General features: G+C 47.8%; 4 protein-coding genes, 1 long non-coding RNA gene, 1 other non-coding gene and 1 pseudogene across 23 annotated transcripts; 4 read left to right on the top strand and 3 right to left on the bottom strand.

Annotated features, from left to right (window-relative positions):
* The first annotated feature begins 6,320 nt into the window (after window positions 1-6,320).
* On the top strand, window positions 6,321-6,622 carry LOC102399635 (small vasohibin-binding protein-like). Its single transcript, XM_044930647.1, has one exon. It carries the CDS (start codon window positions 6,381-6,383, stop codon window positions 6,579-6,581), a length of 201 nt encoding a protein of 66 aa, XP_044786582.1. The 5' UTR covers window positions 6,321-6,380; the 3' UTR covers window positions 6,582-6,622.
* Window positions 6,623-17,054: 10,432 nt separating this feature from the next.
* Window positions 17,055-17,126, top strand: TRNAW-CCA. Its single transcript has one exon. It is a non-coding gene; the product is annotated as a tRNA-Trp (tRNA).
* A 41,569-nt stretch (window positions 17,127-58,695) lies between these two features.
* On the bottom strand, window positions 58,696-68,461 carry YWHAH (tyrosine 3-monooxygenase/tryptophan 5-monooxygenase activation protein eta). Its single transcript, XM_025267302.2, has 2 exons — window positions 68,209-68,461; window positions 58,696-60,146 (listed from the first exon to the last, which is right to left on the bottom strand). Exons 1-2 carry the CDS (start codon window positions 68,293-68,295, stop codon window positions 59,493-59,495), a joined length of 741 nt encoding a protein of 246 aa, XP_025123087.1. The 5' UTR covers window positions 68,296-68,461; the 3' UTR covers window positions 58,696-59,492.
* On the top strand, window positions 67,464-79,934 carry LOC123329894. Its single transcript, XR_006545457.1, has 3 exons — window positions 67,464-67,828; window positions 73,590-73,780; window positions 78,121-79,934. It is a non-coding gene; the product is annotated as an uncharacterized LOC123329894 (long non-coding RNA).
* Window positions 79,935-94,162: 14,228 nt separating this feature from the next.
* Window positions 94,163-166,922, bottom strand: DEPDC5 (DEP domain containing 5, GATOR1 subcomplex subunit). Of its 10 annotated transcripts, none has more exons than XM_044929884.1 (43): window positions 166,714-166,921; window positions 165,934-166,051; window positions 161,484-161,571; window positions 160,647-160,693; window positions 158,954-159,039; window positions 157,657-157,740; window positions 156,609-156,658; window positions 155,104-155,173; window positions 153,469-153,547; window positions 152,508-152,569; window positions 149,596-149,665; window positions 148,628-148,700; window positions 147,239-147,342; window positions 146,824-146,898; window positions 145,384-145,518; window positions 144,593-144,654; window positions 144,381-144,454; window positions 143,546-143,615; window positions 143,316-143,352; window positions 142,319-142,439; window positions 139,580-139,800; window positions 138,202-138,405; window positions 137,310-137,445; window positions 136,014-136,111; window positions 133,762-133,827; window positions 130,487-130,643; window positions 130,160-130,320; window positions 127,379-127,496; window positions 125,117-125,284; window positions 122,441-122,660; window positions 120,169-120,302; window positions 114,435-114,543; window positions 111,671-111,736; window positions 108,999-109,153; window positions 106,425-106,502; window positions 105,919-106,051; window positions 104,570-104,678; window positions 103,662-103,886; window positions 100,800-100,969; window positions 99,812-99,983; window positions 97,420-97,480; window positions 94,905-94,987; window positions 94,163-94,788 (listed from the first exon to the last, which is right to left on the bottom strand). In XM_044929884.1, exons 2-43 carry the CDS (start codon window positions 165,989-165,991, stop codon window positions 94,496-94,498), a joined length of 4,782 nt encoding a protein of 1,593 aa, XP_044785819.1. In that variant the 5' UTR covers window positions 165,992-166,051; window positions 166,714-166,921; the 3' UTR covers window positions 94,163-94,495. The 10 variants fall into 10 exon arrangements, 8 of the variants coding, with proteins under 8 accessions (XP_044785819.1, XP_044785818.1, XP_044785821.1 ...); XM_044929883.1 differs by having other exon boundaries at window positions 130,487-130,670; XM_044929886.1 differs by lacking the exon at window positions 111,671-111,736.
* On the bottom strand, window positions 148,701-148,901 carry LOC112580031 (annotated as a pseudogene).
* A 3,704-nt stretch (window positions 166,923-170,626) lies between the features above and the next one.
* On the top strand, window positions 170,627-211,241 carry PRR14L (proline rich 14 like). 9 transcript variants are annotated; one of them, XM_025267304.3, is made up of 9 exons: window positions 170,627-170,772; window positions 179,568-180,091; window positions 187,076-187,148; window positions 189,807-194,937; window positions 195,798-195,869; window positions 196,440-196,611; window positions 197,150-197,256; window positions 204,259-204,330; window positions 207,023-211,241. In XM_025267304.3, exons 2-9 carry the CDS (start codon window positions 179,618-179,620, stop codon window positions 207,300-207,302), a joined length of 6,381 nt encoding a protein of 2,126 aa, XP_025123089.1. In that variant the 5' UTR covers window positions 170,627-170,772; window positions 179,568-179,617; the 3' UTR covers window positions 207,303-211,241. The 9 variants fall into 9 exon arrangements, with proteins under 9 accessions (XP_025123089.1, XP_006051071.2, XP_044785827.1 ...); XM_006051006.4 differs by having other exon boundaries at window positions 170,643-170,851; XM_006051007.4 differs by lacking the exon at window positions 170,627-170,772 and adding an exon at window positions 171,194-171,326.
* The last annotated feature ends 231 nt before the right edge of the window (window positions 211,242-211,472 follow it).

Below are 211,472 nucleotides of genomic sequence, written 5' to 3' on the forward strand. Positions count from 1 at the left end.
GAGGAAAACATAGGCAAAACACTCTCCGATATAAATTGCAGCAGGATTCTCTATGACCCACCTCCCAGAGTATTAGAAATTAAAGCAAAAATAAACAAATGGAACCTAATTAAACTTAAAAGCTTTTGCACAACAAAGGAAACTATAAGCAAGGTGAAAGAAAAGACAGCCTTCAGAATGGGAGAAAATAATAGCAAACGAAGCAACTGACAAAGAACTAATCTCAGAAATATACAAGCAACTCCTGCAGCTCAATTCCAGAAAAATAAACGACCCAATTAAAAAACGGGCCAAAGAACTAAATAGACATTTCTCCAAAGAAGACATACAGATGGCTAACAAACACATGAAAAGATGCTCAACATCACTCATTATCAGAGAAATGCAAATCAAAACCACAATGAGGTACCATTTCATGCCAGTCAGAATGGCTGCTATCCAAAAGTCTACAAGCAATAAATGCTGAAGAGGGTGTGGAGAAAAGGGAACCCTCTTACACTGTTGGTGGGAATGCAAACTAGTACAGCCACTATGGAGAACAGTGTGGAGATTCCTTAAAAAACTGGAAATAGAACTGCCATATGACCCAGCAATCCCACTGCTGGCCATACACACGGAGGAAACCAGAATTGAAAGAGACATGTGTACGCCAATGCTCATCATAGCACTGTTTTTAACAGCCAGGACATGGAAGTAACCTAGATGTCCATAAGCAGATGAATGGATAAGAAAGCTGTGATACATATATACAATGGAGTATTACTCAGCCATTAAAAAGAATACATTTGAATCAGTTCTAATGAGGTGGATGAAACTGGAGCCTATTATACAGAGTGAAGTAAGCCAGGAAGAAAACCCCAATACAGTATACTGACACATATATATGGAATTTAGAAAGATGGTAATGATAACCCTATATGCGAGAGAGCAAAAGAGACACAGATGTATAGAACAGTCTTTTGGACTCTGTGGGAGAGGGACTCTGATTTGGGAGAATGTCATTGAAACATGTATAATATCATATGTGAAATGAATTGCCAGTCCAGGTTCAATGCATGAGACGGGGTGCTTGGGGCTGGTGCACTGGGATGACCCAGAGGGATGGGGTGGGGAGGGAGGTGGGAGGGGGGTTCAGGATGGGGAACACATGTACACCCATGGCAGATTCATGTCAATGTATGGCAAAACCACTACAATATTGTAAAGTAATTAGCCTCCAATTAAAATAAATAAATAATAAATAAAAAGAAGAAGGTGTGATATATATTACACGATGGAATGTTATTCAGCCAATCAAAAAGAAGGAAATCTTGCCATTTGCGACACCATGAATGAACCTTAAAGGCATTGTGCTAAATGAAATGTCAGGCATGGAAAAACAGTTGCTGCGTGATCTTACCTACACTCCAAAAAAGGAAACTCATAGAACCAAAAAGTAGAATGGTAGTTTGCCAGGGGCTGGGGGTGGAGGAAATGGTGGAGACATTGGTCAAAGGATATAAGTTCTAAGATGAATAAATTCTGGAAATTGAAAGCACAGTATGGTGATTATAGTTAACAGTATTTTACTGGAAGTTGCTAAGAGACCTTAAGTGTTCTCATCACAAAAAAAAGAAAAAAAAAGTAACTACATGAGGTTAGTTAACTTAATGGTGGTAATCATTTCACAGTGTATACACATATTAAATCATCACATAGTACACCTTTTAAAAAGTCTTGTGGTACAACCTAATTTTTTTTTATTTCCCCTGCACAGATGCTTCCAGAGGACGAAAGTATGATGCACCATCTGCCGTCACAGCTGGCCAGAGCTGCTGAGTCACTGCTCATTGGTGAGGATCCTATTCACCTCTCTCCTGCCCTGCCTGTTGCCAACAAAAACCAGGGTCTGGTCTTTTAAAAGGACTTTGTTACCAGAACCTCAGAGAAAAAAAGCGGGCCAATCAACCTGACGTGGGGAGGATGAGGCTGATGAAGAAAGACAGATGTGACAGCATGGAGCAGAACCCACCTGAATCCACACAGGTTCACAACCTCTGGTCAGATTGGGGTCTTAAGTTTGAAAAGCCAGGTACTCGCAGGTTCACAGCTAAACCTGACTGTTGGAGAAAAATATTCAAATGACTCAGATTGCTAAGCTAGTATCTACAGATGGCCAAGGAGAGACCCAAGATTTGGAGAGTTGTTGTTTTCATTATTTCATCACTAAGTCATGTCTGACTCTTTTTGTGAACCCATGGACTGTAACCCACCAGGTTTCTCTCTCCATGGAATTTCCCAAGAAAGAATACTGGAGTGGGTTGCCATTTCTTTCTCCGGGGGATCTTCTCAACCCAGGGATCGAACCAGAGTCTCCAGAGAACCCTGCAAAAAAGGCAGGTTCTTTACCACTGAGCCACCTGGGAAGCCCTCATTATTAAATGGGAATTGTCCCATCTCCTCTTCCTGCCTCCCTCCTCATTGCTCATCTATGCAGGTCTCACAAGAGTCCAACCTGCTCCTGCCAGCCAGGAAGGTCCTCCCCAGCAGGCCCCTCTGTCTCTCAAGGGCCAAACTGTGCTACTCAGTGAGGACCGCATGGTGGGATGGTCGGCTCCCGAACTCTTGTCCCACAGTAAAGTCGACAGCCTAGGTGGGGAGGCCGTGAGTTTGGGAGATTGTCTGGGGAGGGGACCCATGTGTCTACCCTGAATCTCAGCTCAGCCATCACCAGCAGCAGACCATGGACAGCTCACAGGCATCTGTGACTCCCATTTGAAGAGAGACAAAGGACAGTCAGACAAAGACTGTCTTATGTACCTATGAGGTGCAAATGAGATGTGAAGAGGCCTGTTGACAATGAAAGGGTGAAAGTGAGGGGCTGAGGCGGCTACCATGACTTTTCTCTCCTTTACTGTTTCCTGGTTATAAGCACAGGTGTGAGAATCAGGTTGTTGATTAGTGTAAGTATTAGATTCCTCCATCTGAAATTACCACAAACTCAGTGGTAAATTACCACAAAACAGAAATTGGACTTCCCTGGTGGTCCAGTGCTTGAGAGTCCACCTACCAATGCAGGGGACACAGGTCCGATCCGTGGTCTGGGAAGATTGCACATGCCGCAGGGCAACTAAGCCTGTGCACCACGACTACAGAGACTGTGCCCTAGAGCCCGTGAGCCACAACAAGAGAAGCCCACGCCAAACAACCGAAGAGTGGTCCCCACTCAATGAATGCAGCTAGAGAGAGCCCACGTGCAGCAGTCAAGACCCAGCTCAGCCAAATAAAATAAAATTAAATTGTTTTAAAAAACAAATCTATTCTCTCACTGTTCTGGAAGGCAGAAGTTCAAAATCAGTTTTACTGACCTGAAATCAAGGTGTCCACAGGGCCACACTATTGAGGTTTGAGGGGCGAGTCCTTCCTTGCCTCTTCCAGCTTCCCATGGCTGCCAGCATTCCTTGCTTGTGGCAACGTCACTCTAATCTCTTCCCCTGTCTCTTTGGGTGTGTGAGTGGTTAAATACACATAGCATAAAATTTACCATTTTAACTATTTTAAAGTGTATAGTTAGTGGCATTCAGTACATTCACCTTGTTGTTCAACCATCACCACCATCTATCTTCAGAACCTTTTCATTTTCTCAGAATGAAACACTGTACCCACTAAACAGTAACTCCCCATTCCCTCTTCCCCAGCCCCTGGAGACCACCATTGTACTTTCTGTCTCTACGAACTTGACTACTCTGGGGGCCTCCTGTAAGCAGAATGATACTGTCTGCCTCCAACTTCATATTGCCTTCTGCTCTGTGCTTGTCTGCCAAATCTCCCTCTCTCTCTCCTTTACAAAAACATTTGTGATGGCATTTAGGGCCCACCAGAATTATCTAAGATAATGTATCTTTATCTCAAGCTCCTTAACTTAATCACAACTGTTAAAACCCTTCTTCCAAATAAGGTAGCATTGACAGGTTCCAAGGTTAAGACCTGTTACCTCTGGGTGGCCATTATTTGAACCACTGCAATCAATGATGGTAAAGAAGTCTGAATGTGGAAAGCATTGATGGGCCGAGACTGAATCCCCCTAAAACTTATGTTCCCTGCTGAATTTATGATTCACTTTTCTATTCGAAACTTTATTCTCTTTCTTGTCCAGTCCCTGCTCCCCTAAGGATTGAGGAATATTGAAGAAAAGCTAGCTTAAAACTCAGTATTAAAAAATCTAAGATCATGGCATCTGGTCCTATCACTTCATGGCAAACATTAATAGAAAGGGTAAAAAATGGAAGCAGTGACAGATTTTATTTTCTTGGGCTCCAAAATCACTGCGACAGAGACTGCAGCCATGAAATTAAAAGATGTTTGTTCATTGGAAAGAAATCTTTGACAAATCTAGACAACATATTAAAAATCAGAGACATCACTTTGCTGACAAAGGTCCATATAATCAAAGCTGTGTTTTTCCAGTAGTCATGTATGGATGTGAGAGCTGGATCATAAAGAAGGCTGAGTGCTGAAGAATTGATACTTTCAAATTGTGGTGCTAGTGAAGACTCTTGAGAGTCCCTTGGATAGCAAGGAGATCAAACCAGTCAATCCTAAAGGAAATCAACCCTGACTATTCACTGGAAGGACTGATACTGATGCTGAAACTGAAGCTCCAATCTTTGGCCACCTGATGCGAAGAGCCAACTCATTGTAAAAGACCCTGATGCTGGGCAAGATTGAGGTCAAAAGGAGAAGGGGGAGACAGAGGATGAGATGGTTAGATAGCATCACTGACTCAATGGACATGAATCTAAGCAAACTTTGGGAGATAGTGAGGGACAGAGAAGCCTGGCGTGCTGCAGTCCATGGGGCCACAAAGAGTTATATACAACTTAGCGACTGAACAACAACAACAACAAAGAAAAGAGGGGACTGAAACCAAGCAGGACCCTGCAGGGCTTTCCTGAGTCCCACCATGTCCCCTGCTTCTTGTTTGGTCTTCATCAAGTTCCAGTGGACTTCCCTAGTAGCCCAGACAGTAAGGAGTCTGCCTGCAATGCAGGAAACCCGGGTTTGATCCCTGAGTTGGGAAAATCCCTTGGAGAAGGGAATGACATCCCACTTCAGTATTCTTGCCTGGAAAATTCCATGGACGGAGGAGCGACAGTCCATGGGGTCGCAAAGAGGCAGACACAACTGAGTAACTAACACTTTCATTTTCACTTCAAGTTCCAAAGAGCAGACATAAGCATTTAACAAATAGAACAATGGTCAAAGGATCCCTAGTTCCTCCTGAAGAGAGGTAGATAACAATCTGATTCATACCTTTGAGTTGTTTTGCAGAAACTAAGACACCGCGCCCCCTCCCAGTGGTGATTACATGCTGACCACAAGCACGTGGACCCCAGACTGGCTGGAACCAGAAGGTTGATAATGAAGATTCCTGAAGCATCACCCTGTTAACTCACCACCAACCAATCAGACTAATGTCCATGAGCTGATCCCTCATGGGAGCACCCTACAAGCTTCCCCTCAATATTGCCTCTCCTCAATGCTCCCTTGCCTGAAAGGCACTGAGCAGTCCAGGTCTCCCAGCAATAGCCCCCATTCTCCTTGCCTGGTGCCCTGCAAATTGCTGCTGCACTTTGCTTCACCACAACCTGAAGAGTCGGTTGCTGAGCTGGGCAAGCAGACCCAAGTTCAGTTTGGTAACAGGAGGAAGGGCGGGGAGGGGAGGAGGGAGCTGCTGGAGGGGGTAAGTCTAGACCCAGGGGTAAATGTCAAAAAGCTTCCAGGAGAAGAGGTGAAGATGAATAGAAGAGTTAGGAGAGGGAACAAATGAGTTGGCCTCAGCTGTCCACCCCTCTCTCCTGAACTACTGTCTGGGCCCAGGGGGAGTAGGGGCAGAATGGAAAGCTGAAAGGGACAAAGTGCTCCTGACTCTCACTCAAAAGCTAAAGTCAACAGGGTGTTGACCCCTTGTGGTCTCCATCCCAGCATCAGAGCCCTGGCTAGGCCTCTGTCATGCTGGGTGACCTTGGGCAAGCATCCTATGTCATCTGAGAATCACCTCTACAGTGGAAGGTGGCAGCTGCATGCATTCAATGCCACTGAATTTTTCACTGTAAAATGGTTAATTTTATATTATGTAAATTTCACTCCAATCTTTTAAAAAACCCATGCACAAGGTACCAGTTCTGGAGATCATAAAAATTTAATTCCCCATGCAGATTATTTCTCCCCAACCTGTTGGCTGATCCTAAAAGTTTCAAGAGTTTCATTCATTTGTCCAACAAGTCATTTGAGCAAAATGAAAAGGTGAATTTATTTCTCCATCAAAAGAATTCTCTTGGCAGGCTCAGAAGCTAGGCCAGGAGGTTAGAGCTGACTAAGAAGTATACAGAAATCAAGTCATGGATCCACCTGCACGTAAAGAAAAGCCCAAAGTTAAAGAGCCTGTCAGCAGAATCGAGAAGGCCAAGAAGAAATCAGCCCAGCAGGAGCTGAAGCAGAGACAGAGAGCAGAGATCTATGCTCTCAACAGAGTCATGACAGAACTGGAGCAGCAGCAGTTTGATGAATTCTGTAAACAGATGCAGCCTCCCAGAGAGTGAACCAACCCTGCGTTCACACTAGATGGGACCCTAGAAGCTTTGTTTATGAATGTGTTACCAGTTTTAAGCTGAGATGGCCCATTTGGAGCCTTACACAGCTAGACAAGAAGAGATTTGTGTTATTCCTGAAACTGGATAAATCAGAACTTCCTGTATGTAACTTGCTTCACTAGTTCCTCCAATATGAATTGGCTCATTACTTGCTGAAGAGACTTCTATTCTTCCAAGATAATACATTCTTTTGGTTTTTAACTTTTTTATTGTTTGAAAAAAAATCAGTGTTTCTTCTGAAACTGTAAACGTTCTCCAAAAATACAAATAAAATACAAAAAAAAAAAAAAGAAGAAGAAGAAGAATTCTCTTTGCCGTCTAATGGCTGGTCCTGATCATCATACATTGAGAGCCTTCATTCATGGATTCATTCATTCAGGCGATCCATCATACGGCAGGTACCGGGGGTTACAAACTTGAATAGGATACAATCTTTGCAGTGAACACAAGAGTGTAGATATCTCTTTGAGGTATGGATTTCATGTCCTTAAAATGAATACCCAGAAATGGGATTGCTGAATCACATAGTATTCTATTTTTGATTTTTTGAATATCTTTCATATTGTTTTTCCATGATGGTTGCACCAATTTACATTCCTACCAACTCCACATCCTTGCCTGTTGTTGTTATCTCTTGTCTTTTTGATGATAGTCATTCTAAGGCGTATGAGATGTGGTTTTCATTTGCATTTTCCTGATGATTAGTGATCTTGAGCACCTTTTCATGTACCGATTGACTCCTCAAATATTGTTTGCATTTCTTCCATTTGGGGGGTATTAAATGATAACTGTGTGAAATGATGAATATGTTAATTAATTTGATTGTGGTAATCATTTATAATGTATCCACATATCAAATCATCACATTATACACCTTAAACATATACAGTTTTGTCAGTTACATCTCAACAAAGTGAGCAGGGAAGAAAATACTAGCCAAAAAAGAAAAAAAGACACAGATTCTGCCTTGGGGCCCTCCCAGTCCATCAAGGAAAGTTTACATCTGATATGCATGTGCTGTTCCCTATGCAAGGATGCCTTCTCCCCTGCTCTTCACCTGGCTAACTCTCAATTCTTTATCTCAGCTTAAATTTCTTCCAAGAATCTTCTTGACCTGCACCCTACCCCTAGCCTAAAAGCTCTCTGAGAACCCTGTTCTCAGTTCCTAGTCTTGCCCTTCCTGTCCTTGTCTCAATTTTCAATTGACTTTTAGTTGTATAACTATATATCTAGGGTTCCCTCTAGACTATGAGTTTGATGTGGTAGCCCCAGTATTTCCTGGACATTCCTGTGCCTAGGACTGGGGCTGAGATATAGTAAATGCTCAATAAATATTAGCTGGACAAATGAATGAATTAAAATAATGAACACAAAAATTTATAACATGATAGATGATGAGGCAAGCTTGGTAAGGTAAATCAGGCTTAATTTTGTTCCACTAAAGGATACATTTATTGACTATGCCAAAGCCTTTGACTGTGTGGATCACAATAAACTGTGGAAAATTCTGAAAGAGATGGGAATACCAGACCACCTGACCTGCCTCTTGAGAAATTTGTATGCAGGTCAGGAAGCAACAGTTAGAACTGGACATGGAACAACCAACTGGTTCCAAATAGGAAAAGGAGTACGTCAAGGCTGTATATTGTCACCCTGCTTATTTAACCTATATGCAGAGTACATCATGAGAAACGCGGGGCTGGAAGAAGCACGAGCTGGAATCAAGATTGCGGGGAGAAATATCAATAACCTCAGATATGCAGATGACACCACTCTTATGGCAGAAAGTAAAGAGGAACTTAAAAGCCTCTTGATGAAGGGGAAAGAGGAGAATGAAAAAGTTGGCTTAAAGCTCAACATTCAGAAAATGAAGATCATGGCATCTGGTCCCATCACTTCATGGGAAATAGATGGGGAAACAGTGGAAACAGTGTCAGACTTTATTGTGGGGGGCTCCAAAATCACTGCAGATGGTGACTGCAACCATGAAATTAAAAGACACTTACTCCTTGGAAGGAAAGTTATGACCAACCTAGATAGCATATTCAAAAGCAGAGACATTACTTTGCCAACAAAGGTCTGTCTAGTCAAGGCTATGGTTTTTCCTGTGGTCATGTATGGATGTGAGAGTTGGACTGTGAAGAAAGCTGAGCGCCAAAGAATTGATGCTTTTGAACTGTGGTGTTGGAGAAGACTCTTGAGAGTCCCTTGGACTGCAAGGAGATCCAACCAGTACATCCTAAAGGAGATCAGCCCTGGGTATTCTTTGGAAGGAATGATGCTAAAGCTGAAACTCCAGTACTTTGGCCACCTCATGTGAAGAGTTGACTCATTGGAAAAGACTCTGATGCTAGGAGGGATTGGGGGCAGGAGGAGAAGTGGACGACAGAGGATGAGATGGCTGATGGCATCACTGACTTGATGGACCTGAGTTTGAGTGAACTCCGGGAGTTGGTGATGGACAGGGAGGCCTGGTGTGCTGCAATTCATGGGGTCGCAAAGAGTCAGACACAATTGAGCAACTGAACTGAACTGAACTGAAAGGATACAGAGGGGACAAAAGAAATCATCGATTAAGCAGGAATAGAAGGAACATACCTCAACATAATAAAAGCTATATATGACAAACCCACAGCAAACATTATCCTCAATGGTGAAAAATTGAAAGCATTTCCTCTAAAGTCAGGAACAAGACAAGGGTGCCCACTTTCACCATTACTATTCAACATAGTTTTGGAAGTTTTGGCCACAGCAATCAGAACAGAAAAAGAAATAAAAGGAATCCAAATTGGAAAAGAAGAAGTAAAGCTCTCCCTGTTTGCAGATGACATGATCCTCTACATAGAAAACCCTAAAGACTCCACCAGAAAATTACTAGAACTAATCAATGACTATAGCAAAGTTGCAGGATATAAAATCAACACACAGAAATCCCTTGCATTCCTATACACTAATAATGAGAAAACAGAAAGAGAAATTAAGGAAACAATTCCATTCACCATTGCAACGGAAAGAATAAAATACTTAGGAATATATCTACCTAAAGAATCTAAAGACCTATATATAGAAAACTATAAAAAACTGGTGAAAGAAATCAAAGAGGACATTAACAGATGGAGAAATATACCATGTTCATGGATTGGAAGAATCAATATAGTGAAAATGAGTATACTACCCAAAGCAATCTATAGATTCAATGCAATCCCTATCAAGCTACCAACAGCATTCTTCACAGAGCTAGAACAAATAATTACACAATTTGTATGGAAAGACAAAAAACCTCGAATAGCCAAAGCGATCTTGAGAAAGAAGAATGGAACTGGAGGAATCAACCTACCTGACTTCAGGCTCTACTACAAAGCCACAGTTATCAAGACAGTATGGTACTGGCACAAAGACAGAAATATAGATCAATGGAACAAAATAGAAAGCCCAGAGATAAATCCACGCACATATGGACACCTTATCTTTGACAAAGGAGGCAAGAATATACAATGGATTAAAGACAATCTCTTCAACAAGTGGTGCTGGGAACTCTGGTCAACCACTTGTAAAAGAATGAAACTAGAACACTTTCTAACACCATACACAAAAATAAACTCAAAATGGATTAAAGATCTAAACGTAAGACCAGAAACTATAAAACTCCTAGAGGAGAACATAGGCAAAACACTCTCTGACATACATCACAGCAGGATCCTCTATGACCCACCTCCCAGAATATTGGAAATAAAAGCAAAAATAAACAAATGGGACCTAATTAACCTTAAAAGCTTCTGCACATCAAAGGAAACTATTAGCAAGGTGAAAAGACAGCCTTCAGAATGGGAGAAGATAATAGCAAATGAAGCAACTGACAAACAACTAATCTCGAGAATATACAAGCAACTCCTACAGCTCAACTCCAGAAAAATAAATGACCCAATCAAAAAATGGGGCAAAGAACTAAATAGACATTTCTCCAAAGAAGACATCCAGATGGCTAACAAACACATGAAAAGATGCTCAACATCACTCATTATCAGAGAAATGCAAATCAAAACCACTATGAGATACCATTTCACACCAGTCAGAATGGCTGCGATCCAAAAGTCTACAAGTAATAAATGCTGGAGAGGGTGTGGAGAAAAGGGAACCCTCTTACACTGTTGGTGGGAATGCAAACTAGTACAGCCACTATGGAGAACAGTGTGGAGATTCCTTAAAAAACTGGAAATAGACCTGCCTTATGATCCAGCAATCCCACTGCTGGGCATACACACTGAGGAAACCAGAAGGGAAAGAGACACGTGTACCCCAATGTTCATCGCAGCACTGTTTATAATAGCCAGGACATGGAAGCAACCTAGATGTCCATCAGCAGATGAATGGATAAGAAAGCTGTGGTACATATACACAATGGAGTATTATTCAGCCATTAAAAAGAATACATTTGAATCAGTTCTAATGAGGTGGATGAAACTGGAGCCTATTATACAGAGTGAAGTAAGCCAGAAAGAAAAACACCAATACAGTATACTAACGCATATATATGGAATTTAGAAAGATGGTAACAATAACCCTGTGTACGAGACAGCAAAAGAGACACTGATGTATAGAACAGTCTTATGGACTCTGTGGGAGAGGGAGAGGGTGGGAAGATTTGGGAGAATGGCATTGAAACATGTAAAATATCATGTATGAAATGAGTTGCCAGTCCAGGTTCGATGCACGATACTGGATGCTTGGGGCTGGTGCACTGGGACGACCCAGAGGGATGGAATGGGAAGGGAGGAGGGAGGAGGGTTCAGGATGGGGAACACATGTATACCTGTGGCAGATTATGTAAAATTTAAAAATAAAATAAAATTTAAAATCTTCAAAAAAAAAAAAAAAGAAAAGAAATCATCGATTAGAGGGGATATTTACACTGAGTGTTCAGGGAAGAGTTCCTACGGTGCCACAGCTGGGGAACGATTTTGAGATGTGAGAGAACACAGTGTGCATATTCAGGGAACGGTAAGTGCTTGTGGTCTACTTATCTGGCCAGAGAGAAGGCCAGAGAGATGGGCAGGAACTGAACCACAAGGGACCTTGTGTGGCATACTAAGCATCCTGGAATTTATAATTTATCCCATAGAACACTGGGGAACCAGAGAAGCAGGTGTTTTTGACCTTGGACCCCTCAGAGGTGGGTTTTTAACATCTATGGACTTGCTAAAATTGTACACACAATTGTGATCAGATTAACGTTTTCTTGGAGAGAGGGCCCATAGCGTTCATCAGATTCTCAGCAAGATCAGTGACTCAAAAAAAAAACAACAGCTACCATCTTCTCTGACCGCCTTAACTAAAACAGCCCCACTCCTGCCCCAGTTCGAGAATTTCACAGTACTCATAACAAAATATAAATATCTTGCTTATTTCCTTGCTTACTTTTTTTTTTTTTTTTTGGCTCTCTTCCCCTCTGTGAGAGCAGAGACCATATTTCTTACTCAGGGTTTATCTCCTGTGCCTAGCACACATGGCCTAGAATTTACAGAACACAGTAAATATCTGTTGAATACATAAATCTTACTATAGATGTGTTTTAAAGCAGAGACATTACTTTGTCAACAAAGGTCTGTCTAGTCAAGGCTATGGTTTTTCCTGTGGTCATGTATGGATGTGAGAGTTGGACTGTGAAGAAGGCTGAGCACTGAAGAATTGATGCTTTTGAAATGTGGTGTTGGAGAAGACTCTTGAGAGTCCCTTGGACTGCAAGGAGATCCAACCAGTCCATTCTGAAGGAGATCAGCCCTGGGATTTCTTTGGAAGGAATGATGCTAAAGCTGAAACTCCAGTACTTTGGCCACCTCATGCAAAGAGTTGACTCATTGGAAAAGACTCTGATGCTGGGAGGGATTGGGGGCAGGAGGAGAAGGGGATGACAGAGGATGAGATGGCTAGATGGCATCACTGACTCAATGGACGTGAGTCTCAGTGAACTCCGGGAGTTGGTGATGGACAGGGAGGCCTGGCGTGCTGTGATTCATGGGGTCGCAAAGAGTCGGACACGACTGAGCAACTGAACTGAACTGAACTGACACAGAACATAAAAGCTACCATCTTAACCATTTTTAAGTTCAGTTGTATTAAATACTTTCACGGTGTTGTGCTACCATCACCACTATCCCCCACAGAACTCCTTTCATCTTGAAAACTAAAGCTCTGTACCTATTATACACTAACTGCCCACCCCCCTACCCCCACCCAGCCCCTGGCAACCAGCATTCTACTTTCCATCTCTAAGACCTTGACTACTCTAGGTATCTCATATAAGTGGGATCATATAGTATTGGGCCTTCTGCGACTAGCTTATTTCACTTAGCCTCCAGGTTGCAGCATGTGTCAGAATTTCCTTCCTTTCTAAAGCTGAATAATTCAATTGTTTAAATATAGTACATTTTGCTTATCCACTTATTAATGGACATTTGGGTTGCTTTCACCTTTTAGCCATTGTGACTAATGCTGCTATGGACATGAATGTGTAGATATTTTTAGATCCTTTTTGAAATAAGAGTAATCACTTATTACTCTTGGATGGATGGTGGATGGATGAAGAGTGGTTGGGTAGGTGGATTAATGAGTGATAGGGGGACTGATAGATAAGCTAAAGAGCCCTAAATGGAGTTAGATCTGTTTCCTGTCCTGGCTGTCACACTTTCTGCCTGCATGATACACCTGACATCAGAGATACTGTGAAGTAACAGTGACCCCATTGTAACAGTGGCAGTACACGCATGTGTCCTGTCTGACTGCAGTCACTTAAGTCCTGTCTGACTCTTTGCAGCCCCGTGGACTGTAGCCTGACAGGCTTGTCTGTCCATGGCATTTTCCCAGCAAAAATATTGGAGTGGGTTGCCATGCCCTCCTCCAGGGGATCTTTCCAACCCAGGAATTGAACCCGTGTCTCCTGCGTCTCCTGCATTGCTGAGCCACCAGGGAAGCCCAGCAATAGCAGTAGTATTGAGTTAAAGGGAATTTCGAAATACTTATAAGGATGAGTAACTCTCTGTGCTATTTCATTATCACAGTTGACATATAAAAAGATTATGTATGAAACCTGACGGTATTTCTGACTAAGAAGAATGGGATTTCCCAGAGTGATAATCCTGGGAAGGAAGACAGTATCCGAGGTGGGTAAAAATCATACTCAGTATCAAATATTGAACAAACCATAACATCAGTCAAAACAAAAAACAAAGTCACTGAAAATTCAGCACCTTGAGCTACAGATGATGCTGGCAGTGAATGGATCTAAGTGTCAAAGTAGTATGTGAAAATGAGGAGTGTAGAGAGGACATTTTTGAGGATATTGAGCTCTGCTCTAGTCCACAGAATTTGTTTATTCATAGTCTCACCAGCCACAGCAATTGTAAGAGCCAATCCTAACTGAAAAATGAACAAAAAATACAAATAATTCATATAAAATAAAATACAAATGGCACATAAACATACTAAAAGATAATCAGTCTCTCACTAATAAAGTACATGGAAATCAAGACTACAGTAAGTACTATTTTTTACTTATCATACTGGAAAAAATCACAAATTGATAATACACTGTGTCATGAGAGAAAATGTTTACTCTCACACATTACAGGCGAAAGTACAAATAGATGCCAATTTTAACAGAGTAATTTGAGAATGTCTATCAAAATTATACCAAGAGAATGAGAAGACAAGCCACAGACTGGGAAAGAATATTTGTAAAAGACACATCAGATAAAGGACTATTAACCAATACAAAGAGCTCAAAACAATAAGAAAATGAAGAACTTTATTTGAAAATGGGCAAAAGATCTCAATAGACATCTGTTCAAATATTCAGATATCTTCTGACATGCAAATAAGCATGAAGGATGCTCAATGTCACATGTCATTAGAGAGTTGCAAATTACAACAACGAGATGCCACTACACACCCATAGATACGGCCAAAATCCAAAAGTCTGATGACACCAAATGCTGACAATGTGGAACAACAAAAGCTCTCATTCATTGCTGATGAGAATGTAAAATGGTGTCGCCACTTTGGAAGGCAGTTTGGCAGTTTCTTGCAAAACCAAACAGTCCTACCATACAATGCAGCAATAGTGCTCCCAGATATTTACTCAATGGAGCTGAAACACGTCTGCATAAAAACTGTTTTATGCAGATGTTTACAGCATAACTGCCAACACTTGGCAAAAACCAAGATGTACTTTAGTAAGTGAATGGACAAACTGGCCTACAGCCAAACAATGGAATATCATTCAGTGATAAAATAAATATTCTATCAACCAAGAAAAGAAGAGGAATGTTAAATGTGTACTAATGAGTGAAAGAAGTCAGTCTGAGGACTTTCCTGGTGACACAGAGGATAGGAATCCACCTGACAATGCAGGTGACATGGGTTCAATCCCTGGTCTGGGAAGATCCCACATGCCTCGGAGCAACTAAGCCCATGTGCCACAAGCCCTGAGTTCACACTCTAGAGCCCATGAGCCACAACTACTAGGCCCATGTACTACAACTACTGAAGCCGCTCACCTAGAGCCTGTGCTCTGCAACAAGAGTAGCGCCACAATGAGAAGCTTGCAAACCCCAGCGAAGAGTAGCCCTGGCTTGCCCAACTAAAGACAGCCCACAAGCAGCAACAAAGACCTAGTGAAAACAAAATAAATACGTAAATAAATAAAACTTATAAAAAGAAGTCAATCTGAAGAGGCCATATACTGTGTAATTCCACCTTTATGACATTCTGGAAAAAGCTAAACAATGAAAACAGTAAAAAGATCAGTGATTGTCCGAGGTTAGAGAGGAAAAGGAGATAAACAGAAGGACAAATTTGATTGCCTTCAGGGAGAATATCTGGATGACTGGGAGACTTTATATATGCTTACATTGGAAACATGAGAATGTCAGATTAATTAGTTCAATAGACAGTAAGAAGGAGGGAGGGTACAAGAGAAAGAGGAAGAACACTACGCTAGGATCACTGAATATTCAAGTATTTGGGGACCTCAGAGATCTTCCAACTTGACTTCATAATATATTCACTGGCTCAAGAAATATATTTTGAGGGACTTCCCTGGGGGTCCAGTGTCTAAGACTCCACACTCCCAGTGCAGGGGGCCCGGGTTCAATCCTTGGTGAGGAAACTATTAACAGATCCCACATGCCACAACTAAGACCCGGCACAGCCAAACAAACAAATGTTTTTTAAAAACAAAGAAAGAAAAGAAATATATTTGGAGTGTCGTATATACGCCTGGCACTGCTCTGGGTGCTGCAGATAGCAAGATGCAAAGATGTAAGAGTACAGAAGCTAATAGGGAAAAGACCTTATAGTAAGAAACCGAGGCCTAGAGAAGGCACGACCTCGTCAAGGTCGCCCAGATTGTTGGTGGAAGAGCTGGGTCTGAAACCCAGGTCTGCAGGTTCCTGCTTGGTTTTATTTTCTACCCTGGGATTAAAGTACAGTGAAGCAAATGGACTTGATTACCCAGGCAATGCTTATAAGTGTAAAAATAAGTGAGCCACAAAACTGGCTTCCCAGAAAGAGTTTTCTTCTTCTACACATGCTTTCTAGTGGTCATAGTCACCGCCAACTCATGAAAGATCTCCCAATACGATCTTCAGCCTTCATTCACATGAACAGTATTTGTTGTTGTTTACTCACTCAGTCGTGTCTGACTCTTTTGTGACCCCATGGACTGTAGCCTGCCAAACTCCTCTGTCTTTGGGATTTCCCAGGCAAGAATACTGGAGTGGGTTGCCATTTCCTATGAGTCATTATAAATAAATACTAACACACACACACACACCTTTCCAAATGATGATTCGTTTGTCCTTGTTGAGACACCAAAAATGCTAAGACAAAGTAATAAAACATAGACTAAGAAAGATCTTCTGTCTGACCAAGACGAAAGACCTAACCCACAGTCAAGTATAACTGATCCTTGGGATTTTTTTAAGGGTCTTCACCAAACTCTTCAATACATTTTTTCCAAGTTTGGAAAATCCTACCAGGAGGCAAGAAAAGAAGAGCATCACTCTCATTACATTGAATAACAAAGAGGTAATCATTAGTGGCCTGGGGTTTAGCCTAATGTTTTAGGCTAACTTAAAGTATTATATATATGTAAACATATAGCTGATTGACTTTGTTGTACAGCAGAAACTAACACAACATTGTAAAACAACTATACTCCAATTAAAAAAGTATTATAGAACAGGTATAAAAATGAAATCACATATACACAAACACATATGAACATCCCCATAAATATAAACCCACATAGACATACACAAAAATATCAACTCCAAAGCACAGAATAAAATTCTTAGTTGAAGAACCATCAATTCTAAATTGGCTACCTTTAAAAAAAGAACTTCTTAGGTTCTTTAAGTTCAGGCTTCCCTGGTGGCTCAGTTGGTAAAGAATCTGCCTCCAATGCAGGAGACCTGGGTTCAATCCCCAGGTTGGGAAGATTCCCTGGAGAAGGGAATGGCAACCCACTCCCGTATCCTTGCCTGGAGAATTCCGTGGACAGAAGAACCTGGTAGATTACAATCCATGGGGTTTCGAAGAGTTGGACACAACTGAGCAACTTTCATTCACTCAAAGAAAGAATCACTGTGATGTTACAAAATGCAAAATCCTGAAATCTCTGTCTTCCAAGTGATTCTATGATTGAAGGAGGACCTCCTGGTTGACCTTCCAGCTTTAATTTGGCTCTGACAGGTAGGTCGAATAAGGAATTGACCTTTGCTGAGACTGTAATTGCTGATGGGTGAGAGCAGATGGTTCAGGGTTGTGTTTGAAAAAAGTGGAGAAGGAAACTGAGATTTTTTTAATTACAGACTTAGGACATGGATCCAACCATAAGGCCTTATTTTTAATGGAGGGCGGCTACAAAGCCCATTTGCTCTTCTAGCCAGCCAGCAATCATCACAAATATTAGTTTAATCTCTTGTTTCCATTCATCCTGAGTCAATACCCACTTGTTTCCCATTTCCACTCCTTGTGAGAGCTTCATCTGATATTCTCCAAAGTCAAGTCAAAGTCATTGTTTCATGTGAAAGAACTGTGAGCTTTTGGGGGCAAAGGCCTCTTCAAATCACCACTGTCATTAACACTGTGATTACACTCACATAGCCCTGATATGGAAGGCTGCTTGTACCTTCTTGGGCACCAGAAGTTGCTGGTGAGTGGCCTTGAGGACCAGTTCTTTTAATACCTGAATCAGACATGTGTCAGGCTTTCAATTTCCACAATCTCTAAGATATAAAGACTCTTCAGGCTGAAAGAGGTTTAAGAGCACTTAATCCACCCTGTCACTTCCGAGGTGGCATAGTGGTAAAGAATCCACCTGCCAATGGAGGAGACACAGGAGACGCAGGTTCAATCCCTGAGTTGGGAAGATCCACTGGAGTAGGAAATGGCAACCCACTCCAGTATTCTTGCCTAGAAAACCCCATGGATAGAGGAACCTGGTGGGCTACAGTCCATGGGGTCACAAAGAGTTGGACACTGCTGGGCTACTGAATATGCACATATGCCCATTTTATAGTGGAAATTGAGATCCAAAGAGGAAGGGTGATTTGTCCAAGGTCATTGCCTGATCTCTGAGCTCCCAATCCAATGTTCTGACTTATTCTCAGATCAAAAACATTGTTCAAACAAACTCTTACAATTTCTTATGAAGTTAAACCTACATGTAGCCTATGACACTGCAATTCCACTTGTAAGTATTTACTCAAGAGAAATTAAAACATGTGGCATGGTCTAAATGTGCCCCCTAAAATTCACATGTTGAGTCCTAACCCCAAAAGGTAATGGTATTAGGAGGCAGGGTCTTCGGGAGATGATTAGGCCATGAAGGTGAAGCACTCTTGAATGGGATTAGTGCCCTTATAAAAGAAGTCTCAGAGAGATGCTTAGCTCCTTCCTCCAGGTGAGGACACAGTGAGAAGGCCCCAGCTCGGAACCAAGAAGAGGGCCTTTACCAAAACTCAACCCTGCTGGCACCTTGATCTTGAACTTGCCAGATTCTGGAACTGAGAAATAAATTTCTATTGTTTACAAGCTACCTAGTCTGTGGTATTTTGTTATAGCTCTCCAGAACAGACAAAGACAACATATATCCACAAAAGGACTTCAACAAGTGCTTACAATAGTTTTATCTATAGCAAGAAATTAGATGCAACCCAAATGTCCACTAACAGGTAAATAAATAAACAGACATTGGTATATTCATTCAGTGTAATACTACTCATCAATAAAAAAGGAACAAACTGCACAGTGCAACATGGAGGAATCTCACAGACACTGAACTAGGAAAAGAGGGCAAACATGAAAGAATACAAACTGTATTATTTCCTTTATACATAGTTCTTGAAGAGGCAAAATTAACTATAAGCCTACAGTTTTCTGGAACCAGAGAGGGGTGATTAACTAACTGCAGAAGGGCATGAGAAAATTTTCTGGAGCACTGGCAATGTTATATTTACTCACCAAGATGGTGTTACATGGATGTAAACATTTTTCAAGACTCACCAAACTAATAAACCTACTGAAAGAGACAAAAAAACCTGTACTCTGAAAACTGTAAGAAATCAAAGACACAAACAGATAAGAAGATATACCATGCTTGTGGATTGGAAGAATCAATATTGTCAAAAATGTTTATACTACCCGAAGCAATCTACAGATTCAATGCAATTCCTATCCAATTGCCAATGGCATTTTTTCACAGAACTAGAACAAAATATCTTACAATTTATATGGAGACACAAAAGACCCCAAGTAGCCAAAACAGTCTTGAGGAAGAAAAATGGAGCTGGAGGAAGCAGGCTCCCTGACTTCAAATTACTCTACAGAGCTATCATCATCAAAACAGTGTGGTAATGGCACAAAACCAGAAATATATATCAATATTTAGATCAATATAGATCAATATTTAGACCCTAAATAGAAATATAGATCAATTAAAATATAGAACAGGATGGAAAGTCCAGAAATAAATCCATGCACCTATGGTCAGTTAATCTATGACAAAGGAGGAAAGATTACAGAACAGCAGAAAGGCAGTCTCTTCAACAAATGGCACTGGGAAAACTGGACAGCTAAAAAAAAAAAAAAAAAAGACGTTAGATCACTTTTTAACACCATACATAAAAATAAGCTCAAAATGGATTAAAGACCTGAATAGAAGGCTGGAAATCATAGAATTCCTAGAGGAACACTCTGACATAAATCATAGCAATATTTTTTTTCAGATCTGTCTCCTAAGCAAAGGAAATGAAACTTTGAGAAAAAAGGAGAAAATAAACAAATAGGACCTAATTAAACCTAAAAGCTTTTGCACTGCAAAGGAAATCTACTGAAAGGGAGAAAATAGTTGCAAATGATATGACTAATAAAGGGTTCAAATTGCCAACATCCACACAACGGAGTCGGACACGACTGAAGCGACTTAGCAGCAGCAGCAGCAGCCGGATCATGGAAAAAGCAAAAGAGTTCCAGAAAAATATCTATTTCTGCTTTATTGACTATGCCAAAGCCTTTGACTGTGTGGGTCACAATAAACTGTGGAAAATTCTGAAAGAGATGAGAATACCAGACCACCTGACCTGCCTCTTGAGAAACCTGTATGCAGGTCAGGAAGCAACAGTTAGAACTGGACATGGAACAACAGACTGGCTCCAAATAGGAAAAGGAGTACGTCAAGGCTGTATATTGTCACCCTGTTTATTTAACTTCTATGCAGAGTACATCATGAGAAACACTGGGCTGGAAGAAGCACAAGCTGGAATCAAGATTGCCAAGAGAAATATCAACCTCAGATATGCAGATGACACCACCCTTATGGCAGAAAGTGAAGAGAAACTAAAAAGCCTCTGAATGAAAGTGAAAGAGGAGAGTGAAAAAGTTGGCTTAAAGCTCAACATTCAGAAAATGAAGATCATGGCATCTGGTCCCATCACTTCATGGGAAATAGATGGGGAAATAGTGGAAACAGTGTCAGATTTTATTTTTTGTGGGCTCCAAAATCACTGAAGATGGTGACTTCAGCCATGAAATTAAAAGACGCTTACTCCTTGGAAGCAAAGTTATGACCAACCTAGATAGCATATTAAAAAGTAGAGACATTACTTTGCCAACAAAGGTCTGTCTAGTCAAGGCTATGGTTTTTCCAGTGGTCATGTATGGATATGAGAGTTGGATGGTGAAGAAAGCTGAGCACCTAAGAATTGATGTTTTTGCACTGTGGTGTTGGGGAAGACTCTTGAGAGTCCCTTGGAGTGCAAGAAGATCCAACCAGTCCATCCTAAAGGAGATCAGTCCTGGGTGTTCATTGGAAGGACTGATTCTAAAGCCAAAACTCCAATATGTTGGCCACCTCATGCAAAGAGTTGACTCACTGGAAAAGACCCTGATGCTGGGAGAGGTTGGGGCAGGAGGAGAAGGGGACGACAGAGGATGAGATGACTAGATGGCATCACCGACTCGACGGACATGAGTTTGAGTGAACTCCGGGAGTTGGTGATGGACAGGGTGGCCTGGCATGCTGCGATTCATGGGGTCTCGAAGAGTTGGACATGACTGAGCAACTGAACTGAACTGAATAAAGGGTTAATATCCAAAATATGTAAACAGCTCATACAGCTCAACATCAATAAAAACAAACATCCCAATTTAAAAATGGCCAGAAGACCTGAATAAACATTTTCTTCAGTCCATGGGCTCCCTTCATCCCCTCTGGCATCTTGCTACTGACCCCCTCTTCTCATATTTCCAGTTGAGCCAGACTTAGGTTCTGACTGGGTCTCAAAGTCTTGATAGCCTGTGGGTAAAGGGACAGACAGGAGATTCCCAGAAGCTCTGCTCAGCTCAGGACCCTTGGCTCTTTCTCTGTGACCTTTAGCAGGGCCCATATCTTGAGCCTTATCACATAATGAGTTTGGTACATTCATAGGCCAGTAAATCAGAAGGTACTCCTCTCTCAGAAGGTACATAATTTAGGTGATAACCTCAGTCATACCAACATGCTGCTGCTTAGTCGCTTCAGGCCTGTCCAACTCTGTGTGACCCTATGGATTGCAGTCTGCCACACTCCTCCATCCATGGGATTCTCTAGGCAAGAGTCAGAGAAGGCAATGGCAACCCACTCCAGCACTCTTGCCTGGAAAATCCCATGGGCAGAGGAAGCTGGTAGGCTGCAGTCCATGGGGTTGCTAAGAGTTGGACATGACTAAGCAACTTCACTTTCACTTTTCACTTTCATGCATTGGAGAAGGACATGGCAACCCACTCCAGTGTTCTTGCCTGGAGAATCCCAGGGACGGGGGAGCCTGGTGGGCAGCCGTCTATGGGGTCACACAGAGTCGGACACGACTGAAGCAACTTAGTAGTAGTAGTAGTAGGCAAGAGTACTAGAGTGGGTTGCCATGCCTTCCTCCAGGGGATCTTCCCAACCTAGGGATCAAACCCAGGTCTCCTGCATTGCAGGCAGATTCTTTACCACTGAGCCACCAGGGAAGCCTCATGCCAACATAACACCACTGCAAAAATGTTTAAGGGAGCAGTTTCTAATTCTGTTGACCATGTAAAGTCTCTCAGTTGTGCCCGACTCTTTGTGACCCCATGGATAGTAGCCTGCACCAAGCTCCTCCGTCCATGGCATTTTCAAGGCAAGAAGTACTGGAGTGGGTTGCCATTTCCTTCTCCAGGGAATTGTCCCAACCCAGGGATCAAACCCAGGTCTCTCACATTGTGGACAGACACTTTACCATCTGAGCCACCAGGGAAGTTCCCTCATGGCTCAGACAGTAAAGCATCTGTCTACAATGCTGGAGACCCAGGTTCCATCCCTGGGTTGGGAAGATTCCCTGGAGAAGGAAATGGCAATCCTCTCCAAGACTATTGCCTGGAAAATCCCATGGGCAGAGGAGCCTGGTAGGCTACAGCCCACGGGGTCGCAAATAGTCGGACATGACTGAGAGACTTCACTTTCTTTTCTTTCTTTCTTTTCTTTCTAATTCTGTTATCACAGCTCCCTGATTACACATGTGTCAAAGGCATCAACGGCTTCAACACCTAGGAGCCCAGAGCCAAAGTCTTGCCAAAGCCAGCTCACCACCCAGAGGAAGACAACTGGTCTACATTTCCAAATCTGCTCACCTAGATTGCAACTTGCTCAGCTTCTTTCAAAGATCTGGAAATTCCATGGCTTGACTATGAACCCTGGAAAGTTCACTAGAGATGGCATGACTCATCCTCCATCTTTAACAAATGGGACACCAAGGCTTAGTGAGGCCATGTGGCTCAGCCAGAACTCAGGCCTGCTGCTGACTTAACGCTTGCCCCATTTCACCCCTCAGGTTTCTGGGCCCATGGAGTCAGCCTTTTAATGCTTCTTCCAGTGCTTTCCTCACCCCTTCCCCCAGCAGCCTCCCAGACCATCATCTCTCCCCAAATTGTTGCTGCAGACTCTTGTGGTTTCCCTCCTCCAAGTTTCCGCTTCTACCAGTCCATCCTGGGTGACGTGTCAAGTCACACTTTGACCTGAAAATTGTCAAGGGCTCCCCCTTTCTGCCAAAGAAAACCCAAAAGCCTTGACCTGGTGTTCAAGGCCCATCACCATCTGACACCAACTTGCTAATAGCTTCTCATTCCCCTTGACCTCCCCTCCCCACAGACCTTGCTGCTGCTGCTGCTGCTGCTTAGTCGCTTCAGTCATGTCCGACTCTGTGCGACCCCAGAGACAGCAGCCCACCAGGCTCCCCCGTCCCTGGGATTCTCCAGGTAAGAACACTGGAGTGGGTTGCCATTTCCTTCTCCAATGCAGGAAAGTGAAAAGCGAAAGTGAAGTCGCTCAGTCGTGTCCAACTCTTTGTGACCCCATGGACTTCAGCCTTCCAGGCTCCTCCACCCATGGGATTTTCCAGGCAAGAGTACTGGAGTGGGGTGCCATTGCCACAGACCCTAGGCCTAGCCTGAATCAACTGGTTGCTGTTCCTAGTATCTCCCTTCTGCTTCTGCATTTGGTCATGCTACTTCTTCTACTGAGTTTGCAAGACTGGACTACCCACTGCTCACCTGTCACCTCCACCTGTCCAAACCACCTTCCTATAAGGCTTGACTCAAATGCCCTCTCACCCCAAGAAGCTTCCCCATACTCCATTCCCAATGTACATGATTGCTCCCACCTCAAGACCCTTGGGCTCAAGACCTTGGGCTTCCCTGGTGGCTCAGACGGTAAAGCGTCTGTCTACAATGCGGGAGACCTGGGTTCCATCCCTGGATCAGGAAGATCTGCTGGAGAAGGAAATGACAATCCACTCCAGCACTATTGCCTGGAAATCCCATGGACAGAAGAGCCTGGTAGGCTACAGTCCATGGGGTCGCAAAGAGTCGGACACAACTGAGCGACTTCACTTTCCTTTCAAGATCCTTAGGCTCAAGACCTTGGGGTTCCCAGGTAGCACTAAAAAACAAACAAACAAACAAACAAACAAAAAAAACCTGCCTGTGAATGCAGGAGACATAAAGAGACACAGGTTCAATCCCAGGGTCAGGAAGATCCCCTGGAGGAGGGCTTGGTAACCCACTCCAGTATTCTTGCCTAGAGAATCCCTTGGACAGAGGAGCCTGGCAGGCTACAGTCCATAGGGTCGAACAGAATCGGACGGGACTGAAGTGACTTAGCACCACACACAAGACCCTATGATGGATAAACCTTAAGCCTTAGGTATTTATGTACCTGTTTTCTCTCCTAATAGGATACAAACTTTCTCAAAAACAGAGTAAATATTGATTTGTCTGTATGTTTCCCACAGGCCCAGCATGGTATCTTTTATTCATTGATTAATTCTTTCATTAATAATTTACTGAATGGAATTTTGGAGTCCAAGAGACCTGAGCCTGAGTCCATAGCTCTATTTATCTACTACTAGATAGATCATTGGAGAAGGAAATGGCAACTCACTCCGTGTTCTTGCCTGGAGAATCCCAGGGACGGGGGAGCCTGGTAGGCTGCCGTCTATGGGGTCGCACAGAGTCGGACACGACTGAAGCAACTTAGCAGCAGCAGATAGATCCTGCTAGTAGTATGATCTTAAGCAAAGCACTTAGCCATTCTGAGTCTCAGGTTTTCTCCTCTGTGAAATGAGGATAAGACCTAAGTCACAGTGTTACTGTAATGATTAATGAGGTGACATATAGGATATGCTTAGCACAATGCCTTACACATATTAATAGTAATTATTCAATTAATAAGGCAATACTAATAATAAAAATAAACATAGCTCCTGCTATGTGCCTAGAATTGCGGAGAATGCTAGGTATACAGAGGTAAATAAAACAAGGCCCATGCCTTTGAAGACTTAGAGACCAGTGGGAAAGCAGACAAGAAGGGACATCTAGGCTCCACATCGTACAGGATGAGAAGAGCTATGACAGACACCCATAGGGTGCTCTAGAACTTCTGGAAGGGGCCCTGAATCACGGCTGTGCCCCAGGAGACAGGGGCTCAGGGAAAGCTCCCAGAAGAGTGATGTCAGCAGTTTTGGAAAAACTAGTGATAATGATCAGGGGAAAGAGGCAAAATAAGCAAGTGGGGCACAAGGCACAGCACGAGACAAAGGAGCACAGCGCGAGTCAGAGCACCACTGTACCCTGCACACAGCCGGTGCTCAGCAAGTATCTGCCTAATAAGAGGCAGCCTGGGGTGCGGGGCGGAGCCACGGATGATCTGCCACAGGCATGGCGGGTGACCCTGGGTAAGCCCCGTCCCTGTCTTGAGCTCACTGCCCTCTGGTGACCCGCTCCCTGATGCTGAGGTCTGGGAAGGACACTGAGCCTCTGCTTGGTGTTCCCTCACTCCTCCAGCTGAGTCAGGTTAGGGCATGTTTCCACCTGCTCCATTCAGGAGTCTGGCCTAGGAGGTTGGCGCCACCCTCTTTAGGCCACACCTGTGTCTGAAGCAAGAAACACTAATCACCTTACGAGCATTGTCACACCCTCTTTCTGGGAAACTCCTTTTCACAGCTGGGGTGGGGAACCCAGAGACTCCAGAGAGCTACCTGGCATCAGGTTCTATCCACAAGACACCTGTTGCAGACTAGGGGCTGTCACAGAATTCAAGGCAAAAATAAGCATCCTCAGTGAGTGTAATTTTCGTTTATCTGGTAAGAAACAAATAAACTATATTTTAAACATTTTAAAACAATCTTTTTGAATGGAAAATTACTGATTTGGTCAATTTTTTCAATGCAATATTTTCTTCTGATTTTATTAAGATACAACTGGTATGCGTGCATATTTGCCCAGTCACTAAGTCATGTCCTGCTCTTTTGCAACCCCATGGACTGTGTAGCCTGCCAGGCTCCTCTGTCCATGGGATTTCCCAGGTAACAACACTGGACAACAGCAAGAACAGCAACCTGAACATCCAGCCCCTCCAAGAAGGGAAGGGAGAGTAGATGGGGAGAGGGCAGGTGTGCGAGTTACCTATGGCTTCTCTAACAAATTACCACAAATCTGGTGCCTTACAACAACACACAACTTTAATTCAAGTGATGGAAACCTAGTTTAAGCTTGTTGTTGTTGCTCAGTTGCTAAGTCGTGTCCAACTCTTTCACAACAGTAAACCGCCAGGCTCCTCTGTCCATGGGATTTCCCAGGCAAGAATACTGGATTAGGTTGTCATTTTCTTCTCCAGGGGATCTTACCAACCCAGGGATCAAGTCCACGTCTCCTGCATTGGCAAGCAGATTCTTTACCACTGAGCCACCTGGGAAGCCCAGTTTAACCTTACGTAAGAGGAAACAGAACAAGCAAAAACCAAAGTGTAAGTAATGTATTTGCATATTCAACAAAATTGTGAGAAGGACGGGGAGCTGATTTATCCATGACTGGATCCAGAAATCCAAATGACGTCAAGACTTCCTTGTTCTAACTTTGTGCTTCATCTCTGCTTTTTCTATGTTGACTATCAGACTGTAGCTGAGCATTCCCATCTGGCGTAGAACATGTTCACAATTGAAAAGTATTTTTAAGTCATCCAGGACCCAAAAGAAAGCACTACTAACAATTTGCCTTCCCAGGTTTTATGTATGTTGTTGTACACACATCTGACACGCCCTAATATGTGTGCTCACATACATACAAACATGCATACATAATTATTTGTTGTTTAGTTGCAAAGTTGTGTCTGACTTTTCTGCGACCCCATGGACTGTAGCCCCCAGGGTCCTCTGTCCATGGGATTTCCCAGACAAGAAGCCAGGAGTCAGTTGCCATTTCCTTCTCCAGGGGATCTTCCTAACCTGGGGATCAAACTCGTGTCTCCTGCTTGGCAGGCAGATTCTTTACCACTGAGCCATCTGGGAAGATGACATAATTTTCTAGGGAGCATTTATCATGTGCATATGGCTTTGTAGCCTACTTTTGTTACTTAGTACTCTTTTATAAAGATTTTCCTTGTTATTAAACTTTATTTGAAAATGGGGGAAAAGCACACAACTATTCTTACAGTTTTGGCTCCAAGGTCAGAAGTCTAAAATTAGTTTCCCTGGGCTGAAATTAAGCAGGACTGCACTGCCTCCCCACTCCAGTACTTTTGCCTAGAAAATCCCATGGACAGAGGAGCCTGGTGGGCTGCAGTCCATGGGGTCGCTAGAGTCGAACACGACTGAGAGACTTCACTTTCACTTTTCACTTTCCTGCATTGGAGAAGGAAATGGCAACCCACTCCAGTGTTCTTGCCTGGAGAATCCCGGGGACAGGGAAGCCTGGTGGGCTGCCGTCTCTGGGGTCGCACAGAGTCAGACACGACTGAAGCGACTTAGCAGCAGCAGCAGCACTGCCTCCAGGAGCTCTAGAAGAGAATCTGTTTGCTTGCCTTTTCCCCTTCTAGAATTACATGCCCATGGCCCCTTTGTCCACCTTCAAAGTCTTCTGTGTCAAGTCTTCCTCCGTCTCTCTCTTACAAGAACATTTGTGATGACACTGGGCCACATGGATAAACCACAATAATCTCCCCATCTTAAAATTCTTACATGCACATCTGCAAAATCCCATTTAAGGTAACATCGGCAGATTCTAGGGATTCAGACATACATGCTTTGAGGGACCATTAATCAGCCTCCCACCACAGGGAATCCCCCACCAGCTGACGAAAGGAGACATGCCTCAAACACACCCAACGAGGAGGAGGCAGCCAAGCCAGCTGCCAAACTGGAGTCACATCCCACACTCTTCTGGAAAGTCATGAGTTGAAACTCTCGGCCACCATCCAATCTTGTGGGTTTGTGATTTAAATAAATGCTCCCATAGACCCCTACCTCCACCACCATATATTTAAAGCAGAAACTTGGGGAGCAGAGTCTCAGAGCCTGGAAAACTTTGCTGCCCATTCACTCCTGCAAAGAGCCCACTCCTCCTAGGGTTCCTCACAACACTAACTGGAAACCAACCATGAAGCCCACCACCCTTGATTTTTTTTTTCCCACTGCTTCAAGACTTAGTTGCGGCATTCAGTATTTTTCGTTGTGGCAGCATTCGGACACTCTAGCTGTGAGGTATCATGTGGGATCTTAGTTGCCCTACCAGGAGTTGAACCTGTGCTCCCTGCATTGCAAGGGCAAATTCTTAACCACTGGACCAACAGGGAAGTCCCCCCCGCCCTTGATTTTAGACACTTCTCATCTGCCAGAGCTCTTTTGCCTTGCCCACCTCATAGCTGACTCTCACCAGGCTGCCCTGAATAACGCCCTACACATAGCTCAGTACCAGGGAGTCCAAAGATAATCAGACACTGTCTTCAAGCTCACTGGAGAGATGCCACTTACATAACTCACTGTTGCTTCCTCAACAGTTTTACTTCTGCGCAGACTGCCCTGCCCTGTAATAATAATATGAACGATAATACTAACACTGCTGTGTTAATATTATGGCAGCTACTCAGCATGTACCAGGCACTAGGCTAGGCATTTTTCAATATATTGGCTAGCTTAATTTTCATAAGAATCTGATATAAGGTGAGATCTATTACCAGGTTTCATAGATGAAGAAATTAAGATGCACAGAAGTGAAATAAATGGCCCCAAATCAGAAGTAGTAACAGACAAAGCTGAAATCTGAAATTTATATCTTAGTCTATGCCTTTGGCATAACCAACCATCATTCAAGTCTTCCATAATTAACCACACCCAGCAACTATTCTACCCTTTCTCTGGCATCTCAAAGCCAGATAATAATAATAAAAAATAACCTGATTTTAAATTTCAGCAAAGGACCCTAAATAGACATTTTTTCTAAAGAAGACACACAAATCACAACCAAGTATATAAAGGTGCTCAACATCACTAATCATCAGAGAGAAGAAAACCAAAACCACAATGGCTATGGAAGACTTTGCCTTCCAATGCAGGAGGTATGGGTTCGATCCCTGGTCAGGGAACTAACACTCCACATGCCTTGAGGCCAAAAAAACAAAAACACGTAATGGAAGCAATGCTGTAACAAATTCAATAAAAAAATTTTTAAATGGTCCATGTCAAAAAAAAAAATCTTGAAAAAAAAAAACTCAATGAGATATCAATTCGCACCTGTTAAGATGGCTGAGTCTAAAGTTTGTATGGGAACTTCCCCAGTGGTCCAGTGGTTAAGAATCCTCCTTGCGGTGCAGAGAATGTGGGTTCATCTCTGATGGGGGAACTAAAATCCCACATGTGACAGCACAACTAAGCCTGTGCGCCACACGGAAAGATCTCACATGATGCAATGAAAACCCCCTGTGCCACAACTAAGACCGGATGCAGCCAAATAAGTATTTTTAAAAATAAATAAAGTTTGTATGCAGGCAGAAGTCCCAGGATAGACAACACAGTATCGAAGATGAGGAACAAAGTTGGAGGACTGACACTATCCAACTTCAATAGTTATTATAAAGCTACAGTATAAAGACAGTGTGTATTGGCAAAAGAATAGACAAACAGATCAGAAACAGGCCCAGAAAGAGACCACATAAGCATAGTCAACTGATGTTTGACAAAGGAGCAAAGGCAATATAACAGAGAAAAATAGTCTTTTCAACAGAGGCTGGGAGAGCTGGACAATCATATGCAGAAAAAAAAAAAAAGAAATTAATCAAGACAAAAATCTTACACCCTTCACAAAACTTAACTCAAAATGGATCATAGACCTAAATGTAAAATGCAAAACTATAAAATTCCTAGAAGGAAACACAGGAAAAAACCTAGGTAAACTTCAGTATGGGGATGACTTTTTAGATACAACAACGAATGTATAATCCTTGGAAGAAATAATTCATAACCTGGACTTCATCAAAATTAAAAACTTTTGCTCTGAGAAAGACACTGTCAAGAGAATAAGGAGACAAGCCACAGACCAGGAGAAAATACTTGCTAAAGACACATCTGATAAAGGGCTGTTATCCAAAATATGCAAAGAATTCATAAAACTCAACAATAAGAAAACGAACAACTCAATTTAAAAATAAGTCAAAGACATGAAAGCACATCTCACCAAAGAAAATGTACAGCTGGAAAATAGCATATGGAAAGATGTCCAACATTGTATATTATTAAGGAATTATACAATTTTTTAATAGTGCTGAAAATAAAAAAGAATGCAGGGTGTCAGCCCCCCTGCCCAGAGTGCTGAAGCAGAAGCTGCATTAACAGATCCCCAAGTGACATGGGCTTCCCAGGTGACTCAGTGGTAAAGAATTCACCTGCAATGCAGGAGGCCCTGGTTTGATCCCAGGGTTCAGAAGATTCCCAGAGGAGGACATGGCAACCCACTCCATTATTCTTGCCTGGGAAATCCCATGGATAGAGGAGTCTGATTGGGCTGCAGTCCACAGGGTCAGAAAGAGTGGGACACAACTGAAGCGACTGAACACAAGTAACGTGCACGAGAAGGTCTGGAAAGTATTGAGAGAGAGGAAGGCACAGCTGGGACACTGGTGCTGCTCCCTGCTCATCAGACAAATAAAACTTATTTCTTCTTGACTAAAAAAATTAGGGACTTCCCCAATGATCCAGTGGCTGAGGCTCCATGCTCCCAATGCAGAGGGCCCAGGTTCAATCCCTGATTGGAGAACTAGATCCCTCAAGCTGTGCTTAAGAGTTCACATGTAGCAACTAAAGATCCCGCATGCCACAACTAAAGAACCAGCATGCTGCAATTAAGACCCGACAGACAAATAAATAAATGCATATATTTTAATTAAATTTTAAAATAATAAAACAGTGCTGGGAAAATTAGACATCCTTACACACAGGAAAAGTTCAATCTAAACTTCATACCTTATATAAAACTTAAGTGTCATAGACACAAATGTAAAATGTTAAACTACAAAACTTTAAAACTTAGAAAGTCTTCATGATCTAGAGGTAGGCAAAGAGTTCTTATACTTGACACGTAAAGCACACAGGGCTTCCTTGGTGGCTCAGATGATAAAGAATCTGCCTGTAAGGTGGGAGACTTGGGCTCGATCCCTGGGTTAGGAAACTTCCCTGGAGAAGGGAATGGCTACCCACTCCAGTATTCTTGTCTGCAGAACCCCGCGGACAGAGGAGCCTGGCAGGCCATAGTCCATAAGGTCTCAAAGAGTCAGACATGACTGAGCGACTTTCACTAAAGCACCATATCAAGCATCGGAAAGGATGTAGGGCAACTGGAACTCTCATATGCTGGCAGGAGTGTAGAATGGTACAGCCATTCTGGAAAACAATTTGTTGTTTTCTTCTAAAGTCAAACATATAATTACATGTGCCCCAGCAATTCCCATTCTTAACTATTTATTCAAATAAAATGAAAACCTACCTTCACACAAAAACCAGTCATGCTAAAAACTGGGAACAATGTCCCTCAACTAGAGAATGGATTAACAAATAATAGTATAGCCATAAAATGGACAATTATTCATGAGTAAAAAGTAACACATTACTGATTCATGCAACAACACTGATGAATCTCAAATGTGTTTTGCAAAATGAAAGAAGTCAGAGTCAAAAGGCTACATGCTGTATTGTTTCATTTATATACATTCCGGAAAACAGAAAACCATAGTAATGGAGAACTGATCACCAGAGTGGCGGGGTTTACTACAAATTGACAAAACGCAGGAATTTGCGGGGATGATGGAAATTTTCTGTATCTTTATTGTGGTGGTAGTTCTATGACTCTGCATTTGCCAAAATTCATAGAACTAAACACTCAAAGAGAGTGAATCTTATTCTATATAAATTTAAATTAAAAATTAAAAAACTGCTGTGAGGGACTTCCCTGGTGGCCCAGTGGTTAAGACTCCACACTCCCAATGCAGGGGGTTCAATGTGTGGTCAGGGAACTAGATGCCCCAGGCTGCAACCTGACTCAGGCAAATAAATTTAAAAATAAATAAATTTTTTAAAAACTGCAATGAAAGATCTGTGATTTACAATAAAGTGTAAATTAATAAATTACCTTTTTTTTTCAGTTCGGTTCGGTCACTCAGTCATGTCCCACTCTTTGCAACCCTATAGACTGCAGCACGCCAGGCTTCCCTGTCCATGACCAACTCCCAGAGCTTGCTCAAACTCATCTCCATTGAGTCAGTGATGCCATCCAGCCATCTCATCCTCTGTCGTTCCCTTCTCCTCCTGCCTTCAATCTTTCCCAGCATCAGATCTTTTCAAAATGAGTCAGTTCTTTGCCTCAGGTGGCCAAAGTATTGGAGCTTCAGTTTCAGCATCAGTCCTTCCAATGAATATTCAGGACTGATTTCCTTTAGGACTGACAACAGTTCAAGGGACTCTCAAGAGTCTTCTCCAACACCACAGTTCAAAATCATCAATTCTTCAGCGCTCAGCTTTCTTTACAGCCCAACTCTCACATCCATACATGACTACTGGAAAACCATAGTTTTGACTAGATGGACCTTTGTCGGCAAAGTAATGTCTCTACTTTTTAATATGCTGTCTAGGTTGGTCATAGCTTTTCTTCCAAAGAGCAAGTGTCTTTTAATTTTATGGTTTCAGTCACCATCTGCAGTGATTTTGGAGTCCAAGAAAATAAAGCCTCTCACTGTTTCCATCGTTTCTCCATCTGTTTCCATGGAGTGATGGGACTGGATGCCATGATCTTTGTTTTTTGAAACTTGAGTTTTAAGCCAGCTTTTTCACTCTCCTCTTTCACTTTCATCACGAGGCTCTTTAGTTCTTTACTTTTTGCCATAAGGGTGGTGTCATCTGCGTATCTGAGGTTATTGATATTTCCATTTTTTTATTGATATTTACTGATGACCATTTTTTTATAATGTAATAAAGGAAAAATCCCCCAGATGGTTCCAAAATGGTATCAAGGCTAAGAACCATAGCCCAAGGCAGTTATCTTCCCACACAGGTGTGTACATAGCTCCCCTAGAGCTACCTTTTCTTCCCAGTCTTCTCAAGAGAAGTCAAGTCTCCCCTCCCACCCCAGTGGGTCATTAACAAAGACTCACTGAGTTGTAAAAGATGATCCATGAAGGCTTTCAGAATGAAAGTGGAGATTGACTGAACTAGGAATATTTCATTTGGTGAAAAGGAAACTCAAAACATACAAGGTTATTGTCTTTAGGGTGAAGGGTGGGTCACCCAGATAAAGGGTCATCCTTTATCTGAAGGGTGACCGGGTGGAAAGAACAGAAATGCTTAATGTTTCTAGTGGGAAGCCAGGAAACAATGGGCGGAAAGGGGGCAAAGTCCAAAATAAGGAAAAGACTTCTAACAACCAGTTAATTTAAAAATAGAATGAGATGCCTCATGCAAGAAGTAAACTTCTCAGCCTCAAGGACTAAACAACAGAAGTGGGTTGACCGCTTATCTAAGATTTCATACAGGGGATTTCATCACTGTATTAAAGATTAGAATCAATGGCATCTTACTGCTAGATCAATTCTAAAATTCATGAAGTTCCAAGCACTGCACAGCAGAAGCTGAATTCCCCTAGACTCTCTAACTTAGTAAAATCTGAGAAATACTATGAAGTCCTACTGCCCCAAATCTCTCCTCTGCCTGAAATTCCCTCTTACTTCCACAAACACTAAATAATGCTCAAGTGGAAGGTAATGTGTGGAAAAAGTGTTGCTAGGGAGATGAACAGAGGAAGAAGATATGGCCCAGTTCCCCAGCTGGCTACCTCATCCCCCAGGAACTCAGATTAACTATCACTTCTAAGGAAGCCTCCCACTGCACTTAAAATCTGGCTTAAATATTCTCCCTACGTGTCTTTAGTTCTGGGTACTTCTCATAGCACACATCATACTTCATTTTCCACTCTCTTCATCTGACTGTGAAGTCCATGAGGACAGGGAATAAACAGATGCACAAAATAAACACCCAGAATATCTAAAGAACTCTTATGTTTACACTTTCTTTCTGGAAAGCTCTCCACAGGCTTTAAGAGCAACCCGAAGACTAAAGCGAAAGTGTTAGTCGCTCAGTCGTGTCCGACTCTTTGTGACCCCATGGACTGTAGCCCACCAGGTTCCTCTGTCCATGGAATTCCCCAGGCAAGAGTACTGGAGTGGGTAGCCGCTGTTCCCTTCTCCAGGGGATCGTCCTGACCAAGGCTCAAACCCGGTCTCCTATATTGCAGGCCAATTCTTTACCATCTGAGCCACCAGGGAAGTGCATAAAAGTGAAAGTGAGAGACTAAGCCCTGCCTTTTCTTGTCCCCAAGGCATATATGCTAGTGTCTTTACATAGACTAAATAGCTAATAAAAAAGATAGAATGAAAGCAATGTCATCTAAGGAGCAAGAGGGTCCACAGGCTCCTAGAGTTTTGCAAGAAGGAAAGACCAAATTATTGCCTCTTTTTCAGAGAACTTATAAGAAGGAATGTAGCAGAAAGTTCTGGAAAATCCATACATGTAAGATGAGAGTTAAGGTTTCAGTTCAGTCGCTCAGTCGTGTCCGACTCTTTGCGACCCCATGGACTGCAGCACACCAGGCTTCACTGCCCATCACCAACTCCCAGAGCTTGCTCAGACTCATGTCCATCTAGTCGGTGATGCCATCCAACCATCTCATCCTCTGTTATCCCCTTCTCCTCCTGCCTTCAATCTTGCCCAGCATCAGGGTCTTTTCCAATGTCAGTTTTTCATACCAGGTGGCCAAAGTATTGGAGCTTCAGCTTCAGCATCAGTCCCCCAGTGAATATTCAGGACTGAATTAAGGTTTAGAGAACCTCTCTTTTCTAGTGTAACGCCATTATCTTAAAAGCACAGCAAAGAAACAAATTTATTTGTACCTATCTGAAACCTAATGGAACATGAAATAGGATAGTCAATTAAATTATCTATTTAAATTGTGAAGCCACCCCTTGGTCACAGTTCTATTTGTTGAATGACAGTGTGCAAATTTAGACATTTTCCATCAAGATAGAAACTAAAAGCGAAGAAGGATACAGCGCCATCTTGCAGTGAGACCCAGCACTGCGCTGAGATGGTTCCTCCCCAGCTGTTCTCTGGCTGTATGTTGTCTGGGTGTGGAGTCACTGGAGACAGGTGGGAGTCCTCAGAATCTAAGAACTAGAGTAAACAACAGACATGACTAGGAATCAGGAGAACCTGTTCTGGGGTTCCCTTGAAGGAATTGGAGGCCTGGAGGCCTCCCTTCTTCCTAACACACTTCAGGCAAGATCAGGACCACCTAGATCAGAAAGCCTGAAGGTGAATGAAACAGGGGAAGACAGGAAGAATAAATAGTATATTACCACTGATGTTCCCAGGGGGTGAGTGAGCTGGTATTGGATTATCTATGAACCTCAAACCTTCTTGAAAAATAAGTTAACCTTTTGGGACTCCCCTGGTGGTCCAGTGGTTAAGATTCTGCACTTCCACTGAGAGGGTCACGGGCTCAATCCCTAATTGGGGAACTAAGATCCCACATGCCTCGGGGCAACTAAGCCTGAGAACACAACTAGAGAGAAGCCCACGCACCATACAGAAAGAGCCTGCATGCTGCAACTATGACCCGACACTGCCAAGAATAAATAAATATCTTAAAACTTTTTATTAAAAAAATAATGATAGGTGTTATGAAAATAGCTGCTCCTTCTTTTTTTTTTTTTTTTATTTTTTTTTTAGCTGCTCCTAAGCTGGACGATGGCTGAGGAAGATGTCATGTGTTGCTTTTTAGTAAAAATTAATCTATGTTTCTTCTCTCTGTCACCATTATGGACATATAGACAGGTAAAATCCTAGTGGTGTACACTTAGAACACGACTAAGTTCACTGCTTGCATCTGTGACTTACCAGTTGTATACACTCCTGTAAGCTATACCACAAGGCAGCCAGACTTTGATGAACGTATAAACTCCTGGAGCATCCAGACTTCAGCACAGCCTCAGCCTCCCAGTGGGAAAGCAGGGAACTCTAAAAGGGTTGCCATAGAGATTAGCTGAAATGGCACAATGTAAAGTGCTTAACACAGTCTCTAGCACCTGGAGCTCTCAATGAATGGACATCAGTATTACTATTCTTTCATTTAGTCTCTGTGCTTCCAAACTTGAGTCATCTGAAGGTTTTACGTGTGTGTGCGTGTGGTTGTTTTGATTTTTGCCATGTGTGCAGAATTGCATAGATAACAGCCCTTGCACACAGGGCAAGTTCCTCACAAGACAGTTTCTGTTCCCAAGAGTATGTGGACCAGTGCCCCGAGAGTATGTCCCCGAGAGCCACGTGTTTGGGTGTCTGCAACTGAGCAGTGCATGCAGGCGTACATATGTATACACATACTGTGTATACATAAAACACGGTTTCCTCTGAAGACTTTTGTTGTCAAGGAACAAATTCAAAAGTCATTTCCTCGTGTTTATCAGCATATCAGCCAAGGTTAGTGAGCGGCCAGATAATTAAAAATTGATTGTTCAAAGGGGCAGATCTTATTTTAATTGAAGCCTCTTAGAGGCTTAGATTGGAGAAGGCAATGGCACCCCACTCCAGTACTCTTGCCTGGAAAATCCCATGGACGGAGGAGCCTGGTAGGCTGCAGTCCATGGGGTCGCTAAGAGTCGGACACGACTGAGCGACTTCACTTTCACTTTTCACTTTCATGCATTGGAGAAGGAAATGGCAACCCTCTCCAGTGTTCTTGCCTGGAGAATCCCAGGGACGGGGGAGCCTGGTGAGCTGCCCGTCTACGGGGTCACACAGAGTTGGACACGATTGAAGCGACTTAGCAGAAGCAGCAACAACGGAGGCTTAGATATATATAATATATATCTATATCTTAGGTATATAGATACCTAAATATCTCCTAGATAGTGGAGAAAAATGTGACGACTGGTTATAAGCTTTCTGGTCTGTAGGTTGGTGTGGGTCACCCGGCTGTAGACGTCACAAGGCCCTCTGCCCAGGCTTCCCGGTCAGAGTAGGAACCCTATTCTACGGTGCCCCTTTGTCTTGGGATACCCTTTTTGTTGCCCTTCCAAGGAGGTCCACTCAGGCTCAGGAGGGCTAAAGTCTAGGAGACAGGACTCCAAGCTCTGATCAGCCTCTGCAGTCAGCTCCCTTGACTGTGCCAGGACTCTGGGGTCACCCCTGCAGAGGGGTTGCAGTGTGATGCGATGGTTTCCTGTACCAACATCAAAGCCAGACAAACCTGGGCTTAACTCCCAGTGCCTCCACCTTCCAACTGGTAATTCAGTGATTTTCTCTTCCTAAGCCTCCATTTCATGTTTCAACTATGAAACATGGATTTTTTTCTATATTTTTTTTAATTTGTGTATTTGCAGGTCTTTTTATGGCACACGGGATCTTCAGCCTAGTTGTGGCAGGTGTGATCTAGTTCTTCAGCCAGGGATGGAACCCAAGGAGTCTCAGCCACTGGACCACCAGGGAAGTCCCTGAATTTTTGGAAAATAAAATTCACCAGGTTATTGAGAAAATTAAGAACTTGAAGTGAAAAATCCTTAATAAAGTGCCTGATATAAACTGATGTTCATTTAATAATTATAGCTAATCTTTATTAAATATTTACTCTGTGCCTGTCTACACAGGTATCATCTCACTCAATCTTTACAACATTGGCAGAGTAGTAGATAAAAGTATTATAATCCCCATTTTACCAGTGAGAAAACTGAGGCACTGGCACAAAGTCACACAAGTAATAAGAGAGAAATCTGAGCCCAGGTAATCTAACTCATACACTGTCATTTTTAATATTACTATTATCAACAAAAACAAAACTCAAAAAGGATTCCAGTGCCAACTGTGGAGGGAATTGCTCTGCCATCAGATTCCCCTCAGATTCTTTTAATGTTAACGTTAATGTGCATCCTTTCTCCCTGCTTCTTATCCAGATTTTAGCCACCATTCACTTATTCTCTCAACAGACATTCATTGAGCAGCTGCTACGTGCCAGGCACTGTGCTTGGCTCTGAGGACACAGCACTGACAAAACAGTGAAGGTTCTTGCCCTCAGGGAGCTAAGGGCTGAAGAGGAGCCAGTCCTGCAGAAACCAGAGACTCTAAGGTGGGCATGAGTGTGACTGGCATGAGCTAAGACAGGACAGAAGGGCAGAGTGGCTGCAGCACTGAGCAGGAGGAGATGGCCCCTGCCCCTCCCTGATCTCCAGACCTGCAGTTCACAAGCTGAAGGCACACATCTCCCTGGTGGTGCCCAGAGCCCTTGAATACAATATATCCAAAACACAAGTCATTATTTTCTGCAGCCCACCCTCCTCCCCTTCCCTGAGCAGCCACTGCTCAACTAAACATCCGGTGGCCCAAGCTAAAAACCTGTTAAACATCTCTTGAATTTGTTCTTTCTCAATCACCATAATCCTTAGTTTGGTCCAGCCCTCATCATCACTTGCCTGAGCTGCTGGACTGACCCTAACTGCCTCTTCACCTCCAACACCTCCCTCAGACTGCTGCCAGAGTTCTTCCCAAAACAAACATGTGAATATATAACTCCCCAGGTGTAAAAACCCTGGTGGTTCCTTTGTAGTCTCAGGATGAAATCTAAATTCCTTGGCCTGGCAGATAACACCCTTCATAATGAGGGCTTAAGCCACGTTTCAGCCTTATCTCCCACTAGTTGTCCACATGTCTCAGAGCACTAGCCATATCTAATGACTTTTCCATAGCACCAGGAACATGATGTTCCCTCTGCTTAGAATTCCATCTTCTGTTCCTCTCTCCCGGAAGTACTACTATTCAACCTTTCAGATACAGCTCATCTCCTTGATACAGCCTTCCCTGATGTCTCCAGGAACAACCATCCACCTCACTCTCCTAGGACTCATCAGCTCAGTTCAGTTCAGTTCAGTCACTGTCGTGTCTGACTCTTTGTGACCCCATGGACTGCAGTATGCCAGGCTTCCCTGTCCATCACTAACTCCCAGAGATTGCTCAAACTCATGTCCATCGAGCTGGTGATGCCATCCAACCAACTCATCCTTTGTCATCCCCTTCTTCTCCCACCTTCAATCTTTCCCAGCATCAGGGTCTTTTCCAATGAGTCAGTTCTTTGCATCAGGTGGCCAATGTATTGGAATTTCAGTTTCAGCATCAGTCCTTCCAATGAATATTCAGCACTGATTTCCTTTAGGATGGACTGGTTGGATCTCCTTGCTGTCCAAGGGACTCTCAAGAGTCTTCTCCAACACCACAGTTCAAAAGCATCAATTCTTTGGTGCTCAGCTTTCTTTATAGTCCAACTCTCACATCCCTACATGACTACTGGGAAAACCAAAGCTTTAACTAGACTAACTTTTGTTGGCAAAGTAACGTCTCTGTTTTTTAATATGCTGTCTAGGTTGGTCACAACTTTTCTTCCAAGGACACATAGTACATGATATTTACAAAACAGCTATAGCATTCAATAAATGTGTTCCTGGTTACTTGGCTATACAGCTATCTCCCCACCAGACTGAGCTCAGAAAGGCAGGGACTGTGCCCTGTTGAGCACAATGCCTAGTACACAACAGATGCTCAGTGAATGTTTAGTGAAAAAAATGAATGAAAAATGATAGGTCCTAGAAAAAAGTCAATGAGTCCCTTAAAAGCCAAATTTCCAAACTTGGTCTCATTAGCTGAAATCAAAAGTCTACAAGAAAGCCTGAAGGCTGAGAAATAACCAAAACTAACCTTGTCTTACCACCTGGGAATCACAGACTGTTAGGAATAACCAAAGCCAAGGGAGATACTAAGGTCTCAAGATTAGTAATTTATCCAAGGTTCCCCAGTCAGATGTCATGAGAGCAGAACTGGAAGCCAAGACTCCTACCTCCTAGTGCAGGAAGGGCCTATCCAAGCTAACCTCCATCCACAATTCATAGATGAGGGGAGAAGGGACTTCCCTGGTGGTCCAGTGGCTAAGTCTCTGCCCTCCCAGTGCAGGGGTGGGAGGCAGGTTCGATTCCTGGTCAAGGAACTAAGATCCCACATGCTACAACTAAGAGGTCAAATGCCACAGCTAAAGATTCTGCATGTTGCAACTAAGACAAAAAAAGATTCTGCACACCACAACTAAGACATAGTGCAGCCAAATAAATAAATAAATAGTTTTAAAACAATAAAAAGAAGCCCTCTGTTTAAAACAAACACAAGGGTAGCATTGTTTTGTACAAAGATCATTTTTTACACAGGGCCTCCAAGAAGGTATCCCTAACTCAACAAGTTAGTTCTGCTATTGGGTGAACCGTGTCCCACCAAAATTCATATGTGGAAGTCCTAACCTCCAGTAGCTCAGAATGTGACCTTTTTGGAGATGGGGACTTCACAGAGGCAATCAAGTTAGAATGAGGTCATTGGGGTAGGCACCAGTATGACCGGTGCCCTTATAAAAAAGGGAATGTTTGGATACAGACACATATACAGGGAGAATGCCATGCAAATGTGAAGGTGGCCATTTTATATAAAGGACTTGAGCATCACTGGATTTTGGTATCCATTGGGGGAGGGGGAGGTCCCACTGGACCCTGTGGGGCCAGTCTCCCACAGATATAAAGAGACAACTATACTTTGTTATGGCAGCTGGAGCAAATTAACAGAAGCTCTCTAGCAAAGTGGTTCTCAAAGTGCAGTCTTCCAGTGGGAAACAAGGGAAAAATAGAATCAGCACCACCTGGGATTTGTTAGATAGGCAAGACCTACCAACCAGAAACTCTGAGATGGGGACCTAGCATCTATGTCTCAGTAAGCCCTCCAGGTCATTTCTGATGCACACCCAACTTGAGAACCATGGTCAAGAGCTACTACTCCAGCTATGCTGGGTTCTTATTTTTTGGCTGCACTGGGTCTCGTTATGGCACTCAGGCTTCACTTGTTGCAGCACATAGGCTCTAGAGTAAACCAGCTCGGTAGTTGCAGTGCACAGGCTTCTCTAGTTGTGGCTCGGGCTTAGTTGCCCAGAAGCATGTAAGATCTTGGTTCCCTGACCAGGGATCAAACCTGCATCTTGTGTGTTGGAAAGTGGATTATTAACCACTGGACCACCAGGGAAGTCCCTACCCTGGGTTGATTAATGTACCCCCAAAATTTATGTCCACCCAAGAGCTCAGAATGTGACCTTATTTAAAATTAGGGTCTCTGCAGATGCAATTAATTAAGATGAGGCCATACTGAATTAGTGTGGGCCCTAAACCCAATGACCAGTGTCCTTTTACATAGAGAAAACAGAGACACAGACACACAGGGAGAATACTGTGTGACAACAGAGACAGAGACTGGAGTGATGTGTCTACAAGCCAAGGAATGCCAAAGATTACCAGGTGTCACCAGAAGCTAGGAGAGAAGCAAGGAAGGACTCTTCCCTAGAGTTTTCCATTCCTGCTAATATCATGATTTCAGACTTCTAGATACTTTCAGCCTCCAGAACTGTAAGGGAATAAGTGTCTGTTGTCTTAAGCCATCCAGTTGGTGGCACTTTGTTACAGCAGCCCTCAGAAAATAATTCTGTATTCAATACAAGAGTCATAAGCCATATGTGGCTGTTTAAATGTAAATCAGTTAAAGTGAAATAAAATAAAAAATTCAGTTCCTCAGCTGCACTGGTCACATTTCAAATGCTCAATAGTCACATGTGGCTTGTGGCTACTGTATCTGATGGCACAAATACAGAACATTTCCATCAGAACCAGAATGGCTTTCACGTTTTTAAATGGTTGATAAATTAAAAGAATAATAATATTTTGTGCATATAAAAATTATACAAAGTTCAAATTCAGTGTCTATAAATTAACTCTTATTGGACAATAGTCTATCTGTTCACTTGCACACTATGACTGCTTTTGTGCTACAACAGCTGAGTTGAGTGGGTGTGACCGAGATTACATGGCTCATTAAACAAAATACCTACTATCTGGCCTTTTTCAGAAAATGTTTGCCCTACTTTTTTCTACAGCAAGTTTACGCTACTCTAGAGGATAATAAAGAGTGACAGGAAAAGATATTTGAACAAATTTGCACAATGCTGAGCACAAAGGGACCCGTTCTGAGATGTCCATTGGCAGGTACTTCCCAGAACAGAGTGAATTCAAGATTACACACTATCTTTTATTTATATGCATATAGTATACATATAAATAATAACCATGTATGAACACTCAGACATGTACATTATTCACAGTCCCATACACACAGTATATGTTTTGAGAAGGAACTAAAAGGACATCGACCTAAGTATTAATGATGGCTGTCTAAGCAGGAAGGGGAGAAGGGGACTGTGGAGTCTATTTCTTCTGATATTATTGCCCTCGGTATCTTCTGATTCTTCTGTAATAAGAAGATATTGCTTTTTTAATAAGAAAAAAATCTGCCTGATTCTAAAGCCAAGCTCCTAACCTCTATAGCATATTGAAAAGGCTGGGCTTCATGCTCTCTTTCCCCAGGAAAGGCTCTGCTTGCCCCATTTACACTGACATATTGCCAACTGACTCTTCCTCTCAGGGCAGAACAGTGTTACCTGTATCTGTGGCCATGAAGTTCTACCAGAGGAATGTTAGCTATCAGTAGCCAAGTAGGAACACAGAGGGCCTTCTGGTCACCCATGAAATCCCTGGGAACTGCCCATCTTGGTTACATACAGGAGCCTAGCCAGTGTGCAGTGTTAACCTCTACTTCCAGAACAATCAGCAAATACATACAGCTACTCTTACAAGTCAGGATCCACATTTGAGGTTTACCCAACACTAGGCAGAAAGCTTCTGAAAACCAGCCCACTTTTAAGACCTAGTTGATGATGACCAAAACTCAGGAGACCTGAGTGCAAGGTCCTGCTCTGTAACTAACTCCCTGGGAAACCACAGTCCCTCTATTTGTCCTCTCCTGACCTCAGTTTTTGCCTCTGGTAAAGGGTCAGCCTTGGATGAAGTCACTTCCAAGTTTCCCCTCAGCTCCAGTCTGGGCCACTCTGGACCCTCCAGTTGTGTGTGTATGCCTGGGACAGGGTCCAAAGAATTCCTCAAGGGTCAAATGATTAACCATTGTACTGGGTCAGCTCCAGAAAGGACTCAAAAATTAACCTGGTGGCTCTTGCTTTCCCTTCAATCTTTACCATCCGTACTCTGGTGAGGCACCATTCCTCTCCTGGCTGCACGGTCCTGGTGCCATCCCCTAACCCTCTATCCAAAGTGCCCCAGTCCCTGCCCCCCCATTCCCCCTCCTCCTAACTAAACCACATCAATCCTCACTCCTTAAACCCTATTTAACTTCCCAAGTCCCTGTGACCACAGCTCTCTGTTCACCTCAGTATACTGCACTCTATCCCAGTGGAAAGCATTTAACACAGACAGACTGAGGTTGTAGTGCCCACTCCTATGGTTACTTCTTCCTACTTGGTTACTTCTCTTGGGAGTAGAAACTGCACTGTGTTCCACCTTTTATTCTATGTATGGGTTCATTGTTGAGAATGCAGGAATATTTGAAATGCCTTTCACTGAGCTGAGAACAAGGCCTGGCCACGAGGAAATATTCCTCACTCTTCAAAGTACTTGTAAGCTCTCTTAGCTCCTGAGATTCTCATGGGACCTCTGTGAAACAAGTCAACCACTTAACTGGAGTGTGAAGCATGTAACATGGACATGAAGCATCTCCTTAAGGCCACATGGCAAGTTGGTGGTACAGCCCCAGCATATGCCAGAGTTTTCACCTCCCAGTTCTGGGCTTCAGAGTGTGTGGCACACAGCAAAACCAAAGCCTCACCCTCTTTTTAAGAAATTATAGCTAGCTGCAGCCTCCATACCAACATACCAACACATACACACTTCATGAATACCTCCCTCTGGGCTCCAGCCTGCTCAGGGCTTCACCTCTTTAGAATCTCAGACTGTTTTCCTCCCCTCTTTTGATGTATCATTTACTTGGCTAGGTCTTGGTTGTGGCACACAGGATTTTCCGTCTTCGCTGGGGCATGTGGAATCTTTAGTTTCAGCCTGTGAACTCTTAGTTGTGGCATGTGGGATCTTGTTCCCTGACCAGAGATCAAATCCAGGACCCCTGCATTGGGAGGTCAGAGTCTTAGCCGCTGAACCACTAAGGAAGTCCCTCCCCTCTTTCATCATCATCCTTTAAGGGAACAACAGTTCCCAACCAGTACACTTTTTGAAGAGATTACAAGAGGCCAAGAGATGCTGAACTTGGTCCTACTTGCTCTGGTGTGCTCCCCTCAGCCCTTCCTTGTGCACTAAACTGCTTACCAGGGAGAAAAGAAGCATAAAAGCTTTAGACTGTGGGCAAGCACTCCAGCACACACCTGGGAGCTGGGCTTCCCAGTGGAAATATCTTTGCCCTGTCCTGTGTCCATGGAACCATACTGTCTCCTCGCAGTCACCACCCTTGCTGTTTAGCAGGGTCATTTGGGAACCTATAGATAAATTCACATGTTCATATATATATGACTTTTAGGTGCCAGTGCTTTTAGACAGGTGCATTTATGCTAGTGTGCGTGCAGTATGTAGGTATAATGTAGACACCCATGTGTGGCATCTGCAAGTCCCCTCCTGAAAATGCATATATGTGTAGATGAGTATGTGCATGGGCATAAGTCACCATTCAGCCATCAGTTCAACACAGATGTGTTGTTATTTCAGGCACTGTGCCAGGCTCTGGGCTGAATAAGACACAGTAGATGAGTACACACCAGCATACATGGGTGGAAGGTGTGTTTTTCAGTGCTATGTAAATGTCTGTGAAATCACTGCACACATGTAAGTGTACATTAGGCCCACAGCAAGCTAGGATTGCATATGTGAGGGCACATCTTGTTGATGCTGCTACGCTCTCTCCCCAAGCCCCAAGGATCAGATCTAAACAGCCTTACCTGAGCCTCGGGCAATAGAGGCATCCTCTGCCCCCTGCTCTGCCAAGGAAGAAGCCTAAAGTGCTTTGTCCTCCTCAACATTCCAGCCATGACACCCTCCCCACCCACAGGGGGGTGAGGCAACATTTCTTGATAACAGGGCACCAAGAGTCCAGGCTGCTGGAAACCACCTGAGCTTCACGTGGTTTTATGGTTTCACAGTTAATGTTTGGCCCTGGGTTATTTCTATCTAGGAGGTAAGCCAGAAAAGGCAGAGGAGAGATGGAGGCAGGGGAGATAAGGTGTCAGGTCACTTGCAGGAGGCACCCACCCCAGCAGTCACCTCTGGCACCCCAATACCTGCAGCATTCCAGGCTCTACCAAAGGAGGGAGCCACTCAAGCAGGAGAGAGCAAGGGCTTCTGGGAGCAGGCGTGGAAAAGACAGCCCTTGCAAAACACACCTCAGGAGGCCAGCATCCCCTCTACAACCTTCAAATGGATCCAGGAAGCCCCTCCACCAACACGTCAGCTGGCCTCTGTATGGTCACCTCCTAGGATACAAGAGCTCACTATCTCCAAGATGCTCTCTTGAGAATTTCTCTTTTATCCTGGGACAAAAATCAACCTCCCAGCAACTTTCATTCATTGGTCCTACTTTCCCTTTCAAAAAAATTATTCTTCCTGGGAAAAATAAATTTGATTAATAAATTTGATTGATGTCTCCAGAAGGTTCCTATTTCAAATGCTAATACATAACCTGGGGAAAATACGGCATTAGTTTAGCAGACTTTCTCTAGTTGCTGAGCACAGGCTCTAGAGCTCATGGGCTCAGTAACTATGGTGTGTGGGTCTAGTCACCCTGTAACATGTGGGATCTTAGCCCCCTGACCAGGGATCAGGGCAACTAAGTTTGTAACTGTATATGTTTCCCTTTGGGATGATAAAAATGGTTTGGAACTAGACAGAGGTGATAACTATCAATTGAATTTGTACTAAATGCCACTGAATTCTACCTTAAAATAGTTTACTTTATGTTGTGTGAATTGCACTTCAATAAAAAAAAAAAAAAGGAAGAAGACCTGGGCTACCAAAGCCATTTAAATAACTTTGTGGGCACTGCCTTCTCACCAAACTGGACACGCTTCTGCTTAACAAAGGCAGGGAACCACAGCTAGGGACCTTTCCAACCCGACAAGCCAGGGAGTCAGGGCTCCCTTCCTCACTCTGTCTCTACCTCAGCAACTCTGTCTCTCACTCTCTGCCTAGTGAGGCCACAGTTGCCCCCAGAGCCCTCAGAGGTGTCAAAGCAGGAAATCAGGGCAGAGGGGAGCTCCTGAGCACTGACCATCCTCTAAGCTCACGGTGTGGCTCCTTCACAGTTCCCATAATAATTCACCAGCTGCCCAAAGCATCAGTCCTGTTAAAGGGGACTACGCAGGGGGCCCAGGTTCTATCCTTGGTCAGAGAACTAAGATTGAGGGGTCAAGCCTTGAGGTGCAGCCAAAAAAACAAAACAGTTATAAGACTACAGTTCAAGTCCAGGTCTTCCCTCTCCCAAAAGAATGCTTTTAACCATGACATGGCCCCACCTTATTTGCAGGCTGACTAGTCCCAGAAGGGTTCTTTATCTCCCTCCTTTCCCCATACAGCCTCCTGTTTCACACTCTACCTTGTCCTGTCCTCTGAGCACCAAAAACTCCAGGCAAGTGGCTTCTTCTTCCTAAGTGGTTTCTGTTTCTAAGCACTCTCCTCAATCGTTCCCGACTATCTACAGTCTAAAGCCAAATCTCCTTAACCTGAGAATCAAGGCCTCTCAAGATCTGGCACCAGGTTTCTTTTCCTATCACTCTGCTCCACACACCCAATATTCTAGCCAAGCAATTCTTTCTCTGCCCTTCCCTGAATCATGTCCTTTCTTGATGTACCGTGTCCCTGGAAAACCCTCTCTCCCCACCTCCACAGCATAGCCAAATCCTGACCCTTAGCTCTGATCCCACTTGGTATCTTCTTTGAGTTCAAAATTTACACACACATAGACACACACATACAGGTTTTCATTCTTCCTCTAGTTCTCATGGGTCTCTATATAGACCTTTATGCATGTGTCCCTGTGTTAAGGTATTTCAACATATATTCCTTAGAACAGCACAGTAAACAACCCAGAGCACCCAGCCCCAGTGTTTGGCACACAGTGGTACTCACAAAAATCATGCCCAACTAACTGAAGTGAATTCAACCTCACTCCCTCCCTCAATTCATCTCACTCACTCAATCACCTCATTTCTCCTTTCTCCTAATGGCAGTTTTCCTGCCAATTAGAAACACTGCAGGCAATTCGAGGAAGGTATTTAGAATGCTAATGAGTGAAAATAACTTTCAGTCACATCTATTTCATATAAATCAATCACTATGAGTTTTACAACCTTGGTTGCCTTGACTGCACAACTGTTGGTGGCATACCCTGCTCAACTCAAGGAGTGGAAGTATTCCCCTACCAGATGATGCCAGCCAGGGGGAATATGAAGGGAATGAGAATGCGACATCTGAGCTATCCATATCTTCCTGAGTTCATTGAGATCCCTCCTGCCTCTTCCTCAACTCCAACTGAGAGAACCAAGGAGTTGGGAAGTCCAAATGCTGAAGGCGAGCAAGGAAGGGTCAAGCCAACAATCCTCACCTAGGTGTAATGTAAGGCTGCCCTCAGCAGAAGTGCCCTTCCATTTCCTAACCACCACTGCCCCCTGGTGGCATCTGACAATGTTTGTGCAGCCCAAATCTCTAGTGCAGCACTGCCCAACAGAAATATAATGCAAGCAAAGATGTAATTTTTTTAATAGCTACTTTTTAAAAGGTAAAAAGAAACAGATGAAATTAAGTCTAATAATATATTTTATATAACCCAATATATCCAAACTACTATTACTTCAACATGCAATCAATAGAAAAAATATTAATAAGATAGTCTATGCTCCTTTTGCCATGCTAAATATTCAAAATCTGGTGTGTATTTTATACCTATGGACACCTCAATTCAGACAAGCCTTTTATGTTAAGTGCCCAACAGTCAAGTGTATCCAGGGGCTACTGTGATGGACAGTTTAGCCCTAGTGCCTTGACCTGCCCTGTCCTTGCTGGCCTAACTAGCATTATCTCGTGTCCCAAGCCAATGGTAACTCTAGATCAATCCTCTCCCCTGAGCTCCAGGCTCAGAAAACTAGCTTCCTTCTTGGCCTCTCCACTTGGCTATCTAACAGAAATGTCTGTAAGTTCTCCAAAATGGCATTCTCATTTTCCACCGCCAAAAACTGTCTCAACAGCCCACTCAACTCAATGACATCACCATCCAGCTGGTTGCTGGAATTAAAATCCAAAAGGTTATCCTTTTCCTTCACCCCTGCCCCACCTCCAAGCAGTCATTGAGTCCTATCCGTTCAGCCCATAGATATGTCTGATTACTTGTCTCTACCTCCACTACCACCACCCTCATTCAGGACAACATCATCATTGCCCTGGACTACTGCACCAGCCTCCAAACTGCTTCCACTCCTACTCTCCCACCCCCTCACTCCACACTCACAAGGAGCACGGAGGGATCAGACTTCTCATATCCTTCACACTATCCACATCTCTCCATCAGCTTCCCAGTGCCTCTAATAAAATCCAGAGGCTTTCCTGGCAGTCCACTGGCTAAGAGTCTGTGCAACAACTGCAGGGGGCACAGATTTGATCCCTGGCCGGAAAACTAAGATCTCACAAGTCAAGAAGTGCAGCCACACACACACACACACAAAATCCAAACTCCTCTCCTGGCTTGGCCACTCCCTTCATCACCTGCTCCCTGCACCTGGCTGCCCATCACTAAACTACCAGATATATGCTGCAAACAAAACATGCTAAATTCATTTCCATGTCCCTCTGTCTGGAATATTCTTCCCCCTCCTTGCATGGCTGTCTCCTCTTCATTCTGGTTTGAGAAGCCTTCCCTCACCAGCCCATCTGCCATAGCGCCCTCATCTTCAGTCATTTTCTATCCCACAACCTTGTTTTTATTTTCTTGATAGCATTCATCATTCCCTGAAGTTGTCTTCTGTCTCCTCCCGCTAGAATATAAGCTCCATGAGAGAAAGAACTTCCCTTCCATTGTCCACCTTCGTTTTTCTAGCAACTAGAACAACACCTGACACTCAGTAACCTAGGAATGAGAGCGCGAGTGAGCGAGCGCCATTCCCTCCATTTGGAGCGCGCTCTCCTTTCCATGCTTGGTTCCTTCTCCAGGTCTTAGGTTGAGTGGCACGAGCCCAGAGAAGCCTCCCAAACTGCCGTGCTTTATCTTTTTTCTCAGCATCCTCTCTGCTGCTCTCATAGCACAATTTTGACCACAGTCAATTTGTTTACTTCATATTTAGTCTTCTCTGATCTCTCTTACGACCGCTCTATACTCTGCACCCCAGAAACAGGGCAGCATCTGCTCCATTCGCTCTGTCTCTCACAGCCTAGCGCAGAGCTGCACTTGTGGGCGGCGCACAAATCCTTGTTGGATGAACAGCTAACTCCCCTTGGCTCCTCCCAGACCTCCGCCCCCCGGGGTGTCCTGCAGGCCCCGCCCCCTCCGGCTCTGGAGCTGCGGTTCCACCTCGAGGACTCTGGCTCGCACCTGGCAGGAGAGGGTCCCCAGCTTGGAGAAAAGGGAAGGGACCGGGGCGGAAGGCGGGGAGACCCGCCTCCAGAGGGAGCCGAGTTCAGCAGCCCAACCCTTTCCCCACCTCCCTCTCCGCATAGGTAAAGCCTCCTCCTCGCGAAGGTCTCGGAAGCTCCGCGGGCCACGCTGCGGGCGCCTTCCGCCCGGAGACCCTGCCCCGCCAGGCCCATCCGCAGTCCCCAGCGTGGCTGCTCCAGCGCCCCCGTGGCCCCGGACGATCCTCCTTCCCTCAGTCGCGGGCCGCGGGGGCCGCGGGGCCGCGAGTCCGGCCGTCCAGTCACTGAAGCCCGAGCAGGAGCAAGGACACGGTCTGGTCAAGCCGCCCCTCCTTCTCTGAGTCCCTCCGTCGCCCCTGGGAAGTCACCGAAACCGGGTGGTGACCCCAACTCCCCCGGCTGCGGCGCCCGCAGAAGCCCCGCCGCGTCCGCCGCCAGGTCAGGGTCCCGCCGCCGGGCTCCTCTCTTCCCCACGGACCCTCGGCCTCGACGGCAACAGAGCCCCGAAATGGCACAAGGGCCGACGGGAAAGTGCGGCCGTGTGACCTGACCAACTGACCTACTGACTGGCTGACCGACTGACGGGACCGACAGATTGGCTGACAAACTGGCTGACAGGATGGTTGACAGAAATGACAGGCTGACTGGACTGACAGGCTGGCTGACTGGCTGAAGGAGCTGACAGGTTGACGGACAGAACTGACAGGTGACTGACAGGCTTGCTGGCAGGATTGACAGGCTGAGTGACTGGACTGTAGACGGCTGACGACATTGACTGGCAGGCCGGCGGCTGCGGAGGTTGCCATGGCCTCTCAGCCTTGGCCTCCACATCCCGCTCACTTCACGCCAACTCACCCACCACGAAACGGTTCCACAGAGCCCTGTGGCCGCGACCTTATGCGGTCCAAGGGGTCACCTAGTGGCCTCACTCTGAACGGAGGGGCAGGGTCGAGGGGCGGGGTAAGGGCTGTGGGCGGGGCCATTGGTGGGGGGCGCGGGAGGGCGGGGTCGGTGGTGGGGACGACAATGGGGGCGGGGCAAGGGCTAAGGGCGGGGCGACGGGTGGATAAGGGGTTGTGGTGGGAGGGGTCGGTGGGTGGGCGGGGATAGAGGCTAGACTATGGCTGGAGAAATTAAAAGACGCTTGCTCCTTGGAAGGAAAGCACTAACAACGTCGTAGACAGCATATTAAAAAGCTGAGACATCAGTTTGCCGACAAAGATATGTAGAGTCAAAGCTCTGGTCTTTCCAATAGTCATGTACAGATGTGAGAGTTGGACCGTAAAGAAGGCTGAGAGCCCAAGAATTGATGTTTTCAAATTGTGGTGCTGGAGAAGACTCTTGAGAGTCCCTTGGACTGCAAGGAGATCCAACCAGTCCATCCTAAAGGAAATCAATCCTAAATATTCATTGGAAGGACTGATGCTGAAGCTGAAGCTCCAATATTTTGGACACCTGATGCAAAGAGCAGACTCATTGGAAAAGATCCTGATACTGGGAAAGATTGAAGGCAGGAGAAGGGGACGACAGACGATGAGATGGTTGGATAGCATCACAAACTCAATGGACATGAATTTGAACAAAATCCAGGAGATGGTGGAGGACAGAGGAGACTGGCCTGCTACAGTCCATGCGGACCCAAAGGGTGGACCCGACAGCGACTGACCAGCAACAACAGCAACAGCTGGAGAATGGCGGATTTTCCCTTCACCCCCGGGCCTCCTCCTCCAGAGCAGAACAGGCGCGTCCCCTCAGGAGCCTAAGCCGTGCTGCAGGACAGTCAGGCGACCTGTTGGAGAGAGAGGTTCCAGGCTTCCTTAGAACCCGGGCATCCTGGGCTTCCAGCTTCAACAGGGGATGGACAGGGCCTCTCAGGGGCAGGCCGGCACAGAGCTCCACAGTGATGGAAACCTCAGTATGCCTGGGGCCCCAGAAATCCTGGAGGACTCTTCAGGGACCTGGGGGACCTAAGTGAGCAGGTGGGGACAGGAGCCAGTGGGATATTCTTTGTGTCTGTACTGAGCCCACACTCGCCTCCACCTACTCCCTCCCCCCACCCCGCTGGTCCTGGTAGCTTACCCGCCAACTCATCTGCCTTCCCAGGGCCTGTGTGGAGCGTAGCAAACTCCGGCGAGCCCCCTAGGTGGCGGCAAAGGACCAAGAAAGTGCTCCCACAATGGCCTCTTGCTTCAGCCCTAAGCCCAGAAAAGTCTGGAAAGATGGAACCACCTCGCAGAGAACCGAAGGCCGGAAATTCTGGATCGCCTCACATCATGCGATTTGAATTCTGACTTCTGGTCCAGGAGAAGAGACAAAGCGAGAGAGGACAGGCCAACAGGGAGGGGCCGGACACCTGCCATCCCAAGGGGTCCTCACCTATCTGAGGCTGTTTCCTTACCTGTAGAATTAGGTACAAGAAGGGCACCTGCTCTTACAGGAAACTTTGGGGATTCACTGATACCTGCATGGAAATCACTTGGTACATTGCCTAACACATGTTAAGTGCTCAGTAACTACTCACATTAATAAACATAAAGCAGCTTCCCACACGCCTCCCAAAGCATGTCTAGCTACAAACTGAGTGTGACAGTCTTGTTTACTGTGTCAGCTTGGCCAGGTTACAGTCCCCAGTTATGCAATCAAACCCTAATCTTGGTGTCGTGATGAAGGTAGATGCAATTAAGTCAATTGACTTTAAGGGAGATTATCCTGGCTAATCTGGATGGGCCTGATTCAGTCCCATTTGGAAGGACAGAGCTTAAGAACCTGAGCAGAGGCTTCCCTGAGGAAGAAGTTATTCTGCCCTTGGACAGTAGCTCCCGCCCTTGGCAGGAGTTCCAGCCTGAACCTCACGATTTCACACTCACTTCGCCAGCTCCACACTCACATAAGTCAGCTCTTTGCAATAAATCTCTTAATGTGCATCTCCTATTGGTACCATTTCTCTGGCTGAACCCTGATGAATATACGCAGAGGAAGCAGGGGTGAGCAAGTATGTCTGTATATGTGTGTGCTGGCGTCATAGGACCCAGTCCTCTTGTTAATTCACTCTTTTTGCAGCTCAAGGTGGCCTGTGTCTTTAGGGTCCTATCAGTTTAGTCGCTCAGTCATGTCTGACTCTTTGCGACCCCATGAACCACAGCACGCCAGGCCTCCCTGTCCATCACCAACTCCCAGAGTTTACCCAAACTCATGTCCTTTGAGTCGGTGATGCCATCCAACCATCTCATCCTCTGTTGTCCCCTTCTCCTCCTGCCTTCAGTCTTTCCCAGCATCGGGGTCTTTTCAAATGAGTCAGCTCTTCGGATCAGGTGGCCAAAGTATTGGAGTTTCAGCTTCAGCATCAGTCCTTCCAATGAACACCCAGGACTGATCTCCTTTAGGATGGACTGGTTGGATCTCCTTGCAGTCCAAGGGACTCTCAAGAATCTTCTCCAACACCACAGTTCAAAAGTATCAATTCTGCGCTCAGCTTTCTTTATAGTCCAACTCTCACATCCATACATGACTACTGGAAAAACCATAGCCTTGACTAGATGGACCTTTGTTGGCAAAGTAACGTCTCTGCTTTTTAATATGCTGTCTAGGTTAGTCATAACTTTCCTTCCAATCAGTAAGTGTCTTTTAATTTCATGGCTGCAATCATCATCTGCGGTGATTTTGGAGCCCAGAAAAATAAAGTCAGCCACTGTTGCCACTGTTTCCCCATCGATTTGCCATGAAGTGATGGGACCAGATGCCATGATCTTCATTTTCTGTTTAAGTTGGCTTAAAAGTTTAAGCCAACTTTTCACTCTCCTCTTTCACTTTCATCAAGAGCCATAAGGGTAGTGTCATCTGCATATCTGAGGTTATTGATATTTCTCCCAGCAGTGCTGGAGGTGAAAGCAAAACCCTGACTGTTTAATAGCAAGGCGTTGGGGTGGGGCGGGGTGGGTGGGGGGGTGGCGGAGTCGACGGGGAGGTGGATGGGGCGGGTGCCTGTGTGCAGATCTCTTACTCCCTTGTACCACCCCTGCCCCCAGGCTTTAGCCTCATGGGTGTGAACTGCTTGTTTTCAGGCTTTTTCTAAGATGCCCTTTTCCCAAGGGAGGCCAGGCTCATCTTCCTCCACCTGCAGCAGGCGTAGGATTGGAAGCAGGAGTGCAAACTGTGCTGTCTTCCCGGGAGCCAGCTGGTGAGGAGGAGGCTTCTCCCTCGGAGATCAGCCAGTCCTCATATCCTTGCCCCGCCTCTCCCACCTGTGTCCCACAGGCCGTGTGTCACGCGCATACCCACACTCCCACCCTCCTGCCCTCATCCTGATAGCTGCTGACACCCATCCATCCAGTCTATACTGGAAAACCATTCTGATTGCTTTACTCACTTCATTCAGCCTCAGCACAAATCAGTGGGGTGGGAACGCCTACTTGTCATTATCCCCATTTTACAGAAGGGAAGCTGAGGCACAGAGGTCACTCCTCCTGGGGAGAGCAGCCTGGGGAAGGGCCCTAAAGCACAGATGATAGTGGCGAAGATGAAGAAGGTGGCCCTTGGAAATCCTGTCAGCTCCGTCTCCCAAATACATGCTGCTTATCCTCCATCTGCCTGCCATCACCCAGCTCCCCTGTGCCAATCTCCCTCCTGGGCAAACTGCTCCCCTACTCTGCCCCACATTGCAACCAGATTTTGAAGATGCAAACAGGATTGTGTCTCCTGCTCCTCTGAACACATCCACGGGGGTGTCCAGCGCTCTGGCCACCTCTCCACTCTCATTTCCTGCTTGCCCACTCCCTCCTGCCCTGCAGTCTGACACAGCTTCCTTTCCGTTCTTGGTACTGTGCACACTCCCTTTGCAGATGCTGTTCCCTCTGCTGAACAGACTTCTCCCCACCTACGCCATCCCACCCCCCTCACCAAGGCCCCTCCTGCCACAGCTGCTGCAGGCACCCGTGGTGAACCCACCCCTGGGGCTCTGCACCTTCCCTTCTGAGCACTGCATTCAGTCTGCACTGCAGCACTCACCTGGTGACTGCGTGGTACCCCAGCCCCCCACCACACACACACACACACATCTGTGAGTTCTGTTAGGTGGGTTTTGCTCACTGTGGTATACCCAGTGCCTGCACACAGAAGAGCAGAATCCATGCTTGTGGGATGAGCCACAGGTGAGGAAGTAAAGCCAGGCACTAGCCTGACCCGGAGAAGGCAATGGCAGCCCACTCCAGTACTCATGCCTGGAAAATCCCATGCACCGAGGAGCCTGGTAGGCTGCAGTCCATTGGGTCGCTAAGAGTCGGACACGACTGAGCGACTTGACTTTCACTTTTCACTTTCATGCATTGGAGAAGGAAATGGCAACCCACTCCAGTGTTCTTGCCTGGAGAACCCCAGGGACAGCGGAGCCTGGTGGGCTGCCGTCTATGGGGTCGCACAGAGTCGGACACAACTGAAGCGACTTAGCAGCAGCAGCAGCAGCCTGACCTAGGCGGGAGCCACATGCCCCGGTTTGCTGGGGGAGGCCCAGTTTTCACCTGTCATCCGGTGTAACAATCATAGTGCTCTTATTTGCGCCCCAGTGTCCCAATTTGGTGACATATTAAATGGTCAACCTAGTTATTAGAAAGGAGAAGGGCTTTATCCCAGAGCTTCTTTTCCAGCCCCCACATTGGCTTCCCATTTTTTTCCCTACAGGCCCAAAGCTTTTACATCTGGTTCTTGAGATCTTTGTAATAGCTCCCTACATTGCCCCCCAAGCCCCCAGAAATACATAAGAATTCTATTTGCCCATTTTACTGCAGAAGTATCCTCCTGGAGGGTTGCCATGGTGATTGAATGATGTCACTGCCTTAGAAACTGTTGCCTAGGAGATGAGTGATGTCACTTCCAGGAGATGATTGCCATGGAAACCCTCTTGGTGGAACTAGGGGGTGGCCAGGAACGCAAAGTGGGGTGTGGAGGGCGGATGCAAAAGGGACAAATGTGAAGGGCGGAAGGAAAAGGGAGGGGGAAAGCAGGAAAAAGGCCAGGAAAAGGATGGGGACCATCCCAGAGCAGTTGAAAATAACAGAATCATATAATCTCCAAAATGCAAAACTACCCAGAGACCACCCCAAGCATCCGGCTCGTTTTTAGAGGTTGCTGAGAGGTCAGGACATGCTCAAACCAGTTTATAGGTGATGTTAGAACTAAGCTCAAGGACTCATGACTCTGTTTGGTTTTTCTTTTTTTTTTTTTTTTTTTTTGGCTACACCACTAGGCATACAGGATATTAATTTCCTGACCAGGGATCGAATCCGTGTGCCTTGCACTGGAAGCATGGAATCTTAACCACTGGACTGCCAGGGAAGTCCCGACCCTCAGTTTCTTAAGTGGCTCATTGGTAGATTTGGGTGTGGAAATGAAGGATTCCTTCTGTTCACTTTTCAAAATTTTGGTCTCAGGTCAGTCATTTACTCATGAAGTCAACAAATTCTTACTCTGAGTTGTGTGCTAGGCCCTGAGAACTTGAGTGGTATCTTTATAGTTACTATATTATGTTTGTATTGTATCCCCCGCCCTAGTTTTAGCCCCACAAGGACAGGTAATTCACCAAGGCATGCACCCCCAGCACCCTGACCAGTGCCTACCACATGGTAGGTAATGGGTTGTTGACAAGACGGGTGATAAACGCCGCCATGTGGTGCAGACCCACAGTACAGGAGCCCGGGGGCAGCTAAAGATGAAGGAATCCACTATCAAGTTCATTTTCCCACAAGCTGTGAGGCGCTTAAACCATTCCTATCTTCCAGGGTCTCTGTAAAGACTCAGAGACCAGGTACTTAGTGTCTGGAACACAGAAGGTGTTCAAAATGGTTGTGCCCATCAGCCTAACATCTGCCTTTTGTAACAGAAGATGATCTACTCAGTCCCACCCAGCTGTGACTCAGTGCCTGGGCCTGCCCCATAGCTGGGGGTTGGGGGGAGGGGGGGTCCTTTTGAGAACCGAGGACTCCCTTGGCCTCTGGCAGGGCCCGACAGCGGAATGCAGCCTACTTTGCAGAACCAAGCAGCGCCCTGAGCTTCCCAATCCCAAGTGATCTGAGATGGCCAAGCATTTACCCGACAATAGCGCCATTATCAAGAATCCTCCCCTTTCCTCCCAAACAAATGGACCTTTGAGCAGGGTTTGAGGAGTTACTGAAAATCTGAGTATTAGCACCAATACTCTTAGAGATGTTCCTTGCCAAGTATATTTCGTTGAACTGTAAGTGAAATATTAAAAGCACTGAAAAGTGCCCCAGAACAAGATGTGTGTGACATCCAGTTTTTATTCTCAACCCCAAGACTGTAGCCCAGTGAAAAAAAAACCATGAACAAGGATTCAGGGGATCTGAATGCTAATCTCGGTTCTGGCACTAACTTTGCAGTGTGACTCTATTCATTTCTCTGGTCTCATTTCCCCTGCGGTAACACTGAGATGACCCTATTTCATTCCATAAATTTATCTTGACAAGCTTTTTATCATTTTCCTTTGATCTTGACAAGTTTTAAAACATCAGAGCATGCAGAACTGGAAGGAAGCCTTTGAGACCACGCAACAGAGATGCTTTCAGCTTTACATCATGTGTAATTTCAGGTCCTCTCAAAGAACCCTGTTTATTACTTGTGGGATTGACTGGAATTATGTGTCCATACTTCCCCACACCATGTTCCCAGACCCAAGAGGATGCCTTGCACATGGTACTTAAGAGTTGAATTAAAATTTATATTCCAAATTAGATGAGGGACCTGAACCTAGAAGGTTGTCAGCTGCCTGGGGCCCACCAGAGGGCAGTTAGGACTCTGAATCAGAGACTGTGGATGAAGACAGCCTTAGATCATGGGCAGAGGCTGTCCTATGATTCCAGAGGTCTGCCAGCTCTGCACCTATTTCCTCCCCCTGTAAGGGAACCAAATTTTTCATAAGATGGCTGTGAAGTGAAAATGTGAATGCTTTTTCTAAATCCCTTTTTGTGAGGGGCATTCCTAATGTAAGAAGTTATAACATTTGAAGTATTTTCATCAAAGCCAAGTGCCTTAGCCACATAAAGCTTGTAGCTTTAAAATACCTGACCTACTAATTGAAGCAAAACTCACTAATGATTTTTGCTAGCAATTAGGTCAACCTGAAATAGCTTCCTGAGGACAACTCATTATCATGTGGGTCTATCAGGATGAGAAAACAGGTTAAGTGTCCGTGCTGATGAGTTCTGTGCCCCACAACGTAGGACCAAGGACAGAGACTGGGCATGGCCACCTTCACCAGCCTAGCGTTAAGCTTCAGTCGAGAAGGCCCTAAGGTGCTTAGGGCCTTCGTGTAACTGAACCAACCCACTTGACAAGCATATCCAGTCCCGAGTACCAGGCTGGCAGTGCCAGAAATCATAAGGGGCTGGAGTTCAAGGGTCCAGTTGGTGACACAGGGCTTCAGGAGTGGCCTGGGGAGGAGGCAGATGGCGGGGGGAGCGTGGGGGGGCTGGGGTGGGGGGAGGTGCACGGGGAGTACACTAGGGGCCAGGCCTTTCTTGTTCTTAAAACTCAGAGGGAGTTCTGTTACCCTATTTTAAAGAATACTCAGCTTTCTTAATAATGATTGCTAAAGATTGTATTGGGTATCCAAGCTGTGTCCCTAGTTAACATTTTATTCCACGTAGTGCAGAAAAAATATTAAGAAAAATGGTGAACACGTACCTACTTTGTGTGTTAAAAAGCAACCAACGTTCTGTGGGGTGGCTGGAGCTACACCCTTGAAGTCAGACACAGACCCACCTTCCAGAGAGGCTGTGCCTCAGAAGACGCACTAGGGTCTTCCGTTTAAAGGAACCAGCAACAGGAAAAGGGGACCAGAGAGGCCACATTACCTGGGTTCAGAGAAAACTACTTAAAATTCATGAGTCTTATGTGTATGCCGCAAAACCTGTGATGGAATCGGGGGGCACAGATTCTATTCCAGAAATGCTTTGGAGTTTGGAGAGATCGAATCAGGGTTCAGAGCGGGGAGCTGCGACAGCTCTTCAAGAGTGAGAGAAATGAAGACCATACACGTAGAGGTAATATCCCCAAAGCAGCATTTTTATTTACCCACTGAATTCCAAAACATTTAATTTAGGAGTCTGGCATTTCATAATCACCCATCTTGATTGACATGGGCTGACACACATGGCGCTGTCAGGATACACAAGGACGATAGCCAAAGAGTTACAAAAAATAAATCCATGATTCTTAAACAATTGCAACCAAAAAAAAAAAAAAAAGTTACAGGTATCAAAACTTTAGATGCATTGCATTGAAAAGAAGGTTTGTGCACGTCATAATTTAAACAGGCGAACAAGGTGCTACTGAAACCTCACGTTAAAGTTTATTATTAAGCTGATGGAAAGGAGCAAGTGGTCTCTCGTCCCAGCTTCCCTTAATGGTTTTCCATTAGCTAAGAAAGAAGAGGGAGGGGTGAATTCACTTTTGCATGCACAGATGTACTGCTTTAACAAAACACTAGCAGCTGGTTTGAAGTGGACCATTTAAATACCAACTGTAGCCTGTGTGGCTAATTCTCCTCTCTAACTTTCTGAGGCTTTCGCCTGCAATTCACCTAAACAGGCAAGCAAACGACAATGCCTTCTTCAGAACGCACCTGTCTGCACAGTCCAAAAAGGGAGCTCCTGTGGGCTCAAAGCAACCGTCAGTCCAGCAATGCCCATGAATTAATTTATCTGGAACTGCTTCCCGGGGGCGGACAGCAGGTCTGAGTAGCTGTGCTGCCGTACAGATAGGTTGAGCACTGGATACTTAGTGAGTGTGGCGAGAGGGGACTGGTGGTGATGGGGCGGGGGCGGGGCAGGCCAAGGCGCTCAGTTGCCTTCTCCGGCTTCCTCGTCCTGCTGGTCGCTCGTCCAGAGGGTGAGGTTGTCTCGCAGCAGCTGCATGATGAGCGTGGAGTCCTTATAGGAATCCTCGTTTAGTGTGTCCAGCTCGGCTATGGCGTCGTCGAAGGCTTGTTTGGCTAGGAGGCAGGCCTGCTCAGGCGCATTCTGGATCTCGTAGTAGAACACGGAGAAGTTGAGGGCCAGGCCCAGCCGGATGGGGTGTGTGGGCTGCATGTGCTCCTTGCTAATCTCGAAGGCTTCCTTGTAGGCCGCCTCTGAGGCCTCCACCACACTGTTCTTCTTCTCGCCAGAAGCCACCTCGGCCAGGTAGCGGTAGTAGTCGCCCTTCATCTTCAGGTAGAAGACCTTGCTCTCGTACTGGAAGTCATTGCAGTTCTTGATGAGGAACTTGTCCAGCAGCGCCAGCACGTCGTTGCACACCGTCTCCAGCTCCTTCTCAATCTTCTCCCGGTAGGCCTTCACCTTCTCCAGCTTCTTCTCATTCCCATCAGCCATGGTCTTCTGCTCGATGCTGCTGATGACCCTCCAGGAAGACCGCCGGGCACCAACCACATTCTTGTAGGCCACGGAGAGGAGGTTCCGGTCTTCGTTGGAGAGAGGTTCATTGAGCTCAGTCACCTGCAACAGCCCCGAAAGATAAACACTGAGACCCAAGTTCGAAAACCTGGGAGAGAGATCTTCCCTTCAACCCCGTCAACAAGCCTCCTGAAAAACAGGGATTATGTGGTACTTCCCTGGTGATCCCATTGTTAAGATTCCATGCTCCCAGTGCAGGGGGCACGGGTTCGATCCCTTGGTCAGGGAACTAAGATGCCATATGCCGCACACTATGGACAAAAAATATCCAAAATGAAACAGAATTAGAGAAGCCACTCAAGAAAATCCAACTGGACAAGGACCCTATAGTCTCAAGGGAGACTACAGTCTAACAGAAGAGGCAGATACCAACTCAAAAATATTAGCAGTAAGAACTTTGAGAGATTCATAATTCAGGCCTTGTGCCAAGTTCTTAAAAAGTGAAACAAGCAATTGTCTATCACCACTTCCCTCCTCAATAAATCCCAGACAAAATATAAACACCCTCCCTCTTCTAACTTCCCCCATTTCCCTATCCCCAGGACTCTTCCTCTTCTGCTACAAGACCTTAGCCGGAGATGGTCTCCCCTTCTGCCCAGTCCATCAACCCAACCACACTTCATTCTCCACAGCATCTTCAGCTGCAAGCTGCCCGACATTCCCCAGGAGGCTTGCCCACAAGCTGGGCTCCTCAGTACCACCACACAGATAGGAGTGGTGTCCACACAGGTCTGAAGTAATCCCCTAGTCTCTACTCATCCACATTCCCAGGTCCTTCAAGACCTGGAACCCCACTTGTGTTCTCCAAAGACTGCCTTTAGACACTCACCTACTCATATCGCTTTACTACAAGTATAAAAAGATTTTATATTTTCCTGATAATTTGGCCTTTTATGGAAGCAACCCATATAAATCAAAATTCTATCTCAAATACTATGACAAATCTCAGAATGCCTGAATCCTTTAGAATGACACTTTTCTAGGACAATATTGCATAAAACAAAATGTGAGGCAAGAACAGAATTTGGAAAGCTCCTCAGATCTTCCAGTAAGCAAATCCCAACTAAGGCCACTTGATATTAAAGTGCAAGTGACATCCATAAGGAGTCACTATATAATATACTTCATCCTGTGACCAATAAAACTGCTTTTGTTGGGCTATTGCAAAGACACCTCAAGATATGTCCCCAGAGTATATCATTAAAATTGAGTGCATACCTGAAATATTTATATATCACACAGTGTTTGTATAAGAGGCAGTATCATTACTCAGAAAAATCCTAAGACATCTGGAGCATAGCCTGAGCTAGTTGTGTGACCTTCAACAGAATACAACTTTTCTGGGCATCAAAAGTCAAATTAGTGAAGCCAGCCCAAACAACCTCCAAGGATTTCTTCAGCTCTAAAACCCTAGGATTGTTTTTCCTGAACAGTAACAGGTGTGGTTAAGGCCTGAGGTTGGTACTATAACGTGTGGGTGCATCTGTGGGTCCCAGGAATCCACAGGTCTGATCCTTTCTCCATCCAGAATAAACCGCCAAAAAAGGCTACTGGGTAATATTTGTAATGACACCTTCACAAGAAACACTAGGGCCTAGGAGTGTCAGTGTTTATGTAACGATCACCTGGTCGCCTGCCAGTCTGAATGAATCACTATCGGCATCAGCTGAGTGTGACTAACAGCTAAACAAGCATTGTTCTCAGAACTCCAGCCAGGGCCTAACTAGGAAACAACTGCATATGTTTAAATATAGTGTTTTTTAATACTCCTGGATTACAACTTGGCTAATAAAAGGAAACTTTTGGGAGGAAGCTAGCTTTATTACTTGATCAGGTAACTAAAGAAAATTGGGAGTTTTCCCCAGATTGGAAAATTATAGACTAAAGTGAAATCCGATGGCCTGTTGTAAAACAAGATTTACAGCCAGTCTTGGCTGTTGATACTTACTGCAAATAACCTTCGCTAATGTTTGCTAGTGCGAATTCTCAACACTTCAACTTCCAAAATACAGGAGCCAGGATACTTAAAGACAAGTCTGGTCACCCACTAAGAGGGGTAGATCCTGAGGACAATGCGATGCAGGGCAGCAAAGTAGCAACTGCTTGTCCCAACCAACCATCAGAGGAGCCTAGCGGGACAGCCACCTGTGGATTCAGCAGAGATTACTTCCTGCATCTCTAGGATTACAAGTTTCCAAACAGCTAATTAGGAACAGAAAGAGTAGACACGGAATTCTCGAGACAGGAGAGACCTAGACAAGGATTCTCGGCCTTCTTTCTCCTCTGATGCTGGTTCCAGCACTCTCATGTCCATCACATGCCAGCTGTGCCCAGAGCAACAACCCCCCGACACTTAGTCCCCACATGGCCACGCCAGCTTTGAGGGACTCCACCTCTGCTCACTGCCCCTCTGCCGTCTGGTTCTCCTGCCCCACTCCCCACCCCAGGTAATCCTACTTAGATGCTTCCTGAAAACCTTAAGACTGTTGAAGCTTTCCCATTTGGGAAGGCTCTCCTCCCACCTCCTCTGAGGACCGGCCTCCCTGCCAGTCATTCTGTTCATGTCTGTCCTCACCAGGGAGCCTCTGGCTGCACCAGCTCCCTTCACCCTCTGAAAGCATCCAATGACCTGGCTAGTTACGAATTCATTTATCTTCTTGTGACACCATTGGCTTATTCAACAATCCCCAAGGGCCTCCTCCCACTAACTCAAAGGGCAATAAGCTATGTGTTTGTGAGTAAAAATAGACCTGCTGCCAAAAATAGCGCATGAACTATTTGGGAAAACTTAAAAGTTCTCAATCTGGGAAACATCCAACCTCAAAAGTAACACTGAACAAACAAGTTTTAAAAAAAAAAAAATCACCCCTGAGCTGCCAGACCACATGGCTCAAGCTGTTTAGATACTCCTCCTCCCCAAGAAGCCTTCTCATCCTTCACGGCCACATACACTCCTACCACTCATTACAACCACCCACACCCGCATGCTACCAACAAGCTTGCTTTTGATATAGAAGTTTACAACAGGGGAAAAAAAAAAAACACCTCAAGAACAATTACATAAACATAACTACATGATAGTCTTTAAGCCTCTTTGGCAGAACCCTGTATAGATTTTTAAAAAAGAAAAGTGAGCTTGAAGAATGAAAGCTTTTTTTAGGCTGATTCTTTCCCAAGTTAATGCCCCCCAAAGTGAGGATTCTGCCTGGTGCCCCACTGGCAAGGCACCCATCATTGGTCTCCACTTGCCCTGACCTGGAAAGACCACCTTCTGTCCTCACCAGGCAGAAGCTGCAGGTCCTGCAAGGCCAGGAAGGGACCCGGCTTTGAGATCACAGCAGGTGAGTTCAGCTAGTGACTATTCCCTCTAAGCTCACTATTGGCCAAAATAGCTACCCTTGTATCATTAAGAAACCACTGTTGTCTTGCTCTGGGCTTTAAGTAGACATTTTCATGGGCCGTGACCGGCATTAAATACAACCCCATCTGAACAGGGTTACTGCACACTACTGCCCTGAGGCAGCAGGTCTGAAATCTTCAGCAGCTGTGCGGATTCCAACCACAGAAGTGCCAAAACCCACCACTAAGGAGGGGACACCACTGCAGGGTGAGGAGCAGGAGGGGCAGTTTTGACTGGCTTCAGCCTGGACACTTGGGAGAATCTGACCAACCTAAACACTGAAACTTAGGGGGTCTCTAGGATTGTAAAATATACTGAACACAATATGGAGAAACAATCTTTTAAAACTATAATTTAACATAGTCTTGCACTTCTCAAGTCATAGCAGGAATTCAATTAATACTTTGCTTCCTAAGCTTAAAAAAAAAAAACAAAAAACTGGTCTTTAAGAGACCAAGCATAATCCAGTTATGTTCCCCTGCTGTACCTAAGACCCATAAGAGGCAGATTCTGTTTTTAATTAAACTTGACATAAATGACTTCTACCTAATAGAGGGAATTATTTGTCCCGTAAGCCCACTTATGTGACTGGCTCGGAACCTAAGTGACCAATGATGACAATGGCTATAGAACCAGAAAGTATACGAGAAAGAAACTTGATCCCTCAGCCTCATGGGGCATCATCACTGAGTTAAAGGGAGAGCTCTAAACTTGAGAGCCGAAATCGTCACTTTACAGCTCGACCTTGAGGAAATTCATCTCTTCAAATCTCGTTTGTAAAATGGAGTTAGTAACAGGATCCATCCAGAGTTGTTCTCAAGAGTAAATGAGAACGTACACATGGAATCAAAGCTACCCTTTACTGAGTGCCTAGTAGGTGAAACGGTAAATTCAATAAACCTGATGACCTGTAACATGGAACACACACTTGGGGTATCACCCCCCCCCCGTCATTATTTCTGAAAAAGTGTGACACTGAAGTCGTATCACTAGTATTAAGTTCCAGACAAAGATGAGAAAATACATTTTTGTTTTCTTTAAAGGAAAGGTGGGGTTTTTGACAGCGGGAGCTCTTCTGGGGATAATTTAGCAACCCCAAATCCAGATGGGGACAGCTGTCAATGCAGCAAAGCTATGTAAACTGCTCACCAAGTGAATGTCTTTTAACTGAGAATATTGCAGGACTAATGCAGAGCCCTCTTTCTTCCTCAGCCGTTAAGACAAAGTGATACTTACATGGGCAACACGGCTTGATGGTTCACGCACATTTCAAATGGTAGTACCAATGTGGCTGTATGATGCCACACTGATCACAGTTCTGGTCCACCTCAAAATCATCCTGTTTCCATATCTGCAACATGGGTTAAGTCCCACCTAGGACACTCAGCCGTGCTCTAACCTTTCACAGAGCACTTGCTCACTCCCTACTTCCTAAGATCTTACAGCTACGGCACTGGGCTGGGCCTCAAAAGCTGCAGCTTTGTTGCCTGCACGTAAGATTTCTACAGATAGCCTTCAAGTCCTTCAGGTATATTTCTCTCCGTCCTTTGTCAATGACTGTGCAACAATATTAGAACACACCACGCCATGCCAAGTAATTTTGACATTTTATAACTTCATGATTGCCACCTCCGTTTCAGTATGACTAAGGGTAGTGACATGACTGAATGATGTCTATCCATGAGTATTCACTAGAAATCTATCTGATCAATTACTTTCCTTAGATCACTTAGTTTTATGCATTAATATTTTTATCTCACATTATGGGTTTATCTTATAGTTCTCATGAGAAACTAGGCTCATTTTATGAGGTGATGAACTGTATAAGATCATTCTAAGCCTGGTCTGAAAAGGATTTGGGTTCCAGAATCTTTCACAACTTTTCTTCCCACTGTTTCACTCTATGTAAGCAGTAAGTGTGAGATGAGCTGGAAGATACACCTTTACTTAACTTCAAAAACATTTCTTGCCTCTTCAAATTAGGGGATGAGGCAGGGAACTGCAGCTCTCAACTGATGTGAACAAACACCTTTGTTTTCAACATGCGTGATTTTTTTTAGGCCTTACCGACATCCTCCTCCAGGTGACGCTGGTAGCATATGGAACATCAGTCATTACAGGCAGGCAATATTATTAGGTATCATTTAGATGATAAAGGAAACAGAAAACAAGTTAGAAAAATGAAAGCTAAAAACTCATTTGACAGGAACACCAACATAACTAGTTCTGACCTTCAGAGGACCAGGAGACAAGAGATGTGCGCTTCAAGGTCACAGAGTGGCCGCATCAGAGCATTCCCTCACTCAGGCGCCTTACAGCAGTCTACTTACCTGCCCTGAAGAGAACCCCCATAAACCCAGAGAGTTAACAGAATCCCAAATCCTCCCAAAACCTGTATTTCAGGCCTAGGATATTAGTGAAATAGGGACTAAGCCTTCTAAATAACATTAAAAATTTAACGTTCAAACGTCAACTTAGGTAAAATGTGAGAAAGTTTTCCACTAACCTTGCTGAGTCCTTTCCAACAAATATATCCATTAATTTAGATGAGAAAAAAAATGTTTCTTTAATAGAAGAAACAGGCATATTGACCAAAAAAGTTCTCGTTTTAACAGGAGTTACCTTGAGGGACTGGTCTCACAATTCTGAGATGACTAGAGCTTGGATTGAATTTTCAGGAGCCTATCCAACCCACCAATTATTTCTGATACCGATGTTATGTTTCCAATACACGTTTGCAAAATCCTACCTTAACGTCTCATAGAAAATCTGTGGACACAAGTAGGAAGCTACAGGAAAGCATTTTTCAAGCCTGCTTACAAAGAGCAGAAAATCAATTATTTTTTCTCTGCAAACTCTATTCCTTTCCTGTTACATCTCTGCACTCTCTCCTTACTTCTCATTTCAAATTTCCTGTTTCCCACAGCTCCACAACTGCCTTCTAGTCATTTCCCCATAATCTCAATCACTTTGTTTCCAGCTCCTTTTTTAGTCCCCAGAAGGCTTCTAACACTGCAGTCTTCAGGTCCCACTGGCAGGACAGGGGAGGGCCTCACTAAAACGTCCAAAGAGCAGCCTCAACCTGCACAACCCCAGTGCCACTCAGCGACTAGGGAGAAGAGGCGCACTTTAGTGTGGCTTGCTGAGTGGACAGAAGTGGCTTTATCCCAAAGATTAAGCTCAGGACTCCTTACGAAGAAATGCACTCATAGTCAATCTTATTTCTGTAAAATCTGCTAAATTATTAAATCTTCTTTTTTCTTATGAGACTCTCAGAATTACATAGACTTCAGGTTCCAAACCTACATCGTCCCTGGCGTGGATGAAAAGCTCCTTCTTATCTAGCCCATAACACCCTGCTTGGGCTCAACTGGAGATAACCAATGAGTCAACAAATGGGCGGTGGTGATAGGCGGTGGTGATGGTGGTTTCCAGACACCTGGTTCAAGGTATGATGTGGAGGACATGGAAAAGATAATGCTTCAAATACCCTCCTTACCTGGATAATCCTAAATTTGGACCCCCACAACAGATTTTGTATTAATAACAAAAGCCTTAAAAGGAGCTTTTCACATGACTCTGAAATTTTAGAGAGCCACTGTATTTGAGGATTTTTCAGTACCAAATCCCCTCCCAAGCCAGGATAAAAGGGCAAAGGAGCTAAATAACACAGGACAGTCATTCTTGACCTTAAACCCACTGGCACCTGCCTTGAGGGATGGGTCAAGGGCAGCTCTGAGTCCCACCCCCCGAGTATCTGAGTCTGCAGGTCTAGGGTGGGGCCCCAGAGGATCCGCCCCCGTCTCAGGAGGTTGTGCGCTGGGTGAACAGGGCAGGTTGCCCACTGTGGCTCTAGCCCTGTGACCTTGACGCAGAGAGAAGTAATGTTCATTTAGAGAAGACATGAAATACTACGAGGAGACAGAGCAGTGAGGGGGTCGCTGGAACTCTAGGTCTCAGACACGCAGGTGGTGTCTAATCCAAGGCACTGGGCAGGGTGTGGCCGGCCAGGCTTCCTTCCCCGGAAACGGAGCTGCAGGCGGGTCTCCGAGGATCTCGAGCGGGCAAAGGCACATGGGTTCGGCTCGCCCAGGAGTCGCAACCCGTTTGGGGTTCCAGGCAGATGGGCGCAGCATCCGACATGGGAGGGGGACCCACGCCCTCGCCTGACTGCAGGGTAGGGGTCTCGGCACACAAAGCGGACCCCGGGCGTGGAAGGATGGAACTAGAGTGGTTCCGGAGAGCAGAACGAAAGCGCATCGGGATTACACCGACTTCGGGTCGTGGCAGCGGAAACCAGTGGAGACAGGGCGCCACTCACTAGGTGATTCTTTATTACAAGTTGGGGTGCATGGAGGAAAGCGAGAGGGGGTGCCCCAGCCTGGCGGAACGGACCGGAGGAGGAATGCGGGTCCCCCACGCTCCCCCGGGCACCCTCCCCCATTCGGGGCTCCAAGCTAGGATGCCGCGCCCCCCATCCGCCCGCGGGGTCCCCGCTGCGCCCCCTCCCTGGAGACCCCACCCCGCCCAGCCGCAAGAAATGGCGGGACGCGCGGCGGGCGCGGGAAGCGAGGGCTGCGGGCCGGCGGCCGCGCCCAGCCGGGCGGCGGGCTCGCCCCGGGCCCGAAGGGGCTGCCGCCGGGCCGCCCACCCCTCCCCTACGCCGGGCCCCCGGCCGACCGCCCGGGCTCCCGGCGCGCTCACCGCCTTCATGGCGGAGGCCATGTCGTCGTAGCGCTCCGCCTGCTCGGCCAGCCGCGCCCGCTGCAGCAGCTGCTCGCGGTCCCCCATGTCGCTGAGCCCGGCCTCGATTCCCGCTCCGCTCGCTCGCCCGCGCGTCCTCTCCGGTCGCCGCGGAGGCCGCCGCCGCGCACGCGCAGTGGCTTGCCGGCCGGCCGAGGCTGCAGGCAGCAAGCAGCGCCTCTTGCCCTCTCGCTGGCTCGCCCGGCGCTCTGTGGCTCGCGCCGCGGACGCCGCCGAGGGAGGACAGGCGGCCGCGCGGGGGGGGGATGGGAGGACGAGAGGACGCCTGCGCAGTGGGAGCTGCCGGGCCGGGCAACGCGGAGCGGCGCGAGTGGGAGGGGGGGAAGGGCGGCCCGGCCCTAACGGTCTATTTCAAGGTGACGTCACCTTCTATAAATAGCTGCGGCCACCGCCCCGCCCCAGAGTCGCGCAGGCGCCGTGCGAGTGCTGCATTTTACCGCCGCAGAGGTGGAAGTGCGAGAGGGGAGACCCGGGGTGGGGACTGCGGAGCCGGGCCGCGGGCCGCGGTAACGGAGGCCTCGCAGGCCGCGCACTGTCACGGCCCCAGCCGGAAAGGCGGCTCGGAGTTCAGGATAGACGTCTGGCTTGAGGAGGGACCCAAAAGCAAATACACTTAGTGCTTGGGAGAGCCAGGAGGCCGCGTGCCCGAGGGGCGGGCGGACAGACTCGCGCCCGCCCAGCCTGGCGGTTGGGCTGCTGTGGACCACACCCTGCGCTTGGGTCCGCGCTGGCCGGGCGGGGTGGTGTCCGGTCTTCGGGGACAGCCCCACGCACATTCACTCACGGGGTCCCCTCCCTGGGAGGTGGCCTTGTCGCTTCCACCACGGGAGGAGGGACTGAGAGGCCCCGCTGGAACGGGTAACACCACACACCTGCCAGGAGCTGGCCTGGTGGTATAGGCCCTTGCAGGCATATGCTATTTAATGCTCACAACCCCACCCTCGTGGGCGCTGCTGGCTTCCCCATCTTTCAAAGCCAGAATAGTGACGTGCTGATGGTTACACCGCCTGTAAGTTGTGGCACGATTCCACCTGTGGGAAAGAGGAGAGTGGACCAGCTGTTCACTGAGCCCAGTCCTGGCGTTCCACGCTGAGGACCCCTGGTGCCAGGCCCTGGGGAAGGGAGGAAAAGCCCAGTGACTGAAGCCTGGCCAGACTTAGTAAAACATGCCAAGGGAGGTGCAGGAAAAGGGAGGGGCCTTTTGCTCGCCGAGGATCTTATTGAGTGCCTGCTGCATGCTCAGCACTGGGGAAAGGAGTAGCTACAGAGCAGGATACAGTGCCTGCCTCTGAAAATCAGAGACCTAAGTACTCAAGAGCAGGTGGGCCAGACGTTGAAGGAGGTGAGTCAGGGAAAAGGTCTTAGGGAGTGGGGTCCAGCAAGGGCGAGGGCTTGGCAGTGAGGAGAGAGTCCTGGCAGTGGGACCTGAGGTTGAATAGAACAAGATCATGGAGTGTTTTCAATGCCAGACTGAAGATCTGAGGCTTTACCCTTGGGTGATTGAGAAGTACCAGAGGCATGGAAGAGATATTTTGGGTCCAGATTCTTGCTCTGCAGGGTCAGATGCATTAGAATGGAGAGGAAGGGGACTTCCCTGGTGGTCCAGTGGTTGGGACACCACACGCCCGTTGCAGGGGCCAGGGTTCCATCCCTGGTCAGAGAACTAGATCCCCCATGCCACAACTAAGACCTAGCACAGCCAATACATATTTTTTAAAAGGTGGGAGGGCCTCCCTGGTGGCTCAGTGGTAAGGAATCCATCTGCCAATGCAGGAAACATGGGTTCGATCCCTGATCCTGGAAGATCCCACATGCCATAGAGCCAACTAAGCCTGTGTGCCACAACTATTGAGCTTGTGGTCTGGAGCCTGGGAATTGCAACTACTGAGCCCATGTGCCCTAGAGCCTGTGCTCCGAAACAAGAGAAGCCACTGCAATGAGAAGCCCACACACTGCAACTGGAGAGTAGCCCCACTCACCAAAACTGGAGAAAAGCCAGAGCAGCAGCGAAGACCCAAGGCAGTCAAAAATAAATTTTAAAAATTATTTGAAAAGAAGGGAGAGAGAGGGACTGTAGAGTGGTCCTTTTCTGGACCTCAGTTTACCACCTGTAGAACTAGAACTGTATAAAGTACTGTAGAATAGGAGAAATCCTGGAATGTCAGAGCTGGCAGGACCCTTAGATTCACCACTGTCTGACCCCTCTTCCTGCATCAGGGGACAGTGAAGTCTCGGGGAGGAGGGGTTGGCCCCAGTTTGCACAGCCAGCAGAGCCAGGGCCTCCACACTAGGTCTTCTACTCCTGGGCTGCCTTCTTCCTGCTGTGATGCTGCCGTGAAGACCCATGACACAGCATTTGAGTGTATGTCTGGAAGGAAGCCCCCACCCCAGGTTTCTCCATGCTTTGAAGAGCCACCTTTGCTAACTACAAATGGAATCAAGGTTAACGAACCAGGCTGATCTTTCCCCTAGTCTTTAAAGTGTGTGATGAGTGACTGTTAATTGCTCAGTTGTGCCTGACTCTTTGTGACCCCATGGACTGTAGCTCCCTAGGCTCCTCTGTCCCTGGAATTCTCCAAGCAAGAGTAGTGGAGTGGTTTGCTATTCCCTTCTTCAGGGGATCTTCCCAACCCAGGGATCGAACCTGGTTCTCCTGCATTGCAGGCAGATTCTCTACTGTCTGAGCCACCACGGAAGCCCAGAGAGTAATAGATACTAATTTATCATACATCGGGGGCCCCAAGAGAATGGGTTCCTATGAGAGGTAGGAGGAGGGCAAGCACTGGGGGGTGCTTCCATAGTTCCTTCCAGTCCTTAGACGGATTTGAGCCCTTCTGGCTTCTGCTCATGTTGGACTGAGAGTGATTTCAAAACAGTGAAAATCAGGTAGACTGGGGCATTCTAAGTAACTGATGTTGACATTCATACATGTCATATGGGGAACACTGGTTCTCCCATAAGGCTTTTTTCTTTACTTCTCACAAAACATCACTGTCTCCACCTCCCACCCACCCCTCAATCCAGTGTACTCTGGCTCTACACCCACTCCTCCACCTAGTTGGCCCTGGCTGTGGCCACCAGTCCAGGGTCACTGCACAGTCCTCCCCTTCCTGGCCCTCTTTTCTGCACTTGGCACAACTGCTCACCCCTCCTTAGCAGGTTCTCCTCTTAGCTTTTATGACCTGCCTCTCCTGGCTCCTCTATATTGCTCCAGCCGCCCCTCTTCTGTCTCCTGTGTGGGCTCGTCTTCTCAGCCTACACAGAAATGCTAGGGCTTCTCAGAGCTCTGCCCAGGCCCTCTGCCCTATCCCGGGTGACTTCATCCACACCCGCTCTTGAAAGGAAGGGAACTTCTACCCCATTGCCAGCACTGGGCCAGGGGCTTTGCAGAGGTGGGCATATCTTTTCCCTCAAGATAGTCCCTGTAAGGTCAGTAGGACCTCCATCCCCATCTAACAGATGAGGAAATTGTCTTGAAGATATTCCATGACTTGAATAAAATCACGCAGCTGGTAGTCAGCAGACCCAGGATTCAAGCTCAAATCTATCCACCTCCTGGGCCTGATGGCCCCACAATGTCTTGAGGTGTAGCTGAGAAGGGGTCAAGGTGTGACTCCCCTTTTAGCAGTCATTCAGATTGTGAAAAGCACACACAAGCCTCCCTCTTGTAGCCTACACACTTAGCAGCATCCATCTCCTTCACCCTCAGGAGAGAGCTGCCTGCTCCCTAAAGTCTTGTAAACAGAGACCAAGATGGCCACCTTAGACAGGCTACCTACTCCCAGAGCTCAAAGTCCCATCAAGCAACGTTGCTTTTGAGCAATTTCCAAGAGGGCCGCTGAACCCGGGGATGCGGGCTGATGATCACGGTCAGACACACTGTGTGGCCCCTCGAGCTCGGAGCAGGTGCCCAGAGCAGGGGCCAAGTACGCTGCATCCTTACCTAGCAGGATCTCACCCGGGGAACAGAGCAACACTCTCCCCATTGCTACATGTGTGTGACGGAGATCTGGAGATCTGGGCTTGGGTCTGCTCTCCCAGTTACCAGATGAGCATCCTTGGGAAAGCCACCTGTCAGGAGAACTGACCACCCTGTTTCTTAGGATTGGGGATCAGCAAGAACAAGTTCCCACCCCGCCTGCACCAGCCATCACAGCTGTAGAAAATTCCATGCCGTGCCCCACCCTGAGCCAGTGGTAACGACTGTTTCTCACGCGGGACTGGATTTCCAAAGCATCACCAGAACCCTCCGCCAGAGCCCAGTGAATAGGTGACCCAGAAAAGGCACGCCCTGCTTTTATTTTTTTTTTCCCCTGCTCTGGGACACTCTGAGCTCCCTGTGAAGTCTCGACACCAAGGGACGTGTTACAAAGAAGCCCTAGTATTGTTCTGGAGAGACGGCGTTCACACTGTCGGCATGGTTACCAGCTTGAGCAGGAGGGGCTGCCCGCCCACAGATTTGTGTCACCTAGATAGAATTTTCAATTTTATTTTTCTCCCAAATGCAAGCCTCCTGCCGCTTGAGTGACCTGGCCGATTACAAGCCAGGGATGATATCACCACCACCAGCAGCAGCAGCTCTCGCTGTTAATTGCTGGCTCTCTGCCTACCTTGGGGATAAACACTTGACCCCCTCCCCGGACCAGCTCCCCAAGTCCTCACATCATATGCATGAGGAAAAGGAGACCTAGAGCAGTGAGGTGCTTGCTCAGTGGTCAAGGCGGTCACCCCCGGCCTCCTTGCCCACGCCCACTGTCTGCCAACTGGCCAGGCCCTTTTGCAGATACCAACTTCCACCCGCTGTGTCGAAGGTCAGATTTCAGGATCTGAGTGCACAGATTTCAGGATCAGCCAGAGTATCCTGCTGCTCTTTGAAAGCCCTCTTTGGGAGCAGATCAGCTTCCACGGCAGTTTTTGGCATTAAGTGCGAAAATGTCCTAGTAGCCGCAATCTGTGAGCTGGTGGGGAGCTCGGAGCCCCGTTCTCAACAACCCCCATTTGCTCCCCCCGCAAGCTTGTTCAGTGGAGCTTGGCTCTGGGGAAGAAGGCCAAGCTGTCGCCTATAGAATCATAGTTAAAATGAGAGCAAAAAAGGCTTCTGCTTCAGTTCCACAGATGGTCAAGGAGATTGTGTTTCTTAGCCAGAATTTTCTAGATCCTTTGGCTGGAACCATCTGGCTAATTGCCTTCCGTGTGGTTCTCAGGAGGTGGGCCCAGGTGGGAGAGGCTGTGGTGGTCCAGGGAAAGCTGGAGTGCGGTGACTTCCCTTCTCAGCCTTCGACTTCCGGCTATGAAATGGGAGGCTTCTGTCTTTTTTCCAGCTCTAAAGGTCTAGGGTGTGACACCACTGGAAGTTCCATAAATGGCATGGCAGCTCAAGAGGATGAAGCAGTGATGCCTCAAAGGCCCAGTGTCTGGCCCACATCTACACAGGGAGTGGAAGAGGGTAGCAGGACCTACTCCTCAGCAGGCCATAGGCAGCAAGTGGCCAGTGAGCTCCCACTCAGTCAAGGTAAGGACAGTGTTGTTGTTCAGTCAGTAAGTCGTGTCCGACTCTCTGGGAGTTCTGTGGACTGCAGCACACCAGGCTCCTCTGTCCTCCACTATCTCCTGAAGTTTGCTCAAACTCATGTCCATTGAGTTGGTGATGCTATCTAACCATCTCATCTTCTGCCATCCCCTTCTCCTTTTGCCTTCGATTTTCCCCAGCATCAGGGTCTTTTCCAGTGAGTCAGTTCTTTGCATCAGGTGGCCAAAGTATTGGGGCTTCAGCTTGAGCAACAGTCCTTCCAACGAATATTCAGAGTTCATTTCATTTAGGATTGACTGGTTTGATCTCCTTGCAGTCCAAGAGACTCTCAAGAGTCTTCTCCAGCACCATAATTCGAAAGCATGAATTCTTCGGCACTCAACCTTTTTTATGGTCCAGCTCTCACATCCGTACATGACTACTGGAGAAACATGAAGGTTTGGTATTTCCGTTCCGATTTTACAGAGGAAGAAGCCCAGGAGGTTAAGATTGTCCCACTGCAGCACAGGGAACGGGGGGCGGGAACCCGGATCCTGACCCACTCCACCACCATCACCATCCTTCCCGTGCCTGCCCTGACCTTGTGAGCACCTGAAAAGTTCTTTCGGTTGTTGAGCTGCGCACATAACTATCATTAACTGCTGCTTGAACCATAACCTTGGAAGTGAGGGTGAGAGCTGATAAGTTTCTACCAAGGTTCTCTGCCAGGCAACTGTGCTCAAAAACAGCTTTTCCTCCCCAGTATGTTAGTAGGAGGCAAGCAGATTGCTGCAGCCTTCTGTCTGCTTCCAGACGACAGTGGTGGGCTGGCCGCGACTCGGGAGAAAAAGGGATCTAGAATCGCCAAAGCCAGGGGAGAAGCCTGACTCTAGGGGGCTGGTCTCTGCAGATGGCCCTCAGTGGCCACTGGGGTCATAGGTAGGAAGGCCGTTTTCACCCTTAAAAGATGCAAACCCCTCTGCCTGGCCCTTTGTGATCTGGCCCTGGCCCACCTTTCCAAGCTACTACCTACTGTATGGACATCCTAAAACCACTGGGTTCACAGGCCCTGCCTGCAAGTTCCTGCCGACTTTCCCATTCTTTCACCTCTTCCTCTAAGTCTTTAACACTCAGCTGAAAGCTCACCTCCTCTCAAGATCTTTCCCAGGTCTCCACCAAGAAGCACTCTCTCCTTCCACTCACTCCCACCATGACTCTGGTATCCACCACCTGCATGGTCTTCTCTTGGTAGGATTGGTATTTCCTGGCCAGCTACTAGGCATCAAGCCCTGTGTTATGCAATTTAATCTTGTTTAATCCTCATGACAACTGTGATGTGGGAGCGTCCTCTTGTACCCATTTAAACGGATGAGGAAACGGAAGCTCTCATACCCAAGGTCATGGAGCTAATGGGGGCAGAGTCAGGATGTGAACCCTTTCATAGTCAGGCCTTTCTGACTACGAAGTTCACGCTTTTTGTCACTTTTACCAGCTGCTTCCTAAAGGAAGTTGGCATTTCCCGTGTAAAAAGTAAACACCAGAGGACAAGCCTGCATTTCATTTCGTTCACCATCTAGGGGTCCGGGGTGCCGCTCTTCATGAATGCTCAATCAAACCTGATCACACCTTGTGCCTACTGCAGAAATGCCACTACAAAGGACTTCCCTGGTGATTCCGGGGGTTGAGAATCACCTTGCAATGCAGGGGACGAGGGATTGATTCCCGGATCAGGGAACTAAAATCCCACATGCCACAGGGCAACTAAGCTCATGCGCTGCAACTACTGGGCCCACACACTCCAGCTGGGGAGTCTGTGTGCCATGCGACGCAAGGCCCCATGCACCGCAGCTAAGACCTGACATGGCCAGATAAGTAATTTTTTTTTTTTTAAAGAAATGCCACCACCAAGATCCCTCTTTGTAAGTGACCAAGGTCTTCCAGGAGGGGAATGTGCTTTATACTGGCTGACAGCTGATTGGCAGCCTCGTGGAAGATAAGACAGGAGGGAGCTGAGGGAGGAAGGCAAGATTGCAGGGCCCAGGAGGGGGCTGCAATGAGGAGGAGGTGGTCTCCCAGTTGAATTTGGCCACCTTGCAGTAACTTGGGGTATAAGATCCAGAGTTGCCTGACGGGGCCTCAAATCCCAGCTCTTCTGCAGTAGCTGAAGTAGTCTGGACAAATCGTTGCACTTGTCTGAGCTTCAGTTTCCTCGTCTGTAAAGTGGGCTTGTTGCTCACCTGGCCCTGATGCCGCGAGGAACAAGGATGAGGAGGAGAGTGGGTGCTGCCTGCCTGGCACTTGTCACTGTGCTGTTACCTCCTTTATGTGAGGCATCAGAGGACCAGCCCAAACCGAAATGCCCGCCTCGTGAAATCTCTGGGCCCTGCAGGCCTGGGGAGCAGTACAGAACTCACTGAATCACAGACTCATAATAGCGGTCCAGCAGTTAAGACTCTGAGCTCCCGATATAGGGGGTCCGAACTGTGGTGCTGGAGAAGACTCTTGAGAGTCCCTTGGACAGCAAGGAGATCAAACCAGTCAATCCTAAAGGAACTCATCCCTGAATAGTCATTGGAAGGACTGATGCTGAAGCTGAAGCTCCAGTACTTTGGCCACGTGATGTGAAGAGCGGACTCACTGGAAAAGACCCTGATGCTGGAAAAGATTGAGGGCAGGAGAAGAAGGGGATGACAGAGGATGAGATGGTTGGATGGCATCACTGACTCAATGGACACGAGTTTGAGCAAATTCCAGGAGACAGTTAAGGACAGGGAAGCTTGGCATGTTGCAGTCCATGGGGTTGCAAAGAGTCAGACATAACTTAGTGACTGAACAACAACAGGGAACTATATCCTACCTGCTGAAATGATCTGGCATGGCCAAATAAACAAATATTTAAGTTTTCACTATTTTTCCTGACCAGGTGTTGAACCTGGGCCCCCTGCATTGGGAGTGCAGAGTCTTAGCCATTGGACCGCCAGAGAAGTCCCTAAATAAATGCATATTTTTTTAAATAATAAGGATCTTAGAGACAACTGAGGCTGGCTTTCCTACTCTGAGACCACACTGCAAGATGGGCTGTTAGCCAGCTCTGCCAGCAGATGAACCTGGCTCCAAATCCAGCCCCCACTTGCTCTGTGGCCTGGCTCCTCATCTTTAACAAAAAATTAAAAATAATTCCTTTGCCACAGCTCTGTTTTGAGGATCAGAGACCCAGGCTGGTGTTAGTGTTAACTATGGGGAACTGAAGCTCAGAGAGGGAAGGAAATTCACTCATAGTCACACAGGAGACTCCCAGCAGAGCAAGGCCTAGGCCCTGCCCCCCACCCCAAAGCCAAGGCCTGGGCTTGTCCTTGGGCAGCTGCAGCCTTAACCTCAAAGAAGGCTGAGGAATTCACACAGAGATCTCTCATGGGATTCTGGGTCTCATTGAGCTGAGACCCCAGCTGGGTTGCCTGTGGCTGGAAAATGTCAGAGAGCCCAAGTCAGAGCCTGGGGTCTTATGTCCAGCTGGGGTCTGATCCGCAATATTACCCAGGGCTTGTGATGTCACCCCTCTGAGCCTCAGTTTCTATGCTCCCCGAATCAGGGTAAGGATCCCTGACAGGGTGAGGAATTCTATGAAGGCACAGAGCTATTTTCATAACAGCTGCTCCTGAGTTCTCGCTGGGCATCAAACCCTCTGCTGTCATTAGCTCTGGCTTCCTGGAGTCCTCGTAACAGTCGGTACAGTGGAAACCCAGCTGCAGGTAAATGACCGAGGAGGGACAGAACTCGGGTCTGAGATCTGATCCTAGTCCTTCTTGCTAAAACCCTCACCGTCCTCTTTTCAGACCTAACGGGCTCCTTCTTTGGGTTTAGCTTAATCCTAGTTTCCTCTGGGAGGATCTCTTGGTCACAGGCAGGCTGGGGTGGGCACCTGCCCTGGCTCACAGCACGGGTCTACCGTTCTGCGTTAAGAGAGTTTCTCCCTCTCCACCACCAGACAAGAATGTCCCGTGATGAAGGAGCTCATCACCCTCATGACTGCCTCCCCAGAGCCTAGGCCTGTGCTTGGCATACTTGTTGTTCAGTCACTAAGTTGTGTCCGACTCTTTTGCGACCCCATGGACTTCCCTGTCCTTCAGCAACTCCTGGAGTCCATTGAGTCAGTGATGCTATCTAACCGTCTCATCTGTTGTACATGCTTGGCATACAGCAGGTGCTCAATAAATATCTAACGAATGACTGAACGCATTGTGCCAGCATCAGGATGCTACCAGGGTCCCGAGGGAGCCAGAGAGATGGGAGGAAAGCTCCTGGACTCCTGCCACGTCTTACATTAGCGGCATCTTCTCCAACAGCCTGCCCCCAGGGACACCATCTGAGCCAGCTGAATTCCGGGCACTGCTTCACCTTGGAAAGGAGGCCACAGCTCTCTAGAGCAGCCCGGTAATTGACGTCACAGCAGTGCCGGGAGCGGCCCCGTTAATATTTAATGAAGACTCCGCTGCGGCAGAGCTGCAGGCTAGGAGGGCTGCGGGGCCATGCTGAGTCCCCACAGGGTCGTGAGGAGGGCACAGAAGGTAAAGTTTCCTAAACCGGAAAGCCCCCCCATCAGATGAGCATCACAGCAACGAGTTTTAGTCCCCCGGCTTAACTCAGAAAGAGCCAGGGTATCACGTGCCTGCCATGGGACAAGGAGACTGCTGACCAAGCCCCGGCGATAAATGTAGGGGGATTAGGGGCTCCCGGGGACGTTTCCTGGAGATGGTGGGAGGACAGAGCCCTGGCGCCGACCGGTCCCAGACTCCACCCCAGGTTTGCCTTGCACAGCTGGGCAGCAGCTGCACCGCTGAGCCTCAGTTCTCTGATCTGTGCAATGGGAATCATGATACCCTCCCCGAGAGGCTTTTGTGAGAATTAACGGAGATGAATGCTGTAGATCGGGAAGTTGCTGGTGGCTCAGTCGGTAAAGAATCCGACAGCAATGCAGGAGACACGGGTTTGATCCTTGGGTCGGAACGATCCTCTGGAGAAGGAAATGGCAACCCACTCCTGTATTCTTGCCTAGAAAATCCCATGGACAGAGGAGCCTGGAGGGCTTACAGTCCAGAAGGTCACTAACAGTCAGACATGACCAAGAGTCTAAACCACCAGCCGTGATATAGAGGACCCAGCCCAGCACACAGCAGGACCTCAGCAGACAGGGTGCCTTCTCCCAAACCAGTTGTCGGGGTGTTTCATGCATTCATCGGCTGGAGTGATGTGGGAAGGGAAGAAAGAGCAAGGGGGCGAAGGAGGGGAACTTGGAGCCAGCTGTCTCGGGTTTGGACTTGTCACTGTGGTGGGGCAACGTCCCAGAGAGATGTCAGACGGAGGATGGACGGAGTGCCCAGGGTGGCAGGAACAGAAGGGCCCTTGTGAACTGTCTCTTGTGATTATCTATCTGACCCCTTCACTCGACAGAAGAGGATGCTGAGGGCCCCGGAGGGAGCAGACCAGCCCCGGAGGCTTACACTGCAGAGCCGGGGTCTGACCTCGTCTTTAGTCACCCACCTGAGACAGCATCAGCTGAGGGATTTACCCAGGGCCACCCACATGGAGGCAGGTGACGCAACGAGAGGCCCTGTTTCCGTCCTCTGCGTCTCTGGCCTGGACAAAGCAGGGTCTCATCATCCCGCCCCCTTCCCGGTCTCCCGTGAGTGTGTGTTCCCACAAATCCTGGAAGTTTCACAAAATGTAAATCCAACCGTGTCATCCCCTGCGTAAAATCCCTCTGTGGGCCCAAACTCAGGGTTGCCAGAGAGAGTGCAGGAGGCCCCATTAAAACTGAATTTCAAATCAACAAGTAATGGTTTTTAGTATAAGAATGTTCCACATATTGCATGCCTATAATTATACTTAAAAATGTATTTGTTGTTTATCTGAAATTCAAAGTTAACAGGACAGCCTGTATTTTTTCTTTTTTTTGCTAAACCTAACAATCCTATGCAGACTACCTTCAGGAAAATGCTGGAGTCTTTTAACTGGCCTCCAAGGCCCACTTTGACCCCATTCGTGCTTAGTCACTCAGTTGTGACTCTTTGAGACCCCATGGACTGTCACCCACCAAGAGCCTCTGTCCATGGGATTTTCCAGGTCAGAATACTGGCCATTTCCTTCTCCAGGGGATCTCCCTGACCCAGGAATTGAACCAGGGTCTCCTGCATTGCAGGCGGATTCTTCTGCATTGCAGGTGGATTCTTCACCAGCTGAGCTACCAGAGAAGCCCTGTAAACTCCTCCTTTCCCCTCTCTGCTTCAGACACAGCTCTTTGCTTTTACCGGACAATCCCCAGCCCTCCTTCCCTCTGGTCTTTGCAGCTGCTGTTTTTCCGCTGGAACAATCTTGGTGTTTCCACACCCCTGCTGCCCCACTGTGCTTGACCTGACATCCTTCAGGCCTCCAAAGGATCATTGCTTCGTCATGGAAGACTTCCTGGCTCTCCAGGCCTGGGTGGTACTTCCTCTGGGCTCCCACCGCACCTGAGCAGGTCCCCCATCTGTCCTGGTGCCTTGATGCAGAGTAGGGATTCAGCAGACATTTGTTGCATTGGATTGCTAAATCCCACAGCCCCTCACACTTTGCCTATCAATGGTTTCCCCTTTATCCAAGTTCTTTGCGCTCAGATATCACCTCCTCAGAGAGGCATTTTCTGACCATCCTGGCTGAAACAGGAAACACAAACCCCGTGTCCCAGCCAGCCACTCCCTGTGCCATTACCCTGTCTCATCCAGTCCACAAGTCCTCGGTGTTTTTTTGTTTTTTTTTTTTGGCCGTGATTTGTGGCATGCAGGATCCTAACTCCCTGATCAGGAATCGAACTCACGTCCCCTGCATTGCGAGCACAGAGTCTTAACCACTGGACTGCCAGGGAAATCTGTCATTCACAACGTTTACTGCTGTCGGAAATCACGAGTTATTCACTTGTGGTCATCGTCCATCTCCTCCACCAGGCAGCAGCTTCCCTGAGGGCAGGGCTATAGGGACACTTTCCTGTCCATCTCCCTAGCTCCTGTGGGGTGTCTGGCCCAGGGAGGATGCTGCAGACTTACTGATAGCAACTCCTGAGCGTGCCCCTTACTGGTGTGGCACTTGGGGTGCAGAGTGACGGGCGTGAGCTCCCGCCTTCTGTGTCCTCCAAGAGCCTGCCCTTGGGAGGGCAGGAGGGCAGGCCAGGTGGCTGGGCTGTGTTTCAGGGGCAAGAGCTTCAGGGAGCCCGAACTGAGCAGGAAGGAAAGAAATCTGCCAAAGCATTCATTTTCAGCTGGGGCTGAGATTCCAAGCAAGGACACCACAGGGTTTTTCTTTCCTCCAAGTCGATGGCTAAGTACCAGCCGCCCAGCACATCCTCCTGAAGGATCACACAAAACTGAGACCCTAGGCCACAGGAGACGGTGTTGGGGGCACTGGGTCGCTCCTCAGGGGCCAAGGATTTCTAAATCCCTAACACAAAGTAGATCCTCTGAGCCTGCCTTCTCCAGCACCGAAAAGGTCCAGCCACTGCCTCCACTGTGGGAAATGCACACGCCAGAGCAGCAGCATCTGCTCTCCGATGCCTCATGGAGCTGCCGTTCTGCCTCCTGTGGGGGCAGAGAGCCCGTCACATGTTGAAGTCAGCCTGCTTTCGAGTCAGGTGGCCTCCTGTCGGAAGTGTGGCAGCACTGCCACCTGCGTGACCTTGGCGTGCAGGCCGACCTTCCTCGGAGCCAGCCTCTGCATCTGCAAACAGTGGACAGTGAAGACCCAAGGCTGCAATGAGGAGTCAGGCAGGCCCTCAGCTCAGATTCAAGTGCAGAGCAACATTAAACTGACTGTAATGTTTGTGAGTGTATCTTCTTGAGTCCATGTAGCAGGGTGGACAGCAAGGTTTGCAGTGAAACAAGGACCTTTCCTGGGAACTGGAGCCGCATTTAAGAATTGCCTGGCAGGGACTGGAGTTTTGATGTGGAACCCTTGGTCCATGTTAGAGACATTGATTCTATTCAGCAACTGTTCTCTAAACAGATGAGAGAACCCCTCGGAGCATCCCTTCAACCCTCCTGGGGGCCCCTGGTATGGATAAGCCAATGGTTTGGGGGTAGACCCCTGACAAGGATTCAAGAGGCCTGGGTTGGAGGGCCAGCCCTGGCATGAATATGCTTTGTGACCTTAAAACAAAGTCTATTTAAAAAAAAAAAAAAGGGACCCCTAGATTTTCCACCAAAGACCCTCTAAAGCCTTTATTTAAGTCAGGCAATATAATGAGGGTTCAGGTCCTAACTTGTAACTTGTGTGACTTTGGGCAAATGAATTAACCGCTGGCACTGCTACAGGTTTGATTTTTCCTTCTGTGGAGACGGTAGCCCTGGGGCAAGAGAAGGATTGGGAACGTGCTGCAAGATACAGGATAGATGAGAAGAGAGGAAGCTCAGCAGCCTCCCAACGCCCTGGGCAACCAAGAACTGACCCACCTGACTTTGAGCTGAGGTGGGGCTACCTGTTCCAGTTTGCATCCCCTGCAAACAGCCCTCTGGATCTCAGCCCCACCCCAGGTAGAGAGTGACTCAAGTTGTTCTGCAAAGACTGGTCCCTCTGCCCCTGTTGCCATGGCGCTGCAGCACCAGCCTGGCCAATCAGGAAGGAGACGTGTATCTGAGCCTCTGTTGCTAAAGCCAGAGCAGGACACCCAGCCAATGGGAAGGGCGGCAGCGTGGAGCCACCATGGAAACCTCAGCCGTGAGGTTCCAACCGGGTTTTTGTCTCCATATCTTGTATGCGGAGGTGGGGGGCGGGGGCTAGGCTGGGTTTTCTGAATTCCTTTTTTGCAGAGAGCATCCTGCAGCCTGTGGAGGACACCCAGGAGTCACGGCAGGGGTGCATGACAAGAAGACATCTTCAATGAGTCAGAAAGGACCCCAGCTTAGCAGGACATAGCTTCAGATGTCCCCTTCATCACTCTCCCCCCAGATGCTCAGCATTACCTGTGTCTGTGATCTTACCTTATCCCCACAGCTCTGCCTAGCCCCATCTGTCCTAAGAAGCAGTGGTAGGCTGCAGAAGACTCCCCACCCCCAAAGTAAGAAGAGGACAGTGGGGCTAACCTCAAAGGGCGTTTTTCTGCCTTGTAGCTTTGTGGTTCTATGAAAACTGTTCCCCCTGTTCTGCTACATGTGGGGTCGGGCAGGAGGAGAGAGAAAAGGATCAGTTAGACACAAGTGCTGCCCCTCTGTAAAATCAGAGGATGGGGCAAGCAGGCTCTGCGAGTCCTCTGAGCTCACATGCTGGACTCGATACTGATTTTTTTGTTTTTGTTTTGTGAATATTTATGTATTTGGCTGCGCTGGATCCTAGGTGCAGCATGTGGGCTCAGTACGCAGGATCAGCCTTCGGTGCAAACTCTTAGTTGAGGCACGTGGGATCTTGTTCCCTGGGCAGGGATCGAACCTGGGTCCCCCTGCATTGGGAGCACATAGTCCTAGCCATTGACCACGAGGAAAGTCCCCTTGGTGCTGTTTTAACCTTCAGGCTCTAGATAAAGGGGATCTACAAGGAATAACTTTCCAAGGGGGAGCCCTGTAAATAATGCCCGTGGACACAAGTAAGACTCAGGTTGCTTTATGCCCTTAAAATGCCACATGCCTCAACTAAGAGTTTGCACCGAATGCTGAGCCTGTCCATTGCAGAGCCGAAGCTCACAGAGGTGAAGCTGCCCCCTCAGGTCACACAGCTGCCCTGATGTGGAGCCAAGCCTGGAAGGCTAGCTAGCTTCCCAGCCCAGCTCTGCAGCCTGCCACGTGCAGTCTCCTCAAACCAGCCTTCCCACCCCTGAGCAAGCGTGCGTGCGTTCGGGGAGGGGTGCACGCCCACACTCCCGACATCCTTATTTTGCAAACACAGACATAATAACAACAGCAAGGGAAAGTGTGTCCCACCCCTTCCCCCGCGCTCTTCTGGCTTTCACTCTGTTGCCTGGCAACAGCTCCATCCAGAAACCTAGGTATCATCCTAGGCAGCTCCCTCGCCCTCATTCTTCCCACCAAAGACATCGCCCAGTCACATCCCTTTATCTCCTAAAGGCCTCCTCGCCCACTCGTCCGCTCCCCACCCCTTCCCAGCCCGGGGTTCCATCATGGGTTTCCTGGCTTCTCACAGGTCTCCTGCTGTTACACCTGCCTGTCCCACCCCTACTTCCATTTTCTATAACCACAGCCAGACAGCCTTTACAAAATTTAAATCTGATCATGTCACCTGATGCTTCCTTAGAACCTTTATGGATGAAAATTGAAATCCTAAACAGGCCCAGGAGGCCCTGCATCAACAGGCTGACACCCCACCTGCAACTTCCTCTTGCCCTGGAGTGTGCTCTGCCCTCTCTGCCTGGAACATCCCCCAACACACTTCCAATCCTTCTAGTTACTCCAGCTCACCCATGAGTTCTCACTTGCTTGGGGAGACTTTCTGACCTCGCTGAATAGGTTGAATCGCTCTGGTTTGGACTTTCCTGGCACCACGAAGCCCTCTGACCGTGGCACTTCACAGTTGCAGGTTTATATTTATTCATGTCATTATTTGATTCATATCTGTAAGCCCTGTCCCACTTGATGTAAGATTTGAGTGGCTTTTTCTTGCTCTCTGCCTGAAACATACGGATGGAAGAATGGATGTGGGTATTGTTGGATGATGGACAGGTGTATGACTGGATGGAAGAATGCTCTCACTTTCCCCGGGTCACTTAGATCTAGTCATATCTCCCTCTATTCTGAGCCGTTCCCATTCATTCAACATGCACCAAGCATCTCTCATGTGCCAGGAATGTGACCACAGAGCTGTGACAGCCCAGGGAAAGAGAGAGTGCTCTGCCCTGGAAGCTTAGGTAATAATAGCTGCTTACTAGACCCATACTTCGGAGAAGGCGATGGCACCCCACTCCAGTACTCTTGCCTGGAAAATCCCATGGATGGAGGAGCCTGGTGGGCTGCAGTCCATGGGGTCGCTAAGAGTCGGACACGACTGAGTGACTTCACTTTCACTTTTCACTTTCATGCATTGGAGAAGGAAATGGCAACCCACTCCAGTGTTCTTGCCTGGAGAACCCCAGGGACGAGGGAGCCTGGTGGGCTGCTGTCTATGGGGTCGCACAGAGTCGGACATGACTAAAGCGACTTAGCAATAGCAGTAGCAGACCCATTCTTGGGCTTCTCTGGTTGTCGGACGATAAAGAATCTGACTGCAATGCAGGAGAACCCAGGTTCCATCCTTGAGTCAGGAAGATCCCCTGGAGAAAGGAATGGCTATCCACTCCAGTATTCTTGCCTGGAGAATTCCATGCACAGAGGAGCCTGGTGGGCTATAGTCTTTGGGGTGGTAAAGAAACATGACTGAGCAAGTAACAACAGACTTAATAGACCGCTGTATGCTCTCCTCCCGGGAAGCTGCCTACCCTTTCCTCTCTACTTGTCCAGCCTGGGAAGTGTCTCCAGGTTCAGTTTAAGTGTTACCTCCTCCCCTGAACACCCGTCCTCAGAAATGCCCCCGGCTCAGAAGTCTGGGCCACTCTTGCAGGGCTTTGTTGGTAAACTGCTACACACGATCCTTTCTCTTTGAGTCTTCTGCTCTCTACCAGAGTCTAAATAAGCTCCCTGGGGGCAGGATTCACCCTCCTGGAAGGTCTCACTCCTTTTTTGAAACCTCATGGGACCCTGAGGGTGACAATGATTACCCCATTTTAAATAGGAATCAGACTTGCCCAAGGTCTCACAGGTAGTAAATGGTGCAACTAGTGCTGGAAGCAGGTCGAATCTAAGACAAAGATTCTTAATTGGTCCCCCTACCCCGGCCCTGGTCTGAATATTTTCTCTCCCAGCCCCTAATGGAGCCGCCCCAGCTGTGCCTGGACAACTGTGATGGGGTGACCCGCTCTATGGTTGAATAATTGCCTGTCAGAAACTATTCTAAGCCTGGGACATGCCCATCTGAAACTGCTCCCCAGTGACCCCAGGATGCAACCAGAACAAACGTGTCTCCTCTTCCACACGGCAGCCCGTCAATAATTCACAGCCGGCTCCTGGGTCTCCCCTGCGTTTCATCCTCTCCATGGAGGGGCTGCAGAGTGGAGAGAGCGTTCACCCCTACTCAGCTGCTGTCCACGGACCAGGAAATTTCAAAAGAAAATTAAGTAGGTAATTTGACAAGTGGTGACATTAAGAGGAAAAAAAAAAAGATGGAAAGAAAACCTATCTCAACCTCCATCACCCTTGTTTCATAAAAGAAAGGGCATCTTGACACACAAAAAAAGGAGGGCAGACAATCTGAGAATTAATTTAGCTTTACAAGAACTCCCTGTAGTGTCCCGATTTTTCTCATTTTGGCACATTCTGGCTCAGACTTGGGGTGGGGGGGACCAGCCCAGAGCTGGAGCCTGCAAGGACCAAGCAATCGAAGGAAACACCATCAGCCAGAAAAACAAGGATATCGGGACCCCAGAGTCACCCTGTTTCGAGAGGGAAGGAAGAGTTGGATATCTGGCCGTGAGCCGGCCAAGCTCAGGGAGCCAGACAGACTTCCCCATAGAGTCGCTGCTTCATGTCCCGTTTCTATCTTGGCCTCGCTGAGCAAAGGCTCTCCTGATGCCTGTGACCTTGTGGGCACCGTGTGGAAGAAGGCAGCCTGCAAGCAGGGGCTGCCCCTGGCCACGCTGTGAGCAAGTGGACCCTCCTGGAAGTCGGGAGGGCTGTTCCTGCTCTGTGGCAGGAGGCTGGTGAGAGAGACCGGTTGGTTCTGCAAAGGCAGCAGATTTTTCTCTCGGGGCAGTTGTGTGTGCAATCCAAAGGCTGTCTCCCCACTCCTTCACTTAATATTTACCGTGTGCAAACACCGTGAGTACAAAGGTGACAGAGGATGACTGCATCTCTGCTCTCGTGGAACTTAGGGTCTCGTAGGAAAGGTGCACATCCACCCAGGGCAGGCGTGCGTGCCTGCTCATGGCTGTGACAAGGGTGGCAGAGAAGTCTCCCCGTGCCAGGGTGGAGGGGTGCAGGAGGGACCCCCTGTCAGGGGTCTCGGGAGGCTGAAGGGCCATGACCAAGTGAGGAGGCCCCAAGCAGGGGCAAGAGGAGAGAAAGGTCATTCCAGGCAGAGTGCCTGGCGTGGGACAAGCAGCAGTTGAACAAAGAACTGACATGAGGGGACTTCCTGGTGGCCCAGTGGCTAAGAATCCACCTTGCAACTCAGGTTCAGTCCCTGGTCGGGGAACTAAGATCTCGCATGCCACAGAGCAACTAAGCCAGTGCAACACAACTAGAGAGTCTGCGTGCCACCATGATATATCCCACATGCTGCAGTTAAGTCCCAGGCAACCAAAAAATAAATACTTAAAAAAAGAAGAAGAATTAACATGAGGTTGGTGTGATTACAGAGGGTTGAACAAGAGGGAAAGTTGTGCAAGGTGAGGCTGCAGAGGGAGGTGGGCCTGCCAGGCTGCTCCCAGGGGTTTGGTCTCTCCCCAAGTGGAATATGAAGCCCCCGGAGGGTGCCATGCAGGCAAATTGGCCAGATAACTCCAGTTATTACCTGGAGGCAGAGAGGAAACAAGAGTTGTGTCTTTCAAGAATCAAACTAGTGCCAATGGTGGTGAAAATCGCAGTAGAGGTAACAGTGGAGAAGGAAATGGCACCCTACTCTAATATTCTTGCCTGGAAAATTCCATCACAGAGGAGCCTGGCAGTACAGTCCATGGGGTTGCAAAGAGTCGGACACAACTGAGCGCGTGCGCACACACACACACACATTCACCTATGAGGTGGGCACTGTTACTACTCTCACTTTACAGTCCGCAAAACCGAGGCCCAGAGAGTTAAGTAACTTGTCCAAGGTCACAAAGCTTGTAGAGGGTAGAGCAGGCAGGTAACTGAGCGACCTCTGAGCACCTTAAGAAATGACTGCAGTAAAGAAATCAAAGGACAGGGGAGTGCCGTCTTGCAGGAGAGTCTGGGGACAGCAACTCAGGATGAACCTGACGTGAAACTCAGGCCCTTGTGTTGGGTTCTGTGATCGGGCACTCACTGAGCACCTACTGCATGCCAGGCACCTTGTTACTGTAAGTACTGAGGCAGGAATGGAAAACAGTCCCCGAACTTACATCCCGCTGAGGAGAGGAGACAGCGCGCGAAGGGGCCAGTGATGTGGGGGATTCCGGTGACGTCAGAGGTTGCGAGGGAGATGATGGAGGCATGACGGGCAGTGGAGGGCAGGGCGAGGGTGTGTCTCTAGACACGGGAGTCAGGGAGGGCAACAGCTGACACCAACAATGAGGAGGCAACGGAGCCACGATCCTGGGAGGAGGATTCCAAGAAGAGGGGAGAGTCGTGCAAAGGCCCTGAGGCAGGAGGGGAGAGTCATGCAAAGGCCCTGAGGCAGGGGAAACCTTGGGGCATCCATGCAGCAGAAAGAGGAGTCACTGCATCTTTCAGAATGAGGAAGAGCAGGTGAAAGAAGCGTTCAGAAGTCCAGGCCCCATATCACCGTGTGGGTCATGGCAAGGAGTTGGGATTCCATCCCGTTGATGGGATGCAGGAGGACCACCCAGGGGCTGCTGCTTCAGATAAAGGTGGAGATGGGAAGAAGGGTCACAGTACATTTTTGCTAATGGATTAGATGTGGGGGTGGAGAGAAGGAACTAAAAGATATCTCCAAGGCTTTCAGCCTGAAAACTGGGCAGATGATGGTTGTTATTGTCATTCAGTTGCTAAGTTGTGTACAACTCTTTGCGACCCCATGGACTGCAGCACGCCACCCTCCTCGGTCCTCCACTATCTCCTTGAGTTTGCTCAAATTCATGTCCATTGAGTCAGTGATGCTATCTAACTATCTCATCCTCTGTCATCCCCTTCTCCTCCTGCCCTCAATCTTTGCCAGCTTCAGGGTCTTTTCCAATGAGTCAGCTCTTCCCATCAGGTGGCCCAAGTGTTGGAGCTTCAGCTTCAGCACCAGTCCTTCCAGTGAACATTCAGGGTTGCTTTCCTTCAGGATGGGCTGCAGATGATGGTACAGTGACTAAAACTGGCACGGCTGTGGGAGGAGCAGGTTTAGGTGGTGCAGGGAGGATGCAGCTAAATCAAGACCTGTGTTTTGTTTTTTTGGTTGCTTCTTTTTGGGGTCACACCACATGGTTTGTGGGGTATCCCTGACCAGGGACAGAACCCAGGCCCTTGGCAGTGCAAACGCAGAGTCCTAACCTGGACCAGCAGGGAATTCCAAAGAGCTGTGTTATGGACACATCCAGCTCGTTATGCTCTCGGGCCAAGAAGGCAGCTGGACAGACAGGCTGGAGTTCGGAGTCAAGGCTAGAGGTCTCAAGTGGAGACTCACAGGCATGCTGATGGTGGTCAGAATTACAGGACCGGGTCACCGGGGGAATGAGACGCAGAAAGGAGGTCGAGGGTGCCTGGGCTGGGATTCTCCAACAGGAAAAGCTTGGACAGCAGCCCAGAGGCCAACAAGGGAGGTCACAAAGGAGACACAAGGAAAGCCCACCCGACCCAGGTCTGCACCAACTACCCTTGTAACCTTGGGCAAGCTGCCCTTCACCTCCAGACCTCAGCTTCCTCTCTGAAACCAGAAAGGGGGCCCCAGCCCCACCCCCACTCAGCACTGAGGTGCCTCCAGCCTGTGGCCCCTTGCCGGATGAAGAAACCGAAGCTCAACCTTGCCCACCTCGCTTCCAGGCCTCCTACAGTCCAGCTTACGTCAGATGAAATACAAAAATATAGCAAAATCCAGCCCAAAGGGCCACCAGCCAAGGGGCGGGTGCCAAAGCAAGATCGTGGTGACCTGGATTAGAATCCAGACTCTCCCACTTGTCAGCTGGGTAACCCCGATCCCCAGAGGGTCCTCATCTATAAAACTGGCCAGTGGTCCCCAGCATGAGGGGTTGTTGCTAGAAAGGAGCCAGGTAGCGAGTAGAGCACCCACGTTGCTCCAGGCATGCGTGCCTCCGGGCCATCTCCTTTCCCCGTCTAGGGAGATTCCTTCCCTGAATCAGAAGAGAGGGGTTCCAGGTGCCTCTACCCTTGCAGGATAATGTGGTCCTGCTGCATTCAGGGCCGGGGCTGCGGGCTCTGCGTCACCCCTGCCGCTCACCTGCAGGCACGTGGCTGCCACGGCAGGAATCAGGCGTCTGCAGAGACCAGCTGGTCAGTCATCTGCTGGATCCTGCCTGGGGCGCCACGGGGACTAGAAGGAGGGAGGGGACATGGGCTCCTGGTCTGGCTGTGGCTATGGACTAGCGCCACTTTCCAGGCATCATTAGCGTGACTGGCAAAGCGCAGTGATGTGACAGCAGGGAAACACTTTAGCAGAGAGCAAGCTGGAGCTCGGGCCAGTGTGTTCAGCCTGATGACGGCTCCTGGCTCGGTGTCTCCTGGAAGCACCCCGGGGGGAGGGCGGGTGGGGGAGGCAGAAACTGCAGCCACTGGAGGCTGGATTCCTGGCCCGGCTCAGTCACAATTAGACTAATGACTCCACTTAGGGGGCACCTCCCCCATGCCAGACGCCGCGCCAGTGCTCTATGTAAGGGCTTGTCAAACCCCTGCAAGGACAGTGAACGTGTTCCTACTGAAAAGATGAGGAAACTGAGGCAGGGGGAGGAGAAAGACTTGCCCAAGGTCCCCCAGCCTTCAACACACCCCTGGAGGATGCACCAAACAGGTAGAACCTTTGTGAAGCCTGTAAGGTCCTTTGTGATCCAGCCTCTGCGACGACATCGTCCCCCACTACCCCTGATGCTTCTTTCTGTCACAGGGTCTCAAGTCTCCTCCAGCCAGGAGCTCCCCTGTTTACTGTCTCTGCCCTTTGCAAGCCCTGCCATCCACCAGGGTTCCATGGAGGAGCCTCCATGAGCCCCATTCTCGGTCAGGTATCTGTCAGATCCCGCACAGTGGCGTCTGCATGGCCTTTGGAGCATTTTTCCCACCTATTTTTATTTCACACCGTCACCATATTTATTTGTGTGGCCTTTGATCGTGCCCCTCTCCCTCCTGTATCCACTCAAAGCCTGGCACATAGATGGGTCTTAATGTAGTGATGGATGGGAAAGTGGAAGCTGAAGGTGTTAACAGTGAATGAGTGAACAAACCACACACACCTCCCTCCTGTAGTGATGGGCTGGCTGTGGCTCTGCCCAGAGACCAACCCCCTTAGAGCCTAAATCATAAAACTGGGTAGAAATAGCATCTTCCAGTCACAGGGATGCTGCCCGAGGCAGCGAGCACAGTGGGAGGTGGACCCCAGCTCCCTGTGTGGGTCCCCACACCAGGCCGGCTCCTCTCTGTCGTCCCCCAGTCTCAGACCCGGGCGGTGCAGCCAGGCGCCCGCTCCTGCAGGAGGCGGTGGTGAGGAGTGGGCCGACTTGCTTCTTGTCTCGCAAGGGGAAGTGTGTCCCATTTCACTTCTGCTTTGAGGCAAGACACATCCTTTGTGTTAGACCACCCTGGAGCGTTCTCATCCTCCCAGCACCAACCGCCAACGGCGGCCAGTGCGGTGGCCAGGCCCTGGGGAGCCCGGAACCCAGCCCACACCCGTGTGTGGGAGTCCAGGCTGGCAGCCCTGTCCTCCCTGCTTCCAGGACGCGGCCGCCCCACCCTGGAAGCCTCTGTGGGCCGCTGTCTCCCACGTCTCCACCCTGGGGTGGCGAATCCTGAGTCCAGTCCTTCCTGTGTGCGCGCGCGCTCAGTAACCCAGGCTGAGTCCCTCCAGTTCCCTGAGGAGCGGGGGTGGGGGCAGGGGTGCTGTCCTCAGGCCCCAGCACCCGGACAGTGGACACACACCGGCTTGGAGGGGTCAAGGTTACCTTTCTTCTGCCTTCTTTCCTTCCCTTCCCAACTGGCTGGTGGTAACCTCTGGGCACATTCAAGTCAGAACTTCTGGATGGGCACAACAGCCCTCGCCCAGCTGCCCTGTACAGAATTATGCCCCCTCTTCTATTTCTGTCGTGCTTTACTCATCTGCTGCCCTCCACCAAGAGCGCAGGGCCGCCTTGGTCCAGCTTTGCATAAATGTTGGCTGAACGAATGAATTCAACCCATTCTAAATGAGCACCCGTGTGGGGTGGGCACCTGCAGTGAGGGTACACGGTGAGGGAGATCTGCTGTTCTCGAAGAGTGTATACACAGCTGGAGAGGCAAGCCACGGGTACCACGAAAGGGAAACACAAGAGCCACCCTGAAAACCAAGCCCCAGGTTGCTTATCCAGGCTCCATTCCCATCCCCCCACCTGGATAAGCAACCTGGGACGTGAGACTCCATTCCCACCAAGGCTGCTGAAGGACCGGGAAGGGGGCACCAGCCTTCTCAGCGCTTGGCTTCCTGCCGGCTGAGAAGGGAAGGTCTGGAGTCCCACAGGCCCCCAGGTTTCACCCAGACTCGAAGCAGAGGAAGGAAGTGCTCAGAGCGCCAGGGGCCTCCGAGAACGGCGCTGCAGCTCCCCTTCTACTCCCACCCCCATGGGGAAGGGGGCGCCTTCTCGGAACACGGGTGTGAGGATCCACGGAGAAACAGGTGGCTCTTGCCGCAGCCATAGAAGTGGGCAGAGGTCAAATGTACGGGCTGGGGGCACTGAGTTCTCCGCGCCTGCACATTCCAGGCCAGGCCTGGGGCCAGCCTGAAGGCAGGGGCTGCCTAGAGCGCTTGCAGGCTGACGTCAGGGGCTTCAGGCCAGAGCCGGGGAGCCTGGGGGAGAGGAAAGGCCCTGCCCACTTCCCACCAGAGCCACATTGCACCTCGGCGGAAAAGTCAGCTGGCACAGAGGGCCCCCAGGATGGAACGGTGGCTGACGCCTGCCTGTCCTAGCTCCCCGGGGAGGGGAGGGGCGCAGGGCAGTGGACAGGGCCTGGCTGGGCTCCGGGGTCCCACAGACCTGATTCCAGCCACGGTCGGCTGTACGGCCTGGGTGTGTGGCCTCGGGGCTCCCACCCTCATCTGGTCATGACAGCGGTTGATAAGATTACAAGATGGAGAGGCGTGGCAAGTGTGCTACACTGTCCAGAACACAGGAACGCACAAGAAATGGTGCCACTATCATTTCACACATCTCAGGTCTTCCAGGTAACCGAAGAGGCCTTTAACCGGTCTCTGCTGTCTTCTCCCCGACTCCTTGCACGTGAGCAGCGCCTCGGTGTCTCAGATGTGTATCGTGTGCTTGTTTCTTGTAGAACCCGAACCTTCCATCTTGTTTTAATGGGTCTCTTCCAACAAACAGGCTTCCCTGGCGGCTCAGACAGTAAAGAATCTGCCTGTAATGCAGGAGACCTGGGTTCCATCCCTGGGTCGGAAAGATCTGGCAGAGAAGGGAATGGCAACCCACTCCAGTATTCTTTTGCCTGGAGAATTCCGTGGACAGAAGAGCCTGGTGGGCTACAGTCCGTGGGGGGTCAGAGGAGTCAGACATGACTGACAGACTTTCACTTCACTTTCCTACGAACGGAGACGGGCTTCTGTGCCTCTCTGATGTAGAACTTGGCAGTGTTGGCCCAGCCTTTGGGGGGGGGTCCTGTGCCTTTGGGGTCCCATACCCTGGGCAGTCCTTGTGGCTCTCCATCTGCCCCTACTGCCATGGAGCCGTCACTTGTCATTCACCCTGCTCCCGAGTCCTCTGCCTTCTGGGGTGTGACCTTTGCTCTGCTTTGGTCTGAGAACCAGATTTCCAGGTGGGTTGGGGCTGCAGGTGAGGTAAGTGGGAAGAAGCCCACAGGAGGGGTCTGGGGGCAGGGCTTCTCAAATGGACCATCGAGAGCTGGGTCACTTGAGCATCACTTACAGTGCAGAGTCCAGAGCCCCCAAATCAGAATCTCCAAGGGAGGCTGTGGAGCCTGCAATTTAAGGCACTCCTGGGCACAGGAGCCTTGAGGAACCACGGCTGGGACTAAGGCGGCCCCTTCTGCTCTGAAGCCCCACTGCCTGAATTCTTGATGCTTCAGTAACGGGATGCATTTCTTTCCCCGCCACATTTTCCACATCCCACCCCCATGTGGTTCTTCATCCCAGGCTCATTTCTACATCCGGGAGGCTGACGGGGGCTGCCCAGGTGTATAGGGGGCCTGTGTGCACCCCCTGCCCCCGGTGCAATCACAGAGCTGGGAAACGTCTCCAGAACTCCCAGCCTCGGACCACCACCCTGTTCCCAATGGGCAGGAGCCAGGAGGCCCTTCTTTCCCTTCTCAGCTCAGAGATGACTTTCAGCGAACTCATAGCCACACGCCCCAGGTGGATTCTGGAGTCCTCCCCAGCGTCCGCGGCCATGTCATCAGCCTCCAGGGCCCCAGCGACGGAGCATGACCACCCGGCCCAGGACGGGGTAGCTGCCGCCGGGGACCAGGCTGGGGACTGAGATGCTGCCCGGGGCATTTTATTCCTGCTTCTGCTCTGTACAGGTATATACAGCGGTATGAGCTTATGGTACATTATTTCACAAAATTATACATCCTGTGAGCACTCCTCCTGGGCGGGAAGTGGCAGATCCCGCTCTGACAGACTGCGGATATTCACGGGGCCGCCCTCAAGCCCGCTCCCGGGGCACAGCGGCTCCTGCAGCTTCCCTCCGGGAAGAGGATGGACGCTGGTGGGGGACAGGCACCCCCACAGCCCCCACCCCCCCGAGCCTGCCCAACTGTCCCGCCTACGAGTCTCACGGGCAGGGGGACGCCAGCCCCAGCCCCCGGCCTGTCACGGGGCGCTGGCGTGCATCTTCTCCAGGCAGCTGGCCCAGAAGGCCACCAGCCGGCTGTCGCGGTTGCCACAGAAGTCTGTGAAGTCCTTCAGCAGCCGGTCAGCGAACCTCTCGTCGCCGGTGGCGCTGGAGCGCCAGGTCTTGGTGAGCATGGTGTTGTAGGCCCAGTTGTAGCCCACGCGCTCCTCGCAGAACAGGGTCTGGCTGGCAGAGCTGGTGGAGTTGCGGCGCCGCCGCGGCTGCCCCGAGAACTTGCGCTTGGAGTAGGGCAGCTGCAGGAACACTGTCCCTGCGGGGACAGGGCCGGGTGGCGGTGCCGCCAGGACGGAGGCAGGCAGGGGACCCCGGGCCAGCCCGTACACACCATCCTACCCCACCCTACACGCCGCGCCCGGGGCGCCTCACCTGTGACATGGATGTACTGCGGCTTGTTCTCGGCTGGGAAGTTGAAAGCGGACGCAGAATACTTATCTTGAACAAACCCAAACCTAAAGGAAGGTCAGGGAGACACGCTGCTGAGGACCTCCTGGGCTGAGTGTGGCTGACACGACCCTCAGGTGGCCCGGCCTGGGACAGGGGACCTGGAAAGTCTCCCATTGGAACGTCCCTGCTGCTCCTCTCCATCCTCACCGCTTCCCACCCTCCGCCGCGCCCACCTTTTCCCCTCAGAGGAGCTGAGAGCCCCTCACCTGCCTGGCCCTCCTTCCTCCAGCCTTCATCCCCCCAGCCACCCCCCTCCATCACACTGGCCCTGCCTCCCTCTCCCCTCCACCACCCCACCCCCGAGACCCTCAGCTCCCCGGGGCAGGCCCTTGTCTTCACTCCACTGAGTTGCCCGGCCTCACTCCCCTTCCTGTCTGGGCTCCTGCTCTAAGTGCAGTGTTTCTCAATAAAGGCTTCACGCTGAGAAATGCCGCAACTGGAGCCATTTTCCTTAAGGCGAGAAACACATGGGGCCCTGCCTCACTCTGTTCTGGAAACAGGCAGGAGGGGCTGTTTTCCAACCATGGCAGGTTCTGTGCCTGGTTGTTCTATTTCCACGAAGCGCATTCATCACAGCTCTGCCTGCTAAGTGCTGTGGAGGACGTGCTGGCGAGTGCGGCCCCTGCCCTGAGTTGAGGGGTTTATGTAACAAGAGCTGTGAGGAGGCAGCACTAAAGCAGGCACAGTCCTGTCTCCTCTCTGGACTGAGCTCTGGGGAGGTGCTGTGTTGCATCCTCGGCAGAAGCTCCCGGTTTCACACAGGCACCTGATAACTCTTTGCTGAAGGACATGTGAAGTCAGATGTGTAGATTAAACCCTCGGCTGCTTGCACCGTGAGCTCATCACCATGAGCCGGTTCTAGCACCTGTGGGCACAGCGCCGGAGTTTGCGCTTCCTCCTCTCAACTTTCCCATCAAGGCTATCTGCTCAGCATGGATCAGCACGACCTGCTGACAAACTCGGCGGGGGTCTTCCTAACAGTAACCACCATCTCCTGGAGGCTCACTGGGTGACAGGAATGTCAGGGAACCCCGCCAACAACCCAGGAGAACACGAAGGCAGAGTAGCTCATGACTCCTCGGCCGGATGCTTGGTGGAGGGGTGGGCGGGGCAGAGGTGAACCAGGCCTGTATGCTCCTTGCATCAAAGTCCTTTCCCACTGACCTCTTCACTCGACTGCCCCGAATCGTACACCCTCCTCCTGAGGGGAGGAAGTCAGGTCCTTGGCACTTATTTCACATCCTTTACCAGGCATCAAAGACAAGGGCAGAGGAAGATCTAAGGCAGGCCTGGGCCAGTTTGGGTGGAAGAGGCTGAACAGTCTGGACTTCATCTTGTGGTTGTGGAGTGTGTGTACAGTGGGGGTGTGTTTGTGCATGATGGGGTGTGTGTACAGTAGGTGTGTGTGTGTGTGTACACGGTGGGTGTGTGTGTGCATGGTGGGAGTAAGCATGGTGTCTGTGTGCATGGTGTGTGTGTGTGCACGGTGTGTGTGTGCACAGTGGGATGTGTGTGCACGGTGGGATGTGTACACATGGTGTGTGGGTATCTGTGTGCATGTGTGCACATGTACAGTGAGAGTGTGTGCATGCACAGTAGGTATGTGCATGTACAGTAGGTATGTGTGTGCACAGTGGGGATGTGTGTGCACAGTGGGGATGTGTGTGCACAGTGGGGATGTGTGTTCATGGTATGTGGGGGTGTGTATGCATAGTGGAAGGGGTGTGCACAGTGAGGTCTGTGTGCATGGTGTGCGTATGTGTACAGGGTGTGAGTGTGTGTGTACAGTGTGTGCGTGTGCATGGTGGGTGTGGGTATGCACAGTGGTGTGTGCACGGTGGGTGTCTGTGTGCATGGTAGGGGTGTGTGTGTGCACGGTGGGGCTGGGACAGCTGAAGGCACCTAAATAAGGTGATATGACCCTAAAAGCAGCACAGGAGGCTTTGATTTTCTATGGTTAACACAAGGCAGCCACCAGACACTGAGCTAGTGACATTCTGGAGACAGAGCTGGACTGGCCTGAGCCTAGGACAGGCCTTCCTTGGTACACATAGTAGATATCAGTAAGTAGCCACTGAATGTATCTATTGCTTTTTAAGTGTTCATTGTCTTCTCAACATGGGTCAAAGGGCTCCTGAAAAATTCTACAGGTTTTCATCTCCTGGCAAGTTTGGCTCTGGGTGGAGGCTGAGCAGACAGCTCTCTGCTCTCCCACCAACACGAATGAGAGGGAATCAGGCCTAAAAAACCCCTCAGCTCCAGGAACTGGACAGGAAGTGCTCATCTCTGGAACCGCAGCAGAGGGACCCGTCGGAGATACGCAGTAAATCTGTCCTTGGTGGACTGGCTCTGTCTCCCAGGAAAGGGAATGGACTAGCTTCATTGTTTGAGACAAACACCGAGGCCTCCCCATGCTTCCTTCTTGCTAGGAACAAACCTGTGTGCAATGGCTTCCTGGAAAAGGTGCATTCGGTCCCAGTATGTTTCTGGTTCAAAGCCTGAAAGGAAAAAAAGAATAAACACTGAGTTGCTATTCCAAGGTTTGCAATCATCCCTGGGTCCAGCCTCCGTGATCCCTTACTACTCTTGGCAATTCTCCCACCTTGAGCCCGAGCTCTGCTTTTCCACACCACCAGCTTTCAGAAGGACTGGCCTCCACCCCAAGGAGGGACGTCCTAAAGAGAATGACAGCCCCCAAGCTCCATCAAGGTCTAGAGAGGGGAGGAACACAAGTCCTCAGTGACCCGCGTGAGCTGCCAGAACTTGCTATGAGACTCATTCTAATGAAGTCTATGCCAAAAGCATAAAGGAGCAGGATATTAAATCCAAGCAAAGGACAAGCTTTAAGTGCATGCTATTTGCTTCCAAGGAGAGAAAAACGATTTACCAATCTTCCAGTTTAGGGGTGGGGAAACTGAAGCAAATCAATATAAAAATGGTTTTTGGAAAAGTGATCAGCCAGGGAGGGGAGTGGCGTGGGGTAAACGGGTGCCCGCCCCCACCGCCGACTTCATGCTGCAGCCTGGCTGGCGTGAGAGGAGCAGGGCAAGGAGGTGGCAGGGCTGAGGCAGTTGTCACACGGCCGAGGCCATGGGCTGGGGCTGCTCTTAAGGTCGCATGCTGAGCGCAAGAGCAGCAACCACTCAAGACGGTGTCCCAGAGGCCAGGGGCGCCTGCAGGGGCTTGACTGCTCTTTCCTTCTTTGGAATTTTATATGTATGATAGATGTGAGGATTCTGGGTAACCAAAGAAAGAAAAAAAAAGACCTTGGCTTTTAATGGTAAAAACAAGACACAGCACGTTCTTGTCATGTTTTTAAGATGTTGAATTCCTTATCAGAAGGGGAGAGGACAGGAGCAGAGATGGCACAGAAGCAAGAAAATCGATTTTCAGATTCAAGTCCTTATTCCTTTCAACTAGGATGCCTTTCTTTCCGTTGTAACCATGGCAACCAACAGAGGATGCTGGTCTTGCAGACTGGGTTACAACTGGCAGGGAGAACCATCAGCTCATCCGGGGCCAGCCCTGTGAGCACTCCTGCCCAGTTACAGCAAAGGTGGGAGACCCCAGAAGAGTCTTTGGATGGTGCGGGTGAAGATCTCGCCTTCTCCGCAACACATTAACAACAGCAGTAGGAGGCAGTGCCTGGCTTAAAGTCATCAGACACGGATATAATCATCTGGCATTTCAGGAGTGCAGAAGACGGTCCCTCTGCAGCCATACCACAGGAGGAAACAAGAGCGTGGGGGGTGGGGGGAAGTCATAAACTCTAAGGATCACGGGATCTATGGCCTCCAGGGGTCATGCAGCTCGCCTGGATCCCCAACTACTGCTTAAAATGCTGTCTGTACAAAAGTGTCTTCCAAGATGTAAAAAACATACAGATGTACCTTCAGAACAAAAGTTCTTTGCACCCCGGCATGAGGGTGGGGGAGAACGGTTCTCTGCCACCAAGTACGCCACAGACTCACGAGAACTCAGGGAAAAGCACCTCCTTTGCCTCAAAGGTTTCTTCTTCCACAATGATCATTTCTACACCTAGGAAGCTAAAGGGCTTGGATCACCAGCAGTGACTCCAGCTTTTCCTTATAAAAAGGTCACCTGTGAGCTTATGGGACGCTTTGCAGGAACTAAGAATATGCTCACTGCAGTGTGCTTGGTGGTGAAAAGTCCGTGCCGTGTGAACGCAGCTCACCCCTCGATCTGTGCACACCTGCCCCTGGAGTCAGGCGGGTGAGGCTGGCCCCGTGGGCTCCGTTCTGGGGGAGGGCTGGGACCAGGGGCCCCTCGTCCTCCTGCTCTGCCTTCCTGTGCTGTGGGACTGGAGCCCTCCGGGTACTGAGGCGCCTCAGCCGTGCACACAGCGCACCATGTCCCGCTCTGCTTTCGGAGCCTCCCCTCTCCAGCCCTGCAGCGTGGAACAGCAGGTGCAAGCCTCCCGTGCAGCTCAGCTTCCTGCCACCCACGCCAGTCAGGCTGGAGTGGAGAGAGGAGGGCACGGGAGAGCCCAAACAGCAGTGCCCCTCCTACCCACCATGCTACCCCGGCCGCACGAGGGTCTCCCTGAGCTGGCAAGGCAGCTCTGGCCAGAGTCATTTGAGAAACAAGGCCATCTGAGGCTCAGAGACATTAGGTGACTTGTCCAGGGCTGGCCAGCCACTAAGTGAAGAAACCAGGATTAAATGCTGGTCCCTCGCCAGAAGCCCCTTCTTTTCACCACCCACGAAAAGCTGAGCTCCCTCCTGGCGCCTCGGGAGGCAACCCTGGCGGGTGGGGCAGGGGGCGGGCTCTGTGCAGGTGACAGCCCTCGGGAGGCGGGTGTCTCTTACTGTCAAACAGGTGCTCGCTGCCCTCCTTGAGCAGGCAGCTGACGTTGAGTGGGATGAACAGCTGGGCTCGGAGCGGGTCGCCGTACAGGTAACTGGGCAGAGCAAAGGGCCCCTCCAAAACCGGCACCAACAAAAAGCCACAGGAGGTGGCCTTGCGATGCCAACCTTGGACCTGGTGGGAAGCACAGAAACACAGAGTTTCCTGTTATGCACAACTTTTTTTTTTTCCTATACCAAGCAGCATGGCAGAATCTTAGCTTTCCAGACCAGGGATCAAACCCGAGCCCCCCTGCAGTGGAAGTACCGAGTCTTAACCACTGGACTTGCCAGGGAAATCCCACATATGTTAACGTTGTTTTAAGAAACAACGTTATTTTAAAAAACCTTCCCCCCAAAATGAGGCAAAGCCAATTAAAAAAAAAAGAGGCCGACTTATTTATACAGAAGATACATAGGTGACAGGAAATTCTCAGAAAATTATCTGTTAAAAAAAAAAAGTGACAGGGCCTCTACCTGCACAGAATGTCTCCACGGTACCAGTAAAGTGTCAGGGCAGCAGATGGAAGTTCCAAAGAACAGGGGAGGGTGGGAGAGAGCGTTACTTTTTGCTCTACACCAGGGATTCTCAACTGGGGCAATGCCCCCCTCCCCAGGGACACTAGCAAAATCTGGAGACATTTTTGGTTGACACAGGAAGGGGAGGCACTGTGGGCAGAGACCAAGGATGCTGTTGGTCTCTACATCCTACAGCGCACAGGCCAGGCCCCCTACTCCTGACAGAACAACCCGTCCTACATGTCAGGAGCCCCAGGGCTCAGACACCCCCTGATCTACACCTTTTCCGACTGTTTGAGTTTTTCACAGTGTTTAATTTTTTGAGAGAGGCTATTGCAACGGTCCAGGTGAAGGTAACAGGAGCCTGAACTGAAAACAGTTGTTTAAGGGATGAGAGTCCCTACACAGGCCCAACCACACACAGGGGGCTCACCATCTCAAAGAGCACGGCGGCGGTCACAGCCATCCAGTGCAGCTTGATCTCGAAGGCCGCGTTCAGAGAGAAGTTGCCATGGTAGTAACAGCTGCACCACTCCAGCCGGTCTGTGCGGTTGTTCACGTCCACGTCCAGGGTCACGGTCCTCTGCTCCGGGACAGTGGCGGCTATGTCCGCGTGCAGGCGGGGGAGGCCCGGGGAGGGAAAGGAAGGCAGAGGGTGAGGAGCAGCAAACAGCCGAGCACATCGACCTGAAACCGCAGGGTCGAGACGCTTTCTGGAGATCGTCTAGTCCAGGGCTCGGAAAATGTTTGCTATGAAGGTCCAGGTAGCAAGTATTTTAGGTTGTGCAGCTATAAAGTCTCTGTTCTCACTACTCAATGCTGCTGTTAAGAGTGCAAAAGCAGCCAGACATTACCTAAATGAATGAGCACACTGTGTTCCAATAAAACTTTATTTACAAAAACAGGTAGATTTTTAGGGCAGTGAGACTACTCTGTGTGATACTATAATGGTGAGTGCTGCTGCGCTGTGCTAAGTTGCTTTGGTCACGTCCAACTCTTTGCGACCCTTTGGACCGTGGACTATAGCCCGCTAGGTTCCTCTGTCCATGGGATCCTCCAGGCACGAACACTGAGTTGCCCTGCCCTCCTCCAGGGGCTCTTCCTGACTCGAGGACAGAACCCGCATCTCCTATGTCTCCTGCATTGGAAGCAGGGTTCTTCACCACTAGCGCGACCCGGGAAGCCCCATAATGGTGAGTACATGTTGTTACACATTTGTCTAAACCCATAAAAGGCAGAACACCCAGAGCAGACTTGAAGGGAAACCATGGACCTGGTTGATAATGATGTGCTGGTGTAGGGTCATTGACTGTAACAAACATCCCACTTCAGTGGGATATGTTGATGGCAGGGGAGGCAGGGGCGGGCAGGGAGTATACAGAAGCTCTGTACTTTCTGCTCAATTTTGCTGTGAACCTAAAAGTGCTCTAAAACCAAAGTTATTCTAAAACAAACAAATGAACAAATAGGCCTGTTTGTTCATAGCTTGCCTCCTCTAATCTAATCCAGCCCCAGATCTACAGATGAGGAAACAGCAGCCCATGGAGGGGAACTGCCCTGGCCAAGATCAGAGTCAGAACCTCAGCCAGGCTGAGCCCCAGAGCTTCCGATTCCAGAGACCAAGCAGCCTAGACCAGAGTGAGGAGGGGGTGTTGCTTTTTGGTTTCAACCCAGGAAGGCAATAGTTCTATAATCTTTTCTCAAGAAATGGAAACTCTTACTGAAATCTAATGCTCTATCCCAGGCTTCCCAAGTGGCCCTAGTGGTAAAGAACCCTCCTCAATGCTGGAGACACAGGTTCGATCCCTGCGTTGGGGAGACCCCTCTGGAGAAGAAAATGGCAACCCACTTCAATATTCTTGACTGGAGAATCCCCACGGACAGAGGAGCCTAGTGGGTCACAGTCCATGGTGTTGCAAAGAGTCAGACATGAATGAGCATATATATGCAATGCCCTGTCCCAGTGACTGGGTGCTGCCCACTGATGCCAGGTCAGCACCAAAGTAGCTCATCTGATCTGGGCTCCTGCTCACAAATCCTTCTCAACCAAGATGGGTGTTTTAGAGACGGGTCAGACATAGAGCTCCTGACCAAAGGCCTGAAGCTGGCTCAGAAGTAAACAAAAGCCAGGGCTCCGCGCTGTCTTTCTGGGTGAGGCCGGACCCGGGGCTTCTATAAACTGAGATCAGCCCCGTTTCCTCTCTCCCCCTCGAATCCAGTGGCATTTCTCCATGGGCAGCAGCCCACTCTAACAATCATGCGAGCTCCTGAAATAGTAAGAGTGTTTTCCCAAAAAACATGCACACATGAAAGATTCCGCCTGGTTCCAGAATTATCGAACCCCTGACGCCCAGGGTGTTCCTGAAGAAACTGTCAAGAACCAAAATGATAACACTTCTCCCAGAAGCAGAAACCCTAACAAAGGAGTAAGCGCAACACACGGGGCCCGGCGCCCATGCCCTGGGGGGGCCTTGGTGATGGGTGGTGCCCTGCCCCTACCTCTCACACAGGGCACTGGCCATGCTGGCTCTGAGTGACTCCGACAATCTGGAAACCAGCAAGGTTTCCATTCCACCAGCCAGGCAAGAACTCGAGTTAGCCGGGCACTTCCAGGCTGACCAGGTAGAAAGAGGAATTTCACTGGAGTCTGGCCTGTGTTATGTTTGTTCCCCTCCTCCTGGGGGGTTTTCGGGGTTGCTCCAACCTGCCTGTGAGGGGAATCTCATGACACTTTGCCTAGAACTCATATCTCAACTCATCAGTCTGGTTCTCATAATCAGGTCACCACCATTGAATAAGCATGTATTCACCCCACCTTAGGGAAGGGTCCTGGGGTGCATGCCCCAAGGTAAGCACATTTAGTGGGGAGGACAGACGGGAGGTCCATGCTCAGAGTGAGTGCCTGGAATGGACCACCCCTGAGACCCCTTCCTCTTCTGAGGTCCTGAGATGCTCTGGTGTGGGGACAGCCTCTGGCAGGGGTTAAACCAGCAAAGAATAGTCGCTCACACCCGCTGTGTCCTGACCCCCACCCCCTGGGAAAAGTGACCACACTGTCTGTCTGGTCCATGCAGGACTAGCGCCGGGCCCTGATCTGACAACTGCGGAGCCCCGCTGGTTGGCTGGGACAGTGATGCGCGTGCTCCACTCAGCCGGTGGAAGCTGCACAGGAACCCACAGCATTGACAGTCGCAGCATGACAGCCACGGCGGCCCTAACCCTGGTTCCCACGGCATCGCCCTTCTGGCTGGCTACGCGCCAGCACTCCCCGGGCCCCACCGGCCCAAGCACCTACCCAAGAGCGCGGCAGCCTGGCTGCGGCCCCCGAAGCTGCGGCTGAAGGAGCTGTGCCTGCTGGCGTAGGAGGCTGGCCGGCTGGGCAGCCAGGGCAGCAGGAAGGCGGGGATCTCTGAGTGCAGGAGCTCCTCCGCCACGAAGGCCACCTCGAACCACTTGCGCTGGAAGCTGGCGAAGTCGTCCACTGCCGTCGTGTGCCAGGTGGTGGGCTGCTGCACAGCCACTGCGGAGGGCGGTGGGGGGGCCCTCAGCACGGGTGCCTGTGTTCTCACCGATTCACGCCTGACGCAGTGAATCTGAAAACACGGCGCTAAGAAGCCAGCCATGAAAGGCCGCGGAGGCCGTGAGGCCACTTGGGTAGAAATGTCCAGAACAGGCCAGCCTTTAGAGACAGACAGCTGACTGGTGGCCAGGGCCTGGGTGAGGCAAAGTTTGGGAGGGAGCACCCGTGAGAATGGGGTTTCCCTTCAGGGTGATGAAAAGGTCATGGAAGTAGACAGAGGTAGTGGCTACTCGACACTGTGAGCCCTATGTGCCACTGAACTGTCCCCTTTAAAATGCTTAGTTTGGGGGAACTTCCCAGTGGTCCAGTGGTTAGGCACTTTCACAGTGGTGGTCCTAGGTTTAACCCTTGATCGGGGAACCAAGACACCACAAGCCACGTGGCATGACCAAAAAAAAAAGGCAAAAATAAATAAAATGGTTAGTTTCATGTTACATGACCTCTATTTCAATTAAAAAACTATTTTATCCTCCGGTGTTGCTCAAGTAAGTACAGATGCTCAGCGAGGTTGACATGTCCATCAACCAAGGGGACAGCATCACACAAGGAGCCTAAGAAGCCCTATAGTTGGAGGGGGCGCATTGCCAGGAAATACCTGCTTCGTAGGCAATAGTCAGCCTCACCTCGCTCAGGATCTCTGTCCATCACAATCTTGTAGAAATAGAAGCCGTAGATGAAGGTCCGCCAGGCTTCACCAGAGGCGTGTGTGATGAGCTGCTCTTCCAGCATTTTCTAGGAGGAAAGTCAGCAAAACTCTGAAATTCCTGCAGGGGAACCCCTCAGACCCCTCTCCTCGCCACCAGCTATATCGGATGCACTGTGTTAAACGCTGTGCCTGATACAGATTACATTATAAAATGCAAACGCATAACACAGTGTCATTAGATATTTCAAACACACAGACAAGTACAAAGAAAACCCAGGTCATACCATCAGCCACCTTCGACTAATTTAACTTTTTGCTGCTGCTACACTGCTAAGTCACTTCAGTCGTGTCCAACTCTGTGCGACCCCATAGACGGCAGCCCACCAGGCTCCCCCATCCCTGGGATTCCCCAGGCAAGAACACTGGAGTGGGTTGCCTTTCCTTCTCCAATGCATGAAAGTGAAAAGTAAAAGTGAAGTCGCTCAGTCGTGTCTGACCCTCAGCGACCCCATGGACTGCAGCCTACCAGGCTCCTCCGTCCATGGGATTTTCCAGGCAGGAGTACTGGAGTGGAGTGCCATTGCCTTCTCCAGACTTAAAGAGATTTTTGTTTAAGATCCTGCAAGCCATGCAGCGTAGCCAAAGAAAACTAAACAAAACTTTAAAATCTCTATGGATTCTCCCATGTCTCACTCCCTTCTTCTCTATCCAGAAATAAATGGTTAGTGTAATATAATTCTCATGTATGTTTTTAATAATTTCATTATATGGACACATATCGGTCAAACGTCACTGATTCTCCATGGGGGCCTCTGTGTGGACAGGACGGTGTGCACTGACCTTTCCCTTGCCCACTTCTCGAGTTTAATCCCAGTTCCGAACGATGTCATTAAATTCAGCAAGGGCTGCCTCAGTGCCTACCACATGCCAAGCAATACTCGGGCACTGGTGTCGTGGAAACACATGGTCGGAGCTGCCCTGTTCTCAAGGGGCCCGGTCAGGGCAGAGGATGAATGAGATGCAGACAGACCACACTCGGCTGTTCCCGGTGCTCTGGGAAGAGCAGGGAGCCAGGAAGGCGCTGAGGCAGAGAGAAGGCTTTGCCTGGGCACTTTTCACAGGGACTCCCCTCCGAGGGTCAGAAGTATAGATTCTGCCCAAAACACCTCAGTGCACATGGCAGATCCTGCCTAACGTTTAAGTCAGGTATAGAAGTGCCTTTCAAAGCAAGATGGGCCCGTGAGGCATCGGTCGGCCCCTCCCCGCCCCGTGGTGTCACCTGCATGATGTCAATGGCCATGGCCCCTCTCCGCCCCGTGGTCTCACCTGCATGATGTCGATGGCCATGGCCTGCGTCTGTACCCCCTCCACGTTGTTCACCAGCCAGTGCACCACCTCCGCGCTGATGAAGCAGCTCGGCGACAGGCCCTTCTGCTCAGGGAGCAGCTGGACACCTGTCCTGAGTTCCAAGGAGGCAACAAAGAGAGAGAGAAGGTAAAAAAAGAAGAGATTCCCCCACTGAAGTGAGGACTCTCACAGTGCAATCTCTCCCTACTCTTCCCAGACCCAGAGAAATCCCTGTGGCGGGATAAGAAGGTGTGACGGGGGAAAGGAGAAGCGGGAGGGGAAGACTTGGCCTTCAGAATACCTGTGACTCAACCACTGTAGTCCCGCTTTACAAACAAGGTAACAGGGCTCAGAGAGGTCACGTAACTTGGCCAAGGCCACACAGCTGTTGAGGAGTCAGGTATAAACCCACCAAACCCCACTGCCTGAGCGGCACCCTGGCTCATGCCACGGGATCCTCTGACCCCCTGCATTCAGCCACTTACGAGGGGTGCTTCATGGCCTCCAGGATCTCCACCAGGGTGGAGGAAGATGTCAGAGAGCTGGCCGCCAGTTGCTGAGCGCTGCAAAAAGAGAAGGAAGCCAGGATGATCTGGACACTGAAGACACTGAAGCAAAGTATGGACAGCTACATCCTAGGGATATCTCAGCGGGGCTATCCTGCTTCCAAAGCGTGTGTGTGTGTGTTAGTCGCTCAGTCATGTCCAACTCTTTACAACCCCATTTACTGTAGCCCACCAAGCTCCTCTGTCCATGGAATTCTCCAGGCAGGAATACTGGAGTGGGTTGCCATTTCCTTCTCCAGGAGATCTTCCCAACCCAGGGATTAAACACCGCAGGCAGATTCTTTTCCATCTGAGCCACAAGGGAAGCCCTTTCCAAATAAGTGTGTGTGTGTGTGTGTGTATAGATATGTATTTAAACCCCATCCTTGGGTCCCCGTGTCCCCCAGGGACTATATACGACATCATGGCTGCCCTCAAGCTGGGCTGGTTGGGCTGATCTGATAAACCTATTTGTGGGGCAGAAACAGAGACTCAGATCTACAGAACAGACTTACAGACCCAGCGAGGGCAGAAGAGGGTGGGATGAATTGAGACAGTAGCACTGAAATATACACAGTACCACATGTGAGATACTTAGTTAGCTAAAGGGCAGGTGCTCCGTCACACAGAAGGCTCAACCCGGTGCTCTGAGACCATCTAGAGGGGTGGGGTGGGAGGGAGCTTCAGGAGGGAGGGGACCTGGGTACACCTATGATGCCTCACGTGGCTGCAGGGCAGAGACCAACACGACACTGTAAAGCAGTTACAGATAGTTATCCTCCAATTAAACAAATTTATTTTAAAAAAAAAAGAATTCAAAGTGGTTTTGTGTCCTAACTTGCTTCCTTTAACAAGCATCTCCCCTTTGAATAATCTATGTCAGGCCCAACCACTTCCAAGATATTTCCCTGGAGGGAAGCTCTGGGCCTCCCACACACCACATCCTTCTTCCCTGGTGCCTCAGCGGTAAAGAATCTGCCCGCAGTGTGGGAGCTGCAGGAGGCGAGTGTTCGATCCCTGGGCTGGGAAGATCCCTTGGAGGAGGGCATGGCAACCCACTCCAGTATTCTTGCCTGGAGAATCCCCATGGATAGAGGAGAGCCTGGTGGGCTACAGTCCAGGGGGTCACAGAATTGGACACGACTGAGCAACTCAGCACGCACAGAAGCACCAGGTACTGTGGTCAGAGCACGGGGGCCAGAATCCCATGGTCATCACCACCAGTGGGAGGGCCTCTGGTTTCCCTTGGCTTCAGTTTCCCCATCTATAAGCTGGGAGGGACACTGTTCCTGTCCTCCAGGGTTGCTGAGAGGTTAACGTGTGTAAAATACTGAGCAAGGACTGACACCCACCAAGTCCAAAGCAGTCAAAGATACTAAACACAACAGTAACAGCCACCCTTTTGAACTTGGAGACGTGAAAGATGCTGGTGAAGGGGACTTCCCTGGCAGTCCAGTAGCTAAGACTCCGAGCTTTCAATGTATGAGGCACAGGTTCAATCCCTGGTTGGGGAACCGAGATCCCACATGCCACATGGTACGGCCAAAAAAAAAGAACTGGTGAAGGTCAAAGAGCCAGGAGGCATCAAGGGTCCACATTTGAATCCCATCTGCCTGCTCCCAGTGCCCAGAGCTATCCATCACCTGCTGCGCGAGCTCTTCCTTGACGATATGACGGATCATAAAGATGCTGAATACTCAGCAACTGAACCCAGGTCCCTGGGCACAGGACACACAGGCACAGGTCACACCAAACCTGGGGCTTATCCGGAAGCTCCTTAACCTCCACCCCCTCCCTGGGTGCCCCTGTCTTGGTCTCCTCTTCCTACTTGGTGGGTCCAGGACCCACCAGAGCATTTCAGAACCTCAGGGGTTAAAGGAGCCTTTAAAGAAAGACCCTGGAAGTGAACTTCCTTCCAATGCCTGAGTCCCTGTGACAAGCATTTGGACAGAGGCCACCCCGTCGTGTGAACATCATCAGCGGCAGAGCTTGGTTCCCTGAGGCAGGACCAGCTGCCTGGGGCTCTCTGCCGTGAGATGGAGTGTGTTCTCTGTAATTCAGCCAGGCGTTCTGATTCGTGTAGGTCCCGGCCTTCTCCAGCCTAGACATTCCCAGTTCCTCTTCCAAAAGCAGAAGAGAACCTGCTGTTCTACCCTCGTGAGCGACAAGGAAGCAGAAACGTGCATGCCTTTCCTGTGCCCCGGAGCTGAAGCGTCCACCGGGCTTGGTGGGGACGTGGGCCTAGAGACACTAGAGGCCAGACGAGCCCAGATCCCGCACAGCACCTGATGTGGTGTCTCTACAGGAGCCTGTGAGGAGGGCAGGGCACGGACCACCAGCCCCGTCGGAAGGTGCCAGTGAGGACTGACTGGTCTGGGCTCCCAGACATAACTCGTAGCCGAGTTAGAACTCCGGCCCGAGATCCAGACCCCCGGCCTCTGCGGCCTCTGAGGTCAGAGCATCCCCACCGCCCAGGAGCACAAGTCTCATCCTGAATCTCATCCTGAGTCTCACCCGCTATCGCTGGAGTTTGCGGAGGGGAAGCCCTGTTCCCCCAAGCTCTGCGAGTTCCCGAAGGTCTGGCTGTTGCCCCTGTCCACAGACTGGCCTGTGCTCACCCCCAAGCTGCTGCCGTCCAGCACCGGGGCGGCCGTCTGGTCCAGAGACACCTGCAGGAGATTTAAAAGTTAATGCCAAAACCCAAAAACCTTTCAGGCTGTTCACATGTACGGTCCTTCCTGTCCCTCTCCTTCCCAGTCCCTGCTGGTCCCTGGGGGAAGAGCTAAAGCATCCAGGGACCACCCCCCACCAGGCATGCACCCCCTTCCATCAGAGTAGGGGGAGTTCATGCACCCCAAACGGAGGCCATGGGAGGCCACTGTGCACAGTGAACCCCCCAGACCAGCACCTGACTCAAACCACAAGGTTTACACTAAAGAAAACCCCCAGAGGAGGAGTGAAGAAGCTGGTGTCATCCCCCAGGGCTGGGAGGAGGGAGACAGCACGGAGACAAGCAGCTCTGCCCCCCAGCCCTATCCTCCTCGCCCACGTCCGTCCCGGGTGCGGTCAGTCTTCTTGTTTATCCAGGTTCACACGTCAGGCACACCTGAAGCTCCCTTCTCCCGCTTCACCCCTAAGGAGAGGCCTCGTCCTGTGGCCTCCCCTCCGCTGACTCCCAGAGCCCACCAGATGTGCCCATGAACCACCCGGCTCCCACTGACCCCACCCCACACACACCCTACCTGCGAGCGCTCCAGCTTCACCCTCCTAAAGGACAATTCTAACCCCATCACTCCGTTACCCTGATATCTTTCCAGTCTCCCCACAAGCTATCGGACTGAGACCCGACTCGCAGAACTGGGGGCTTCCGCACACACCCCCCCACACCCACGGCTGCATTTCCAGCAGAGTCAACCCTGGTGTTCAATCCTGTCTGTGTGCCCTGCCAGGACGCCCTTGCCCACCAATGCGGGCTACGAACGCTGTGTTCCAAGTGCTGCTCCCTTAGTGAAACGCTCCCTGACTCACTCTGGTCCCCAAACAGAAATCTCCTTCTCTACTTTCAGTCTCAGACCCTCGCCTGGGGCTGGCACGTGTTGCTTCATGTCATGGTTTTCTGTCTCATTCCCTCTAAACAGCCTGACGGGCAGGACGATGACCTGCCCACCTAGAGAGGCTGCATGGGACAACGGACATCTGGAGAGAAGGGCAAGCCTTCAAGAGCGCTTCTGGCAAGATACAAGATGCCTGGCCTCTCTCACACGGGGTTCTCGAGTACTTCCAGAAGAATAGTATCAGATACTCTATTAGACAATAAAAAAAATATCACTCCTAAATAAAACAGAGCATCTCAACCACGGTACTGCTGCCATTAGGGGTCAGATAAGCTTTTGTTGTGGGAACTTCCCAGCTGGCTCAGCTGTAGAGAACCCACCTGTAATGCAGGAGACACAGGTTTAATTCCTGAGTCGGAAAGATCCCTTGAAGGAAGAAATGGCAACCCACTCCGGTATTCTTGCCTGAAGAATCCCATGAACAGAGGAGCCTGGCGGGCTACAGCCTTGGGGTCGCAAGAGTGCCTGAGCACCCATGAAGCCTTTGTTGTGGGGACCGCCGGGTGCGCTGTGGGCACTCAGCAGCATCCCTGGCTTCTGCTCACCAGACGCTAGCCACGACCCCCTTATCATCTCCCTCCGCTCCAGCTGTGACAAAAATGCCTCCAGGTATTACCAAAGGTCCCCTGGGAGACAAAGTCATCCCTGGTTCTGAAAGAACCAGTGTGCTCTTCTACATCAGGCTCAATAAATTGCCAAAAAAAAAAAAGGACCACATAGACTTTGCCAGCCGCATAAATACACAAAGAAACGCAGCAAGAGGCAGCTTGCAATTACCAACCACCATCTGCCCTCAACCAGCAAGACTTAGGAAGAGGTTTCACGCCCTGAAACTAAGTTAGAAGCTAATGGAGGGGACCAGACCCAGCTCTCTGGCACAGGTGCCCCTTCTGGGCCTCTCTGTGGGTTATCTCTTGTCTACCACTCCTGAGTCAGAACCCCACCACCAGCCCACACCAGGATGTGGTTAAAGAGTTATCTTCTAAATCAGAAGTTGGCAAATATCTTCTGTCAAGGACCAGATGGTAATTATTTTAGGCTTTTTGGGCTATAAGTCCTGTTGAAACTGCTCAACTCTGCATGAAAAAGCACAAAAGCAACCATCAATGATGTGAATGAAGGGGTGTGGCTGTGTTCTGATAAAACTTTATTGACAAAGCAGATGGTGGGCCAGACTAGTGTTTGTATGATTACATGGTTAATCAATATAAAATAACAAGTTAAAAAAGATAAAACTTCCCCTGTCCTTATGACACTTACCAGGAAAAAAAATAAGAGTTCAACCTTTAAGTCAGGTTGCTACATCATATGGACAAAAACACCTAAAGGGGAAGATACTACCATGTGACTGAGTCAGTGGCAACCACGTGGGCAAAGACGGGGACACTGATACCCCTTGGTTGCCACCAACAGAAGGTACTGCATCTCCAAGATCAAATTCAATTTCAACTGCCCCTCAAACTCGGCTTCAGCCCAATTCCAGGTGTTTTCAGAACCAAGCTGAAGGCCAGATCAAGGCTTCAGCTGACAGACAGGCATGCATGGGCTGCAGGGCCCTGGGGTTGGACTGACCTGCGGGTAAAAGGCGGATGATGCTGTGCGCGGGCTGCGGACAAACTCCATAAAGAAGGCCCCGTCCTGAGGTCAGAGCGGCAGGAAGCGGCGGCAGGTGCAAGGGGGTGGAGGATGGCACGTGGCCCAGCGGTGACCCATTGCAGGAGGAGGAAGGGACGAAAGAAAAAAACAAAAACAAGGAGGGAAGGAGAGAAAGAAGGGCACATGAGGGGAAAGAGAGAGAGAGAGAGAGAAAGAGAGACCCATCCACCCAGGAGGAAGATATCCAGATGCAAAGCGTTAGCAGAAACCCACACCTTTCTAGGCACAGCATCCCAGCCATGTAGGTGCAGCACCTGGGGGAAGGTGTGTCCAAGCACCTCAGGTCTCATCAGAGCCAAGCTCGGACGCCTGCTCTGAACGTCCTTCAGACCCATGCCGAGGGGACGGGAAGGCCGCAGGGCAGCTTGTGTGTGTGGGAGCACAGGGCAGGACTGGGGGCAGGGTCCTGGCCTGGTGGGGAGACCCCCAGGCTTCTGGGTGATATGTGGACACCTGAAGCTTGTGCTTCCACCTATTACTAAACACAGCAGCAGATGGGAGAAAAGGATTCAATGCAGGAAAAGTTCTTGCTAAATTTTCCAAGCGAACCAGGGACACAGAAGCAGCAGTACCTTCTCCTCTACTGGTTGTGTAACGACACCACGAAGCTGCTGAAACATTTATAGTGTCAGACACGTGTGTGCTCACCAGGAGGAGCTCCTGGAGTGGCCTCCCCGCCATCCCTGCAGGGTTCAGGTTGCCGTGGACTTGAAACATAAACGGCAGAGAGAACTTTTCCGATCACACCTCCCTCCCTCCTTCCTTCTTAAGGTCAAGACATATCCTCTTGTCTCTTCAAAATCTTTGCACTTTTTATGTCATCACTGAAATTTGGAAGTAGCACTTTATACACTGAAGGTCTCTGCTTGCCTACAACTTTTCTTTAATTCTAAAAGGAGAATCACTGAAGCATTTCACTGTCTGTTTTACCAGGACTGCTATCCTGGCCCACCAGCCACGACAAGCTCCAGTAATGAGCGGCGGAAACGTGGATGCCGGTACCCTCCACACGTCCTGACATGTAGGAGTCTCCCTGGAGACAGTGGGGGCCGTCTCCTGACCCCTCTGCCTCCCCTGGACCACTTGGAAATCTACACCTGGCAGACCCATGGCCACCTGTGTGGACTTCACTGTCTAGCCAGATGATAAGGGGAGTGCTGTGGACAACAGTCTCCCATTTGGTCACTGGCATGTGTTAACCCTAATCCTTGTGGTTCTGTAAGCTCTCACTTCTCAGTTCGGTCCCCACACAGCTTCTAGTCCTGGGGACAGCACAGGCACTTGTGTGTCCCGTGCTCTGTTTGCACCCCTCCTCTGCCAGAGTACACAGAAGTGGAGATGCTGACATGAGGCACCTGAAGACAGACGAAAAGACTTCCTTCACTGACGGTCGTTCCTGACACACAGACTCCACTGGGGACTGGACCCAGAGCCACTGTCTCAGAGCTGGGCTTGCAGAACAGCCTACAAAAAAATCTGGTCCCCTGGCTGTTCCAGTCTGTGAGTTGCGAGCTTTTCAAATTTTAAATGGTGGAGGAAGAGTCCACACGATAACCTGGGTCCTGCCTCTCAGCCCACAAAGACTAAAATATTTCTTAAGGTTTGCCGTCTCAGGTCTATGAATTCCCCAAGTTGCCTGCAGCCTTGGCTGCTACTTTTCTCAAGATTTCAATCCCTCCATCCTAGTCATCTAATTCTAGGAACTTATCCTGAAGAAATAATCAGATGTGATCAAATAGTTATGTGCAAGGCTGTTGCAGCATTATTTGAAATTGTGATACACTGCAGAATAATTATAAAAACCTTACGGAATACTTACCAAAAACTTTTTAAAAATCAGAAACCACATACATGTTGTTTTAAACCAATAAAGGTCTAGTCACATGATGAAATATTATATAGTGATTTTTTTTTTTAATCATGCTTTGGAGAAATAATGAGATGGGGAAATCTTCATGATGTGGTAGAAAAATAAATAAATAGGCAGATGGATATATAAGTTGGCCACAGTGTTGAAAAATAAAAAAACCTACTGAATCTGCTTAGTCTCTGAGTGAGAGAAACCAGATGAGGGAACGTGTGGCCACATGAGAACGATCTCAGGTTCTGAATTTCTGGGGAGAAGGAGCTGACAGAGTTGTACCTATTGGTCTTCGAAGGCAGGACAAGCCTGCCCTGTGGAGTTTTCAGCCCCTCTGCTGTACTCGCCAATCCTGTGCAGGGGCCAAAGTCCCAGGTTTTGGTTTCTGTCTCCCAGGACACTCCCGTCTGACTACTTCTCAGGAGTCTATGCTGACTGATGGGCGTTTCGTTCACCAAAGAGGGAGCTCTCCTGGAATCTGCTTCAGCTGTTTTCTATCCTCCCCCCGCCCACCCACCCCCATCCCTTCTTACCCTCACCAGGGAGGGCTGAGGATGGAGCTGAAGGGAAACCAGAGGCCAGCGTCACAGCTCAAGCCAGACCTTCAGGCTTGACTGACCCAATTAACCTGACTAATACACCTGCTTTCCTCAGGTAGTCAGCTTCCTTACAAGTCCCGCCGTCAACACAGTGATGCTACCAAGGGTTCACCAACTCCTCAGCACACTTGGTTCTGGCTCCGAGGGCTGTCTGCTACCTTCCACGGCGAGGCCCTGAGTGCACAGGCTGGCCCCCTGCCCATCCGAGGGGCTCCTTTACCTTTCGCGGGCTGTCCACGTAGGTGGGAGTCATGGCTACACCGCCACTCTCGGCCGGCAGGGCGGAGCTCTTGACCCCGTGTGCCGCTGCCTGCTGCTCTCCCAGGCACCTGAGAGGAGGAAACACACACAGGCGGTTCTGCTCAGAGCCCGAGCAAGGACCAGCGTCAGCCACGACGAGCCGAAGGCTGCTCTGTGGCCCTCATCTCTGAAACACGCTTTTCTCTTTGTTTCTCCTCAGACCCTGTGTGGTGCCCTTAATTTCATTCACTGTCCTGAATGATTGCCAGCTGCCACCGAAAATCAGAAAATAGCTCAATTTTAAAAGCATCTTGGTGGTCCAGTGGTTAAGATGCAGAGGATGTGGGTTCAATCCCCTCGTGGAGGAAATAAGATCCTGCATGTCACACAGTGCAGCCAAAAAATAAACGAGTAAATAAAAGTATCTTGGCACAGCTTAGGGTTTACGTATTCCTTTGAAAAGGCAAGTGACATGGTTTGAGTCACTCCATCCGTGAACACCATGCTTTCAACTCTCTGGGACAGAGCTTTTCCTCAGTTTTTATTAAACAGACCACCAGAAGCACACTCTGAAAATTAGGGCTGTGTTACCGTTCAGCACAACTAAATAGGGTGGACCGTGTCAACTCTTCACACATTTTGAAGATTTGTTAATCTTGCAAATGCACACACTTAATCCCTCCCCACCCCCTAAAAAAAAGCCACGCACATAACAGGCATTATCTCAGACACAAGACAACTATGGTTTTCTTATGACATCTCCTCCCATCTTGGTTCTGGAGTCCACAAATGCCTACTTTCACATTTATTTTTCTAATTTCTTTTCCATACTAAAATAAACCATGAATCATTGTAACTTAGGGCTTCCCAAGTGGCTCAGTGGTAAAGAATCCACCTGCCAATGTGGGAGATCTGGGTTTGATCCCTGGGTTGGGAAGATCCCCTGGAGAAGAGAATGGCTTCCCACTCCAGTATTCTTTCTTGGAGAATCCCATGGACAGAGGAGCCTAGTGGGCTACAGTCCATTCAGTTCAGTTCAGTTCAGTCGCTCCGTCACGTCCAACTCTGTGACCCCATGGACTGCAGCACGCCAGGCCTCCCTGTCCATCACCAACTCCCGGAGTTTACTCAAACTCACATCCATTGAGTCGGTGATGGGTCAGTCCACGGGGTCACAAAAAGAATCAGACGTGACTTAACGACTAAGCAATAACAAACTGTAACTCAAATGAGCCCCCAAATTAGACTTTTAAAGTATCACTGAATCTTTATTTGGTAAGTTCCAGGAGGCTCACATCCCAGTCTTAAATGCTCTGGTGTTACCGTGACACACCCTACTCATGGTGGGCACTGTGAGGCTCAGACCCTCGTGTGGCCGCACTGCATCAGGAGCTGCCGTGTTGTCCAGCGGCCCCCCAGCAGCCCTCCAGGGGGGGCCCATGCCCCTCCCCAGGCAGCCCCATCACCAAAGGGTGTAAACGCCTGGCCCTGGTCTAACCCGGCTCACTTCCAGGGGGAGACCGGAGGCGTCAGGGGCTTTTCCTGCAGCGGGGCCTCTCCCTCAGTCCTCTGCCCCCTCCCTCCCCTGGGAAACCAATTCGTGACGTTTCTCTCGTCTTCAATTCTGACACGTCTGTTACTGATGGTGAGGTGAACTCATATCGGAGATTAAAAACTGGTTTCCATAGTAACCTGCTACACTTTCTCTTTTTGGCTTTTATCATGGAAACTTTTCAAACCCATATGAAAATACAGGATAATGTAATCAAACCCATGATCTACCTGGACCCCAGGATCATTTATGATGGAGCCAATCTTGTCCCATCTATACCTACCCACCCCGATTATTTGGAAGCAAAACTCACATATGCTATTATTTCATCTGTAAACACTTCAGTGTGTATTGCATCTCTAGAAGAAAATAAAAGAATAACAATCCCATCAACACACTTAAATTTTTAAAAATTTCCTAGTATCATTATTTATCTAATTGTCTCCAAAAAAACTTTTTACAGTGTGTTTGCTGGATGCAGTTAAGGTCCCTACGCTGCAGTCAGTCATGTCTCTCGAGCATCCTTTGAGCCAGAAGCTCTTTTCATCTCTCCATATCCTGCAATTTATCTGTGGGAGAAAGGAGCTCACTGGTCTTGTAAATTTACCATCTGGATGTGCTCATCACATCCCTTTATTGTTTACCCCGCTCCTCTGCGCCCAGCACTTCCTGAGAACTAGAAATTGTATCTAGAGGTTTGAGCACATTTAGGCTTGATGGGCAGGAACTTCTCAAGCATGCTGTGTGCTTCTATCTGGAGGCCTTGGCGTCTGGCGATGTGAGCGGTCACTGGTGATCTCTGCTAGATCTGTAAGCACATAGGAGCCCACACGTGGTAATGTTCGAGCACTCCTTCTGGACCCATTAGCTTGAATACTGGAGAGACAGACACCTCCCCACACCAATCGCTTGGCTACTCTGAAGGGTGATTCATATATGAAGAGCGGACTAAAAGTTCAACTCTGCCTGAGCCCCGTACATCGTGCCGTCTCTGCATCACATCATGGCATGTTCCTCTGGGCCTCGTCCACACACACCCACTGGGATGTCCTCCTATGCTTCCTGGGAGCCATGGCCATTTCCCTGGCTGTGCCCCAGTGTTCCTTCGTCTGATGCACGTGACAACCCTCGTGTACTGAGCTGCAATCTATGTGCTGACCTATGGACCAGGGGTTGGGGATTCAGAGACACCTAGGACCTATCCTTGCCCTTGGAGGCTCCACAGCTCAGGGGAGGGGATGCCACCAAAAAAAACTGCTGTGCTGTGCACGCCCACACGAGACACGTATGGGACACGCTGCCTTCTTCCCAGAGGCCACGATGACTGCCACGTGGGATCGCTCCCTGCTCTGACTCCCTGATGTCAGTTTCTCTCCATCAAACGGAAGCCACGGAGCCCATACTGCCCACAGCCCTTCTCCCGTGGCCCCTGCCTCTCACGAGAGCCTGACGCCATGTGAGCGCCTCCAGGCAAAGACTCAGGGGAACCGGAGGAAACCGAGACACGTGATAAGACGGCAGGCCTACAGGTGAAACTTCTAAAGCTCTTCTTCATACTGCTGCCACACAGTTTTCCATAATAAAACTGGATCTGCTTGGTGTAGCAAAAAATAAAGAAAAGCACAAGGTAAAAAATGCCACGTGAGCAAACATTACATAAAGGCCTGGCTCGCTCTGCTCGGCCTCCAGCTCTGAGAAGAGGCACCACGTCGCCCGGGAGCAGCCATCTGGGGGAAAATACATCTCAGGGCGCCCTGTTCTACCTCCTGCTATGGGGTCAGCTGAGCGCCCCCCACACATTAGGGGACACTGTCACCCCAAGGCATCCCTCCTCTTTCCATCTGAGCAGAAAGAGGCTCCATGGAGCGCTTGGAACAATGACTCACTGACACATTAAAATAAGACTCCCCCACCCCCAGCTTCACACCCCTCCCAGCAACATATGTTCCTTGTTCTTTTTTTCCAGCAGGAAAGGTCTGTGATTAGCTAAGGGACAATCTGCAGGCAGAGTTGTGGGGTCTTTCCTGGGTCAGATTTTCTGGAGGCCCCAGCACCCTCAATCATGGGCCTAACCTATCCCAGCTTTGCCTGTCATCTGTCCGCCCCCGCCCCCCCACCGTCACCCTGGCCACTCTCTTCCCTCCCCACTGTATCCCTTTCTCTCTACCCCATCCTCGCCTCCAGCCTCTGTTGCCTATCGCCTGGACCAGTGAGGCCTCTGCCTCCTGAGACCATCCACCAGGCCTTCCAATATGCAGGACCCATCATCTCTGAAAACACCACTTCTGCCAAAGATGCTGCATTAATATTTCACGATATTAAGGAACTGCTGTGACTTCTTAGGTGAATTATGATATTACGGCTTTAAGAGTACTTGTCTTTCAGAGATGCACACTGAAATCTTATAGAGGAAGAGATGAGATGTCTGGAGTTTTGTAAGAAATAAAAAAGAAGAGAAGCAAGTGGGATATAAATGAAACAAGATTGGCCCTGAGTTAACAATCATTGAATCTGGGTGATGGGTAAACGGGGATTTATTATGTGAATCTACTTTTTTTTTTTAATGTTTGAAATTTTACATTAAAATAAAGAAACTTTCAAACGACCGCTCTTGCTATGGGAACATGTAGGAACAGCTTCGAGTCTGACTTCCCACGCTGTCTTTGCAATTGTATCTCCCGCTGGGCCACAAGCTCGCTCACATTACCTTCTGAAAGCTCAACATATGTGGGCTCCTGCAGGCACAGCTCGGAACCCCCCAGCCCACTGGATAGACACCGGGGGGCGCAGAGGGGACTTGATCTGGCTGGAAGGGTGGAGGGGGAGGGGTTAAGGCATATGGCAATGTCTTCTCCTTTTCCCCAAGTCCCACCTCCCCAGGAATAAATGCATCCCTTCCTACAAAGACATCTTAAATCCCACATCCCAAAGCAAGATGGGATCCCTCTGGGGTCCTGAGAGCTGCAGCGCCCGCTCTTCATGAAGGGACCACACTCACTAACGCCTAGAGAAGCTGGTCGGGTAGTGGACTGAGGGACCAAGTCAAGCCCAAGCACAGAGGCTGCGCTGGCTCCACGGTGAACCAGGGCACAAGCCCACCTAAAGGGCCAGCCCGTCCACCGCGGCCAGGCTCGAACGGGGCCCAGTGCTAACTGAGTCTCCACTAGCTCAAGCAAAGCAAATACTACATGTTATATGTCACATATCTTTCTATGACATTATCTATATTTTTCATATAACCACGTGTCATGTAGGTATATGTTTATCTATTTTTTCATATAGGAATTCACTAAGAAATTAAGATTTTTTTAAGGTCTTTTTTTTTTTTTTACTATTTACTTATTTATGTATTTTGGCTGTGCAGCACGTGTGATCTTAGTTCCCCAGTCAGGGACTGAATCCATGCCGCCTGCAGTGGAAGCACAGAGTTTTAACCACTGGACCACCAGGCCCCGGAAGTCAAGATTTTTATATGAACTCTTCAAACAAACAAAAAAATTGTTCAAATATTGCTCAAATATTCTAAAAATATTCTGTGTTTTTTGGGTAGAGAAACTACTCTTTAATGGTGGCTATGTGTCATTGTAAGTTTATACCGATGGACAGAGGAGCCTGGTGGGCTACAGTCCATGGGATCGCAAAGAGTCAGACACGAATTATGACCAGACTAAACCACCACCACACCCACAGAGTGTGCAACACCAAGAGTGAAGCTCAATGTAAATAAACAGTGCACTTTGGGTCCATCAGTTGCACCAAATGGGCTGCTCAGTGAGGGACGCGGATACTGTGTGGGGAAGGGTGCATATGGGAACCCTCTGTACCTTCCGCTCAACTGTGCCTTGAACCTAAAACTGGATTAAAAATAGAAAAGTCTATTAAAAACAAAGACAAACAAAAAATCAACCCACTAACAAAAAAAAAAAAACAAACATTGTGGGAAAAAAAAAAAAACAATTGTACATGTATTTCAAATCAAGCTCCAGACTACAAGTTCATAAATTCTGGCCTATTTCATGACATTCAACACTTACCATGTATTAACCTTTCTTTTCACCTGCCTGTCTTTTGTCAATTACTGGCTCCTTGGCAGACAGCACCAACATTTCACCGCACTTGGGCCTATGGGGCATGGAGGTGTCTCCCTCCACCGGGCACTTACTTCTGACTGGCCTCCATCTCCAGCAGGGCAGACAGAGCTGAGGTTCCCTTCTTCCCAACCGGGGGGCCGGCCGACTCGAGAGAGTGCGTGGGGATGGGCCCAGCCATCTGCAAGCCTTTCATGGTGGCCCCTTTCTAGAGCAGAGAGAAGGAAACAGGCCATCAGATGCTGCTTTGTCCGCTGTGCCTCAGGTTCTGGGAACCCATTAGTACAGTCTGGGAGGATGAGATCCAGGAGCTGGAAATGCCAGGAAACAACTTTTTACCAAACCAAAAGTCCCAAGTAGCTGTCAGACTCAAACTGTCTCTTTGAGGCGGTTTACTTACATTTTACTTTTATCACAGTTTGAGGAAGTAAACAATGTTACATCTACGTTATGGAAAAAGAAACTAAGTCTCAGAAAAGTGAAGTTCAGTTCAGTTCAGTCCAGTCGCTCAGTCATGTCCGACTTTTTGCGACCCTGTGAACCGCAGCACACCAGGCTTCCCTGTCCATTACCAACTCCCAGAGCGCACCCAAACCCAGTCCATCGAGTCATGATGGCATCCAACCATCTCATCCTCTGTCGTCCCCTTCTCCTCCTGCCCTCAATCTTTCCCAGCATCAGAGTCTTTTCCAATGAGTCAGCTCTTCACATCAGGTGGCCAAAGTATTGGAGTTTCAGCCTCAACATCAGGCCTTTCAATGAACACCCAGGACTAATCTCCTTTAGGATGGACTGGCTGGATGTCCTTGCAGTCCAAGGGACTCTCAAGAGTCTTCTCCAACACCACACTTCAAAAGCATCAATTCTTTGGCTCTCAGCTTTCTTTATAGTCCAACTCTCACATCCATACATGACCACTGGAAAAACCATAGTCTTGACTAGACGGACCTTTGTTGACAAAGTAATGTCTCTGCTTTTTAATATGCTGTCTAGGTTGGTCATAACTTTCCTTCCAAGGAGTAAGCCTCTTTTAATTTCATGGCTGCAATCACCATCTGCAGTGATTTTGGAGCCTAGAAAAATAAAGTCAGCCACTGTTTCCAGTTTCCCCATCTATTTGCCATGAAGTGATGGGACTGGATGCCATGATCTTAGTTTTCTGAATGTTGAGCTTTAAGCCAACTTTTTCATTCTCCACTTTCACTTTCATCAAGAGGCTCTTTAGTTCTTCTTTACTTTCTGCCATAAGGGTGGTGTCACCTGCATATCTGAGGTTATTGATATTTCTTCCAGCAATCTTGATTTCAGCTTGTGCTTCCTCCAGTCCAGCATTTCTCATGATGTACTCTGCATATAAGTTAAATAAGCAGAGTGACAATATACAGCCTTGACGTATTCCTTTTCCTATTTGGAACCAGTCTGTTGTTCCATGTCCAGTTGACTTGACTCCAAAACCAAGGTTCTTTCCACTACACAGCTCTCCTGGAAATGATGCTGTGTACAGAAGACAGCTGAACTTGAGGTTAAAAACAAAAAGTAAAAACACAACTGATGATGAAACACTGCTCAGCAATGGAAAGGAATGAACTGTGGAGTCAAGTGACAAGTTAGATGAATCCCAAGTTATGCTGAGGGAAAGAACGCAGCCTGGAAAGATTATGTGCTGTATGATCCCATTTATAGGATATTTGGAAAAGACAACTGTAGAGTGATGGAGAACAGACCAGTGTCCACCAGGGTTAGAGATGGAGGGATAGTGTGACTCTAAAGGGTGCTGGGAGAGCTTTCCTTGGAGTGATGGAACTATTCTGTGTCCTGACAGTGGCGGTGACGGTGGTGGCATGAAGCTATGTTTATAAAACTCACAGACCTGTGTGCACAGTCACACAGGCGTGCACACGGGCCGAATCATCCCAGATCAGCCCTCTGTTAGCTGGGTGTCCTGAGACACATCCTCCCATCACCGCTACAAGCCTCAGCACCCTCACTGGGGAGTGAGTCACTGAAAGGAGGCCCAAGGGTGCGGGAAAACTCTACAAGTGACTGAAGTGACATGGCTGCTGTCGAGCAATCCGGCACCAGGGCACACAGGCAGCTGTGCCTGACGCCGGGAACCCTGCGGGGAGCTCATGGAGGGCTTTGTCTTCGGGTGGGGAGCTTTCCCCCGCTTCCCCCACCACCAACCACTTCATCCTGCACTGAAGAAGAACCCACTCTGCTGGACTGAAGATGATCTCTGGGCGGCTGTGGGGTAAAGAACTGGCCGGGGAGGGGCTGCTGACGCGAGAAGAGGCGGTCCCTGCAGCCCACACCCGGCTCAGCCCGCGAGGGGCCCCGGGGCCTCACCCGCATCATGCGGTCCGAGCGGTGCCGCCGGCGGATGCGGTTCAGGCCCTCCACGAAGCGGATGAAGCCGTCCAGGAGCTGCCACTCCTCCTCGTCGGCCCTCGGCCGGTCCCCGTAGATGTCGCAGTGCGCCTCTCCCTCCGTGATGCGCTTGGTGGCGGTGACGCAGGCCGGCAGCAGCAGGAAGCGTGTCCTCCAGAACTTCAGGGACTCGATTAAGCTGCAGAGGGATACAGTGGGAAAATCGACGGAGGTGAGACGAAGCCAGTGGAGGTGAGACCAAGCCGGTGATAGAAGCACCTCCAGCGAGGTGCATCCATCTCAGCAACCCCACCCCCACCCCCACCTCCAGAGTGGGGTGTGGAGGGTCCATCTGCCTGGGAGCACGTGCCAATCTGAGGTTGCAGGCTCCAAGGGAAGACCTCCAAGGCTGCTCTTCCCTTCTACCCCAGAGACGCTGGAGTGCTTGTGTGCGCCCAGGCCCAGTGTCATGGCAGCCTTTTATCATTACAACCATAAATCACACATAAAAATGAAAAGTTAAAAACAAGACATCAGAAAAAGAAAAGCTTTTTATGGAGAGAATGCATATACAACAAGGTCCTACTGCACAGCACAGAGAACTATATTCTATAGCTTATGATCATAAAAAAGAACGAAATACTAGCCAGGTCAGGGAATCAACCTAGATGTCCGTCAGCAGACGAATGGATAAAAAAGCTGTGGTACATATACACAATGGAATGTTACTCAGCCATTAAAAAGAATGCATTTGAATCAGTTCTAATGAGGTGGATGAAACTGAAGCCTATTACACAGAGTGAAGTAAGTCAGAAAGAAAAACACCAATACCGTATACTAATGCATATATATGGAATTTAGAAAGATGGTAACGATGACCCTATATGCGAGACAGCAAAAGAGACACAGATGTATAGAACAGTCTTTTGGACTCTGTGGGAGAAGGCGAGGGTGGAATGATTTTAGAGAACAGCATTGAAACATGTATATTATCATATGTGAAACAGATTGCCAGTCCAGGTTCGATGTATGAGACAGGGTGCTCAGGGCTGGTGCACTGGGATGACCCTGAGGGATGGGATGGGGAGGGAGGTGGGAGGGGGGGTTCAGGATGGGGAACACATGTACACCCATGGCTGAGTCATGTGAATATATGGCAAAAAACACAATATTGTAAAGTAATTAGCCTCCAATTAAAAAAAAAAAGAACAAAATACTGCCATTACTGTGACATGGAGGGACCTAGATATTATCATAATGGATGGAGTAAGTCAGAGAAAGACAAATATCATATGACATCACTTAAATGTGGAATCTGAAAGAATGGTACAAATGAACAAAACAGAAATTGAATCACAGATGTAGAAAACAAACTTAACCAGTTACCAAGGAGGAAAGAGAGTGGGGAGAAACAAATTGGGAGACTGGGATTGACATATACACGCTACTATATACAAAATAGGGCTTCCCTGGTGGCTCAGTTGGTAAAGAATCTGCCTGTAATGCAGGAGGCCCGAGTTCGATCCCTGGGCCAGGAATATCCCCTGGAAACAGAAATGGCAACCCACTCCAGTATTCTTGACTGGGAAATCCCACAGACAGAGGAGACTGGCAGGCTACAGACCATGGGGTCGCAAAGAGTCAGACATGACTGAGTGACTAAACCACCATATATAAAATAGATAACTAGTAAGAACCTACTGTACAGCACAAGGAATTCCACTCAATACTTTGTAATGATCTATATGAGACAAGAATCTAAAAAAGAGTAGACAAATGTATGTGTATAACTGATTCACTTTGCTGGATGCCTGAAACTAACACAGCACTATAAATCAACTATACTCCAATTAAAAAAAAAAAAAGAAAAAAATGTACATTTACATGAAACTGTCACACTGCACACCTTACATATATACTATTTTTGTCAATTATACCGCAATAAAGCTGAAAAAAGACTTTTAAAAATCCTAGGATAAACCATGGCGGGGCTTCTCTGGTGGCTCAGATGGTAAAGAATCTGTCTGCAATACAGGCGACCCAGGTTTGATTCCTGGGTGGGGACGATCCCTTGGAGAAAGGAATGGCAACCTACTCCAGTATTCTAGGAGCCTGGTGGGCTACAGACCAAGGGTTGCAAAGAGTCGGACACAACTGAGTGACTATACTTTCACTTTCACAGGATAAACCATAATGGAAAAGAATATTAAAAAAAGAAAGTATATATATAACTGAACCACTTCGCTGTATAGCAGAAATTAATGTGACATTATAAATCTACTATACCTCAATGAAAAAAAAAAAGTAACAAGCACTCAGGAAGATGTGAAGAGCACGGACATTCCACCAAAGGGCACATCTTCACCAGGTTTTTTTGCTCTTTGTTGTTCCATATGGTAAAACACATGTAACACCATTTAGCATTATAATGATCTTGAAGAGCACATTCAGTGGCGCTCAGCACATTCACGCTGCTGTGTAATCGTCCCCGTCCATTTCATCACTGAGTTTTTAACCCAATCCACATGTGTTTTTCCCTCCACTTTTTTTTTCCTAAAAATGTCCTCATTTTACAATCAGGAGGAAGGACAGAGGCATTAGATTACAGACATGTGGCAGGCCACGATGGGAGGAAGCCAACTCGGGCTCTCTGACCTGAAGTCCTCGGAGCCGGCAGAGCAGATGTACTGATCTAAGTAATTCCACTTGTACTCCTCCAGTCGCTCATGCGAGAATTCCACCCAACAGGAGACGAACTCTGAATCGGAGTGGGAGGGGCAGAGGCTGTAGGTGTAATGGATCTGGGCGGACTCGTACGGGTACCTGAAAAACAAAGGTCCAAACAAGGATATCCGCCAACTGTTCTGTACCTTTTCTTTCTCAGTATACTTGGCATTCAAGCACAGTGACCAACTCATCTCAGGGGGCTGGTAATGGAGATTTCTCAGTTTTTAAACCAGAAAAACATCTACTTCTGCAGTATTGATTATGCCAAACCCTTCAACTGTGTAGATCACAACAAACTAGAAAATTCTTCAAGAGACGGGAATACTAGACCACCTGACCTGCCTCCTGAGAAATCTGTATGCAGGGCAAGAAGCAACAGTTAGAACTGGACATGGACCAACAGACTGGTTCCAAATTGGGAAAGAAGTATGTCAAGGCTGTACATTGTCACCCTGCTTATTTAACTTATATGCAGAGTACATCAAGAGAAACGCTGGGCTGGATGAAATACAGGCTGGAATCAAGATTGCCAGGAGAAATATCTATAACCTCAGATACGCAGATGACACCACCCTTATGGCGGAAAGTGAAGAAGGACTAAAGAGCCTCTTGATGAAAGAGAAAGAGGAGAGTGAAAAAGCTGGCTTAAAACTCAACATTCAGAAAATGAATGGCATCCGGTCCCATCACTTCACAGCAAATAGATGGGGAAACAATGGAAACAGTAAGAGACTTTATTTTCTTGGGCTCCAAAATCACTGCAGATGGTGACTGCAGCCATGAAATTAAAACAAGTTTGGTCCTTGGAAGACAAGCTATGACCAACCTAGCTTCTGCTGCTGCTAAGTCACTTCAGTCGTGTCCGACTCTGGTGAACCCATAGACGGCAGCCCACCAGGCTCCGCCATCCCTGGGATTCTCCAGGCAAGAACACTGGAGTGGGTTGCCATTTCCTTCTCCAATGCATGAAAGTGAAGTTGCTCAGTCGTGTCCGACTCTAGCGACCCCATGGACTGCAGCCTACCAGGCTCCTCCGTCCATGGGATTTTCCAGGCAAAAGTACTGGAGTGGGGTGCCATTGCCTTCTCCGACCAACCTAGACAGCATATTAAAAAGCAGAGACATTACGTTGCTGACAAAGGTCCGTCTAGTCAAAGCTATGGTTTTTCCAGTAGTCATGTATGAATTTGAGAGTTGGACTAGAAAGAAAGCTGAGCGCTGAAGAACTGATGCTTTTGAAGTGTGGTATCGGAGAAGACTCTTGAGAGTCCCTTGGACTGCAAAGAGATCCAACCAGTCCATCCTAAAGGAAATCAGTCCTGAATTCATTGGAAGGACTGATGATGCTGAAGCTGAAACTCCAATACTTTGGCCACCTGATGCGAAGAACTGACTCCTTGGAAAAGACCCTGATGCTGGGAAATATTGAAGGCAGGAAGAGAAAGGGACAACAGAGGATGAGACGGTTGGACGGCATCACCGACTCAATGGACATAATTTTGAGTAAGCTCCGGGAGTTGGTAATGGACAGGGAAGCTTCGTGTGCTACAGTCCACGGGGTTGCAAAGAGTTGGACATGACTGAGTGACTGAACTGAAACCTTCTTATTCTTCTATCATATTCTTTGTTTTTAATTGGAGTGTTAAGACTCATGCTAAACATTGTAAGCTGAATCAAATCCCTTTCAGAAATAGGTGAACTGCAACCATAAAACACAACCCTGGAAAGCAGACTTTCCTGGTGGTGCGTGGAAATCCGCTGCCAATGCAGGGGACACTGGTTGGATCCCTGGTCCAGGAAGATTCCACATGCAGCTGAGCAACTAAGCCCATGTGCCCCAACTACTGGAGCCCAAGCACCTAGAGCGTGTGCTCTGCAACAAAAGAAGTCACTGCAGTGAGAGGCCTACACAGAGCAACTAGCCCAGACACCAGCCCAGCCCCTGCTGGCCTCAACCAGCCCTTGCAAAGCAATGAAGACCCAGTGGGGCCAAAGATAAATACATAAAAATTAAAAAAAACAAACCCTGGGAAACAAAATAGTAACTCCAAAACAACAACTACTCACTCAGTCTCCCCGGTTTGAATATACATGTAATTCAGTATGTGGACAGTATGTGTTATAAACATCACTTGGTAGGTGGACATGATCTAGGACAGAAGCTGAAAATGTTAAACCCCCAGGACTCACTTGGGAAGGTAGCGGGTCACTGTGATCATCTTGTCTTTCAGTGTGACTTTGTGGAAGGTTCTGCCCATGCTCAGCCAGTACTGGTCTTCCTCTTCCGGGCGGTTTCGGGACACAAGGCCTAATAAGGAAAAGAAGAATTTCCTCCATCTGGTTGAGGGTCCTTCCTTTAAAAGGCAATTGCTTCTCTTCCACATAGATTCAGAAAAGGAGAGACAAAAGAGGCAACACTTTCAGTTTGACAATTTCGTGGAAAAGAAATAACTCTTGGTTGGAAAAAAAAAAGAAGTCCTGAAGGTGGAAGATTTTTCTGTTACTGAGCCAGACAGCAAGGGGTTGGAGTCAGGGGTACCGACAGCATCCGGATGATACACTCGAGGCTGAATGACCTGATGCCTCGTCCTCTGTGAAGGGAAGTTCTAAGCTGGATGTTAACTGACTAAAATGGAACTCCACCCTTCTCAGGCATGAGCTGCCCCCTGGCATCTGAGACCCTCGCCCCTGGGGCAGCCAACCCAGCCCGTGACGCCCACTCTGCTAAACCATGTTTCAGACTTAAAGGATCACTTATTGGGGACTGCCATGGCAGTTCAGCGGCTAAGACTCTGTCCTTCCACTGCAGAGGACATGGGTTCAATTCCTGGTCGGGGAACTAAGATCCCACATGCAGTGCCGCCAAAAAAACAAAGGAACCACTTATTTATTTGCTCAAATTTCCTTCTCCAAACATCTGCTCCTGTTGTTTCTTCTGCCTTCTCTTCCATCTCATCTCTGCCTTCTCACCATCAAATTCCTAAAGATTGTTTAAGGTCACCATCAAGTGCCACCTTCTTCAGAAAGCTATCAGACCCCATCAATGGTGAATTCTACCCTGGATATAGCTCCTTGTGGGTGTGGGTCTCACTCCCGACAAAGTAAAAGTTCCAGGAGGCCAGGGCCCAAATCTTGTTCATCTTTGTATTTTCAGTAGCACCTTATAAAGTGCCTGTTCAGGGAAAAGGCAACCTGGATGGGACCACTAACATGGAAAGGGAATTAATACCACTGTGTTTAGGATAAGAACAAAATCCTTCACATGGTCTGTGCAGCTTGGGTGTCCTGATGTCTCTGGCCATGTTGCTGGCTTACTTGTGGTACTCCCCACACTTGTCTTTTAGGTGCCCATAAAGTCTCATGAGGCCTTTGCACACACTAATCCTGCTGCCTAGCGTGCTCTGCCCTCCACTCCTCTCCTCTCACACTAAAAACTCCTGCGTGTGTTTCAGGTCGCAGCTCAAACATCACCTCCTCAAGAAGCTGCCCCTGACTCTCCAGACCAAATCCAATCCCATATTAAATACTCTCAGGCAAGCATTTTGATTTTTCCTTCATGGTCTTTATCATAACATGGCATTGTATTTCATAGTTTGACTAATGTTATTTTGTCCTATAGAGCAGGAGCTTCAGAAATACTAATGAATGAATGAGTGAACTAATGAAATAATGAGTGAATGAATGAGTGACATAATAAAATGAGTGAACTAATGAACAAATGAATTAGTGAAATAAGGAATGAACGAATAAAATGAGTGAGTGAAATAATGAATGAATGTGTGAAATAATGAATGCATGACATAATGAATGAATGAATGAACACCATCGTAAGTTCATAGATCCATGCTGTCCTATACCAGGCACGGTTGCTTCCATGGTGGAAGATAATAAGACGAAGCTGAAGTTATCCTAGCAATCAGAAGGTTATTAGTAGAGTCTATAATATGAGAAGGCAGCATCACATGATACATATCACAAGAGGCTTTTAGAAAAAACCCAGAGGAACCCAAAGCTTCATGCTGAACAATGGGCCCTGGACGCAAGGACCACTAAGCCTCCATTGACAGGTCCATGCTTCTTTGATCCTCTGACTGGAGGAGCTTTAATGGAACCAAAGCTGGCCTGAGGTTTGGTCCTGGCTGTCTAGGGAGCAGGGTGGGGTGCTCATTAGCTACAAGGAGGAAGCAGGGGACGAAGAGATGCTCAGTGATGGCTCCAGGAAGTGACCGCCGCTCTCTGGTTCCAGGCCCCCACATGTAATTCTCGCTGCTGGACTTGTTTCAGGGGAGACCTCCAGAGCCCAGCTCAAACTCAGCCAGCACCACTGAGTCTCTGTACTCACTAGCCTCCGCCACTTGTGGATGACCCATCTTGGCTTCCAGTCACTGAACTGCAATGAGCTGCAGTGACAAGAATAGGGAAGGAGGGGAGAACAAGCATAAACTTCAGGTTCAGGTAACATTAGAGGACCTACTGTGTCAGGCACTGTGCACGAAATAAACCCAGGCCTCTGGGACAGCAATATTCACCCTGTAGTTTGACAGTTCGGCCCCTGCTCAGCCGCCTGGGACCCAAGGAACTGCTCAAGCCAGGCTGGAACATTCCTGAACTTAGGCATACCCGCTTCCTTAAAAGGAGAGCTGGAGATTAAAGAGAGTTTTAAGATAAGTCTGAACTTGGAGGAGACGTTAATTCTTGTATAAAGTAAAAAATTTTAAGGGAAAAAAAATGGGTAAGCAATATAGCAGAGAATATCTGTATAAATATGCCATTATATAGATGCATTAATATGTTATTATCAGGATACATAAACATATGAATATATATACATAAACATATGAAATTACTAGATCAAAAAAAATGTGTGTTGAAAAACAATGACTTTAAGTGTATGTATTCCCTACTATCTTAAGAACTTGTTTCCACAAATTGAATAGAGGAGAAAACTCAGGGTCTGCAGTGGAACCTCACCCCGGCTGTAGAGTGGGCTGCTGCTGAGTGGCGGTGGGCCAGCAGGGCTGGGCTTCTGTGCGCGGGGCTGAACGATGATCTGGTAACCCTGCATGAGCCGCTGGCAGATGAACTCTTCAAATACCTGCTGGGCCGTCATCTGCACGCCCTCCTCATCCCTCCTGAAAAGACAGACGGTGTTCACAGGACATTCCAGGAGCACAGTGAGAGAGTTCCCAGTCCTCAGCTCCATCCCCGTGAGCCCTTCCGTGGTGGTACGTGAAACTGAAGGTTTGCAAACCAGTCTTGGGAGAAGCAAAAGCCAGGCACCTTCTCTCTGTCACCGACCTGTCGATGTCAGCCTCCGGGAGGAGATCGTAGCAGCCCTCCGTGTAGTCGTTCTGTAGGCCCTGGCGGTCGGGGAAGTAGTCCGTGGTGAGGGGGAGGCACGCGGGAGTCGTGAGTGACTTCCAGTCCACACCAACTGTGCAACAGAAGCCTGGCACTACAGGGGGAGCAGACAGCGTCAGAACTGCCTCGTGTGAACAGGGAGGAAGGTAGTGAGGTCACCAGGCAGGTGTGGGATGTGGGTGGGGAGTGGGGGGGAGAAGGGCAGTATGACAGGTGATCAAATTGCCAGGAAAGGGAGGGAGAGAGAAAGGGGGGGGGAGGGAGAAAGAGAGAGAAACAGAGGCTGTTAGACAACGCAGTGCTTATCCGATCCCACCATGCAAATGGGAGTCGCAGCTGACACTTTTCATTTTCTGCTGATCGTGAGCTGCAGCCATGAGTCCAGTGAGGTTACGGCAGGGGCAGGCCAGGCAGAGTTACACATCGAAGCAAATCAATGTCCTGAGAGCGGAAGAGAGGCTCAGGCCAGGAGCCTCCCCAAGGCGGCGGAGGGGCCGGGTGGGGAGAAGAGGGGGGTGCAGCTGATTCTGGAGGGAACAGCACAGGGGAGCAGAACTCAGGATTGAAAAGTAAGTCACAGATCCATCAGGGCAGGAAGAGGAGTCAAGGGAAGACGTCTGGGAAAGTTACGAGGCTGGAACTTTAGGAGCCGGAGTTTAACAATCTAGAGATGAGAGCTGTCATGGCAGAGTGGGCCTGACCCTCTGGGTCGGTCAGAGATCACCTGCACTTTGGTGAAGCGGGGCTTCCCCACCTCAGGGCATGAGACCTACTCTGGTCAGGATAATTCTGTCATGGGGGTGGTCCTGGGCACTGCAGGATGTGAGCAGCCTCCCGGTCCCTACTCACTAGATGCCAGTGGCATCGCCTGGTTGTAAAAACCAATGGTGTCTGCAGACACGGCCACATGTGCCCCGATGAGCAGAATATTCCTTGCTGAGAATAACTGAGTTAACGCAGGGGGGCAGTTAGCTTCTTCAGTCAAGTAAGTGAACACTGTTTTTCAAATCTCCATACAAGGGAACAACTAGAAGCAGATACACTCCACGCTTCAGGCTCCGTGTCCCCAGCGAGACCCTCACACGCCTCATCTCCCGTGGCTCCTCGGCCTTGCGCCCGCTGTCCCCAACACCCCTCCTCTGAGCAGGTATGGCGCCATCATCAACCCCTTTAAACACCTGGCCGAGCTGAATCCCCCCAGGGTCACAGGACCAGAAGCCTCTCTGCTCAGGGATCTTTCTTCCTTAAAGTGACCAATGTGCCCCCAGGAAAACAGTGTCCCTGAGCCTGGGGGCCAGGGGCCAGGAAGACTTTCGAGCTGAGTCCCAGGGCGGAAACATGCCCCGCGTGCAGCCACAAGGCTTTGGGGAAGATGACCTGACCTGCAACAAGCCTAACTCCATGGTCTCCACTCCAGGTCCCGGGTGACTTCTGGTTGGTTGGTCTGAATTTTATTTTATTGTGGTAAGAGCACTTAACTTGAGATCTACCACCTTAACAAATTTTAAGTGTACAATTCAGTATGCTTAAACTTGGGACAGTGCCATGCAGCAGGCCTCTAGAGACCTTACTCACCTCACAAGGACTGAAGTTTTACACCCGCCAACTGGCAACACCCCGCACCCTGCCCCCCTTCCCCTGGGACCCTGGCAACCACCACTGCGCTCTCTGAGTCTATGAGTCTGACTCCATACAGGCCTTGTTAACTCCTTAATACCCCAAGAACTCAAAACACAGCGAAAGGGAAGCAGGGGGGGGGAGATGAATGGATTGGGAGTCTGGCGTTAGCAGATACAAACTGACATTTAGAATGGATCAACAGCAAGGTCCTCATGTATAGCACGGGGAACTATATGACATACCCTGTAAGAAGCCATGATGAAAAAGAATATAAAGGAAAGAATGTATGCATGTGTGTAACTGAGTCACTTTGATGTACAGCGGAGTTGCACAACATTGTAAATCAACTACGCTTCAATGAACAACAACAACAAAAGACCCAGTCCACAACATCCTAGTTAGCACCCCAGTTTCCCATATGGCAAACGAGGGTGAGTTTGTGTGAGCTTCCCGGCTAGAATCAGCAGCAGAAGGTGGGCGCCAACTGGAGCCCCCAAGGGGCGGCCGGAAGTGCAAGGCCCTCTGTTGCTGTGCCTTCTCACCGTTCTGGCCCTTGCCAGTTCCCTGACCCTTGGCACTAGAAAAACCTTTTAGAAACGGGGTCCATGGGCACACATGGAGACTTCAAACCCCGTGGTGAGAAAAGCTCCCAGTTCTTAGCTGGATGCTGCTGCTGTTTCCCTGGGTAACGAGTCTGGGTGGCCTCTTTTCCACCTCCAGTACCTCCAGGCCCTGCCAAAGCCTCTGAGGTGGTTCCAGCTCAGAACCACACAGTGACAAACACAGATGACAAAATCCAGTGCTGGGCTTGCAGAGGAGAAACAGGCTCATCTATTCAAGGCTGGCAGCTTTCTAGAAAATAATCAATCTGCCAACTATTCTTTGGAATATATTCCAAGGATCTGAACCAAGAGAAAAAAATACACCCACGGCACCATGCATTCATTATATACTATTAAAAAAAAACCCAAAAAACTAGAAATCACCCAAACGGCCACCAATAGACATGATTATCCAAATCACAATATAGTAACATGTTTGATATTGACATGAAAAATGACCAGCATGCCAGACCTGGAGAACCAGTGCAATGATTGCTAAGTTACTTAAAAGTGGGGACAAAAAAGATTTGCTGATGTACATACATCCATCGGTCACAGTGAGGTAAAGCAATGTTGATCAAGCAGTAGAGTTTCTTTTTCTGGTCTTTTGCTATTGCTGATATTTAGATGTTCAGCTATTTCAACAGACAAGGATGATCAATGTAAATGCAACCCAGACACACACTTTCAACTGCAGGGATGTAAATAGCTTCAGGTCTTATTCCTCCTGACTTCTCCCCACAGCCATCGTTAGGCATCTCAGAGCCAAGGCCAGCGCAGGGAATACAGCCACCCTTCCCGTGTGGCCTCCCCGCCGCTCCCTTTCCATCAGAGAAGCTACAGACTTTCCCTCACCACGCTGCCTTCCCGCACCTGAGACGTGAACGTCCAGGCTGTTCTCCCCCAAACAGGGCTCCCTCTTGCTCCCCCTCAGTGCCCTGACCATCCACTCACACCCCCCGCCTCCCTCCATCAGTCGCCCCCTCTTACTTGGGTCTGGAGAGGTAGACACACTGTCCTCTGGAGAATCCTTATTCTGCGTCCGAGGATTCACATCTATGGAAAGATAAAAAGAATCTGTTTCAGTGAGGCTCATTTTGCAAAAAAGTTCTGACCAGTTATAGTTTTAAAAAAAAAAGAGAGAGAGAACCTTCCACACCAGTCATTAAATTAGGATTTCTCTGAAATTTCCCTCTTTTCTCCAGAGCAGATTTTATAGTTCCAAGACTCATCTTCTGAGGAATCAATGGATCTATGAGAGCTGCCTCCCCCAGGCCCAGAATCACACTCCATGTCCACCCTGGGAAAATCCTGAAGCAGTTACCACCTGAACCCATGGTTCCCCTGCTTCAGGTCGCCAGGAAACTCGCTCTAAGCGTGGTCCCGTAAGCCCCAGAGCAGCCTTCCTTTGTACAACTTGACCCCGAACAGCCGGGAAGGTCAAACTCTGGGTTCCTATAAAGCGGCTCCTTTTAGCAAAAGAATAGAAACATTGCCCTTATCATATTCCTTTTTTATGAAGTTCTTTTCTTTTAGTATTTATTTGGCTGCATAGGGTCTTAGTTGTGTCACGTGGGATATTTTTGTTGCAGCACATGGGCTCTCTAGTTGTGGGGCACGGGCTTAGTTGCTTTGCAGATTGAACCCACATCCACTGCATTGCAAGGCAGATTCTTAACCGCTGGACTGCCAGGGAGGTCCCTTGCTTTTATCATATTCTGAAGGCACTTTACAAGAGCCTGGCAGCCAAGTAACATTTTCAGCCCCCAAGCACAGGGATCAAAAGGATCTTAGCCCTAAACTTTTATTCAACATATCTTCTCATTCAAAATGAATGATGGAAAGATGGACTAGAAATAGGAAGGAAATAATTATGATACTTTAGGAATTCTCTCACTGCCAATCCAATTTCCAAGCCTTAGCTATAGGCCACCAGAAACATCACTAGCTGAATCCACTCGTGACTGGAGGCAAACTTTATTAACTAATTTTATAAAATTTCAATTCCGTTGTCTTCCTCAAGTCAAGTTTCAGAAAGGCAAGTTAACTTACAGAAAACGAAGACATGAAATAGTAACTTCATTGTTTCTTTCAGTTTTACTGTTTTTCGTATTCATTTGGTATACTATCTATCCTTTGAGGCTTTCCAAAATCTGCCACCCATCTAAACTCATGTTCCCCTACCCCTGTAAAGGCTCTCTGAATACTGCAGAAATCAGAAACAGCAGCCAATGCAGGAGACATAAGAGAGGCGAGTTTGATCCCTGGGTCAGGAAGACCCCCTGGAGGAGGGCATGGCAACCCACTCCAGCACTCTTGCCTGGAGGATCCCATGGATAGAGGAGCCTGGCGGGCTACAGTCCACGGGGTCGCAAGGAGTCGGACACGACTGAGCACAGAAACAGCAGGACAGCTGGCTGCTGGCTGGAGAGACCAGGATAACACCTCCACATCTCTGGGTGTTAAGTTGCTACGTGTATAAAATGTATTGAACGACTTACTCCCTACAGGAATGATCAGATAACAAGTGCTTCCAAAAAGCATAAAGCCTGTATCAATCAATAAAAGCTCCTACCCTACCTGCACTTAGAATCCCTCACCTTCTAACCCTCCTCCTGACCAAATACCACCCCTTCGCATCTGAGGTAAGCCACTTCTGTAAGCCAGTGGTCCTCAAACTTTTTGGCCCCAGGGACCAGTTTTGCGGAAGACCCTCTTTCCTCGGACTGGGGAGGAAGGGAGACGGTTCTGAGATGATTCAGCACATTGCATTCATTGTGCGCTTTATCTCCATTACATCAGCTCCACCTCAGGCCATCGGGCACTAGATCCCAGAGGCTGGAGACCCCTGCGTAAGCGACAAGGCCACCCTTCTCTTCTCCAGTCTCAAACCACACTGCTCCCTCTGGGTCTCTGATCATTTTTATGGGGGGGGGGGTCCCCTTCCACATATAATTGAAAGCTTCCAGGCCTGGTGTGGCCCTCAATAGTGATCTCATAAGCAGCCCTCAATCACGACTCACTGACAGACCAATGATAAATGTGTTCCCGACTAACATGTTCTCAGCTAAAAACGTAACGTGCAGCCCATTTATAATTCCATGCATTATTAGAAGCACAGCTTCTAAATAGGTCACCCGAAATTGTGGCTGAAATGATCCCAAATAGACATGGCCCTGCTTTTCCATCCCCATGTCGCTCCCAGGGGTGGGCCTGCTCAGAGCGTCTCCTGGGCGAGTTACCTGCACCACTGCCACGGAGCAGGCTGACCGAGAGCTCCTCCGTCCCAGTGAAGCTCAAGAAGGACGTGCCGTCACCGGGCTGGCGGGAAGTGCTGTGCCTGCAGAGAACAAACAGAGCCCAGCCGCCTAGCTTAATGTGGATCATCACCTCTTTTATCCTGTTCACCCTGTCTCTGGGGGGTTTTCATCAAAAACAGGCCTGAACATTCGGCCACATGGGCTGGCAAACACTGAGATCCACATCGCAGCTGCCAGGCTTCGGGATTCAGAGCGCATGCCAGCTCTAGACTCTCACCCTGGCACCCCAGCTGCATCCCCATCACCATGCCAGATGCCTGCCCTCTCCATCCTAAGCCTGCCCCTGCTGATACCCACAGCGGGACGTGAGGTGCTTCAACAGAGGTATCACATTAAGCCGGTAAAGAGGGTCACGCCCTGCTTGTGTCCCACATCCAGCCCATGGGATGCTGGGACAGCTGGAAAGGGGCCAAAGATTGCACCTTGCAAGAGTAATGCATCACAGAAGATCCAGTATAGCCTGGGCTAGAGCACGTCAAGGTTTAAATGACTTTCTTCCTAGGCTGACTCTCTCTGGATGCCTTGTAACACATTTAGAACCCCGGTTCAAAAAGACTTGTTTCTATAAACACAGGCCTTGGTCTCCATTGTTTTAACTTATTTACTTTTTATCAAACAAAATTTTAATAATATAGAAATATATAATAGTCTTTGATCAAAAATATCACTTGAAAGTCAGTAGTACCCGTCTTGTGATTTGCAATTTGTCAACCATTGCTATTAAATAAATTCTTATACAGTGGTTATTTTGAGATCCTAAACAATACAATAAAATATGAAAAACAATTAAAAAGATAAATATTTGCAGTGAAGGCATGACTCTAATTCTTTTGGGATACCTTGCTTTCTGCATTAACCCAACAGTGGGATTCCTCAATGACCAAAACGACAAAAGTCACAGACTGACTGCCCAGAACACACAGCAGGAACCACCCGCCCTGGAATTCATTTTCACCCTTGACTGAGGATCAGAAGTAACTCATGTCTGCGGTTGACACAGCGTGTTTTGAATTAAAGCAGAAGCCAAAGCAAGGGCCTGGGGAACATCTTTGGCAAAAACACCCCAGGCTGTCTCTGTCAACGGGCCCAGGGAAGGGCACTGACAAAGGGTGGTGCTGCAGCCCCACCACGTCCCCGAGTCTCCCGGACGTGACGCGTCATGGGCAGCCCGTTCCGCCATCACCCTGGCACCTCCCAGAGCCCCAGGCCCAGCCTCACCTGCCGGCGGCCTCGTGGTACGCCAGCTCCAGCAGCTCCGCGGAGGAGTGGGTCAGGTCCCTCTGCCCGCTGCCCTGCAGCTCTGCCATATTCTGTCGGGTCTGGTGATGGATCTGAATGGCCTCTCCCGACGGTCCTATCCAGACAGAGACCCATTGACCTATCGTCCCCCCAGAAGCCAGAGCCACACTCTACCTCACACTGTCTCTCTTCCTGCTGCTAGGACACGAGCGCTGGAGAGGCTGAAAGGCAACCACAGCACAGAGGAACATCCTGTCCTCAACCCTCTGGCTCCCAGACAGGACATCGCCTTCTCTGAGCAAGGCTTGTCCTCCTGTGAGGCCTCAGCCTAAGAATATTGCAGGGGACCTCCCTGGTGGCGCAGGGGATAAGAATCCGCCTGCCAGTACAGGGGACGCAGGTGCAGTCTCTGGTCTGGGAAGATCCCACACGCCTTGCAGCAACTAATCCTGCATGCCACAACTACTGACCCCATGCTCTAGAGCCTGAGAGCCACAAGATTAGTTCAGCAAAAAGAGAAGCCCCGCACACTGCCAACTAGAGAGTAGCCCCCACTCACCACAGCTAGAGAAAGCCTGCATATAACGATGAAGGCCCAACACAGCCCAAAATAATAAAAGAAAGAAAGAATATTGTGGGAGGCTTTGTTTCACACACATCAAGTGAGATACAGTAGAGAAAGACAACAGCATAGGAGGCAGGGGCTCCTCCCAGGAGGCTTAACACAAGTCAGACAAGAAGAACACATGTGGCTGTCCCTGCCTCCAGGTGCAGAGAAGGATGACATCTCTGACTGAGGCCAAGCAGGGACGGGTGCTGAGGGCCAAGACTAGGAGTTCCTGGCCAGGGCTCTTTCCCAAGAAAAACTTACCCACGGGGAAAGTGTGCATCCAGCGCCTCCTGTTGGACGTGAGCTTCATGGGCATCCGTGAGGGCGCAAAGGGGTTAATCAGTGCCCGCTGGGGCGTGTACCCCCCGGGGCGGACGTGCAGCATGGACTCTGCGCTGCCCACGTGGAACCTGCCCGGTGCGCTGGAATCCCGCTGTGGCGGCTCCATCATGTTCTCCAGGACATCTGCCAGTTACCGTGGGGATGAGGGGGGAGCACAGAGAGAAAGCACAGGGTCACGGGGAAAGCAGGACTAGGCAGGAGAGTCTCTGAGGCCGACAAGGACCTTGGAGGGTGTACATGTGAGGGAAATGGCCAAATTATAGAGAAATGAAATACTGGGTTTGTTTACTTATTAAACACTTAAGAGAAGGAGGTTCTGGTCCCTAAATTACTAGCCTGGTGAAGCTACACCCAAAGCCAATGGGGAGGACCACACATTGCCTGGATACCCTGGACTCTGAGCTGGATGCAATGACTCCATGGAGCTGTCTCCTCTGGGGATGGGGTGGGTGTATTCTGTATACGGGAGGAACAATACAGGTAGGTATTTGGTGACCAGAAGCAGGGACCCTGGCAGAGACAGCCAATGTGTTCAGTTCACTAGACCCGTTTGATTTTCCTCTGAGGCTCACAAGGAGAGGGCAGTTTCCAGCCCCTTTGCACTGGGGCTACATAACAGTTCCAGTCAGCAGAGCACAGGCAGAAGTGGCCTGTTCCACCTGAAGGTCTGGACCACTGACACCTCCACTCACGATCTCCATTCTCCTCTCCCCTGCTGTGGAAACTCTGGAGACCTGTGTTGATGACCATGGCATCCCGGGATAGAAGGAACCCCAGGGCCTAGGTGACTGGGTGGACAGAAACCCCCTCCCACTGATGCAGAGGCCTGGAACATGAATAAGCAATCAATGTGACTGTGTTTAAAAAAATAATAAATTCATGGGAGGAAAAAATGAGGAAATGAGTGTATCCAGCCTTGACCAGGCATGGAGATTGCACGCTATTTAGACCCAATCCGTCCCACGCAATGGCAGACAGGTCCCTAACCTGGGTGGATCAAAGAGTCGAAACCTACAACCAGGTCCCCTGGGGAATGTCGCATGCCCACCAAGCAAACACCCAGGTTAGAAAGTGAGTCCAGGGCCTTCCCTGGTGGTCCAGTGGCTAAGACTCTGTGCTCCCAGTGCAGGGGGCCTGGAGCCGATCCCTGGCCAGAGACCTAGACCACACGTGCCACAACTAAAAGAGATCCGAACAACGAAGACTGAAGTGCCCGAGTGCTGCTGCTAACACCTGACGCAGCCAAATAAATAAAGACACAAAAGATGAAGACGGCTGCCCAGCCCTGCCCTCTGACCTCGGGTGCTGGTGTAGCCCAGGGAGCTGCTGACTTCGTACTGGTGCAGGTGGGGCTGAGGGATCACCAGGATGTTGGCGCTCCTGCCCAGCGAGCTGTCGTCAGACGCCTGGCTCCTCACCTCCTCCGTGGGCAGCGTCCGGCCGGGCAGCGAAGGGCTGGACGAAACGTCACAGGAGCTGGCGCTCTTCCGGCTGTGACTCTCCCGCTCTCGCACAGACCTGGCAGGCGGAAGACCAAGTCACTGTCTCCAGCCCAGGCTACATGGAAGACCAGTAATGATAACCCTCCATGGGATCTCTGGGTGGGAGGTGACGCAGGAGGTACTCTGCCCTGAGCAGCTCCGGGAAGAAACAGGGGAAATGATGGACAGTCCTCCCGTGGCCGGAGTCCTGGGATCAGAGCCTTAAAGAAGCGATCCCTCAGTCTGACGCCACCTCATCCCACCATCAAGCTCAAGTCACGGAGAATGGAGTTTTGACTTGAGGTCACCCAGGAGGAAGCACACAGCACCACCTGAGACATCTCCTGGCATCAGAAATTGAATCTAAATCTCATTGGGCCTCCAGAGACAATTGCCAGTTTACAGGAGACTCAGAGACGACAGGGCAAGTTAAACATAATAAGGGAGATAAAGAGCCAGAGGAAGAAAAAGCAAAACACTCTACAGTCACAGAAAGGACACAAGATGAAAGCCACGTGTGCACCTTCTTCAGATCCCAACCCAAGCAAACTAACCGTAAAAACTGCATTTTTGAGACAATTGGGAAGTCTGGAGAAGGACTGGCTATCAGAGGATATTAGCAATCAGTGTGAATTTTGTTACCAATAACACAGGTACTGTGATCATGTTGGGTTTTGTTTTTTGTTTTTTTTAATTCTTATTTGTTAGAGACACACACTGAAATATTTACAGGTTAAAAAAAAAAAGGGTATCTGAGATCTGTTTTAGAATACTCCAACGAAATTTCAAATGTGGGAGAAGTGATAAAACAAGATTGACGACATGCTGATAACTGTTCATTTCACTAGTCTCTGAAAGTTTCCTTAATAAAAGTTAAAAAAAAAAACAAAAAAAACAGCATGCCCTTATTAAAACATGAAACTCCCTGAGAGGGGAGCCTCTGGAAGTGGCAGGAAGAAGGATCAGAAGGAGAGAAGTCCAACGGAAGCAAAAATTCAGAATGAAAGAGTCAGCAACTGCCCACAGGGCTGCTCCTGTGATATCAGAGCTATTCTCTCTCTACCTGGAAGAGTTTTAAAGTGAGAGCTTAAATGGAGCCTGAAGATAGACCCCAAGGGCAGACTGCACATTCCATTATTCCAACAATAAATATTTGAGCACCAGCACATGCTCAGCCCAGTGGATGGACAGAGCACCGATTAGGGCACGGCCTATGCCCTCAGGGAACACAGTCTGAGTCTCTGGGACATCGGGTCTTGCCATCTTTGGTCAGAAGAAAGAAAACCAAGGATCCTGGACCCTGGACATGTTCGTAGATGCTCAGAAGAAAAGCAGCACCACGCCTGAGGCAGCACCCACGTGCAGCGAGCTGCTGCTAACAGCGCCACCCTGAGCTCTGAGCACTCTCGGGACCAGACATCAGGATGGGATGAGGGGAGTGGACACAAGAGCACGTGGCTAACCCTAACCCGTCTGTCATGATGTGAAGAGACAGGGGGTTTTTCCAGCCAGTGGTACTAAGTTACAGCATACTTTCCATACTAAGAAATACAGAAAATAGACTGGCAATGCTTGGTCAACGAGGGGGAAAAAAAAAAAAAGCTAGAACTCTGTTTCCCACATTCTAAAAAAAAAATCTACACAAATCACTAAGCATAAAAACTAAGACTATAGGGACTTCCCTGGTGGTCCTGGGGTAAGGGCTCCAAGTTTCCATTGCAAGGAGGTGTGTTGTTTGATCCCTGGGAATCGCATGCCACAATGTGCAGTCAAAAACAAACAGACAGACAAAAACCAAGACTAAAAGAACTAGGAGAAAATATAAAATACACATCTTGGATCTGGGATGGCTTTCTTACACTAGACCCAGAAATGAATGTGTTGGTAAATCTAAACACATCACAATGAAAAACTACTGTGTGACCCAAATACCAGGGAGCAAATTTCAAACACAAGAGTTAGAGAAAGAAAAGTATCTTGCCCTCTGGGAATAATAAACCTAAGAGAAACTCTGGACGCTGGGATCGATCTATTGCTCTATCTAACTTGGTGGCTCAGACGATAAAGAATCTGCCTGCCATGCAGGAGACCTGGGTTTGATCTCTGGGTTGGGAAGATCCCCTGGAGAAGGGAATGGTTACCCACTCCATGATTCTTGCCTGTAGAGTCCCATGGACAGAGGAGCCTGGTGGGATACAGTCTGTGGGGTCCCACAGAGTTGGACACGACTGAGTAACTAACACACTTTCACTTTATCTATTAGGGGCTGCTCAGTGAAATGAAGATTCTAGAATTCACAAATTGCTCCTCTTGACTAGAAAAAGCAGAATGCTCTCCTTATTTGCGAACACTTCATCATAGCAAACATAGCTAACCAAACAGCTAGGCCAGAGAACGGGAAAACAGACTCCCTAACGATATACATACTAAGGCTTCCATTTGGCTCATTTTAATTTAAGATATTTTCAAGGTTGCTCTCATGCAGGTCCCTCTGGGGCCTCGGGTTTTCCTAGTTAGTTTCTACGTCCACCCCCAAAGCACATCTGGCAGAGAACCTGCAGGTGCCGAGGCGCTGAGCCCGGGAGGGGCCGGGGAGCCTGAAGACTTGTGCGTCATAAGCATCGTAATCCACCTGGATGGGAAGGGCGTTCTCAGATTCTTTGGGGGTACCGAGAGCTGAAACACATAAATAATATCAACTGTCATCAAAACACACTTCAACAAGAGGCCTTCGGATGGTCTTCATCAAAATCTGCAAGGTGTAGGTAGGTCATCATCAGCATCTCCGTGTGAAAAACAATGAGATAATAACCCATGATCAGGTTGCGAAGATTAAATGATTTTTGCATCAAAACGATAAAGAAATTACTATTTACAAGCACTAAGTAAAGCCAGATGATGGCACCATTTCTTTCTGTGATCCCATTGTTAAAAAATAGCATCTTAGTTGGGTGGGGAGTGGGTGGGAGGGAGGCTCAACAGGGAAGGGATTTATGTATCCATACGGCTGATTTGCACTGTTGTACAGCAGGAGCTAACACAACATTGTAAAGCAATTATTCTCCAATTAAAAGAATAAAAAAATCAATCATAAAAAATGGTACCTTAATGGATATATTGCAGAAGGAAATGGCAACCCACTCCTGTACTCTTGCCTGGAGAATCCCATGGACAAAGGAGCCTGGTAGGCTACAGTCCATGGGGTCGCAAAGACACGACTGAGCAACTATGTGTGTGTATATATATATATATATATATATACACACACACAATGTGTATATTTAGTCCTTTAAAACTTTCCACCCCATTCCCATAACCAACCTATGGAAAATAAACACAAGATTTTGAAAAAAAGAAAAGTTTTGTTATCACCCACTTTGCAGTGGGTAATGACAAAAATATATGCAGTCATTAAGGGACCTTCCAAAGGTCACACAAGGGGAATTCAGGTCCCAAACTTGGCCATGAACTTTTTATTCAACCTCACAAAATCCTGTTGCCATGGCTCAGTTGACTTCCTAAAAGTGATGAAAGAAGGAAAAAAATACTCACATGTATCACGGCCATTTTTTGCTTTCTCACAGGTGGGCTGTAAAGTTAAACAGATAGTTAATCACTCCTGGAATTTGCCCTGCTGTTTATTTATTCAATGCAGAAGACTATAAAATCTTAAAACGAATTTCTCAATTGCTACTCATGATCACTGGGGAACAGGGGTATTTTAGGGCCAAAATAACAATATCAGTGACAGTCCCCAAACTCTGCTGGTCAATGAAACCTACCTTCTTTCCTGCCAGTTTAATTCGTGGTGTGAAACTATTACAAAAGAGCTGGCTTTTGGATGTGTAGAAACTGTGAAAGAAACGGACAGGGTCACTCATCTAAACCCCTTTCATTTTTTTTTTTAGTTTTTAAAAAAATTTTTGACGGTGCTGCATGGCATGTGGGATCTTACTTCCCCTACCAAGAATCAAACCCATGTCCCCTGCAGTGGAAGTGCAGCGTCTTAACCACTGAACCACCAGGGAAGTCCTCAAACCCCTTTCATTCTAAACCTCCAGACACAATTGGAATCCCAGGCATCGATCAACCCTCCTAGGAACGCTCACTCAGCCCTCACTGATCTTTCCAATTCTAACTTTGCTTTGTAATTACTAGGAAACATTGGTTACATTTTAAATTATTGATCTATTCCTTTTCCCCATAAATTGTTTCATGTGTGCTAGTCTTGATTTCTAAGTGGTCTAGAACCTCCTCCTCGAGCTGAAATCAGCAGGAACACGGAGGCCTGGTCCCAGTCAAGAGGAGGCACAGGGAGCTTCCTACAAACAGAGGGACCCAGGCCCAGGCATCAGTCATCTGTGGGCTGTGGGAGTCGGAAACTGGTGTGGAAATAAGTCCTTCAAACTTGGTCTCGTGCTTTTCATCACAGACTGTAATTATGTCATGGCCATGGCTTTGCATATAGAGAGACCTGAAGCAAATATTACAACTTAAAGTTTCCACACTTTCTTGACAAAGGATTTTATGGTAAGAGCTCAACAGGTTTGCAGAAAAAAACGGCAAGGGAGCTAACAGAATCCCTGATCACCTACGGTGAATCCAGCTCTTGCTCACCTGTGGTTTATCCAGTGAGGGATGTTGTAGTCATCCCCCAGACGGGAGTCGTGAGGGGCACTCCGATTGTGCAGCTGAAAGGGAACAGAGCATGGACCAGGTGAGCTGGGAAGCAGGCGGGACCTGGAGCCACCCAGCTTCTCCGATTCTCACTATTCAAGACCACCCTGCACTGGAGGCTGGCTTTTAGCAAGCAGTGCGAGATCAATCACCTTGAACAATGGGACAGCGTGCAGCGGCTGCTCCCCCATGCACACCAGGTCCACACCGATTCCTAAGGAACAAAAGGGAGAGTTGGGGGGTGCACGTGATTTAAGTGGGGTCAGGGTTCGAGACACAGCTGACGTATCAGCGCTGCCCATGGCAGGTCAGAAGGAAATAGGTGCATTCCGTCTTTCTAACTTTCACCAAGTCCACCTGCAGCTGCCACTAATCAGCGCTTGACAATCCGCCTCTGACTGCCTTGCAGGTCGTGATCTGTCGAGCAGACCACCATGCGGCCATGAGCACAGTTTCAAGGCCAGAGAGGAAAGGGAACCCTGCCAGCTCAGTACAAAGCAAAACAATTCCATCAGTTAACAGAGTCTCTTTACTGGCCGTCAGGACTCATGTTCCCAACTTCGTCTTGCTGTTGGAACACAAATCAAGCTGGGGAGGGGCGCAGCTTGGGGACATGGCGGAGGGAGTACCAGGTGATGCTCTGGAGCTTCCCAGGACGGGCTGATGGGCACTGGATCCTGGAAACAACCCCAAAGGGGTTCTCCAGCAATAAGTACGTTTGGGACACTCAGGGCGCCAGTTGTGTCCTTTAGAGGCAAGCAAGACACTCTGACACCTTCACACTGGCAATGAGGAACTGTGCCTGACTGCATTCCCAAGCCAACCGACCATGGGACTCTTCATCACCTGACGTTACTCAGGTCCCCAGTCCCGATACTCAGAGCCCTAAGGCTAAGCCAGGCTGTAAACACAGGGACGCAGGGCAGCGCCCAGGGTGCAGTACCGTTATCTATCATCCGCTGCTTGGTCAGGATCATGAGCAGCCGGTCCACTTCGAACACGCCCACCCCGGGTGTGATCACCACAGACATCTGCCCGGTTCGGTCAAAGTTGCGGTTGATGTAGTGCTTGTCAAACACTTGAAACAGAGCAAAAAGTCCTCCGGTGAAGATGCTACAGCTTCTCAGAAACCAGCCCATGGCAAGCGTTCCTGTTCTCTCAGACCCGATTCGTCCACGTCCCTATCAGAACGCCTGCCACCTCTTGGCCTGAATTCACGTCTGTCCTTCCCCTTCGATGTTAAGAGCTTCTTGTGTACAGCTCTATGTCCCTGTCACCTTCGTTAATCCCCCTCTTCAAGGGCGTATACCTAGCTTGTGCAGCCTTGTGTGAGAAGTGAAAGTGTTAGTTGCTCAGTCGTGCCCAACTCTTTATGACCCCATGGACCATAGCCCGCCAGATTTCTCTGTCCATAGGATGTCCCAGGTAAGAATATTGGAGTGGGTTGCCATTTTCTCCTCCACGGAATCTTTCTGACCCAGGGATAGAACCCATGTCCCCTGCATTGCAGGCAGATTCTTTATTGTCTGAGACACCATGCCCAAATTTCATGTGGTTAATTTAAACCATCCATAAATGGATCTGTATTGCAACTTAGAAGAATCAAATATTAATTAAGACAGTATTCGCTGCTAAATGTTACATGGCAGCCTGGAGGGGCAGGGAGTTTGGGGGAGAATGTATGTGTGCAGCCGAGTTCTTCTGCTATACATCATGCTATTAACCATGGTTCCTCTTGGGAAGGCTCTGACAGTGGAGGGAGAGGGGAGATTTTTATTTTACTTGAAGTACTTTTCTAGTATTTGAATTCTAGGAACATGGGTTCCTTCTGTCATTTAAAAAAAAAAAGGTAGATTTATAAAAGTTACTTAGAAGCAATTGAGGGATGGAGTGGAAAATAATAAAAACACAGTTTTTAGGAAAATAAAGGACCCAAGGAGGATTGCCTACAGCTCTTTACCCTTGGGACAGCATGAGACAAGCAAGTCAACTGCCAACAGAAGTCCCAAGACCTACATGGTGGCCATTAAATCCATCCAATCAGGACTTCTCTGGCAGTCCAGTGGTTAAGAATCCGCCTTTCAATGCAGGGGACATGGGTTCGATCCCTGGTGGGGGAACGAATATCCCACATGCCACGGAGCAACTAAGCACTGCAACAAAAGAGCCCACATGATGCAACAAAGATCCTGCATGCTGCAACTATGACCTGATGGGCCAAATACATAAATATATAATTTATAAAGTTACTGCTTTCAGTTAATCTGTGGGGTGGCAGCTGGGGGCATCACCAGCTCGGCCTGGGTCTCTGCACATCAGTAAAGAAACGTACACGGTCACGTGGTCAGCGAATGCCCACACACCACGGCTGCGCCTCACTCACCGTTGAAGGACAGGTTGATGGCCTCCAGATAGTTTCCTTGTGCTGAGGTAGCATTGTCTCCCTGGGGAAAGCCCTCTGTAGCAGAAGACACAGACAAGGAACAACACCTCGTGAAAGACGGACCCGTAAGAAATGAGCGGAAGGTGCCTGGCCCCACAGGCCCCGGCCCTGCAGAGGGGACACGACTGAACCTACTGCACGCACAATGACCAGCGGGACCCCACCCTGCAGAGGACATGACTGAACCTACTGCACGCACAATGACCAGCGGGGCCCCCGCCCTGAGACACACACCTGGCCAGAAGCAGAAGCCACACTCGGCACTGGGAGGGAGGCAAGCAGGAACTTCTGCGTCCCCCAGCCTCCACCCGACCCCTCCCCTCCCAGCACACCTCCCGGCACCTCAGTGCAGTACCTGCCTGTTCCAGTCGCACCAGCACTGGGTACTGGATGAAGAGCTTTTTGATGGTCACGAGGAGTGAGGTCCACTCTTCCCTCCTCTCGTTCTGCACCACCACCCTGAAAGGAGCACCATCACAAGGTGGGTACCAAGCAGCAACGACACATGGGACATCGGGTGCCTTACAGGGTTTCACGGAAAGGGGAAGAAGGGATGCCTGGAGCTGGGGTCATTTATCATACAACAGTACATGATGAAGTCAAATGTGTTTAACAAACATTAGCAGACTGGACTTCTCTAATGGTTCAGTGGTTAAGCATCCGCCTGCCAATGCAGGGGACAAGGGTTTGATCCCTGGTCCGAGAAAATTGCTTATGCTGCTGGGCAACTAAGCCTGGCACCACAACAAAGAGTCGCCCCCACTAGATGCAACTAGAGGAAGACTGAGCACAGCAACGAGGACTCAGTGCAGCCAACAATAGTTAAAATGTTTTAAAAAACAGCAACATTGAGAGGAGGGTTACAGAGACTTTCCACATATTCCCTCCCCTAACACGTGTTTTGTCCTCCCTTCCCGCTACTCTGATCAATATTCCTCATTGGAGTGGGGCACTTGTTGCGATTCCTAAATCCACAGGGACACATCATCATCTGAAAGTCCCCTATTCTTTAGGAACAAAATGCTTTAGTATCTGCAATTTGCTCTAAAGTAAAATTTAACATACACACACAAACACAGGTGAAGCAAACATGGAATGATATTAACTATTTAATCCAGGAACTAGGGGTATGGGTTCATTATATTTAGTTCATTCTTCTTTTCTGCGAGAATTTGAAATTTTTCACAATAAAAAGCTTGGGAAGTTCAAAAGCAATGTGATACCCTAAATTGGATCCTGGAATGAAAAAAGGTGCATAAGTGGAAAAACTGATGAACTCTGAGAAAAGTCTGAGATTTAGTTCATAGCAATGTACCAGCGTGAGGTTTCCCAGGTAGCTCAGTGGTAAAGAATCCACCTGCCCAGCAGGAGATGGGGGTTCGATCCCTGGGTTGAGAAGGTCCCTTGCAGAAGGAAAAGGCAACCCACTCCAGTATTCTTCCTAGAGAATCCCATGGACAGAGGACCTGGTGGGCTACAGTACATGGGGTTGCAAAAGAGTTAGACAAGACTTAAGCGACTGAGCACACACTAGTGCTCATCTCCGAGTTTTAACAGATGTACCTTGGTTAGGAAATGTTCAGAGGAAACTGTGTAAAGGGTATATGGGAACGCTCTGTGCTAGCTTTGCTACTTCTCTGCAAACCTAAAATTATTCCAAAGTCAAAAGGTTAATTTTTTAAGTTAGATAAGAAACAAGCAAGGAGGAAAAAAGGCAAAAAAAAAGCAAAGCACCCAAACATACTTGTAAAAGTCTTCATAGAATCGCCCCTTGTGATCCTGCCTAATTGAGGCTCGGTTTATTTCAGGAAATTCATCTGAAATAGAGAAAACAACATACGTAGATCAGATTGAAGAAATTCAGTTTCTCTGCTCCCCCTTCTGGATTGAAGAACTACATCACACAAACACACACAAAAGATAACTATATTTCTATTAAGCTGCGAACAGTTTTCAATTAGCAATAATGGCACCTCAGATAAACCTCATGGGCTACGATACTGCCACGGCGCAAAACTAGGTTGGTTTTAAGATGGATCACAGCCCAGAGACCTCTTGCATTGACTAATGGACTGAGTCATTTTCCACTCTATCCTATCTTTTAACCGAAAAACTGGGAGAGATGGAGCAGGAAAGAAAAAACGATACAGAGTGAATCAGGATGGACATGTGGAAAGCTTAATAAAAAAATAACTTTAGGAACAGTTAGAGAGATTGGGATGGACATGTACACCCTGCTCTATTTGAAATGGATAACCAACAAGGACCTACTATGTAGCAAAGGAACTCTGTTCAATGTCATGTAGCAACCTGGATAGGAGGGGATTTGGGGGAAGAATGGATACATGTATATGTATGGCTGAGTCCCTTCACTGTTCAGTTGAAACTATCACAACATTGTTAATTGGCTCTGCTGCTGCTGCTGCTGCGAAGTCGCTTCAGTCGTGTCCAACTCTGTGCGACCCCATAAACGGCAGCCCACTAGGCTCCCCAGTCCCTGGGATTCTCCAGGCAAGAAAGTGAAAAGTGAAAGTGAAGTCGCTCAGTCGTGTCTGACTCTTAGCGACCCCATGGACTGCAGCCCACCAGGCTCCTCCGTCCATGGGATTTTCCAGGCAAGAGTACTGGAGTGGGGTGCCATAATTGGCTCTACCCCAGTACAAAATAAAAAGTTAAAAAAAATATAACTTTGTAAGAGAAAGAGTTACTCACCAAGAGATTTCGCATCATAAAAAGTCCTAGAAAACAGGACCACTGTCACTTCATGACTGCAGTTCTTCTCCTAGGCAGGAATACAGAAAAAGAGGGCTCAAGTTCAATCCATTTACTTCACCATGAAGCAGCCTGCGTGAACACAGCAGTCTCAGCTCTGGGAGGCAGAGGCTCAGGTATTGGGTAACCTCCTGTAACTGTAGGCTGCATAATACAGAGGACAGAGTGCTAGGCTGACTCATGGCCCTGAAATTGACCACTACATGACCTTGGGAAAGTTATCTGAAGTCACCGCAAATCACTGGATTTCCCTGGTGGCCCAGTGGTGAAGACTCTGCGCTTCCACTGCAGGGGGCATGGTTTCCATCCCTGATTGTGGAACTAAGGTCCTGCAAGCTACGCAGTGCAGCCAAAACAAACAAAAAAAAAGACTGCAGATCACCAATAAGGTGGGGATGTCTCCTTGCTGTGATGTGAAACAGACCAGCCCCCTGTCAGAGGATCCTGGTATTTACACCTGCTTCTCGGTGTTTTTTAACCTTTTCAGGACTGTGGTTTAGAGAAGAACAGAACCTAGGGTAGTGGGATGCCAGAAGCAGACACTCCTGCCTACTTCCAGGGTCACGGGATGGGGACTGGATGCTGCTTGAGATGCAGGGGTTGAAATCAAGGCAGAGAATTACCTTTGGACTGGGATGGGGACGAGTGAGAATAAACATTTCCATGCAGTCCAAGTTCAATGTTCTAGAAGTAGGGTGTTTACAGACGGCATGAAATTTGGCCTGCACCAGGGAGTCAGCAAGCTCAGTATCAGTTCCTCCTGGTCTTTGAAAACAGAAACCCACACTAACCAACCTCGACTCAAACTCAGCCTACTGATTGCACGATTCAGCAGTCATCATATAAGGAAGACAACATAACGCACATTGCACGTCACCATACGGTCTTCACAGCTATCTCTCAGGCAGACAGAAATCCCTAAATACAAGCCACAGGACCAAGGGCACACCTTCACTAGCCACCAACTCATTTATTGGACACCTAGCCTCCAAATGCAGCTTCAAACTCATCTGATTGGGGTGCAAGTTTTAGACAGAAAAAATGTCTGACGGTGGGCTGGCATGGGCATGTGAGCTTCTCAACTCATGTGTGATGGCGGAGGTGACATACAACGGGGTGACATGGCTCAGGATTACAGAAACACAGACAGGATGGCCTGGGGGTTATGATCCCAGGAGAGCACTGGGGGAAAGGATGGAACAGGACTAGAATTCTTGTTCTGCTTTTGCAGGCTACTGATCCCAGGCAAGGTACCTAACCTCTTTCAGCTGTACCTTCCCTATCTGTGAAGAGCGACAAGAGAGAGGATTAGTGGGATAACGTAGGTAAATCACTTACAACAACATCTGGTGGTGGCGGCTGTTGTTTAGTCACTCAGCCATGTCCAGCTCTGTGCAACCCCATGGACTGTAGCCCACCAGGCTCCTCTGTCCATGGGATTTCCCAGCAAAGAATACTGGAGGGGGTTGCCATTTCCTTCTCCAGGAGATCTTCCCGACCCAGGGGATCAAACTCATGTCTTCTCCACTGCAGTCAGATTCTTTACCGTCTGAGCCACCAGGGAAGTCCTTGGGTAGTATTGCTATTTTAACAATATTAAGTCCTCTGATCTATGAATATGAGATGTTTTTCTTTGATTTGGGTCTTTCCTTCAGCAACATTTTGTAGATTTTAGTGTACAAACCTTGCACCTTCTTGGGTAAATTATTGCATAGTGTTTTATTTCTCTGATGCTCTTGTAAATGGAATTTTTATTTATCTTAAAAATGTTTAATTCCTTGTTTTAATTTCCTGTTCAGATTGTTCATTGTTGATGAAATACAAATGATCTGTGTGCTGATTTTGCAACTCTGATAAATTTGTTCATTAGCTCTAATAGTTGTTTTTTTTAATGGATTTTGGGGGGGTTTCTACATATAGGATGTCATCTGTGTAGAAAGATAGTTTTACTTCTCTTTCAACATGGGTGCCTTCTTTTTCTTTCTTTGGTTGGCCTAGTTGCTCTGGCTAGAATTTCCAGTACGACACTGAATTGTCGTTGTTCCGTCCCTAAGTCGTGCCTGACTCTTTGTGACACAATGGACTGCAGCACACCAGGCTTCCCTGTCCTTCACTATCTCCCAGAGTTTGCTCAGAATCATGTCCACTGAGTCAGCAATGCGATCTAACCATCTTGTCCTCTGCCGACGTCTCCTTTGGCCTTCAATCTTTCCCAGCATCAAGGTCTTTTCCAATGAGTTGGTTCTTCACATCAGGTGGCCAAAGTATTTGAGCTTCAGCTTCAGCATCAGTCCTTCCAGTGAATATTCAGGACTGATTTCCTTTAGGATGGACTGGTTTGCTCTCCTTGCTGTCCTCCAGCACCACAATTTGAAAGCATCGATTCTTTGGCGCTCAGGCTTCTTCATGGTCCAACTCTCACATCGTGTACATGACTACTGGAAAAACCATACCTTTGACTCTACCGATCTCTGTCGGCAAAGTGATGTCTCTGCTTTTTAATATGCTGTCTAGGTTTGTCATAGCTTTCCTTCCCAGGAGCAAGCGTCTTTTAACTTCGGGCTGCAGTCACCATCTGCACTGAATACTAGTGGTGAAAGCAAATATCCTTATTTTGTTCCTGAACTTAAGGGGAAAGTTTTCAGTCTCTTACCACTGAGTTTGATGTTAGCTCTGGGTTCTTCACAAGTACACTTCACCATGTTGAAGTGATTAAGGTAATTTAAATCTACAGTCTCATCAATTAGCTCTGGTGCCTCCATTAAATGCAGATTAATAGAAATAGTTTGTTTTTAAAATCTGCACTGAATAATGTTTATACAGCAAGACTTGGTGCATGAGAAGAAACATACCTTCCACTTGGTAAAGAGATCAGCAAGGAAACCATTCACAGCTTTCTCAAAATACAGATCCCCTGAAAAGAAACAATAGGAAGAAGGTGAGAATTCTCTTTATTTCTTGCTTACAAATTCTTCCCTCAGTAAAGTAATAGGAATAGGACTAGTCAAAGAGAAGGTGCTCTATCCTAAAAGTGGTTTCGACCTAGACTTTCTATTGAGCCAAATTTAATATTTACCTCACTCGCTAAGAGGTCATGGGTTCAGGGTAAAACCCATGATTGAAAAAGATCTGATAAAGTTGTGAAAAGACTGAAAAAGTTTTGATGCTTGAAAAAGAGTGTATCTTCAAAACGAGAGAACCATCTGGCTGGTAAATGTAAGTATTCTCATAGTGATGCTTCATGTTTGTTCGAAGGTGATCGGGTAGACCCTGGGCAGTCACTAAATTATCCCTTGCAGTTTCTGCTGTTCCTGAGCAAACCCTTGATGACCTACATGAAAAATTCATTGTAATTTTGCTAAACACAAGCTAGAACTGCACAAACCATGAGGCTGGGGTGTTGGGCACAGCATCCACACCTCAGGGCAGCTTTATCATACTCCACTTACAGTACAGTAATTCTAATAAAATGAGACAAACCTGGTGATTTCTGTGAGTGACAGAACATGAAATGAAAGTTATCAAAGAAGATGCTGGTTCCTGGCCATAAAGTCACTACCTCTATGACTTTTGATTCTGCACTTATAGAATAATTGAAAATCTGAGAATACAGATTTTTCATTAATGCTTTACTACATTTCATACAATTCACTGCACATATAATATGTATATTTATTTTTAACATTTGAGGATTTATAAAGATTCAGGACATATCTTCAGAGAATGTTCAGAGATTACGGTAAATTATACCAATTTGAAGGAAACCAGAAACTTCTCCCCATTAGCATTACAACCCACACTTAGGAACAGTACCATAAATATCAAAATCCCACATTTCACAGCTCATCTGAATAAATATGTAAACCATAGCCGACGTAGAACGGAATACCACCTGCAATAAACAAAAACATAATTGCATTAAAAAGCAATGACGGATAGAATTTCAGTTCCGCAAAATGAAAAAGTTCTGGAGATTTGTTTCAGAATGATGTGAATATACTCAAAACTACTGAACTCTACATTTAAAAATGGTTAAGGGAATTCCCTGGTGATCCGGTGATTATGACCCCACCCTTCCACTGCAAGGAGAATGGGTTTCGACCCCTGATTGGGAAACTATAGACCATATGCCTTGCAGCGCAGCCAAGACAATAAAGAAAAAAAGGAGTGAATTGCTATAAAACCGGGGGAAAGATCACTGTAAAATACCAATGCATGCCCACTAGAGTGGCAAAAATTTTCAAACTTTAAAACTGGGTATTGGAGAAAGTAAAAAACAGGAGGTTTTATATATGGCTAACTAGGAGTATAAATTGGTCCAAAGAATTTGAAAGATAATTTGGCCTTATCTTACAGAGCAGAACCTATGACATGACAAATACACTCCCAATCAGTGATTTAAGATATAGTGAGTGCAAACAAGACAGCTAAAAAAGAAAGTGGGAGGGAGGAAGGGGGAGAATACATTTTCATTCCTCTTTAATAAAACTTAAAAGTAAGCAAAATGAGGAATACACTGCTTAGGGTAAAATATATATGTTTTGTCACTATTGTAAGACAGAGTGGTTCTCTCTCAAAATTGCCCCAAGTTCCCAACTATCTTGCCTGCCCAGGGGACATCTGGTGATGTCTGGTGACATTTCTGGAGGTTGTGACTTGCAGGGGGTGGGGACGGGGGTGGGAGCTACTGGCATTTAGTGAGTAGAAGCCAGGGACACTGACCAGCCCACAGTGCCTGGTACAGCCCCCCCACACTACTGCCCTTTCGGGCCAGGTGAGCCTCTCTCTGGAGGGCTATGCTTCATGCTGTAACAGATTGAACAGCATCCTCCATACAACCCCAGTTGTGACAAACAAAGATGTCTCCAGACTTTGCCAAAAGCCCCCTGGGGAGGCATGATCACCCTGGGGTTGAGAACCACTGCTCTCAAGGGAGGCTGTGGGTGGGAACACAGAAGAGCAGACAGGTGCTTTCACCAGGGTGGGGAAAGCCCTGGAGCCACAGCTACTGGGCCCTGATTCCCACCAGTGTGGGGAACGTGCATAGGCGCTCAGATTGGAATTTCCCAACTGTACCAGAGTCACAGGAGATTCCCTGGCAAAGGTCCTTTTCCAGGTTTACCAACACAATCTTCAACTCAGCTTAACTTTTGCTGTGTATTAGTGGGCACAGAAGTCTGTGACCTAGACACTCCATTTTTACATCTGATATTAAACAAAAGAAAACAAAGATCACCCCCAAACCAGAGAGATCAAACTGTAAAACCCTAGAATTTCAGGAGTCCCTGCTTTATTACAGTATTATTTCAGTTGGGCAGATGGTAGCTTGGTCACGAGCTTGATCATGAGATCAGGTTTTTGCTGGTTTCCGTTTTGTTTTTGATTTCACGACTTACAGACATCACAACATGGGGAAACAAAACCAAAAAAGCGTCATATCAACCTCACCCTGGTATCTTCGCTGATATAACCACACATGACCTTCTCATTCTTGACCCACAGCTCACCAGCCTGTGCCCTGAAAGGAGACGCACACACATTATTACAAGTCCTACATAAACCAAGAAGAACTGGAGGTGTCTTCAGGGTAGCTCCCTCTACTCTGTCATTCTCACCCAAATGACCTGGTCAGTTACAGATTTCCAGAGTGCCACAGACACAACAGAAAGAATTTTCAGCATGCACTGAATTTGTACAATAGGAGCTCTTGATTTGCGGGTCTGCAGACAACCTCTGAATCTGAGGAAGGGCTTTGGGGAACCCACGAACCCTCTAAATGATGCAATCTTTCCTGAGCACAGAATTGTACACTTTGTCAAATCTCAAAAGGGCCCATGTCACAAAAACAGTTAGAAAGCACTGATGAACAAATCTGCTAATCCTAGCTTTGAGATAATGAGTTTCAACAAAAACAAGACCCACTGCAATATCACAAGCAGACAGGAAGTATAAAGGCATAGGATCCCTACTCAGTGGAGGCCATCTTTTCTTGGGCAAGCCATGCAACATTCTGGATCTTAGTTCCCCAACGAAGGATCACACTCATGCCCCCTGCATTGGGAGCACAGTCTTAACTACTGGACTACCAGGGAAGTCCCAGTGGAAGCCACTTTACTGAAAACTTTTCATGTCATTATTAAGTAATATGGTATCTTCTGACCTTGCATCTTTTGTTTTTTTAATTCATTTTTGTTTATTTTTCAGTCATTGTTGTGAGATTAAGCTGCTGCTTTCTTTTTTGGCTGTGCTGGGTCTTTGTTGCTGCAGGGGCTTTTCTCAGCTGCAACGAGCAGGAGCTACTCTACAGTGGTGAGCGGTCTTCTAATTGCAGCGGCCCCTCTTACTGCGGAGCACAGGCTCTATGACGAGCGGGCTCCAGTAGTCGCGGCTCCTGGGCTCTAGAGCACAGGCTTGGTGGTCGTGTTGCACGGGCTTAGTTGCTTGGCGGCATGTGGGATCTTCCTGGACCAGGAATTACACCTGTGTCTCTTGCATTGGTGGGCAGATTCTTTACCACTGAGCCACCAGGGAAGCCCTCCTCTTGCTTCTTTATCCTGTTTTTCAAATTGTCTACAATGAACAAGCGCTGTATGTAAAAATACTTAGCACACGCCTGATACACAGCATGTGCTGAACAAGTGGTACTTGACAGTGTTAATTCCACGACCAGGACACGTGTGTTGAGACTGGCCATCAAAGAATCAGAGCTCAAGTCAGAGAGAATATTCCAGAAGATCCTCTGCAGTTGGGCAGATCGAGCAGAAAAACACCCAAACTGGGTGTTCCAATGGGCTTTAAGTGTGCCTAGCAATCAGATCTGCCTGCCCCTGGACCTACTGTGTGTTTTATTATATGGACACCCACACAACTCAAAGGCTGTATGTAGAACAGTTACTGCACTGGATCCTGCTCCTGTTTACAAGCTGATGAATCAAGAGGGACACACTAGTTACCTGATGCCAGCAAATTCCACCTTCTGAGTGATATAGGCACATGTGCTAACCTAAGTGGAGAGAGAGAGAGTCAACAACACATCGAGGCTATAAAAGGGCACAAAGAAAGTCTCCTGGCTTTCTAATCTCTTCTAACCACCCGATACTCAATTAACATGGGAGCAATAGATTTATCCCACAGGGAAACCTGCTGGGGAGGGTATAACAGTAGGTTCTTAAGGGCTTGGCAGGTACAGACAATAGTAAAGACTGGGTGGATAGTAAGTGGCCCGCTTCACCTGTGTACTTGTCATAGACGCTCACATATGCACCTATATTTACATATAGAACATCTACTTCTCATTTTATAAAATGGAACCTTCTTCCACCAAATAAAAAATAAGCAAAAACATCTCTGTCTAAAAATATACAGTGTGGACATTTTACTTAGGATTTGCTGTTCCACAATTGCCAAAGAGTCCAAAAGGAGAAGTTTCCGCACCAGCTCGCAATTGTGATGAACTGATCATGTTCAGTGGAAAATGCCAGTTAAAAATAAACAAACAAGGAAAAATGGGAGGAGGGGAAAGTGAAAAGCAGTCTAACCTGGAAGCAACAAGATCTCGGTTCCAGCCGAGTGTCAACTGTTTACTAGCTTTTTCGTCTTGGGCACTCACTCAACCCCTCTATCTCAGTTTTCATATATATAAATTCAGGGTAATAAATGCCTATCCACAGGAGGAGATATGAGAAGCAAATGAAATCAGGCGAAAACTTGAAAATCAAAGTCCCATTTAAATGTAAAATCATATTATACTTTCCCATTCAGATCAAAAAATGCAAAGTAAAACTCTGTGACAACAAACAAGCAGAAGAAAGCATGAAAAAAAACATGAAAAGAGAATGGAAGGAGACAGACAACATCTCCACAATAATTGTCTGTGATGCTGGAATTGGAAATGCTTTTATACTCTTCTTCCGACTAGACATAAATCTCCCCAGTGACATGGATTATTAACATAATAGAAAAAGTAATAGACTTTAAAAACAAAAAAAAATCACATCTTACCAAACTTTTCTTTAGTCGCCACATATCCCCACGGCCAATATATTGATCCTTAAAGGTTAATTCCACAAGGTCAAGGGTCACATCCTAAAAAGGATAATCAGATGTATGTCTCTGCATTACTCTGCCATGCTTTATAGGTGTAAGATAGTGCTCACTCACCACAGAGAAACTTTTTGACAAAAAGACAAGCACTGAAGACCATTCAGTGGTGAAAGTGAAAGTCGCTCAGCCATGTCCGACTCTTTGTGACTCCATGGACTATATAGTCCATGGAATTCTCCAGGCCAGAATTCTGGAGTGCATACCCTTCCCTTCTCCATGGATTTTCCCAGCCCAGGGATCAAACCCAGGTCTCCCACATTGCGGGCAGATTCTTTACCCAATGAGCCACAAGGGAAGCCCATTCATTAGCGGAACCCTGAGAAATAGAATTTTATCCTGCCTGAGAAGGCTTTTGAGGACAGGGAAGTGTCCAACAGATATGACAGCCACTGTACCATGGTCAAATGCAAAGCATACCAGAGTAGACAGTCAGTGTTTTAGTCTTGATTTTGGTACACAAATGTGACACTGAGCTATGGGTTTTATTTCCCTAGATAATATTGATTATGTCATTTGGACAATGATTTTTTTTACCTCTTAATTTTATAGCATCATTGCTCAAAGTAAAATGAGAACACAGAAAGAAACTTAAGTATTTTATAGAGAATTTTATATTTAGCTTCACAAACATACACATATGTACAGAACCTTTATAGGACAAGCTTTTAAAAAAGGAGGACTTTAAATGCAACGTACATTCTGCGCATAGCCTAAATGACCTCGGTATGACCACACTGAATAGTCTAACTCTACACTTGGTGTGTTAGTTGTGCCATCATGTTTCACTCTTCGCGATGCCATGGACAGTAGCCCACCAGGCTCTTCTGTCTCTGGAATTCTCCAGGCAAGAATACTGGAGTGGGTAGCCGGTCCCTTCTCCAGTGGATCTTCCAAACCCAGAGACTGAACCCAGGTCTACTGCATCGCAGGCGGGTTCTTTACTGTCTGAGCCACCAGGGAAGCCCTAAGTAACTCATTATTTCCTTAGAAACCTACTGTTGAGGCAGGGCATTAATCATTCCCCATACTGCTGCTAAGTCGCTTCAGTCGTGTCTGACTCTGTGCGACCCCATAGATGGCAGCCCACCAGGCTCCCCCGTCCCTGGGATTCTCCAGGCAAGAATACTGGAGTGGGTTGCCATTTCCTTCTCTAATCATTCCCCATAAGATATTCAAATCCAGAACAAAGACATACCTTAGGATCTACAACATTCACATACACATCTTGATAAGGTCTTAGCCGGAACACCTGAGTCACAGTCTGGTCCACACTGATAGTTTCTGAAACAGAGAAGAAATCTGGATCACATAATGTATTCTGAAAAACCAGGTAAATACATTCTAATCTATAAGTGGCTTCTCAGGTGTCTCAGTGGTCAAGAATCTGCCTGCCAATTCAGGATAATCAGGAGATGTGGGTTCGATCCCTGGGTCGGGATGATCCCCTGGAAAAGGAAATGGCAACATGCTCCAGTATTCTTCCCTAGAAAATTCATGGGCAGAGGAGACTGGCAGGCTACAGTCCATGGGGTCACAAAGAATGAGATACAACTGAGGGCATGTGTGTGCGTGTGTGTGCACGCACACACACGTACACACACACACACACAATCTATAAATACCCAAACATTCAACAAACAACACAACTGATCCCTTACCAAGGGCAAGACATGTTTTCTGTCTTCAGGAACTTAAAACTGCTTTTCAGGTAAAGTAAGACCTGAACCCAAGCAATTAAAAAATGAGAGAGAGACAGACTGAAATATATATATACATGTATATGTATATGTATATTTAGAGAGAGAAAAAAGAATTTAAGAAACAACATAAGAAAGTTCAAAGGGTTGTGAAAATTTAGAAGAGGAAAGAGATCCTTTCTCTTTTGGAATAAGAGTAGTGATGGTAGTCAAGGAAGAAACAAACTTTCCAATGAGCCCTGAAGTCTGCTAAGCAAAAACCTTAACAGGCAGCAGAAGAAGAGGTGAGAGTAAAAGGGACACTCAGGATCTAGGTTTGAAAACACGTTTTCCCATCAAGTTAAAACATAAAAAAGTGGTTGACATCAAAATCCTTTAGAGAAGATTAAAAAAAAAATTTTTTTTTTTCTTTTCAGTGCCTTTTAAGGAATTATTTTACTTGCTATCAGTTAAGATTTTAGTTCCTAGATCAGCATGGTATAGTCATTAGAAGAAAGGATTTGGATCCAGAATGAGTAAGTATTGACAAGATCACTGCTCTGGCTCCTTCACTTGCTAACACCAGGTAAACTTGCGCATCCCACGGAGACAAAGGTTCCTCCCTCACTCAAGAGCTGGCGGGAAGATCAAGAAAGATAGATGACAAACAGCTGCAGTACAGTGCCTTGCCCAAGTGCCGGGTAATCAGCGGTATATGTTCTTCCCCTGCTCCAACCCAGTGCAGACACGTAACAAATATTTTGTGAAAAAATATAATATTGAGGAAAACATGCTTTGCCAACAATTTTTTTGGAGTTTAAGTGTAGGGCTTCATCTACTTTCCTTTTGATTCTAAATATAGTTTTTGTTTTCTTGTTAATATTTACTTATTTGGCTGTGGAGGGTCTTAGTTATGGGAACTCTTAGTTCCCTGACCAGGGATCGAACCCAGGCCCCCCGCATTGGGAGCACAGAGTCTTAGCCACTGGACCACCAGGGAAGTCCCTAAACATAGTTAAAAATTTCTAGTGCCCTCAAGGTGCTGACAAATGAGATTCCTTGGCAGTTTTGGTATCTGACAATATTTTTATTAGCAGGAACACAATTTGACAAGGAGAGACGTACTGTGCCCTCATTGTGAAGGGGGGTTTCTTAAAGTTTCTGAAACAATAAAGTGTAAAAAATCTTAGAGAAGAGAAATGGAATTCTTACCTTTCTGCAAATCCTCCTTAAGTGACTTGACTTGCAAAAGCAGAGGGCTGGGGGAAAAAAAAAAGCAACAAAGAGAAGAGATGTTGTCAGCATTAACTAATCAGCTTTCTTTACCACCCAGAAAACACAAACAGATCACTCTGGACATATTCTAACTGGCAGCACAAGAACAGGAGAGAGTTCCTTTAGAAACAAACTCTACACTAGTACAGTAAGTCCCCTACATCCAAACCTTCAACCTGTGAACTTTCAAAAACGTGAACGTGCGTGCCAGCCCCTGTGTGCCACCCACTGTACTGGACGACTGTAGTTTCCAAGGTACTGTGCTGTGAGATTAGACATGTTTTATTTTTTGTGTTTTTGATGTATGTATTATTTGCGTGAAAAAGTATTAGGCTGGCCAAAAAGTTCATTTGGGCTTTTCCATATGGAAGAACCCGAATACTGGCCAGCCCAATGTTCTGAACCTATTACAGCACAGTACTATACAGCCGATTGTGTCAGTTGGGTACTTAGGCTAACTTCGCTGGACTTAGGGACAAATTGGACTTATGGACAAACGCAGCCTCAGAACAGAACTCATCTGTATGTCAGAGACTTACTGTATTCAAGGAAATGAATAAATGCTACAGAATTGTTCAGAGTTCTCCTCTCAGCTTTGTAAACAGAAAGAATGGACCCCTTTTAAAAAGATTGATTGGTCTAGCAAATCCCGGAGGACAGGAACATTTTTATCCCAAGGCAAAGAGCCATCTCGCCCTCCATCCCCTTAGATGACACGTCACCTGGAAACAGTGGGCTGCCCAGCTAGCCCCCTGCTCCTGCTCAGATGCTCACCTGTACTCATCGTTGGGGTGGGCAATCTCCACGATGTCTCCAAGCTTGATGTGTGGAAATACTTTAGGGTTCACGACCAGCTCATCATCTGAAAGACAATTCAGGGATCTTAGGCAGCAAGCAACTCACTCAGTTGTGGATCCACAACTCAGTTGTGGTTCTCACGCTGGATCCTTACAACCCCATCATTCAGTACGACAACCTCATCTCACAGAGGAAGTTCCATTTAAAATTGAGATTCAAGGCTTCCCTAGTGGCTCCATGGTAAATAATCCACCTGCCAATGCAGAAGACATGGGTTCGATCCCAGGTCCGGGAAGATCCCACTGGGAGCCACTAAGCCCGTGCACCACAACTGTTGAGCCTAGAGCCTGGGAACCACAGTACGGAGCCCACACGCCACAACTACTGAAGCCTGCATACCCCAGAGCCTGTGCTCTGCAACAGGAGAGGCCACTGCAACGAGAAGCCCATGCTCCACAACTAGAGAGCAGTCCCCACCTGCTGCAACCAGAGAAAAGCCTGCGCAGCAACGAAGACCCAGCAAAGCCAAAAATAACGAAAATTCTTTTTAAAAATAAATAAATGAAATTTAGCTTGACTGAAGGATTTGTACAGGAAGCCAGAGTTGGTGAGCAGCTGAGTGGGATGGTGTTCGGGGACCTTTGTCTCCAGAGCTTTACCTGCCAGCCCACTGCTCCCAGGGAGAAGGCAGCTCTTCCTCTCTGGGAATTAGGCCTCTAGGGCAATTCTTTCCTTCCTCAAATGGCGTGCATCTGGCATACACCAGGATCAAGACAGCCAGGGGCCCACATACAGCACAATCCCTTCTATTTAATATTCAAAGAATTTTTCAAAATACTGTCTGAATGTGACCCTCACAATAAATCTCTAGATCTAATAGAAGCAAGGAAACAAGAGATAAAGCAACTTGCCAAAGGTAGAGAGCTAGGAACGACAGTGCACGAGGACTGGTTACTAGTCCAGGGTTCCAAAATCCACAGTCTCCCACACCCCTCAAGCCAAATAAAACACCCTGGACTTGGAGGGCAATGCTTGATCAGGGAAAAAATTCACATATAGCAGAATTGAATAGACAACAGAAATAACTTGACAGAGGACAGGATGCAAGGATACAGTGTATACAGCATATCTATAATGTATGAGAGTCTTCTTTTTCAGTCTGCAGCTGGGTACAGGAGACTTAACTATAGAGAGGATGTGATTTTATATGTTTACCTATCCCTGCCCCACGCTAGGGCTCGGGGACGGGGGAGGGAACTCTTTCAAATATAACAAACTCAGGATCATAAAGATACGGTATTTTTTGTTGTTGTTTTTTCTTTGTCTCTGTTTTAGCTTTTAGGGAAAGATGGTCTTTTTTTTTTTCTTTTCTTTTTTTGGCCATGTCACATGGCTTGTGGGATATTAATTCCCCAACCAGGGATCAAACCCAGGCCTTCAGTAGTGAGAGCACAGAGTCCTAACCTCTGGACCATAAGGGAATTCCCAACATATCCTTCTATTATGCTAAAATTATGACAAATAAATATGTCCAGATTTCAGATATAATCAGAACCAACAAGAATTCAGCCTAGGAAAGCAAAGTACTGAGTTAATCCACAGTTGCTTTTTTTTGGCGGGGGGATACAGTTTCCACTGACAGGTGTAAAGCAAATCCTCTATGAAGTCTTCCTCTAACTTTCACAGTCTAACAAGTATTCCTTCCTGTTTAATCTTATCATTTCTTTTTGCATGTATGTCTCAACAAGCTGAAAGCTCCTTAGGGAAAAGGAACCTTGTCATATTCAAAATCTTTATGCTTGGTATATAGATAGGTGGTTTAGTCGCTAAGTCGTATCCGACTATTGCAACCCCATGGACTATAGCCCACCAGGCTCCTCTGTCGATGGGACTCTCCAGGCAAGAATATTGGAGTGGGTTGCCAGTTCCTTCTCCACTGGTATAGGTATGTACCTAATAAATATTTGTTGGATGTATTTTTTTCAATTTGATTTTTATTTTATTTATTTATTGACATACAGTTGACATACAATACTGCATTAGCTTCAGGTGTTCAGCATATGATTCAGTATTTTTGCAGAATATATACCATTATGAGCTATTATAAGATAAAAGGTGTATTCCCTCTGCTATATAATATATCCTTGTTGTTTATCTATTTGATACATAGTAGTCTGTATCCTGGAGAAGACAATGGCACCCCACTCCAGTACTCTTGCCTGGAAAATCCCATGGACGGAGGAGCCTGGTGGGCTGCTGTCTATGGGGTCGCACAGAGTCGGACACGACTGAAGCAACTTAGCAGCAGCAGCAGCAGTAGCAGTCTGTATCCATTAACCCCATACCCCTCATTTGTCCCTCCCTTTTTTCCTCTCCCCTTTGGTTACCACAAGTTTTGTTTTATATGTCTGAGAGTTTGTTCTGCATATACATTCATTTGTTTTGTATTATTTTTTTAGTATTTGTCTTTCTCTGTCTGACTTAATCACTAAGCATAATATTCTCTAGGTCTATCCATGTTGCTGCAAATGACATTTCATTCTTTTTTATGGCTGAGTAATATTGTAGGATGTATTTTTTTCTTTATAGTCCTGCAGCAGACTGGGTACAGCAGGGATCTACCACTGTCTTGCACACCTGAAAAAGAACACTTGCATACATTGTATTAATAGATACACTGTATACACTGTATCCTTTTATCCTTTCCTGTGTCAAAAGTTATTTGTTTGTTCAATTCTGCTCCACAAAGGTTTAGGCAGCTTCCACTGCATACAAAGTACAATGTTAACAACAGAGTGTGGTTTTAGCAGAAATTATGTTTTAAATATAGCAATGCCTGGTATATCCTTTTCCTGGTACTTACAATGGCTACATTTATTTAGCAGCTCAAAGTAGCCTGCTGAATACTGTACATACATCACTTAATTTGATCCCTTAAGATCTTATGATATAGAAACTATTATTCTACCTTTTAGGCAGCCCTTACCTTTGGGAGGCTTATACATCTATAACACAGGAGCAGATATAAAAGTGAAAGTGAAGTCGCTCAGTCATGTCCGACTCTTTGCAACCTCATGGACTACAGCCTACCAGGCTCCTCCATCCATGGAATTTTCCAGGCAAGAGTAGTGGAGTGGGTTGCCATTTTCTTCTCCAGGGGATCTTCCCAACCCAGGGATTAAACCCAGGTCTCCCACATTGCAGGCAGATGCTTTACCATCTGAGCCACCAGGGATTTTGAGCAAATATTTAGTAAAATGCAATTTTTAAAACACTGTGTTGTTAATTCCAACTCCTGAAGTAAATAAGGTTATTAGGACAGAAAGGAAATTTATTCCTCTAGGGAAAAAAAAAAGTCATATAAATAGGTACTTCCTTATTCTGCAGATTCATAATCTCAACATGCTAAGAAAAATGTAGAAATTACCCTAAAGAGCTGGAATTTCTAATTAAGGTAAACTAGAGGCTTGCCCACGGAGAAGGCAATGGCACCCCACTCCAGTACTCTTGCCTGGAAAATCCCATGGACGGAGGACCCTGGTAGGCTGCAGTCCATGGGGTCGCTAAGAGTCGGACACGACTGAGCAACTTCACTTTCACTTTTCACTTTCATGCATTGGAGAAGAAATGGCAACCCGCTCCAGTGTTCTTGCCTGGAGAATCCCAGGGATGGGGGAGCCTGGTGGGCTGCCGTCTATGGGGTCGCACAGAGTTGGACACGACTGAAGCAACTTAGCAGTAGCAGCAGTAGCAGAGGCTTGCCCAAGGTCACAGGGAAATTAAGAGGCAGAGCTGATACCCAGATTCAGGTTTAATGGAGGGCAACATGCTGTGTCCTGCCCCAACTCATGGTGCTTCAGAGCCAGGCAAAGGTTCTTGCTTTGATCATACCTGTCTTATGCACACCTACTACCTCTCTTTCATTGAACATAAGTTTCTCTTATCTGCCGAACCAGTGCAGACTGAAATTTTATAGAACATACACAGTAAATATGTAATAAAAAACACAAACAAATCAACAAGGACCTAGCACACAGAACTATATTCAACACCATGTAATAACCTGCAATGGAGAAAAATACATGAAAAAATATATATATATGAATTCCTTTGCTATACATCTTAAATACAACACTGTAAATCAACCACACATCAATTAAGAATAAAACAAAAACAAACAAATGAAGAGTAGTAAGCTGGAAATACAACATCCCTGAAAATGCAGAATGCAAATGCTTCTAGAAGGGGCTTGTGCTCTCTGGTCCTGCTACCTTTTCAATACTTCAGTATCACACCTGCTGCCTCACTCAGTTAAGCTACTGGCTGAGCCTCCATTGTCTCCTGAGTCAGAGTGTAAACTTCAAGGTACAGGATATATCAGAACCTCAGCCAACTTACACAACCCCAAAGACCAATCAATACTGACCACTGCCCCCGAAGCCCTTCTTGTGGATGACGAGTTTGTAGACCTTTGTTGTTCTCATCTTGCACTGTTGTTTCCTTCAGCTGTTCCAAGTTTGGGGGAGAGAAGTCATCTTGCCTCCCTGCCAGTGAAATACAAACAAAAAAGGCTGGAATGTCAGAGTTTTCTTTGCAACCGCTCTTTGATTTTAGGGCAGTGAAAATACTGCTCTTGCTCAGCTGAGAGGTGGCACCAATCCTTGGATGAAATCACTCCTCCAAATACCAAGAGGGATGGAAAACAGAACCAACCAATCTGGGAACGAAGAGGAATTCAAGTCAGGGTCTACTCCAGCCTCCGAGATATGCTATCACACCCTGAAGGAAAAATTTGGAGTGAACCATTACCTTGCCTCTGTATAAATCAACAACACTCAAAACATTAAAGAGACCTTAAAAGAGGTTTGGTACACTCATTTTGTAGATGAGGAAAGTGAGGGCCAGCGCAAGGGACATGCCCGAGGTCTCTGAGACAGAGAATTCCTACTGTTCCCGTTCGGCCACCGATGTCTTGGGCGAGGAGAGAGGAAAGATTGCTCCCCAAACCTCCATCTGCACAAACTCTCCGCGGTTCCTACCCGTACCAGCTCCCCTCATGTCAGAACTGATGTCACTGAGGCTCAGAGACGGACAGAGACTTGTCTAAGGTCACACAGCAGGTTGGGGGTGGGGCCAGGATTCGAACCGGGGCCCTGGCCCTCTCCTCCTGATCCCCAACTCCGGCCCGGCGGACAGGTCCACTCACCCGCAGCTCCGGAGCCCCTTCCTGCTTGAGGCCGGGGTTCCGACGGCCGGACCCTGGCCGGGTCCCCGCGCCTCCTCCGGACGTCCCTCCTACGCCCGCAGAGTCCGCGAGGATCCCGTGCCGGATCTCCAGGCGCCGGCCGGCCCGCCCCGGCCACAGAGCGCTCACCTGAGAACCCGCGCGGCTCCGGTGGCTCCGCCCCGGGGCACCGCCCCCTTCCCGCCCACCCGCGCCGGGCCGCTCTGGCCGGGCCTCCGCCTCGTCTCGGTGTCCGCGCTACTTCCCCATCCGGGGCTCGCGTCGGGGGCGGGGCCTCACGTGCGGCCTATTGGCCGGGGTGCGGACGGCGTTTCCCGCTTCTTAAGAGCCGTCGACCCGGGCAGGAAATCCTTTTCCTCCTAGACGTTCCGAAATAGACTCGAGCCCAGGAATTGACTTCCGACCTAGTGATTTCCCCAACAGGACAAACTCGGACGAGCGTCCCGGGATCTATAAAGGATGTTACGGACCTTCGCGGGGCCTCCTAGGGCAACAGAGAGGCACAAAATAGAGTTTCTGGGGGAACTTTTGTAAAATGTAAAGGGCTGAGCATGTGCGACTTAGTGCGATGGTCCCTGCTGGGAAGTATCCACTTTGGGGGAGCTTTTCAAATTCTTCCAAGCCCCAAGTGGTGTTCACTGCCTGTGTTTATTGGTAATAGCTACCATGGTTTATCACAGACATTCTTATGTAATCGTCACATCCCTTTATGGAGGCAGATACTATTTCATTTCATAGATAACTGGAACAGGCCGAGGACAGAAAAATCCTCGGGAGGAAGCGAGTACGGATCCTGACCCAATGCAGTCCAACTTAGCTCCAAAGCTGAGCGTTTAACCAGCATCCTCATGTCCCACCCAAGGGCCTAAGCCCCTATTGTGTTGGGACACCTTTCTCTTCTCAAGGGAAATAGCGCTGTGTGGGCAGTGCCTGAAGCTGGCTAAGGGCTCCAGGCAAGTTTCCAGCTCCATCTACTTGACCTATGAAAGTGAAAGTTAGTCGCTGTGGGTTGCCATTCCCTATTCCAGGGGATCTTCCCAACCCAGGGATCGAATCCGGGTCTCCGGCATTGCAGGCAGATTCTTTACAGATTTTAACTGAGCTACAAGGGAAGGCAATTGACCTATAATTTTTGGAAATTTTCTGAATGTTGAAAGGAAAAAAGCACCGCATATCACAAAGGAACTGGGGGTGGGGGTGGGTGAAGGGTTCAGAAGTTTAATAATTTTTAAATAATTGTAATTTTTAATAGTAAAGAAAAGCATGTAATCAAGCACACTGCAACAGTTGCAAAACTTTTCAAGGATAAAATGTTAAATGTTAGACTTGTTTATGTTGCCATTTCAGGTGGCACCCCCCCCAGATCTCTCAGACTGTTTTTGTTTCTTTGTTTTTTAGTAGCTAGTGAGAAGTCCTTTCCTCCCGAACAGAATTAAGGGAACTCTATGTCCCTGGCCCTCAGGGGAATTTGATTCTTTCTCCTGAGCAATGTCCATAATTGGTGTCATATCTTAGAAATACAAATATTTCACTTTTTAATTTGGCAAAAATTCATAAAAACAAAAAAACGACGACAACAACAACAAAAAACCTTGTCAAGGTTTGAGACTTTGCCCAGTCTAAAGCTGGGCAAAGCTAGGGAAGGCTGGAGCAGGTAGCTGAAATACTGGGGAGTCAATAGCCTTGGTTCTACAACCGCCTGTGGGATTGCCTGCTTTTAGCTGTGTACCTTTGCACAAGATAATTCTCTCTGCTCAAATTTCTCCCTTGACAGATGGGAATTAAAAGTATGTGTTATTCTTCCTTCACAAGATGTTTGAGGGCCAGATGAGGTGAAGGACATGTTACATTAGGTCTTTGAAATTAAAAGAACTTAAAATGCCACGTCAGTTCAGGTCAGTCGCTCAGTCGTGTCTGACTCTTTTCGACCCCATGAATCGCAGCACGCCAGGCCTCCCTATCCATCACCAACTCCCGGAGTTTACCCAAACTCATGTCCATTGAGTTGGTGATGCCATCAACCATCTCATCCTCTGTCGTCCCCTTCTCCTCCTGCCCCAATCTCTCCCAGCATCAGGGTCTTTTCCAATGAGTCAACTCTTCGCATGAGGTGGCCAAAGTATTGGAGTTTCAGCTTCAGCATCAGTCCTTCCAATGAACACCCAGGACTGATCTCCTTTAGGATGGACTGGTTGGATGTCCTTGCAGTCCAAGGGACTCTCAAGAGTCTTCTCCAACACCACAGTTCAAAAGCACCAATTCTTCAGCGCTCAGCTTTCTTCATAGTCCAACTCTGACATCCATACATGACCACTGGAAAAACCATAGCCTTGACTAGACGGACCTATGTTGGCAAAGTAATGTCTCTGTTTATTAATATGCTATCTAGGTTGGTCATAACTTTCCTTCCAAGGAGAAAGCGTCTTTTAATTTCATTGCTGCAATCACCATCTGCAGTGATTCCAAAAGCATGGAATTTATCAGGAAATTGGCTCTCATTGACTTTTAGGGGGTTGAATGATGATACTTCTTTGAGGTCCCTTTGTGCTTACTACAGAGCTAGGAGCAAGACTAGGACTAGGGTGAGGTGGGTGAGGCTAATGAGATGTTGTTCAGTCATAATTCCGGTTTGACTCTTTTTGACCCCATGGATTGCAGCACACCAGCCTTCCCTGTCCTTCCCTATCTCCCAGAGTTTGCTCAAATTCATGTCCATTGAATCGGTGATCCTATTAACCACTTGCCTTATTTAGGGCACAAAATGCTAAGGGGGTGCCAAAAAACTCAGCGAGATAAATGATAATGTGATTGTTTTTAAAGGAAGTGTTAGTATAAAAAAATCCATATTGAACAAAATATTACATTTTAAAAATAAAGATGAGAATAATAATGGTGCAGTGCCTGTCATCTTAGAACCTGAGGCAGAAGACAAACCAATAACACTGGGTTTCTCAGATCCTTGTCTGTAGGCATGCAGTGGCCTGAGGAAGAACCTGAGGTCTTGGATACTCCTGTAAAAACGTGTTGAAATGTCTTAAAGTGAGTTTCTAGTTAATTAATCCCAACAACATCTGTAGTAGCCTATATGTGAAGTGCATGCATACACGGACGATGGATAGACTCACTGGATGTAAACAATAGTGTTGGCATTTGGGTTTCTGTATCTCCAGCCCTAACTAAAGCTGGGAAAACCACTATCTCAGATAAAACGGTCCATATGTTGACTGGTTCAAAGATACCTTGATCAAAGAAGAGAAAATTAAAATCTCTCACAAAACTGTAAAACTTTAGCTCTCTAATCAGCCAAAAAATAACAGACTTCTGTTTAAACACAAGACTGTGTGATTTGGAGCAAGTTGATTGCATTCTGTAGACCTCAATTCCCTCTTGAAAGAACATTCTTTTCCTTCCTTCAAATATCTGCTTAGTGTTTGCTTGTGCGGGCACTGCTCTAGGCGGTGAACAAAGAATGATGAACAAAACAGACAAGGGTGGGAGAGAGAGATGATAAAAGGAGTCGATAAATAGATGATGGCAATTTCAGCTAGTGTTAAAGCTATGAAGAGATGAAAACAAAATTCCAGAAAGGAGAGGGAGCAGGGGAGTGACATGATCTAAAATACTGATTCCAGGTATAAAAAGATATCTTGGGCTGCCAGGGTAGAAGCCGAGAGATCCCAAGAGCTGCAAACATTAGGGCCACAAAAGAGGACTGGACCAGGGTGGTAGCAGTGCAATCAGACACTGGGCCTGAGGCTCAACAGCGGAATCAAAAGGTGTGTTCCCCTTTAAGAGTTCTGGAGGCGGGGACGGGGCAGGGGCCGCCGGAGCTGGCTGAGGGCGGGAGTCCCTACAGGGAAGAGCCGCCTCAAGGGTGCGCGCGCGCAGTGCGGGGGCGGGACTTGGGCGAGTCCGCATGGCTGGCTCGGGCCCCGGATGAGGAAGTGCAGGGCGACCATAGAGACGAAGAGGCGGCGGTGGCCGGAGCGCCCCCGGGCTCTCTCGGCTCGGCTGGCTCAGGTAGATTCGGCGGCGACGGGGTTGCGGCTGCAGAGGCCGGGCTGGCGGGGCGAGCGCGGGCCGCGGAGCAGGCCTCAGGGTAAGAGGCTGGGGGCGGGAACGCTTGGGGCGTAGCCGCCCCGTCCCACTCAAGCCCTAGCGGACCCTCAGCCGGGCGGTGCAGGCTGAGGGAGAGCCCGGGTCCCCCGCCCTCTTGGAGCGCCGACGGGAACGCAGGCTGCGCTGCGGGCGCCGAGAGACCAGGGGAGAGGGAGGAGCCCAGGCCCCGCGTCGCGAGGGCAAAACAGCTTCTCGGCGTCATGGCCCCGGCGGGGGAAAGCGACTCCTCGTCGACCTCAGTACGGCGGGGGACCCCCCAACTCCTCTCCTCGGGAAGGCGACGCCCGTTGTCGTGGGCGAACGCGCGACTCCGGCTGCATCGCGCTTGTCAGCGGAGGGAGACCCGCTCCCGGAGTGCGAGGGGGCGATTCTGAACTTATTTTCAGGAGGGATAAGACTTGTCTTGATTTGGTCAGCGCCCCTCAGGTGGAGAGAAAGACTCAAGTTGCCTAAAAGTGAGCGAGATCTTCCTTTCCTGTAAAAGCTAGAGTTATCTTCCCTCATATTTTTCGCCTGTATCCCGGTATATGGGGAGGACGACCTAGAATTTACTTAGCGGCGTTGGTCGGCCTTTTTCCCCTCCCCCAGCCGTGTCCACCGAGGGAGCCTTGCTTCTCTGCCCCCGAGTCTTCTGGTGTGCCTTGAGCTCTTTACCTTTGCACAATGAAGAGCGTGGTGTTTGGAGTGTGAGGGATGCAAGCTCGTGTGTCCCACTTTCCATCTTTATGACCTTGACTCGCAGCTTCACCTTTTGTCAGTTAGCCCATCTCTTAATTTCGGTCTTCTCTTCATAGAATTGTTCTCAAGACTACAGGAAATTTCGTGTAACTGTTTGGTATATAGTAACCTTTTGGTAGACTGTTGCTATTAGTTACTTAATTTGTTAGGAAAGAAAAGTAGTATCTTCCATAGAGAAACAGATTTTTCCATGCGTGCCTCTTCCCATCCCTCCCCACCGCCCCCCGCGTCCCTTCCTCACTAGAGAGGAGGCTTTTAACCCCCGGGGGGCAGAGAAAGAGGCGCTTTTACTCTTTTAGATCCTAAATTAACAAAGCTGTTAGAGTAATCTGGGGAAAAGACTGTTTGGGCAAAACAGGTCTGGAAGATCTGATAGGAGAAGCAGCCTTCCCTTTGTCCACAGAAGCTATCAGTCCTTCCCGACTGGTTAGAGCTGCCCTCTTCCACTCCCCGTACTTGCTCTGCTGATGAAAAAGCTTCCCTCTATCTGATCTGCACACCCCTCACCCCCAGAAAGGAGATTCCAACTTCTTTCTCTTGCTCTCCCAAGAAAAATATGACTCTAGACCTTTGAGAGGAGTGCCCTTTCCTGCTGTATCTTTGGAGTGGCACAAATGGTTTCTCTTCTCCCCTCCCTTTGAAAAAAGGATGAAAATCTCTTATGCAGAGTCTCTGTCAGTAGAAATCAGGAGCATTTTCAGTGTTTCACTCCCCACTCCCTACCCCCGTGGAGACAGAGGGATCCTTTTTCTGAGTGCTGATAACAGGAGGAACAGGGAAGCTGTGCCTGATGCACTTGAGATTTCCTGTGCACTCTTCCCTTGTGGAAGAGCGAGGCCCTGTTCATTGTATGGACTTCCCTGCCCCACTTTGAGCTTGTCTGGAGAGCTTGTTAAAAGATCCCTCTTCCTCTGTCCCTCAAGAAGAGGCCCCTTTTCCGAATTGCCTCAGAGATTGGCTACAGTGTTTGAATCTTTGGAAAAGAAAGGCCCTTTCTCAAGGTGAAAGGCCTGTGGGGAACTTCTGAGGTCCCGATCACTATTGTGAGTATTGTCCCCTGACACAAGTGTGGCAGCGCCCAGTGTTCTAACTGCTTCATTTCGTTAAGAGCAGCCCCTTTGCTTTTGGAATTAACGAGAAGGGAGACCTTCAGACTTGGGATTATTGAGGCACATGGCTTTCTGTTCTGCTGTTTTCTTTGTTTGATTCTTTTTTTTCTTATTCTTCTTTTGCTTAGTGGTGTAAACTTTATACCCCCAGAACTTTTGTTTTGGGAAGTGTTTGAATGACTAAAAGTTGTCACTTGGTCAGGTTTTTAATATTACTATAATAAAACGTATTCTAATGAGGCTGAGAGCTGCAGTGTTAGTTAATCTTTCACTGGTAGTCTCCCCACCCTCCCCCTGGCTTTTGTCATTTGGTGGGATAGGAGTTAACACTTCCCAATTGCCTGTAGACACGCTAAAGAACAGCTTTCTATCCTTTTCGTATGTAAAGTGTTCTTAAATTACCTCCTTTGCCCTTGCAGTGGGGATTAGTCTGAATTCTGTACCACTTTTGTTGGCGTCTTTAGGTGCCCTGTGCCAAAACAAAGTGAAATAGAAAAGTTATTTAGAGTCTTGGGAATTTTATGGGTTAGCAGGACTCTCTGAGGTTATTTTGTTTGACTTGTCCATTTTACATGTGGAAAACAAGCCCAGGAAAGTTTAGTGGCACACACTCAAGGGCGTGCTGAGTGTGAGGGGCAGGATAGGGACCCCGGTCTCCCACCTTGGAGACCGAAACTAGACTACTTCCTAACCCTGACTCTGCCTTTGAAACATAAAGACTGGGAGATGACTGTTCTCAATTGAAAAATGATTTCTTCTGTTGGAATAATTGTGCTGCCTACTCCACCAAATGTTAGTCTCCACGGTAAAGATGACAAGCCAATAGCAGCAGGAAAGAGTTGTTTGTGAGTCTATGGGTTATTTTTCCCTTGTACCTCAAACTAGGTAATTATCTGATGTCTTCAATCCAGTAGGTTGGTTATAAGTCTGTAGTAAGCATTAAGCCATAAATCTCTGTCTACATTTTATAAGCACGTGCTATACTTACTTTATTTCAAGTATATTTAAAACTTTAATGTAAAAACTTTTATGGTTAAAGGAGAGAGCTAACATTTAAAAAATACTGATAAAAGTAAAGGGATAATACACTTACCAGTTGTTATTTGTTGCTTCATTTGTTGATCTTGAGATATAATATTTTTTAAAAGTTTAACATGTATTACACATTGTAAAAAAAAAGGGGGGATATGTCATTAATAATCCTATCACTCACGGTTGCATTGTTAATATTTGGCTTATAGTTTTTAAAACATTTTTCCTGTATGGATGTAGATATATATTTTACCAAAATAAAATAATCCAATTTTTTAATATGGGCTTTCCAGGAGGCACAGTGGTAAAGAATCTCCCTGCCAAACACACAATGTTTACCTAGTTTGACAAGACATCCCAGACAGCTTTCTATGGAGAGGTATATTTCTATACCGTCATTTTTTTTATTGCTCCACTGAATTAAGAAATTTGAAGGACTCAAATGGTAAAATTTTGTTTCTGCTGTCTTTGTGGCACAACCAAGTATCTTGATAGATGGAGAGTTTAGTGACATGCGCTGGTGAGCTAAGAATAATTGTAAACTGCTACTCTAGGCTTGCTTCTAAATCTACTTCACCTCTGGGGCTTCCCTGGTGGCTCAGACTGTAGAGTCTGCCTGCAGTGCAGGAGACCCAGGTTCGGTCCCTGAGTCGGGAAGATCCCCTGGAAAAGGAAATGGCAACCCACTCCGGTATTCTTGGCTGGAGAAGCCCATGGATGGAGGAGCCTGGCGGGCTACAGTCCAGTGCATGGGGTTGCAGAGAGAGACACAACTGAGCAGCTTCACTCACTCACTCACTCAGGGTTTCAGCTGAGGCGCTGAGTTGTTTGTGGCGACTCCACTACACACACTGCTGAGAAACTTGAGGACAAGAAGGACTGAAGGGAAAAAGGAGGGCATGTCTGTTTTGCTTGAATAGCCGATATGCATGGTTGTTTTACAGGTTGAAAAGTCTTAGAATTCTGTCTCTACCAAACACACGTATTGAGAGCCAGTAGCTTTGTGACATCTGGCTTTTGTATATTGGAAGTCACCTTTTAGTCACCAAGCTTTCAATTCTGTTTCAGTCCACTTCGGTTCACAGCATAGGTGGGGGCACAGGAAAAGTAATAGCAGTTTTTCCTGAGGAATATTTTGAGCCATTTTTTGTAATGATCAGTGTTGCCCCTCTGTGATAAAGATCTGTTTAGTGAGTGTATGTGTGCTTATGCTTGTGCATGATCCTGTGTTCAGAACAAAATCTTGAGTTAGGACCACGGGGATGGAACAGTGAGATGTGGTGGAGACACAGCTGGTGTTGCGTGCGTGTGGATGAGTGCTGACTACACAGCGTGTGGACGGTCAGACAGTTACATTTGGGGATTCACGTCTGAGCTCTAGGGTAACGCGGTGCCATTACTGAGAGAGGCAGCAGGATCAGAAATAAGTGTGTAAGGTTACTGAGAACATCTTAACTCATCCTTGAATCTCACAGCTGTTTGCATGGACAATACTTGATTTTTCACTGGGTTGAGTGTGCTCTATTTTAGACATGTTAAGTTTGGGGGAGGGGGGCCTTCCCTGGTGGCTCAGTGGTAAAGAATCCAACTGGCAAAGCAGGAGAGTAAGAAAGACATAGCAACCCACTCCAGTGTTCTTGCCAGGGAAATCCTATGGACAGAAGAGTCTGAGCAAAGTCCATGGGCTTGCAAAAGAGTTGGACACAAGTTAGCAACTAAACAACAGGTTTTGAGAGGGTGCCATCCTTGTGAATGAAACATAGATCACAACTTGAGAAAAGGTTGGGGCTATGGACAGGTTTCTTTTTTTAAAAAGTCAACTTTATTAAGATATAATTCATATACCATACATTTCACAGTGTAAATTGTACAATTCAGTGGTGTTTGGCATAGTTAGAGTTGTGCCCCAAAGCAGCACTGTCCATCAGCAGCCACTCCCGTTTGTCCACTTCTTCCAGAAGTTGTTGTTCAGTCCCTCAGTCATGTCCATCTCTTTACCACCCCACGGACTGCAGCACGCCAGTGTCCTGTCCTCCACCATCTCCTGGATTTTGTTCAAATTCATGTCCATTGAGTTGGTGATGCCATCCAGCCATCTCATCCTGTCGTCCCATTCTCCTCCTGCCTTCAGTCTTTTCCAACATCAGGGTCTTTTCCAGTGAGTCAGCTCTTCGTATCAGGTGGCCAAAGTATTAGAGCTTCGGCTTCAGTCCTTCATGAACACTCAGGGTCGATTTCTTTTAGGATTGACTGGTTTGATCTCCTTGCTGTCCAAGGGACTCTAAAGCCTTCTCCAGCACCACAGTTTGAAACCAATAATTCTTTGGTGCTCAGCCTTCTTTGTGGTCCAGCTCTCACATCCATATGTGAGTACTGGAAAAACCATCACTTTCAGAAGTAGGCAACCACTAATCCACTTTCCGGCTCTAGATTTGTCTGCTCTGGACATTTCGTGGAAATGAGATCTTATAGCAGTGGTCTTTCCTCATGGCTTCCTTTACCTGCCTGATGTTTTCAAGATGCATCCGTGTTGTGTCATGAACCAGCACGTTGCGTCTTTTCATAGTCGAGTAATACTCCATTGTGGATGGACGACATTTTATTGGCCATTCATCCGTTGATAGACATTTTGAGTTGTTTCTGCTTTTTGGCCCCTGTGAACAGTGCTACAATGAACATCCATGTACAAGTTTTTGTGCAGTCGTGTGGTTTTTGCACATGTTCGTCAGAGTGGAATCGTGGAGTCATGTGGTTCCTCTGTGCCTAAAGGGACAGTTTTGAGTCACCTTCTTGGCAGACAACCTGCATGAAAAGGCAAGGGCGTGAAGAAAGTGAAGCCGGGGAAGGCGTGTCCAGGGCAGGATTTGAAAAGCCCTGCACGATGGCCGCTGGCGAGACCCATGGAGCCTCTCCAGCCACAAGATCATCTCCTGCAGTGGGCTTTCCACTTCTGTGCTTGCTCTTGTGGTCTGTTTGTGATGTGACAGTCAGAAGCTTGATGGTGTCTGTTGAGGTGAAAGGGGAGCTGAACCAAATCAAAAAGGAGCACTGCCAGCCTTTTTTGGGAGGGGCCTCAAATAGCAATTCCACTATTATTCCCTTAACCCTCACGTATCTACACACACACGTTGGCCTAAAATCCAGAGTACCCCTGGAGATATCCAGGAGCTCACAGAGAAAGGGGGAACTAACTCCAAGAAGGAGGCCTTGTAGGCGCTCTCTGTGGAAGTCTGCGAGCCCTGCCGTGCTCCTGTGGTCAGCGACCTCTCTCTCCTTGTTTCCCTTTTGGAGTTAAGTCTCTTCTTACGTTACCTCAGCCTCGTGGATCAGCCGTCTGCTTTCCTATAATTTCTAGCATTTAAATTAGTGGTGTCACAGTGTGCCCTTTCGTTTTGAGTAGGGTTCCTTGAGAACACAGAGGTGCTCAGCGGATGAGAGCACAGGGGCAGGAATAAACTGTCCACCACGGGCCGGAAAACCAGGAGAAGGGCAGCATGACCCACAAGGAGAGAGCCTGTCATCCGCCCCCCGCCCCCTTCCTCAGTCCCAGCTCCAGTCCAGGCAGCACAGGCCCGTGGAGGGGACCGTCCATCCCCCTGTCAGCCCAAGGGTGTTCAAGGAGCAGGGCGCTCAGTGATGGGGAGGCGGAGTGTGTGCCTTTGTGGAAGCGATGCGGGTGGGCTCCCTAAGGGAATCGGGGTACGCATAGAGACAGGGCCCAAAGGCCGCTGGGTCCTAAGGAGTTACACAGTGTCTTAGGGAGTCCCTCCTGCTCAGAAACACAGTTGTGGTTGCTGGAGAGAAGATGAGACTGCTCAACACAGTGAGAACAGTTCTGTAGTTGGCACTGGGTTTTACTTGATGTAATGTGTTTATTATGGGGAAACGTGGACATTCGGAAGCAGTGGGAGTAGCTTTCTGAAACATCCTTTCTGTGTCTGTTTTGGCCAAAGGGATTGGCCGCCAGTACCTCTAGTAAATTCGTGTTCTGAATTCGGAGTTGCCAAATATTTCTCACCTTCTCTGTCCTCCTGTTCAGGGTTAGGGAAAGCATCAAGAATGAAAGCATGCAGTATCTCATTTGGTTAACCATTTCCGCCTTGGTCAGGTCAAGTGGATTTTGTGGTGGAAACTGCACACATTTGGTAGACTAAAATGGAAAAGTCACCAGCCAGGAACCCCTGGTTCTGGGGGTACCATATCCTATCTCTCCGTGTTTGTTTTGATTACTTTAATAATGTAGTATCATGAACTACTTAAACATACTTATTTTAGCAGATAACCCATGTTTCTGTTGCCCAGCAGAAGTGAAACATGACACCCACATTAGAAGCCCCAGGTGTCCCCTCTCCTCCCTTGCATTAACAATGCAATATTTCAGGCATGCGTGCTCATTCTCTCCGTTGTGTTTGATTCTCCTGTGGCCCCATGGACTGTAGTCCACCAGGCTCCTCTGTCTTATGGATTTCCCAGGCAAGAATACTGGAGTTGGTCGCCATTCCCTACTCCAGGGGATCTTCCCAACCCAGAAATCGAACCCATGTCTCCTGCATTGGCAGGCAGATTCTTTACCACTGAGCCCCCTGGGAAGCACCCAATACTTCCGGCAGGTCACCCTCACCCTCCTCAGCTTTGGTGTTGGAGCCTACAACGGAAGGACAACGGCTGCCCTGCTCAGCTCATGGGGCTGTCAGGAAAATCACGTGAGCGGTGTCTTAGAAGGCACTTGGGCAATCTTGAGGTGCTGAGTAGACGTCAGGAAGGATTCTGTCCCAGAGCTGGTATAGTGCTGTCTGGCTCCAGGCTGTGTGGACACAGCTGAGGGGTTTGGTGACAATCAAAGAATGGAATCCTGTTTTCTCTGTGTGTTCTTCCAAAGAAAATTCTTAATGAAGAGAAGTCAGTTGATCAGATTCTGAGTCCCTCAGTGTATATTCATTCAGAAGATGCTCTCTGAGTGCCTGCTAGGTGTGAGGCAGCTGTTCCAGGCAGTGGGGCTGCAGCACTGAATAAAATGGGCAAGGTTCATGACCTGAGAACGAGTGGAAAACCATCTTTACCTTCTAATTTCAAAAATGTATTTCTTTTTGACCTTGCCTCACAACTTGCAGGGTCTCCGTTTCTAAAGCAGGGATTGAACCCAGGCCCCAGCAGGGAAAGCTTGGAATCCTAACCACTGGGCCACCAGGGAACTCCCATTTATCTTTTAATTGATTCGATACATCGGGTCTATCCTTGAGTGCTTGCTGCTGCTGCTGCTAAGTTGCGTCAGTCGTGTCCGACTCTGTGCGACCCTATAGACGGCAGCCCACCAGGCTCCCCCATCCCTGGGATTCTCCAGGCAAGAACACTGGAGTGGGTTGCCATTTCCTTCTCCAATGCATGAAAGTGAAAGTGAAGTTGCTCAGTCGTGTCCGACTCCTCGCGACCCCATGGACTGTAGCCTTCCAGGCTCCTCCATCCATGGGATTTTCTAGGCAAGAGTACTGGAGTGGGGTGCCATTGCCTTCTCCAATCCTTGAGTGCTTAGACATGTCTTATTCTCATCTACATTTGATCAGATCTCACTTAAATCCAGCTTTAAATTGAGAATTTATCACAAGGCGGTCTCTGAATTGCAATTAGACAGACACCTACTGAAGGTTTAAGGTATTATTTTTCCTCAAACTCAGTCTGTTAAGCAGATTTCTTGGTGCCAGATAATGCTGGCATTTGAGGTAGAATTTTTGGCGCTTGTTTTAGCCAATTTGAGCTGAGACAGCTTCCTTCTACCCTGCAAGGTTTTAAATTCTTATCCCTTCCTTTGATTTGTGTCAGGGTGAACCGTTTGGTGTAAGAGGCTTGACTCCATATCTGCACCTGCCCCCATGCTGTCATCCGGCGTGGAGACCCAGCCCGTTCCACTTGATTCCTCCATGTCTGCTGAGGTGCAGGAATTATACTCTGAACTCCCAGGGAGTGCCTCCAAAGAGCTTCATTCTGACCCCGAGCCGAGTGCAACTCCAGATGTAAAACCCGGAGCCTCAAGCTCTTGTGTAAGTCAGAGTAGGGCTGCGCCCTCGGAGCTGCAGAGGACTCCTGCGGACAGTTGTCGTGAAGAAGCTCCCAAGACCTCGGACCATGGGGGTGAGCCTGGGCAGTGTGGGCTGGTGGACCCCTCAACAGAAGGTCCTGTGGCTCCTGGGAGCCTGGATAGGGAAGCGAAAGCCAAGAGCCTGGAGCAAAAGGTCTTCAGAGATGAAGGGGACCAGGCAGAGGTGGTGAGAGACCCCTGTGAGGGAGCGGAAGAAGACCTGCATCAGTATCCCACAGCTGCTGGAGAAGAGCCCCGCCCCGGCCAGGTAAGACACGAGACCTCAGCTCACTCGGCGTCTCTCCAGCTGGACTGACGCGTCACAAGATAAAGTACAGACGCTCACAGGTGGCTTACAACTCATTCTTGAAACATTTCCAGAATGTTGATCTTGATGTTAACTTTCTTTCAGTGATCTTTGAAAACGTGTGTCGCATCAGACACTTGAAGAGAGGAAGTGCTTATCTCATGAAAAAAGTGTCAGTCCTGTGTGGCAGCTGCTGTGTATGGAATGTTGAGTCTCTTTGTGATAGTTGCGTGGGGTTTCTGTGTTCAGTGTTAAGGAACGATGCATACTGGTTGCTTGAGTTTGGTAGTATCACGGTCAGGACAGAGTGAGGTGTCACAGAGGTGCCTGAGGGAGACTGGACGCAGCAAGGGCTTCACAGGATGGATACCCTCAAGGGGTCTCTGTGTTTCGGAAGTCATTTCTAAACTTTGATTATATTTTTTCCTACGTCAGAGATGATAATCTCCAAAGAACTGATTCAAGGTAACCCACTTTGTGGGAGGCTGAAGCTTAAATCAGAAAGCCCGTTCTTTAATACAGCGTGAGAAGTGGAATCTCTGCTTAGTGTGGCATGAAAAAATCCAGTCTCTGTGAGTTTGCTATTAGAGTAAGAGGGATTTGTTAGGTGAGACTAATGGTTAGTTGCTCCATGGCATACGGGATCTTCCTGGACCAGGAATTGAACCCATGTCTCCTGCATTTCAGGCAGATTCTTTACCACTGAGCCACCAAGGAAGCCTTGTGCTTGCTCTTTTGTTTGTTTTTCTTGGTGTTGAGAGTCACAGGGATAGATATGCCTGGTTGAATCTGTTGTGAAAGCTTTAGCCTCAAGATATTCATGCTCAGCACAGATGCAGAAAATGTTCTGAATCATCTGCTGGCTGAAACATCCGAGGACTCAGTACATCGTCTGACAGATATGTGGACAGGAGACATCCAGTAAGGATGCACAGTGGCCGGTGATCACTCGAGGTGTGTGATGCTCTTGAGAAACTTGTAATTTCACGGCATGTTCATAAAAGACCCAATCTTGTTTGATTTCCATGACTTCACTTAAGTGAAAGGCTGGTATGCTGAGGGCCAGTTAAGCTTGCTTCATTGTCACCCCGAGAGTCTCTGATCCTGAGGAAGTTCTCCATAGTGTGAAGGAGCTTGCTGTTTATGTAAAAAAGATCTTGTTGGACAGAACTTGTTTTCAGTGATTTAAAAGTGAAAAAAATCTGAACTTCACACTCTCAGTAGTGAAGCTGATGGCCATAAGCTCTTCTCCAGGTCAGCCAGGACACAGTGATCCCCACATGCCTGCGGTTCTCAGCTCCTGTTGTTAAAAGTGTGTGACAGAGCAGTGCCCGAGGCACCGTGTGGATGTCGCCAGGCTTTAAGGTAGAACTAGGGCTTCCTTAGTGGCTCTGCGGTGAAGAGTGCTCCTGTAGTGCAGGAGATGGGGGTTTGATCCCTGGGGTGGGAAGATACCGTGGAGGAGGAAACGGCAACCCACTCCAGTATTCTTTCCTGGGAAATCCCATGGACAGAGGAGTCTGGTGGGCTACAGTCCATACGTGACTGAGCACGCACACAAGGTGAAACTTTCTCATTATTTTAGCAGTTCTCTTAGGTCAGTCCCTGTGGGGGGCTGTCATGAAATACCTTACCCAGCTCACATAATCGATGCCTTATCTAAAGTTTCTCTGACTTGAGATCCACAGAGGAACTCTCCTTGTAAACCCTGTAAAGGAGATTAGGGTTCCTGTCCCACAGCTCTTCCCAGATGTGCAAGTGTAGGTAACAGGTCCATCTGGAGACTCCGAGTCTCATTGATTTTCAGTGTTCTTCAGTATACACACATGGTCACGGCTGTTCCCATGAGCATCAAGAAATGTGGGCTATCTCGTTTGCTCCATGTGTGGCCCCGCTCTTGTGTGTTCCGTGTGTCGGCGGTGGTTCTGCCTGAAGCTGGAACCACCACTGCCTGCAACTCAGGAAGCTTAGGCTTGGAGGAGGTCTGCAGGATCTAGGGCCCAAGGCTCAGAGATACATCAGGCCCCAGGGAGCTTTAACCAGCCTGCTTGTAAAAGCTGAAGAGCCTGGTATGTGTTCATTTCCCTCCTAAAGATATTTTTGGTTTTTGTTTTTTTTTTTTTCCTGGCTCTATAGTAACCTCATAGGTATGAACCAGTATTGCATCTTTTTAGGACTCACAGCCAGCTTTTAACAGGAAATGAGATTACAGATGAACAGTAAGAATGGTTTTCAGTACCCTCCTAAAATCTGCCTCGACTTTGGAGAAGTATAGCAAGTTGATCTTGGTTGAAAGCAGTGGGCAGGAGAGTGACATATTGGCTGTGGCAGGCTGAGGTGGAGAAGTTGCTGTCAATTTGACAAATTCCACTATGGTGTGACCTTTCTTATTTTGCATAGTTCATATAATGCTACAGATTAATGTAGTGATCTCACTTAATTTTGCAAGAGGGATCCACATTAACTTTTATCTTGGAAACAGATTTTGCAAGGAATATTAAGATACTAGTGATCAGCTATGGACATTTTAAAAAATCTAGATGGTAGAGAGAAATGTTTAGGACTTTACCTCTAGGCGTTCTGAAACTTAAGTACATTTGTTGTTGTTATTCAGTCGCTAAGTCGTGTCTGACTCTTTGCGACCCCATGGACTGCAGCATGCCAGGCTTCCCTGTGCTTCACTGTCTCCTGGAGTTTGCTCAAATTTATGTCCATTGAGTCAGTAATACTATCTAACTGTCTCATCCTCTACAGCCCCTTCTCCTCCTGCCCTCAATGTTTCCCAACATCAGGATCTTTTCCAGTGAGTCGGCTCTTCGCATCAGGTGGCCAGAGTTTTGGGACTTGAGCTTCAGCATTACTCCTTCCAGTGAATATTCAGGGTTGATTTCCTTTAGGATTGACTGGTTTGATCTCCTTGCAGTCCAAGGGGTTCTCAAGACTCTTCTCCAGCACCACAGTTCAAAAGCATCAATTCTTCGACACTCAGCCTTCTTTGGGCTTCCCAGGTGGCTCAGTTGGTAGAGAATCTGTCTGCAATGCAGGAGGCCCAGGAGACACGGATTCAATCCCTGAGTTGGAAAGATCCCCTGGAGGAGGGCACGGCAACCCACTCCAGGATTCTTGCCTGGAGAATCCCACGGACAGAGGAGCCTGGTGGGCTACAGTCCATAGGGTCACACACAGTCAGACAGAGCTAAAGCGACTAAGCACACACACAGCCTTCTTTATGGTCCAGCTCTCACATCTGTACCTGACTACTGGAAAAAACTAGCTGATAAAGTATTATAGGAAGAGAACTTCATGTCTGATAAGTTTTTGCAAGTGTTACATGATGGGCTGGCCTTAGGAGGGTGGTGGAGTTACACACAGGACACTTAGGCTACTCAGCCATGGCTTGCAAGTTGTCTGTTCTGTGCTCTTATCTGCACTTGGGGCCCAGGCTGGTCAAGCTCCCACCTGATCTGGAGGTCGCCCACCACCCTGCTGGCGGTGCTTGGGTGTCCCTCACATCCGACATCAGCCTCACCTGGTCGTATCTGATAACCCTGATCAGATCTGAAACTTAAAGCTTTGTAGGGTCCGCAGCCCCTATGCGAGGAGACTTGTTTTTCCTTACTTAGAACCTTTCGAGAGGTCAGCGAGGCAGAGGGAGAGGGGAGTCTGTCACTCTTGGCCCCTGCTTCTCCCCTTCCCTGTTAGGATCGTGCTGCTAACCAGGGAGAAGGGGATGACCTGAAGCAGTTGGCTTGGGTGTGAGGGCTCTAGCTAGGACCCCTCCTTCGAGCAGCAGGTGTGGAGGAACTGAACTCCCAGCAGCCCCACCAGGGCCCCCTCAGGAGTCACCTGGCGAGATCACCAGGGCCCTTGGGAATCTGAGGGGAGCTGTGTGCTGCTGGTGGGAGGTCCGCTCTCACCCTGCAGAGGCTCTTTAGACCCAGAAGAGCTTAGGGCGGTCACCCCAGATGACACCGGGGTCTGCTGATGACAGTCCTGTCAGCTTTCTCACAGGAAGGGATGACAAGTGTCTAAGGTGTGCTGGGTGGCAAGAGCTTCTGTTCATGGCGCAAGCTGTCTGTGGTCCCCATTTATAAAACCACCTAGGAGCTCGCTCTCTGCCCCGCAAAGCTACAGGTGGGCATCCTGAGGCTGGAACAGAGCTGAGTCTGGGTCCTCCCCCCTCGGCTTCTGCTCCAGCACTCGGCCTTGCCTATAGAGTGTTGATCTGAAGAAATATTCGAATAGCATCCAGTCTCACCCCTCAGACACAGCCTGAGAATTAGAAGTGTGCAGGGCAATGTCATTTGGAGTAAGGATCAAGGGTTACCACAGAAAAAGGTGCTTTCTTAACCTTTCATTTTGAAATAATTTGAGACTCACAGAAGAGTTGCAGAAGCAATGTGAAGACCTTCATGTGGATCCCTCTCCTGTTAGCTTTTCACCACATTTGCTTTTTTCCCCTTCTGATCTTAGTTTGCAGTTGCAGATGTGAGGCCTAAATGCCTGACTGTGTATTTACTCACAGACATCCGGCATTCTGTTGGGTGGCTGCAGTACACGAATCAAAATCAAGACATTAACCCTTTTATCGAAAGACCACATTCACACTGGACCAGTCATCCCACTGATGTCTTTTAGCAAAAGAAAATGTTTTTTTGGTCTAAGAGAAAAATTCAAGATCACTCGTGGCATTCATTTGTCATGTCTCTTTAGTCTCCTTTAATCTGCAGTGTTTCCTCAGCTCATGACCTTGACACTTGCAAAGTGCACGCCATTTATTTTGTAGCATTGTCCTCAGCTTGGGTTTGTCAGACATTTCCTCGTGATCAGATCGTGGTTGTGCATTTAGCGGGGTAGGAATCCCACAGAAATGATTGGTTCTTCTCCATGCATCCTCTCGCAGGCTTGGTGTAGGGGGTGCCTCCTTCCTGGGCAGGGGAACTGCCCAGCCTCTCCACTGTGGAGGTACCATTTTCCCCTTCACAATTATTGAGTATCTTGTGGGGAGATATTTGAAGAATACATAATTATTTCTGTTTCTCATTCATACTTTTAGCCAGTAGGTTTAACACCCACTGATGAGTCTCCTTGAGGTAATAATCATCATGATGGTTCCCAAGCCGTGATTTTCTAGTTCCGTCCTTCCTTCCATGATGAGTAAGAGCTTTCTCCTCTCCCCATTTGCAAATACATTTGACCCAGCATCACGCTAGAATTTGTACGCTTTGGTCAAGTACAGTAACAGTAAGTTCTGTGGGAGAGAGGTGTTTTGAGTTCATGCTTCGCCAAAGCATTCATCTCTAAAGTTGCAAGAAAAGGCAAAGGCACAGTCCTGCTTCCTGCATGACGCTCCATGCCAGGCCTCTTCTCTCAGGTCCAGTGACGATACTTTTTCCCCCTGTACTTGCCATCACTTGGGTCTTCTGTTTCCACCGCAGAACTTTGCTTAGAGATGAAATGGTTTTGCTTATTGTTTTTTTAAGTGCTATAAAAAAAATTATCAGAAGTTACAACAGTGACTTCACCATCTGTAGATTTAAGTGAGTGTTGTGTCAGTCAGAATCTTGTACTTACCAATTAAATTAGTGTAGGGGAAAATTCTACTCTTTTTTTTTTTTTTGAACATCAAAAGATTATTGATGTAAAAGAAAACCAGTGGTTAGAACTCCACACTTCCGCTTCAGGGGACATGAGCTCCACCCTTGGTGGGGAGGGGGAGTACAAAACCCTTCGTGCCTCAGGGCGAGGCAAAAAGAAAAACCAAAAGATTTTTTAAAAAAAAGTAGAAGAAGAAGACCAAAAAACCCCCAGATATCTCCAGTTAAGGAATTTAGTGCTTTTATCTGTGTGGGAAGATGCAAGAGTCTGAACTCACTGAACTCATTCCTCTGATGCACACCTCAGCTCCCTGAGGTCAGTGTCCTGTGCCTCTCTTCCTGAGTCTCCTCCGGGTGCACCGTCATGCGTGGCGTGGCTGCAGCAGTTGAATGCTGGCCAGCGGGCATCTAGTTCCTACCCTCAGTTTCCTCAGGGTGACGCGCGAAGTTCAGCCTCTCTGTGCCCCGATGCTGGTGCTGAGTCAAATCTCTGGGACAGAGTTTTGGGACAGGTGAAATAGAAAAGGATAACTTTATTGCTTTGCCAGGCAAAGGGGGACACAGTGGGCTAATGCCCTCAAATCCAAGTGTCCCCACTTGGGGAAGACAGTGAGGAGTTTTATAGTAATTGTTCAAAGAGGGCATGATTAGCTGGTGGACATCCTTCTGATGGGTCAGTGATGAGGTAAGTAGGAGTGCAGGTCGTCAATCTTTGGGTCCAACTGGTCTGGGGTGTACATTGCAAAAAAAAAAAATGTAAATCAGTGGGCAAATAAACAGAGGTGAGCCAGAAGGACACTATGATGTGAGCAGCCGTCGTTGGTCAGTCGGCGTCTGCAGCTGGCCAGCCCACTTGGAGCCTGTCCTCACCGGGCTCCACACCCACGCTGCCCCTGCCTGTTTTCCTGAAGTCCCTCTTGTCCGTTGTCATTGATGGTGCTCCCCCTCGTCCCCTGCTCCAGTGAACAGGGATGAAAAGGGAAAGTAGCCCTTCCAGGAAGAAAGAACATGGTTAGGGGCTGGGTGCCATCCAACTTCCTGATAGTTTCCAGTTAGGTTTTCACTTTATTAAGATCACACTGCACCAGTGTGTTTATTGATTCAGAAGACACAAGGTTTTGTTTGGATCTGTCAGGACCTTGGGAAACTTGACTTTTCAAGCTCAAAGTCTAGAGGAATGGAAGTTTTACTAATAGTATGTACTTGAATTTGTGGCTTCCTTCAGTTCCCAGTCCTTGTGACCACTAGCACATTTCTAAGAGCTGCAGAGAAGCCTCTCAGAGGATCGTTGGCATTGTGAGCTCGGAGTCTCTGGGTCTTCCTTGACCACTGGGTTTTCTTACCGCAGGAGGACCTCCGGATGCAGGCAAGTGAAGAACTTTTATGCACGGGCCTCCCTGAAGATGGTCTGAGGAACAAAGGTATCCATTTCTCTCACATCCTTTCCTTTTTCCACTTGTTACACCATTTTTGTTCCCACTGAGAACATGAGGATTGTAGGACCCCGTCTTGCACAAGGGACCGGCTGTAGCAGCTATTGGGATTACTGCCCATGGACATGCTTGGAGGCCCCTGGTGTTATCCAATGGTGCCTCTTCTGTGACTAACTTTGCTTCCCACTTTTTCTGTAATGAGGCATTGACTATGAGTTGAACCTTAAAACTAGTGTGGCATCTTCCATTTGACTTTATAAAGCAACACTGCCTTCCAAACAAGTTCACATGGATGGGGCAGGAACCACTGCCTCACAGGACATCCCACTGTGTTCATCCACGTCCACTCCCCATCACCTTGAGAGTTTGCCAAGCTCATTTCTGTTACCTCATTTGCTCCTCAGGTTTTGCAGTGGTAAAGAACTCTGCCTGCCAATGCAGGAGATGCAAGAGACTCAGGTTTGATCCCTGGGTTGGGAAGATCCCCTGGAGAAGGGAATGGCAAACTGCTCTTGCCTGGAGAATCCCACGGACAGGGGAGCCTGATGGGCTACAGTCCAGGGGGTCGCGAAGAGTCAGACATGACTGAGCACGTACACATATTTGCTCCTCAAAACAATGGTAGGATATGGGCCTCAGAGATACTGCTTCATTTTGATTGGTCTGTTCATTGATTAAGCAAGAAACCGAGGCCTAGAAGAGGATGCTGAGCCAAGACTCTGTGTGTATCTGTTACATAATTAAGATTAACTATGTAGAATAATTAGAGCTGCAAAAAAAAAAAAAAAAAACCAGCAAATATGTTTAATCACGTGAACATTTTGTTACTGTGGAACAGCGTCAGATTTGATGATGCTTTTGGCAGCCTGGACAGAAAAGGAGGTGCAGACCATCCTTGTGAGAAAGGACACTTGTCCTAGTTCATCCTCCTGCTTCCTGCTGCTGGAGTTTCTCTCTGTGGCTCAAAGGCCTCGCTGTCCTGTGGAGAGTAAAGCTCTGAAGTTGAGGATAGTCATTATCTTCCTGTAATTCACATTTTGGAGGAGTGGAAAGTTGAAAAATGAGCCAGTACCACACCCATTTAAAAGGCAACCAGGAAGCGGTCTAGACATTTGGGTCACTGACTTTTTTTTTTAATTAAGGTATAGCTTGCATACAGTGAAATTCACTCGTGTGTGTGTGTGTACACAAACACGCAGTTGTGTAATCACAGCTGTACCGACAATAAAAAAAATGGAACATTTCCATCTTGCAGGCTCCTTATCCTCCTCTCCAACCCCTCCAGTCCGTTTTCTTTGTTCAAGATTGAGTGTTGGGTGTTATGTGTCCATTGCATTTTCATACAAGTTTAAGGATGTCTGTCAATTTCTGCAAACGTAAGCACCATTTAAACAGTTGTCACACGACTACAAATCCAGGATGTTCAACCAAGGTCGCGAAACTCCTGTGCTGCTTAAACAGGCATACACCTCACAGAACACATTTCACCCTCCAGTGTGCCTAACTTGTAACAGCTTCCCTCACTTAATTCCTCGTTCTGCTGACATCTGTAACATACCTACCAGTCGCCAGGGTCACCATGGGGTGTTCAGTACAGAGTGAGCAGTAAGATCCAATAGCATTTGTTGATGTCACCTAACTGTAGTCATTTATCAGCTCCACAAATATTTACTGAGTGCTGTTATGTACCGGGTATTACACTAGACAGCAGGGAGGTGGAGATACCAAATCAGAGGTGATCGTTCCCCTCGTGGAGCTTATGTTCTAGTGGGAACTAGATCTGTAGGTTGATTTGCATCTTGCTTTGTCTGCTCAGTGTAGGCGTCCTGTTATATGCATGCAGCATACGTACAGGCATATACACATATTTACCTCTATGTGAACAGCTTTGGGAGAGGGACAAAAAGTCTTTTGTAGATTAACAGGTTGGGGGAACTTCTTTATACTGCATCCTGTGCCTAGAGTTTCAGAGAACTTGTGGGAAGTAAAACTCCTTCATGAGTTACATTTACATCTTAGGTATTTTGTGTGTGTGTGTTTTAATGTTTCATAATGAAAAATTTCTCACTTACTCAGAAGAGGAAAGGAAAAAATACTAAATCCCTGTGAACCTGTCTCTCACCTTCAATTATTACCAACTCATGACCGACCCTGTAGGGAGGCAAGCCTTGCAGGTAATTGGGTTCAAGACTCATATTCCACTTACAGATTAATCTCTTTTACTTAAGGCTTTATGTGTTACTATTCTATTTCAAGGATAATTTTATTTATTACTTATTTATTCAAGTATTAAGATGGTCATTTCATAACATAAGCTATTTTAATGTGAGTCTGCTTTATAAATACTTTAGGATGAAAGCTTCCTAAGACTGAATTAAGCGTATGTCTCCCATTATCATCATTTGTCCAGCTAGGTCAGTGTGTTTAAGTAAGTAACACATTTAAAGAAAGGATTTGTTCAGAATAACCTGTTTCTTTCAGGTACTCTTTTGGCTCTCTGTCATATTTTGCAAAGAAGAACAAAGCCAATGGTATTGTAACACTAACTTTGCAATCCTCTTTTGGAGTTGTTTTTGTTGTGTGATTAAATTTATGAAGTTAGAGCAAATGATTACACATTAATTCAGATTTATTTCTCTTGTGCAGAAGGAAATGTACAAATCACAGCTGAAACTCTGCTGACATCTACTGAGGAAGTCCAAGTTATGAAGGTCCATGGAACTAAGGTGGATGATAACAAAGGACTCGAGAATGGACGTGTGAGTCAGGGTCTCTTGGCTGGGTGCCATGGACACTCAGAGACAGACAAAATCATGACCAGTGCTGAGGTTTCAGAGTCCAGCACCTTAGTTTCCCTAGAGCCTTTAAACATTGTGGACCCTGGATTAACAGAAGCAACTCCAAAAGAAAAAGAACGTGAAGAAATAAGAACTTATTCTTCTTGGTTGTCATTGTTACCAGGGAACAGTGCTGTTTCCAAAGCAGACAGCAGGGAGGAAGAGTTATGTAAATTAAACCTTGTCTGTGAAGCCAACGACAATCACCAACAGGTCCCTGGGCACCACAGTGAGAGACACAGTGCTGCACATGACAGTCCCAAAGCCACGAGAAAGGTGGTTATAACAGAACCCTCAGAAGAAAATTCTAAAGTTTCCCATTTCACATCAGGTTTATCTGGTCCAGGATCCAGAACAACATCCTCAGAAAAGTGTGGTCTTGAAGGTGATGGCTTGCCAAAGGGATCCGCTGAAAAGACGCACAGTTCCTATTTGGATGGGAATGGTCAAAGCCAGAACTTGTCTTCTAGAGAAGAACACAAACAGCCTTTGAACCCTAGAAGTGAAAGAGAACTCTCCCTTGTTAACGCCACGCAACCAGGAGAGAATTCTAGTCGCCACTGTTCTGGAAAAAAAGAGACTACTGTCTTCCCCAAAGAAAATGCCCACGATCACTACTGCCCTCGAGGCAGTCCCCGTATAGGCTGCTCCAGTTCCTTCATACCCAGTTCTTTTACTAAAGCCATGGAAGGAATGCTTGAAAAAAATGATTTGAAAATCACTTTAGATGTTCACGGTAGCTTGGCAAACAATGAGGACCACAGAGGAACTTTTGCTGAAATGAGCCAACCAGGCACAGACTCTGAAGGGAGTCATTTTCCCTCCTCAGTGCAGATTGAAGAACCAGAACAGACAACTACCCTAAAGCCCAGTGTGCTGACTGAGAAGACTCACAGTAGAGACTGTGACTCCTTAGTCTGTACCCAAAGAAATCTAGAAGGCAGACCCCAGTTAAACGAAGCCTCACCTAACAGATTTTTAATTGAAGGGAAATCCCTTGTGAATTTAACGCCAGAGGACCAGATAAATTCTATAAATGAGATGTCTAAGCCCAAGAAAGACATTACTCCATTGCCACCATCCCTAGAACTTGATGACAGGCCTGAGTCAGAAATAGCCATACAAAATGCCCAGGACCATGGTCCACATTTAGGTAAACAGAGCGCTGCCTGGGAGGTGAATAAATTTCTTCATGACAACAAACTGGTTGTAAACAAAACAGGAAGTGAATGTGTTTTAAATCAAGTGTCCCTTAATTCTGAAACCCACACAAAGTTGCCAAGCGACAAAGAGATGCCTGTGGCAGTGAGCGGGGGTCCCCGCCAGAGCCAGCGCCCTCCATCAGAGGATGGCGCAGCTGCCACTGCCAGAGCCCACCCCACTCCTGTGAAAGCAAAGACGGAAGACATCTCTCCACCAAGTGACGGAACCCGTGGTGCCTCTTCAAACAGTCCCACCTTAAACAGCAGATCAGAAAGCCTAGAAAGAAAGACCGAAGCAGCTAATTCGGGAGCAGGTAGTCTGCATTCTGGACTTCCCTCAGATAAGAGCGAAGTGGCAGCCTTGCCTGTAGAGGTCTCAGTCCGGGAACGTCAGAGCGTTCCATCTCGGGATCTCTCTAGCTGCCCTTGTGTGAGGAAAAACGTCCCAGAGGAGAGCAGGTGTGCTGCCCTGGAGCCCAGCAGAACGATCCTGGGCGTCGAGAACTGTCTGTTAACCAAGTATGAAGATACCTTTCAGCATATCGATCACCACTCCCAAGGGAGAGACAGCTCTGTGGAAAGCTGCAGCTGTAGAAAGAATTGTGCATCAGAGGAAAGTGAGCCAGGTGACGGAGAAACTGAAGGCAGCCTTCCCGGAGGTGAGGCCAGAGATGAAACGATGGCAGGTACATTAAACAGTGAAGCTCCAGACCAAACCACCCGACCACGCAAGGAAGGGCCAGAGGAAAAAGAACAGGACACACCCAAAGAGACTGTGTTCTGTCAACGTGACGTTTCTGCTCGTGTCGCACAAGAATTAAACCAACCCACAAACATTCCAAGTCCTAAAAAATTGTTTGGCCAGTTTCCTCCCATAATGTTCTCCGGTGTTAAGAACATGAACCAAGCAGCTGAAACTCCCAAGCAGAAAGCAGATGACGCCCTCGGCTCCCAGGGTGACCCAGGCGGACCCAATGAATGCAGAGGTGAAGGTAACCCAGCTGAGGAGACGCTCGGCCGTGACCAGCGCAAGTCGCCCACAGAGCCTGACAGAGAGGCGAGCCACAGCCTGAAGGCTCCACCCGTTGGTTCAGGCAGTAACAGTTCAGCATCTGGCAGGAGCCCCAAGAAAGGGGGCTGTGGGAGGACTTCTGATTGTGCGGAGCCCACAGATGGGACAGCACATGTGGTCTCCACAGGCTGTAGTGACGAGCCCACAGAAGGCATTCTGGATGGAAGGGTTTCTGGTACTCTCACTGGGGGTGCAAGGCACACCAGGGCGACGTCGCCGAAAGCCTCAGCGAGTACGCTGTCCCAGAGGGGAGCGCCTGTTGCTGCATTTATAGGAGTGATTGACCAGGAGTCGGATTTTCAAGATGCTGCTGCTTCTACATCAGACTCTCTCAATATTAAAAAATCATGTGAAGAGAAAGTATGGAGACCCGTAGAAGACTGTGAAATGGAAGTGTGTCCAGGCCCTTGTGTGCCTGACACAGGGTCTGTCGCAGATCATGAACCAGATGTAAGAGTATTGGGTAAAATAAATATGTCTTTAAATTACATTCATCATGAAGAGCAAGTTAAAGAAGCATCCCTGAGAGAAACACAAGGAACAATTGAAGGATCAAGACTAGAAATAAATACTGAGCAAGACAAAGAAAATACCATTGAAATTTCTTCAGTAGAGTTGACATTTTCTGGACACTATGATGTAAACTCTGTCCCCTCGAGAAGCCTGAAATCCACTGAGATAATGCCTTTGCACCCATTGTCCCAAAAAAAATCAGAAACAATTATTAATAGTGAAGAAACTGACCCCCAAAACCTTTTTAAGCCAATAGACGGTGAAATGCCTTGTGAGAATAAGAACACCATAGTCCTGCCTGAGATGGAAGGAGGAGCACCAAGGAGTGAGAGTGAGCCTAGCAAAGAGAGCAGCGCAGCCATCAGGGCGGAGAGCTCGCCTTTGACGCTAGATGCAGAAACTAACGTGAAAGGAGAAGACACTGCAGAGCAGCAGAGCGGGCCATGGGGTCAGTTTCCTGCCGGGCAGGAGTCGCAAGAGATGGCGATCAGGGAAGGCGGTCTCACTGACGACCTGAGCCAGGCCTCTCAGACCCACCTTAGAGCTCCGAGGGTGCCGGCTGACTCGGAGAGACGCCCAAGCCAGAAGGTTCTGAGCCACAAGGCAGAGGAGCAGGCACGCCAGAAAGAAGCACACACAGTGTTGGGACAGTGCACAACATCTCATACGTTGTCAGATGAGGGGCAGAGTCAGAGCCCACTCCAGGGTGGCGAAGATGAGCCCGCCTCAGAAACGGACGTCACCTCAGCAAAGCCGGCCACGGGCGCCTCTGCCGTGGGGCCTCAGAAGCTCATAGACCTGAAGGAGGAAAGCTCGTGTCACCCGCTGAGAAAGGACACGGAGTCACGCACGTGCCCCGGCCCCTGCACTGCCCCTCGGCGTGCTCGAGACCCCAGCTCCGCCGGGCGGGAGGCCTTCCACGGTGCCTTTGGGAACATTTCTCACAGGAAGGGGGCGCTGCCCTTAAAGAAGCAGCCCCCCCGAACCTGCAAGAAGGTCTCGTGCCAGGAGCTGGTCTCCGTAGAGAGGAAAAGGAGTAGAATCGCACATTCTGCTTTCCTAAAGAGCTCCTCTGAGACCATCCCCACGAAAGCACACAGGTTTCTCACTTCCCGTGCCATGTCTGTACCTGCGTGCCCAGAGCCTGAAACAGCCCCTGCCAGAAGCCTTGTGAGCCACGTACCAAAGCTGAAGGCCGCCCCGGGCCCACCCTCGGGGGGCCTGAATGTGCGGATGCCTACCAAAGAATTGGCCTTACTCAGCAAGCTGTCTATCCTCGCCTCCAGACTGGCCCCCGCTGCCAGGACCCAGAAGCTGCGGTCCCGGCGGTGCTCCTCGGACCTTCTCCCCGTGGCTAAAAGCTACAAGCAGCTCCGATACCGGAGGCTCCTGGACGGCTTCTCCTGCAGCACGACGCAGCTGAACCCGTGTCTGGCAGCTGGTGACTGGGACAGGAAGCCTAGCAGTAAACCCCTGACACTTTATTCGCTCGAAACTGTCAAAATGAGCTTCATAGATGTGAGTGACAAGATGCCATCGCTGCTGCTCGGTTCCGAAACCTTCCCGGTATCCTTCCGTGTGAAGCTGGGCCCTGAGCACGTGGCCGAGTCCCCCAGGACTTTCCCTGAGCACTGTGCGCCCGCGAGACTCGCCTTAGGAGAGGCCCGCTGGGGCCGTTCTCCACCTCCCAAGTGGACCTTCTCCTTCTTCCTGGCCCATGGCTGCCCTGGAATGGCCACATTCAGGGGAGACCCTGGCCTCTGCAGCCAGGCAGGCGCCCAGCCTCCAGTTCCCCTCCAGGACTGCAGGGCCACCGCCCTAGTCCAGACCAGAGGGGGCTGTTCCATCCTCGGGCTCCACACGCTCCTAGCACTCTGCTCCCCGGGATGCTACCGGATCTGGACGAAGAAACGGAGCTGCACCAGCCACACGCCTGCCATGCAGAGGCTCTTCATGACCCAGTTAACACAGGGCCTCAAAGGGCTGCGGTCTCCCGCCTCCATAGCTGACAAGGTCTTCTGCTCCCTGCCCTACTCGGTGGGCCGGGTGCTGTCCATCTGGAGCCAGCATGGGCCTTCCGCCTGCCCCTTGGAGATCTCCGCCCTTCCACCCTCTCACAGCAAGCGGCAGTCACATCTGGGCGCCACGAGCAGGTAAACTCCATGCCCCGTCCTTTGCTGAAGTCCCGTGTTTGCATCCTCCCACTGGGGAGAGGGGAGGGCACTCCTAAAGCTACAAGGCTCAGAGTCTGTGTCTGCATTGCCTGTTTATTGCCAGATCTCTGCTAAGAAAGTGCAGCAGTAATTCTGAAGTGCGGGCCCCTCGAATTTTCCTGAAGGATCTGGATTTCCTGCAGAACCCTTTATTTGGTACCTTCCTTCATTCTGTTGGTTTAATTCTACGAACCATTAAATCTTAAATCTCTCCTTTTCTTCTCTTGCCCTCTTCTTGCCAAGAAAAAATCGCACTGTGTGTTAAAGACTGTAAGTGGTGACTTGTGACTTGTATCTATGATCTGTTCACAGCTGTTATACTCAGTATTTGGTGTGTAAAGGATACAGAAGTACTTTTTAAATTAATTATGCAGGCAAACACCCAGACTGTTTATAAGCCTACCTCTGTTTCTTTCTGGAGCAGAGGAACTTCAAAGATTGGCATGTACATGTTATAGCTATAGAATTCATAGGCTTTTATGAACTGGGAAAGAGTTCTTGTGGTTTGACCACTGAGAACAGTTGAAAATAATTTCACCAATATCAGTTTGCCTTTTAATCTCTCTGCTTTTCCATTTAAGTCAGGACACAGCCCTCCTGTCAGCCCACCTCCGTTCCAGTGATGGGCATGGACATGTAAATTCCATGCCCTGGAGGCAGGTTTTTGTCTCCGTGGGTAGATGGACACTTCTCAGGTCTTCCCTGGGCTCTGAGCATCCTTCCAAACCCGCGGGTCCCCACAGCCTTTCCCACCATCCTGCCGCCCTGACCTGTCACTCTTTATTCTTGCTCCACTTCAGCCGCACCGTGTTACCGTCCATGCCTCTTCCAGGCCTGGAAGCTGCTTACAGTGCCGGCGGCAGTCACATGAGGTGAGGGCTTGTGGAGGGAGGGAGACGTGGGGCTGAGGGAGGTACTCTAGCAGCTGCTGTGGGTTGAGCTCGGTGCAGTTCTGGCCTCTATTCTCCTTCTAAGCCTGATCTGCATCTCTCAGGTGCACAGGCAGAGGTTCAGCTTCAGGACTGTGTAACTAAAGTTGTGTGATTTGTGTGATCAGTCCCATTTACTGAAAAAATGAAAGAAGTCAAAATCAGGAGCCAGCTCATTGTACTGCAAGTCCCCTCAAGATACATCTCAGGCCTTGAGCCGATTTCAGTGCCGGGATGCTGTTGATCATATCCAAGCACAATTCGTTTGTTCAGTTCCCTAAATGTCTTCTTCCTGCAAGCACTTGCCTTTTCCCATTTTTTGCCTTATTCACTGCATCTTCCAAGTTTCCTTATTCCACCCCAGGGAACTGGGTTGACCACATTCTTGTAGTTTATCACACATGCAGACACAGGCGTGTCCAGAAGCAACATGGGGACAGCCTTACGGGAATGTCACTTAGTGCCGGCGCGGACGGTGAACCTGTCCCACATTTGCTTCTTTGTCTCTCTCAGGCTAGAGCCTCCATTCCCTGCCTTGGTACCAAAGTCTCACCTGGTAACAGACTCAGCCGTCAGCAAGCTCCTGTTCTCAGCCTCAGAGTTCCCGGTTCCCGGGTTTGACGAGCTGGACGGTGTGACGGCCGCCTGCCCCCGACCACAGGGCAGCCCTCCAGACCAGAAAGAGGTAAACTTGGTGCGGTGGGCTCGGGTGGCAGAGGCGCCTCAGCTTCCGCGACAGGTGCAGACAGCCCCCGGGTCTCCTTATTGCCACCTGTAGCTTCAGCCCAGTACCGGATGTCACCAGGACAGGGGCTCTTCCATTGGCCACTAAAGGGTGCCTGGGATCTCTTCATCCTCGTTGCTCTCCGGACCCTTTTTTCTTAATGACACGTTTAACAACATTCAGAGAATTGAAGCACAGAGCAGGGGACTTCACACATTCAGAGATGAGTGAATGATGCTGTGCTTCAGTTTCTCAGCATCCACTGTCTCCAACAGTTTTAAACTTGTGTATTGATCATCTCAGTATCTGAACTGCACGCACAGTGACATGAAGGGGGCAGTTGCTGAAAATGCTGTTGGGAGGAGTGGTTGGGGGAGCTCTGTCATAAAACTGCTTCCCGAAGCCACCTGTATACTGAGGAAGTAGTGTGGTGAGTGTCAACAAAGGGGCCTCTGTGTATTTAGAATGACTTACAACCTGTCTTTCTTCTTAAAAATAGGCTGAGCTGGAGAAGAGGCCGAAGAAAGTCTCACAGATTCGCATCCGGAAAACCATTCCTAAGCCAGACCCTAACCTCACGCCCATGGGCCTTCCTCGACCCAAAAGGTGAGCGCCTTCTCTAACACACACGGATGTATTTTTCTGGAAATTGTTTAGTATAATATAGCGGCCTTTTCAATGATCATATACTCTGAGCTTTTGTTATATCAATACTTATAGGAATTTATCCAAAAGAATTTCACCAGTACTGTGGCCAGAGATTTGTGTGCAGGGTTCTGGGTCACTTCCTGAGCTCTCTGTGCCAGGCCCTCTGTGTTTACAATCCCAATGCCTCCTCCAGGGGTGCTGGGAAGTCAGCACTGCCGTTGTCTCCAGGCTTAGGTGCCGGTGCCAGGGCTCAGTGGCTGAGAGACCTGTGTTATGCCGGAACTTCTGTCCTGGCCCTGGTGGGTCCTATCCCCACAGGTCTCACTCAACTGCACAGCCCAGACTCACGACATTCTTCACGCAGAACTGGAAAGCGACCCACAAGTTATGAGAGAAGTCTTTTTTTTTTTTTTTTTTTTAAGAAAATGCTAGATCCGTGTTATGGTACAGAGATGATTTAAAATTTTAAAGATTCTAAAGATTCTAAAGTTTTAAGGATTCAAAAGATTTTTGTGACAGAGATGATTGCTCATCCCTAAAGAGCGAAGTGAAAAGAAAACAATTACTAAATTATGTATTGGGCATGATTCTGGATTGTGTATTTGACATGATTGGAGTTTGGGGATGATGTGTATTACACACATGTGCTTCCCAGGTGGCGCTAGTGGTAAAGGGTCCACCTGCCAATGCAGGAGATGCACGAGACCCGGGTTCGATCCCTGGGCCCGGACAATCCCATGGAGAAGGGAATGGCAACCCACTCCAGGATTCTTGCCTGTAAAATTCCATGGACGAGGAGCCTGGTGGGCTGCAGTGCTTGGGGTCACAAAGAGTGGGACACGACTGTGTGCATGTGTACACAGGCACACACACAATGAAGATACACACATTTTTATAAGATATCTAGTTACATTTCCTTTGTGATGGATTTCACTCATTCATTTCTCATTGGCGAATGGAAGCCTGTGTCCCTTGATTAACCCAAAGTAAGTTATTTCACCCTCCTGAACATCAAGGACTTACCTGTAGAAGGTAAATAAGAATTCCCAATATTTAAAATTGTTGTACAGTCCAGTTGAGAAAAAAAAATGTATCTATTTTATTGCTTCACACAACACAGATGTGACAGTTAACTATTACTATGATTGACGTTCCGCTTTTCCCACTTGGTTTTATCTTAATGTGTTGTATTCTACAGTTCTTTTATTGATCATCCTGCAATGTCTTTTCTTTCTTTTTTTTTTTTTACAATGTCTTTTCAAGAGAAATTTTTAAAGTATTTCAGATATCCTGTGTTGAATAGTCCTTTTTACTAGAACAAAGTAGGGTTCAGAATTATGATATCCTATCTTCAATTTTTTGGTAGATATAAGTTCTAGAATACCTTATTCACCTTATTTAGATAAGTAGTGGGAGTGGAGAGAGTTTTAGTGGAACAGTGACATTCAACCCTTTCAAGTTCTGTCAAGTAATATTAAAAAATACCTCAGTGATCTCTCATCAAATTATATTTAATGATTTATCACTTAATTTTTTTTTGAAAGCAAAGAATTGAAAAGTGCTGACTCCCTTGGGTTCTGTTACCCAGGCTTTGCAGATAGGCAGTGTCTCGGTTTGTGGGACGTGACCCAGGAGGATCTGACCAGTATCAGATAGCTAACAAATTACATGCTACTTTGTCACTTAGAGGTACTTTATTTAATCCTATATAATGAGTGAGGTTGAAAACTAGGATCTTCAATAAGTCTTTACCAAAGACATTTTGATTAAGATGCTTTTATTACTTCAAGTACACTTTTATGTCTTGAAGATGCTGATTTAGTGCCTTAAACTTATGGAAAATTTTTGACATGTAACTTAATTAGCAAAGGCATGTTTTATTTTTCAAGCCCATCAGCCGGATCAGTCTTACTTCCTTACTTTTCTGTTTTCCAATTCAAATGCAGTCGTCCCTCAGTATCCTCGGGCAAGTGGTTCCAAGAGCTCCTGTGGATACCAAAATCCATGGATGCCCAAGTCTCTTACATGAAATGGCACAGTGCCACAAATACGGTCTCCCCTCCACGCCCAGGGCTATGAAACAATAATTATGTTAATATTCACCTTCAAGAGAACCATACAGACCATTGAGAAATAAACTATGGAATACATCTTACAGATTTCTAAAAGTCATAAGACAAAGTTTAAATTTATGTATAAAAATTTCCTGTTATTGAATTTATAATAAAGCAATGTGATTTTTAGCTAAAATAATAAGTTACAAAGAGAGGACTATATAACAAAGCACGATGTTGCTTCAGTACATGTGTGCACATGCACGAATCAAACTGTGATTAGACTTTTAGGAACAACTAATCATGGGGAAAAAAAGAGATCCATTAATTAATATAAAATCTCATCACTTCAATGTAGGGTACAAGTGTATCACTGCAAACCAATTGTCATGGCAGCTCATCATATAATTTTTGTTGTTAACAGAAAGTAGAAGTTGTATTTTATAAGATGAAGATTGAATAATTGACTTAAATGTTTCTGTATAACATTTGATTAAAATCCTTCTAAGTTTTATATACTTTATCTTCAAAAGTTTAATAGTCCCAGTAAACATTTCAGTTACTTTTTTTTTTTAAGAAGAAGAATCAACTATTAAGTCCAGCTTTTCTAAGTGATAACAGACTGAGTGTTGAGAATAGTTTGAAAAAGACATTGTGTACAGTTAAACTGTTTTTGGTGTTTGAAACTCTCTTAAATAGGCGTTGTCTTATAATAGTCAGGAGGTGAATGAAACAAAGTCCCTCTGAGAGCTCCATTCCACACTGAATCTGAAATCCAGATATCCTTATACCAAACCAAGTCTCCTCTCGATAAAGCCGCTTCATGGAACCTTGTGTGAAGTGGGGAGAGACACATCCAAGACAAGTTTACAGTGACTTCATTAATCTCTAAGAGGGGTTGGTGAGATCAGTGATTTGATTCTGATACTAAGGTAGAATTCAGGGTGGATGGGACTATTCGGGAAGAATTTGTGGGAAGTTATGCATGAGCGTACGGACACTTCTAGATGAGTCATGAGCAGGAGATTAGAGTTCAGGAGGTTGATTACGTTGGAGCTGAGTTCCCGTGTGCTCTCTTGAAAGTCTTCCAGTATGCCAGTATGAGGACCCGTGGTCTAGCAAAGCCTTAGGGGTTTTACCTTAGTATCACGTATCAGTCTGAGTCCATTCAGAGACGGAAACCGCATGGTATGTTAAACAGGGCAAGTTTAATATTAAAGTGTTAAACTATAAATATAACAGAAGAGTAACCATAGAGGTGTACAGAGAATTTTCTGTAGTTCTGGGGAGCTGCTCTTGGTTGCAGTGGGCAGGCTTCTCATTGCACTGGCTTATCTTCTTGTGGAGCCCAAGTTCTAGGGCGCTTGGGCTCAGTAGTTGCAGTTCTGGGCTCTAGAGCACAGGCTCAGTAGTTTTGACACATCGGCTTAGTTGCTCTGCGCCATGTAGGATCTTCCCAGACCAGGGATCGAACCTATGCCTCCTGCATTGGCAGGAGATTCTTTATTACTGAGCCACCAGGGAAGTGCCCCATACAGAGAATTCTGAAGGGCATCTTAGGGCCCTCACCTCAACTGGAGTCTGATTTTGTTGCAGAAGGTATGGTTGCAGCCATCAGATGGCTGGGTTGCTAACACCGGAGCTGGGTGAGCAGGAAACAACAGCAGCCTTGTGGGACACGAGATGAGGCTGGAGGGCTGCACCCAGGGTGTTGGGGTGCTGCTGCAGTTGCGTGGCCTGCAGTGGGGGATGTTTCCTCCAGGGGAGTCACAGGAAATGACCCCCAGGAAGTTGGGGTCCCACCGTGGGCTCTGTCCCTGAATGCCTTATCTGTGGTGCAGTGGTCACCAAACTAGTGCTGCAGGGGTCCTCGGAGGCTGCACACTCTGGCTGTTCAGCTGGGGCTGAGCCCCTCTAAGTGTCCCCATCTGACTCCACCCCAGACACCCCAGTACACAAACACCCACGATGGACCATGTGGCAGGAGCAAGAAAAAAGCTCCCTTCCTCCTCCAGTGTTCCTCTGGTGCCTTCTTTTGCCAAAGTCCAGCACTGTACTCACTGCGGAAAAGAAATGTGTAAGGAGGCCAAGATTCCATTATCACAGAGCAGATACCGAGGGCACATTCTGAGCTGAGAAGCAGTAATTTAGTAACTGGTACATTCCAATAAACAAAATTTAAAGCAAGTACACTTGACCAGGCTCTGTAGTTTTAGGAAGAGATATGAATGAACAGGAAGCCACGTATTTAATGTGGGTACAGAACTAAAGCATGAATAGCCTGGAAAATGCAGCAAACAAGTGAAATAAAAGAGTACTAGTCTTGGGACTTCCTGTGTGATCCAGTGGTAAAGAATCTGCTGCCAATGCATGGGACATGTGTTCGATCTCTGGTCCAGGAAGATTCTACTTACTGTGGAGCAACTAAGCCTGCAAACTGCAACTGCTAAAGCTTGCATACCCTAGAGCCTGCATACCACAGCCACTAAGTGTGAGTGCCTAGAGCCTGTGCTCTGCAATAAGCCACTGAAATGAGAAGCCCATGCAACACGTGAAGAGTAGCCCTCACTCGCTGCAACTGGAGAAAGCCTGAGTAAGACCCAGCCCAGCCAAAAATAAGTAGATTAAAAAAAAAAAAAGAATATAGTCTTAAAAGATCTTAAAATATGTTGTAAAATCTCAGCAATTTAAACAACATGATGCCAGGGCTTGCCTGGTAGCACAGTAGATAAGAGTCTGCCTGCTAACACAAGGGACATGGATTCAGTCTCTGATCCAGAAAGATCCCACATGATGCAGAGCTGCTAAGCCCGTTCGCCACAACTACTGAGCCCACGCTCTAGCGCGTGCAAGCCATAACTACTGAAGCCCACGTGCCCTGGAGCCCACGCTCCACAGAGGAAGCCACCACAATTAGAAGCCCGCGCACTGCAATGAAGAGTAGCCCCCGCTGACTGCAATTAGAGAAAGCCCAAGTGCAGCAGCAAAGACCCAGCACAGCTAACAGTAAAGCTGTGTATATGGTAAATAATCTGTCTGCATGTTGATGAATAGCAGAAACCAACACAATATTGTAAAGCAATTATCCTTCAACTAAAAAAAAATTAAAAAAAAAAAAGAATCTGCCTGCCAATGTAGGAAATGCAAGGGACCAGGATTCAGTCCCTGGGTCAGAAAGATCCCCTGGAGTAGGAAATGGCAACCCACTCCAGTGTTCTTGCCTGGAAAATTTCATGGACAGAGGAGCCTGTTGGACTACCATCCATGGGGTCACAAAAGAGTCAGACATGACTGAGTGACTAAACACACATGTACATGTCAAAAAATAAATAAATATGGTAGAATGGAGAAGAACAAAACAACATGATGCCAGAGGATTAATATACAAGCTTGTAAAACAAAAATAGGAGTCCATAAATAGACACAAATACATAGAGAAATTTAATACGTAACAAAGGTGTCCCCTCAAATCAGTGATGTAAAGATGGGCTAATCAGTAAAGTGCCACTGGGACAGCTGGGCAGCCATTCTAAGAATAATAAAGCTGGGTCTCTCCTTTCAGCAGAATATATTCCACATTAAATCAGACTTAAACGTAAAAAAAAGAATACTTGAAGAAACCATAGGAAATGGTTAACTATAACAAAATTCAGAGTCAAAATAAAAATCTGAATAAGCTATTTCATAAAAATTGTATCTTTCCTGCTGGGGAAAAAAGAAACAAGCTATAAACAGACAAAACACAAACTCGTATATACAGGGGACTATTAGCCATAAAAAGGAACACATTTGAGTCAGTTCTGATGAGGTGGATGAACCCAGAATCTGTCATACAGAGTGAAGTAAGTCAGAAAGAGAAAAACAAATATCACATTTTAACGCATATTTATGGAATCTAGAAAGATTGTACTGATGAGCCTATTTGTAGGGCAGCAATGGAGACAAAGACATAGAGAACAGATAACATGGCGGGGAGGAGAGCTCAGAGTTCCAAAGACAGAAAGATGATCTTAAAAGAAGCCGGGAAACTTTGTAAATGTAGACACCAAAATCTTCAAATACTAGCAAACTGAATCCAGCAACATATTTGAAAAAATGGTTATACCCATGACCAAGTGGGTTTTATCCCAGGAATGCAGAGGTAGTTGAACATAGGAAATCAATCCGTGTAGTATACCATGTTAATAGAGTAAAGGAAATTTAATTAACAGAATAAAGAGATAACATGGTTAGCTCATTAGATGCATAATTACAAAATCAAAAGGCAACGTAGAACACTGCTAACATATAAATTGGGACAGTATTGATTAGACTTAGAACTTCCCAGGACCTTGTGTTGTTTGAGAGAAGGGTAAAAATATTACTGCACTTCAGTTTCTAAGTTAAATATGCTAATCAAAATTCTTGCAACTGCTAAAAGAACAGAAGATGAATAATTTTCAAGCCAGGAGGGGAGGATAAAAAAGAGAACAGTCAGTCAAAGAGAAGAAACATTGAAAAAGTAGGAAAAAAAGAAGCTGTAAGCTAAGATAATAGGTACAGATCCAGTTATATCCCTCCCAGTAAGTATAACTGAACTGAATCTCACAAAGTTAAGATCAGCAGCATGAAAAGGAAGATCCAGGATTCATGGTTCACATGAGCCATATCAAGAGCTATTGGAAAGTAAAAGACGGGAAAAGGATAAAGTTGGGAAACCAATCTTGTTGCTCTTAGGAGACCATGAAGGGACTTTCCTGGTGGTCCAGTGGCTAAGACTCCAAGCTCTCAATTCAGGGGGCCTGGGACTGATCCCTGGTCAGGGAGCTAGCTTCCACATGCTGCAACTAACCAGCAGAGCCAAATAAATAAATCTGTTTTCTTAAAACCGAGACCATGAAGAATTTATACCTTTTTCTCTTTTCAGGTTAAAGAAAAAAGAGTTTAGTTTAGAAGAAATATATACCAACAAGAATTATAAATCTCCTCCTGCAAACAGGTAGGTACACACAAGTAGGAAATAATAGATTGGGAGGGCTTCTGAAACGATGGACATAAGTCTCCAGTCTTTTCACTTTGGAAAGGGTTTTATGTTCAGTTCTTCCAGTACCGGATCTAAAAAGAACTAGCATTGGTATTTTCAGTGTTAGCTTGAGTTGGAGTCAGCAGTAGGACAGGAGAGAAATGTGTGTCAGGTTGGTCATCCTCTTTTCGTTTGTACTTGTGTCTTCAAGACTAGGAATCATTGATCTACAGATTTGACTCCAAACCCAAATACAGAAGACATTTCACTTACTTGGCTTTGTGTGGGTCTAAATTCTGTTCAAATCGTTGAACGTTTATTGCATTCCTGTGGTGTCTAGGATGAAGGAGAAGAGTTTTATCCTATAAGATAGGATGAGCATTTGCTATGAAGCCTTTGTCATATAATGCTGTTCATTGCAGCATTGCTAAATATTGGGTTGGCCAAAAAAGTTTTTTTAAATTTGTCCATACAGTTTTACAAACCTGAATAGACTTTTTGGCCAACTCAATAATAGGAGAGGGTTGGAAACAACTTTAAAAATACCCATTACTAGAGTTCTAACTAAATTATGATCCATCCTGACTGTGGGTTACACTGCACAGCCATTTAAAATGGGATCCCTGCATACCCAGCTGGGGCACTCTTAAAGGTTATTGCTAGTCAGAGCGGCACAGTGCACAGGAGAGCCTGTGGTCTGCTACCCTTTGAGTAAAGAGGAACCCAGACTGCCGGATGGATGGTGCCGTGAGTTGGCAAACTACAGGCCAGGTTCAGCCAGCCGCCTGTTTCCTTTCTTTTTTTCCAGTCCTATGAGCTAAGAATGATCTCTGTTCTTTCAAAGGACTGTTTAAAAAATGAAAATAAATATGTAGCAGAGACCCAAGTGGCTCATCAGTTTTTAAAATGTTTGCTACCTAGCCCTTCACACATCAGGGCTGACCTCTGCAGACGCATGTTTACCTGTGCACATCTGTATGCTGAATGACTTTGGGAGGATACATGAAACACTGTTGCTAGTGGGGTGGGGGTGTCTTACTTTTATTCTTTACCATCCTGTCCAATTTCCATTTCTTCACTATGTGCTTGTATTCAGTTCAGTTCAGTCGCTCAGTCGTGTCTGACTCTTTGCAACCCCATGGCCTGCAGCACACCAGGCTTCTCTGTCCATCACCAACTTCTGGAGCTTGCGCAAACTCATGTCCATAGAGTTGGTGATGCCATCCAACCATCTCATGCTGTGTCTTCCCCTTCTCCTGCCTTCAGTCTTTCCCAGCATCAGGGTCTTTTCCAGTGAGTCAGCTCTTCGCATCAGGTGGCCAAAGTATTGGAGTTTCAGCTTAGCATCAGTCCTTCCAATGAATATTCAGGACTGATTTTGTTTAGGATGGACTGGTTGGATCTCCTTGCAGTCCAAGGGACTGTCAAGAGTCTTCTCCAACACCACAGTTCAAAAGCATCAGTTCTTCGGCACTCAGCTTTCTTCACAGTCCAACTCTCACATCCATACATGATCGCTGGAAAAACCATAGCCTTGACTAGACGGACCTTTGTTGGCAAAGTAATGTCTCTGCTTTTTAATATGCTGTGTAGGTTGGTCACAGCTTTTCTTCCAAGGAGCAAGCGGCTTTTAATTTCATGGCTGCAATCACCATCCGCAGTGATTTTGGAGCCCCAAAATATAAAATCTGTCACTGTTTCCATTGTTTCCATGTCTGTTTGCCCTGAAGTGATGGGACTGGATGCCATGATTTTAATTTTTTGAATGTTGAGTTTTAAGCCAACTTTTTCACTTTCCTCTTCAATCAAAAGGCTCTTTTGTTCTTCTTTACTTTCTGCCATAGGGGTGGTGTCATCTGCATATCTGAGGTTTTTGATATTTCTCCCAGCAATCTTGATTCCAGCTTGTGCTTCATCCAGCCTGGCTTTTTGCCTGATGTACTCTGCATACAAGTTAAATAAGCAGGGTGACAATATACAGCCTTGACGTACTCCTTTCCCAATTTGGAACCAGTCTATTGTTCCATGTCTGGTTCTAACTGTTGCTTCTTGACCTGCATACATATTTCTCAAGAGGCAAGTAAGGTAGTCTGGTATTCCCATCTCTTTAAGAATTTCCCACAGTTTATTGTGAGCCACAGTTAAAGGCTTTGACATAGTCAATAAAGCAGAAGTAGATGTCTTTCTGGAACTCTCTTGCTTTTTCTGTGATCCAGTGGATGTTGGCAGTTTGATCTCTGGTTCCTCTGCCTTTTCTAAATGCAGCTTGAATATCTGGAAGTTCATGGTTCACATACTGTTGAAGCCTGGCTTGGAGAATTTTGAGCATTACTTTGCTAGCATGTGAAATGAGTGCAATTGTGCAATAGTTTGAACATTCTTTGGCATTGCCTTTCCTTGGGATTGAAATGAAAACTGACCTTTTCCAGTCCTGTGGCCACTGCTGAGTTTTCCAAATTGCTTGTATTACATATTCAAAGTGCTTGTGTTACATATTCATATATATATATATATATATGTATATGTATTTTTTTGGTCATAAAAAAATAAAGCTCCAGGCCAGAGACAGGAGCTAAGTCAGGAGCAGTGAGCCTTCAGCATAGATTGGGAGAGTCGGTGGCCCCCCAGGTCTGCGTGTCAGTGATCCTGTCTTGTATTTCACCTTTAGGTGTTTAGAGACCATTTTCGAGGAACCTAAGGAAAGAAACGGTACGCTCATCTCCATCAGTCAGCAGAAGAGGAAGCGAGTCCTGGAGTTTCAGGATTTCACAGTCCCTCGGAAGAGGCGTGCACGTGGAAAGGTCAAGGTAGCAGGCAGCTTTACGCGGGCCCAGAAGGCAGCACTGCAGAGCCGGGAGCTGGACGCGCTCTTGATACAGAAACTGATGGAACTGGAGACCTTCTTTGCCAAGGAAGAGGAGGAGCAGGAGCAGTCATCCGGCTGCTGAGTGGCGATTCAGGTTGGGGGTCTCGGCTTCAGACTTTTCTTGGCCTCCTGGAAGAGGATGCCTGATTTTGCCCTCCCACCTAAACCCCTCAGAGCGCAGGCTGTGGATTTTTACCTCCTTCTAGGTGCAGCCTCTGTTGGAGTTGGTGTAGGAAGGCCCTCTAGCTTGTACTGCTGAGCACAGAACCTCAGGAACGCTCCCTTTCTCTTGGAAATGGTCCCGGATGACGCCGGCCTCCTCACCCCATTCTCTGCCATCCGTGAGGGGCACGCAGCACCCCTTCAGCAACACTAGGTTTCAACGACTCACAGCATTTGCACGTCCATGTGAAAGTCCCACGTCGTTTATGGTGGTGCTAGACCAAGATCATTCAGACATGTGGCCTGGGGAGAGAGACTGGCGTCCTGTCCCATGAGGTCTCACTGGCTCACTTCAGTAGTTGAGGAAAGATGAGCTGTTGTGTTTTCTAATCCTTTGAGTCCGTCTGTCCAGAACCAGGGGGAGGGGTGTGTGTGTGTGTGTGTGTGTGTGTGTGTGTGTGTGTGTGTGTCTTTTCCCTATTGTCTTTTCCCGTCTGTGACTGTGGGTCACTAGTGCCAGAGGAGCCCGTCCAGGGCCCATTTGAAGTAAGTTGCACTTTTTAATGTTGTGGTGTTGATTATTTTCATTTGTTTTATTTCCCTCTTTTTTTTTTTTTAAATTTTTGCTGCATGTTTGGAGCCTTTAAATGTGATTTTAAAACGAATTTTTTAAGATATCAAGGAGAAAGACAATACACATCTCCAGAACACACGACAGGCATTTGACCCGGTTTGTTGGTGGGTGGCCAAGAGCCTTCCTTTCCCATCAACGCGTTTGGGCAGCCTCTTCCCCACATGCAACTCGGGGCATGAATGTTGTAACTCATCTGGGTTCTCATTCTCGGCCACTAACTAGATGTATTTATTGTAATGACAGAAGTAAGAGCAGGTTTCTCTCCTGGTCATTTAACAAGTCGGAAAGTTGGATGTGGTCTCAGCGGGTTTCATCTGAAGTGGTGTCCATGACAAAGGTCCACAGCGGCCCTGGTGGTGACGAAGGCCAACCCAGAGTGTCCACAGCTGCCAGAGCCACTTGGTCCAGGGGGACAGGGGGCCAGCCGAGGTCACGGAGTTCACGGGCAGCCCCCTCCGAGGGCACCTCACTGTCCTCCAGGCTCCTGCATCAGTGCTGCTGGAAGCCTGGAGGAACGTCAGGCAGGTCTCTCAGCTCTTTGTGCACCCGAGGAGTGTGTGGGCCAGGGAGCGGCCGGCTGCCATGTGAGGCCCCCAGCCCAGAGGCTTCGTCCCATCCCACGTCAGGCCTGTGTGCCCTCACCCTGCTCCCCCTTCCCCTTCCCTTGCGTTTTATCTTTTCTTTTCATCTCTGTCTCTGTAAACGAGAGTGCAGAGAGTTAGCATTCCTTGGCTGGTGAGCCAGACACTGAAAACCCAGCCCAGGCGCCGGCCGCCACCTCCACCCTCCTCCGGGGAGCAGCGCCGGCCAGTGGGGACGTTTCCCAGGCTGTGAGAGGGCTGAGTGGTCCCATCCTGGATCACGTCTCCTGGGTTCCTTTTGTCCCCCCGTAAGTCAGCGGGCAGGGAGATGGGGTGGGGGGTGGGGGTCTCTATGTGCCTTTCCTCTGCAGGCTGACAGTCTGTGCCACACTGGAGCAGAAAAACGGACAGTGTGAGAAAAGTGCCACATCTGTCTCGTCAGCCCACTGCCTCAGGCAGAGCTTTCAGGAACCGAAGTATCGGCCTGCTGACCCATGGAGGCTTCTCAGGCCATGGCCACGCAGCATCGGAGGAGAGTCAGGCATTCACACCAGCCGTGGACAGTGCAAACCAGAGGCTGCCACCGTGCATCCACTTTGCTCAGACTGTGTAGACATGACCTGTGTGTCGCCTCAGTACCTCTCCCGTCCTGGGACAGGGTCCTCAGACACAAATGCTTCTGTCCATATTTTTGCTTAAGGGAGTAGGGATGAGTTTGTGCCCACGTAAGAACATTTTTAGGGTGCTCCCGCTGGACAAACTCCCAGCAAATGAACAGAACCCTGTTTGCCAGCTCCGTCGCCAGTGTAGATGAGTCCACCGTGGGGCAAACGTGGCAGACTGAAGTGGATGCAGCTGCGGTTTCATCAACGTTCTGGAGATCCAATTTCAAGTTTGCCCTTTGCAGGCATGGCATCTGTCAGGGCTGGGAGCGGGGTTTGGAGCTTCAGCGTCTGGAGGGGAGGCGTGGAGGAGGTGGAACCCGGGTTCCTTCCTGTCCTGGGAGTGTAGGAAGTAGCTTCTCTGAGGCCAGCTTCCCCTTGTAATTTTCGGCCTGCCTCTGGCCCTGCCTCATTCCAAAGTTAAGAAGGGGCCCCCACTGCAGACTTGAAGTTGCTTGCCTGAAGTCCACGTCAGGTTTTAGCTGTGTTCAGCCGCACCTGTCTTAATGTCTAACAGCTGCAGCACTGTCCGTGGTCCTAGGAGCTACGCCACGTGCCACCAGTTGGCTGCTGGCGCCACCTGCCCAGAGCCTTGGGAGGTCTGGTTCTGGGCTTGGAGTTAGTAGTTTCCATGGATGGGGACTTCCCACCCCACCAGATTTAGTGATTTTAATATGGGAAAGAGAGGAGAAATCTCAGGTCCAATCAGCAGTTCTGCCTGTCGGCTTTTCACTGACCCCTCAGCTATGGTTTTCTCTGTCAGTTTCTGACAGTATTGGCCACCCTCCCCCTTTTTCTTCTGGTTTCCTTTGCAGCTTCATTTCTCTATCAGTTTAAATGTACCTCATCACCCATTCAAGCAGATTATGTCCACTTTTTCACACTGACCTTACTCTTAAGAGCTACAGCCAAGGAAGGTGCAGTGCAGAGACATGTAGTGTTTGCCTTACTTGGAGCCGGAAGAGCTCAGAAACTCATGCTGTGAATCTGGAACTCAGCACTCCCCCTCGAGCTGTGAAAATCAGACACTTTGTCACAATATTGCCTGGAAAGGCCTTACCAAGGGCGCCAGAGCCAACCTGAGGTTAACTGCAGATCCCACCTTCTGGGCTCAGTCCTCCCCGTGGGGCTGGTTCTCTGCCTGCCAGGCCGAGGGTGGCACAGAGGGTGCAGGGCAGGGCCACCAATCCAAGGCTCTTGCAGCTGGTGGAACACAGAGCCAGTGCTCGTTTCCAAGGCTAGAATTTCATCTCATAATGTACGTCGAGATCCGCAAAAGACCAATTTGTAGGCGGTGGTACGTTCCCCCGTTCCCTGGGGGCCGAGTATGCAGTCGGTGCTTTCCTTAATTCCCTTGTGTTCTGTTTTCTGTGCGTGTCCCCCGACCCCAGTATCATGGAAAGGACCTCTGAGACAGCATCGTGGGTGGCTGTCCCCAAAGTCTGTGGTTGGCCAGAGGCTCGTAGCACCCTACCCTGGATTCGTGCACAGGGAGGGCTCCTTGCTGCAGCCAAACTTCCTGTATCAAAAGTTGGCCAGGAAGAAGGCTTCATTTTACTAAAATCAAAGTGTGACACTATCACCTAGCCACACACTGAGCAGCAGAGGCTGTTTATTCTGATTGTGAAGCAAGGGTCCCTGCATAGTCCGCCCTCTGGCACCGCACCCTGTCAGATTGGATCCTTGTACATCATGTGTCTTCTCGAGCCCCTCTCTGGTGCTGAATTGGATTTTAATCCTTGGCGAGAGGCCTCAGCATCTCCTTGGGCTGGTCTGGGCCAGTAAATAGCTGCCTGAAGTGTTTATATAATTATCATGGTCAATAGTTCAGTGAAATTTGTACATTTTTGGTAACTTGGCACACACAATGCCCCTGCAGTTCCTTTTCTGTTCGGTAGTTTGTGACTAAAAATCCCACTGTTATGTGTGTTAATTTATGAAAATAAAACGATTCTTCTTTTTTTTTTTTTTTGAAAACCTTTCAAATAACTCTCAAGGCTCCTCTTATGGCTTCATAAGTTAAAATTTTACCTGTAATATAATGAGGTTGCTGTTTATTTTAATAGACATTCCAAAGTTACATATATCACAACAAACATGTTTCCTCCCAAAGTGGTCACCACTTTTTGAGGCCTGTCCGTGCTCGGGGCACGTGCAGAGCTCCACCCGTGGGCGGCCTCCTGAGCCCGTTGTGCAGCATTTTAGGTGTACTC

This window comes from Bubalus bubalis, chromosome 17 (assembly GCF_019923935.1).
Source record: "Bubalus bubalis isolate 160015118507 breed Murrah chromosome 17, NDDB_SH_1, whole genome shotgun sequence".
NCBI classification, from domain to species: domain Eukaryota; kingdom Metazoa; phylum Chordata; class Mammalia; order Artiodactyla; family Bovidae; genus Bubalus; species Bubalus bubalis.

Bases quoted from the DNA above. Each gene is read 5' to 3' on its own strand.
- LOC102399635 (XM_044930647.1), top strand. From the start codon at position 6,381: ATGGATCCACCTGCACGTAAAGAAAAGCCCAAAGTTAAAGAGCCTGTC.
- YWHAH (XM_025267302.2), bottom strand. From the start codon at position 68,295: ATGGGGGACCGCGAGCAGCTGCTGCAGCGGGCGCGGCTGGCCGAGCAG. The intron at 60,147-68,208 runs GTGAGCGCGCCG...GGGCTGTTGCAG, and splicing joins TGGCCTCCGCCATGAAGGCG to GTGACTGAGCTCAATGAACC.
- DEPDC5 (XM_044929883.1), bottom strand. From the start codon at position 165,991: ATGAGAACAACAAAGGTCTACAAACTCGTCATCCACAAGAAGGGCTTC. The intron at 144,455-144,592 runs GTGATTGATCTC...GTTCCCTTTCAG, and splicing joins ACGCTGTCCCATTGTTCAAG to CTGCACAATCGGAGTGCCCC. The intron at 125,285-127,378 runs GTGAGTCCTGGG...TTTGTTTTTCAG, and splicing joins GTGACCCGCTACCTTCCCAA to GTACCCGTACGAGTCCGCCC.
- PRR14L (XM_025267304.3), top strand. From the start codon at position 179,618: ATGCTGTCATCCGGCGTGGAGACCCAGCCCGTTCCACTTGATTCCTCC. The intron at 194,938-195,797 runs GTAAACTCCATG...GCTCCACTTCAG, and splicing joins CATCTGGGCGCCACGAGCAG to CCGCACCGTGTTACCGTCCA. The intron at 197,257-204,258 runs GTGAGCGCCTTC...TTCTCTTTTCAG, and splicing joins GGCCTTCCTCGACCCAAAAG to GTTAAAGAAAAAAGAGTTTA.